This window comes from Mirounga angustirostris, unplaced genomic scaffold, assembly GCF_029215605.1.
Source record: "Mirounga angustirostris isolate CCGP_5_RB_7025 unplaced genomic scaffold, mMirAng1.0.hap1 SCAF_10, whole genome shotgun sequence".
NCBI lineage: Eukaryota > Metazoa > Chordata > Mammalia > Carnivora > Phocidae > Mirounga > Mirounga angustirostris.
The window spans coordinates 48,384,293-48,627,482 of NW_026991718.1; the positions used below are offsets into that span (position 1 = coordinate 48,384,293).

The 243,190-nt window shown below is 45.9% G+C and overlaps 5 protein-coding genes, 2 long non-coding RNA genes and 1 pseudogene across 16 annotated transcripts; 4 read left to right on the plus strand and 4 right to left on the minus strand.

Moving 5' to 3' along the window:
* The first annotated feature begins 515 nt into the window (after positions 1-515).
* Positions 516-30,852, plus strand: DCTN1 (dynactin subunit 1). Of its 8 annotated transcripts, none has more exons than XM_045884746.2 (30): positions 545-611; positions 13,445-13,690; positions 13,957-14,035; positions 14,236-14,270; positions 18,806-18,826; positions 20,071-20,262; positions 20,617-20,814; positions 20,966-21,170; positions 21,247-21,325; positions 21,439-21,598; positions 21,711-21,815; positions 21,993-22,184; positions 22,272-22,388; positions 22,616-22,768; positions 23,386-23,546; positions 23,653-23,821; positions 24,094-24,162; positions 24,386-24,448; positions 24,561-24,710; positions 24,874-25,035; positions 25,118-25,249; positions 25,461-25,586; positions 25,833-25,975; positions 26,263-26,429; positions 27,753-27,767; positions 27,959-28,092; positions 28,208-28,400; positions 28,662-28,741; positions 29,275-29,364; positions 29,975-30,852. In XM_045884746.2, exons 2-30 carry the CDS (start codon positions 13,463-13,465, stop codon positions 30,110-30,112), a joined length of 3,756 nt encoding a protein of 1,251 aa, XP_045740702.1. In that variant the 5' UTR covers positions 545-611; positions 13,445-13,462; the 3' UTR covers positions 30,113-30,852. The 8 variants fall into 8 exon arrangements, with proteins under 8 accessions (XP_045740703.1, XP_045740702.1, XP_064428365.1 ...); XM_064572295.1 differs by lacking the exon at positions 545-611 and adding an exon at positions 9,923-10,007; XM_045884747.2 differs by lacking the exon at positions 18,806-18,826 and having other exon boundaries at positions 516-611.
* A 7,148-nt stretch (positions 30,853-38,000) lies between these two features.
* LOC123850762 (adaptin ear-binding coat-associated protein 1-like) lies at positions 38,001-47,817 on the minus strand (annotated as a pseudogene).
* Positions 47,818-69,940: 22,123 nt separating this feature from the next.
* On the plus strand, positions 69,941-148,633 carry SLC4A5 (solute carrier family 4 member 5). The gene is made up of 24 exons (XM_064572299.1): positions 69,941-70,019; positions 75,957-76,148; positions 88,578-88,707; positions 115,281-115,441; positions 116,175-116,330; positions 117,620-117,715; positions 119,703-119,758; positions 120,443-120,600; positions 121,040-121,127; positions 122,067-122,221; positions 122,575-122,763; positions 124,411-124,585; positions 125,081-125,214; positions 125,903-126,174; positions 129,167-129,225; positions 131,589-131,789; positions 134,479-134,592; positions 135,860-136,021; positions 136,794-136,972; positions 138,207-138,279; positions 143,673-143,741; positions 144,410-144,583; positions 146,568-146,723; positions 148,515-148,633. The coding sequence occupies exons 1-24, from the start codon at positions 69,941-69,943 to the stop codon at positions 148,605-148,607; spliced, it is 3,321 nt and encodes a 1,106-aa protein (XP_064428369.1). The 3' UTR covers positions 148,608-148,633.
* On the minus strand, positions 116,327-120,454 carry LOC135361751 (uncharacterized). The gene is made up of 3 exons (XR_010405590.1): positions 120,069-120,454; positions 117,993-118,259; positions 116,327-117,034 (listed from the first exon to the last, which is right to left on the minus strand). It is a non-coding gene; the product is annotated as an uncharacterized LOC135361751 (long non-coding RNA).
* Positions 148,634-154,309: 5,676 nt separating the features above from the next.
* MTHFD2 (methylenetetrahydrofolate dehydrogenase (NADP+ dependent) 2, methenyltetrahydrofolate cyclohydrolase) lies at positions 154,310-167,381 on the minus strand. Its single transcript, XM_045884749.3, has 8 exons — positions 167,223-167,381; positions 161,765-161,949; positions 160,293-160,415; positions 159,727-159,879; positions 159,162-159,269; positions 157,842-157,934; positions 157,076-157,201; positions 154,310-155,456 (listed from the first exon to the last, which is right to left on the minus strand). Exons 1-8 carry the CDS (start codon positions 167,321-167,323, stop codon positions 155,293-155,295), a joined length of 1,053 nt encoding a protein of 350 aa, XP_045740705.1. The 5' UTR covers positions 167,324-167,381; the 3' UTR covers positions 154,310-155,292.
* A 12,918-nt stretch (positions 167,382-180,299) lies between these two features.
* MOB1A (MOB kinase activator 1A) lies at positions 180,300-198,916 on the plus strand. Of its 2 annotated transcripts, none has more exons than XM_054509760.2 (6): positions 180,300-180,528; positions 184,913-185,076; positions 188,084-188,177; positions 189,837-189,970; positions 194,290-194,453; positions 195,694-198,916. In XM_054509760.2, exons 1-6 carry the CDS (start codon positions 180,515-180,517, stop codon positions 195,769-195,771), a joined length of 648 nt encoding a protein of 215 aa, XP_054365735.1. In that variant the 5' UTR covers positions 180,300-180,514; the 3' UTR covers positions 195,772-198,916. The 2 variants fall into 2 exon arrangements, with proteins under 2 accessions (XP_054365735.1, XP_045740706.1); XM_045884750.3 differs by having other exon boundaries at positions 180,302-180,528; positions 184,910-185,076.
* On the minus strand, positions 189,151-205,406 carry LOC129046112 (uncharacterized). Its single transcript, XR_008506875.2, has 3 exons — positions 204,946-205,406; positions 204,648-204,739; positions 189,151-189,581 (listed from the first exon to the last, which is right to left on the minus strand). It is a non-coding gene; the product is annotated as an uncharacterized LOC129046112 (long non-coding RNA).
* A 2-nt stretch (positions 205,407-205,408) lies between these two features.
* BOLA3 (bolA family member 3) lies at positions 205,409-214,674 on the plus strand. Of its 2 annotated transcripts, XM_045884752.3 has the most exons (4): positions 205,410-205,561; positions 207,933-208,056; positions 209,850-209,938; positions 214,429-214,674. In XM_045884752.3, exons 1-4 carry the CDS (start codon positions 205,508-205,510, stop codon positions 214,492-214,494), a joined length of 333 nt encoding a protein of 110 aa, XP_045740708.1. In that variant the 5' UTR covers positions 205,410-205,507; the 3' UTR covers positions 214,495-214,674. The 2 variants fall into 2 exon arrangements, with proteins under 2 accessions (XP_045740709.1, XP_045740708.1); XM_045884753.3 differs by lacking the exon at positions 209,850-209,938 and having other exon boundaries at positions 205,409-205,561.
* The last annotated feature ends 28,516 nt before the right edge of the window (positions 214,675-243,190 follow it).

Genomic DNA, 243,190 nt, shown 5'->3' on the forward strand with positions numbered 1-243,190 from the left:
AGACCAAAATGCCATTACGTGCATTTGCGTTATTTGCATTCCCATCGTAAGGGCATGAGAATGCCTGTATCCCCATACGGATAACGCCGAGTAGCCGCAAAATTTAAGTTTTTCCTCAAGCTTCCTGACGAGATATGGTTATCACTAATGTTTTAATTAGCAGTTTAGCACTCAAAAGCTTAGAGACCCCTGGAGGTACATTTGCCCAGAGCAAGGAGCCCTCCAGTTCCTGAGCGCTGTCTCCCCTCGGCCGACAGAGGGCGCAGGCCTAGAGGCGCCTCTCTCCTGTGGTCCTAATTGGCTGCCCAGACACAGTGCGCACGCGCACATTTCGCTCCAGGTGTCCAGTTTGGTGCCTGACCGCGGTCTCCTCGGCTGCGCTCAGCGCGCAGTTTTTAACCAGAGCTGGTCTTTGGGAAGAGTAGCGTGTTCCCTGGAGCCGGAGCGCCGCTGGGCCTCTGGGATGAGAGGGTGTGGGGCGGACCTCAAGGGGCCGGGCGGCGCGTCGGGCAGCCCACGCGGGCGGGGAGGGCGGGGCGCGACCGGCAAGGAGTTGGGCGTCGGTCGCCTGTGGTGGGGCCGGATCCGGGCGCGGAGCCCTGACAGGACAGGTACGGAGGCGGCCACCCTGCCAACCGTCTCCTCCGCCGCCCCCCGCGTGTTCGCTAGGTTCCCGGCGGTGGACCGGGGGGTCGGGGGGCCGGAGCTGGGCTGGGGCGCGGCGTGGAGCCGGGTGTGCGGAGCGGGGACGGTAAGGGTGGGCCGCGGCGGGGTGGGCGCCTGCTGCGTCGGGGCCTGTCCGACCCACCTGCGCTCTTCGGCCTGGCCGTGTTCTCCCGGGCTCGGAGTGGCTGCGCCTCCGAATTCCTCCACAGCGGCGAGGGTCTCCCTCCTTTCCTGGGAGCGTCTGAACCCCTTCCGAGCCACAGGTTTCTATGGGCACATGGTTGAGAAGTTTGTGTCAAACGAAAAACAAAAAACCCAAAACCCATAGAGGACTCAAGCGTGGGGGCTTGGATGTGGGTCTGTTGTGAGTGTGTCTCCCACTCCTGGGGTCCGCTTTTACTGGCAGGATGACCCTTGAGTAGTCATCTTGCACATTGCGCTTGTCTTTAAGGCAGAACCACAGGTAAATCACACAGATAAGGAACCCCACTGTTTTTAAAGAGGCAGTGATTTAGAAGCTGCCCCTCATGTATTGCAGTGATGAGAACAGCAAGCCCATGCTGACCACTTGCTAATCCAGTACGCTTAAGGTACCGAGAGTCCGAGAGCTATGAGGTCGAGACTGACACTGTACCTGGTGTACAGCCAGAGCCTGAGCTACGGGGATGTTAAAGGAGAGTGCCATAACTTTTTTTTCCTTTTTCCTTAAGGCGTTTCGTGCTCAAATACGTTTAGAAACTTCATGGTTAAACTTTTCTACAGAATATTTCAGACCCTTCACTATGCTAAAGATAGTTACCATGAATCTCACACTGCAAGTATTGTATGGAGACTTTCCCAGATTTGAATGGGAAATGCTGTTTTTCTTGAGTGCTGGCTCTGTTTAACATCTGAGATAGTTTGGGAAATGCAATTCCAGAATGAGAAAATCAAGGTTTGGAAGGGACAGTGTAGGCCAATGCTTTTCAGACTTTAATGGCGCATACACCTGCCGGTCTTGTTAAAAAACAGATTGCTCTTGGGTCGACATTTCTTACAAGTTTCCACGTGCTGCTGCTCTTCAGATCACACTTTGAAGAGCAAGGGTGTAAATCACTGGGTTGAGATTCAGAGACCATATTCTTCCTGCTCTCGGATACAAACTTTGCTGCCTTGAGTGGGCCACTTCACCTGTCTAGACCTGTAAAATAGGAGGCTGGACTAGAAGAGCACTGAGGTTCCTTTCAGATCTAAAATGCTGTGATTCAAGTTCAGTTACCCTTGTGAGAGTTGAAGTCCATCTAAAATATCCTTCCCAAATAGCCAGTTTGGGCTTGAACATTTCTAATAATGAGGAGTTTACTACATTTCATCTTGAGATAGCTTAGTAAGGAAGTTTTTCAGTTTGCTGAAATACGTCTCTGCAACTTCCATCCTGTCGGTCCTAGGTTCTCTTTTACAGTTGAACAGAAAAAAAAGTACAGTCCCCCTTCAAAAAGGTGACTTAAAGTATTAGAGGATAACTGTTCCCACCAAGTTTCCTCCACTGAGTTATCCTTAATTCTTCCATGACATTGTTTCAAATGCCTCTCTTAAATTTAGTCTTTCTGCGTGGAGTGTAGTGGGGCTTTGGCTGGCCTTTGAAGGATGGTTGGGGCTTGCAAGACTAGGGAAAGCATCCTAAACAGCTGACTCAGTGGTGCAGAGATGACAGTGCATATGTGAGAACCAGGACTGTTTGATTAAAGTAAGAAATGGTATGTCAGTGAAAGATTTGAGGTGGGTGGGCATATGGGCGAAATAGTATTTAAGAGCGTGTCATTGTCTTACTGTGGGATATAATGTGGTTGGAAATGGAGAGGGAGGCAAGGAGCCAGATACGCTTCACGTATCAGTAATAGAGGACTTAGGTTGATGATAATAAGAATGCCTTATATTTATGTATAAGATTTTACAGATTACAGAACCTTCCACAGGTATGATCTCATTTAATAATTCTGTGAGGTAGGCAGAGCAGCTGTTACCCTGTTTCGTAGATGAGGCACCAAAGAGGGAAAATAGTTTGCCTCAATTCTCAAAGCTTTAAATGGCCAACCAAAGAGATGACAGTGGTAATGGAGGAGAAAAGAGGGATGCGGGAGGCAATACTAAGAATTGGTGAGTTGGGCCTGACTGACGTGAGGATACAAAGGAGAAGAACTTGTTAGGGAGGATTCAGAAGACGCAAGGGAATCGTGATACCGTTGAGAACTTCCACTCTAGGTTCTTCTCTACCATCTCTGTCATTGCTAGTGGCTGCCTGGAGTTATGGGTTGGGAGGGATTGTAGTAGAGGATTCCCAGGGTGCTTGGACTGTGTATAGCTACTGGTGGTACTGTGAGGACTTGGGTGGTCCGCCCCATACCAAGCGAAATGAGAACTGAATCCTCAGTGTCTCCTGAGGAGGTAAGTGCTGAGCAATTGACTGATTCAAATCTGTCTTAGGGCCCTTGCCATCCTGGAGACTCTGGAATTGGCTTTCTATCAATTTTCTTTCTTTCTTTTTTAAGATAGATGATTGATTGATTGATTTAACAGAGAGAGAGAGCACAAGTAGGTGGAGCGGCAGGCGGAGGGAGAGGGAGAAGCAGGCTTTCCACCGAGCAGGGAGCCCGATGCGGGGCTCGATCCCAGGACCCTGGGATCATGACCTGAGCCGAAGGCAGCCGCTCAACCGACTGAACCACCCAGGCGCCCTTCATTTCCTTTTCAAGTTCAGGCTAGTACCAGTAGCTCTTGGCTGATGGACAAATTGAGTGTCCCCACACTCCTACATATCCCCTGAGGGCTTCACTTAAGCAAAGAGTGGACCTTTGTCACCCCCAAAGCCTCACTCAAGCTGTTTTCCCAGATGTGCATTTGCCCTAGAGCCTAGAGATCTCTCTGTGGTCCTCTCACCATGGAAACATATGAGATTGAGAACTCGTGTCATTACCAAATTCTGTAGGACGTGGGGCTGTCCCTCCATTTTTAGTTTCTTAGGCTCCTGTCTGGAGAGGAAAGAGCTACATCTGCTGGGGTTCGTGGGTACATGACTGTTAATTTCCTCTACAGGGTGGGGTCTTTAAGGGTGGAGCTACTCTGGGAAACTTGTCAGAGCCAGCTTGTATCTCAAGAGGCTGGTGTTGGTACAGGCTTGTATTTAACATTGAATGTCTTCTGTGTTCGGTGCTTAGGATACTGAAATGAATAAAAACTCTCTTCTCTGGAGGAGTTCATGATGGGATAAGGGAGACAATATTTTAATAAAAATGTGATGTTGTAATAGAGATATGTCCAAAGTGCTGTGTGAGGGCACAGGAGGGAATGACTAGCTCTGCATGGAGACATTGGGAATCTTCAGGAAAGAGGTGATAATTGAGCTGAGCCTTGATGATGAGGAAAGAGAATGGCCTTGCGATTTTTGCAACATTTATAGAGGCAGAGGGGCGAAGGTAAGTAGGTCCATGTAGCTGGAATATAAGAACTTTGGGATCAGAGGAGAGGTGATTGATGAGACTAGATATTCATAATGAGGCCAGGTTTCGACCTGAAGTGCTGTGCTAGGAAGATTCAGTTTTGCGGGCAGAGGTGATGTGATTGTATTTTGGGAAGCTAACTGTGGAAGTAGACTAAAGGGAGAATTTAGATCAGGGACATCAGGAGACTCTTGTAATATAACATAAGCATGGTATAACACTGAACTAAGGATTAGGTTAGTGCGGGTGGAAAGGAGATGAATCTGAGTGAGACCGTAGAGAGTCAACCTGATATAATGATTAACTGGTTGTTGAGAACAAGAGAGGGAGTTGTTAAGGATGACTCCGTTTTCTGTTTTGGGTGGGTGGTGGTGCCAGTAGTAAAGAGGAAATACAGAAGAGGAACATTTTTTGAGGGGGAAGATACCAAGTGTGTTTTGAGTTATGTTGAACTTGGGGGGCGTCTGTGGCACTTAGCAGACAGGTGGAAGCGTGGGTCTAAGGTTCAGAAGAGAGTCTATGCCTGGGGCATAGGTGTGAGTGGGGGCTGATGCCGTGGGAATGGATGAGCCCAGCTATGCTTATAGGAGGCTGAAGATGACAGAGGAGGCAAGAAGGGTTGGTGTGCAAGGTAGGAGAGAATGTTGCCCAGGAAGCTAGGAGAGGAAGAAGTTCCAGGAAGAGGATCCGCAGCTTCAGTTGCTACAGGGAAGTCAAGTAGGATGAGCTTGGAAAATGCACCTTGAGACTGGACAGTTAGGAGATTGTGGTCACTGGGGCGCTTTCACTTTTTTAGTGTGAGCAGCTTCTGAGAAGTGGTAGGGACAGGAGCAAGGTTGAGCCAGATTGAGGAGTGGATGGGAAAGGAGGAGAGGGAGGGTGTACTCACTTTGAGTAGCCTAGCAGGGAAAGAAGGGAGATGGTGGCATCTTGCTGAGGAGAGACTAGAGACTAGAGACGGTTTCTCCTAGAAGTCTTGAGCATAGGTTTACCTAATAATGTGTAAGAGTGAGTAGAGAGGGTGCAGTTGAAGGCACAAGAGAAAAGATGATTGCTAAATCAGGTCCTCAGAGGAGGGTGGAGGGGTTGGCCCTGAAAAGAAAGGGACATCATTTTCTTTGAAAGAGGAATGACAGAAGAAAGGAAAGAATGTAGGAAGAAAGAGGCAGCGATGGTGGCAGATATGTCTAAATTTGCAAAGGAATTTTTCTCTAGTAGGTTCAGTTTTCTTTCTTAGCAACTTTATCTGCTGAGGGGAGGTGTGGTGTGGGCTCAGATAGGAACAGGGACTTAAAGTAGTAAGGGAAGCCTGAAATAACTGTCCAGAGAAAAGCGACAGAGATCCGACCTGAGATTCTCTCCAACAGTGTTGAGTACCCTCGGAACTTAAACCTCACACTGTAGGCCCCTCCTTCCTCTTTCTCATAATAATAATGGCTGATGTTTATTGAGTGCTTCATACCAGGACTCTTCTGAGTGCTTTTCAGGCCTTCTCACAACAACTCTGTTAGAAAGGTATTGTTACGGTCTCTATTTTACACAAGAGGAAATGGAGGCATGGAGGATTACTTAGGCTTAGTAGTGCTTGTGTTTGATGAGTCTCTTACCTCTGCAGAAATGGCACTCCTCCCCCTGAGGCATCAGAGGAGGCAGAAATTGAATCCCAGTTCCCACTTTCTGGACCTCGAGGGGCTGGAGTCTCGGGCTGCTAAGGAGCAGGTCTTATCTGGCCAGTGTGGGCATGCTAGTGGCAAGGGTGGGCAGGGTGGTGGGGTCAGTGTGGCTGCTGGCCTTTTACAACTACGTAGGGAACTCTGAAGTCCTTGAATGAGACTAGCATCCTGACGAGAAAGACAAGTGATTGATAGTGCTTTGTCGGTATTGCAGGCTGAGACTGTGTCACCTGAGACAGTGAATACTTAAAAGGGAATTGTCCCCATCCAACCAGAAAAAGAGAATTTTTTTTCTGCCAGATATGGGAGTAGGCAGACTTATAACCTTACATAATAGCATAGATCATTAACACTCACCTTTTATGTTTTTCCCTTTAATGTGATTGAATGAAGGGGGAGAATGGTGGGATAGCATGGATGGAAGAGAAACAGGCTTACCTTTTGCTGCTGCAGCTACTGGAGCATCATATCCGTGTCCTTCCTCTTGTGGTTGCTATGGATACGCCTTTGCGTGGTGACTTGAGGAGATTGATTTCCATTATGATCAAACGATGACGTGGATTTAAAAAGAGAAAGGACAGAATGCTCTGCTTTTGGGGAGTGGCCGGTGAGCTGCCCAAAAGGCAGAGCCCAAGCACAGCCAAGGTGGCTGTGGCTTTGTTGGCTGCCTTGGCTTTTGCTGAAGTTGTGAAATGGTGCATCTCTCTCTTTAGAGCGCAGGCTCCGGGTTCTCTGTCTGCAGGGTCCTAGTGCCAGAGAATTGCTGGTTGCTTCCCGGGGAGGAACCAGCAGGAACTTCAAACAGGCTGTCAAGTAGGACTCCTGCTAGCATGGGGAAGGTTGCAGTTCTTGAGTATGGGGCTGGGGGCTACTCACGTACCCGCTGCCTTCCTGCAAAAGTTCCTTTATTGAGGATAAGTGAGTCATAGTGTGTAGACTTCCTTCCTGGCTCTTGGAGGTCTGGGCCTTTGGAGGTGGGCCTGGCAGTCACTGGGTATTCTTGGGGGAAGGGGATAGTTTGGGAGGAGGTGGAGTTGCATTCAGATTGAGAGTGGGCTGCAGACATTTTTGGGGATAGCAAGGAGCTGGAAAGGTAAAGAAAGTCCATTTAGGATTTAGGCCCTGTCGGTATGAGATCTATAAGGCAGATACTGGAGTAGGACATTGGGGCAATGGGGTGTGTACGTGTCTTCTTTCTGGGTTCCTGTGTATATCTGAAATCCAGCCTTCCATGCTTCTAGTCCCACAGCCTCTGTTCCCCACTCAGTGAGCAAATAGCTCTTTTTTCCTGATTCCTGAGGGACTTACATCCACACTTATCCCTTCCTTACCAGTGCTTTCAGAGATGTACAATTTTGTCCTAGTCTGAAGAAAACTGAATCTTGCTAGTTACTATTGTGTTTCTTTTTATCTTTGTAACCAGACTACTCTATACCCAGTACCTGATACAGTTCAGTTCAAGAGTGTGCACCCTGCTATGAGACTGCCTGGGACTCAAACCAGCTCCTCTATGAGAGGGACAAGTGGAATCAGACAGGTGGGTTAGCTCAGGATCAAGGTTAGGTGAGATGAGACAAGAGGAGGTCAAGGGCTCAAAGGATGCTGGGGTGCTAGTAAAAGCAAGGTAGGAATAGTGCAGGCTCGGTGCCAAAGAGGCTCCTTCTTCTTACTTGTTCCTTAATTCTTAACAATCTACTCGCTTTCCTGTCATTTTCTGAAATAATCTCCAAGACCATTGGTTACCTATTTACCAGACAGAGATTGAGATTTTTTCCCTCCTCTCTTCCCGTTTTCCTAGATATTTCAACAGTATTTAATATATGTGGGGAGGAAAATGAATTAAATCCACAGCGTATTGGTCTCATCTCTGGCTGAGGGAACATGTAACTCAGAATTGTCCCATGTGACATGGGATGGGGCCCCATGGTGCTATGGAAGGATCACCTGTTTGTACAGCTAGTCAAATGTGCCCCCTGCCATTTCTGGCCATGAGACTTAGGAGAATTATTTGACTTCTGAGACTCACTTCCATCACCTGTAGGGTAGAGATAATGCATCACAGGTGCATTTTGGAAGGAGAGAGTGAAATATGTGTGTTAGTGTACACAGTCAGATTTGCTCCAGGGAAGGCCCTAAGAACAGACTTATCTTCTCTCTCCTAACATGTTCAGTTTGCCTTCCCATTTCCTCCCAATTCTTTTAATGTTTTTGATCATCATTCTTCCACTACTCATGCTTGAAAGCTCCTGAGTTCATTCATTCATTTTTTTGTTCATGCATTCTTTCATCCATCCACTTATTTATGCAACATTTAAGTTCCTACTGTGTGTAAATCATCATTGATGTATCTTCTCAATAATGATGAAGATGGCATCTACATTTTGTTGAGCATATATTCTGTGCCAGGCACTGTGTTAAATGCTTTCTTCAATCTTATTTAATCCTCACAACATCCCTGTAAGGTAGGTATTATTTCCCCCTTTTTTCAGATGAGGTAGCTGGGCTCAGAAAGTTAAATATCTTGACCAGAATCATACAGGTGAGGAAATAAGGAGAACCAAAGCTGTATCTAGGTCTGTATGTCTCTGGAGCCCGTGCAGGCACTCTGCCTCTTTTCCCACGTGTGATCTGTCCTAGGGCCTTCTCAGCGCATTTTTGTACATTCTCTGAATTAGCTCCTATCCTCCCCTCCTTCTTCTTCTCTCCTTCCCTCTCTCCTTCCCTCCCTTCCCTGGTTCAGACCCTCCTCACGCCTTGCTCAGCGTGCAGCAGTCTCCCTGCTGTTTTCCTGTCTTTACTGAGTTGCTCCTGCCTCCACTCCAGCCTGCTCTGCCACCCATTTGATCCTCCCAAAATAGTTTTCGTTTTGCCAGTCTCTTGCTCAGGAAGAGACCTGCTTGTTGCAATCATGTAGATGGACTTATCTATCTCTACCTGAATGTTAAACTCCCTGACTATCCATACTCACCTTCTAGTACATCTCAATACTGATGTGTTTATTTTCTCAATAAATATTTGACTCCATGAACTAAGGGTGATGGGATCACAAAGAGGGAAGTTGTGGGCTGTGCTTTAAAAGGCTTATAGTTCGATAGAAGAACTTGTCTAGAATTCTTTACTAAAGCCAACCTAGTCGTCTTTAATATTCCCTAGTCAAGCAAAATTATACTGTCTCTACTCAGTGTGTTCATAACTTACAGTATTTGTTGGCCTTTTTACATATCCAGAAAACAGCCCATAATTCAAGATATAGGTACCCCTTTTCTTTTTCTTTTTTCAACCCCTTTTTATTTCACCTTTCTTTTGTCTGTAATTCCTTATAACATTTGTTGTCTAGATACTTTATTTTTAGACTTATATATCATTTGTTATCATGTCAGCTAATTTTTTGCACTTCTATAGCTTCTGTATATTTTGCAAAGCACTTTCAAATGCATTACCTTATTGGGGCCTAGTAACATTAACATAGAGATGGCAGATGATATTCCCATTTTATAGGAGAAGAAACAGCCTCCAGGAATTTTGGTGACCATATAAACCTGTGTGGCTGGTGAGTTGTGAGGTTGTTCTTAGATATGAGTTCTCCTGAATCTCGAGGCAGTGTGGTCTAGGGGAGGAGCATGACCTAGGAAGAAGCCTAGAGAGGTGTGTGGTCAACACTGAGGCTAGTGGAAAATGCAGAGGGTCCCGGGTCAGGCTCTGGTTCCAGTTTGGCTCCACTCCTCACCTTCTGTGTAACTTCTGGGAAGTTACTCAGCTCTCTAAGCCTCAGTTTCCTTGTCAACACTGTCCCCTGCCTCCCTCTCTCTGGGGTTATTGTGATGTCCAAATATGAGGATAACAGCATCGATACTAGCTGACTTTTGTTGAGTACTTACTAAATACCAGGCAATGTCCTCAATGTTGTACATGGATTATCTTGGCTAATCCTCACAACAGCTTTCTGAGATATGTCCTTTGTTCCCAAATGACAGATAAGGAAATCGAAGCACAGAGATGTTAAGTAACTGGACAAAGTTTATGTAGTTCACCAGTGAGGCCAGGAATTGAACATAAGCAGTCTGAGTCTAGAAACAGTACTCTTAACCGTGGTACTATAAAATTGTGTTTTTCAAGGTGCTCTGTAGACTGTAAAGTGCTCTGAACATGCGAAGTCCAGGCTGCAAGGAGCTGCATGGTCCTGCCTACCTGGGTAAATGTGAATAGGGAAGGGAGGGGGCAAACATGGAGATTTTTGCAGGGGACGAGAGAAATGGTTCCCTAGGGGGTCTGGCCAGGATTGAAGATGTGGAGAGGTGTTTTGGGGCCATATATTTGGCTGTTGGCTGTCATTCTCCTGTTGGGCTATCTGGCCTGCCTTAGAGGGTGGAGTGGAGGAAGATTCTGTTTGGTTAGTGAAGTGCAGCACAGACAAGACAGGTATCACTAGATCACCCCGCATGTAGTGGAGCTATATGGGTCAGACCCCAGGCCAACCTTGTTGAGTGCTCAGGGGCAGGGAGCCTGATGTGTTGGCTCCTAGCCCACATTAGATGGTTAAATGAATGCAGTGGCATCATGACATAGCCCTCTGGAGACCTCTCACTAGAATGCTTAATCTTAAATTAAATATTTGTAATTATAAAAGTAATAGGTGGTTTTTTTTTTTTTTAAGATTTTATTTATTTATTTGACACAGAGAGAGAGACCCAGCGAGAGAGGGAACACAAGCAGGGGAAGTGGGAGAGGGAGAAGCAGGCCTCCCGCCGATCAGGGAGCCTGATGTGGGACTCCATCCCAGGACCCTGGGATCAAGACCTGAGCCGAAGGCAGACGCTTAACGACTGAGCCTCCCAGGCACCCCAGTAATAGGTGGTTATTAAAGAAATTTGGTGAAATATAGAAAAGAAACCATCTCATTTTTTCTATTAAGGAGATGGCTAGGAAGCAAGGCCAAGAGTGGAGTGTAAGGGGCAGGTGGTTGAGGTGGACTGGGCTATGCGCTACAAGGGGCATGTGGAGCTCTCTGCTCTTATTCATCCAGTTGAACCTGATAGTCTTGGGGTTTGAGCCTGGCCCTTTATAACAGCCAGAAGGGAGGAAGGGTCTGGCAACCTTTGCCAGTGTGGGGGGAATGTAGGTACTTGAGTTGCTTTGCTCTATGAAGTTATCTCCATTACTGCCCTTCCTTTGCTGTGTAGTGTGCCGGGTCTGGCTGCTTTGGCCCAGTGTGAAATTGAAATCCAGACTAATTCTATGGGTTTGGGTCCAGAGTCTAGAGTTTAGAAAAAGGAGGGAGAAAGAAGAGCCCCAGAAAGGGGGGTAAGAGACCCTTATTTTGGCTGCGTGGAGGCCCGTAGGTAGCTGATCTTTTTTGAAGTGTCACTTGATGCTTGTGGTCCTGCTGAGGCACATTGTGGGAGGGGGGAGTGTTGGGGTTGGCAGCAGTGATGCTGAGGGGTGCAGACTAGGAGGACCAGTCAGGCCCATGCTCCCAGCCCTAAACAGTAACATTTTACTCTAGAGGTGACTACTGAGGGTCTGTGGTGTGGGCAGAGGCCCTGAGTCCCTGCCTTGCTTGTCTGGCCCAGGTGAAGCAGGGGGGCACTAGGACCCAGAGGCTAACACGGTTCCTGACAAGTCTAGAGCAGCACTAGCGCAGAGTGAGACTCATCAGCTGGCAAGCAGGATTCGGTGTTTCTGGGTTCAGCAATCATCAGGCAGCAGAGAGGACTTGCTCCTCAGCCCCCATCTCTGCCCCCATCCCTACCCCGGTAGGCCACCGAGTGAGGTCCATGGACTGGGGAGGGCCGCGCCTGACGGCTTCTGTGTCTGTCCATGAGGGCCTGGAGCCCTGACCCTTCTGCCTAGGTTTCTGCCTTTTCTCTCTGTCTTTGGCCCGCTGGGGGAGGGGGTAGAGGCCGGGTGAGCAACATGGCCCAGAGCAAGAGGCATATGTACAGCCGGGTAAGTGGTCCTTATCTGGGATGGCCCTGGGAGGGCTGCTGGAGAAGGCCTGGGTGCCTGTGGACACTGCTGTGGGGGGCTGGGGAGACAGGCTGGAGCTAGGCTGGGGCCACTCACAGCAAGGACTGATGGTGTTAGGCTGGACAGGCCTCTCCTCCCAGAGTTGAACCCTCGGTGGGGACTGGCAAGGCCTGACCTTTGACTCTAATTGGACCTCTGACTAGAGGTTCCTGAGGGGATCAGACTATATTGGGGACTCTTAATGGGGTTGGTGGGTTGGAATGGCCTTACAGTGACGCCTTTCTTTAGAGCTGCTCTGTTGTTTGCCACTTGCTTTCTTTCTCTCCTGGTTGAGACTGAATCTGTACCCACTATTGTGTCCACCTGGTTCTGAGAGGCTTATTAGGGTTGGGAGGTTGAGGGAGTCTCTTGAGTTTGGGGATAGCCCTGATGTCACTGTCAATTCTTTTTATTGTCAGATCCATGAGAGCGATTTGGGGTCCTGGAGCCCCTGGGGGCTATATCCTTATCTTCCCCGATGAGCTCTTTAGGGAAGGGATTCGGGGAGTGACAGGCTCTGGCAGGGCCCCCTTCTGAAGCCAAGTGGGAGCATCAGAGGGAGCTCTGTGGAATCTTTAGAACCAGGGAGTCACTTTCTCATGCCTCATTCATCTGTTTGCTGCAAGGCCCTTGGTTCATGGAGCTGCTATTGCTAAAAATGGCTTAGGTGTGATTTTCTTCTAAACCATGGCCCTCTTTGGAAACCTAATTTCATGTTGTGTCCTGTCATCACGGGTATGTCAGAAGCTGAGAACTTCCGAAGGACAAGGTTTAGTCTATTCCTTTGCCGTGTCCATCCATGGGGTGATAAGCCATTCCTTTGGACCACTGGGCAGAGTCTAGGGGACAGTATAGGTCAGATCTGAGGGTACCTGATTTACCTGGCCTTTGTTTTTCTTTTTATAGCAACATAGTGTGGGGGAAGGATCTCCAGAGCTTGGGGTAGAGTTAATAGGACAGGGCTCAGGCCAGGAGGAAGGGAACTAAATGGTTGCATGGGCTGCGGTGAGGCATCTAGAAATGTCATGGTGGGTGTGTGGATGGGGTGGGCCGAGTCGGGTCCAGAAGGAGTGATGGTGACTTGAGGGCTGGAAGGACGCACAATTGTGTACCTTTGAAAGGGAGAGGCCTAAGAGAGCTGTTTGACCACAGGGAAGACAGACAGCACTGGGGAGTGGAATAGGATTCTGTGGGGTCACCCACGAGTCATCTGTCTTCTCAGCTTGGGCACCTGAGTCAGGGCACTGGGTTTCGGAGAGCCCGGTCTCAATTGAGTTACTCGCTTGAGCTTCATTCCCCTCCTTGGGGGCAGTGCTCCTGAGAAAAAAGCCATGTAGTGACATTCACAGGTCTGTCAGTGAATTCTGATTTGTTACGAAATTTAAATGTAAACTCTTAAAAATTGTGGCAGATTCCAGAGGAGTTCGGAGAAGTCTTAGAACATCACTGGTATTTTTCAAAAGGGAATTTGGGGTCCATTTCACCCTGAAAATGGGGTTCAGGGAAGTGACTTCTTGTCCTTCTTTAGACTGGGATCCTGACTGGGGCCTTTCTGGTGCATTAGGATGACCCCGTTGACCTGAGGCCCTTACCTGCGTATGTTTGCACGTGTCTTTCTTTCAGACGCCCAGCAGCAGCAGAATGAGCGCAGAGGCAAGCGCCCGGCCTCTGCGAGTGGGCTCCCGTGTGGAGGTGATTGGAAAAGGCCACCGAGGCACCGTGGCCTATGTTGGAGCCACACTCTTTGCCACTGGCAAATGGGTCGGCGTGATCCTGGATGAGGCAAAGGGCAAGAATGATGGAACTGTCCAAGGCAGGAAGTACTTCACTTGTGATGAAGGGCATGGCATCTTTGTGCGTCAGTCCCAGGTACCTCTACCCTTTTCTGAGTGGATGCATGTGCACATGCTCTGTTGCTTGTGCAGCTTTTGTGTGGGGCTTCCTTTTCCTGGGCATGAGTGTACGTCTCTGGTTGAGAGAGTGGGAGGTAGCGGGGGAGGGAAGATTGGCGATCCATCCTTATGTCCATCCTTATGGAAGCTGCCCTGTACCCTGGGCTTGCTTGGGGCCTAGGGAGGGGCCCAGATCACAACCATCCTTGATCTGGCTATATTGAGTCTGTTCTCTGGCCTCAGATCCAGGTATTTGAAGATGGAGCAGATACTACTTCCCCAGAGACACCTGATTCTTCTGCCTCAAAGGTCCTCAAAAGAGGTAACAGCCACCCAGTTAAGTTGCCTTCCCACATCCAAAAGTCCCCAGGACTTCTCCCCAGAATACAGGGCCACAGTGGTTCATGAGATTTTTCCATCACCGCCATATTCCCTTGTTACATCTCTTCTACCCCACCACGATGGTCTCTGCCCCCACCCTTCTATACAAACACACACTTTGTTTCTGCTTGCTTTCTACAGAGGGAACGGACTCAACTGCAAAGACCAGCAAACTGGTGAGTGGTTGGGGGTGGGAGTGGAGAGTAAGAGAGAGAAAGAGGGGAAGGAGACAGAGGAGGGAGACCATTCCTAGGCAGGTAGAAATAGTAGGTGAGTAAACGGAGTTAAGCCTTCCAGTCTCCAACCTCCCTGAGAAGGAAGCTTTCTGGGTATGAGTTGCTGCTTTAGGGGTAGAGTAAAGGTGGTAGCAGGGAAGAACTGTTAGGGCCCAGAAGTTTAGGGTCAAATGGAGCCAAGGCTAGGGGTGATAGGAAAGACAGGTCTGACCCTAGTAGTGTTGTTGCCAGCTTCCTACCTTTTGGTACCCAAGACTGCCAGGATCTTAAAGATCAGAGGTTAGGGGTAAGGTGAGAGCTAGAAGAAGAAGGAGCTCTCCTGTTCACAAGTGAATGGTAAAGAGCCAGGCCTACTGCTGCCTGTTTTAGGCTGTATGCAGAGGGCCCGTCGTTCTAATTCTCCTCCACTGTGCTGCGCAGGGTGTGTGAGGTGGGGATTCAGACCCCCGCCCCCCCCAGCTTCTCTGTGTCAGGGTGTGGACATGCTGGAAGCTGATCCTTGAGGGGACCCCTCTTCTCACTTACCCAGGAGTTGGCAGTGACTTGACTCTCCCCTTTACCTGTGTGTACTTGAGTTGGTCTTAATACCTCTACCCAGGATGTCTGGTCAGCTAGCGCACTGTGATGTCTGTTCTCTAACCCTGCCCTTTCCTACTCCTCATGCAGCGGGGACTGAAGCCTAAGAAGGTGGTGTGTTTACTATTTGTACCTGGGTGGGGGAGGGCCATGAGCCCCCTCCCCAGCTGTCCTGCATGTCCTTGGGCTGCTGCATGCATGTTTGTGTGACCTTGGGCCTGGGATGGCCAGAGGAAATGGCGGCTTTGGCTTTCAGGGTTCCTTTGAGGGATGCAAGGATGTCAGGCTCAGTGTCCAGGCTCAGGTGGCACTCATTAGAGATGACTCCTGCACCTACTTGTCCCCCCTCCCCACTGCCTTAGGACTTCTAGTCAGAGACTCCAAACATTCGACTGTAAATGTAAAGCAGCAGCATGGAGTAGGGCATTTACTGGGTTACACTGGGTTTTCAGTCTGAGTTTGGGGGCAGTGGGAGGAAACCCTGGGAGGCTGGGAGGGGAGAAAGTACCAGATGAGATGATTGGGCAAGGAGGCAGGAGGCCAGGGAGCAGAGCACAGGAAGAACAGTCCTGAGTTGGAAAGCTGGAGAGTCTGTGTGTTTCTGGGCAGGTGCTAGCCATGGATGCCCACCCTTGCTCTGCTCCATCGGTCTTTTCCTGCCTCTTCCTGCCTCTGGTGCTGTGCTGAGGCCCACCTCCCACCCCTTGTAGCCTTCCATCAGCCATCATTGTGTGGGGCTCAACTGTACCACCCCCAGACACTTTTTAAACTCTTAAGTCACAGCCGTGACCACTTCCTCACACCAGCCTCTGCCTTGGGCTTGTGCCCAAGCCATCTCTGACCTGCATGTGCCCGTCTGACCTGTATGTCCTGTGCCGTATGTATGGTTCTGTGATTTCCTTGTGGCCAGCTGTCTCAGGCCCTTCGGACCTGCATGGAGAGCTACTGGATTGGGGCAGTGGGTGGGGAGAGGAAAAACATCTTTTCGACTCCTGGTTGTCCAAGGTCCCCACTCTTGCCATGGAAGAGACCACATTTTGGTTTTGCTTTGAGGTCCTGGCTCCAGTGGGAGTGGGGATGTAAGAAGGAAAATAATGCCTAAAGGATGCTGAACCCATTACAAGGTTATAGAAACTTGGCTTCTTCCCTGGATTATTGTCTTCTCGTTGGGGCTCCCAGTCTTGCCTCAGGCCCTGGAGTAGAGAAGAGCATGGACCTGCAGTTCGATACCCATGGAGGAGTTCTCGCCACGGGGGGACCTGACCCTGGGCAGGGCCTGAGCTATGTCCGAAAGCGGGGGTTTGGGCCGCTACCTGGGGAGATGTGGCAAAGCCCAGCCTAAGCTGCCTGTGCTGGGTTACAGGGCCTTCTTTGCTCCTGTGCACAGCGCCAGATAGTCCCGTCCACAGCCAGGTCTTCCTTTCCAGTGGCTCTCTCACAGCAGACCACTTAGCCCAGGGCCCTGCTCTCACCCCCGGGGGAAACAGGGAGCCAATACCAGAACAAAAAAAAAAAAAGAGGAACTTTGAAGGGGAGGCAGAGGGAACCCAGATGTCTCTGCAAGGTGCCCAGTCCCTTCTGGAAGGTCTTTAGAGACAGGCTTTAGCCTGCCTGCAACCAGGGGAGGTTTGGGGGAGGAGCCAAATACTGTCACTGGAGCTGCTCCTGAATGTTCCCTGGGGTTTCTTAGTGTCATTTTGTGCCCCTCAGAGCGGGTGCTGTCACAGCAGGGGTATTCTGGGTGCGTGTGCCTCATGAGAGACCAACCTTAAGGGCGTTGTCCGTGTGTGTAACAGACGAGTGGAGTTGATGGGGCTGTGGGCAGAGGGGAGTGTATGAGAGGCTGGTGGAGCAGTGAGGCTCCTGGCCCTGCCCAGTCATGCCTTGGCCCCAGAGAGTACCATTTCTGGGATGGCCCCTAGCCCAGTTTCTTGGAGCAGACTCTTGGGGGGGGGGGGTTGGGCAGGGAAGGGGAGGGAGGAGTCAGAATCTGTTCTATGGAGGAAGAAGCAGGGCGGGTTCTGCGCAGGACTTTGTCCAGTCATGTGGAGGAGGAGGAGCCAGCAGAGCCCGGCCGTTGCTAGGAGACCGAGGAGCCGTGGCTCCACCCCCACGGATCGGAGGAGGGTGGGTGCATGACGTCAGGTGGAGCTGGTGCTGCGGCCACTGAGGCTGCCATCAGCCTTAGCTGGTGAACTGGGCCGGGCGCCTCTCCGGTGCCTGCCGGAGCCTGGCCGTCCCACTGCGCACCTGCGGGCAGCTTCTGCGTCTGAGCCACAGCCGTTTGCGGGCTGGGAGGCCGGCCTGCCGGGAAGCTGAGGCTGCATTGCTGGGATTTGATGCACTAATCTCCTGTCTCCGCCGCCTTTCCCTCTGTTCGGTCTCTTTCCCTCCCTCCCTTCGTCTGTCCTTCCTCTGTGTGTTTGTCCATCCTCCTCTGTCCCTCCTTTTCTTTCCTCTCCTGGCTTTCTTTGGTTTTCTGCAATGATGAGACAGGCACCGACAGCCCGAAAGGTACTCTTGCTTGCTCTGGTCCTGCTGCCGGGTTGCCAGGGCGATGGTGGCAGCAGGCTGCTGGGGTGGGGGTGGGGGCTGATTGACTTCCTCTGTCTACCTGGTTGGGGGAGGAGGGTGGGGATGAAGGGGGGGGGGCAGGGAGAGGTGTGTGTCACTGCCATGCCCCACACCCTGGGCATTTGCTCCCTGCTTTGGGCTCTGATTGTGTGTTCTGGGCCTTGTACCCAGTGGCCTCACAGCCTTGGGCTTCAGGCAGTTTTTGCTGCAAACTGGCTCTGGGAGTTTCCTGTGAGAGGATGTGGGGAAGCAGGTCCCGGTGTCTTCATGCCCCTAGCAGGCCTGCCTCACCCTTAGCCTTTGCTAGGAACCCTCTTGGTTGTACTCCCAGCATCCCTTCTCCACCAGGGTTTGTATTAAAAGGCTTTTCCAGGGTGGGATGGGGACCCTAGAATAGTTTTTGACCCACAGCTATGGAGGCTCAGCTCAGGGTAGGAGGGGTGGGGTTTGGTCTCCTTGGACTCAGTGTCTCCTAGAGGTAGGGTCCAAGCCAAATCTGTTTTTGCTGTTTTGCTGTAAGATACTGGGTAGCAGGAACACAATTTGGAACTTGGGATTAATCATCTATTTTGGTTTAGGTCACTAGTTTCTCTGTGCTGCTGCCCACCCCCATGTCCTTTCTTGCAGCTGGGTGGGGTTACTTTGCTGAGCTCTGGGCTTCTGGTTAATGCAGTATTCATGGTCCTGACACCTGAGCCCTCTGCCCTAGGGATGGGGACTGCTGCAGGATCTGGTCCTGGGGGAGGGGGTGGGGTAGGGAGGAGGGCAGCACTGTTTTGCCTAGGGGCCTGAGCCCCCCTGCTGGGGTCATATCACTCACTTCTGGGCTTCTAGCGTCACTCTGGTCACGTGGTATTTCTAGGGGGTCTTCTGTGGAGTCTGGCACTTGAAGGAAGGGGCTGACCTGGGAAAGTCCTTGGGAGTGGTGGGTGGGCGGGGCTTCTGGCTCTGGGCTGGAGTGCCAGAAGGACTGTCTCTAGGGACCTCCACCAGCTGCTGCCTTTGGTCCCCTGTGGCTCAGCCTAGGAGATGGGGATTTCTGGGATTTTCAGGGTGTTTGAAGGGGTGAGGTCTGCAAGGGTTGGGCATAAGTGGGGCAGAGGACCAATGAGGAATAGGATTCTGAGGTCCCGGAGTAGAAACAAGGTGATTCACTGGAGGGAAAAGGGGATGGGGTGGGAATGGGAGTGGGGAGGCAGCTAACTGTAATGCCATTCCTGGTACTTCTTCTGCTCTCATTGCTGTCCCTTCTGCTGTCTGTCTTTCTGCCATTATCCTTTCTTTCCTGACTCCTCCTCCTCCTCTGGCTCCTGTTGCCTGTCCAGACCACAACTCGGCGGCCCAAGGTGAGAAAAAAAAGGCCTCTGTACAAACCACTGCTGAGTGCAGACTCACATTTCAGGCATGTGCATGTGTGTGGGCCTGTGTTTGAGCAAGTTAAAGGTGGTCGCAGTGCATCCTGGGTCCTCTTTTTCAGAGGAATGAGGGGACTGAGGGTGGTGACAGGCCTCTCTTGGGAAAATGACTCTGGCTCTTAGGAGGTTGTCTGAGCCAGTAGCCTGAGTGCAGAAGAGAAACGAGAGTGATTGTGGTCATTTAGGGCTGGCTTTCTTGAAGAAGGGCATTTTGACTAGTTTTTTGATGCATGAGTGGGGGTGGAGGTTGGAAGAAAGGTGAGGAAGAACTTGGCCCTGTCAGTGTCCGGGGATAAGGACCTGGAGTTATCTGTGGGTAGCATGTGATCTCTGAGTGTCAGCACATCAGGAGAGCTTCAGGGCTCAGTACTGCAAGGGAGAGCACTGGGCAGGCCTGTCTGCTCCAGGGCCTGGGGCTTCAGGGAGCTCTGCCCCAATCCCACCGGGGCCTGGGTAAATGTTGCCTGGTTAGAGCCCCTTTGTCTTGGAGGGAGGGAGATGACAGAAGGTTGGCTGTACTGACCATGTTTCAAGGGGGAGCCTAGGAGTACAACTTTCACTTTGGCCCTTTTGCCTGAAGGGTCCCCTAAGGTAGACAAAGGGAGGGAGAATCAGCTCAACTCCCAAAGAGTGGGATACAGAGGTTGGTACCCCCACTTTTAGCCCAGGCTTCTCTGGGAACATTAAAGTTAGAGAACAAACTCCAATTTGTTCTTTTGCTTTGGGAATGACATTGAGGCACTTTTTCTTCCTGGGGAGGAGGGTACAGGCCCAGAACAACGATAGGACTGGGAGTATTAAGAAATTGCTAGAATGATCACAACTGGGTCACAGAGGGGAGGTCTGGGGAGTAAGGGATTCTGTTCTAAGGGGGTAGTGCCAGAGCTGGGAGGAATGTGGGGTCAGTGCCAAGGGAGAAGCATTATAATCTCATGTCTTTTATCACTTCCTCCCTTTCTCCTCTGCCCGCCTCCTGCCTCCCCCGTCCTTTGTCACTGTCTCTGACTCTGTCATTTTTCCTCTCCCCTTCACTCTGCTTCTCTGTTCTCACTGTGCTTTGATACTCTCTCACTGCCCTTTTCCTTCTCTGTCTCCTTCCCTTGGCGGATTCTCATATTCTGTCTTTCTCACCACCCCTGTTCTTTTTCTGGCTTGCCCCTGTCCTCTCTGAATAGCCCACCCGCCCAGCTAGTACTGGGGTGGCTGGGGCCAGTAGCTCCCTGGGCCCCTCTGGCTCAGCATCAGCAGGTGAGCTGAGCAGCAGTGAACCCAGCACCCCGGCTCAGACTCCACTGGCAGCACCCATCATCCCCACACCGGCTCTCACCTCTCCTGGAGCAGCACCTCCACTACCTTCCCCCTCTAAGGTAAGGACTGGGGTTGGAGTGAAGAAGAACCAAGACATAGGGGGGCTTGTGACCCCAGGCAGGATCTTAGAAATTTTCCAGGGCTGGGAGAGACCCAGAATTTGAATCCAAAGGGTGGGGACATAGCATATGTCCATTGACTCTGCCATTGACTCAGCTACCCTTTCTTTTCTGCCCTCCTTCCACACTTTCCCCTTATGCACCCATCCTTTCTCAGATGTTTGTAGGCCACTTTTGCTTTTGACCCTGGGGCTGGAATGATGTTTGCTTATATTCCTGTCCTTTCGCTCCAGCTCAGCTTTGGTGGGGTGGAGGAGGAGGCTATGCACCTACCGAGGGGTCTCTCCTTTGTAGGAGGAGGAAGGGCTGAGGGCCCAGGTGCGGGACCTGGAGGAGAAACTGGAGACCCTGCGGTTGAAACGGGCAGAAGACAAGGCAAAACTAAAAGAGCTGGAGAAACATAAGATCCAGCTGGAGCAGGTGCAAGAATGGAAGAGCAAGATGCAGGAACAGCAGGCAGACCTGCAGCGACGCCTCAAGGAGGCGCGGAAGGTGGGACTTGGGGGGAAGGAGGTGGCTGGGGAGCTTGGGACCCAAGCCAGTGAACTGGACACTAGGCCGGAGGAGCCTGGAATACCTTGTGAGAAAGCGGGCATGAGGCGTCTCTCTGCTTGCACTCCCACCAGCATCCCCCCCTCCTCAGGAAGCCAAGGAGGCCCTGGAGGCGAAGGAACGCTACATGGAGGAGATGGCTGATACTGCCGATGCCATTGAGATGGCCACTCTGGACAAGGAGATGGCTGAAGAGCGGGCCGAGTCCCTGCAGCAGGAGGTGGAGGCATTGAAGGAACGTGTGGATGAGCTCACCACTGACTTAGAGATCCTCAAAGCTGAGATTGAAGAGAAGGGTAAGGGGCCAGGAGCTGCTGGGGGCCAGATGGTGGGCTTGGAGCTGTGTCTGAAAGTGTTAATGGTCTTCCCCAGGCTCAGACGGGGCAGCGTCCAGTTATCAGCTCAAGCAGCTCGAGGAGCAGAACGCCCGCCTGAAGGACGCCCTGGTGAGGTAGAGTCCCCTCCCTGCTTGGCTCCGAGGCTCACTCTCCTGTCTCTAGAGTGCCCATCGCCAGTGACTCAGACACAACACTTTCTCCCTTCTCCCTCCCTGCTTCCCCACAGGATGCGGGATCTTTCTTCCTCAGAGAAGCAGGAGCACGTGAAACTCCAGAAGCTCATGGAGAAGAAGAACCAAGAGCTGGAGGTTGTGAGGCAGCAGCGGGAGCGTCTGCAGGAGGAGCTGAGCCAGGCAGAGAGCACCATAGATGAGCTCAAGGAGCAGGTCTGGGGAGCCCAGGCCCTGGCCCAGGGGACCCCTCTCCTCTGAGGCTTGTGCCTCCTCTTTCTAGGTACCTTTCAGCAGCCGTTCTCCCTGTTCCCTCCCTGTAACACAGGTGGATGCTGCTCTGGGTGCTGAGGAGATGGTGGAGATGCTAACAGACCGGAACCTGAATCTAGAAGAGAAAGTGCGAGAGTTGAGAGAGACCGTGGGGGACTTGGTAAGAGAATAGACCCCTGACTTCCCACCCTGATGGAGGGCATTTGGAAGGCACTTGCTGAAAGAGGGATTGATGTGACCCCTGACCTTTGAGCAGGCTATGTGGTGAGCGGCCCCTCCCTGACCTGCTACCCTGACTCTGCCTTTCCTTTGCCCCGACTGCCTTGTGGCCTCCCAGGAAGCGATGAATGAGATGAACGATGAGCTGCAGGAGAATGCGCGCGAGACAGAACTGGAGCTGCGGGAGCAGCTGGACATGGCGGGCGCACGGGTCCGGGAGGCCCAGAAGCGTGTGGAGGCGGCCCAGGAGACGGTTGCAGACTACCAGCAAACCATAAAGAAGTACCGCCAGCTGACCGCCCACCTGCAGGTGCCTGTGTACCCCCTGCTGTCCACCCACAGTCACCCCGGGCTCCCTCGTGACCCAGCCATGCCTCATCGCTGTCTCTTCTCCCAGGATGTGAACCGGGAACTGACAAACCAGCAAGAAGCATCTGCGGAGAGACAGCAGCAGCCACCCCCGGAGACCTTTGACTTCAAAATCAAGTTTGCTGAGACTAAGGCTCATGCGAAGGTCAGGACTGGGGAGTGTTGGGGCACCCACCCTGGCTGTGGCTGTGGGCTGCTCTGATATGGTGTCTGGACTCCACGTGGCTGGAGGAGGGGATGCTTTGCATGGTGGTCTGGAAGACTCCTGGCGGAAACTTGTCCCAGAAGCAGGGGTCCTGGTGGAACAAGGCATGATAGTTCCGAGGCTCTCTTCAGCCTGGCTGAGAGCCCATCTACCTGTCCACTTCACAGGCAATTGAGATGGAATTGAGGCAGATGGAGGTGGCCCAGGCCAACCGGCACATGTCCCTGCTGACAGCCTTCATGCCCGACAGCTTCCTTCGGCCGGGTGGGGACCATGACTGCGTCCTCGTGCTGCTGCTCATGCCTCGTCTCATTTGCAAGGTATGGCCAGTCAGTCTAATCACGTGTTCAGCAGGACTCTGTTGAACTTGCTGTGTAGCAGGTCTGGAGGATGCCGAGTGAAGAGAGCAGTCAGCGTCCCTGCTCACAGAGAGTTTATCTTGTAGTGGAGGAATGCAGTCAGCTAAGTCGCAGATGGATGTGTATTACAGGCGCTGGGTTGTGAAGGGCGGGTGGCTTCTCTGAGGCAGCACTATTGGGGCTCTGATTTAGATGGCAGGCGTGGCACCAAAGGAAGACCATTTGAACTGAGACCCAGAAGAGGACTACGAATTAGTGGGGGGATGACCATCAGGATAGAATTCAAGTAAAACGGTAGCAGAAGCAGTAGCTTTAAGGCAGGAAAGAGCTTGGTCCCACTGGTTCAGTACCCTTTCATCTTCACATCCCAAGTCTTCACAACCGCCAGTAATCACATCATTATCCTTTCCCTAGGTGAGACTCCCTACCCATCTAAGAGCTGTTTCTGCTTTCCTCCTCCACATGGATCCATGTGTGCCCCCCCCAACCTAGTTGCTCAGTTTTGTGTCCTGTGTTCCCGAGTCTGTGTTCTCCATCCTCTACTCTGAGCCCCAGGTTCCTGGTGCTTCTTCCCACAGGCAGAGCTGATCCGGAAGCAGGCCCAGGAGAAGTTTGAACTAAGCGAAAACTGTTCAGAGCGGCCTGGGCTCCGAGGAGCTGCAGGGGAGCAGCTCAGCTTTGCTGCTGGGCTGGTGTACTCGCTGAGTCTGTTGCAGGCCACACTCCACCGCTATGAGCAGTAAGTGACCCGCTGGCCCCTGCTCTGGGACCACAGGGCCAAGATTGGATGGAACTGAGATTGCCTGGCAGGCTTTGGCCTCAGAAGACCCTTCTCTGGTCTCTAGCGCCCTCTCTCAATGCAACGTGGACGTGTATAAGAAGGTCGGCAGCCTCTACCCTGAGATGAGTGCCCACGAGCGCTCCTTGGATTTCCTCATTGAGCTATTACACAAGGATCAGCTGGATGAGACTGTCAACGTAGAGCCTCTCACCAAGGCCATCAAGTATTACCAGGTCTGGGGCAAGAACTCAGGCTTGGCACAGCAGGGGGGGAAGGTTTCTCTTGCTGGGGCGGTTGCCAGTGTGGCCGAGGTTGTGTGTCCTAGGCTGGCTGCTTAAGGCTTGGCTTGCTCCTAAAGGAACTTGCCTGAGGATGCAGCTCCTTGGGGACTCAGATTCTCTTACACCTCTGGAGTCCTATGATGACCGGGGCTCAAATTGTAGTTTGGAGAGAATTCTCCATCCTTCCAAGATCTAAAGGCTGTCTCTCTGTCATTTCTCCTCAGCATCTGTATAGTATTCATCTTGCCGAACAGCCCGAGGACAGTACCATGCAGCTGGCTGACCACATTAAGGTGAGGCGTCTGGGCCAGTGTTTGAGCCCTCTGTAGAGATCAGCAGTGTAGGACATCAGGTCAAGAGATCTGGCCCTCAAGGGCCGTCCCATAAGACTGGAATAGATCAGGAAGTCAGAGAACTGAAATCTCTGTTGGCGGAGGGTGGGGACTATTTAGAAATGGTGATGGGGCAGAAGGGCTCCTGTTGGGGGCTGACAACCACACGTGTCTGTCCTTACAGTTCACCCAGAGTGCCCTGGACTGCATGAGCGTGGAGGTGGGACGGCTGCGTGCCTTCTTGCAGGTGAGAGCACAGCCAGATCTCTTTGACCTCCTCTTTCTCATTAGTCCCCACCTCCTCACCTCCAGCCCTAATGCTCTCTTGGTTCCCCATCTATTTCCTGTTCCCTGAATAGGGTGGCCAGGAGGCTTCAGATATTGCCCTCCTGCTCCGGGACCTGGAAACATCGTGCAGTGACATCCGCCAGTTCTGCAAGAAGATCCGGAGGCGAATGCCAGGGACAGATGCTCCTGGGATCCCAGCCGCACTGGCATTTGGACCACAGGTTTAGGGCAGCGAAAGGGGGAAGGAAAGGAAGCTGAGGAGAAGCAGGAGGGGCCTAGAGCGTTGAGATCTGCATCTGGTCAGGGAATAAGAACGGTCTTGAGGTAGCTGGGAGCTGTGGCGCGGGACCCAGGGTGGGCTCCTGACTTTGGGCTGTCGCACAGGTATCGGACACACTCCTAGACTGCAGGAAACACTTGACGTGGGTGGTGGCCGTGCTGCAGGAGGTGGCAGCTGCTGCAGCCCAGCTCATTGCCCCACTGGCAGAGAATGAGGGGCTGCCCGTGGCCGCCCTGGAGGAGCTGGCTTTCAAAGCAAGCGAGCAGGTGGGCCTGGACGGCTGGGCAGAGGTGGTGGTGGAGTCTTGTGGCCAGTATGGGATTTTCACTGCTGCCCTGGCCCCTGTAGATCTATGGCACCCCCTCCAGCAGTCCCTATGAGTGTCTGCGCCAGTCGAGCAACATCCTCATCAGTACCATGAACAAATTGGCCACAGCCATGCAGGAGGGCGAGTATGATGCAGAGCGGCCCCCCAGCAAGGTGGGTAGGGAGCTCTTTGGAGGATTCCAGAGGAGCCAGACTGCCAGAACTGCTGCTGGTTGTGGGAGGGCTGGGAGGCGGGAGAAGGGAATCTGGAGAGCACCACCCTGCTTGGAAGGCAAGGCTTTCCCTATACCCAGCTCTCTCTGGAAGGACCATGTTGGTGACCTCCTCTACCCATCCCTGCCTTCTGCTCCCACCTGACCCCTAGCCTCCCCCAGTTGAGCTGAGGGCTGCAGCCCTCCGTGCGGAGATCACCGATGCTGAAGGCCTGGGCTTGAAGCTTGAAGATCGAGAGACAGTTATCAAGGAGTTGAAGAAGTCACTGAAAATCAAGGTGAGGGTGTAGGGTAGGCTCAGGATCTGGGGGGCCAGGAAATGTTGCTGAGGTACAGGACAGCATTGAGCGTTGGGGATCTCCTGGGACTGGGACTGGTTGGGAGTTGAGGGGAGAAGTGGCACCTGTGATCAGTGGGGGGAGCACCTGTGGGCCCTTCGCAGCTTTCTAGCTCATGGCCTATCCCGGGTCCCTCGGGCCCATGAGAGGATGTAAGGGAACTAGACACTCTCTGCCCTTGCCCAGGGGGAGGAGCTGAGTGAGGCCAATGTGCGGCTAAGTCTGCTGGAGAAGAAGCTGGACAGTGCTGCCAAGGATGCAGACGAGCGCATCGAGAAAGTCCAGACTCGGCTGGAGGAGACTCAGGCACTGCTGCGGAAGAAGGAGAAGTCAGGCACCTTCCCTGGGTCCTTGCTTATCCCACTCCTCCTTCCAGCTGGCTGTTCTCCCTCCTAACCCATCCCCCTACCCAGGCCCTCTCAGAGTGAGACTCTCCCCAGGGGAGCAGGTACCATTTTCCTTCCCCACTGCCAACCCCATTGTGTCACCCCAGTCAGAGCATGTGCTGCTCCTGGCTCCTCACTAGCAGGGCTACTCCGAGGACCTGTCAGGACTGAGAAGTGGGGCTGGGGCTCCGGGGAAGGGACACTGCCTAAGCCCAGATTCTCTTTCACAGAGAGTTTGAGGAAACGATGGATGCACTCCAAGCTGACATTGACCAGCTAGAGGCAGAGAAGGCAGAGCTAAAGCAGCGGCTGAACAGCCAGTCGAAGCGCACGATCGAGGGGCTCCGGGGGCCCCCTCCCTCGGGTATTGCTACCCTGGTCTCTGGCATTGCTGGTGGTGAGTGTAGTGGGACAGGCAACGTCGGCCCAGAGGAGAATGAATGGCTTCCCTCCTGTCCTTGGCCTCAGTTTGACTTCTGCCCCCCTCTTACTGGATGTTCAGCCAGGAATGTGTTCGCCCAGTTTTGCTCTATGACAGCTTCTTACCAGGCTTTTTACTTCCCCTGAAGATATGCGCAGAGACCCCCTGATCAAGGTGGGGCATTACCAGCTTGTCCGTGGAGCTCAGAATTACGACAACAGTTAGACTCTAGCAGATGTCCCTTCTGGGTCTGGCCTTTCTGTGCCAGCCCTATATCCCAGAGGGTGATCAGCCTACAGCAGATTAGGCTAACTCTGTTGCTGTATCCAGCCATGCTTGCTCTTGATTGCTCCTCTGCTTGCACTTTTTATTTCTCCCTACTGAGTTTTCGTGGCTTTACCCTGTGGTGTGCTTGTCTCTTCCATTGCTGAGTTCTCCCATTTCCACTTGGGGCTTGTGTTCTGACCTCTGCCTGGTCTCTAGTGTGGTCAGGGCTCCTTACCTGGAGTTTTTCCGGTTCTGAGGCCCAGTCTTCCCAGTTTTCCTGGCCATGTTAGTTCTTGTCTGCTCCGTAGTTTTTTAGTTTCTTTTTTACCTCCAGAAGACAGACTCCTTGCCCTGAAACCCTCAGGATCTCCAGAGCTCCAGAGCTATGCCTGTCTTGTCACTTGGCCTTTCCTAGGGTCTTGTTCCCATCAAAGCCCCCCTCACTGGTGCCTCTTGTTCTTGGGAGGTGACTGAGTACTTGTTGGCTTTGGACTCCTGTGGTACAGTTGGTTCCTGCTCCTTAGGCAAGGGGTCTCCAGAGTTACCACATTGTGTTGTTGTAGCACAGGCTTTCTAAACAGATACCGGTTCTGATTCACAAAACTTCCCACCAAAAAAGCGCATCTTTTGCCCCAGAACAGTGGGGAACCCGAGGAACAGGGAATGCGGTTGCACCTTCAACTTCAGCTTTGCTGCTGCGGAACACTAAGGGTGCGGACATCTTGGGGTCTCGGGGTCTCGAGTACATTCCGTCTGCCCTTCTTGGAGATGGAGTGTGCGGCAGGGAGCAGGAACGCCTCCTGCCCCAAGTGCTTCCTGCAGCGCACACTCCTGCTGCCGTTCTTCCTCACACTTTGCCCCTCTTTCACGCAGAGGGCAGGGGCAGGGTCTTGTTGGAGGGGGAGTGATGGTTAGGAAAGGGTTTTCCTATAGGTCATGTCCAGGATTCCTCTGGTGTGGCCCCTTAACCCCCAAGTTGTCTAACTCCTCTTTCCTCTCTTCCTGCTCCCACATGGGCTATCCCGAGCACAGAAGAACAGCAGCGAGGTAGAGAGCTGCCCTGGCGAGGGGTTACCAGGGCTGTGGGAAGTGGGTCTGGGGGAGCAGGGTAAGACTCCCCCCTTGGGAGCAACCAGGACTGGAGGTGGGAGTGGATAACGAAAGGGGATGAGCAGGGATGGGGCCCATCTTCCATTCTCTCCACTTGGGGCTGATGACACTTGTCTTGGTACATACAGGAGGTGCCCCTGGGCAGGCTCCAGGGTCTGTGCCAGGCCCCGGGCTGGTGAAGGACTCACCACTGCTGCTTCAGCAGATCTCTGCCATGAGGCTGCACATCTCCCAGCTCCAGCATGAGAATAGCATCCTCAAGGTGAGAGGGGTCACAGGAAGGACTGGGGTGCAGGTGGAGTCCACCTGCCCCATTGATGATAGATGGCAGAGCCTTCTGTCACCTCTTACCACCATTCCTCTTCTTCCCCCAACAGGGAGCCCAGATGAAGGCATCTTTAGCAGCCCTGCCCCCTCTGCATGTGGCAAAGCTCTCCCCCTCACCTCACGAGGGCCCTGACAGTGAGCTAGCAGCTGGTGCACTGTATCGTAAGACCAGCCAGCTGTTGGAGACGTTGAATCAACTGAGCACACATACCCACGTAATAGATATCACTCGTTCCAGCCCTGGTATGGACCCACCAACCCGTGAGATGAATAACGTACCCCCTCCCTTTGCCCCAGGGCTATAACCCCTACCCAGGCAGCTGCCATATTGTAGAGGCTCTTCCTTGCATTGCTTTCTGGCCTTGGTGTTCAGTTTGCTTGATTCACCCGTTCTCTTACGGACCTGCTCCATGAGAGGGTCTAGTATCTGCACTCCTGACCCTTAATCCAGTACAGCTGCCTGCCTGGGCCTCAGTGGGCCTCACTAGCCTTCCTTCCCCACAGCTGCCAAGAGCCCGTCGGCCCAACTCCTGGAGCAGGTGGCTCAGCTCAAGTCCTTAAGCGACACCATTGAGAAGCTCAAGGTTAGCTCAGACCCTGCTCTTCCTCAGTCTATAGAGTTTGCGTCATAACGTTCCCTGCTGGAGCTCTTAGCACATTCATTTCCATAGGCACTCCCAGAGTTCCTCTGGGCCCAGCCCTGTGCTAGACAGCCCACTGGGGAGGAAGTGGAGGGCAAGGCAGGGTTCCTGCCTCAGAAGCTCACTGTCTTGGTGCAAACAGAAGACAGATTCTCATCAACAAAATGGGTTGAGCTAGGATCATCTTTAGAGTGTGGGGTTTGGGTGCAGCTTCTTTAGTGCTGAGATCACTGTGGGGTAGAATGGTTGGGGATGGCTTCCCAGAGGCTGTGGAGTTTGAGTTGGGCTTTAAAGGATAAGTATCTGTAAAGTAAGGATGTTGGGTGGGGATGCGGTTGGAGGTGAGAGCAAAAGTTCGGTGACAGAGAGGACCAGGTCCCTGCTCCTCCTGATATTAGTGTCCCTGTGAAACCAAGAAGATTCTGGGCTAGCCTGAGGGGGTCCCCTAAATGAACCCTTGTTCTACTCCTTGCCAGGATGAGGTCCTTAAGGAGACCGTATCTCAGCGCCCTGGAGCCACAGTCCCCACTGACTTTGCCACCTTCCCTTCGTCAGCCTTCCTTCGGGTAAGAGGGAGCATGGGGAGGAGGATGGGCAGTATCAAGGCCTCAGGTGGGTCCTTCCCCTCTCCCCCAGAATATGAAGAGGACTTTGGGGTCTCAGGTTCAACAACTGCACATCCTGAGTTAACTGGCCAAGTCTTACTTGTAAGCAACTCAGGAGTGCTTGTAGTGCTTCCAGAAATTCCAGTATTTTTTTTTTTAAAGGTTTTATTTATTTGACAGAGAGAAAGACAGCCAGAGAGGGAACACAAGCAGGGGGAGTGGGAGAGGGAGAAGCAGGCTTCCCGTGGAGCAGGGAGCCTGATGCGGGGCTTGATCCCAGGACCCTGGGATCATGACCTGAGCCGAAGGCAGACCCTTAACGACTGAGCCACCCAGGTGCCCCGAAATTCCAGTATTTTAGCAGTTAAACATCTTTTATGACTTTTGACGCCAGGAGAGGCTCAAAACTCCCTTTTCAGACTGATTTGGAATATGTGGTCACCATAGTCTAGGAGCCCCAAAGTCCGTCTCGCGGGGGCTGCCTTTGTCTCAGTGCTCAGGGTCCCTGTCAGTGGTACACAGCTCAGATGAGCCTCTGACCTGGGGACCTCTTCCCCTTGCCAACTCCCAGGCCAAAGAGGAGCAGCAAGACGACACTGTCTACATGGGCAAAGTGACCTTCTCGTGCGCAGCTGGCCTTGGACAGCGACACCGGCTGGTGCTGACCCAGGAGCAGCTGCACCAGCTTCATGTTCGCCTCATCTCCTAAGTGCTCCTTCCACCTCATCCACCTCTACCCTCCACCATCCGGGTGTCACTCTGCCTGATGCACAGCCACCTCAGCTAGTCCCCATTGTAGAACTGTGTGTGCACAGCTGTTCCTGCCCTGTTCAGCTTCACTTCCACCTGTCAGTGCCCTGCCCCTTGACTTGGGTTCCCCTATTTCCATTCCTTGGCCTCTGCCAGGATTTGCTGTTCAGCTGCTCCCTCCTTCCTGAGGGGCCTCAGGGCATGTGGGGGGTAGGCTGAGACCCCACCACCAAAGGTTCAGTGAGGTCCCCCTGATAGAGGACTTCACCCCTTGATTAAAGCAACTCTGCTTCAGTGCTTTCTGTGTGGTCTTGGGAGTGGGACTTGGGCCTTTTGGTTCAGAGCAGGAGTGGAGGAGAAGGGATGCTGAGGAGGCTTTGGCTGTGCCAGATTTGAGGGCCCCTCTCTGTAGAGACCAGTGGAACAGTGTGCCCCTCACATTCACGTGTGGTAAGTTACTGTGAACAAGGGGAAAGGGGCTAGACCAGGGGCTTGGCACCTAAGTTCTTTATGGAGTTAGGGCCAGGACGTAGGTTCAGCCACCCTACCTCCATGCATCTGTCAGCCAGTTCCCACTCACAGCAGAGGGACCTTTCCAAGAATGCAAACTGGGCCACGTTATTCCCTGCTTTAAATCCTGAAATGGTTCTTCCAACTAAAATTTATAATTTAAATAAAATCCTGAAGTAGTTTCTCTAAGTATCTAGAACTTAAAATTTAAATTCACTACAATTGCACACAAGGCTATCTGTGTTTTGGGTCCTGCCCATCTCTCCAGCCTCTCGTGGGGATACTTGTCCACGTGTGCCTTGTGGCCTTCCCTTAGTGAATCCCTGCTGTTGCTTTGCCACCCTGTGCTCTCTGAGGCCCCTTTCCGCTGCCCAGAATGCCAGCCACCTGTCTGCTGCACCTGCCTGCCCCACCCCACCTCAGCTGACATCCTGTTCGTTTATTAAGACAGCTCTGGCATTGCCACCTTAGGAAATCTTCAATTCCTGTGGCATGTTGGGTGCTCCCGTACTGGAGGGAGCAGAGAATATGAACATTTTTTCTAGAGGTGCTTGGATTTAGTTGCTTTGTTCCTTGACAAAAGGTCTTTAACCTTTGGTTTGCTTTCTCAACGGCAGAATGGGAAGAATGCCTCCTCCCAGGGTTGCCATGAAGGCTAAAAGAGATAACGCGTGCCAGCTTCCAGCACCGTGCCTGGTGCGCGGCAGCCTTGCTTCTCTTCCCAATGGACGCATCTGCAGTACTGCTTCTTAGCGGGAAGCATCTCTTGTCATTGTAGTCATCAGTTAACCCTTCTTTGGTCACCCACTGTAGACAGACTGAGAGTTTCTAGAGGATGTCTTTTATCTCGGCATCCCCCAAAACACATTTGGGAAGGAGAACTGTGAGTTTCATTTTGGAATGGATATGAGGTGCTTAGAAGAATGTCTGAGTGCTGATGGCCATTGGCAGTTGGAGCTAGCTGGGTTTGGAGCTCAGCAGAGAAGTCTGGATTGGAGATACAGTTTGGGGGATGAGTTGTGTCAGTGGTGGTTGGTTTGGATGAGGTGTAGGGTCTTAATTCAGGTTACTTAGAAAACCGAACCAGAGGCAAAGCTGAAGTGCTAGTGTTTCATAGTAATTGCAGTCCCAAAGCACTGCGAGTGAGGGAAAGGGAGGGAAACTAGGCAGGAAAGAAGAAACAAGGTTTGTTTTAATGAGTTGCCCACTGCTTCACCAAGACACAACTAGTCACCTGCCCATGTGTGCTGTCTCTGGATAGACTTCACAAACACCATGCCTGGCTGCAACATTACATTGGGGTTGATGGAGGAATGGAGAGCAGATTAGCCTGCTCTCCTTCCTGTCTTCTGTCTTTTGTTGCTCCAAGTTTGCCTTGTGAGGTGTTTGCTCTCCCTCACTTGCTGGGATTGTATTACTTGGCCACCAGGAAAGCTAGATCCCATGCCTGCAGTCCCCCAAGTCCTGAAGTAGCACGGTGAACAGAAGGGCATTGGCATACAGGACTTGGTCAAGGCAGAGCAAGCAACTGAAGGCTTGGAAATCAGGTGAGGCCACAAGTCACCTGAGGAGGGTGTCCAGGTTGGGAGAGGGCAGAGCCCTGGGCAGTCCTGAGTGTTAAAGAGCCTGCCGTGGAGCCCAAGGGAACATCGATTGGAGCAGAGGCCCCCAGAGGAAATGTCAGGGCCAAGGAGGAGAGATTCAGGAGAGGTAGTCAACAGCCTGTGATATAGCTCAGAGGTAATGTGGCTGCATTCTAGAAAGTAGCACCTGATTCTCAGATGCCTGGTGAGCTGACCAGAGCAGTCTCAGTGCGATAGAGGGAGCAGAAACTGGGTCATGGTGGCAAGAAGCGGGAGAGAGCAGCATGTGTGCACTGTGCCAATGTTCAATCGTGGAAGCTGGATGGCCAGTGGATGGCAGACAGCTGACGCAAGCATCATTGCCTGTGGATGGCAATGGGAGCTGCTCATGGGGCCCAAGAGGTTTCTGGAAACTGGGGTGTGGGATGGGGGGAGAGAGGCCTAGTGAGGCACTCTGTACGATGGATGGGGCATAGCATGGGAACGGCCTCCTTTAGTCCATCCATGCAACTGCCAGTTGTGACGTGAGAACCAAGCAGACTGGCTGGCACTTGGCAGGGGCAGGGTATGAGCAGTCTCAATCTTGTCAACTAGGAACCCCTGTCTTTTGGGGGTTCTTGGACAGATTCCCAGGGTCAACAGCACTTTCCCCAACATGGCAGCAGCTTTGTGAAGTAAGAATAAGGCTCATATCCCAGCTCTTCCACTTATAAGCCATGTGAATTTGGGCAAGTTGCTTAATCTCTCGTCTTCAGTTTCTGTATCTGTACTGAGGCTAATTGCACCTTCCTCAGATTGTATTCCTTCCACGGGTAATCTTCAGGGGAAGATTAAGTGAGATAGCATGCTTGACGCAGGTACTCAATAAAAAAGGATACTTGGGAGAGGCTGATATTAAACAAACGAAATGACATACAAGCAGCCAGTTCCCAAGACATATATTTATGACACAAATAATCATATTTTGGGTCCCAAAGGAGAGGCAGTCCTTGGTGCCCCAGCTTTCGGCTTGTTTTTGTGGGCAGTTAGCATCTTACTTTTCCACCATCCAGGCACTATTTCCTCCTCCTCTTAGCAGGCCAAGCCTGAGGGAGAGTCAAAGGTTTGTGGCATTCTCCCTCCCTCACCCCAATTTGAATTTGCTTGCTTAGTTCCTGTTTTCTGTGCTATCCCACAGTGGGGAGCAGAAGTGGAGGCCGTACAGAGACTTGAGCCTCCACAGGCTCATCCTAGGAAACTTAGGAGGCCCCAGAGCCGATTGTGCCCTACCCAGCCTTGGGGCTGAAAGCAAACAAAGCTTCGTAGGATGGAATACCTTGACCCCTGTCAAGGAGGCCCAGGGGCACCTGGAGAACACGGGCTCCGAGGGTGAGGGCTCCTCCTGCCTCCCTGTGGGTGTTACGCTCCATGTAGCCCTCTCCTCTAGGTATACTGAGAAACCTGTCATTCACCCAGGCTGCTTTTATCTCTACCACATGTGCCAGCTGAAACGGGCACTGCTGCTCCCAGGGACACATGGCTGCTACTGCTGAGGCGCGCAAAGGGCTGGCCTGGCATGTTTGACCTCCGTTCTTCTCCGGAAGCCTGGGGAGTTTGGGAGTGAGACCTGGACTCATCTTGCTCAAATATCTGGTGTCAGAGTAAATGTATGTCTGTCACCCTGTGTTTTGTTTTGTTACTTTTTATCATGGGAAATTTCAACATTCAAATGAGGAGAGTAGGGTGTAATGAATCTCCATTTGCCTATATTTACCATTTCATGACGGATCGTGTTTCCTCTATACCCCTTCGTTCTCCTGTCCCTCCAGATTATTTTGAAGCAGATCCCAGGCATCATCGTATCATTTCAAAGTATTTTAGTATCCCTAAAAGATAGTGCTCTTAAAACTGTAATATCATTATCACACCTGAAAAATTTAATTCATCAAATATCCAGTGTTCAAATTTCCCTGATTGTCTCATAAATGTTTCGTTTTACAGCATGTGTATTTGGGTAAGGTTCAAGGGAAAGACAATACACTACAAATAGTTGTCTCTTGAGTCCCTTTTTCTAATTTACCATTATTGCACCAATACAACATATGCTTTATATGCATATGCCTTAAACTTTATTTTTAATGTGTCAGCAATATATACATATATATTACATATATGTATATACACACACACGTATATATAAAATCATCTTGAGAATACAAAAAAACACAACAGGAGGAAGATTGAGAACATAGGTTCCCAGTACTTAGTCACAAATGGTTGTAGAGATTTTCCTTTTAGTGTTCTCTATTTAAAACTTTAAAGATGCCCTGCTGTGGTTCTGCAAGCATAGAGCTGCTGGAGGGGGAGTACAATGAAAAAAAAAAAAATGGACCCAAAGTTAGGAAGAGATAAAGGAGGGAAATCAAGAGAGAGAATATATTTTGAAACTAAATTTAAGGATTTCCTTCATTCAGATTGCAAGCATCAGTCTTTGCTTGGGCTGTGATAGCAAAATACCATAAACCGAGCGGCTTAATCAACAACAAAGTTATTTCTCACAGTTCTGGAAGCTGGAAGTCTGAGATCAGGGTGCCAACATGGTTGTGTTCAGGAAAGGGTGCTCTTCCAGTTGCAGGCAGCTGACATCTTGGATCCTCACATGGCAGAAAGAGAGTAAGCGAGCTCTCTGGCCTCTCAGGAGTGGACTAGTCCCATTTACGAGGCTCCACACTCATGACCTAATCACCTCCCACAGGCCCTACCTCCAAATACCATCACATTAAGGATTAAATTTCAACATGAATTTTGAGGTACACATACATTCAGTCCATAACAGCATCCAAATAAGTGCTAAGAAATTCTGTCCTCTTATTTCTGCCTCAACTTGCCCATTAATTCAACAAATTGATAGGGCCCCTTCACCTGTGAAGGAACATTCTCCTCACAGCATTGTACATGGAAAGGGGGGCTAGAGGGAAGGGAAAGTGGTGGGAGAGCAACCTGCTTTTGAGGGTCTCTAGGTGTTGGGTACTAGAGCCTTCACTTTGGGAAGCCATCAGTTAGCTGGAGCTAGACCCTTCAAATTTATAAATGATGATGTAACACATTTTTTTTTTAAAGATTTTATTTATTTATTTGACAGAGAGAGATACAGTGAGAGAGGGAACACAAGCAGGGGGAGTGGGAGAGAGAGAAGCAGGCTTCCCGCTGAGCAGGGAGCCCTGGCTCGATCCCAGGACTCTGGGATCGTGACCTGAGCTGAAGGCAGATGCTTAACGACTGAGCCACCCAGGCACCCCGATGTAACACATTTCTACTGAAGAACTTTAAGACTGACAAATGTTCACAGAAAGGGGCCAGATAGCAACATGGGTATTCATCATGAGCTAAGTGGTTTCAACCTCTCTGCTCCACAGGTCAAGTTAGAAATTCTAAACCTATCAATGATTAAACAATGGGGCGAATACCAAGGAAAGCTTTGATTAAACAATGGGGCGAATACCAAGGAAAGCTTTGCTTCACATGCAGCAACAGGACAGAGCTACAAGAAAACAAACACTTCCCTAGAATATAACTGAGAGCAGCCCCTTGAACTTCCTTCATCCAAGCCATACCTACAGGCCAAAGATGTGCTTCTCAACCAACAGAAAAGAATAGCAGAGATGCCATCGACACAACCTTTTCCCATAGGAAGGGATGTGTGAACGCATGAGAGGTGATGGAACTGCAGTCAGCACTGATGCAGTGAAGAAGGGTATAGAACAGCACCCAGGGAAGACAACTTTCTCCATCCCTATCCCTACCCAAATTCTGGATTTATAGACACTCAGGTTAGTCTATCCATTTTCAGAGAATTAGCTCAGGGGAGAAGGAAGTGCAAGGATTTCTTGTCCCCTGAAATTGCTAAATAAGACTTCACAAAGAGGTGCACAAGGATCATAAGATGACTGAAATAAATGTAAAAGGTGGAGAAGAATTTTACAGACGTTAGAGGTCATTTCTCCCTGGCCTGCTGTGCCCTTCACAGTAAGCCACAGGTATGGTAAGCCCCACTATTCCCACCTTGTTAATGAGTAGGAGATGGCAGATACACAGCAAGTAAGGAAATGACATAAACCAGCTTGCACGCCGTGGGAAAGTTAAGAAAAAGACTGTCCAGTAGTTTTAGTTCTGGGACAGAGAAGGGGTTTCCAACTTAAAGATTTGTGTCCCTAGGGTCATGGGTCGTTTCTTTTTAATTTTTCATATTTTATTCCTGGTATTAATAGCTTAAGAAAGTAGAGTTTTCCCAATTACTGATTTATAATGTTTATAAACAGCACACAAAATGTTCCATTTCACAAACAGTTAACATTCACTGATCTCTTTAAATGCAATTTAAATCTTATTTTAAACTAAGTGCAATAATAATTTAATAAAGTATAGCTAATTACACACAAAATATGTATATCCTGAACTACAGGAAGGTGAGGAAGTGGTTTCCATAGCCATATTTGATTTTAATCAAGTACATATTTCCATAATGAACAAGAACTAACAAATACGTTAATAAAACACTACCCCAAATGCTTATTCTGCCATCAGCTCTTTAAGCAATTCCATTCCAACTACTACTAAAAGCATGTATTTTAGAAGCTTTAATCTGATCCAGGAGAATGAGTTCTACAACTTGACATATAGTATGTATCAGCCCCAAAGGTTTTAAGTCAAAAAAGCTTTCCAACACAAGCATTCACGTGAAATTTAGTTTCTCCAAAACATCACTCGCTATCTAAAGAAAAGAATAAAGCAAATTATCTTTTAAGACATAAACATTCTTACAAGACTATATTCCATTACTATCTTCTACTTAACAGAAACACAGACCAGTTCACTATCCTTATTTTTCAGTTTTTATTTAAATTCCAGTTAACATACAGTGTGATACTAGTTTCAGGTGTACAATATAGTGACTCAACAGTTCATTATCTTTAATCTGTTAGATTACTGTTGTCCAGAAACTTGAAAATAATGAAACATATTTCAGGTATCACAGGGTCAAAGTGACATTTAGATTTCACATTTTAAACAGCTATAGTATAGCTTACAATGGCACAAAGACACCTAATACAAGTACTACTTCATCATTTGGAGTCAAAAGTCAGAAGGAACTGTGTGGTTTGCAAGATAATTTAACTTTTGTGTGGTCATTGAAACCCAGTAAGTAATTCAAATATGATAATATCAAAGGCAATTAAAATCTCAAATATCACTCTAAAATTGAAGACATGAGAATTTTGTGTTTCTCCATCTTTCAATTACATGGACCTTACTGTAGAAAATATTCAGTTACTATCTATGGCTGCCCCACAAGATAATGCAGCTTCAGAAATTAGAAAAAGTGTCAAGATCCATAGTAGGCTTCATCAAATTCTTTTCCAGCCTGTTTCAATTCTTCATTCACAGTAATCACGAGTAACCTTAGCAAACTTCCCTGGATCCTTTCAAATCAAGAAGATGAAATCTTCAACTTGTAATTGATCTTGTCTTTCAATTGACATTGCCTTGTGCATCATTTCAGTGATGAACTCTATGACAAGGTCTTCAAGAATATCTGCTGGCTCTGTGTAAGTATTCTGATCATCCCCCGAACAAATATATTATATATTGCAATTGTTTAGAAAAAGTCTTTTCTGCACCTTGTCCATTTTCCTCATCAAAGATGGGGTTTCTTCCCCATCTTCTCAAGGTCATTTTTATTCTTCAAGTCTGTTCTTGATGTTCTGCCAAGGCTGTTCAGTCCTGGACTTAGTTGGATGGCTGTGGTGCCAGGTTTGGAACAGAACTGGATGCAGGGCCAAAGTCTCCCCAAGTCATTGCTCAGACACTGGAGCTTGTGTCATGACAAGAGTAGGAGAAGCCCATCCTAAGAGGTTATCTGTGTCACTACCTCCATGGTTAGATTTGGAATGGAGGGTGGGGGCAACATGATTGCTCATGGCATCCTCTGAGGATGGAGGGGGAATAGTGACTTTGCCTCCAAGTGGGTCTCGGAGTAAACTTAGACCCCCAGTCCCCTGTAGTCCTGGGCTAAGAAACCCATCATCTCTTGGTTGCAAGGTTCCTATTACTCAACTTGATGATCTGTCCTTCCTTGAAGCCCAGATCCAACTTGGGATGAGTGTCCAGTTCTTGAGATTCATTGGACATCTTAGATACTTGCTTTACCCACTTGAAGTAATTTTGCAGAAGGATATAAAGTCAAAGGCATCACCTGATCTATGAAGTAAATGTCAGTGAAAGCACTATGCCCAGTGTCATCCTGGAACCAGATTACACAGTAGAAGCTGGAATCTGTCACTATCTCCTCAACAATGATAGGATATTGTTTCTACTGGTGCTCATACAGAGAGCTCCTGTGATATTTTATACTCGAGTTGATAGGCAACCTTCCCCTTTGAAGTTATTTGGAGGTGACCAGTCTAAGTAGGCTGTCCTGAAGTCCAGCCTGTAGCTGCTGTTGGAAGCACTGGGCAGAATCTGGTAGGTGTTGACATCCAGCTTCATACAGAGTTCAAGGCTTGTATTTTGACTGTGCTATCTTGGCCCTACTCTCCATGCCTACTAAGTCTCTTGTAATCTCTAGGTTCTTTCTTGCTTTCTTTTTCCTTATAATTTATTTGTTGAAGGAACCACTTCTCAGAGTCTGGATTTAAAATATATCCTCATGGTGTTAATAGGTTCCTCTGCCTTCCACATTTCCTATACATTTTTAGATTTATAGCTGTGATTCTCAAAGTGTGGTCCCCTGACCACCAGCATCAGCACCACCTGGATTTGTAAGATATGTTAATTCCTACCTCACGAGAGGGGCTGGCCACCTCAGAGGGGCAGGCCATCAAGGTCACCATCTTGGTGAGGCTTAGCATCCCATTTTTGAAGTCATCCACTGAAGAATAAAGATCAAAACAACTGGGGTAGGGAGGGATAAAATATTGGGTAAGGTAGTGGTTGGCCTCTTGATGGGATGGTATGAAAGTATTTCTAGGTTTTAATCAATGAAAAATTTAAAAATTTTTGCATCATGTCAGAACAAATGGAATGCTGGATTTATGGTTAAAAAGTTAACTTAGTTGATTTAATTTACTTTGAAAACTATATGCCTACTAAGGGTCCAAGTTTCCCTGCCTTTCTTGGAGAAGTGTGGGGACAAGTGTTCTCTCTCCCTCAATGCTTAGGCTATCAAATCTTGGCACTTTCTAGATGACAAGGTAGCTTAGAAATGGCTGACCCTCTCCTGGAGTTTTAGGTCGCGTATATACTTGGCAGCCGAGGGCACCTGGTTTAGATGATCCTTGGCTGGACCTTTCACCTACAGCAATGGCTTGTCAAATGTCCATAGAGAGTTGAAAGCCAGGCCTGTTTTCCCTTCTGATCTTGGTGGAAAGCGTCAGCCCATGACTGGCCGTTCTAGAAGACAATCAGAACCTATGCAAACAATTGAGCAAGGACCAATAGGTGAAACTGAACTTTTGTGAACTCATGGAGTAAACACAACTTGCTTACCAAATTGTGAAATCAAACTTTGTTTTCCAAAGTCTCAGATCTCAGTGGACAAAATGGAAGATAAATTACGTGAGACCACGTAATACTTACGTTGATACTCCTTTGTGAAGAGAAAAAAAAAAGCAAAGGATAGGCTGTATGCATTTGTTAACACTCTTAGAAATGAACGCTGGGGTGCCTGGGTGGCTCAGTTGTTAAGCGTCTGCCTTTGGCTCGGATCATGATCCCAGGGTCCTGGGATCAAGCCCCACATCGTGTTCCCTGCTCAGCGGGAGGCCTGCTTCTCCTTCTCCCACTCCCCCTGCTTGTGTTCCTGCTCTTGCTATCTCTCTCTCTGTCAAATAAATAAATAAAATCTTTAAAAAAAATGTTAAAAAAAATGAACGCTAAAAGAGAGTGGATTTTACTGTATATAAACTTTTAAAAGGGGATTTAAAAAGAGTACTTAGATGAACACAATGACAAAACAAGTAGTTGACCTCAACTTCTTAGAGTTTTCCTACATATTTACACAATGATATAGGAAATTGATTTTTCAGTGGGGGAAAAGAATCCTGTTTTGTACAGTAGGTAGTTGGGCTCCTGTTTTAAATGAAAATATGTTGTCTGAAAAAGAAATCTCCCCATTGATGCTAGGTTAGTGGGGGTCAGAGTGAGGAAGGGTACAGAGACTGGAACTTATCCATTCTGCTCTTGATGGACATTTAGGTTGCTTCCAAATTTGAGGACCTATAAACCAGGCTGTATAAATATCCTTGTTCACGTGCCCTGGTACACATGTGCAAAAGTGGAATTGCTTGGTCGTTTGGTATGTGTATTTTCATCCTTATTAAATATTGCCGCATGTTTTTGCAGAGTGGCCATACTGGTTTACCCCCCAGCACCAGAATGGGTCCCCTTGCCTGGATTCAAGTGTTCTCCCATAGAGAATGGGGGGAAATAAGTCTTGGAAAGAATGAGGAAGCTGGGCAGGGAAAGGCCTTGGGTGCCAATCCAAGGAGCTCAGACTTTATTTGACTGCCCTGGAAAGCCTCTGGTGATTTGGGGGCAGGGAACAAAATGCAAAAACGAGGTTTAGGAGAGTGAGCCTTTAACGCTCTCAATTGGTTTGTGTTGTGGGGAGAATGGGGATGATCATGGGTTTGGCTTAGGCCAGCAGCAGGATTCAAGTTCACAAGAGAGAGATTTGTGGGGAGAAGGTGCACAGGGGGATGCTGAGCAGATGGTGTAGGGCAGAGACCCAGAGCGCTCAGCTCTACCAACGCTAGTCCTTAAATAATCCTGTTAGTCTATCGCACACTGCTTGTGGGTGTGTGAAGTACTGTAGTCCTCCTGGAGAACCCTGTGGTGGGATTCAGCAAAGATGAAGATGCACGTGCCTAAAGATCCAAATGTCCCCAAATATACCAAAACAAAACAAACAGGCAAACAAAACCACCCCCAAAAGAGGAACTTCAAGAAGGAAAAAACTGTCAACAATGTCAAATATACCAGAGAGGTCTCTCAAGAAAAGCCCTAAAAAGCATGCACAGACTTGGGCTATTAGGCGTCTGATGATGAGCTTTGCCAGAGAAATGTTTGTAACACAGTGGGAGCAAAAATCCAAGCACAGGGGCGTCTGGGTGGCTCAGTCGTTAAGCGTCTGCCTTCGGCTCAGGTCATGATCCCAGGGTCCTGGGATTGAGCCCCACATTGAGCCCCACATCGGGCTCCCCACTCTGCTGGAAGCCTGCTTCTCCTTCTCCCACTCCCCCTGCTTGTGTTCCCTCTCTCGCTGTATCTCTCTCTGTCAAATAAATAAATAAAATCTTAAAAAAAAAAAAAAAAAATCCAAGCACAGTGGTTTGAGGGGAGAGCGAGTGGTAGCAAAAGGTAACCATGTGTGTAACATGCTGTCAGGATGGTTGGCTGAGCACAGACTCAGCCCACAGAAACATTTAGGATGTGATAAAAGTAGCATTTTAAACTATTGGATAAAGGATACATAATTTGACAAATGGTGATGTAGCACGGGGTGGGGAGGGGTTTTAATAAAGTTAAATCTTTATCTTACACCATATACTAAATTCAAGTCAGATAACTTCTAGAACTAGATGAAAATATAGGTGTACATAAACTTGGGGATGGTTAAAGTGCTTCTGAGATTGGCAACAAAACTAGAAACCTTAACGGAAAAATATGGATAAATTTGACTTCATTAAAACACACACACATGCACTAAGCCCTTTGGGAAGGAAAAAAATTCCATTAAAATTGAATAACAAATGACAAACATAGAAAAATATTTACAATATATGAAAATTCTTACACATAAATAAGAAAAGAGAAACACACCAATATAAACATAAATACAAATAGCAATTCACAAATAATCCAGTGGTTCAATACCAGCTGAAAAAATTCAATCTTAATAAGAATCAAAAACTCTAGTTTCAAGAGGAACTGAACTCTTACATTTACTTCTCTTTCCTCCCTAAGTTCAACTGAAACTACATTTTTTAATGAAAGAAAGGAAAGAAAAGGGGAAAATTCCAAAGCAATGTTGGAAAACAAGTATGGTAGTTCTCCCTTACCTAGATACATTCCTAGACCGCCATGGATGCCTGAAACCACAGATGTACCGAACTCCATATAGACTATGTTTTTTCCTATACATGCATACATATGTTAATTTATAAATTAGGCACAATAAGAGATTAACAACAAGTAATAAAATAGAACAATTATAACGATATACTGTAATAAAAGTTATGTGAATGTGCTCTCTCTCTCTCTCTCTCTCTCTCAAAATAGCTTATTGTATGGTACTCACTGTTCTGGTAACGCTGTGAGATGAGAAAATGCCCACATGATGAGATGAAGTGAGGAGAATGATGTAGGCGCTGAGACATATATAGCCTTAGGCTCCTGCTGACCTGCTAATGAAGGAGGAGCACCTGCTTCTGGACCACAGTTGACTGCAGGTAACTGAAACCATAGAAGGTGAACCTGTGGGGAAGGGGGGACTGCTGTATGGTAGATTCTTTGGGATCTGACATCGAGCTCTTATCCCTTTGGCAGCAAAGTCCTCCAGCCTCACTCCACTCACGTGGTTCAGGTGGGACGGCCACGTTCCTGCAGAGCCAGCTTCCTAGCTGAGGCTGAATGGCTCAGGCTGGGGCACAGTGAGGGGAAGGGATGCCTCTCACCCCACCACCCGCCCTCAGCTTGGGTTCTATTTTATGGAACAGACACATCATCATCGATTGGAAAACCAAATGTAGCTTTACCATTGGTCAAGACTTAGAAACCTTGTGGTACATTCTTGGATAGGCTCTCTTAAGCTCTGTTGCACCCTCCTAAAGGGAGAGATTGGAAAGCCTCAAATCTTATTTCTCAGTGTCCCTTGCTGCTAGAGTTCTGGACGTAAACTGAACTTGCATCACACTTGCAGAGGAACCTGCCTCCTCACATGGAGAGAAGAGGGATCACCTGAGAATTAGGTAGAGTGGGAAAGCCCTGAGGCCCCAAGACACCAGGCATTGTGGCGGTCGGTGGCAGTGGGGGCACGTCAGGCCGTGTGCCCCAGCCTCCACCCTGCTTTGCTCACACACAACAAATGAACGACTGTTCTTCTACAGCAAGGCAGAAAGGTTCTCAAAGTAAATAAGAATGCTTGGAATTATGTTTTTTGTTTTAAGCCAAAAAAAAAAAGTAAATAAGAATGTGCACTGGTTGACAGCAAAGGTGTTATTAGAGCTGGACAGAGAACAGGCAAGCACTCCAGTGAACCCCCAGTGGACACAGGACACAAGCAGGAAAGCACTTTACTGCCAGAGCAGTCCCCTCCCTATTTCCTTTATCAGGAAGGATCCTCAGCCTGCAGACCTGTTCCCTTTGGGCAGCCTGTCCCCTCATCAACCCAGGGTGAACCTCACCCTCTAATTCCCACATGAAGTGAAAAACAAAAACAAAAACCAAAAGCTAAAATATCTGAACTAAATATCCAAATGATTAAAACAAAATCTGGGTGGGTCGAAACCAAAGGGTCTCCCTGGAATGCTTGGCAGTTGATGGCCCAACGGGTCTTCCCACCTGTGCTGTGATCCACTCTGAAGCCAATCTTTCCATTCTTGTACCAAGTCCCATTCCACATTCCTTGGAGCTCAGACCCATTTGCTGATAATTATGTCTCTCCCTAGAATGGCCCAGTCCTTTTCCTCCCCAAAACCGCCCTGTACCAGGGAAACTGCCCCCCAGTTTCTGGGGTACACTGAATTCTTCCACCACTTAGGTCTTTGTTTTTATGACTCCTTCCATCCTGCCTGCTGTTCCAAATTCCACCCCTATGCCCTTTCCCTTCACGTCCTACTGAAGGTCATTTTCTCCATGAAGTATCTCTATTTCTTCCTTTTCTTTCTTTCTTTCTTTCTCTCTTTCTTCTCTCTCTTTCTTTCTTTCTCTCTTTCTTTCTTTCTTCTCTCTCTCTCTTTCTTTCTCTCTTTCTTTCTTCTCTCTCTCTTTCTTTCTTCTCTCTCTCTCTTTCTTCTCTCTCTCTCTTTCTTCTCTCTCTCTCTTTCTTTCTCTCTTTCTTTCTTCTCTCTCTCTCTTTCTTTCTCTCTTTCTTTCTCTCTTTCTTTCTTTCTTCTCTCTCTTCTTTCTTTCTTCTCTCTCTTTCTTTCTTTCTCTCTTTCTCTCTCTCTTTCTCTTTCTCTCTCTTTCTCTCTTTCTTTCTCTCTTTCTTTCTTTCTTTCTTTCTTTCTTTCTCTCTCTCTCTCTCTCTTTCTTTCTTTCTTTCTTTCTTTCTTTCTTTCTTTCTTTCTTTCTTTCTTTCTTTCTTTCTTTTTCTTCTTTCCTTCCTTCCCCTCCCTTCCTCTCTCTTTTTCTGAGAGAGTGCGCATGTACGAACACAAGGGGGCAGTGCAGCGGGAGAGGGAGAGAGAATCTTAAGCAGGCTCCATGCCCAGTGCAGAGCCTGATGTGCAGGGCCTCCGCAGACTGAGTCTCACGACCCTGAGATCATGACCGGAGCAGAAATCAGGAGTTGGACGGTCAACTGATTCCACACCCAGCTGCCCCTCCATGAAGTATTTCTTTAACACACAGGGCCTAAGCTGTGGCCCAAGACTTTGAAGGTAAGCAATGACCATTTGTGAAATGAGTAAGTCCTCTAAACACATATGGTTTCTCTTTTACTGAACCCCTCCCTGCCTTTGTGCTGTTTTATGGGGCCTTGCACTCTTCTGCTTGTGTATTTATCTAATTCCTTGCTGGAAACTCCCTGAGGCTGGAGACTGTGTCTTCTGAGCCAGGCTATCCCCATCTGCCCCAGACAAGGGGTTTCCTAGGTTGCAGTTCTTTCAGAGCTAAAACTGGGCTAGTGTCAGGCAAACCAAGGTGAGTCGGTTATCCTAGTCTTGCTAGTCTTTGATTCCATGGATTATGGAAAGAAAGTAGGATGTAGGGTTAAAGTTATGGCTCAGCCATGGCCTCCAAAACACACTTTTCCACATGTCTGCTGCATGTGTGGCTTTTCCACTGGGGGAAACCCCAGTGAGCTAGGAACAGAGTCAGGACTTTATACAGAAGATAAGTTTCCTATCTGAAAGAAAAGGTAAACCCTGAAATATGGGCCTGAAAACACTCAGTAAATCTACAATAGGACGTGTGTAAGAAAAGGGGTGGAGTTCATTTTTTAATGGAGCTTCCAACCCCTGTTCTTCCTCCTACATCTATGAGTCCATGGGCTAGTATTACACTCTCTGAGTCTCAGTTTCCATATCTGCAAGGTTTCATCTGGGGATGAAAATCCTTGCCTGGCAGGACTGTTGAGAGTTAAATAAGAGAAGCTACGTGTGTCACTGAGCCCAATGCTTGGTGTCCAGAGATGCCTAGACTAGCAGAGATTTCAGCATCCCTCCTCCTCTGTGTACCCACAACCCAAACCGTGTGCCCATCCCCCAGCACTTTGTGCCCACACCCAACACTGTGCTCACACCCCAACCTTGTATACCCACACCCCAACCCTGTGTGCCCACACCCAACACTGTGTCTGCCCCCCAACATTGTGTGCCTGCATCCCCTACACTGTGTGCCCATACCCAACACTGTGTGCTCATACCCCAACCCTGTGTGTCCACACCCCAACTGTGTGTGCCCACACCCAACACTGTGTCTGCCCCCCAACATTGTGTGCCTGCACCCTCTACACTGTGTGCCCACACCCAACACTGTGTGTCCCTTCCCCACTAGCACTTCTTTTCCCCTCACTTCCCACTCACTGTCTCTGCCTTCTCCCTGCCCTCTTCCCACTGATAGTTATCTTTCCTACTTACAAAGCAGTTAAAATGAGGGCAAAAATCAGCACAAAACTTAGAAAAATCACAAAGTACACAACGTTTTTCTTGTAGGGTTTGATTTGTTCAAATGCCTTCTTCATTTCTCTTGTCTATATCCTTCTCCGAAGAGTCAGGAATTGGGCCTTGCAGAGCTGGAGGGGCTGTGGGATGTGGAACGTGCTCCTTAATCTCAGGCCTCTGAAGAGAAGAGGCAAAGCAAAGAAGACATCTTTCCCAGGGATTGTCTCTTAAAGGAGCTGATTCTCTGGGGCAGGGGGAATGCCTCAGCTGGCTCCCGCAAGCTAAACCCACAAGTAATAAACCTCCCTAGGACATGCTGATTAGATAAACCAGTAAGAATTGCGGACAACACAGACATTAGATTTAAAAACTTAAAACAAATGTTACTTTTACAGTGTCTGTGACTAGACAAAGACTTTTTGGTTCTAAAATAGTTGGTTGGTGAGGTAATAGAGGAGGGGCTATGTTAATAGCAGAGGTAGAAAAAAAGGAGAGGTGGGTGGGTTCCAACTGCAAGGCCCACCCTAAAGGATTGGATTCAAGGGCGCTGGAGCGACAGGCTACTGCACGGGGTGAGTAGAGTGGATTTTAAATATATGGAGTTAACAGCTTGGTTGTAGGTTCAGGTTTGGGGATCTGAATGAATGAACCCAATAGTGTAGGCAAGAATCTCCAGCCCACAGAGGGTCAGGTGAGAATTGTGTTGCTTTTTGCTAAAGGCCTGTGCAAGATTTAGAGAGCAAAGATAAGGGACAATCTATTGTCTAAATTAATTTTTAACTATTTCAACATAGTGAAGGACAAGTAAGATAATGATCAGGTTGTCCTATTGGTGGTGTTGCTGTTCTGCATTCCCCTGCCCCCACCTTTGGAGAGGGGAGTATCTGTGCATACGTGCATCTGTGCAATGTCAGACATGCACTGAGGGGCTGAGATCTAGATCTAGTTGTATTCTCTGCATGGAGTTCTAACTTCTTAAATCCAGGTTCTTCAGCCATGGAAGTCACGGGGGTTGGTCCTGTGCTTACTTCAGGCTTCTTTCAGTTCGATAAGGGTTATTTCCAGCATCTTCTTGGAGGCTCCTATGAGTCCAGGAAACATGAGACTTATATAAAAATCCCCACTTTAATGAAGCTTTCCCACCTGAAGGAGGTGACCTTTACCAAGGACCAGCTTTATGGGCTCTAGGGAATGGGAGGGAGGTGATGCATGAGAAGCCAGGGAGATAGTCCTCATCTCTCTTCCTAGATGTAACAGACCGTAGTTCTTGCAAATCAGGACTTCTGGGGATCAGTTGGCTATCCAAGAAAGGGTCACCCAGCCCTTGATGAAATTCTAACTTAGAAATCCGGAGCCCTTAGCTCTGTGGACTTCTGTCCCCAAGAAAGAGTTTTTTTACTTTCCTGCAATTTGGGACTGAGCTGTGAGCTCATGTGCTTAGGAATGTTCTCAGGAGTACCCTAAAAACCCACCAACTATGCTGTTTCTCCCTCTCCCCTCCCTAGCTTATTTTGGGTTGCCCAGTCTGAGGAGAGCCATCTTTCCCCATCCATTGAAGGTGCTCAGTAACTGGCTTGTTGCTCGACTGAATGCCTGCCCACTCTCCCTTTGGTTCAGTTCATCTTCTCAGAGAGGCAGTAATCAAGCACTTAGACTTACTGATGGAGATGCTCAAATAGCTTCTCTTTTACCCCCTGCTCCGTGACCATCGACGGAGGCCAGGCCAACAAAGGAGATACTTCAGCACAAGTGATGCGGTCACATGAAATAGATAGCAGAGTGTGTTCTCCGACGTTACCGTCCACAAAGCAGAACCAGCTGGCCTTGGGTTTCCTTTTCATAACCTTCATCTGTAGAAAATTTTGCATCTTGAGCTACTTGAGATCTACTTCCCTATCTAAAGAGCTGGGCTCTGTGCTGCTTCAGCTAATTTATTCTCTCAGAAGTACATAATTTGGATCATTTTATATAATCTTGAAGACAGGAGCCCTTTAAGATTCCTTACTCAAAAATGGATTCAGCTTGGTTTGAAGCCTAATGGGGCACTGCAGCGTTCATTCCTGCTATCTTAGGGCATGAGCTGGGTCTGATTGCACCCTCTTCTTGCGTCTTAGCCTGCTTCCCCTTAATTCAGAACAAGAGCAGCTCTAACAGAGAAACAGAACATGATCATCCACACCTGCTTCATTTCTATGCCTTTTACCCTAAACCTGGGCAAACTGCAATATCATTTTATATCAGAATTCCTTGAACACAGGCTCTTTTTTCTTTTTTTAAAGATTTATTTATTTATTTATTTGAGAGAGAGAGTTCATGAGCAGGGGGAGGCGCAGAGGGAAACGGGAAGCAGACTCCCTGCTGAGCGGGGAGCCCAACGCAGGGTTTGATCCCAGGCCCCTGAGATCATGACCTGAGCCAAAACCAAGAGTCAGATGCTTAACCAACTGAGCCACCCAGGTGCCGCCCCCCCGCCCCACGCCCGCCTTTTAAAGTGTATTTCATGAACTCAGTGATCTAGCTAAGGAATTTTCTGGGATGAGTTTCCAACGCACTGCCTGGCTGCTTCTAGCTACCTAGCCAGTTTTTACCATGGTACACATGTGCACTAGTAATATCATCAGCGACACTGTCCCCATGCACTGAATCATATAACCCTATGGCTTACTGTGTACGTGCAAGGTACTTTGCTGGGCTTTGGTGGCAGTATGGGGATAAATGGCACATGGGCCCTGCCCTCAGAGAGCTTACAATCTAGTGGGAGGTGCAAGATATATGCATGTTAAGTAATGGTTGAAGATATAGTATTGTGTAAGTGTTCCATTAAATAAGCGTGAATCGTGGGGTAAAATCAGAAAGCAGCCTGATTTTTTTACCTGTGATTGCTCTTTTAAATTTATTCTGTGTGGCTGAATCTTGCTCTGCCCCTGGATGAAATTTAGACAAGTCACACGATTGTTCTGGTCACTGTTGGTCTCAGGCTCATCTCAGAAATGATAATGTTAATCCCAATGATAATCCAAACCTCAATCTCAATTTAAAATTGGGGCCTCTTCCCATCCCAACCTGGTGTTGCTGAAGAAGAGAGGCCTATGGTGGTTGGTGGTCTGGATGGAAAGTCCTGCCTTCTACTCTTCTTTACTTATTTAGCTCCCAGGGGTCTGCGAACGCTTCAGGGTTGTTGCCTGGGGAGGGAGAAGAGGTGGGAGGAGTAGAAAAATTCTCTCTACACATCTGGTCTCCAGCCTCACCAGGGTCCTCAGTGGGGACATGGCAATTCTTTTACACATCCCTGGGCTGACCCCTTGAAGGTCAACCTTTCCACTACCCTCAAAATCCACCCCAAAGGCACACACTCCCACCCCTCACCTCTTTCCTCATGGAGAAAGTCTGTGTGGTCAGGTGGGAATTTTCTCTGCTTCTGCCCCTGCCCATCATCTCTTTCCTTCCTTTTTCTTCCCTGTCTTGGATGAAGTTGCTTGTCCTCCTTCCTTGGTCCTGCTTCAGCCTTTCACCTCTGCTCCTTATCAGGAATCCCCCAGAAGCCAGTCAGCACAGTAGGTTCACCTGGCATGGAGAATGCCAAGGTTTGGAGACCAAGGGTCCTTTTTTAGGGCTTATTCCTTGTTGTGTCTCATACATTATAGCTCTTTGTAATCAGTCTCTACATCTAACATAACTCCAATCAAAGTAAAAAAATGACTATTTAAAAAAAGTGTTTACAATGATATACTATCTTATTTAAAATTAAATTTAAATTATTTACTTTTTTGTGGTAAAATAAATATAACAAAATTTACCATTTTAACTATTTTTGAGAGTACAAATTTAATAGCATTAAATACATTCACACTACTGTACAACCATCACCACCATCCGTATCCAGAACTTTTTCATCTTCCCCAACTGAAACTCTGTATCCATTAAACAGTGACTCCCCATTGCCCCTTCCTCCAGCCCCAGATCCACTATTCTGTCTTCTGTCTCTATGAATTTGGCTATTCTAGGTACTTCATATAAGTGGAATCATACAGTATTTGTCTTTTTTGGGTCTGGCTTATTTCACTTAGCATAATATCCTCACGTTTCAGCCATGTTGTAGCATGTGTTAGAATTTCCTTCCTTTCATTAAAAAAAATTTTTTTTAAGATTTTATTTTTATGTAATCTCTACACCCAATGTGGGGCTTGAACTTACAACCCCAAGCTCAAGAGTCACATACTCTACCAGCTGAGCCAGCCAGGCACCCCTCCTCCCTTTTAAAGTCTGAGTAATATTGAATTGCATGGATATGCCACATTTTGTTTATCCATTCATCTATAGATGAACATTTAGGTTGTTTCCACCTTTTGCCTGTTGTAAGTAACGAACATTGGTGTACAATATGAGCACCTGTTTGAGCCCCTGCTTTTTAACCCTTTGGGGTATATATCCAAAAGTAGAATTTATTTGTTTTGAATAGCAAATACATCCCTATGTGGACAATATAAAAGGGACAAGAGGTTATACCAGTGGCCCCTGAGCATCTGCCTCCCAGTTCCGCTCCCAGGAACCTTCAGTGAAACCAGGTTCTTGTGACTCCTTCCATAGAGAGACTATGCTCCTATAGACGCACCTGCCCCCCGCCCCAATGGTGGCAAACCATAAGCACTCTTCTACACTTTGCTTTTGTCCCTCCACTTAATATTTCTAAAGATCATTTCATAGCACTGTTTAAAGAGTATTCACTCTATTTAAAAGCTTCATGGTTTTCCGGTGTACAGACAAAACTTTTTTTATCAGTCCCCAATAGATGGACATTCAGGTTGTTTCCAGTGCTTTGCTGCCACAAACAGTGCTGTAATAATAACAGCCAGAATTTACTGAGCATTTACTGTGTGTCATCTTTAAAATTCCTTCCATGTAGGGGCACCTGGGTGGCTCAGTTGTTGAGCATCTGCCTTTGGCTCAGGTCATGATCCCAGGGTCCTGGGATCGAGCTGCGCATTGGGCTCCCTGCTCCGCGGGAAGCCTGCTTCTCCCTCTCCCACTCCCCCTGCTGTGTTCCCTCTCTCGCCATGCCTCTCTGTCAAATAAATAAATAAAATCTTAAAAAATAAATAAATAAAATAAAATTCTTTCCATATATTATATCATTTAATTCCCATGATAATCTTCTGGCATAAAAATGCAGGGAGGTTGGGTAACTGCCCCAAACCACACATAGGTGGGAGTATATCCGTAAGATAAATTTCTAGACAAAGAGTTGCTGCTACCCAAAGGTATGTGCATTTTAAAGTTTTATAAATATTGCCAAAGTGGCCCTGTAGAGTCTGTGCCCAACTGCAGGGTCACTGGCTATTGTGTGGAAGAGGACCCATTTCCTTCCACTGTTGGTGTTGTGAAGCCTTTTGATATTTGCTGATTTTCACTGTGGCTCTAATTTGCTGCTGCTTCTTTTTTTTAAAGATTTCATTTATTTATTTGAGAGAGAGAGAGAGAAAGAGAGAGAGCATGAGTTGGGGGAGGGGCAGAGGGACAAGTAGACTCCCACTGAGCAGGGAGCATGACTCTCAGATTCCAGGATCCTGAGATCAGGACATGAGCCAAAGGCAGATGCTTAACCGCTTAACCGACTGAGCCAGCCAGCCCCCACCCCCCATTTTTTTTAATGAGGTCGAACATCTTTTCAAATGTTTTAAGGCCACTTGTTTTACTGATGGCATTCTTAAAAACTTGACAAAATGATTCCATAGTTTATCTAGAGAATATGGACAAGGTAGCCTGGTTCCTTAAAATTTCCATATTGCTTCTGTATTTTTCCGAATAGGTAATACAGTCACAAGATTCAAAATTTAGTAGGAGTAAAAGGGTATAGAGTAGACATCCCCCCTTTCCAAGTCTCTCTTTAGCTTCCCAGACCCTAACCCCAAACGCAATCTGGGTTCCATTTCTTGCCTGCTCCATGGGCATAACCTCGGCCATGCTGTTGTGGAAACACCCTGAGCTGTTTCATGCGTGAAAGATTAAGTTCAAACATCCCATTCTAACCCCACCAGTGTCCTCTTAACTCCACACAGCACCTGACCTTCAACCTTAACCAAGGCTCCTCTCATGAGACACCACCTGTCCCTTCCTTTCCCATCCAAGTGCGATTCTCAGGCCCTCCCGAGGCTTCACTTCATTGCTCTGCTGGCCTCCAGCTGCCCCTGCCTGGAAATTCTTACTTTCTGTTTCATAGAGTCTAGCTAAGAGTTGCTCACCCACAGGATTGCTGAATTTTAAAATTTTAACAGAGTAACAACGTAACTTATTGCCCAAACTGGAAGGCTTTTGAGAATGAAAGGGGGCACTGCTAACAATGAAGCCAAGACAAGTGGGCAGATGGTGCCTGTGCAAGGCAAACTGGGATGCAAGTTCAACCCTAGTCTTAAGGACAATCACATTTAATTTCAGGGTAGAGATGAATGTGCTGAGTCCAGTAAATAAATACATTGCTGCCTTTGTCCACTGCCCAAGCTTCTCCTCTAAATGGAAAATTTTTTAATAGCACATTTCTCCAACACTATTTTCTTTAAAAATCTATCCTTTGGAATCTCAGTTTCAGCCTCTAACCTGAAGTGTATAAGAAGCATTAGTTTATTTTCTAACACTCTCCATCTGTATTTTGAGCCTTCATTTAAAAACGATGCTGTCTTTTTAAAGCCCTGTCTGTTCCAGTTTCCAATCCGGGGTCGGACTGGGGTGGGGTGCTGGACTCTTAGGGACCTACAAAGGCTCCTACCCTTGACATCATCTGTCCTGTCCATCGGTTCTTGTTTGTTGGCACCTAGAGTCCCTGTGGAGCACCGAGTCTCTCCCCAAGTCTTTGTGCCACCTTGGGTGAGGGGGATGGGACAGCCTTGATCATCGTAACCATCTTTCCCATACTTCAGTCTAGGTTTGGTCAGGAGTCTTTTCTATTGTCCTGAGGGAAGAGGCTGCTTTTGTCTCTTTTTTCTGCTTTTACATGCCCTCCCCGGGGCAAAGCATGGAATGGTCTGTTTAATGGGGGGTAGGAAACGAAGTAAAGAAAATAGCAGACTGGCTATTCATTCATTCATTCATTCATTCATCAATAGCGGGCACTGGCTAATCATTCAGAACATTATTTTGCAAGGCATATATAAATGCCTTTAAGGTGTGCTTCCTGTTTTAACTATTATGATATTATAATTTTCTGTATCTTTTAGGAAAGCCTCCCTAACCCCATCATCCACGCTAGTTCAGCCATTTGCCAGCTATGTGAACTCAGGCAAGTTATTTTATCCTCTCAGAGCTTTAATTTCCTTATCTATAAATGCGGATAGCAGTAGTTCATATTAATTAAGTGCTTGGCACTTACCAGGCACTATTCCAAATTATCTCATTTAATCCTGAGCAGAAACTCATGAGATACATACTATTATTCCCATTTTACAGATGAGAAAACCAAGTCTCAGGGTTATAAGTATCCTGCCCAAAGTCATGTGACCTCCTGCTCTTAACCACTACCCAGCCCTTTCCTTCATAAATGATAATGATCACATAGGGTTGCTGTAGGATTAACTGAGGTAATTTTGTAAAGCTCTTAGCACAGGTCCTAGCACATAGTAAAAACTCCATAAATTCTAAGCTAATATCTTAACCATCATTTTTTGTCATGTTTAAAATGTGTATAAATTTATGAATATTTAACATAAATGCCCTATTCGATTTTCCCACTCAGGAATATGATACCTTATTTTGTCCTTCTTAGCAAAATTTTCTCATACATTCTCCTATAAAATATGCATTTCTAGGCAAGGTTATTTCTAGATGTTTTAGGATTTTTGTCACTATTGAAAATGAAAATTTCCCCCCATTATATCTTTTCATCAGACAGTGTGTGTGTGTTTCCAGATTCTTGTTAATGAATCACCATCCAGAAGCCCCCAGAGGAGTGGCTTTCTCTCTCATTTTAGGCTGACAACATGAAGATCCCTTGACCCACATGGTGACACAGAGTCCAATAGGGAATGAGGCACAGGGTGAGGAATGGCTTTCCAGGGTGGCTCAGGTTGGCTGACAGATCACCGTCGCCAGACTCAGGAAGTACAGCCTGGGGGAAGGGAGAAGTGGGTTTGCTCTGGGTCCCTCCTGGAGCCCGTCTAAGGGATGGATTCCCAAGCACCTGCAGTTCCTCTGTGGCCTCAGTGATTCCTAATTGAGTTTGTAAAATGATGGCCCCAGTGGCAGCTTTGGCAAGGGCCAAGCTTGCCACCATGGGAGTGTGGCTTGCTTAAAGAAAGGGATGGCTCATTTTTCTTTGGGAAATATGTCATCCACGGAGTCCTTAACATTCTCTTTTGCCAGCCTCCACCCAGGGCCTTCAGAGGGCAGCAGAGAGCAGAGGCAGAGGAGAAAAAAAGGTCCCAGTTCCGGGCCTGCAGAGGGATTTTTGGTTTCCAGAGAAGTAACAATAACTGCTCCATTCCTGCAGACTGCCAGGAATACCACTCCCCACATCCTCAGAATAGGCAGGGCGTGAACTTCCCAGGTGTAGAATAATTATAATATTACTAGCTGATCCATTTTTCAGTTGAGGAAATTGAAGAAAAAAATAGATAGGTGACTTGCTCAACATCCCATAGTTTGTGGAGCCAGGATTCGAACCAACCATTTATAAGCCTCTATTATAGGTGTCAGGAATACCTCAGTGAACAAGACAAAGTCCCTGCCATATCAGAGGAAGAGAAAGTAATGAATGAACAAACAAACACAAAATGTGGTTTTGGATAGAAATGCCATATAGACCAATAAGGCAGAGTTAAAGACTAGAGAGGGGCATTTTAGATAGGCTGGTCAGGGAGGACCTTCTTGGGTAGATGGCATTTGACCAGAAAGCTGAGTACATGAGAGTACATGAGAGAGCTGAAGGTTGGGGAGGCAGTAAGTGCAAAGGTCCTGAGGTGGGAATGAGTTTGGGATGTTGGAGGAACAGCAGGACGTGCAGTGTGATTGGTGCAGAGTGAGCCAAGGTCTGTGCTGTTTGCTGGCCACAGGCCACAGCAGTGACTGGGGGTAGATGGAGATAGAGGAGGAGAGAACCCATCCTGCATAACCTGAGCCTGGCCTCCTCAGGCTTCTCAGCTTCCCTTTAAGATATCTCTCAGCTTTTCTTGCCTTCCCATACAGTCATGACATGCCACATATGTTCCCTCCTCAACCCTGGATGCAGTTCAAAAGCAGCTAAAGTGGACAAGAATCTGGGGTAGCCAGTCTTGTACCACCTGCCAAAGCTTGGCACAAACAATCTGAGAGCCAAAAATCGCATATATTGGCATGAGGCTTGCCCAGCTTGTGGAAGACCTCTTGTGGGCAAAAGTTCTATGTAAGCTTGATGGGGCCCCAAATGAATCCTTATTCTCACCAACACAGGGGTAGGAAGCTCATTTTTCCTTCATGAGACTTCACCCCCTATGCCAGGACCCAATGTCAAACCTGCCTAAGCCCTGCCATCTGTTAAACCCAGGTGGGGTTCAGGTGGCATTGAACTGAAGATGGAAAGGTATCTGTCCCTGTTGGTTACCACCCCTGTGTGCCAAGTCTCCAAAGGAAATGGAGGCCCAGAGGTCAAAAGCTGCAAATTACTAAGAATCTTTGCCCTTCTTCCCTCCTTGTAGCATCCTGGTGACTGAGGTGGGCCCATGTGGAGTACTCTTTTGGACTAGGTTAGAGGCATTTTGGTTTCTAGAACCAGAGGGGTCTGAGCAGTCTAATCCAGGATTCTCGACCTTGGCACTATTGACAGTCTGGGCCAGCTGATTCTTTGTTGTGGGGGCGTCTTGTGCATTGTAGGATGTTAGCAGCCTCTCTGGCCTCTACCCACTAGAGGCCAGTAGGACTCTCATCCCAGTGTTAACAACCAGAAATGTGTCTAGTCATTGCCAAATGTGCCCTGGAGGGGGGGAGGGGGAGAGGGAACACTTCTGACTAAGAACCCACTGGGTCTAATCTCTTCCCTTGCTCCCAAGCCAATGCATGGGTCTCAGCCATTACTGCTCTGGTGGTGAGGAAGGACTGAAAGCCGTCAAGCATTTGTCCCAGTGCTTAATGCCCGCTGGACAAACCAGTCTCCTTAGCAGTAATGTGAACGGGGCCAGAGGTGAAGGAGAGGAGAGAAATGGGATGGCCAGCTCTCCCTTCAACATTTTTCAGTCACAAAACTAAAGCACGGGAAAGGACAGGGGTAGAGCTGGCCATGGGTACCATTGGACGAGGTCTGTCTCTCTCCATTCTGTCTCTTAGTCACACACACACACACACACACACACACACACACACACACACACACTTCTACCACTCTCTGTCTTGGTTCTTTTCTCTCCCCCTGAATACAGGCTTTCTCCAGAGACAAAAGAGAGCTCAGTACAGGAGGAGACGGGTAGCAGTGGGGCTGATTTAGACCAAAAGATTGGCAGGGCAGGAACAAGAGGTTGTGGGTATCAATGAAGGAAGAGTGAAGTAATTCATCATGGGGTCCAGACCAGAATGGGGGTAAAGAAGCCGTGCAGGGCTGGTGGAGGGGGAGAAGAGGAAGATGTCTGGAGACTAGAGGTCTTCATCGGGTTGAAAAGCAGGAAAGAAGAGAGGCAGAGATTAGGAAGTTGTCCACTAAGAGTCTCAACCTCCCTCCCAGCTTCACAAATATTTGTTCTACTCCAGAGACATAGACTCATAGAATCACAGGATGTTAAACCTTGAAGGAAATTTAGAGACCGTTTCATCCAATCAACTCAGTGCAGGCTCTTTCATTAATTCATCAGCATTGGTATTGAGGAGGATACTTGTTTACAATCTTTCCCTCTATACTTGGAATCAAATGAGAAATAGTAAGATACAGAAGTCCCATAGGTAGAAGTCAAAATAATTTTGTAACAGGTAAAGCTGATTGGAGAATGTGGCTTAGAATATACAACCACAATCAGGCTTCCTAATTTTTTCTGCCAGAACTAGGCTTGTCTACCCAACACTGGAGGACTCCCTACCTGCAGGGTGAGAACCTACCCTGGAAGTTTGATGTGAAGAGAGGAAGAGAGGAGCCCAGCTGGGACTTTCTCTGGAGCAGGCAGTTCTCAGACAGATCTGAGCCGTGGCACATGCCCATTTTATTTTCCCAAATGTGCCAATCGCTTGAGTCACTCATCCTCTTCTAGGTGAGAGTGAGTGAGGAGGTAGAAAGGTAAGTGAAAAGTACTCTTTTTGAGACTTTAGAAAGGACAGAAGCTACCACTTTACAGGGAAGGGTAAAGGGCTTAGAGGGAGAGGGAAGAGTTTCCCCTAACAAGATACCATTTAAGTGCAAACTCTACTTCAAGAAAACTGGAGTCCAGAGAGGTGAAGTGATTATCTTAAGACTGCACAGCTCTGGGGACAGAATGAGGTTCTTCAGACTTCTAACGCCATGGCTTTACCATTTCACACTTGTAATGCCAGCAGGTCAGCTTCATCAAGGATCATCAGCCTGAGTCAGGAACAAGAATCTCCTACTCTGTCATTCAGGGGATCTTCTTGTCCCTCCCCCCATCACCACGACTGCCTCCACCACCTGCATCTGCCCCTCATCGCCTCCATCCTCACCTCCAGCACCTCCACTGGTGCCTCTCCGACGTCCATGTGTGCCCAGCTGCCATATTGCCGCCACTACCATTCCCCCTACCACTTCTCCCTCTGCCATTTCCACCGTCATTACTACTATCCCCTTTTTTGGTTAGCAGGCAGCCGGCACAGACCATTTGGGTGAAGAAGGGGCTGTGAACTAGAAGGCTACTCACATGGCTCTGGTCCTGAGAAGTCTTCAGGGTCTTTGAGATCAAATATCTCTCCAGCTCCTGAAGTCCTCTAATCCCTCCAAAAAGATCATCTTGGAGGGTTTTAAGAAGACTGTGATAGAGATACCTAAACATAGGTACACATGTTTATATAAACTCCTTTTTTTAAAAGATTCATTTATTTACTTTCTAGAGAGAGTGTGCATGAGTGAGGTGGGGGAGGGCAGGGGAGGGAGAGGGACGAGTAGACTCCACGCTAAATGCAGAGCCCCACGTGGGGCTCAGTCCCAGGACCCTGAGATCACGCCCTGAGCTGAAATCAAGAGTCAGACACTCAACTGACTGAGCCACCCAGGAGCCCCCATATAAACTCTTTGACCACAAGTACAAACTGCCACAATTTCTAAGCCATGGCCTAATCTTACAGCTGCAGATTTAGGCACCTGAGAAGTGATAAGATTCATTACTGGCATCTCAGCAGTCCTCAAAGCTCTAACCACCTAAGGGTTGAAGATATTCAAGTGAGCTGTACTTTGGGGTGCCAGCCAGCTGGGGTCCCCCAGTACACAATACCAAACCCAGGCCTCTGCAGGCTCCTGGAAATGCTGCCACCCATCTGTAAAATGGGTGACCCTGGGGTAGGGGATGGTGCTAGATCATCCGTAAGGTCTCTTCCAGCTCTAACATCCCTCCAAGACAGAATCCAAAAAGGACTTAAGATAGAAATCGTGTAGGGAGATAAACAAGCATTTAAAAACCAAGGCTGAAATGCAACATTGCAATAAGAAGATCAATAAGAAGTTAAAATCCAAGAAGAAATTTAGAGCAAAGTTGTCCGCCTGTGATTATGGCCAGCTCTGCTCAGACCCTGCTCTACCCTGGTCTGTCAGCAGAGCAGGCATCAGTCCCTTGCCCCGCAGGAGTGTCCCTTCCCCCACCCTGGTCACATGGCTGGCCGCCACTGAGCCCCACAAGTCAATCTCCAATGCCCCAAATACTGTTCAGCCTGGAAATCACAGAGCGTCCTTCTTGCCACCTAACAGCACCAGAGCAAGTGATTCTGGCCTTCCTGAGATTTGGATCCTGGTTTCCAGTGCTAAGAGCGTGAAGGTAAGTTTGCGGCTTGGAGTTTCAGAGGTAGTAGATAAAACTATACAGATAAGGAAAAATGTGCTTGACAGTGTGAACACAGAATATTTGAGAGTGAGCTTCACGCACACTGAGAAGGAGAATACCATGAAAGCTGAATAAATCCTCCCAATGAGCATTTGCCTTTTCTTTAAAAAAAATTATACGCTATTAGTCACCCTGGTGTCTTGAGTTCACTGGTTTGGGGCATAAAACCTCATGCCAGATTAACCGAGATGACATGAAATGCACTCTCTCTGACACCCTGGCAAGTTAGTTCATTTTTGTTCTCATCTGATCGAACTGAGAATCTTTTTCTCCTAGGCAATGCAAATTTCTGTTGCCTTTGCCAAATTTACAAGACTGGCTGAAATTTTTATGGGAAGTAAGCAAGAACCCTGAGACTTGCTTCTTCCCCAGAAAACTATGGGAAAATAGATTCCATCTGTTGATACAACATCTCAGGATAGAAACTAAGTAATGGCTAGCCTCCTTTCATTACACATTTCTGTTGTTAGGTTTGGATACTGCACCTGGTTTTGTTACTGGTGGTTTGCTAGGGGATATTTTGTTTGCTTGTTTTCTCTTTCTCTTCTGGAGCATGCATGGGTGAGGTGCGCAGGGCCCAGAGGCAATGAACAAGCTCTCGGTTGGGAGGGTGGCCTTTCTCTAGTTTCTAAGCTTAGTCTTTTTTTTTTTTTTTAAGATTTTATTTATTTATTTGAGAGTGAGAATGAGAGAGAGAGAGCATGAGAGGGGGGAGGGTCAGAGGGAGAAGCAGACTCCCCGCTGAGCAGGGAGCCGATGCGGGACTCGATCCTGGGACTCCAGGATCATGACCTGAGCCGAAGGCAGTCGCTTAACCAATTGAGCCACCCAGGCACCCCATAAGCTTAGTCTTTAAAGCCCAGCATGACCCCATGTCATTTTTGTCAATTCAGTTCACAAAATCATCCCAGATGAGCTCTCCAGGAGGTCCTTTTTTGAAATACTTCGAGCTGTCAGAGGAGTTCACTGGATACTATATTGGGCTGGTCCCTGTTCTTAGATATAATGTCAAATGGCTTAAAAGATGGGATGGGAGGAAAAGCTCCTAAAAGGCTGACCAATGCATGTGGCGTAACCTTTTTTCTCATTAGTTTTTTCCCCAGACATATGGGTGTCTAATCTTAAGGATTTATTAACCATATTTTGCCCTTCTTCCCTTATAAACTATTTTGTTCTATTTGTTTCCAGTGTCTAGAGCAAATATCTGGAACAAAGTGGATTTGTTGGACTGAACTGATGTGCCTCTGTGGCCAGGGGGCTCGGGGAGGGGGCAGTGTTAAATGGCCCATGATTCAATGACGAGGGTTTTGATAGTCAAAATGCGCTGTATGCCCATCAGGTTGGCTGTATCACCACCACCTTGCTGTAGTGGACATGAAGGCTGCTTGGGCAGGGACCCTGTGTGTCTGTTCCCTGGTGTGGCACTCCGGTGCTTAGTCTTACAGGCTTAGGGCACTGATTTTGTCAGTAGGGTTTGCACACTCTCAGGGATCCACAATGGGATTCCAGGCTGGTGGCAGGGGTAGTAAAGTGGAATGGGTCCCTGGTGACTCAGGACAGAAGAGCATTTGGTCTGACCCCTCACTGTAAAGCCATACTTACCCCCAGGGTCTAAAGATGGATGGGAGAATAATGATGAGGGAGTGGAGCAGTGGAAGGGCTGGTGTAGGAAAAACTGCTGTACCAGTTCTTTCATTTGCTACATGCCAGGGGCTGCTGTGTTGCTAACAAATTCCTCTGGCAACATATTGTAGTGGATGGTGGTACTGGGTTAATATTCTTGGGATGCAAATAACTCCAACCAGCTGAAGCTAGCTGAAGAGAAAAGAAGAGTTTATTGTAAGGCCATTGGGAGGTCTTGGAGATGGGAATTCAGCTAGACCTCAGGAAGGGCCTAGAACTCAGAAGTCGATGGCTTCTTCCAGACCTCTCTTTCTCTTATGTCTTCACTTCTTTCTTTCGTCTTCTACCCCCCTCCTCCCTTCATTTTCCCCTGCCCTTTCACTTTCCCTGCCTTCCTTCCTTGGGTTGGAGAATCAGAGAGAATCCAATTTCAATCTTAGCTCTGCCTGTGACACAGGAAAAATTTCTTAATTCTGTGAAACTTCATTTTCTTATCTGTAAGTTGGGGGTGAAAATTATGCATCTCACTGAATTTTAGTCAGGATTAAATGAGATTATGAAGGCAAGATATCTGACATTCAATTAATACACATTATACAAAATGGTGGAGATAGAAATTCTGTTTCAAGAGGTAGGTCACTTTTGCAAATTTTTGTGATGAGCCATGCAGCTGCTGATTAGAGTAGTTGCTCTAAACACTGTGCATATGGTCAGCACTCTGCTTGAGCTGTTTCAAATGAATGGTTTCCGTGGAAGATGATCTGGGGCAGCCTGGGTTCTTCTCCTACTTCTGCAACCTCCTGGAAGGGAGCTTCTCTTAAGTTGTGAGGAGGTAGGACCCAGGACAGAGGAGGTGGGGAAAGGATGGTCTGAACTAGTGCAGAACTGGGAGGTATGCATCTACCTGAATAGGAATTACATTACATCTCCGTGCTTCTATAGTTCCATAATGTTTTCATCTGTTTACATCTCTTTGTCATTTTGCGTTCACTTGTGTTTGGTTTCCAATCTGAAAATCCATAGTACTTCAAATATGAAAGAATACGTTTTTAAAACATGCTGGAAAATTCTGTTTCATTTGTAGTAGTCAGGTCAGTTCAGAATTAACTGACTCAGGGAGTTACAGTGTTACCAGTACTCTGTTTCTCTACTTTTCTTGGATGCTTCGCTCCCTGTGGCAAGCAACATAGTAGCACCCACCCATATCCGCTTCACAATGCCAGAGCCAGAGCCAGAGCAGGCAGTTTTTGGATGGATCAAGCAGAGATGTCCTAGGAAGAATTCTGATTGGCCCAGCTTTGGGCATGGAGTCAGGGCGGAACCAGTCTCTGTGATGGGGGAATGGGAGTGTTTGGTTGGCCAGGCTGAGTCACATGGCCTTTCCTGGTTGTGGTTGGGGAGAGATGGCCTGAGCTCCACCTGAAAGATTTGGGGGTGGTTCTATATGGGAAAAGAGGATCTGTTCCTCAGCTTCTCTTTGCTCATGCTATGAGGGTCGAGGAAGATACCAGCTCTCAAAAAAAATCACCAACCAATTGGGGCTACCAGAGCATCCTCACTAAGCTTACTGGTTCACAATGCCCTGTTTGAAATTCAAGCAAAGATGTGATATTGTTGTGTATGTGAAGCTCATGTGAAGTAAACTCCATGTATGGTAGTTCAGTTTAGTAGAAAATATAAATAGGAGTTATTTCCTTAAAACAGCGGTTCTCAATGTGTGGTCCCTGGATCAGCAGCTTCAGCATCAAGTGGAAACTTGTTGGAAATGCAAACTTTCAGTCCCAGATCCATAGAATCGGTAACTCTGGAGTGGAGCCCAGAAATCTAGGTTTTAGCCAGCCCTCCAGATGACTCTGACACATGCTTATGTTTGAGAACTCCTGTGAACTACTTTCTTAAAGGTTCTTAGTTTTGTAGTTCTCCTGAATATGTAAAAATGATTCACTTTGAACAAATGGGTTTAACCATAAATTTTCAGGGGGATACAGTTACTGCATGAAGTGGGAGTATACATGTCATGTTAAATTATTTGCCTTAAAATGTGTAAAGTAAAAATACTATATAACCATAATTAAAAATCAAGTAACACATGTAACAGCTTATAATAACAAACAAGAAAACTCCATTCCAGCTTTCTAAACACTCCACTGTTGCATCTCCCAAAGACGATCACCTGGAATTTGTTTAGCTTTTTCTGTTGGCTACCTACACCCCTCTAATAATATATACATATTATTTATATATATGTATCTCCTGCTATTTATCAGAGTTGGATATTAGCCACCTACAGGTAAATAATTATCTTATACCACACCCATCTCTTCTTCATTCTCCCAATGTAGATACATCATCGTTTTTAGTTAATTCAAAAATCAATGTTTATACTCTTACGACTGTGTACCATAATCACATTTTATTTCTTGCAATTTTATTTTTTCCTGGTATTTCTAATTGCCTTTCTTTGCATTTTCTGTCTTTGTCACTGTCTTAAATTGTTCCAGATTCTCAAGAAGTGTATCAGATCTCTGGCATTTCATCTTTTCCTTGGATGGCTCCTTCTGAAACCTCATTTTTAGCTCTTCTGAGGAGGGACCAGGGCTGTGGTGCAGCTCCTGTCTAGGGACCTCTCTTCATTATTCTTCAGCTTGCAGCCCTCTCCTGGATCCCATTGTCTTCCCCTTCTTGGTTCATTGTGGTAACATACTTAAATAACTTTGTAGGAAGTTGTAAGAGAGAAGTAAAATGATTTCTTGCATGTCTGAAGATGTCTTCTACCCTCTCTCTTGCCTGGTGGTTTGGCTGAATAGAGAATGCCAGGCTGGAAATCATTCTCCCTCAGAATTTTGGATGCATTGCTCCATCATCTTCTGTTCAAGTTGCTGATGAGAAATCAGATAGTCTGATTTTTATTCATTTGTAGGTGACCTGTACCTGTTTCTTTCACTCTAGACATTTTTAGGATTTCTTTTTTTATTCATTTATTTAGTGTTCGAAAATTTCACAATGACAAGCAAAGTGTGAGGATTTTCCCCACCAGTCATTCTTTGTGCAGGATACTCACTTGGCCAATTTTATTTGAGACTGTTATGTCATAGTGGTGGGGAGTTCTCATTTCTTTAAAAAAACTCATTTAAAAAATTTTAATATTAAATATTTCAAACTTGTAAATGTATATCACTGTTCAGAATTAACAGATGTTAACATTTTATATTTGCTTCATTTCCATCTATATCTATCCCAAACATCAAAGATAAAGTTAAAACATCAGCATTATACCTTACCTTTCCCTAGAAGTAACCTGAAGTTAGTGTGTCTCATTCCTCTGGGTGATTTTCTGCTGTTGCTTATAAATGTAGCAATAAACAATAAAATTTAAAACAATGTTTTTTAAAGTTTTATATAAATAATGTCATTTTGTTTATATATCTTTATAACTTGCTTTTTTTACTTCCTATGTTTTTGAGATTTATACATGTTAATACACAGAAATCTAGTTCATTCATTTGAACTCCCCATAGTATTCCATTATGTATCAGTTAGGAAGGTCTTTATTTTTAAATTTTTGTTATTATTATTCTTTAAGTAGGCTCCATGCCCAGTGTAGAGCCTAACACAGGGCTTGAATTCACAACCCCAAGATCAAGACCTGAGCTGAGATCAAGAGTTGGATGCTTAACTGACTGAGCCACCCAGGCACCCCTGGGAAGGTCTTTAGCTAAAAGTAACATAAAACTTGGCTAGCAATTTAAATATACAAAGTAGATTTCTTTTCGTGTAACAGGAAGCCCAGAGATAAGCAGTCTGGAGCTCAGTGACATTATCAGGAACCAAGATTTGTTCTAGCCTTTTGCTTTGTCCTCAGCCTGAGCCTTTGCTCTTCATACCTGTCACATTATTATTGCAAGAGGACTGCTTCATCTAGGAGTCTCATGTCCAAGGTCTGTGCAGGCAAATAGGGAGTGATTGGCCAAGTGTGCATTCCAGAGGGGTCTGTCACTTTTTGTTAGGGAAATAAAAGCTTTCCTGGAAGTCTACCTAATGGACTTCCATTTAAATCTCACTGGCATGGGCGCCTGGGTGGCTCAGTTGGTTAAGCGACTGCCTTCGGCTCAGGTCATGATCCTGGAGTCCCGGGATCGAGTCCCGCATCGGGCTCCCTGCTCGGCGGGGAGTCTGCTTCTCCCTCTGACCCTCCCCTCTCTCATGCTCTCGCTCTATCTCATTCTCTCTCTCAAATAAATAAATAAAAAATCTTTAAAAAAAAAAAAATAAATAAATAAATCTCACTGGCTTGATAGGGGTACATGACTACTCCTAAGATCGGTTACTGGTCAAAGGCCATACGATTACCATGAATAATTTAGACACATCCAATTCATGCCTGGAGTTGGGGAAGGTGTCTATAGCAATGAAGGGCCCTGTGTCTCTACCTGAACAGAACAGCCTAGACAAGAAGGGAATGGGTGTTGAAAAGTGTAGCAGACACTGTTACATGACAACTCAGTGCCCATTCCCCCTGTTTTCCTTACTAACAGAACCCCAATCTTTTTTTTTTTAATGTGGTTTTCTTTTTTGGGGGGGGTTAAGATTTTATTTATTTATTTGCGTGCACGTGTGCATGCAAGATAGAGAGAGCATAAGCAGGGGGGAGGGGCCGAGGAAGAGGGAGAAGCAGACTCCCTGCTGAGCAGAGAGCTTGATGTGGGGCTCAATCCCAGGACCCTGGGATCATGACCTGAGCTGAAGGCAGACACTTAACTGACTGAGCCACTCAGGCGCCCCCAGAACCCAGTCTTATTTGCCCAGTAAATACAGTCCCAAAGTCTTTTGTCCTATGACCCAGGTGTGGTTTTGAGTAACAGAAAAGTTAACTATAATATTTAAACAAGTAAGTGGTTTAACTGTTCTTCATAACAAGAAACCCAAGTGTGGGCTTTCCAGTGCTGTAGAATGACTCAGTGAAGACATTAAAGATCCAGGATCCTTCCTCCCCTTGTATCTACAGTTAGCATGTGGCCTCCATTTCCATGATGACAGGATGGCCGCTGCACTTCCAGGCACCATGTCTGTGCTCCAGATGCAGAGGTGAAATAGTTTGCCAGATAAAATACAGTTTGCCCAGTTAAATTTGAATTTCGTATAAACAATGAGTAATCTTTTTGGTATAAGTATGTCCCAAATATTGCATGGGACATACTTACACTGGGAAGTATTAATTGTGTCTATAGAACTCAGATTTAACTGGGAAAACTCTATTTTTATTTGCTAAACCTGGCAACCTTATCCAGGGAGGAAGAAGAAGGAAAAATGGAGGAGCTTTCTTCTGCAGAGGCTTCATCCAGGAAGGTATCTTTTCCTAGATTCCTTCTCCTATATCTCTTTAGCGATTGCTGAAGGGCATTTGGGGGAAGTGGTTATTTTTAGTCAGCCACATTGCTGCCCTGAATAAAATCAGAGCAGAAAGGGGGATGGACATCAGGCAGGTAGTTAGCAGTGACAAATCCTCATCTCTCCAAATAGTTACATCCAATGTAGAAATTAAAAATATTTAATAACCCATATGGCATTGACACTGACCAGTTGGAATGGATACCTGAACACCAGCCACAAACAGCAATGTACGCATAATACTGCACACTGGTGGAATACCAACCCTGCATATATCACAGTTTTTGGTTAAATTAATATTCATTTTTATTTATTATGACTATATAAATACTGCTCACATTTGAGTTACACAGGGTTCAATGATCACTTTTCCTTTCCATGGACTCTTTATTCATTTTTTTTTTTTTTGGACTCCTTATTCTTGAAAGAATCTTGGGATCCTCTCAAAACAGTGAAACACATCCAGATAATTGATCAGTTTCAGGTTTTTCTTTGGGAACCCATGCAGAGCCTGATCTAAGATGCACGCACTGTTCTCTGGACCGCTACACAGCTTCTTCCCAGGGACTCCTGTGTCAGTCTTTTGGGGTGAATCCCATTTTCTAGGTGTTCTATTCCTTCCTTAGATGCTCTTCCATCTTGCTGGAGTTCTTCCTTCAACCATTTCCTGAAAAAAGTGCATAAGCAGTAAAATTTTAAGACATTTCTTGTCCAAAAAATGCCGCTTTTTCTACCCTCACATTTGATATTTTGGTTAGGACTGGAAATCTAGGTTGGAAATAATTTTTTGTCACTTTTGGAGGCATAACTCCATTGTCTTACAGCTTCCATTGTGTCTGATGCCAGTTCTCACATCTGATACTTTGTAGGTGACTTATTTTCTTCTTCTGGAAGGTTTTTAAGGGTTTTTTTATATGTAATATTCTAACACATCATAATGATGTCACTTGGAGTGGATTTTGTTTTAAATTCATTTTCCAGGGTCTCAGTAAGTTCTTTCCACCAGGAAATTCAAATCCTTCAGTTTTGGGAAATATTCTCCTGTCCTTGATAATTTCCCCTCCATTTTTTTATTTTTATTTTTATTTTTTGGATCTCTCTTTGAGAGCTTCTATTGCTTTGATGCTAGACCCCTGGATTGGTCCTCTGATTTCCCTGCCTTTTTCCTACTATTTAGAAAATTATTTGTATTTGTGCTCTATTAGCTCACCTATTTTTTCAACTTTATGTTCCAACTCTTTCACTGAAATTTTTCTTCTAACATATCTTTAATTTTCAAGAGTTATTTCTTATTCTTTAAAAGTTCCAGGTTATAGCATTTTACTTTTCTTTTTGTCATAGATACAAGGTCTTATCTAGTCTACTTGAAGATGTGAATTATATGCTTTTTAAATGGTTTTTTGGCTGCCTAGATTGCTCCTGTTTCCTTGGACTTCCTCTTTTCCTGCTTGTTTTGGTCTCTGTCATTCTGGTGATTCTTGGCTGGCCATGGTTTTGGAGTGAGCTGCCAAACAACTGTTTGACAGGCTGGACTTATTGAATGACAGACTCATGGTGGGCAATAGGGCGGAGCTCTAACCATTTGTTAGAGCTCCCCAAAATATCAGGATCTGTAAGTCCTCCAATCTCCCACCTGGAGTGTGTAAACTTCATTAGTGTTGTAGGGGTCAAGTAAGCAGAGGCCTGAGTGGCTAACTGCCTTTGCTTAAATCCTCTCCCCACCCCACAATGAAATGACTTCTTCTTGTCCTTAGTTATCCGGAGGTCTTCGGGTTTAACCCCTCCATATTCTAGAAGGGGGCACATTCTAGGAGGCTGGAGCCTAGGAGAGAGATCTGAGGGTTTAACTGACTCCTTATGAAGATTTTCAACCAACTCTTCTGCTTTTAGTCCAACCCTGTATTCCTTGTCTTTAGATGTATCTACTGCTTCCAATTTCCTTTTTTCTACTTTTGAAAACCATTTTGTATCAGTTAGAGACTATCTAATCCTTGAAGGTTCAGATAAAACATTTTTTTTTCAAAGATTTTATTTTATTTATTTGACAGAGAGAGACATAGCGAGAGAGGGAACACAGCGGGGGGGAGTGGGAGAGGGAGAAGCAGGCTTCCCACGGAGCAGGGAGCCTGATGTGGGGCTCAATCCCAGGACCCTGGGATCATGACCTGAGCCAAAGGCAGACGCTTAACGACTGAGCCACCCAGGCGCCCCGGATAAAACATTTTTTAAAAACTATTTTCTTCTGGTGTTTATTTTTTTTCACTATAGAAAAAAATTCAGACATAACAAAAATAAGAAAAAATGATAATCCTTTTGTACCTATAATCCAGCTTCAATAATTATCCATGGGGCTGGGAAAGGCTGTTTGTAATGACTTCCCCATAAACATTTCAGTTAATGGTTATTAGTTAGTCAAGGTTTTCTAATTTCTTTTAAAGTCAATTTTAATCACTTCTATTATTTTTCTAATAAAATATCCATTTATCAGCCTCATAGCTAAGAACTTTAATTCCAGAAACAGATTGTCTGGGTTTGAATCTCTGTTCTTCCATTTGGGCAGTCAGTTAAGCTGTTGTGCCTCAGTTTCCTCATCTGTAAAATGGGAATAATAATGTTACTTATCTCATAAGGTTGTTGAGAAGACTCAATTAAGTCATACAATGCAGAGCATTTAAAATAGTTCCTGGTACATAGAAATGGTAATTATTATTATTATTATCAAAGCTAAAATGTATTGGCATGAAGTTTTTCATGGCATTCACTTTTAATTTTTAAATTCTCCACTATATTTTTAGTTATGTCTCTTTTTTATTCCCAATATTGTTTACTTGTGAATATTCTTTTTTCTTCTTGATTAGTTTTGCATAGTTTGCCTATTTTAATAATCTTTCACATAATTGCCTTTGGATTTATTAACCATCTATTCTTATTTCTATTTCATTATTTTTTGGTTTTATATTTTATATTTACATTTTTCTACTTTCTTTGGGTTTTCTCTTGTTTTTATTCCTATGTTCTTTAGTTGAATGCTTATCACATTTATTTTCCTTCTTTCCTCCCTCCCTCCATCCCTCTTTCCTCCCTCCCTACTCTCCTTCCTTCCCTGTTTCCTCTAAATATGTTGCATCCCATAAGTTTCAATATTTAGTAGTTGTAATTGTTGAGTTCTAAATATTTAATAATTTCCATTGTGGTTTCTTATTAAACCCATGAGTAGAAATTACTTTTAGTCTAAAGTTATATGTGTGTGTGTTTAAGACTATCTTACATCTTACACACACATACATATATGTATATATATTTATATATATTATATATACATTCTTGCTATAGAAGTATGATACAGAGTCTTTGAAATTTACTAAGGCTTTCCTGTGAACTAGATATGTGCTTTCTTTCTTTCTTTTTTTTTTTTTTTTGGAAGATTTTATTTATTTATTTGACAGAGAGAGACACAGTGAGAGAGGGAACACAAGCAGGGGGAGTGGGAAGGGGAGAAGCAGGCTTCCGGCTGAGCAGGGAGCCCAATTGGGGCTCAATCCCAGGACCCTGGGATCATGACCTGAGCCAAAGGCAGACGCTTAACGACTGAGCCACCCAGGAGCCCCTAGATATGTGCTTTCTATAAATGTCCCATTTGTACTTGAAAGAGAGATCTGTTCTTTATTTGTTAGAGATAGATATTTGAACTTCTCCAATTTGTTTATATATTCTTTTGCCTTAAATTTTTCATCTGCTTTAAGGTCTCCTACTGTGGGTGTGGATTTGGCCATTTCTCCTTGAAATCCTACCTTTTTGTGTCGTATATATTTTGAGGCTGTGTTCATCTTTTATAGTTATGAAGGTGGAAGAAGAGAAGGCTGGGGTAGGGAAGCTGGACCCTGCTAACTACAGGAGGAGATGTCAGGATCAGGAAGGTAAGGTCATCCTGAGAACTTGATGCAAATCCTAGGAGGGTCTGCCAGTTTCTTAAATATCCTTATAACACCCCTCCAGCGGAGGGATCTAGGAGAGCTGGTCCCTTTCCCTGACCTACCCACAGTGTCTTCTCTGGATCCAATGGGACCAGGCTTCACTGTGTCTTAAAGAGATCACATAGTGGGCAGAAGACAGGAAACTGGCACTTTGTTTCTATGAATTAGGGCATAGCATCCCCAACACAAAATTAAACTTACCTAATTTTACAAGATCTACAAATTATACAAGATGCCACTATTATATAGATTCTAAAAATGGCAGCTCAGTTAAAACGAGTGCAAGAGGATATTGAGTGGGGGTATCTGTTGATCCAAAATTGCTAACTCAGAGGCCCTAAGTTCCTACACTCTACAGAGAAGCAACCACGGGACTTATGAAGAGGCAACCAGACAGGCTACTGCCCTGCCACTGCCCCTGTCCCACTTGGAGGGAAACACTAATCTCACTGCCCAGCTGGATGCTTGCTGAGCTTCAGAATGTGTAGAGCCATTCTAGGGCTGTGAGTGGAGAAGAATGCAGTTGAGGAGTTCCTAGGAGAACTTGGCATTGTCCTGAGCCAAACTGCCAGATATTCACAGTGAATGGAGAGGTGTCACAGAGTGAAGGAGGAAGCTTGGGAGAGGGCTAGCCGTTCTCTATAGTTCAACAGCTACACAACCACATGATTATGATGGGAGCCAGGATGAAAAGGGACAAGTTAGATCCAGTGCAAATATTTTCATGATAGCTATCTCCCCTAATTTCTTTAATAAGCATAGTCTTCATGTGTGTAGCCCTTACAATTTTCTAATCATGTTCCCATATACCATCCCATTCTATCTTCTCAAAAACCTTGCCAAGACAGTAGAGAAGGGATTTTATTCCCACATTACAGGTGAGGACACTGGGTCCTTGAGAGGCAGATGTCCATGGCCATAGAGCAAGTGAAGAACAAGCCAGGGAACATCCAGGGCAGGTGACTCTTGGCAGAGGCCTTTCTGATATATCAGCTGCTTCTCATTTCTGTCCCTGGCCTCAACAGTGGAGAATAGGAACTCATCTGCTAATCCCTTACATGAAATTACTTACCTCTTACTGGTATCCATGGCTTACTTGAATGACAGCTTGCTTAAGAAATGGTAGAATCGAGCAAGGGAAGTCACACCATCCTGGAGGGAGCAGAGGGAAGGAAGGAGGAGCACCAGTCATTCTGATATTGGTCCACTAGAAAGCAAGGCTGTACTTCAAAAAAATCTCCACCTCACATTCCTCGTTACAACCTAGAAAGACTGGAGGTTCAGAAGAGTGAGCAGTGAGGTAAGCCCGGGTGAGCTGGGCTCTAAAGAGATTTGGACACTGACATCCAGATAAACTCACTTTCCCATGGCTAGGAATGACTCATAGTCTTTTCACTAGAGTAGACACTCAACATATCTCTAAAGGGCTTAGTTAGATATATTCTCCAAGGTTCAGCTTGATGTGGTTTCTGTGATACCTGCAGTCAATGAATGCCCAGACATCAGCATCTGCATTTCAGGAGTTTGAGCCGAGAGGCAGACCTCCCCTCCAAGGAAAATAAAATCAAGTTAATGTAGTTAATGTAGATCTTTTTTTTTTTTTAAGATTTTATTTATTTATTCATGAGAGACAGAGAGAGAGACAGAGGCAGAAGGAGAAGCAGGCTCCCCGCGGAGCAGGGAGCCCGATGCGGGTCTCCATCCCAGGACCCTGGGATCATGACCTGAGCCGAAGGCAGACGCCCAACCGACTGAGCCACCCAGGCGTCCCAAGTTAATGTAGATCTTGACATAAGAACACAGAGTCTAATTTCCCATTCTGCAGCAGCTTTCAACTCTCAGTTGCCATCCTTGGGCTTCAAAAATACAGTAGTCCCCGCCTTATCTGTGATTTCACTCTCTTCAGTTTCAGTTACCCATATTCAACCATGGTCTGGAAGCAGGTAGGTTCTCTTTCTGACACATCATCATCAGGTCAGTAGTAGCCCAACACTATGTCACAGTGCCTATGTCATTTATCTTTTTTTTTTTTTTAAAGATTTTATTTATTTATTTGAGAGAGAGAGAGAGAATGAGAGAGAGCACATGAGAGGGGTTAGAGTCAGAGGGAGAAGCAGACTCCCTGCTGAGCAGGGAGCCCGATGCGGGATTCGATCCAGGGACTCCAGGATCATGACCTGAGCCGAAGGCAGTCGCTTAACCGACTGAGCCACCCAGGCCCCCCCTATGTCATTTATCTTACTTCATCTCATCATAAAGGCATTTTATCATCTCACATCATCACAGGAAGAAAGGTGAGTGCAGTACAATAGGATATCTTGAGAGAAAGAGAGACCTCATCCACGTAACTTTTATTATCATATATTGTTACAGTTATTCTATTTTATTATTATTATTGTTAATCTCTTACTATGCCTAATTTATAAATTAAACTTGATCATAGGTATGTATGTGTAGGAAAAAGAATGGTATATATAGGGTTCAGTGCTATGTGCAGTTTCAGGCCTTCACTAGGGAACTTGGAGCATATCCCCTGTGGAAAGGGGGAACTACTGTAGTTACAATAATATTTTTTGGCCAGCCTGCTCTTTGGAAAATTGTCACCATGGAATTTCAGGCTCAAACTTATCCTAAACTAGTAGCTCTCAAACATTCTTGCTGCAGTTCACATAAGCAGAGAAAAAGATCTTCCCACTCATTTTACCCCACCCATTCTCATTTCTCTTCAGAAAGAAGAAAAAAAGAAAAGAGAACAAAGTGTAAAGGTCCGGAGGAAAGTAGCTTTAGTATTCAGGAAGGGGAGCAATGAGTAGGTGAAGCACAGGGAATTTTTAGGCTGGTGAAACTATTCTGTATGATACTGTAATGGTAGATGCAGGTCATCATGCATTTGTCAAAACCCATAAAACTATACAACACTAAGAGTGAAACTTAATGTAAACAATACACTATAGTTAATCATAACACATCAGTATTGGTTTATTAATTGTAACAAATGTACCACACTAATGCAAGTTGTTAATAATAGGGTAATCTATTCATAGCAATAAATGTTTACATTAAGAAAAAAGAAAGAGCCCAAGTAAACAACCTAATTTTACACCTCAAGGAACTAGAAAAAGAAGAACAAACTAAGCCCAAAGTTAATAGAGGAAGGAAATAACAAAGGTCTGAGAAAAAACAAGTAAAATAGAGACTAAAAAGGCAATAGAAAAGATCAATGAAACTAAGAACTGGTTTCTCTCTGTCAAATAAAGAAATAAAATCTTTAAAAATAAATAAATAAAAAATAAAAAGACAAACAAAATAGACAAATCTTTAGCTAGACTTCTCAAGGGGAAAAAAAGAGAAGACTCAAATAAATAAAATTAGAAATGAAAGAAAAGACATACAACTGAAAGCACACAAATACAAAAGATCAAAAGAGACTACCGTGAACAATTATATGAGAACAATTTGGACAACTTAGAAGAAATGGATGAATTCCTAAAGATACAACTTACCAAAAATAAATACTGAAGAAAGAGAAAACCTGAACAGACCAATTACTAGTAAGGAGATTGAATCAATAATGAAAAACCTCCCAACAAACAAAAGTTCAGGAACAGATGGCTTACCTGGTGAATTCTACCAAACATTTAAATAAGAATTCATACTAATCATTCCCAAACTCTTACAAAAAAATAGAAGAGAAGGGAACACTTTCAAATTCATTTTATGACACTAGCATTACCTGGATATCAAAAACAGACTAGGATACTACAAGAAAAAAAAATTACATGCCAATATCTCTGATGACCAAAGGTGCAAAAATCCTCAACAAAATATTGGGAAACCAAATTCAACAATACATTAAAATGGTCTTGCTCCATGATCAAGTAGAATTTATTTCAGGAGTGCAAGGATAGTTCAAAACCTGCAAATCAATCATTGTGGTATACCCCAATTAACAAAATGAAGGATAAAGATCATATGATCATCTCAATAGGTGCAGAAAATGTATCTGACAAAATTCAACATCTATTCATTATCAAAAATCTCAACAAACTTGAGTATAGGGGGAATGTACCTCAACGTAACAAAGGCCATATATGACAAGCTCACAGCTAACATCACACTCAACAATGAAAAGCTGAAAGTTTTTCCTCTTAAGATCAGGAACAAGGTCAGGATGCCCACTCTCACCACTTTTATCCAACATTGTACTGGAAGTCCTAGCCAGAGCAATTAGTTAAGAAAAAGAAATAAAAGGCATTCAAATTAGAAAGGAAGAAGTAAAACTGTTTCTATTTGACGTGATAAATATATATGGAAAACCCTAAAGACTCCACCAAAACACTGTTAGAACTAATAAACAAATTCAGTAAAGTTGCAGGATACAAAATCAATATACAAAAATTAATACAAAAAGGTACATTTCTATATACTAATAATGAAATAACAGAAGGAGAAATTAAGAAAACAATTCTATTTACAATTTATGACGAAGGAACCAAGAATATACAATGGGGAAAAGATCTCTCTGATGAGAAAACTGGACAGCCACATTCATAAGAATAAAATTGGACTACTATCTTACACCACACATACACACAATTCAAAATGGGTAAAAGTCTGATGTACGACCTGAAACAACAACATTCCAAGAAGAAAACACAGAGGGTTAGCTCCTTGGCAGTCTCGGCAATGACAGAGAAGACAAATACTGTATGATCTCATTTATATGTGGAATCTAAAGAATCAAACTCATAGAAACAGAACAGATTAGTAGTTGCCAGAGGCAGGGGCTTGGGGGTGAGCAAAAGGGGTGAAAGTAGTCAAAGTTACAAACTTCCAGTTACAAGATAAATAAGTTCTGGGGATGGAATGTACAGCATGGTAAGTATAGGTAGCAATCTTATTGTATATTTGAAAGTTGCCAAGAGAGTAGATCCTAAAAGTTCTCATTGCAAGAAGAAAAGTGCAGCTATGTGGGGTGATGGATGTTAACTAGGCTTCTTGCGGCAATCATTTTGCAATATATACATCTATCAAATTAGTATGTTGTACACCTTACACTAGTACAATGTTATTTGTCAATTATACCTCAATAAAAAATAATAGGAGAAACTGTGGAGTGGGGGTCTGGTAGCGGTAGGATGGAAGTCCAAGTTCCTATGTACTCTCTGCTCAATTTTTCTGTAAACATAAAACTAAATCTATTGATTATTTAAAAAACTGTTGTCCAATTCAAGCCAACACTGATGAAACACTGATGGCAGAACGTCCATCCTGAGAGCTGAGAGAATTGCAGCTACTTTTTGTGTGCAAAGATCCAGTGGGGGCTTTGCAGAGCAGCCAGGCTTCTTAGTGGAATTTGAAATTAAGGTTCTTGGTGATTCCAGTTCTTGAAAATTCTAGTATACAAAACCAGTTTTGAGAAATCCTTAGTAACTCACTCTTCTGGTAAGTAGTTTATGTAGTCTTTGGTTGTGAGTAAAAGTGGCCCTCGATGAAAATACATAGGGCTTTCCCAAAGAGGGGGCGTTGGCGTTTTGGACTAAATCTGTGACTCACAGAGGGACTCTCTCCCAGGCCATGTGTCATAAGCCTTATGCGGTTACTGCCATTCTGGACAAGCAAGAACAGAGTGATGGGAATTCTGTTCACTCTCATTGAGTTCTAACTACAGCACCAAGGGTATCGTTTCCAGCAACTGTTGAGTTGTTCAGAAATGGAATTCCATCAAACCCAAGACTCGGGGCAGTGGCCCTGGCCAGGAATCCCATGTCTCCCATTCTGCTTTGGTGGCCCTAGCTCTTTGTAACTGGAGGATATTAAGGAGAAATGCCCATTTTCAGTAATCCTTGCCTCCCCCGCTCTTTTGTGCTCTGCCCACAGACTGCCGTTCCATCCACATTGGGCTTTCAGTCCCCAGTTACCCTCAAAGGAAGAGAGACCAGCAGGGACGTCTTCCGGGCCTGCAAAAGGTCTGCTGGGGCCTGCAGCCAGACAAACCACAGCAGGAGCTGACTGGCACGGGCAGCAGGGGAAGCAGCAGGGACAGCAATGTGGATCATGTCAGCAGGACCCGTGAGTTCTTGAGGGGTGCATTTGGTGGGAACCACCTGCTGGGGAGCCCAGATGGGGCGACAGGGCAGGGAGATTCTCTGGAGACTGGGGTCAGGGCTCTCAGCGCCCTGTGCTCTGCCACCCCCACAGACCGACCTCCCTGCCCAGGGACACCTTTAGTCAGCCTGAGCCCCGTCTCTCTCTGGGGACTTTGAGTCTTCTGCTCTGATCCATTCCAAGCTGATTTCATCGTTTAATTATTTTCCTCACTTCCAAATTCTTAGGGGCCACACAGCCATTGCCCTAACCACAAATATGACACTTTGGCAGGAGGCATTGTGCTCAGTAAACTGAATTCCACATCACATTACCTCCACCCTCTTTCCTCACCTGAGCTTGAAGGAATGGTACAGAATTGTCTAGGCACCTGCGTGGTAGCTTGCAGACCCCTGGGAAGCTCTCTCCCAAGTCAGCAAATCCCCTGAGGCCTGCTGCTGCTGCTGTAGAAATCAGTTCTGGGCTGATTAAAAATCAGTCTTTTGTTCCTTCCTGTGGAAAGAAAAGTATCAGTCTTAAGTGAAAAGACTGGAATCCTTGGAGCCCAGCTATGACATTTTATTCTTTTGAGACTTTTCTGTTTCTAGGGACATGATTTCACCCCAGCATATTCTAAATCTGCCCAATAAATGGTATTTCATTGGTCTCTATTACATATTTCCACTGTCTTGAGCAAGGCAAAATTAGTTATTTTCCCATCTAAACCTTCAAAGGAATGTCAGAGGCAGTAACAGTGTCTCAGCATCCCTGTAGGAAGAGATCTGACATACATGCTCCCAAAGGCCAACTGAGTCACCCCCAACCTTGCAGCTGCCCTGAACAACTGCTCTCCTTGGCACCAAGTCTACCAAGTCCTGTGGCTTTTCTAGAGTAAACGTGTCTATGTGGGAGATGGGTTAATGGGAGTCCTTTGGAGCTGTCTAGCGTTAAGAGATGAGCACTGATGAAGCCATGCATGCATACCTGGGCCAGCTCAGGCGTGGAAACATCAGAGACCCAGAGAAGAGCAAGCCTGTGGGGAAGACCTCCTGCTCCCCATGTTGGATCTGGATGCCTCACCCTCCCTTTTTGGGGCATTCTCCTATAACCCCACCACCTCCCCCACATTTAGGGATGAGGTCCCTTTTTAAAATTGAGTTTGCCGGATTCCTCCTGAGGCAGAGAAGAAACAAATAACATGGTAGATATGTGGTAGGCACTTAATAGATATTAGTTCAACTAATAATACACATTAACCCAATTTAAGAGCAAGGACCCCAAATCTTTTTCCTCTACAAGTGGATATTGGTTTGGTTTGGATGTCCTCATTGGTACCAAGGGCTTATGAGATCCTTCTGGGGGGAGGGATGTGAAAAATTATTAAGGTCTTCTTCTCCTTGCCCGGTATTAACTCTGGGGTCATCAGAAGATCAAAACCACCCCAAGAGGAGCAGAAAAGAGAGAAAGGCTGTTTTTCAGTCAGGCATTTGAGCCTCATATTGAGCCTCATTCCAAGGCCTTAGGATCAAGGATATATTTCATGTGGCCTTCCGTTCTCATTTCTGATGAGGAAGGAGCAAGGGTTGGGACAGATCACATATTTGTCTCTAAAGCGTCTCCTCCATGAATAGTTCCTGAAACAGGCAATTTCCAGCATAGGTGCAAAGATGGTTAGGGTTCTTTTAGAGTTTGAAGCTTTAAAATGGGGTGGCTTCCTTGCCTTTGTGTACCTTACAGATTTGTGTCTTGGAAGGATACAACTTGGAGAGAGACGGGGGAAAGGAAAACAGAAAAGGAGAAAGAATGAGGATCGTTCTAGACTTTATATGCCCCCTTTGGGGTGGGGGTCAGGCAGGAAAGCAAATTAAAATATATTTCCCAAAGGAAGCATGTATTTTCTTTCTCTTCTTGTACTTTGACACTTTAAAACCTGGATCTCCTGGAATTATCAACATATATAGCATTCCCTCCCCAGCCATGAGAGCTATTCTAAAAACAAACAAAAAATCCTGTTAGAAGAAAATCCTGAGTTAGTGACCTTAAGACCTTGAGGGGAATTTGGGGTTGAGAGTTCAAGTTTGCAAGTGAACCAATGAGGATCCTAATAAAGAAAGTTTTCATAAACCATGCATTAGCCAGGTTTACCTTATTCCTGGAGACTTAGCTAAAGTGGACCCTAGTCTCCATGGCCTCATCCTGGGGGAGGTCCACGTCTTTGCCGAAATTGCTGTGTATTCCCAGGGGCTGCCAATCTCAGTGTCACCCTGGCTCCAAGTCCCTCCCTGGTGGGCTTGTCATCTCCCTGTGTTTCACCTCCTATACCTGTCCTCTGCCTTCACCTCCAGGCCAGCTCAGGCATGGAGTTCAGACCTTCTTTGGTTCCCCCCAAATTGGTTACATATGGCATACATGTGAGTGGCAGGCTTTGCCAGAGGTTCGGAACCAAGTTTAACATTGCAGAGGTACACAATTTTTAAAAATGAGATACTAGACATCCCTGTTCTTTTTTTTTTTTTAAAGATTTTATTTATTTGAGAGAGAGAATGAGATAGAGAGAGAGAGCATGAGAGGGGGGAGGGTCAGAGAGAGAGGCAGACTCCCTGATGAGCAGGGAGCCCAACGTGGGACTCGATCCCGGGACTCCAGGATCATGACCTGAGCCGAAGGCAGTCGCTTAACCAACTGAGCCACCCAGGCGCCCTAGACATCCCTGTTCTTAAAAATCCTCTGGCCACTGGAAATTTCCCACTGAGTGTTTTTCTCTGCAGTTCCAGCCTCTTACCATATTTTGGGGGCCTCCTGCCCAGCCCCTGTCCCCTCCCGAGTTCCCTCACATCTCCTTGCTTTCAGCGCTGAGCCCCCTCCTCACACACACACCCAGTCCCCTCACTTTTCAGTCACATCAATTTCTCTTCCCGCCCCTCCTTGACTCAGGGCCCATTTTCATGCAGCTGAGGCCACATGATGGGTTGACCGAAACACGGAGACCGTCTCCTTTAAGTCTAGCCCTTCAGCAGCCTCAAAGACCTGAAAGAGGCTTGATGCTGCCTTCTCCCCCTCCTCCCTCCCCATGGGCCTCTGCAGGCCATGTCAGGATTCCCTGTGTGACTCGGGGCCCATATCCCCGATGGCCTCGGCAGGAGAAGCAGCAACTGTCTTTTTTTATTTTAAATCACGATTCTTCACTTTACTGCATTTATAGTCACTAGAACAAAACAATAAAAGCCACATGCTAATTGAAGACTCTCAGTAACATTTCACACACCTTAAATGATAAATAATGGATATGGTACAATCAATCACCTTTTACTATTTTGGCTCCCCAGAAATGTCAGAACCTCCTCCTCCAGAGCTCCAGTAGATGAATGTCATTGTTCTCTTTTCTCTGGGGGGGTCTCCTGCAAATGCTCAAGGTCACTCTGATTTCCTACTGAGGTTGATGCCCTTCCCGGGGTAGGCTAAGGGATCTCTTATTTGAATTTGGGTAAAAGTCTCGCTTGCCCAACACACCAAGATCTTCCAGCCTTGGTTCCATCCACGAGCCTGTAGGGGACCAGGAGTGCACTTGCCAGGCTCTGCCGGGTCCTCGGTCCCCTGACACAGCTCCTCGGCCAGGGCCACGACCAAAGTTTCTTTTCCTGGACCTTCCTTCTTGTCTTGCTTTTGGCCTGCTCTGCCATTGCTTTACTCCCCTCTTTCACGGATTCCCCATTCTTTCTTATTCTAACTATTCTTACCACAGTGTCTCAACGTACTTTATAACTCTTACACTTGCGGTTTTTAAGAAGGTACACAGAAGAAAATTTCCATACCCTAGAATTTCATATAAGGGGCACTCGTGATTAGGAAGGTAATTTGATCACAAGTAACAGAAACTTATCTGAGCTGGCTCGGGCAAGGAGAGAATGTGTGTGTGTGTTGGGGGTGGGGGGTTGATATCCTAAGATCAAAGAAGCCTCTCACGGTCCCAAAGCAGAATAAATAGCCAGGCTCAGCGAGTGGACGCAGCACCTCTCAATCCCCTCTCTGGGACGGATGGCCTCTTCCCCTGCCTCTCCCGTGGGTCTCCATTCCCCTCCTTCTGTAGCCCTTTCTGTATCTTCTGTGCCCTTGTCTTCCAGTTTACATGCTCTCTCTTCCAAGGTCCCAGCTATCTTAGAGACCCAATTCAAAGTTTCCAGGCTTGGGTCAGATGTCCAATGAACTGTCCGTGGTCTGATGACCTGTAGCCAAGGGGCACAGGTCATACCTTCCACCAACACAGCTGCCAGAGGGTCATCCTTTTGGGAGGGGTATGGCCTGGGCTGGTATCTCTAAAATTACCCAGGCCAGGAGGAATTCCTGTAAACACGAACAGGGGCAGATTCTCTTCTTCTCTCAGAACATTTGGAGTTTTAGGACAGCTTCCTAGACAAAGAACTTTACTGTCCATGAAATTAGGACTTGGGGCCTTCACATAGCCTCTGGAGACCTACCTTACACAATGACTTTAGAACCCTAGGTCAGTCTCCCACTCCCCAATATTCAGTAGCCTTGAGCTACCCAAAGCCCCCACCCAGCTCCACCCCCAGCAGCATTTCCTTGTCCTGGGCTCCTTTCTTGCCAAGCCTAATCCCAGCTGATACGCTCATGAGTGTTAATCGGTGAAATTCATTCACCCAGCAAATATTTATTGAGTGCCCATGCTGTGTGAGCTCTGTGCTGGGGGCCGGCCGCATGAGTGGAGCAAGGCAGACTCCAGCCTTGCAAAGCTGGCTATCTAGAGATCGTGTGGAGTCCAAGAGAGAGGGTGGGAACCTCTGAAAGGGCTCGTCCAGAGCTCAGGGCCCCAGGACCAACTCCTCATCTTGACTTCCTTACTGCCCTAAATGCCTTCCAGGTCTTTTTTTTTTTTTTTTAAGATTTTATTTATTTATTCATGAGAGACAGAGAGAGAGAGAGAGGCAGAGGGAGAAGCAGGCTCCCAAGGAGCAGGGAGCCCGATGCGGGACTCGATCCCAGGACCCTGGGATCTTGACCTGAGCCGAAGGCAGACGCTTAACCATCTGAGCCACCCAGGTGCCCAATGCCTTCCAGGTCTTTACTGGGAGTTGAAGACTTGCTGGTTTGTAGTCCCCTAGATCATTTTGTGCTTTGCTCATCCAGTGACTGGACAGTCCCCACTCAATAAAAGCACAATCCTGCTTGCTTCTTTTATTGTGCTTCCTGAAGCTGGCTCTTGCACTGTTACGTTTTGCCCAGGAACTGCTGGTGGGAGTCCAGTCCTCCAGCCGTCACTATGTGACTCTCAGCTGTGTGCCGTCAACCACAGGGGCTATTACCTGTGGCATTTCTCATTATGGGGATTAACTTCTGATGTGCTGCATCCACAGTGCATTAGAGTCACACTGATCTGGGAGCTCAGCATGTGGTGCGCTAAACCTTCTGTGCGCAGGAGGGAGGGGCAGAGAGAGTGGAAGGGCCTCGGGGTGGAGGGTAGGGAGGTGGCGTGGGAGCAGTATGGGTATTTAGAGGCTGAAAAGGAGTGAGCCCTTGCAGTGTTTAAAAGGGCCAGGCTGATAACTGGTAATGAGGGGGAAAGGCGTCAGACCCGTTGGCAACAACCAGTCAGAGCCGTAGCATTTATTGGGTAACTGGTGTATAACAAGCACTTGGGCCATCCACATCACATATATTATTGCACTTAATGCCCAGCACAGTCTAGTGAGGTAGGTGTGATTAGCCCCACTTTATAGAGGGGGAAACTAAGGCTCCAAGAGCTTCATGCTTTGCCAACATCCTACAGCCAGTAATTAGCAGAGTCAGGTATTGTTAAACCCAGGTCTGGGCTCTTAAAGCACCACAGCAATAAGGAGAATCCCCTGGCATCCTTGGTGATCTCTGTTTGGGTGTTTCTGTGGTGTTTCGGGGTCACCCCCAGCCCCTGACCCGGTGTGGCATGTAGTAGCTGCCCAGTGGCGCTCAGGAGGCGGCGGGCTGACTTCAGCCACATTGCAGTAAAGCCTGTAAAGCCTAGGACCCTGGGAGGTGCCTGTCTCCTCCGCGTCCTGCCCTGCTGAGGAGCCCACCATGGCAGAAACTCCTGGGTGGTGGTGTTTGCTTGGAGCCCAGCACCTAAACAGACACCCCTGACCTTCCGCTGCTGTTTCCTCAACTTGAAAGCAGGCATCCTTGTCCCTTGAGCCTCAGGTATGAAAATGTGATGAGTAGGGGTCAGCCGTGGGTGGGCAGTGTGAGTCGGAGGATGTCAGCCGGTTTTGCTCTCCTCTAGGCTGCCCTGGTGGGGCCTTCGGTGGTGTAAACTGGGTTTCCAGTTTCTCATCTGTAAAGCAAAGGGCTTGGATTCGACAGCGGCTAAGCCCCCTCCTAGCCCCGAGACTTAGAGAATTCAGGGCTCAGCGCCTCTTGGAGCCTCAGCCTCCCAGTGACCTCTAATCAACCTTGGCACATTCTACGTGCTCAGTAAGCGCTTGTTGAACTGAACCCAGGAGATTAGGAGTTTCTCAGCAGAGCAGAATAATTCCCCAGTGGGGTTCGCCTCACGCCCTCCAGTGACCAGTTCCCACTGTCTGCGGGCTCTCAGGAAACACCCCCTGAGTGACGCCATTTGGCACTTTGTCGTGGAAGTAGCCGAAGAGGTAGAGGATCAGGGGTTTGGGTTTAGAGTTGGGGACAGGGAGAAACCAGGTGCGTGGAACTTTACTGACCAGGCGTGGTTGCTTTGGAACGCGAGACCCCACAGCAGCCCCCACCCCGAACCGCCCCACCTCCCCTGGGGCCCTGTGCCGCTGAGAGAACAGCCACTCTCCAGCCAGCTCACCTGCGGCCACGGCTCTTAAGGAGGCCCCGGGGAGTCTCCCGGCAAAGCCTCCCTCTGCCTTTATAAGGGGGCCCGAGGAGAGGTGCCCGGGCTCCCCTGGAGCCCTCCTGGGGGAGGGGGAGGGGGACGGGGAGGGGACGGGGCAGTTCCCGCGCTCTCACAGGCCGCGCTGCCCGCGCCCCTGCTGCTGGGAAGGCCCGGCTGCCTGCCCCGGCCTCTGCGGCGCCACTGAGCCCGTCCCTCTGCAGGGCGCTTGAGGACCCCCGCCCCTCACATCGCTCTCTCTCAGTCTCTCTCTCTCTCTCTCTCTCTCTCTCTCTCTCACACACACACACACACACACACAGTTCTCTCAGGCTCACAGTATCTTTCATTCACCCTCGGTACGGTCTTGCTCTCTTACACACAGTCTCTCTCACACTTCCTACATCGCTCTTTTCTCCTGCTTACCGCCCGCTCTCGCCACCTCCCCAGGCTTTCCCACCTTCCTCTCCTGTCTCTGTCTCTGTCTCTGTCTCTCTCTCTGTCTCGGTCTCCCTCTCCTCTCCCCACGCCTCCTGTGGTGCATAACTGGAAACAACAGCGAGTTTGTTGTGAGCCGGTGGGCAAGAGGACATTTGGAAGCAGTGGCCAGGGTGACAGCATCAAAAACAGGCTGGGGCCCGAGGCGGTGCCACCAGCCGGAGACCCCAGCGCTCAGCTATTCCGGGGAGCAGGTAAGGCCCCAGACAGGGCTGCTTCAGGCATCCTGCTGTCTGCCCTGTCTCAGCTCTCCGTGATTCTTCCGTCTATTTGTCTTCTTGTCTGGCCTTGAAGGGATGGGGAACTCCAAACTAAGGGAGCAGTAGGCACTAGGATCCAAGGAGTGAGGTGCCCCCCTCTTCAGAGAACCAGCTGGGGTCCAGGCTGTCTGGGTTTGGGGGGGACTGGGGTCTGGAGTGTCTGGGATCAGGGATAGCTGGGCTCAAAGGTATCTGGCACTGGGAGTGGCTGGGGCCTGGGGTGGCTAGGGTCAAGGGTATCTGGGGTTAGGGGTGACTCGCTTCCAGGGCATCTGGCTGAGGAACATGGTAGAACCCAAAAAGGCAGGTGTGGGCCAGATCACAAGGGATGTTTTGAGCCATGTCATAGAACCTGGGCTCTCAGTAATACAGAGCCTATTAAGGGTTTTTCACCTGGAGAGTAATATAATCAAATCTACATTTTAAAAGAGTCGTTCTTGAGCTCTGATTCCATGGGGAATTGGTGTGTCCTCTCAGAATCAGAGTCCTAGTCTTCTCCCAATCTAAAGAAAAAAAAAATATGGTTATTTGTTCAATTGTTAGTTTTTCTTCTATAAAATTTCCTTACCTTTAATGTCTGCTAGCAAGTGTCGGCAATCAATAACCCAATGAAAAGACTTGTTTAAAGTAACAGAAAAATTCAGAAATAAAATTCATCTAAATAAATGAGGTAGATTGAGCTATATACAGGTAAATAGTATTTTCTGCTAGTAAAATCATTTCTAAGTCTTATGCAAAATATTTTATGGTGCTGCCCAAAGAGGACCATGACACCCAGGAGTATGTCACGTGAACATGTTTGAAATGTTTTAAAAACAAACTTTGCTGCCACATAGGAAGTAGGGGTGGATTATGCATCCAGAGGTGGTAGGAGCAGTAGGAGGCTCTCGCAGCGATAGGAACAGGAAATAATGAGAACCTGAACTAAGATGGTGGCAGTGGGTACGAAAAAAAAAAAAAGGAGAGAGCTGAAAAGTATTTAGGAAGCAAGGGAAAGAAGTTAGTGTCTGGTTGGACATGAATGGTGAGAAAGAGGCTTCAGGAGTGAGTCCAGTGTTTCTTTTCTTTTCTTTTTTTTTTTAAAGATTTTATTTATTTATTTGACAGAGAGAGAGAGTGGCAGACAGAGGGAGAGTGAGAAGCAGGCTCCCCACTGAGCAGGAAGCCCAACATGGGGCTTGATCCCAGGACCCTGGGATCATGACCTGAGCCGAAGGCAGACGCTTAACCGACTGAGCCACTCAGGCACCCCAAGACCAGTGTTTCTTATCTGGATGGCTGGGTAGCTAGCAGTGCTATCATTCAAAACGGAGAAGGGCAGGGTTGGGGTGTTGGAATAAGGAAACCGTTTTGAGTATATTGAGGTTGACTTGCGAAGGCTGCGGAACTCCCAGATGGAGTAATCCAGGTGACTGTTGAAAATGCTCAATACAGGCAGGGTCTGGAGACATGGGTGACCTCATCTATAAGGTGACACCATAAAGAATACAAGATGGTGGGGCGCCTGGGTGGCTCAGTCATTAAGTGTCTGCCTTCAGCTCAGGTCATGATCCCAGGGTGCTGGGATCGAGCCCCGCATCGGGCTCCCTGCTCAGCAGGGAGCCTGCTTCTCCTTCTCCCTCTGTCTACCACTCTGCCTACTTGTGCTCTCTCTCTGTCAAATAAATAAATAAAATCTTTAAAAAAAAAAAAAAAGAACACAAGATGGTACAGAGTGTAGAAAGAGAAAAGAGAAGAAGGCCAAGGAGAGATCTTGGGGAAGATGAAGATTTAAGTAAGACAGGCAAGAGGGGCCAGGGAAAGATACTGAGGAGTCCTCGAAGAGATAGGAAAAAAATATCAAGAAAGTACTGTGTTATGAGAGCCAAGAGTACCATGTTAGTTCAGAGGGAGCAGTCAGGCACCACTGACGACCCAAAGAGATAAGCCAGACCTGTTCGTTTGCTTGGTTTTATTAACTTACTGGTTTGAGAATGAGATAACAAAAGCGATCTCAGGGCATGGTTATAAACTCAGATGCATAACATAAATGAGATTAGCAGGGTAGAGTAGGGAGCAGTGGGGGCTGTGGCAAACTAAAATGTATATGCCCATAACATTGTGTGTCAACTATATTCAAATAAAAGGACTTTTAAAAAAAATGCACATGCCCACCTGAAGAAAGCAGCCATCACTCAGCCCTAGTTGATTGGTGCCAAGCAGGAATGTAGGCACGGTCATCAGAGCATCTGAATTTTCAGGAAAAGTCAGAAATCTGGTTGTTATATGAAATCTCACAATTATTTATGTTAGCAACAATTTCAAAAGCTTTTATACTCTGTGAGGGCTAAATTAAACATTATCTTTGAGCTGCTAGTTTGAAATCTCTGTCCCTTGGGGGGGGGGGCTGAACCAGTTGCAGCAGGTTGGAAAGTGATTGGGTAAGGAGGAAGGGGAGACCACTTGCTGTTGGAGGGAAAGGAGAGCAGGAGAGCTTGGAAGGGAAGGCAGGGTCAGGGGAGAGTGTTCTAGGGTAGGAAAGACTGTTTATAGGCTGGGAGAAAAAGAGTGGAGAGAAGAAGTTGAAGACCAAGGTAAGGAAAGGCTAGTTGAAAAAATAAGGACCCAGCAGAAAATAAATGGGTCCAGAGATTAAGCTGGAGGAAGGACTCCTTTGTTCAAAAATGGACTACAAAGTGGTAAGGGTACAAAGTGGTAAGTGGTAAGGGTACAGTGGTAAGAAGGGAGACAGCGATGGATTTTACGTCTGGAGGCCTTTATTTCCTTGGTGAGGTGGGTAGGAGATGGATCAAGAGGCTCGAAGAGAGGAGCAATGGTTAGGAATGGCATGAAGGGACATGCGACACGGTGCTGACAAGGATGAGTGGGAGGTGGCTGCACTTCTGAGACCTGCTGAGGGTGGAAACCCTCCATTTGCACATGTGGATGGTTTTCTCCAGCAGGGCTAAAGAGCCTGGGTGTTGCAGTTGGTGGTGAAGGGGATTAGCACCTGTTACATGTGTCTTACTCTCCTTATCTGACTTATCTCCTTGTTCCTCCCAACAATCCTGCTTACTCAGACTGAACACCGATAAGCAAGTGGCAACTCTTGGATTCATACCCATGTCTAGGTGGATTGCAAGCCCATTGTGTGCCTTGTCTCCACCATACCACTGTATACACTCCTGCAGAGGTGAAGACTGGGCCAGTGAATTCTTGTTTGGCCATTGGCTGCCTGGTTTTACCGAGAAGTCAAGGAATAGGGGGGAGAGCATGATGACAAAGTAGTTGGAATTATTGACCACTGGGAATCTATGGAGAAATAAGTGAGGGCCAGTGGGGATGATAAATTGAGGGGGCAGAGGGGCTTGGAGGAAGGGGAAGACTGGGTGAAGCCCAGGAGACAATCAGTGAGAGACTGAACCAGGGCAGGGGCAAAGGGATTGGTGAAGAGGGACGTATTCTCGACAACTTTCAATAGGGGGGTGGAAGTGAGAGAAGTGGTTGAGGTGAAGATGACTGCAGGCTGTCTAGGCTGTACAGTTGGGTGGACAGCCATGCCTTTGACCAAGGCTTTCCACCTCATGCCCTGCCTCTCTCTGGCTTACCATGCTGTAGACACAATGGCCAGCACATTCTCACTTCAGGGTCTTTGAAACGCGTGGAGCACTCTTTGTCCAGAGATGTACGAGTGGCTTGTTCTCTTCTTCCAAGTCACAGTTCAGACACGCCTCAGAGGGGTCTTTCTTAACCAAGCTCTCTAATGTCGTTCTCCTGTTGCTTTATTTCATCTTTTTTTTTTTTTTCCCCAGAACGCTTATCACTACCTGAAATGATCATTTATGCTTTTATTTACCTGTTTTTGGTCTGTTTCTGCCACTACAACAGACAGTCAAGAGAGCAGGGATATATGGGCCTTCATCCCAGCTTTGTTTTCTGACACCTGGAACAATGCCTGGCACACAGTAGACTTTCATGAAATACTGAGTAAGAGAAAGGAAAGGAAAGGGACACCTGGCTGGCTCAGTTGGTTAAGCATCTGCCTTCAGCTCAGGTCATGATCCCAGGGTCCTGGGATGGAGTCCCGCACCAGGCTGTCTGCTCAGTAGGGAAGCCTGCTTCTCCCTCTCCCTCTGTCTGCCGCTCCCCTGCTTGTGCTCTCTCTCTGTCAAATAAATAAATAACATCTTTAAAAAAAAAAGGAAGGAAGGGAGGCAGGAAGGGGAAGCATGTTTGGGGAAGGGCACATGTTCAGTGTTGGAATGCTGACTTGAGGTGCCTCAGAGACAGCCGGGAGGTGACATGCAGTGGGCAATTGGGAAGCAGAGTGGGAGCTCAGGAATAGGTTGTCCTGTGCCCATGAAGAAGGTGGGCTCCCGAGGCACAGTAGTACAAGCACCTCCTTTCACAGGCTGACCGCCCCTTCAAGGCCAGCACTGGGAGTTGACTGGTTTGGGGCCCAGTGGGAAAAAGGGTCCCTCTGGGTTTGTTACGCTGAAGTTGGGTCAGAGTTCTTCTCACTCCTCGCTTTTCTGTTTCCCATTCTTGCTGCTGCCCAGCTGTGGCCGTTTTCTAACCTCCTTCCTTGTCAGCTGCAAGACCCTGGAGTCTGAATGCAGACTAAATCCTGTCGTCCCCTTTATCTCTAAGAATATCTCACCCACATCCAACCCACAGAGGTGTGAGTCTAGCTTCACCCAGAAGCTGGACTTAGTTTTACTAAATTAGGAGATACTTGTCCCTTGAGCTTGGCTCCTGCCCCATTTCAGTTGGCCATGCAGCCCTTAGCTTCCCCCAGGCCATTCAGCAGACCCTGCTGCCCTCTTTTTGCAGGGTCTCCAGCTGCTGAGCAGCTCCAGGACATCCTGGGGGAGGAAGATGAGGCTCCCAACCCCACCCTCTTCACAGAGATGGACACCCTGCAGCACGACGGAGACCAGATGGAGTGGAAAGAGTCAGCCAGGTGAGGCAGAGTCCCAGGGGAAGGGAGAAGGTGGCTTCCCACTGCAATCTGCCTGGGGCCCAGGCTGAGCTGACTCTCCTGGTGGGAAGGACCATTGACCAGTGGCATCTTGCACATTGCGTTCTGCTGGGACACTCCCTGGCCCCTAAAGACCTCCACATCTGCCTGGCTTGGTGTCTAGAACTGGGCTGGATACTAAGGAGCAAACAGACACTTACCACTTTGTCTTTATTCTCAAATTAAAATCCACGTGGGAAGGTAGTACAGATACCCATGAGGCCGTGAGAGAATAATACAAGGACATATATACTTTCTTGTCAAATGGTTCAAACTAAATGCCATACGAGAAGGGAAAGCACCAAGGGGGCTAGGGTAGGCAGGAAGGGCTTCCCGGAGGAAGGAAAATGTATGTCATGAAAAATCAGGTGGAGTGGTCCAGTGGGCCTCTGAAGAAAAGAGACTCAGCAGAGTTTGGGGTGGGACAAGCAGAGTGGAGCTCTAGAGGCGCATGTGGGGGACAGAGGAACTGTGTATATAGGGGCAGTAGAAGGAGAAGAGTCAGAGGGCTGTTGGGGAACCATGTGGTAAAGACATGGAGCCAAGGGAGGATTGTAGTAAGGAGTAGTGCTGGCCATACCCAGTACCTGGGACAGGGTGGCCTTCTAACCGAACTGGACTGGTCAGCAACACCAAATGCTGCCAAGAGTCTAAGGAAAAGGTAGGCTATGGTAGGAGGCAGCAAGAAGGGCTGGTGAGAGAGGAGGGACCCTGAGAAGGAGGTTGAGAAAGTCCAAAAAGTGGGCTATACCAATGTTTCTCAACCAGTTTTGTTTGTTTTTTTTTTTAAAGTGTGCCCCCACCCCCAAGAAATTTTAATTTAAATTAACTTTATATAAATTAGTATTTGATTTAATTTATTTCTAATTAGAGGAATTAAATACTAAAGAACATGATTCTGTCAGGTTGGCTTTCACTTTGGGATGCCATAAACCATGGTAATATCTAAAACTTTTTGCACCCCCAAGACCCCTTTGGGGCTGCTGTTGCCCCAGTTGAGAATGCCTGGACTAACTGCTACCTGTATCCGGGACTGGCTCTGCCTAGGGGGCCACCAGGATGCCCAGATCCTTGCAGCTGCTCCACCCATGGCCTGGGCTCCTCCCTCACCCACCAACCTCACTCACCTGGGCAGTTGCTCTGTAGAGCGAGGAAGAGCAGGTTTGGACATCCCCAAACCTCCCCCTTCTAATCTCTCCTGGAAGAAAGGCCCCTGGGTGGACTACCAAATCCCTGCAGGCTTCCAGGAAGGAATGAATTCTAGCCTCATGGCCTGCCCCAATCCCTGTATGGAAGCCCTTGAGCCTCTATTTACCAGCCATTCAGTGAGCCCTTACTATATGCTAAATAATTTACAGGCTTATCTCAGGCAAGCTGCACAATGACCCTGAGGAGGTGGGAGCTATTATTATCCCCATTTTATAGATGAGGATACTGAGGTTTAGAGGGGGAAATAGCTTACAAGGGTCAGAGTGTACAGGCTGCTGAGTCTGGGTTCTAGCCCAGGCCTGTCTGACCCTAGCTTGAGGGCTTATGCACTTTGTCGTGCTTTCTCCGTTTTCTCAGCTCCCTCCCTCCCCTTCCTCAAACTTGCAGGGACTCAGTTTGGGTTCCCATGGAAATAGAGTCTGAAGGCAATTCCACTGGGATGAGAAATAGAGACAGCCACAGAGACCAGGGCATCTATTCAGGGCTGAGAAGAGAGGGTAGGACATTTTAAATAGAGCCCAGCCTGGGTTATGGTGGCTTAATTCCTCTGAGGAGCTGGTGCTTCCCCTCCCTTTCTTGTCCAAGGCGGGGAAATAGAAGGAATGTTGAGAAGGGCCTTCTCAGAGACCCAGTAAGAAGAGAGTGTTCTCTCCACTGGGCAAGTGCTGCATCCATAACCCCTGGCAACAAATGCCAGGACCAGACCTTCTGTGAGAGCCTATCATGCATGCCCACAGAGCCCTTGCTAAGAATGCCTCAGGGCGCTCAGAGACCTGATTGTCACCACAGACAAAATATTGTTTCTGGTCTCTCTCAGAATGGATCCATTGAGGCTTCTGCACTCTAGACCCTGTAATGAAACTGATAAACTGTATGAGATAATATTTCTAGAAGGAGGCTCCTCCTGAAATAGAAAAGGGTCTGATCTGACAGTTACCATCTGCAAGCTGGTAGGTTTCCCTGCAAGGTAGGCTTTCTGAGGACATAATCTGAGGTGACCCTGGAAGGGTCCTGAGTGGACCTCAAACCAATAGTGAGAGGAAAGTAATGGCTAGGGACGCCTGGGTGGCTCAGTCGGGTAAGCGTCTGCCTTCAGCTCAGGTCATGATCCCGGGGTCCTGGGACTGAGCTCCGCATCAGGCTCCCTGCTTAGCGGGGAGCCTGCTTCTCCCTCTGTCTGCCGCTCCCCCTGCTTGTGCTCTCTCTCTCTTTCTCTTTCTGACAAATAAATAAATAAATAAAATCTTAAAAAAAAAAATGATGACTAGAAGAAGTTAAAATCACTGAACCCAATTCCAGGCAGATGTGAGGGAGAAGCAGCTTGGAGGCCAACTTGGGGGCAGGAAACAGTGGGAGGAGAGGAGCTCAGGCCTCCCTACCTCAAGTCCCCTTTCTCTACTTAGCTTCCTTTAATCTTTTGTCCAGCTAACAGCATCAGGTTTCCAGCTCACTGTTGGAGGTTTGACCAGCAAGCCTGTAGAAAGGTCAGAGAAAGGGCTTGACCATTGGCCAACAAGTCTACCTTGGCCTGGATAGCTGTGCTGGAGACTCCTCCAGGCAAATTCAACAGTAGAGGTGCTTGGGGCCAGGCCACACCCCTACAAAAGAATGGGAAGCATTTCCCTCAGCTGACAGGCTGTGAGATCTACTCGGGGAAGCCAGAGGTCTTAGAAGTTTCCAGAATCCAAGAATCTGCAAATCCTAGTGGGTTCTGGCCTCCTTGGGGTAATAGGAGAAAATGATGGTGGTGTGGGGGGTGGACAACCCCTCACACAGACACTCAGGCCCTGGGAGGGTTGCAGGCCTACACCCACATCAAAGGGAATGGAGGGGACCCTTTAATAAAAGTATTTAATTTGCTGCAGGAGTGTTTGCTTTATTGAGTTAGGAGATTAAGAGTGAAAATCTCAAATCCGCAAGGAATTTTCCCTGGTGGTGCTTTGTCAGGGGTTATTAGTTTGGGGGATGTTTTGAGCCCTTGAAGAAGGAGTCACCCCTGAACAGATTTAAATGGCTTTTAGAGCTCCACTGAAGCCTTGCTCTGTGCGCATGATGGGGACTTTGTGTGCGGTGGAGCAGGGGAGGGGGGGTGACTTCTAGTGTGATCAATGCTGGTAGGTCAGGCTGTTAATAAGATAGATTTTTACTAACTCGATCTCTTTAGCATTCCCGGGAGGAAAATGCAGCTGGCTATTTGCTGATACTGACCTTGCCTGAAGGGAGGGCTGGATCAGGTGGGTCGGGGCACACAACCCCCTCACTACCAGCAAACAATTTACCCAGAATACTGTCCTCTCTCGGCCCAAGTTGGCCTGGCTGCAAGGACAGGAAGAGAAGAATGATCTGGGCTGGAACCCACCCAAGTATGGAGGGCCCTTTGCGGTTACTCAGACATAGCCAGAGCTTAGAGCCTTCCAAGAGTTCTTAGAGAAAATTCCAAATCCAAGCTGCCTGTGATCTCAATTCAGAGCAGACCAAAAGAGTGAACTTTCCAGAGGTTCTTATGAGACACCTATGCTTCTAGGACATTTGTGTGATGACCAGGAAAGGGCAGAAAGAAGGGCAGGAAAAGTGGGTCAGCTTAGTTGGGTCAAACAGACCAGTATATTTTCAAAAGCATCTTACATGGGGAGTTGCTTGCATACTCTCTATGTGATAGAGGGGAAAGCCTGAACTTTGTCTCAGCTTTGAAACTCTCCCACTTAAGATCTTGTAGAATGCCTTCCTAGTATCATTTCCCTGCTTTGTCCGGGGGGGGGAGGGGGAAGTGCAGAATGCACCCCCAGCCCCCTGGTCTCACTATCTCACTACTCACCTGGGACAACTCTATGGATAAAAGCCAAGTAGGAAGCTGAGAGCTCTTAGCACAGAAGTCAGCAAACCTCAATGATTCATTTAAGTATGATTTACAAAGTGTTACTGTCTGTAAACCTGAGCCAGCTGTTGGAGGTACAAAAATGAACATGGCAGATGCCATCCTGACTCATTTGGGCTTTGTGTCGAATGGGGCACAAAAGTGGTTAAACAGGCATTTGGTGACAGGGTGCTGTGAAAGCACTGTGGGGGCACCCAGCCTAGACAAGAGGGGTTAAGGAAGACAAACAGGAGCAAGAGGTTTTCACCCTGAGACCTGAAAGATAGGTCAGAGTTAGCAAGGAGAGGGTATGGAGGGGGAAGGGAGAGGCCCTGGGAACAAGGAGACCAGACCCACAGAGGAAGGGGCAGAAATGCCCTGTGGCTGGGCTGCAGAGTGAGGGGCCAGACATGGAGGGCCTACGCAGGCCATCTTTTGCAGTTTGAACTTGATGCTGGGAGCTTCAGAGGACCACTTGGCGGGGGGTGGGGGGGGTGCGGGGGGAGGAGCAGGATTGTCTGGGAGAGGCCACTCTGGCTTCAATGTGGAGAATGTATTAAAAGGAGGCAAGACTGGGCCTGTTAGGAGGCTGGTCTTGGTGAAAGTTGGGACCCTGAACCAAGAAGTTGGCAGTGGGAACAGAGAGAAGGGGTGGATTTGAGACCTATTTTTTCAAGCATATAATTTCATATATATGTGTGTGTGTGTGTGTGTGTGTTTTATGTGTGTGTGTGTTAATATATGTATTCCTTTTAAATATACTTTCTTTTTTAGAGCAGTTTTAGATTCACAACAAAAGTGAGCAGAAGGTGCAGAGTTCCCATTTGCCCCCTGCCCCTGAACATGCAGAGCCTCCCCCATGGCTGACATCCTCCATGAGTGTGGTCCATCTGTCACTGTCACTGTTGATGAGCCTACATTGCCACATCATCACCTAGAGCCCAGAGTTTACATGAGGGTTCACTCTTGGTGTTGGACCTCCTATGGGTTTGGACAAATGTGTAAGGACATGTATCCACCATTATAGTATCCTACCCAGTAGTTTTACTGCCCTAAAAATCTTCTGTGCTCTGCTTATTCATATCACTGTCTTCCATAATCCCTGGCAGCCACCACTCCTTTTACAGGATGTGAGACCTGTCTTAACAGGAAGAATTGACAGGACTTAGTGACAGGTGGCATGTTGGGGACCAGGATAGTCAGGGAGATGCCCAGCTTTCCCGCTTGAGGAAGCGGGTAACTTGTGGTAGCAATTTAGGAAACACAAGAGGAATAGCAAGTTCTTGTTGTGTTGGGCATCTTGTTTTGTTCTGATGGACGCTGATGATGAGTTCCCTCTGGGACATGTTCTGTTTGGGGAAACTGCAAATGGAGGTGTCCAGCAGCACCGTGTAGGTACAGAGGTCTAGAGCTCCGTGGAGAAGCCTAGATTTGTCAGTGCTCAGCATCTAGATGGGAACCAAACCCATAGAAGAGGGTAAGTTTGCCCCTGAGATCTGTGAAGTGAGAGAGTTCCCAGGGCAGAACCCCCAGGTCACTAACATTTGAGGGGTGGGCAGAGGGAGTGGAACCTGCCACGGAGACTGAGAAGGTGCCACCAGAGAGGTAGGAAGGGAACAAGAGGAGTGCTGTGTCCTGGAAACCAGGGGCAGGGAGACATTCAAGATGGAAGGAACAGCCACCGAGTGGGGGAGGAACAGAGAAGTATCCATAGGATGGAGAGACGAGAGCAGTCTCAGGGGTGGCATGGGGCAGAGGGTGGAGAAGAGAGTCAGGATGACGAGGGTGGGTTCAGTGGAACGGTTCTTTCAAGATGCTTGTCTGTGAAAGGTGGCAGTGAGCTTGGTCTCTCAAGGGAGGCTCTTGTTCTTTGTGAGAATGAGAGATCTGAGCATACTGAATGCTGATGGAAAGGAGCCAGATGAAGGAGAGTGGTGTAAAGATGCATGAGTCAGAGAGGAGCTGCTGGCGGGCTAGGAAGGCCCCACCCCTTCTGTGTGACAGGCCTGAAGGAAGGAGCAGAGGGCAGGGCAGCTGCAGCGAGGCTTGGGGGCTCCTACCAGGAGTGGAGAGGGCTGGTGATTGTTGGAGGAGAGGGGGATGCAGAAGAGCGGACTGCGGGAGCTGTAGGTAGCCAGGTGGTCCTGAGGCAGGTGAGCAGCTGCGGGCCTGGGGCCTCCTGTTTGACTGCAGTGGAGCCATGTATGGAGATTTGTGGTCAGATGAAAGTTTTTAAGGTTATTGACTTTGACTAGATGCTTATTTCCTGGTCTGAATAGTCACACGGTCTTTATCAAGCTGCTTTCACATCCAGTAGCTAACATGGTGCTTCCCTCTCCTTCCACTAGTCCAACACTGATACCTGACACTTATGCCGGGTAAGTGGGGAAAAAGGGATTTGACACGAATCAGAACTTGGATCAAGGCCCAGGTAGAAGTAGGCAACGTTCCCCTAGGCCTCTGAGGCCCTGGTTGCAGCCAGCACTCTCACCTGTGAGCTGTGTAAATACAGAACGGGGGCGCTGAGCCAGGTGTCCCCCAGGGGTTTCGTGATCACTTCTAGTCAGCACAGCTCAGGGTGGGGGCTGCCTGAGACCTAACACGCCAGGAGGGGCCGCCTTCAAAGCACCTGCCATCAGATTGGGGAAGCACCAGTCCGCCCCGTGGGGACGACCAGGTGGTGATACAACGCCATCACCTGGTGGACTCAGGTCTGTAAGATAGGTAGGATTAGCTGGCCAGTGAGTGGGATAGCAAGGCTAGCTAGGTGAGGGGAGAGCAGAACGCTGCTGGGATGTGGCTTGATTGGCTGGCAGTTCCTCAGAACCCCTAGAGGCTGGTCTGCAGGAAGGATCACCTATCCGCAACCAAGGACATCCTTGGGTGGCTCCCTCAGATGCAGTTGTCAGGAGGGAAGAAAGCCCATCATCAGACCACCTTGCCTGCCAAGACGCCAGTTGATTCATACATACATATATATATATATATATTTATATATTTATATTTGTCTAAATCCAAATTAATATATATTTATATTTTTTAACTTTTAAATATCTAAATAGTATCTATCTATAATTTGATATTATGGAAAGTTTCAAACACAAAAAGTAGAACAGTATAATGAGCCCCCATGTATCTATTACCCAGTTGTTGCTGTTTTTTAAGATTTTATTTATTTATTTGTCAGAGAGAGCGAGAACGCGCACAAGCAGGGGGAGCGGCAGGCAGAGGGAGAAGCAGGCTCCCTGCTGAGCAAGGAGCCCAATGCAGGGCTTGAACCCAGGACCGTGGGATCATGACCTGAGCTAAAGGCAGACGCTTAACCTACTGAGCCACCCAGGCATCCCTATTACCCAGTTTCATCAATGATTAATATTGATCTATCTCCACCACTTTAAAACATAAGATGTGGTTTTTCAACCCCCGATCTAGTGTAAAAGACAGGCATGGGCTCATAGACACAGATAACTAAAACCCAGGGGCGTACTGTGAAGTGGAGAGAACAGAGCTCTGGAGTCAAAAGACTCACCTGCAAACCCAGTCTCTTATAAGCTGCATGACCTCGAGCAGGTTCCTTGTCCTCTGAGTCTCTGGCCTCCTAACCTGGACAATGAGAATAGTAACAGACCTTCCTCAAGGGGGTGATTTGAGGATTAAGTGAGATAATACATGTAAAGTTCTTGGTATAGCATCTGGCACATCGTATGTGCTCAGAAAGCTCTAGCCACTGTTGTTCTATTAAGTGCCATGTGATAAATGGTGCAGGATGGGATGGGAGTCAGAGGAAGGAGCATTCTCTTCAAGCTTGGTCCCTGGGGGGGCTTTGCACGGATGAAGTGACCTTTGAACTAGGGCCTGAATAGCAGAGATGGGAGAGAGAGCACCCAGGTAGAGAAGAGTGCCTTTCCTGAGAGGCAGGGAGGAGCAGGAGCCAGCAGACTCTGAGGGACACTGACAAGCCGGTAAATGACAGCCCTTTGGAAGTCATTACAGAAACACACAGACAAGTGGCCTCCAGAGAGATTTGGCTCCAGAAGCCTTTCCCTGAAGGAACCAGGTAGGAATTTGCCAGTAGCTGTGTCTGATGGCATTCACGTAGCTGTGGACTCCACCTTACCCCTGAATGAAGACATGATATGCAGCAGGACAGACCCTTCACCAAATGCATGACCTTGGGGGCAGAGTGCCCACCCCCATTCCATTACCACAGCTCCTGGAATAACACACCTCTGCCGCATCCCTGCCAGCTAACCACTGGGTGTACTTTCTGAGAAGTGGTTCTCCAGTAACGCCCAAATTGCACTGCATAACCAAAGGCCCTTAGAGGAGACTCCTGTGCTAGCAAAAGGAAAGACTCAATCACAGGGAGTTAGTCAGCCATGGAAGCATGTGGGGTTCACTCCAGAACAGTCTACTACAGAGGTGCCCGCTTGTCTGGTCCCAGTCCCAGACAAATCTCATTTGCAGAGATGGAAGATTCCAGACATTTTATCCTGTCTTTTAAACATTTGAGTCACTTAGCCTCAATTCTGATTCTATATCTTTCTGATGATAATTGGACTTTCCTCATGCATCTGCCTATAAGGAGAGAAAGCAAAGACTGCAAGATGACAGCAACTAACTCCATAACTGTTGGAAAGCTCATTGTAAATTTGGGTTTATACATCAATCCTTGTGAACTTGGTTAACATTAGTCAGTATCCTTGCACCTAATCATCTCTGGGACGATAAAAAGACCAATTTCTGGGCCTGGTCTGGGGTAGATACCCTAGGAGACCCATGAGGCTTTTCTCCTTCTGGTACCTTCTAAACTTCTATATATACATGTTGACCCTTGACCCATGCCTGCCCATTCAGTCTTCTATACTTTATAGCCTTTCAAATTCACTGTCAAGTTTGGTTTGTGAACATATAACCATGTGCAATTTTAATCAGTTGTAGAAATAACTTTATGTATTGTTTCACATATATATTTTAATGCACACACTTATTATATAGTAAAAATCTGCCAAATAAATTGTAGGATTGGGCAAGAATTTGCTTAGGAGTTGCCCTTTTGAAAAACTTTTCTTCCAAATATCATCTCTTGGTTCCTCTTTCAAAGACTGAAAGTAGGGAATATCTAATGATATCTCAGACATCTCCAGGAAAATTCTTTATTGGCCCATAAGAGAATTAACACTGGCCTCTGGTTTCTGCTGGAAAATTCAGGGTGTTGATATGACTCAAAGCGGAGTTAAATAGCTGGATGATGGGGGAAAGCTCACATTCACGTTACTTTTAAGAAATGAATCTGTTAAAGTCACAAAATTTATTACCAGCTGGCCCCAGGCAGCAAGCTGAAATACCATGTCTTGATGCTTTGTAACTGATACATGGAAGTCAAGTCTTTGGGTGATGGGGTAGGGAGGGGAGAGGTACAGAATAAAGTCAGTGAGGCCATGTAGATGGAGAATTACCACAGTGTAGTGTGTACTTCTCAACTTGTAGGTGAGTAAACGTAGCTTCATCTAAGCGATAAATTCACACAAATAGAAGTCTTACAACAAATGTTTAGAGGCAACATAACCTTAACATTAAAGGTTGCATTCTATAGGAAATTACTTTTTTTAATCTTTATTTTTTACTGAAGTTTTTAGTTTCTTTAAGTAATCTCTATACTCCACGTGGGGCTCAAACTCATGGCCCCGAGATCAAGAGTCGCATGCTCTTCTGACTGAGCCAGCCAGGCGCCCCTACATTTTTTTAATCTTTATATTTAGGATGTTCTAGGGGAATTTTTACAAATTAACCAGGACATAATCTAATGATAATGATATGTAAAATAAGCACAGAAAGAAAGGATCTCCACTCCAATCAAAAAGTCTGTCTATATTCTCCAGATTTTACTCTTCGCCAACCACACCTAATGGCCTGCTCCTTGTCCTCTTAAAGACCTATGTCTTCCTTTTTTAAAAGTACTGATGTCCGATTCTCAGGCCCCCGAGATTCTAATGTCATTACTCTGGGGTTCAGCCCCAGGTGTTGGAATTTGTCACAAGCTCCCAGATGACAGTAATGCAGCTGAGGTGAAGAGGGACTAGGGCAGGGTGAGCGGGGTTAAAATTTAAGTCTCTGTCTGAGGATAGAGCTAGAATTCAGGTCACCTGGTTTTCAGCTCTTTCCAGGGCCTAAAAGGAGAACCCCCTCTTCTCACATCCCGGGTTTAAGTGTTGGAAAGCCTTGGCTGTACTTGGTAGCTTGCCCCTGTGACACTTTCTACCACTCTAGGTATTAACCAAACAGTAGCTTCTCTAATTGTATCTGTGGCCGAGTTACAAGTCACAGAAAAGGCCTCTGTTCCAGACCCTCTTTGCGTGACAGGGAACTGCTTTCTGGGACATGTGACTCTTCAAGGTTCTGTTCGGCTCCACCCCAGCCACAAGAGGGGCAGCTGGCGCCCACCCCCAAGTCTGGACAAAATCCCTGCGAGTTCTTTTCCAGCCCGAAGATTTTCTTTCCACTTGACCTCCTTCTCCAAGTCTAATTCCCCACTTTCTGAAGCCAACCATGGCACAAAGGTCACTTCGCAATGAGTTCGTTGGGATTACACATTAACCACTTTATCAGGCTTCCGAGAGAGTTTTTAAGCCAGGCTCTGGTCAAATTCCTTTTAAAGAGCCCATGCCTTTATTCCTTCTGAAAAGTGGATACACATTTTATTATGGAAAATTTAAATTTAAAAGTAGTATGTGGTAGAATGAATCCCCATGTACCCATCACCCAGGTTCAATGGTTACCAGCTAACTCACGGCCAGTCTTGTGTCTCTATCCCCTGCTTGCCAGGTCTCACTCCAGGGTTTCGGATTGGCCCCCCACACACACTGGATCACGTTGACACGAATCCCAGACATACACCATTCCATCTGCAAATATTTCAATGTGTGCTTCTAAAAGATAAGGCCTCTTTCTTCCTTCCTTTCCTATTTTTTTATTGTGGTAAAATATACTTAACATAATGCTTACCATCTTAGCTATTTTTTAAGCATGCAGTGCAGTGATTTTAAATACATTCAAAATGCCGTACAGCCATCACCACCATTCATCCTCATAGCTCTTTCAACTTCTAAAACTGAAACCCAGTACCCATGAAACAATAACTCTCCTTTCTCCCCCCCCTCCAGCCCCTGGAAACCACATGCTACCTTCTGTCTCTATGATTTTGATGACTCTAAATATCTCATAGGAGTGGAACCATATCGTATTTGTCTTTTCATGACTAGCTTATTTCACTTTGCATAATGTCCTCTAGGTTCATCTGTGTTGTAGGATATGCCAGAATTTCCTTCCTTTTTAAGGCTCAGTAATAGTCCATTGTATGCATATAACACGTTTTGCTTATCCATTCATCCATTGGCACACACTTGGTTGCTTCCACATTTTAGCTATTGTGAATAATGCTGCTGTGACTATGGATCTTGATCCACAGACCATCTTCAAGACCCTGTTTTCAAATATTTGGGTATTATTTCAACCATAATACCACTGTCACATCTTTTTAAAAAATGACACTAATTCTTCATTTTTAAAGTTTTTTTATTTTTTTGTGGGAGAGGGGCAGAGAGAGAAGAAGGGAGAGAATCTTAATCAGGCTCCATGCCCAGCACGGAGCCCAACACGGGGCTCAACCCCAGGAGCCCAAGATCACGACCTGAGCTGAAATCAAGAGTTGGACGCTTAACCAACTGAGCCACCTGGTGTCCCTAATTCTTTATTTTCATGGAATTATCTAGACAGTGTCTATATTTCCCAGATCATCTATTTTTAAAAATATAATTGGTCCAGAGGCGCCTGGGTGGCTCAGGTGGCTTATATATGTATAAAATTGGTCCATATACTGCATTTGGGAGCTAGGTCTCTGAAGTCATTTTTACTCTACAGGTTCCTCCTCTATTTTTCTCTCACAGTTGTTGTTACTGCTAAAGAAACAGCATCATTCGTCCTATAGGTTTTGCACCTTCTGGATTGCGTTGTGTCTCTCTGATGGGGTTTAACATCTATATTTCTCATAAAGGGATGGTGGGGTCCAGGCTTGTCTGATTCCTTTCTGCCTTTTTCAGAAGACTATTTCACAGAGGGCAGTATCTGCTTCTATCAGGAGGCCCTTCCAGCCCCACCGATTTTTATGTGTGTCTGTGATGGTCCTAGACTCTGATGGTCATTGCTTAGATTGTTCTCAGTATTTTTAAACACACTTAAGCCCCACCATTGTCTCTTTTCCCCAGTCATTTCCTTCTAGCTAGACTTCTCCCAAAATGATCGATAAGACCTCACTACTCTCAAGCAGGAGGGAGCAAGCATTTAATGATGGTAAGGGGACACCAGTGAGGAAACAGTGATCCCTGTCCTCAAGAAGCTTGATGTCTATTTGGGGAAGCAGGTATATATCCGAATAACCAGGAAACATGATTGACTACAATTAATTGTTTATTTTAGCCTCTGAGCCCCAGAAGTCAAGAACTTTACCTAGAACTGTCTATAGCAGAGTTGCCTAGGTCCCACTCAGGTATTCTGAAGATCGTATTTATTTATTTATTTGGCAGAGAGAGAGAGCACACAAGCATGGGGAGCAGCAGAGGGAGAGGGACAAGCAGGCTCCTGCTGAGCAGTTAAAGTTCTGGGAGGCAGAGAGAACTGATTGTCCTTGCTATCTGGAGTTAATGATTCAGGGCTTGATCCCAGGACGCTGGGATCTTGACCTGAGCCCCTGGGATACTGACCTGAGCCAAAGGCAGATGCTTAACCGACTGAGCCACCCAGGTGCCCCCCACCCCTCGAATACTCAGGTATTCTGATGTAAATTGGTCTAGGATAGACCTAGACATCAAGGCTTTAAAAGCATCTGAGGCATTTTTCTGTGCAACCCAGTTTAAGAATCATTATCCTAGGATAGGGGTTCTTAAAGTGCTGTCCCTAGATCACAGCATCAGCATCACCCAGGAACTTGTTAGAAATGTCCAGATTCGGGCGCCTGGGTGGCTCAGTTGGTTAAGCAACTGCCTTCGGCTCAGGTCATGATCCTGGAGTCCCGGGATCGAGTCCCGCATCGGGCTCCCTGCTCGGCAGGGAGTCTGTTTCTCCCTCTGACCCTCCCCCCTCTCATGTGCTCTCTCTCTCCTCTCATCCTCTCTCTCAAATAAATAAATAAAAAATCTTTAAAAAAAAAAAAAAAAAAAAAAAAGAAATGTCCAGATTCTTGGGGCACCTGGGTGGCTCAGTTGGTTAAGCGACTGCCTTCGGCTCAGGTCATGATCCTGGAGTCCCAGGATTGAGTCTCGCATCGGGATCCCTGCTCAGCGGGGAGTCTGCCTCTCCCTCTGACCCTCCCCCTTCTCATGCTCTCTCTCTCTCATTCTCTCTCTCAAATAAATAAATAAAATCTTAAAAAAAAAAAAAAAAAAGAAAGAAATGTCCAGATTCTTGATGCTCCTTCCCCTCTACCTGAGACGTATGAAATCAGAAACTCTGGAGTGAGACCTGGTAATCTGTATTTTCCTAAGCCTTCCAGTGATACTGATGTGTGCTTAAGTTTGAGAATCCTGTCCTCAGTGTTTACTATTGGAGAAATAAACAGAATGACTGGGAGAGGTTTGAGAGGAAGTGACCCTCTTGCTGGGCAGTAGAGAGTGAAGGGGTCAGATCTGGAAAACAGACAAAAGAGGACATTTCACTGTATAGATCCATGACCCTCAAAAGCTGGGAGCTTGTTAGAAAACCAGAATCTGGGATCCCACCCCAGACCGGCTGAATCAGAATCTATATTTTAACAATATCTCCACATTATTTGTATGTACATTGAAGTTCTAGTGAGACACTCTGGTATAGAGTATGTACTCCAATTATAAAAATCAAAGATACAAAACCAAAAAATGGCCATGTTAGGAAGGAGACTGTGGAGATATGGTTCTGCTCTTTCAGCTGGTGTCCTCAAAGCCATGTTTCCTCTGGTTCAAGGAGAGTGAGACCCATGTGCACAGAGCTGCTTATCTGCATTGGGATCCCAGACAAGTCCAACTATCCCTGAGTGACACAGTTCTATATGATTCAAGAGCAAGGGCTCCTCAACCCTCAGGGCACAGTCACACAAACTGGGAACTTTTATGGCCAGGCCACCCTCCAGAAGGGATGACCATCCAGGCATTCATGTTTTACAAAATCTCTCCAGGCAATTCTAATCGGCAGCCAAAGTTGAAAACCATTGCTGCACATCTTGGGTCCTCCATGTTTCCATGTTCCACTCAAGGTAAAAGTGAGCTCAATGTCTAGTAGTTGCCATTAAAAACACAAAATTAAGTTTCAGGGCACAGGCTCACTGTTCCAACATCTGGATTCCCAAAATAGTTGCAAGGAGGACCTGGAGAGCTGTTCCTAGTAAAGTTGTTGAGTATCCTGGAATTTTTTGAAATCAAGTTCTCCAGGGATGCTGGTAGTAGGAGACTAGCTCTGATATTGCCCTGAACTTGAAAATAGGTAACTTGGCTTTTCTGCAGACTATGCTCAGGTAGATTGATGTCCTTGTCTGTTTGTATGTAGAGCTAATGTTTTGGGGTGACCTAACAGTACAAATAGTTGAAATTCTGGGAGGCAGAGAGAACTGATTGTCCTTGCTATCTGGAGTTAATAGAGGATATTTCAAAGAGAAGGTGTGCTCTCACCCACTCCTTCTGGGTAGAGTTACATGTGTATAGGCAGAAAACTGAAGAACAGATGTCATGGCAGAGAGCTGCCCGAGAATGTCCACCCAGGATGTTTATGAGACAGTGTAGAGAGCAGTCAACCCAAGTGGCCCCGTGCACTGAGATACATCACACTTTTGGGTGGATAGGGCAAGGCTGTAGAGTAGCAAAGAGTCTTCAGTGGCAAGGGACAGTATAATTTATCTTGTATATTTTAGAGAAAAAACAGGGCAATGTGATTGCTTGCATGGGAGAAAGACTCTCAGGGACAAGGTAAGCATCTTCTCAATCAAAACATTTGGGCTTATCCTTTGATCTCTTCCTTACCAACCCTTATATTAATACCACTTTAATTTTTTTATTTTTTTTTAAGGATTTTATTTTTATTTGACAGAGAGAGCACAACCAGAGGGAGAGAGAGGGAGAAGCAGGCTCCCTGCTGATTAAGGAGCCCGATGTGGGACTCGATCCCAGGACCCTGGGATCATGACCCGGGCCGAGGGTAGCCGCTTAACCGACTGAGCCACCCAGGCGTCCCTTAATACCACTTTTAGAAAAACTTTGTATTGACTTCATTCAGACTTGGATCTACCATAATTTAGCTGATGTTTCCCCAAACAGATTTTCCCATTTAAAAAAGTCAGCTACACTTAGGTAAATCCTGAGGCAAGTGTGTGTGTGGTCTCCGCTCCAGCCCCCATGTTGTAGGTCTTCACCTCCCAAGCCTCTTTTTTTTTTTTTTTAAGATTTTATTTATTTATTTGACAGAGAGAGACACAGTAAGAGAGGGAACACAAGCAGGGGGAGTGGGAAGAGGAGAGGCAGGCTTCCTGCTGAGCAGGGAGCCCAATGTGGGGCTTGATCCCAGGGCCCTGGGATCATGACCTGAGCCGAAGGCAGACGCTTAACGACTGAGCCACCCAGGTGCCCCCTCCCAAGCCTCTTTTAATCCAGCCTCCCATCCTGTGTCCATTCAAGCCCCTAAGGCCCTGCCAGGCACCTGGTTAACTGGTCTCAAATAAATGTATTAAATCAGGAAGTTAGGCATTCATAAGTCAAAGTACTCACACAATTGTGTAAAGAGGAAATCTGACAAAGGAAAAAATATCCAACCTCCCTAGTAATCAGAAGAACGCAAATGTGGTATAAATTTTCAATTACCAAATGAACAAAAGTGAAAAAGAATGACAATACCAGGGCTTGAGAGACTTCAGAGTAATATGAGGCTTCCTGTACATTGGTGGAAGTGTCAACTGGCAGGAGCTTTCTGGAGAACACTTTGGCAATGTATATCATACCCTTCAAAATGTACAGACACAGCAATTCCACCTCTGAGAGTTTATCCTAAGGAATTATTGAACAGGGCCAAGGATATTCAATCCAGCCTTATTTATAATAAAGAATAATTAGGGGGCACCCAGGTGGCTCAGTTGGTTAAGCATCTACCTCCTGCTCAGGTCATGATCTCAGGGTTTTGGGATCGAGCCCCACATCAGGCTCCGTGCTCAGCGGGATGCCTGTTTCTCCCTCTCCCACTGCCCCTGCTTGTGTTCCTGCTCTCGCTATTTCTCTCTCTGTCAAATAAATAAATAAATCTTTAAAAAAAAAAAAAAGGAAAGAAGGAAAACTTGGGGGATGACTGGGTGGCTCAGTCAGTTAAGTGCCTGTCTTAGGCTCAGGTCATGATCCCAGGATCCTGGGATCGAGTCCCGTGTTGGGCTCCCTGCTCAGTGGGGAGTCTGCTTCTCCCTCTTCCTCTGCACCCCGCCCCCGTTCATACTCATTCTCTCTCTCTCAAATGAATAAATAAAATCTTTTAAAGAAAATTTTTTTTCTTTTCTTTAAAAGATTTTATTTATTTATTTGACAGAGAGATAGAGCCAGAGAGCACAAGTGGAGGGAATGGCAGAGGGAGAGGGAGAAGCAGCTCCCTACTGAACAGGGAGCCTGATGTGATGCGGGGCTCGATCCTAGGCCCCTGGGATCATGACCTGAGCCTAAGGCAGGTGCTTAACCATTTGAGCCACCCAGGCACGCTCAAGTGAATAAATAAAATCTTAAAAAAAAAAAGAATAAATTGAAATAACCTAAATGTCCACCAAGTGAGGGTTATTCATATCAATTGTGGTCCATTCATGCAATAAAATAAATACTAAAGAGCCTTTAAAATGATATATTTATAGACATTAGTAGACATGAAAGAATGTCCAATAGGTATTATGTCCTTATGGTGTCATTAATGTAAAATTGTGTGTGTGTGCACATGTACATTCATGCACACGGAGATCTATAATGATAGTCATGGAGGGGCGCCTGGGTGGCTCAGTTGGTTAAGTGTTGGACTTTTGATTTTGACTCAGGTCATAATTTCAGAGTCGCGGGATCGAGCCCCGCATTGGGCTTCACAGTGGGCATGGAGCCTGCTTAAGCGTCTCTTGTCTCCCTCCCCCTTCTCCTATGCCCCTCCCCCCAATACACAAGCGTGCTCTCGCTCTAAAAATAAAATAAAATAATAATAATGATAGTCGGGGCGCCTGGGTGCCTCAGTCGTTAAGCATCTGCCTTTGGCTCAGGTCATGATCCCGGGGTCCTGGGATCGAGCCCCGCATCGGGCTCCCTGCTCACTGGGGAGACTGCTTCGCCCTCTCCCTCTGCCTGCCACTCCCCTTGCTTGTGCTCTCTCTCTCTAATAAATAAATAAAATCTTTTAAAAATAACAATAATGATAGTCATTGAAATATCAACCATGGTGTCCTGTGGTTGGGAGATCTTTCAAAGCCTCTATTTTCTTATTTTTTATTGTTTCTAAAATTACAAAGGCAATATTCTTTATTTTTACATTAATAGCTGACACTAACAGAATGTGTATTTTGTGCTGGTCTCTGCTCTAATTGCTACCTACTATTATTCCTGAAGAAAACAAAATGATAAAGTCCAGAGCTGAGAAATGATGGAGCTAGGACTCACAGCCTTGTTGTCTGGCTCTACAGGCTGCCCTGTTACTACAATAATTAAACCCAAATACAGTGAGAGTCTCTTAGCCCCTCCCCCACCAGCAGACCCACTCCTCTCCCCAGACTCATTGTCAGCCATTGGCGGGTAGCCTTCCAAAGCTTCTGCCAGGCACTTTTAGACATGTGTGGCCAAACACACGGATGTGTGTGTTTCTTTTTTTATAAAATGGGATGGTATTGTTTATCCTGTCATAATGCATAGTTCACCCTCATACTGTTTACCCCTGAGGGGTATTCTGCAGCAGGAATGTAGGGAATGCTTGTGACCGTGCCCCTACTGGAAACTGGCAGTTTCCAGCTTTTCACCTTCACGAACAAAGCTGCAGTGAATATCCTTCTCTACATTCTACAGTATGCAAATATGTAATGATATTTCTGTGGTAATTTCCTAGAAATGGAACCACCGCATCAAAAGACATGCACACTAAATGTTGAAAGCAGCTGCCCAATTCCCCACACCAAGACTGTGCTGCCCCACTCTCACATACAGCGTAGACATACATGCTACACTATGGACGCACATCCACTAATCTTGCACCCACATCCCCGTGTTTTCACCAGCACCGGAAGTCGCCAATCTTTTTCATTTTTGCCAATATGAGAAATGAAGAATGTCATTCCATTTGCAATAATTTAAATGTCCTTGATTCCTAGTAAAGTTGAAAGTCTTTTGGCCATCTTCATTTCTTTCCAGAATTGTTCACTTTTTCAGTTGGGTAATTTGAGTTTTTCTTATTGATGTGAAGGAGTTGTGTTATAAATACCAGTTTTTTGATGCCCTGTGTGTTGTAAGTATTTTCTCACTGTGTTACATTTCTTGGAACTTTGTCTTATTTTGTTATACAGAAGTTTTAGTTTAGTTTATTTTTATGTAACAAAAGCTGCCCATTTTTTTCCCTTGTGGTTTTACATCTTGTTTAGGAATTCTTTCTAGACAACCAAGAATATAAGAAGACTCTCCTGTATTCTCTTCTAGTGTATTTGCATTGTTGTTTATACATTTTAAATTATTTATTTTAATTGTGGTAAAATATATATAACATGAATTTTACCATTTCAACCATTGTTAAGTGTACGGTTCAGTGACCTAAGATACATTCACCTAAGGTGATGGAGTGACCATCAGCACCATCCATCTCCAGAACTTTTTTCATCTTGCAAAACTGAAACTCTCTACCCATCAAACAATAACTCCCACTCCCCGCTCCCCTCAGCCCCTGGCAGCCACTGTTCTATTTCCGGTCTCTATGAATTTAGTTACTCCAGGTCTCCACAAAAGTGGAATCACGCAGTGTTCATCTTTTGTGCCTGGCTTCTGTCGCCTCGTGTAAAGTCTTCAAGGTTCATCCATGTTGTAGCATGTGTCAGAATTTCTTCTCTTTTTAAGAGTCAATAATAGTCCATCATAAGATTTAACTTTATGTTTAGACTTTAATTCATGTAGAATTTAATATTGTGTTTGGTGAGAAGTAGGTGGCAGGTAAGTTTTTTTTTATTTTTAAGTTGTTCACCTTTAAACAACTCCTCTATCAAAACCTAAATTCCCATGAGGGCCCAGGTCTGCTTCTGGACTGTTGTTCATTGATCCCTTTGTCTATATCTGGACTGGAATCAGGCTCCAGCTTTTTTTTTTTAATTTTATTATGTTATGTTTGTCACCATACAATACATCATTGGTTTTTTTTTTTTTTTTAAGATTTTATTTATTTGAGAGAGAGAATGAGAAAGAGAGAGCACATGAGAGGGGGGAGGGTCAGAGGGAGAAGCAGACCCCCCGCTGAGCAAGGAGCCCGATATGGGACTCGATTCCGGGACTCCAGGATCATGACCTGAGCCGAAGGCAGTCGCTTAACCAACTGAGCCACCCAGGCGCCCACATCATTGGTTTTTGATGTGGTGATCCACGATCCATTGTTTTCGTATAACACCCAGTGCTCCATGCAGTACGTGCCCTCCTTAATACCCATCACCAGGCTAACCAATCCCCCTTCCCCCTGCCCCTCTAAAACCCTGTTTGTTTCTCAGAGTCCATAGTCTCTCATGGTTCATCTCTCCCTCCAATTCCCCCCCCCATTTTTCCCTTCCTTCTCCTAATGTCCACCGTGCTATTCCTTATGTTCCACAAATAAGTGAAACCATATGATAATTGACTTTCTCTGCTTGACTTATTTCACTTAGCATAATCTCCTCCAGTCCCATCCATGTTGATGCAAAAGTTGGGTATTCATCCTTCCTGATGGCTGAGTAATATTCCATTGTATATATGGACCACATCTTCTTTATCCATTCATCTGTTAAAGGGCATCTCGGCTCTTTCCACAGTTTGGCTATTGCGGACATTGCTGCTATGAACATTGGGGTGCATATGGCCCTTCTTTTCACTACATCTGTGTCTTTGAGGTAAATACCCAGTAGTGCAATTGCTGGGTCATAGGGTAGCTCTATTTTTAAATTTTTGAGGAACCTCCACACTGTTTTCCAAAGTGGCTGTACCAACTTGCATTCCCACCAACAGTGTAAGAGGGTTCCCCTTTCTCCACAACCTCTCCAACATTTGTTGTTTCTTTCCCTGTCCATTTTTGCCATTCTAACTGGTGTAAGGTGGTATCTCAATGTGGTTTTGATTTGGCTTTCCCTGATGGCTAATGATGATGAACATTTTTTCATGTGTCTGTTAGCCATTTGTTATGTTTTCTTCAGAGAAGTGTCTTTTCATATCTTCTGCCCACTTTTTGACTTGATTATTTGTTTTTTGGGTGTTGAGTTTGAGAAGTTCTTTATAGATCTTGGATACCAGCCCTTTATCTGTAGTGTCATTTGCAAATATCTTCTCCCATTCTGTGGGTTGCCTCTTTGTTTTGTTGACTGTTTCCTTTGCTGTGCAGAAGCTTTTTATCTTGATGAAATCCCAAAAGTTCATTTTTGCTTTTGTTTCACTAGCTTTTGGAGATGTATCTTGAAAGAATTTGCTGTGGGCGATGTCAAAGAGGTTACTGCCTATGTCTCACATTGAGGTCTTTCATCCACTTTGCGTTTATCTTTGTGAATGGTGTTAGAGAATGGTCGAGTTTCATTCTTCTGCATGTGGCTGTCCATTTTCCCAGCACCATTTATTGAAGAGACTGTCTTTTTTCCATTGCATGTTTTTTCCTGCTTTGTCAAAGATTATTTGACCATAGAGTTGAGGGTTCATATCTGGGTTCTCTATTCTGTTCCATTGGTCTATATGTCTGTTTTTGTGCCAGTACCATGCTGTCTTGGTGATCACGGCTTTGTAATATAGCTTGAAATTGGGCAACGTGATGCCCCCAGCTTTGTTTTTCTTTTTCAACATTTCCTTGGCGATTCGGGGTCTTTTCTGATCCATACAAATTTTAGGAATGTTTGTTCCAGCACTTTGAAAAATGTCATTGGAATTTTGATCGGGATGGCATTGAAGGTATAGATTGCTCTGGGTAGCATAGACATTTTAACAATGTTTATTCTTCCGATCCATGAGCATGGAATATTTTTCCATCTTTTTGTGTCTTCTTCAATTTCTTTCATGAGTGTTTTGTAGTTCCTAGAGTATAGATCCTTTACTTCTTTGGTTAGGTTTATTATGAGGTATCTTACAGTTTTTGGTGCTATTGTAAATGGAATCGTTTCTCTAATTTCACTTTCTACAGTTGCATTGTTAGTTTATAAGAAAGCAACTGATTTCTGTGCATTGATTTTGTATCCTGCCACATTACTGAATTGCTGGATGAGTTCTAGTAATTTGGGGGTGGTGTCTCTTGGGTTTTCCACATAAAGTATCATGTCGTCTGCGAAAAGAGAGAGTTTGACTTCTTCTTTGCCATTTTGCATACCTTTTATTTCTTTTTGTTGTCTGATTGCTGTTGCTAGGACTTCTAGTACTATGTTGAACAACAGTGGTGAGAGTGGGCATCCTTGACATGTTCCTGCTCTTAAGGGAGAGGCTCTCAGCTTTTCCCCATTGAGGATGATATTTGCTGTGGGTTTATCATAGATGGATTTTATGAACTTGAGGAATGTTCCCTCTATGCCTATACTCTGAAGAGTTTTAATCAGGAAAGGATGTTGTATTTTGTCAAATGCTTTTTCTGCATCAATTGAGAGGACCATATGGTTCTTCTCCCTCCTCTTATTAATGTGTTCTATCACATTGACTGATTTGGGAATGTTGAACCACCCTTGCATCCCGGGGATGAATCCCACTTGGTCGTGGTGGATGATCCTTTTAATGTATTGTTGGATCCTATTAGCTAGTATTTTGTTGAGGATTTTGGAATCCATATTCATCAGGGATATCGGTCTGAAATTCTCCTTTTTGATGGGGTCTTTGCCTGGTTTGGGGATTAAGGTAATGCTGGTCTCATAGAATGAGTTTGGAAGTTTTCCTTCTGTTTCTGTTTTTTGAAACAGCTTCAATAGAATAGGTATTATTTCTTCTTTGAATGTTTGGTAGAATTCCCCAGGGAATCCATCAGGCCCTGGACTCTTGTGTTTTGGGAGGTTTTTGATCACTGCTTCAATCTCGTTACTGGTTATTGGCCTATTCAGGTTGTCAATTTCTTCCTGTTTCAGTCTTGGCAGCTTATAGGTTTCCAGGAAGGCCTCCATTTCCCCAGATTGCTCAGTTTATTGGCATATAGTTGTTGATAATAATTTCTAATAATTGTTTCTATTTCCTTGGTGTTAGTTGTGATCTCTCCCCTTTCATTCATAATTTTATTAATTTGGGTCCTTTCTCTTTTCCTTTGGATAAGTCTGGCCAGTGGTTTATCGATCTTATTAATTCTTTCAAAGAACCAACTTCTAGTTTCGTTCATCTGATCTACTGTGTTTCTGGTTTCTAATTCATTGATTTCTGCTCTAATTTTAATTATTTCTCTTCTAATGTGTGGCTTAGGCATCATTTGTTGCTTTTTCTCTAGTTCTTTAAGGTGTAGAGTTAGTTGGTGAATTCGGGATTTTTCTATTTTTTTGAGTGAGGCTTGGATGACTATGTATTTCCCCCTTAGGACCGCCTTCGCAGTATCCCATAGGTTTTGGACCGATGTGTTTTCCTTCTCACTGATTTCCATGAATTGTTTAAATTCTTCTTTGATTTCCTGGTTGACCCAAACATTCTTGAGCAGAGTGGTCTTTAGCTTCCAAGTGTTTGAATTTCTGCCAAATTTTTTCTTGTGATTGAGTTCCAGTTTTAGAGCACTGTAGTCTGAGAATATGCAGGGAATAATCTCATTCTTTTGGTATAGGTTGAGACCTGATTTGTGACCCAGTATGTGGTCTATTCTGGAGAAAGTTCCATGTGCGCTCGAGAAGAATGAGTATTCTGTTGTTTTAGGGTGGAATGTTCTGTAAATATCTATGAGGTCCATCTGGTCCAATGTATCATTCAAAGCTCTTGTTTCCTTGTTGATTTTCTGCTTAGATAATCTGTCCATTGCTGAAAGTGGAGTATTGAGGTCTCCTACAATTAACGTATTGTTATCAATATGACTCTTTATTTTGGTTAACAGTTGGCTTATGTAGATGGCTGCTCCCATGTTGGGGGCATAGATATTTACAATTGTTAGATCTTCTTGTTGGATAGACCCTTTAAGAATGATATAGTGTCCTTCTGTGTCTCTAATTACAGACTTTAGTTTAAAATCTAATTTGTCTGATATAAGAATTGCTACCCCAGCTTTCCTTTGAGGTCCACTGGCATGGAAGATGGATCTCCATCCCTTCACTTTCAGTCTGGATGTATCTTTAGGTTCAAAATGAGTGTCTTGTAGACAGCATATGGATGGGTCCTGTCTTTTTATCCAGTCTGCAGCCCTGTGCCGTTTTATGGGAGTGTTTAGGCCATTCACGTTGAGAGTGATTATTGAAAGATATGAATTAATTGTCATCATGTTGCCTGTGAAGACGTTGTTTTTATAGATTGTCCCTGTAAATTTCTGTTGTATATCACTGTTGGGGTCTTTCTCCTTTTATAGAACCCCCCTTAATATTTCTTGCAGGGCCAGCTTAGTGGTCACATATTCTTTCAGTTTCTGCCGGTCATGGAAGTTCTGCATCTCTCCATCCATTCTAAATGAAAGCCTTGCTGGATAAAGTATTCTTGGCTGCATGTTCTTCTCATTTAGTACCCTGAATATGTCTTGCCAAGCCTTTCTGGCTTGCCAGGTCTCTGTGGTTAGGTCTGATGTTATTCTGATGTTCCTCCCTCTGTACATAAGGAATCTCTTCCCCCTAACTGCCCTTAAAATGGTTTCCTTGGTTCTAAGATTTGCAAGTTTTACTATTACATGCCGGGGTATTGGCCTGTTTTCCTTGATCTTGGGAGGGGTCCTCTCTGCCTCTAGGACGCGAATGTTTGTTTCACTCCCCAGATTAGGGAAGTTCTCAGCTACGATTTGCTTAAATACATCTTCTAGTCCTCTCTCTCTCTCCACTCCCTCCGGGATTCCAATTATTCTGACATTGGAACGCTTCATGGTGTCACTTATTTCTCTGATTCTGTTTTCATGGATTCTGAGTTGTTTTTCCCTGGCCTCCTCTTTTCCCTTTTTATCTATTATAGTGTCTTCCAGGTCGCTTATTCTCTCTTCTGGCTCAGTTACCCTAGCTGTTAGATTATCTAGATTGGATTGGATCTCATTGATAGCATTTTTAAGTTTTGCCAATTCACCTTTTATTTCTGCCCTTAGAGACTCTATGTTGCCATTAACTGATTTCTCCATTCTAGCCATTGTCTTCACAATTGCTAGCCTGAATTCCATCTCCGACATCTTGGTTATATCTGCATCCATTTGTAAATCTGCAGCATAAGTCATAATCTCTGAGTCTTTTCTATTTTGGGGGCTCCTCCTCCTAGTCATTCTGTTGATGGGTGTTTGAGGGAATGTATGGAGTCCAAATTATTGACCAGAACTCAAGCAAGATGCACCTGTTTTCTTGGGGCCTTAGGGTTGCTGGCCTCTTGTTTTCCCAGCCTGTCTTCTGCGGGAGGGGCCTGCCGCGCTGTTACTCAGGCAACCCTGTTTGGGCGGAGTTGCCCTGCCCCCCTGTGGCGGGGCATGGGCTCAGCGGGAATCAGTTTTGGGGGCTTTTGTTCTCTGGTGGCTTTCCGTGGCGGCTTTCCACATCTCTTCCGCAAGTCAGAGCAGAAGAGACCGTTTCCAACCCTCTGCCTCAGAGCAGAGAGACCACAATCTGTTCTTCAGTGAGCTCTCCAGGCCACACCGTCTCCATCTCTGTCCATGCTGCTATAAACTGCAGTGTCCTGGGTTGTGCGCCCCTCCGCAGTGCTCCCAGTCCTACCTCCAGGTCGGGCCACGTCTCTGCCCTTTGCGCTTCTAAAACCGCCAGCCACTCCCAGTTCGCTGGTGCGACCCCGCCATTCCAGGTTTCCACCCCGGGGGCTGCCCTAAAGTCCTTTCCCTGCCGCTACCGGTCTGAGAGTCTGTGCCCGCCCCCAGCGCGCGAGGCTGTCACTCACCAGCGGTGTAGGATCCCCATGGCCAGGCACCCTCCCGCTGCTGTTTATCCTCTGATATCTGCCCGCGGAATCACAGCTCCCCGTACCTCAAAACCAACCGCCTGCGATATTCTGCTTGTAGAGATCCAGATCTTCTTACATCTCAGGCTGGTTTCGTGGGTGCTCAGAGTGGTCTGGTGGATATCCAGCTCAATTCTGGGGACCAGTTGAAATAGGGTTCCCTACTCTTCCACCATCTTTCCCCCCCTCAATTGCGAATCCAGGCTCCAGCTTTTAGGCAAGTTTCTCTGCTGACAGCGTAGCCGTCCCCATTCTTCTTTTTTAGACATTCCCCAACCATTTTCAGACATTTACTTTTTCAGAAGAACTTCAGAATTAGTCACGTGGTCCAAAACTACTCTTTTGGGATTTTGATTGGAATAGCTTGAACCTACCCACTGACTTGGGGTTGACGTCTTGCAAAACGGAGCCTGCTGGCCTGGTGCTCCTGGCAGCTCTCCAGGCTGTCTGGTGCCGCCCTCTGCTGGGCTGTCTCGGGCCTTCCCACTCGGCTCCTCCACCCAGCCTCTGATTCTGTCCTCTAGAAAGAACAAATCCCTATACATCCTTGGTCTAATTTCTTTCCTTCCCCAGATGACATATGGATTTTAATATGAACTATGAGAACCAAAGCCCAGAGTGGACTTGTAGAATCCCCAGGCCCTGCAGCAGAAGCCGTGGGGAAATGCTTTTTTGTCAGGAACGCTTTCTTTGCTCCCCGCAAACCACACCCCATAAGGCAGACACTGAACACAGGTGTGACTGGCCCTGAGTAGCCAGGCTCCAGTTGATACTTTTTTTTAAACAGCTTTATTATTATAGGTTATCATCAACTTCCCTCATTTTAAATGTACAATTAAATGATTTTTTAGTGAATGTAGAGTTGTGCGACCATCACTAAATCCAGTTTGGGAACATTTCTGCCACCCCCAAAAAGACCCCTCATGCCCATGTATGGTCTTCCTCTGGAATGTCACTTTGCCCTGAGCACAACAACATCAGGAGAAGTGAGGGGGAGAGTGGGAGGGTTCCCAAGATCTTCTGCCTGTGAGTCTAGCACCAATGTCCCAACAACATGCAGCGCATGCACATGACTTGCCAGCTATCACCCCTTGCCCCAAGGAGACCTCGTGGGGGCTGCTCCTGAGGGCAGAGGCCACGCTGAGCCCCATCCTAACCCCTTCCAGGTGGATAAAGTTTGAAGAAAAGGTAGAGGAAGGAGGCGAACGCTGGAGCAAGCCCCACGTGTCCACACTGTCGCTTCACAGCCTCTTCGAGCTGCGGACCTGCTTGCAGACGGGGACGGTGCTGCTGGATTTGGACAGCGGCTCCTTACCACAGATCATAGGTGAGGCAGGGACCACCGGGGCCCCAGAAAGCCATGGCAGCCTTGTGCCCACACCTGGTCTGTGTGACGCCCGCCTGATTCTGCGGACACCAGGCTCTGGGTCTGACACTCCCAAGACAGCGGCACAATGGCTCCAGGTCTGGGGCCCATGTAAAGCTCATTCTCTGAAACGCCATCCTGCAAGGGAGCAAAAAGGAGAGGGGCTTCCTAGCGTTATCAGAGATAACCTATTGCCATGGCAACCTGTTTCTTGTCAGAGTAAAGGGATCATCATGCATCTTTAGGAAATTAGCTCTCATTTAGTGGAGCGGTGAAGGGAGACAATAAGGCTGGCCTTATTATCCCTAAAACGTTTTGCCAATTTTGTTCTACTACATTCAAATTTGCCACAAGTATTTTGTCCCAAATGCTTTTCTAAAAGGAATTCATGTTAGGACTAAAACCATCGAACACAGAACTTTTGTGCTTCTTAGGCTACTTCATTGACTTTTCACAATAGTGCCGATAGAGCAGAGAATTGTATATACACACAAACAGACGCACACGTGTGCACATACCCAAAGGCCTGTGACCTGCTCGTGTTTCCACAGTTTGTGGCAAAGCTGGGACTATTTCCACATCTCCTGCCTCCTTTAGTCACTTTTAATCCCACTGATAATAGATGAAACTGAAGACCCCCACACTCCTGGTCCGTCTGTCCCACATAGATGAGGCATGTCTGTTCCCCACTTAGATGACGTCATTGAGAAGCAAATTGAAGACGGCCTCCTGCGGCCCGAGCTCCGGGAGAGGGTCAGCTATGTCCTCCTGAGGAAACACCGTCACCAAACCAAGAAGCCCATCCACCGCTCCTTGGTTGACATTGGAAAGTCTGTCTCCTCCACCACCAGTGAGTTGGGCCATATGCTGGTGGGCAGTGGGCATGTGGGGGCTGGTGTCAAGTCCCAGGGTCTGGGTGAGCCCACCTTGGTGGCTGGAGAGTCTTGGCAATGTAGAGGCTTCCTGAACTTCATGATCCTGGAGAAATTCTGAGGTTCTGGGGATCCCTCAACCTCCTTCTATGGCATGCCTGCAGAGACCTCAGCCATACCCCAGTGTGGTCCCCAGCAGCAGAACAGAACTAGTCCTAGGAAGAGAGCTGGTTCTCAGCCTGGGCTGCACATGGCAATCACCTGGGGGTATGAAACATGTCCCAGTGCCTCAGCCTCACCCTGAGAGCTGGATTCAGTTGATCTGGGGGATGGCCTGGGAACAGGGAGTTTAGAAAGCTCCCCAGGAGATTCTCTTGTGTGGTTAGGATTGCAAAATGCTGGTAGAGATGGCATGTATGTGGAAAGAGCTTGAAAGTCTCCCACTGAACCCCCAAGAAGAGCCAAGAGCCTTGGCAGAAAATGAAGCACATCAAGGCGATAGAAGGTTCTGGGTTCATCTCAAGTGTGCCAGGGCTTGTAAATCTGGCAGCTGTGTCACTGTGATTGACAGAGCCTGGGGCCATTAGGGAGAGTGGATTGTTCCAAGCACACATCTCCAACCCGCAACTCTCCACTCTTGATACTGCAGAGTCGAGATGCCCAGACAGTAGCCTTGCTGAACCTGCCAGATAAATGCAGCAATCAGAACAAAGTTGATGAGGTTGCTAAAGAAGGAATCTTAAGGAATCTCTTTAGATGAATTGTTTAAGATGGAAAGTGTTTAGCATATGATAATAACAGCAGGTGTAGAATCGGCACTTAGCATGTTCCGGGCACTATTCTGAGTGCTTCGCATGTATTAACTCACTTCATCTTCACAGTAACCCTGTGGCTAGGTACTGTTCTTGTTATCCCCATTTTACAGATGAGCAGCCTGAGGCACCAAGAGACTAAGTTACTTGCCTAAGATCACACAGCTAGTAAGTGGTGGAGTCAGGGATGAACCCAGCTGTCTACGACACCGGTTGCCTATTTAACAATTGTGTATCTATCTCATTCTCAAGAGTACAAATATTTTCTCTGTAATCTTGTTCAGACTGTTAACTTACTCAAAAGCAAAATATAAAACAACCAAAATAGGCTTTCTTCCAGAAAGGGGAAGAGACACGTCTCAAAGCCCAGCTTTGTTCAGGTAGAATGACTGGAAATGTAAGCCATGCTGACAGCAAGGCTGCTGACGCCAAATCCCTTCTGTTCCTCCTCCCAGATCGCAGCCCGGCCCGGAGCCCAGCAGCTGGTCCGAGCCTCCACCACTCCACCGAGGACCTGAGGATGCGGCAAAGTGCCAGTTACGGCCGGCTGTGTGAGTGTGTTCTCAGCAGCTGCCTGTGGTGGCTGGGGAATGCCAGCTTCCGTAAGCTTTCGTGGGTGGGGGAGATAAAGGCCAGGACCTGTCTAGAATTCCCAGGACAGGCATTGGGAGAAATCTAACCTTCACCCCAAACCCGGGCTGTCTTTGGGGCCTAACTTACTACCCTAAGTGTCTAGGTAACTGCTCTGACAGATGCAACTCTAAATCAAATGCTGGCATAATCAGTACCCAATCCTATGGTGCTAGGCATTTTTGTCTTAGTCTGTACCTTTGTTTCCCCCAGAATGGTCATCAGTCCCATTTTTGGTAAGAAGCGTTCCTCGAAACTGAATTAGAAACAGGCTAGGGACTTTCCTCTGCCATGCCTGGATGACAGCCTTGTGCACCACGACCATGGGATGCTGGCAGTCACAGCCCCCCTCGCATCCTGGGAATGGGTGAGGGTACTTGTGAGGTGAACGGTCACAGACAGGGCTTTTCAGGCAGTTCATCAGAGGGAACACACAGGTGAGCTGTGAAGCAAAGAAAAGAGAATCTGCAAAATGGAAAGAAAAGAGTGAGAAGAGTATGTTCCTGTTTAAGTACTTTTACTAAAAGGCCAAGATATGAATAAGTTATGTCAGCTGTGCCCTGACCAGGCCCAAGGAATGATTTGGAGGGCAGTGTGGGCCCTGGCCAAGGGCTCAGCTACAGTCTTTTCTCTCTGTTGTTGGTGGCCCCGGGTCCCCAGGTCCACATAGGGATGCCAGGAGGCGGCAGGCAACGAATGGCTCTGGGGCGAGCCTGCCTCCCAGTTGTTCATTGTGTCTGAGATCACCGTTATGGCCAACACTGCAGTGAAGGAAGCCTGGAGAAAATGTCCTGTGTGCACACCATCCCACCCCGGGGTGGCCCCTGGAAGGCTCAAAGAGGAGACACGCCTGAGTCTTGGAGAGCAAATAGGGGTTTTCCAGGAGCACGTGGTAGGGTGGGGGCGACGCAGGAGAGGGGTGTTCCAAACAAAAGAAACGAACAGCAGAAGGAAGGCACTGTGAAGGGGGCAGTTCACTTCATGAGAAGGGCAGGGCCTGAGGGCAAGAGGGTCAAACTGAAGAGGGCCCACATGCCCTGCAAAAGGACCCTCCCTGCCTCTACTGTGAAGGTAATGGGACCTCTGAGTTTTAAGCAGAGGCAAACCATGATCCCGGTGCATTGAGTTTAAGGTGCCAGGTGGGGCTGCCCAGTGGATTCTGGGGCTCGAGAGAGAGGTATAGAGTGGAGACCCAATCTGGACATCCTCAGCCCAGGGTGGGTATGAAGCAATGGGGGATGAAGGGGGTGAAGCCTCTGCAGGGAGTGAAGGCAAAGCAAGGCCCTGAGCCCAGCAGGTGAGGATCCTGGATACAAGTAAGAAGAAGGGAGCCAAGAGAGGGCAGAGTTCTGGCAGCTAGAGTATGCCACAGGCCACAGAAAGCCAAGAAATAACAGGTCTGAGAATGCCCATTGGATGTGGCTGCTGCTGGGGAATGAGAGCTGACTTTCTCCTCCCTTAACGGGGGAAGGAACCATTGGGCAGTTCAGATAATTTGCCATCACTGTTCTCCCCACAAGAGAGCCCCGCCTTCCTTCCTTCTGCCGGCCAAATCCTTGACCATCTTGCAACACGCACATGGGTCATGGGGGAGTCCAAGTCCAAGCTCAGTGACACCTGGCACCTCACCTGATAATGTGTCTGTGTCCCTCCCCTCCTTCAGGGCCTGGCACAGAGCAGACATCTCGGTCTCTGCCCAAGGGGGCTGGGCGGAGGGGTAGCGAGCAGCAGACTGAGGAGTGAGAAGGGAAGAGAGAGAAGAAGAGGGAGCAGAGGCTAGCTCCAGGGGCTGAGGGATGAGGGGGAGGGGGTCTTGCTTTGGTTATGAAGCCAGGAGAAGCATGTGTAGGGACCAAGGGAAAAGGACCTGCAAGAGCCTGACTTCCCCTTCTTTTCCTTCTCTCCCAGGTCACGCCCAGAGCAGAAGCATGAATGATATTTCTCGCACCCCAAACACAGACCAGGTAGACCCTACACTTGGCTGCAGTGAAGGCCCAGGGCAGAAAGGCGCCTTTGGTTTCAGGGGCAGGGAGGCCCTACAGACAGAACTTCACTCCCATGAGGGAGTAGGAGTCCCCAGGAAGGACCCGGGTGGGGGCTCTGGGCTGCCTTGGTGACTAGCCAGCCCATCAGTCAGGTACTGACCAAGCCCCATATGCTGGTGCCATGCCAGGCACTAGGGGGAGTGGGGGACAGAGAAGCATATCAGGTGAGGGGCCAGCCGTCCCTGAGCTTGGGAATTGTTGGACAGAGAAGAGCAGCACACAGTCTCACCTCCTCCATGGCCGGACACCCATTGTGGAAGAGCCAACTCCCATCTGCTTGGGCCGCAGGGGGCTGGGGGATGAGGCCTGCTGTCCAGCAAGCCTGGGCTCTCTTGTCTGACCCCTCCGCTCACACTGCAATTGAGCAAAGTTGCCACCCATCAAGGAATGTCTTAGGGATCCAGTCGTTGCCTGTTCACTTGGTCCTGGTGTTAACCCATTTTGAGTCTTCTCATCCAGAAATAGGGCAAAGTATTTGGTTATTTCAGTCTCCTGAGAAATGCTTGGAGAATTTAAAGTCAGGCCTTCACAGCAATCTGGATGAGAGCTAAAACCACTGATGAGAGTATCCATGGGCATCTTGTTTCCCCTCTCCCTGACCAGCGGAAAAACAAATTCATGAAGAAGATCCCCAAGGACTCAGAAGCCTCCAACGTGCTCGTGGGCGAGGTGGACTTCCTGGACCAGCCGTTCATCGCCTTCGTGCGTCTCATCCAGTCAGCCATGCTGGGAGGAGTGACTGAGGTGCCTGTCCCCACCAGGTGAGGGCCACTGAAATCTGACCCCCCTCACCTGCCTGAGGGAAACCAGCTGTCCATGTAGTGGGCACAAAGGGCTGTTGGAAACATCCCTAAAATATAGAAGGAAAATCAGTCAATTGCTGGGGAGGGAAATCTTCTGACTAGGAGAGAGTTTTAGAGTTAATTTAAAATAATCATAAAAAAGAAGGAGCTGAGACAGACACTGTTGGCTGGGTTTGGGCAACAAGACAATGGTGAGGATGCTCAAGGCGAAGCTGGTGGAAGCAAAGAAGAGATGTCTTTCCGGAGCAAATACGGGATTCAAAGGAGGGAAGGGACAAGTGTGTGGTCAATTCATGAGTTAAGAATGAATAATGTCCAGGGCCAGAGAATCCCTCTCTTCACCTGCTTCAATTTGTCCTCGCTTCCTCCACCTCCTCCTCCTTCCTCTTCTTTGCAGATTTCTGTTCATACTGCTTGGACCTTCTGGGAGAGCAAAATCCTACAATGAAATTGGCCGTGCCATTGCAACCCTCATGGTAGACGATGTAAGTGGTAACGAGAAGCATGTACTCCTGACTGTCATGGCTCCTGCATCAAGCACTGGGCCTTCATTCACTCACTTATCCAACAGGCCCATTGGAGCACCTACTGTGTTGCCAGGCTTGTGCAGGGCGCTGAGGGTTATGAGAATCGGGGCCGTCACTGCCCTTTAGAAGCACCAATCAAGGGGGAGGGACAGACCTGTAATTCTGAAGTGAACCACATGCTAACTGTCCTGGCAGCCAAGCGAGGCCTCACACAGGAGAGGGCTTTACACTAAGGATGAGCAGGAGTGAGGTCGACCCTGCAGAAGCCTAAGAGGCAGGCATTCCAGATGAAGGGAAAAGGAGCCAAAGCTAGGAGATGGAGAAGCTGAATAAAAGTGGTTCAGCTTAGGCTCAGTGTAAGAACTTCAAGAGCAGGAGGGGAGCCCGAGATGACATGGAGCCTGGAGGCACAGCCTAGAGCTCTCTCTGTCCCAGGAGTGAATGGGAGCCTAGAAGATGTTCAACACAGGTGGGATCTGTACGTCAGAAAGAACGCCCTGAAGACATCTGGAAGGATGCAGCCTAACCTTCCAAGGATGAGGCACTAGGAAGTTATAATCAGATCTAAAATATCTGAGATTTTGGGACTGGGCTCTGAACAGGTTTTCAAATGAGCTTGCTCCATGCCAAACTGAAAGCAGAAAGGTTAGGTGATTGAGCCAAAGTCCTACAGCTAGGACACGGAGACCTGGCCTTCAGGTCTTCGCCCAAGGCCCGCTGCTCCCCACTGTGCTGAATTTCACCTGCAGGGCTCTGTCCTTCCTTCCCTACAGACAGAGTAAGCTGGTAGGAGTAAAGGTTCAGAGGGATTTTCTCTGACACTATACGTGATGTGCTCCCAGGAGGTGGCTAAGAAGCAGACCTCAGCAAGATGTCCCCTTCCTCTTCCCTTGCCAGCTCTTCAGTGACGTGGCCTATAAAGCCCGGAATCGGGAAGACCTGATAGCAGGGATTGATGAGTTTCTGGATGAGGTCATTGTCCTTCCTCCTGGAGAATGGGACCCAAATATCCGAATTGAGCCCCCCAAGAAGGTGCCCTCTGCTGATAAGAGGTGTGTGTGTGGATGGAGAGGTGGCGAGGAGGGAAGTGGTTCAAAGGGAGTTCTGAGTCTGTCCATGGCTTTTCTGGTCAGCATAGATGGGGTTGTGGTATTTCTTCTCCTGGTGTCATTTTATTTCTTAAAAAAGAAAAGAAAAGAAAGCAATATGCTGCATGTGAACATCTGTAACATCTGGGTGACCTGTGCATGGGTACCGTGACATCATCTGCATCTGTCTCTGTCTTTTAAGATATTTCATGTTTTTTGTTGGAGAGGTAAGAGGTGTTCTTGGGACAGTTCTAGAGGGCCTAAGCTCGTCCCAGGATTGGGAGCGCCATCGTCTTCTGCCCCCTTGCTCCTTACAGGAAATCCGTGTTCTCGCTGATGGAGCTAGGCCAGATGAACGGCTCTGCAGGGGGAGGCGGCGGGGCGGCTGCAGGAGGCGGCGGCGGAGGCTCTGGCAGTGGCGGCGGGGCCGGCGGAGGGAGCAGCGGGGATGACGGAGAGATGCCAGCCATGCACGAAATCGGGGAAGAGCTTATCTGGACGGGAAGGTGCCCACCCCAGGCCTGACGGTGACGCCAGCCAACCTTTAGGCTTGTCTCCTTCTCACCCAGCTGCGGGAACCTTCCCCCAGCTCTGCCTGCAGCGCCCCCTCCCGGCCATGGGGTCTGGCCACTGCACTCTTTTCCTCCCCACACCTTCAAAACCCTTCTGGATCTGGCGAAAGGGTTGTGGCAGGAGAAGGGAAGTGGGGCCCAGCACTGCAGTGGATGCACCCGAATTTTCTCTAGACTCTGTTCCTGTATGAGTCTTCTAGGGCTGTCCTAACAAAGTGTCATATTCTAGGTGGCTTAAGCAATAGAAGTTTTCTCTCACAGTTCTGGAGGGTAGAAGTTCCAAATCAAGGCATTGGCAGGGCCAGCTCCCTCTGAGACCCTGGGTGGCATCCTTACTTCCCTCTCTCCAGCTTCTGGTGGTGACCGGCCATCCTCAGTGTCCTTGGCTTGCAGCAGTGTGGCTCCAGTCTCTGCGTCTGTCCTCACCTGGTGTTCTCCCCATGTGTCTTCCTGGGGCACTTTCCTCTTCTTCTGAGGACACTAGTCATATTGGATTAAGACCCACCCCCATGACCTCATCTTAACTTGATTACATCAGCAAAGACCCTATTTCCCTATAACATCACATTCACAGGTACTGGGGTTAGGATTTCAATGTGTCTTTGGGGGTGACACAATTCATAACAGTACCATTTGAATTTTTTTCCCTTTTTTCTTTGTTTAAGAGAGAGAGAGGGTGAGAGACTTTGGGTTGGGTTTCCTTGCTGGCTCTTAGAATAATTCAGGTTTCTCTGAATTTAGGAAAGGACATGGCCCTGCAAAGCTATGTGTGAATTATGATTTTGAGAACGGAGTCATGTTTTATATGCCTTTGGCTCTATGCCAGCCAGTAGTTCCAAATTGGGGGTAGCTTTGCCTGCACCCCCATCTTCCCCCAGGACACATTTGGCAATGTCCAGAGACATTTTTGTGTGCCACAACTAGAGGGGGATGCTGCTGGCATCTAGTGGACAGATGCTATGAGGCACAGGGCAGCCCTACAACAAAGGATTACCCAGCCCGACTTGTCAGTAGTACCAAAGCCGAGAAACCCTGCTCCATGCCAAGCGTTGCCTTAGGAGCTGTGGGGGAATAGTAGACCCAATAAACACTGTCCCTAAACCTGAAATTCCCCACTCAATTGTTCCAGAGAATAAAGAAACCAGTTATAAGATTCAGAACCTGCCCGTGATGAATATCGGATGTCTCTTTCTCCTAAAGTTGGACACACCTGTATTCACCAAGCACAGGCAGATGCCCTGCAGATGATCAGGGACATCTCTGAGGAGGACGTCTAGGACTTCTGTGGACCCCACGATTTCCGTTCCCCATGGAATGTTAGGTCTACTCCAGGACATGTCCCCATCAGGCCTCCCCTCTCTCGCATCCAGGCTGTCATGACCACCTTTCCAGTGAGGATGATGCTGACCACAAACTTTCATTCCTGCAAAAAATCCTTCCCTGCCTTTAAATGTTCTGGTAGAAAGGTCCCTCTAGTCAAGTTCCCTTCCTCGCCCCAGATTCTGCAGGCTCCTGTAAATAGCCCTGCCCCTGTGCTGGTGTTTGTGGGGAGAAAGCAGCCCCTGGGCCTGTCTTGAGCAGGTTCTTCGGTGGCCTGCTTCTGGATATCAAGAGGAAGCTGCCCTGGTTCCCAAGTGACTTCTATGACGGCTTCCACATCCAGTCCATCTCTGCCATCCTATTCATCTACCTCGGCTGCATCACCAACGCAATCACCTTTGGTGGGCTTCTGGGGGATGCCACTGACAATTATCAGGTGTGTGTGAGCTGTGGACAGGAGTGCAAACCTCCATAAAATCTGATGCCACCAGGTGGCGGTAAGGAGCTTCATCCCGTAATCCCAAAACCAAGGCTTGGGTTTCATCCACCATGGGGTTCAGACTATCATTTTTAGTAATCCTTTACCCTTCAAAAAATAATAAGCTGATAGTATTAAAAGACCTAAAGCTAAATCATGTTACTAAAGTCCAAATGTAAGGATGACATAAATAGATCAAACTTGTTCAACGTTTATTTTATGTATTAAGTAGTATTAATTGCACTATATGTTTTTTTGTTAATTTTTATTATTGAAGGGTAGTTGACATGCAATGTTATATTAGTTTTCAGATATACAACATAGTGATTTTGGGAGGAGAGGGCCCAAAATAAAAGATGAGCACTGTGGCCTGAGCCCGTGGCTGGATTCTAACCTATGCCAAGAGGCCCCTTCTCCTGCCTCCATTGAGCCTCATACTCTTCATGCCCCCAGGGAGTGATGGAGAGCTTCCTGGGCACTGCCATGGCTGGCGCCTTGTTCTGCCTCTTCTCGGGACAGCCTCTCATCATCCTCAGCAGCACAGGGCCCATCCTCATCTTTGAGAAGCTCCTCTTCGACTTCAGCAAGTAGGTGCCCTTGGCAGCCCCCGGTGCCTGCTCTCACACCTGGGGCAGTATACCAAGGCCAGGACAAGGGAAGAGGCCCAAAAGGGAGGCAGGGGTGAGGAGGCACCAAAGCTGCCTTTATTACCTATGGGAAGGACTGTCAGGTGGTCCCTCCTGACTCCCTCCAGCTACCTGCCTTTAGCCATCCTAGTGCATTTTAGCATAGCTGATAGGGAGACATCAAGGCAAGACAAGAGGAGACAATTCTCACTAATGTGTAAACAGTTATGTCTGGAAGTCAGTGCGGTCTTGAGCTGGAGGTCTGAAGGCTATGCCCTGAACCAGGCAGCTCCTGTCACAACTCTGGGCTCAGTTGCCTCATCTACAACATGAGGCCAGTTAAAGGCCTCCCCCAGCTCTGTCACTCTGATATTCCCTGTTGTTCATTCACCCTGGGTGTTTGTTACCAAATGTGTAAGAATTGAGATGTCTTAGCACCTTCCTGCCACCCCCATGAGATTCTTTCCCAGAATTTGTGAAGATGAGACAACCCCACCCAGGAATTGTCCCTGTCCCTAGTCCTCTCACATTTCCTAGGAGGGCATTTGTGCCATAGGAGGGACAGGTGAGCCACTAAGAGTGGGTCTGGGGAGCCAAGGACATACAAGAGCCCTGGGCTCAAGGCCCCTTCCTTCCCTCTGTCTTCCAGAGGCAATGGTCTGGACTACATGGAGTTCCGCCTCTGGATTGGCCTCCACTCAGCCATCCAGTGCCTTATCCTGGTGGCCACAGATGCCAGCTTTATCATCAAGTATATCACCCGCTTCACAGAAGAGGGCTTCTCCACCCTTATCAGCTTCATCTTCATCTATGATGCCATCAAGAAGATGATTGGTGCCTTCAAGTACTACCCCATCAATATGGACTTTAAGCCTGACTCCATCACCACCTACAAATGCGAGTGTGTCGCCCCCGACACAGGTGACCGGTAATCCCAGATGTGCCCTGGGCTCCCACCCACTCACTCTCCCCCCACCACAGCTCTCTACTGAAATGTAGGAGATACCACCATGAGAGGTATCAGCCCCCTTGGGTGGTAACAAGTGACCTGAACACTACCTGGATGTCCATCTGCCAAGGGTGATGTAAAAAGAATTCCTGGGGCGCCCGAGTGGCTCAGTCAGTTAAGCGCTGACTCTTGGTTTTGGCTCAGGTCATGATCTCAGGGTCATAAGATCGAGCCCCGGATCAGGCAGGTGGATCCTGCTTAAGATTCTCTCTCCCCCTCTCCCTCTGCTCCCCACCATCCCTGCTAGTTTGCTCTCTTAAAAAAAAAAAAAAATTCCTGCACTGGGTGGGAGGTTGAATCAACCACTGGTCAACCTAATAATACTTGGTACTGTTCCTGTGGAATTCCTTACTGACCAGAAAAGTGTCATCTGTATAGTTAGGGCTTCCTATAGTCTCAACCACTGGCCTCCCTTCACAGTCCTCCTCATGCCCTCAGAGCCTTCAGTGGACTGTGCCTGGGGTGGCCAGGATGCTGCAGAGCAGGGACACCCATAGATAGATAGATCTAGAGAGAGAGAGAGAGAGAGAGAGCCATCCATATATCTCTGAGCACCACCAAGCTGGACTCACAGAGAGCAAATTGAGGTCCAGAGACTACCTAAGGTCACACTGAACCTCAGTTTCCCTAGCTGTGGAAGAGGGATATCAATGCTGGCTCTGCCGGTCTCATGGAACTCTTGTGAGGCTTTCAAATCTATACCCAGATCGGACTGGAGTTTGACACAAGTAGACTTTATGTTGTTTAGCACTTTAACACATGTTATTGATAAAAGATTGATCATAAGTCAATCAAAAATATTTACTGTACAGTCACCATGTACCTGCTTTAGACTAGGCCTCATGGAGAGGAAGACGTCCTGACCTCAGGGAGTATAGTTTTGGTTATATCCTCTCTCCCTCTGTCACTGCACTGGTTTTGTAAAGAAGTCTAGACTTAATTTTTTTCTATCATTCATTTAGAGTTATTTCATTAAAATCCAACAATAGGTGAAGCTACTGTTTGTCCCAAGCCAGAACATGTTGGTGCCCAGGGGATGGGAGAGATCCTACCTGCAGGCCCTTTTCATTCTGCCCTGGGGTGAATCTCTCCTCTGTGGCCTGGGCCCCCTCAGGGCACTCCCATCTGCTGCTTGTGCCCACTGGACGGTGGTTTTGTTGCACTGACTGAACCCCAATGTTCCCACAAACATGGCTTTTGGAAGTACACGGCCTCGATCTCTTTTAGAGACAGTCCAAATTCTGGGGTCATATGTGGCACTTTGGTCATTCTGAGAATCATCTGTCCACAGGAGAAACCAAACATAGACATACCCTAAGAACAGGGGACATAGGAGCATACAAGGTTGGATTTGAGGGCTGTAATAAAATCTACTGGCCTCCAAATAGCGCCCCCTCTGGCCTTGCCCAGGTGCCTGATGTCACCTCATTATTTTGGGTCACTCTATTGCCATGGTTCTCAAAGTGTGGTTCCCAGAAGCAGCCTTGGCACCTCCAGGAACTTGTTAGAAATAAATACTCTTGGGCCTCACCCCACACCTGCTAATCAGAAACTCTGGGGTAGGGCGAGCTGTACAATAAGAAGCCTTCCAGGTGATTCTGACGCATGCTTAAGTTTGAGAACCATTGCTCTGTTGAACTATTAATTAGTAATACGTAGTCATTACTAGCCACTAACCCTAGTCAGATTAGATTTTCAGTTTCTTCACCAAGAGTAAAGAAACTGGAATCAGGACAAGTTAGTTTTGATTAGAATATGAAAGGAAAGTTCTCAACAACAGGAGATAGGGGAGGGGAGAACTAAGTGAGGAGGGTTTCTTTCCCAGTCCCTGGGCCACTTGCTTACAAAATGGTCCACGTTCCTAGCTTTACTGCAAAGCCCAGTCTGGCCAAGGCACCCTCTCAGTCTTCCCCACTCTTCATCCTAAGAGCTTGTTGTGTGGGTGCGCTCTTTTTAAATTTAATCTTGTTTCCATTGTAACTGATTTGTATTCTGTTTATGGATGCTGCACACACCGATTGGCTGCTTTCAATCCCAAGTGAGTACCACTTTGTAAACACTAGAATTTAAAAATATTTGATACTTGGACCCTTTCTGGAATTTTTCCATGTTCTATTTCATCCTTCTTCATCTCAAAGTGACTTTCAGATAACTCTACCCAATATAAAAGAATGGCTAAGCCTAAACAGAAGACATCAAAGGAGTGTCTGGTCTGACAAGCTTGGGCAATGGAAAGGCGCCTGAACCCTCCAGGCTCAAGCGTTAGCTGGGAGTCCTCTAGTGTTTGTGTGGGTAGCCCTGAGTTAGCCTTCTTGCCCACTTTCTCTGCTCTGTTGTTAATTGTGCATCGTGTTCTCTCGGTCAGTGGTGTGAAGTAAGGCAGCAGATGTCCTGATTTCTGTAAGTGAAGCTTTCTTCAGAATAATCATAACAAACCTCTGGTTTGTAGAACTTTTAGGACTATTCTGCCCTGGGTCAAGACTGAATTCCTTAGTCACTCCCAGCCCCAGCTGGCCCAGAAGTAGGCAGCACGGAGGGGCCCTGTGATCACATCCACCCTGTGACGGCGTGTTGGAAGTTGAGGGAAACTTCAAGAATAGCCTCTACTTCACTCTGGCTTCCTAACCAACCATGGAGAGCCAGCAGGAGCCAAATGGCTTGCAGTACCTTTCAGATTTATTGCCAGCAAACTGGCTAGCTGGCCTCCTCCCTCTCTCCCCAAACCTGCTGCACTGGAGCTACTTAATGGAGAGGGGCCAGGGCGCAATGAGCTGCCCTCACAAGGGAAGCCACTCCTGGGCTCTGAGCAATGGTGGGAGATGGAAAAGCTGGGGGCCTGGTGGGGGCTGAAGGCTCCTAACCCAGCAGCTGCTGACCCATCCCATGTCCTGTGCTCATCCACAGCAAATACAACCATGTTCAATGCTTCAGCCCTGCTGCCACCAAACACCAACACTTCTCTGGTAAGTGTCCTCTCCTCTTACTCAGACATTCGAGGGCTTTTGTCTGTGGGGAGAGTGAGAGAAGTTGGGAAACAGAGGCTGGGCTTGCCATTTTATGGCAAGCCAGACTTGTAGAGGTCAGTCCCAGCTACACATCAGGGTCACCCATGGAGCTCTGTAAATGCGTACTTTTACTGTAAGTATATATTGTCAAAACCTCCCCTTTTAAACATGTCTCATCCTATTAAATCCGTGTGTATAAATATCACACACACAGGCTCACACACATGAAGGGGAGGTAGAGGTGAGGAATGGTAAATAGGGCTGCAGAAACAACAGTATAAACCCAGTTTCCCAGCTGGCTTTTTACCCTCTTCCTTGCCTTTCAACCTAGCACCTCCATCTCCCACCTAACAGTGCCACTCCCCAGCCCCAGAAAGGTTATTAATGCTACCCCCCTCGCTGAATCTGATCTGTCCTGTGTGCTCACGAGTCCCTGTCAGTTCTGGTCTGCCCCTCCCCAGAACGATGAGCAGTGGCCCTCAGGAGAGGGGCCCGGCCTGAGTGGTTCCAATGGTGGGAAGTCCAAAAGCAGGAGAAGCTCCTGGTGGGCTTTGGGGGAGGTCTTTGGACTTCTGTGTCCCTGAGGTTGCTCCTTTAGTCACTCCTGCAGAGGCAGCCGACTGCTCGGCTGGCAACTTAACCTAAGGTCTTTCAAATATCTGGTTTCGAGTGAGGAAGAATGGAATCAGCCAGTGCCTAAGCCTGGATACTTACTATGTGCGAGGTGCTGTGTGCACCCTGAGGGCTAAAAGGACATAAAAAACCAGATGTGGCCCTTGCCTGCCCTCCAACTTGCGTGTGATGTACGTGTGGAGATGAGCATGAAGGCTAATGGGACAGCAGAAGCAGAGTATGCCATGTGCCAAATATAGGCCAAACGTGTCCTTCCAGCCACGGAGACAGGAGGCACCCCACAAGCTGGAGAGGAAAGCCTCAGAGAGAAAGTGGAATGTGGTCTGGCCTTGAAGGTCGGGAAAGTGGGTTCCCCAGAGAGAAGCGCCTTCCAGGCTCAGGGACCAGCACAGACAGAAGGGCAAATAAGGAAAACACAAACCGTGTTCCGAGGACAGGGAGCGGACCAGGCCGGCCGAGACAGCAGGAGGGTGTGGCCCTGCACAGGGGAAGCCCACGAGATGAGCGGGGACAGAGCTGTGGGGCCAGCCTGGTGGGGCAGTGGAGGCATGCAGCCCGGCTGGGGGCAGCCTTACTAGCTTCCGTGACTGAGGAAGGCCCTGACACGCAGCAGATGTCTTGCAAATCTGGATTTCTCTCTTCACGTGGTGTTTTCTGATCCCGGGCTTTCCCACAGTGTGGCAGTCTCACATTGCCCAGAGGGTGAGCGCAGATCCGGCAAGGCCCCTCAAGGCCTCGGCTCCAGACCCTGCTCAAAGCCACTTCCTCCCCATTCCACTGGTCTGAGCAGACCCAGGGCCAGGCCAGATTCAAAAGGGTGGAGAAATAGACCACTTTTTGATGGGAGAACTGTTGGTGTGACCTGGAGGAGTGTGGACACAGGGAGGCACGATTCATTGGAAACCACTGTTATATCGAAGTCCCACACTCCTCTTAATCCAAACATTCACTACACGTGGTTACAAACACCTGTTTACTTCATTTTGCTGGTTCCTGAATATTTACAATAATTTTTTGAAATATATATTAAATTTTATTATAAATTACTCTGCTTTTATTACACTTAGAAACATATGCATGTGAACATATACGTGTGTATACACATATATGTCTATATATGCACTCATATACATACACTTAGAGAGATATATCTATGTGTGTGTATATATATATACATACATAGTTGTACATATATAGATATTTCTATATATGTAATTGTTTTGTGTACCCTGGACTTTAAGCATCTAGACATGAAAAGGGGAAGTGACTGACCCAAGAGAGATCTGACAAGGGTCAGGTGTAAGCCCCAATATGTGAAAAGGTGTGCACAGGGGAAGGAAAAGGAAGAATAAATGTGACATACTCCAGGAAAGAGATCCATAGTTGACTGAGCTGGTAGCCAAGCGTGCTGGAGGAGAGGGCATCCCACCCTCTGAGCTGCTTCTCCTCAATAACTCAGCAGTGCAATCTAAAACACACTGAAGAAACACGTGTTCACTCCTGCTCTGCCCAGGGGCCCCGCTGTTTGTTGTTCCTTGACACACCTGTCTCCAGGAACATAATTCTGTTGCTGGGCCCCGTGGAGGGTGGGAGGGGTGTGTGGGCTGCCTGAGGGACTCTAGGGGCAAGGATACAGCTGACTCCCCAGGAAGGCCCTGACCCTTTCTCTCCTGTGCTTGGTCTCCAAGTACAACCCCCTTAACCTCACAGCACTGGACTGGTCTCTGCTGAGCAAGAAGGAATGTCTGAACTACGGTGGGCAGCTGCTCGGGAATTCCTGCCAGTTCATCCCTGACCTGGCACTCATGTCTTTCATCCTTTTCTTTGGGACGTACTCCATGACCCTGACACTGAAGAAGTTCAAATTCAGCCGCTATTTCCCGACCAAGGTAAGCTTGCCCTGCCCTGAGTATTTTTCTCAATATTTCATAAAGACTAAATAAAAGACTCTTTAGGAAGTTTTGCAGTGTATGAGCTGAGGAAAAAATAGCGTGCTTGCAACACAAATGCATCCTCAAGACAAACTCCCTCTCTTCCTCCCTACTTCCAACCAGAGCGTAGCCAAGTCACCTTTTATGCAAAAGATCTAGAGCAGTGATTGCATCTGAGAATGTCTATTTCCTGAAGGATGAAATATAATTCATATAGTAGGAAATTCTTTTATCACTATTTCCCCCCTTAAATTTCTTACAAATTGCTCTGTTGCCTCCTGGAATTTAGTGTTGCAGAGAAGAATGACACCATGCCACTCCATACCCGTCAGATTGGTAAAGATATGAAGGTCTTGGGATACCAAGTGTTGGAGGTGAAAAGCAGGTGCGAGTGTAAATAGGCACAAGCAATTCAGAGAACTGGCACTCTCTGGTAGAGCTAAAGATGGATATGATTTTCCAATGGGCATTTCCACTTCCAGGAATACACCCCAGAGAAATCCTCACATGTGTGCAAGAATATTCACAGAAGCATTGATTCTAAGAGGAAAGCAATGAAAACAATCTAAGTTGATCTATCGACAGGAGAATGAAGAAACAAATGGGAAACAATCATACATTAAGCTGCATTTCATATACATGTGGACTACAACTATATCCACAAGGAAGAATAGCACCAACATAATGTTAGCAAATAAAGCAAATTGCAGAAGGTTACAAATAATATGAAACCATTTATGTAAAATTTTAAACCGTGCAAAACAATGCCATATTTTGTTTAGGGCTATATACCTATTTAGTAAAAGTATTAAGACATGGGAAGAATAAAGTCCAAATTCAGAGCAGTGGATCTCTCTAGAGAGCAGAGACAGGGATGCCACTGGATCACACAGAGGCATCGACTGAATGTGTGTATTTTCATTTCTTAAGGTTCAGGGAGTTCACAGCTGTTTATCATATCCATCTTTATGTTAGGTCAGACCATACGAAATGAAGTGCATTGGACTGTTTTGCCCTACCAAAAAATGGCAAAGTCATATGGTTTAACTTAATAACTTTTTGATCCGGATGCTGGGGATACTGCAGAAAAACAATTGTAAACCTGCACACTGCTTGGCTTACCTGATCACGGTGATATAAAGCTGTTACTGATTTTCAACTTTTAGAATCACGTTACAGATAAACCACAAAAGACATGTGTTGATGGAACACAATGTGAGTGTTCTCAGATTTGACAATGTAAAGATCCACAGGGAACGGTCACAGATGGAACAGGATGGGGAGGGGAGGTGGGGGAAGGGCTGCAGCTAGCCTCACGTGACGGAGCATGTGCGTGACTGGCAAAGTCAGCAGAAAGAGAGGCTTCACTGTATAACTTGAAAGTACAAAGGAAACCCATAGAAAGAGTTTGAAAATAACTCTCAGGGCATCTGGGTGGCTCAGTCTTTAAGCATCTGCGTTCAGCTCAGGTCATGATCCCAGGGTCCTGGGATCGAGCTCCACATCAGGCTCCCTGCTCCGCGGGAAGCCTGCTTCTCCCTCTCCCACTCCCCCTGCTTGGGTTCCCTCTCTTGCTGTGTCTCTCTCTGTTAAGTAAATAGATAAAATCTTGAAAAAAAAGAAAGAAAGAAAGAAAAAGGAACTCTCAAAGATTGGGACTGAGGAAAGGGCAGGAGGGACAGTGCAAGTAAGTCGAATCTTTATCAGTAGATCATGCTTTAATTTAGTAAATCGAAATATAAAAGTATAGCATATTGGATAATGACATGGAAGAAATCACCAGAACAACTAAAATCAAGCAGACATAGGGGTACATCCGGAGTGAGGCAAGGTGAGGTGGGGGACTTGGCTTTCTACACCATGTGAGTTTTTAATTAATTATATGTTATTTTAATAACAATTTTAAAGGGGAGTAAGGGGTACAGGGAATGCATTCAGTGTGCCGTAACCTGCCCCTGCCCTTCCTAACTTCTTTCCCTGTTGTTCTCTGGAACCTGCTCTCTTTGAAGAGATATAGAAAAGGCGGCAGTGTGGACGTTGACGAGGCGGCGGGGGGGGGGGGGGGGGGGCCTGGCCTAGGATGGGCATCCTGAGACACAGGAGCAAGAGGTGAAGGAAGGCCATCTAGTGGACAGAAGGTCTGAGAGCAGACAGGGGTCCCCAGCAGAATCAGGGACCTCCCTCCCAGCCTAGATGGCAGTGCAGCCATCTGCCACACATTTTCAGGAGGTAGGATTTCCTTTAGATCTAAGTTCAGCCTTGCCCTCAACCACCCTTTACGGGTGACCCAGTTCCGTCTTTCACACCAGAAAATGTTTTCAGCAGTGGCGCCATTAGTCACTGGCTAATAACAATTCCCACATTCACTAACCTATGCCAAGCCCTCTGAATGTGTCATAGCTCACTTATGTCTATGAGGTAGGTGCTATCATTATGTCCATTTTACAGACGAAGAAACTGAGGCTCCAAGAGATGACCTGCTTCTCCAGGGTTGCACAGCTGGCAAGGGCAGAGCCAGGATTTGAGCCTCAGTCTGCTGACACTGAAGCCCAAGTTCTTACCCGTGCTCCTCATGCTGCCAGGGGAGGACTGAGCCCTCCAGGAGGAGGGTAGGTGCTTCCCTCACTTGCCCATCTCCTTCCTGCAGGTCCGGGCCCTGGTAGCTGACTTTTCCATTATTTTCTCCATCCTGCTGTTCTGTGGAATCGATGCCTGCTTCGGCCTGGCGACCCCCAAGCTGCATGTGCCCAGTGTCATCAAGGTTTGCCCCTGGCCCCTGCTCTGGGTGTTAGCCCTGCCTGCCCACCAGCTTCAGTGCCTTTCCCCTCTATGCCGATCAAACTTCCATAGACTCTCAGCCAAGAAACCCAGGGGTTTCTCTGGGTATGCTCCACCCTTCCTCCACACAGCCTCCCAGCGGGTGGTCCCTTAGGATGGTAGGTTAGGGACATATTCAGAGTGAAATCCTGCTGTGGAGTTACGGAGTGGGGAAGGTGCTGAAACCCCCCCTCCACCCCAGCAGAAGCCCCCTGATTTCCACTTACGGAGCTACAACCCCCTGGCTCCAGCAGTCTTTAAGCGGCGTCACCTGGGGTCTGTTGAAAATGATCCCCTAGAACACTGATTCTCAAAGTGTGGTCCCCAGACTAACATCATCACATCATCACCTGAGAACTTGTTAGAAATGCATCTTCTCAGCCCCATCCCAGACCTGTGGAATCAGGAAGTCTGGGGATGGGGCCCAGAGTTCTGTATTTTAATAAGCACCGCCCACCCCCGAAAGGGCCTGCCAAGCTTGAGAATCACTGCTGCAGGAATTCCCCATCATTCCTGAGTTGGTGCTGTTTGCTCGTAGCTAAGCTCAGGCCCAGCTCCCTCACAAGGAGCGCCAACCACCTACACTAGGCGTGGAGGTACAGGTTCTAGAACTCACCCTCCCTGCCTTTGAGGGCTTGACCTCCTCATGGTTACTTCAGGGTTCTTGTAAGTAGCTTGAACACAAAAAGTACCTCTTTCTCTTAAGTAAAACAAAAGATAGATTTCAGCCCAGCTCCTGCGTAGATAATCCCTTGTTCTTAATGTGCAAGTCTGAATTAATGTTTGGTGTTTTACAAACCATCCTGTAATGCTCCCCAGACAGGTGGCTCAGAGGAGAGGCAGAAACGTCAGGCACCGGCCCCATCAGATTCCTTATTCTTGCCTGTTGGGCCTCGTTCCTGCTTCTTGTTACGTTGCAGTTAGTGACTGCCAGATCTGTCCTCTGGCTCTGCACCTCCCTGGTCCCAATCAACCCCAGGGCAGCTGCCGCTGATGATCTTAGTGCCGCAGACACCATGTCCTTCCCGAGTCTGTCTGCATCTGTGGTCTCTTTACAGTTGCAGGTGTCTAATGTCTTGAAGGGAAAAGATTGCACTCAAAAAGCACCCCAGGTGGGGAGTGGTGGGAGGTCAGGGAGAGTGGGGCCCCGGGCAGCAAGTGCACTGGGACAAGGGAGAGAGGAAAGGGCTGTTTCCGTTTGCTCTGCTCAGCCCACACGGCCTGACCGAGGCTGGTTTGTGGCCCCCTTTGGGAAGAACCCGTGGTGGGTGTACCTGGCGAGCATCCTGCCCGCCCTGCTGGTGACCATCCTGATCTTCATGGACCAGCAGATCACCGCCGTCATAGTCAACCGGAAGGAGAACAAGCTGAGGGTAAGGCGGCCGCTAGGAGCAGGGCACAACCTCTTTCTTGCCCCAAAGTCAGAAGGAACAAAGAAGGGAGATGGTGCTTCTGTCAAAATGTGGGGCCATTTATAAAGCAAGATGTGAGGTCAGAAGACTAGAGTTCTGGTGCGTGTGTGGGGAAATGTGACCTCCAGATGTGGGTAAGGCCACCAGGGCCAGGACCAACCCCAGGCTGGGCCATTAGGCACAGGCTCCTTGCTTCTCCCGAAGTGACCTTCCAGCTGTGTGCCTCCTGACCAGGAACTCGGGAGTCCGAGAAAATCTGGGATTTTGACGCAGAACCGTGAGGCAGAGGAGAATCCTTAGCCCTTCTGGTCCCTGCACCTCCCCTCCCTGCCTCTGGGCAACCCTCTCCCCATCCTAATCTAGACCACTCTGAGCTTGGTCTAAAGCCTGCCCCGGCCAAGACCCCACGTTCAAGAATTGCTGAGCTATTGTCACCACTGGTAGGAGCCCTTCTTCCCAAGGACCCAAGCCCAGCGCCTGTCCAAGCCCAAACACCCCTCTCCTCCCTTTCCTGTGTCCCTTCCCTAGCTCAACAAACCCTGGGGTTGGTGATGCCTGAGCACCTCAGGGTGGTCACACCCTTAGAGTACCTAATGAAGGCCGAGGGGAGCCTTTTAACCATGTTCCACGAAATGGCTGCTCTGGGGAGATTTCTGTCTCCCTTCCCCCAGACCAACAGGTGGTCAGGTGCAGACTCCCTAGACAGCTTTTCCCCTCCCACTGCCCCATGCAGAAGGCTGCTGGCTACCATCTGGACCTGTTCTGGGTGGGCATCCTCATGGCCCTGTGCTCCTTCATGGGGCTCCCCTGGTATGTGGCGGCCACTGTCATCTCCATCGCCCACATCGACAGCCTCAAGATGGAGACGGAGACCAGCGCCCCTGGGGAGCAGCCCCAGTTCCTGGGGGTCAGGTAGGTGGGGAGGAGTGACTGGGGACTGCCTGAGCAGGGGTGTTTAGGTTGGGAGAAGGGAAGCAGGTTTTTCTTACTATCGAGCTATCTGACAGCCCAGGAACTTGGAGGATAGGAGTGATATTCCTAAGGGAGAGGGAGGGAGACAAAAATTCAGTTCTAAGTGGTGCTTTTTTGGTAATGAATTGCAAGCAGTCCACCACCATGGCCCGCGTGCACACTGACCTCTTAGCTGCATGGGCTACTCAACATCCCCACAGCCCCTATGACCTGTCCTTTTGTCTCCTCGCCTTCAAGACCCCCTGCCCCCGCCGTCCCCCAACCTCTCCTGTGGGTGTGGGTCCTCCCCAGTCTCCATTCTTCCAGAGAGTCTTCCCAGGACTACTCCCACTCCCTAGACGGTGGCCCATGGCCTGTCACTTCCATGCCCTCCTCCTCCTCCTCTCATGCCGGTGTCGGCTCCCTTACCTGTTATCAGCAGCCATATGCATCTTCTACCTCTTAGGGCCTCCAAGGTGAGCCCACACCAGACACTGGCTGTCCAGAGAGTTTTTCCTCACTGCCTTGGGATACCTGGGCTACACAGCCTGCGCCGGATGAGCCTTCTCTGGCCAGGGCAGGGTCTCCTCCTGGACTCCTGAGCCCCAGATGACTGGGTCTGAGCAATCTGCCCCCGACCCCCCAGCTCTCACCTGGATTGGGCCTGGCTGGGCATTCAGGAAAACATACCTACTCTCCTGCCCCTCCCACCTACTCTGCCAGCAGCTGGGCCCCCTCGCTCTGATTCCTCTTAGTCATGCCCCACAGACGAAGGATCTTCCTGCAGTTGAAGGGCAGGGATCATAAGCAGTGCACATACCCATTTCATCCTCACAACTCCCAAGGCGGTTGCCACTATCTTGCTTCTACTGAGGCTGAAGACATTTAGGGCCTCGCCTGTTGCCACACAGCTGAGTGGCAGAGCCACACCCAGGTCAGTCTGGCGGCAGCACGTCTACTATTAGTCACTGCACTGGACACCCTCCCAAATGCCCCTACAACTGCCTCAGTCAAGGCTCCCTCTCTTCCCATGTGCCGGTCAGCTGGGCCTCAGACGGGTTTACTTTCTGGAATGGGGGAACAGGGCAGAGGCCAGGGCGTGGACACAACCGTTAGGTGCACACGAGGGCCAGAGGGCTAGAATGGTCAGGGGGCATCTCCCAGTCCACCCTGACTGTGTGCCGTTGTCTGCCAGGGAACAAAGAGTGACCGGCACCATTGTCTTCATCCTGACGGGCATCTCCGTCTTCCTGGCTCCTGTCCTGAAGGTGAGGCTCTACACCCTCCACCAGGGCGCCATCCACCTAAGAAAGCACTGGCCTGATGCCTCAGAGGTGGGGAGAGGGTCTCCACGTGGACCCTAAAGAGGCAGGACCCAAAGAGATGTTTCACCACTGTCCTTGTTTTCTGGAACATTGCATCGCTTATTAGCACCAGGCAATCCTCACTGCTCTTTCCACTCCTCCCAGGGTCCATCCTCCCCTTTCTGGAGATGCTCCTCTGTCAGAAAGCTTGGCCAAGTTCCAACCTGTTGTTGTTGTTGTTTTTAAGATTTTATTTATTTATTTTTTAGAGAGCGAGAGAGAAACAGCATGAGAGAGGAGAGGGTCAGAGGGAGAAGCAGGCTCCCCGCTGAGCCGGGAGCCTGATGTGGGACTCGATCCCAGGACCCTGGGATCATGACCTGAGCCGAAGGCAGACGCTTAACCATCTGAGCCACCCAGGCACCCCCTGTTGTTGTTTTTTTAAGATATTATTTATTTATTTGTCAGAGAGAGAGCGAGAGTGCTCACAAGCAGGGAGAGCTGCAGGCAGAGAGAAAAACAAGCTCCCTGCTGAGCAAGGAGCCTGATGCAGGACTTGAGCCCAGGACCCTGGGATCCTGACCCGAGCCGAAGGCAGACACTTAACTGACTGAGCCACCCAGGCATCCTTGGCCAAGTTCCATCCTTGCTTAGATCAGGAGCTTCCTGAGCTGGTTGTGTCTCCACATTGTGGTTTATGGCTCACTAGACATCTCTTTGCTCACTGGTTTTCTGAAGTTTCAAACTTCTGAGGAGAATGTTTCTGTAGATTTTCCTGTGTCCTGTTCTCTGCTCCTCTGTCTTGCATGTCTTGGGCACAAAACTGATTTTTTCCCCCCAACACAGTTTGGAGATCCTTTGGCTCACATCCCTCCAGACCAACTGGAAGAGATGAAATCAAATGAGAGTACATTCAGAGTATGCGTCCACGAATACTCTTTCTGCTCAGGTTTCTCCATCTCTCCAATTCAGCCACTTACCTACTGTGTTCATTTGCTGCATACAATACCACAGACTGGGCAGCTTAAACAACACTTACTTTCTTACAGTTCTGGAGGCTAAAAGTTTGTGATCAGAGTGTCGCTAGCTTTGGTCTCTTCTGAAGCCAGATATGGGGAAATGTTAATTATTACTCTGGCCAACATGGAAAAATTTCCATGGGTCCGCATGGCCAAGCACTCTGATACTGTTTTTGTATTCAGTGACAAATGATTTGAAAAATCCTACCCCCCCAAAAAAATCTTACCCATGTTCTTTGATAAGTGTAGAAAAAATATATTTTATTCACCACCAATTAATCTATTTGATAAATTTTATAACAGAGAAGACCTATCTAGATTTTTATTGATCATAAGATTTAGGATTTCTTATTTGATTGTATTAAAGTACATAAAGTATATATTTTCATTTTATTTGTATTTTTATACTTTTTTTTTTTTAAGATTTTATTTATTTATTTGACAGAGAGAGAGAGAGCGAAAGCAGGAACACAAGCAGGGGGAGCGGGAGAGGGAGAAGCAGGCTTCCTGCCCAGCAGGGAGCCCAATGTGGGGCTCGATCCCAGGACCCTGGGATCATGACCTGAGCCGAAGGCAGATGCTTAACGACTGAGCCACCCAGGCGCCCATTTTTTATACCTTTTTTTAAAGATAGGCTTTCAGAGGAAGTCAACAACTTTGCACATACTTCTTCAGAGACTGAATCCACCCAGAACTGCTCCTGGGAATGAGAGCTCAAGTGTCCTTGAGGCAGACCTTCCCCGTCACAACCTGACAGCTATCCAGATGTCTTCCATCTTTTTTTTTTTTTTTTTAATCTATTTGACAGAGAGAGAGAGAGAGGGAACGCAAGCCGAGGGGAGCGGGAGAGGGAGAAGCAGGCTCCCCGCCGAGCAGGGAGCCCGATGTGGGGCTCGATCTCAGGACCCTGGGATCATGACCTGAGCCGAAGGCAGCGGCTTAACTGACTGAGCCACCCAGGCGCCCCTGGATGTCTTCCATCTTAACCAAGCAAAATAAAATCGTTTCTAACAACAGCAACAGAAAAAAAGATTGGCTTTCAAAATTGTTCTAGTTAAGTGATTAAAGCATTATCACTAGCTGACACCAGTACTAATTTTGCCACTAGTGCTAATTTGGCAAGATAACCAAAGATTTGCAAATTGGTGACGATGGCTGAAGACTATCACTGATCTTCTAGCAGTAAAAATCACTGTGTCTGAATCAGTACAACCATCCCTTGTGAGAGAGATTTCATCCCTTACTGCTCAAAGTAGTAAGGCTAATTTTAGGTTAAAGGGAAGATATTTTGTATAGCCAGTTCAAGAAAAATATAACTTAACCCAGATCTGAGGTTCTAGATTTAATCCCAGCATTTATTTCCAATAAGAAAAATCTTCCAGGGCATCTGGGTGGCTCAGTCGGTTAAGCATCTGCCTTTGGCTCAGGTCATGATCTCAGGATCCTGGGATTGAGCCCCACGTCAGCCTCCCTGCTCAGCAGGGAGTCTACTACTCCCTCTCCATCTGCCCCTCCCCCTTTGCTTGTGCTCTCTCTCAAATAAATAAAATCTTAAAAAAAAAATTTTCCAAAAAGCTTATTTAACTTTTGCAACGGTAGGTTTACCCATGTCTGTCAAATTAGGCATAGCTGAGTACATACCAGATTCAGAGAACTTACATTGGAGAGCCATCTACCTAAGACATTAGTTGAGATCTTTAATTTTTTTAAGATTTATTTATTTATTTGGGGGGGGGGACAGAGGGAGAGGAAGAGAGAGAATCCTCAAGCAGACTCACTGCTGAGCATGGAGCCCTTCGCAGGGCTCAGTCCCAGGACCCTAAGATCATGACCTGAGCCGAAATCAAGAGTTGGACACATAACTGAGCCACCCAGACACCTTGGATCTTTAATTCTTGTTTATATAGCAGGGGAGAGATCACTTTGGTGCTACAAATTTTAGAGGGTACAAATTGGATCCTAATTATTAGTGTTTTTATTTTTATCAGTGTTTCTAAATTAGTTATTAACTATACCTTTGTCCAATTCCTTCAGTAGAATTCTGCTCTAGGGCTTCTCAAATTTTAATGTGTATAAAAATCACCTCGGAGGGGCACCTGGGTGGCTCAGTCGGTTAAGTATCCGACTCTTGATCTCAGCTCAGGTCTTGATCTCAGGGTCATGAGTTCAAGCCCTGCATTGGGCTCTCAAAAAAAATTTATATATATATATATACACACACACACACACACACACACACATTTTATGTATATACACATATATATACACACATTTTATGTATATACAATTTATATATATATATAAAATTTATATATATGTATATATGTGAAAAAATATATCTATGAAAAAAATCACCTGGGAATCTTATTAAAGATACTAATATAACACTGTATGTTAACTATTCTGGAATTAGAATTAAAACTTAATAAAAAAAGATACTGATTCAGTAGGTCTGGGTAGGACCCAAAATTCTGCATTTTTAACAAGCTCACAGGCAATGCCAATAATGCTGGCCCAAAGACCCCACCTTGAGCAGTAAGGGATGAAATCTCTCTCTCTCAATGGATGGTTGCCCTGATTTAGACACAGTGATTTTTACTGCTAGAGGATCAGTGATAATCTTCAGCCCTGTCATCATCAATTTGCAAATCTTTGGTTATCTTGTCAAATTGAGGGCGTTGGAGGATGACGTGGCCACATATCTGACAGGTGGCATGAACACCTTACCCATTCAGTTCTGCAGATCCCCTGTCCTTCCCAAGCTCTGAAGGGTTGTCCTGTTTTGTTTCATGTTTTGCTCGCACCTTGCCACCGTTCTTCAGGACTGTAGATTTCAGCATTCTGCCTCAGAGGTACCCCTGGCCATATCAGAAGCCCCCCCTCTGAGCCCCATGAGTTCTCGTGGTCTCAGCTTCAAATCATATGGGAAGGCTGCAAGATCAAATGTCTTGGATTGAGGTTTACAGCATATGGGTCCAAATCATGGTTTGTGTTTAAAAAATGAACCCAGTCTAACTTATGTTAAAAAAAGGTTACTTATTTGGTTGGATTTATGGACATCCTAAGTGGCATCTAAAAGTTGAGCACAGGACTTAGTATTGGCCCACATGTTCCAACATGACCACCCTAGAACCGAGGCAGAGCCTTGTTCACAGTGGCAAGCCAAAAGGGCAGATAAAGGGAAGGAGGAGGGGGTGCTGGGTGGCTCAGTCGGTTGAGCGTCCGATTCTTAATTTTGGCACAGGTCATGATCTCAGGGTTGTGAGATTGAGCCCCACATCAGGCTCCATGCTGGGAATGGCATGGAGTCTCCTTAAGATTCTCTCTCTCTCCTTCTCCCTCTGCCCCCCCCCACTCACACATGCACATTCTCTCAAAAAAAAAAAAAAAGTGGGGGAGGGGGCAGGATGAAAGAAGCAGAAACACAGCTTAGAGGGGCCCCTGGGTGGCTCAGTCGTTGAGCGTCTGCCTTCGGCTCAGGTCACGATCCCAGAGTCCTGGGATCGAGCCCCACATTGGGCTCCCTGCTCGGCAGGAAGCCTGCTTCTCCCTCTCCCACTCCCCCTGCTTGTGTTCCTGCTCTTGCTATCTCTCTCTGTCAAATAAATAAAATCTTAAAAAAAAAAAAAAAACACAGCTTAGAGAGACAGTAGAAAAATACGTCAAAAGGCTTCTAAAGAATCATAATGATGATTGTAGAACAGTATGAGTGATATGGTCCCATTTTTGAAAAAGCTAACAAATTACCTGTGAGCATGATCAGAAAGGAAAGATGCCCACCAAATCATTAGCGGTTAGTTGGCAATTAGTGGTGGTTGGTTTATCTATACACATCTGTTTTGCTTCTTTTTTAAATCCGATTGTGTAGGGTGTATAATTTTTGTTAATCAACACCTACTCTCTGCTGATGGAGGTCAACTCAGTAAAGGTCCCCAGAGCAATGAAGCTTTGTGGGGGGTCCTCAGCTGGGGCTGGAAGGGGGAAGGAGCTGACAAGAATAAGCAGGGGGCTTTCTATGGAGCTTTCCCATGTTCCAGAAGTTGTGTCTTCAGTCAAACCCCATGGCTTCAGCAGGGATGGAAGCAGGGCGGCCAGGCTGGGGGAGCCGCTGCCCAGAGAGAAGGGGGCAGGGCAGCCCTCCCCATCGACACTGGCTCCAGATCTACTCTCAGAGGCTCAGTTCCCCTAAACATCCAGCTCCTTCATGGCTTGGGGAAAGCCAAGGCAGACCAGGTTGCCTCCGTGACTTGGCAGACGCTGTCATACAGAACAGGGCAGCCAACAGCCTGCCCCGGGCAGAGACCCATTCGAAAGCTCTGCTTCCCTCTCTCATTTCAGTACATCCCCATGCCCGTGCTGTATGGAGTCTTCCTCTACATGGGCGTGGCCTCCCTGAATGGCATCCAGGTAAGGCTCTCCCCACCCCACCGAGGCCCAGGCTGATCTAACCAGAGTCAGCTCCCCACATCTGCTGCCATATTACCGAAACCCCAAGTGCTTGCTTCCGCAGTTCAGTGGGAAAATAATGGTGATAAAGATACTACCATTTACTGTGTATCAAATAAAATCACTATAGCAGGCCCTTCATAGGTGTTCTATAATGAAATCTGTGTAAGTAGGTGCTGTGATCCCTATTTTACAGACGAGGAAACAGGTTCAGGATTCACAACCCCGATGGGGCTGACTCCAGTGAGCATTTCACTACATCTCTCTTCTCTAAGGCAACTCTAGCGGAAGAAAACATTTTGTTTTGTTCTTTATTTAGCACGATACACCAGATGTCTTGGCTGTCTTTGTGTTGCAATTAGTTGCATTTTCCTTGAATGGGGGCAGTGTTCCTTTGTGGCCGCCTCCAGGGCTGTACCCTGCAGGCAGGGTTCAGGCCTCCTCCCCTAAGGGCTCCCTCTGTGTCCTCCTAGACCTGCAGTCCCCCTCCTGTGCATTCTTAGTCCAGACAAAGGGCTACCTCCTATGAGACCCCACCGCGTCACCCCTTCCCGCAGTCCCAAGCCCCCAGCAGGGCCACCTCCCTCACGGGGTCCCCACTGCTGGCTGAGCCTCGCGCTCTCCGCCAGTTCTGGGAACGCTGCAAGCTCTTCCTCATGCCGGCCAAGCACCAGCCGGACCACGCCTTCCTGCGGCACGTGCCCCTGCGCCGGATCCACCTCTTCACGCTGGTGCAGATACTCTGCCTGGCGGTGCTCTGGATCCTCAAGTCCACGATGGCCGCCATCATCTTCCCGGTCATGGTAAGGTGGGCGCGGGCTCCCCATCCTGCTTGGCCGATGGGGCCTGGGCAGGCGTCCCCAGGAGGGAGGTCCGCCGTTGCAGATGGCCTGACTCTCAGGGTCACAGAAGCAAGCACAGAACAGAACAAGATTCGGGTCGTGAGTCCAGGCCAGATAGAGAGGGGAGAGGGGGGCAGTGCAGGGGGACGGTGCGGGAGCCTGTGGGCTAATGCTTCGGGAAAGCCCTGGGTGGGCCCCAAAGCCTGCAGTGCTGGACTGGGGGCCAAAGTGAGTACACAGAGGTAGGATTTGAAATGTGCCCACCTGGGATTCTCAACCCTGGGGGACCATTAGAATCACTTGGGAGCTTTTTAAAACTGCCCAGGCCTCACCCCAGATCAATTAAATCAGTATCTCTTGGGGAAACCCAGGCATTGGTGTCTGTAATAAGTCTCTGCAGGTGGGCATAAATGTGCAGTCAAGGTTGAGAACCACCACTCTAAGCAAAGGGAAATGGATCCTCCCCAATAGGGCCCTCATGGGGTTTAGCGATAACAAGGGGAAAGGAAAAGAAATTATAGTCACCATTAGCATGTGTGGAGTGCTGTTTAATTTAATCCACAGCAGTAGTAGTAGTACTAAAGTATACTTCAAGTATACTTTAGTACTACTACTAATCCTATTTTACAGGTGAGGAAACTGAGGCTCAGAGGGCATGTGTGAGTGACCCAACCATACAACCAGAAGGAGCTGAGCCAAGATCCATACCCTCCCCCTATTGATTTTTTTTAATTTACATGCAGTAAAATTCACTATGTGGTTCTGTGAGTTTGGACAAATGCACAGATTAGTGGTTCCACAACTACAGTCATGATACAGAACAGTTCCATCATGCCTAAAATTCCCTCATGCCATTTGTTTTTTTTTTTTAAGAGAGAGAAAGAGCATGCATGCGCGTGTAGGAGAGGGACAGAGAGAGAATCTTAAGCAGGCTCCATGCCTAGCAGAGAGCCTGACAGGGGGCTCGATCTCACCACCTGGGCGGAAATCAAGAGTCGGACACTTAATCGATTGAGCCAGCCAGGCACCCCCCACCCCCTGCCATTTCTATGCAGACAGTGCCTCTTCCCACCCCTACCCCTAGCAACCACTAATTTGTTTTCAGAGCCAGGATTTTTAAAACCCAGGTCTGTCTAGCTCTCAAGCTCTACTTGCTCCCAAGAAGCAGGTCAGTTAGGAACCAGAGTTAAATCCAGCTGGCTGGTTTTCTCCCTGACCTCATTTAGTGGCCGGTTCTTGGTAGTGAAGGGGCAATATTTATAACTAGTTACCCTGGGCCCATTGAATTTATTAAAAGGCCAGTATTTAATCCTTCCCCAAAGCACACATTTTTCCCTTTGTGTATGCTGAACAGAACCAAACTTTCTAGACTTTACTGTAAAAATTCCTGATATCCCAGTACACTTTCTTGAGTGTACTTTATACTTGTTAACAGAGAGATTGGCAGCCCTCAGAAATAAGGACAGAGGGACAGTGGGTCTCAAAGCGTGATCTCTGATCCAGAAGTATCAACATCTCTTGGGAAACTTGTTAGAGATGCGGATTCTCAGGCCAGACCCAGACTTGCTGACTCAGAACCTCTGGGGGTAGCCCCCAGCAATATGTGTATTAACAAGCCCTCCAGGTGTTTTGGTGGAAGCTCAAGTTTGAGGATCACTGATCTAAAGAATAACTGTAGGAGTTCTGTAGCCCTTGGTCTCTGCCTGGCTCCGAACCAGCTGTCACAGGCTCTGTTCCCTGGCTCATTGGTAGGCTTTGCCATTCAACTGAGGAAAGGCCAGATGAAAGGAACCAAGCGGGCAGGTGGTAAATGGTGGTTTGTCGGAGCTCTGAGATGGCCGACAGAGACCAGATAAAGTCCCTAAACATAGCTGACTGAGGGAGAAAAAACAATGCCTGAGTTTGGGGTCTTGAGCCCATGGTTTTCTCTGAACTCTCACCACAGATCCTGGGCCTCATCATTGTTCGAAGGCTTCTGGACCTCATCTTCTCCCAGCATGATCTGGCCTGGATTGACAACATCCTTCCAGAGAAGGAGAAGAAGGAGACAGATAAGAAGAAGAAGAGAAGGAAAGGGGCCCATGAGGACAGTGATGAGGAGGTGGGGAGGATGTGAGGCCAGGGCTGAGGGAAGAGATCAAGAAACCCTCCCTCCACTTCTGCCCAGGCCAGGGAGAGGGTGGGCTTTCAGGTGGCCAGCTATGATCACCTGGGCCTAGTGTGGCATGGGCTGAGGCTTCTGCCTGTGTTGGTGTGGGGTGCTGAGAGCTCGTCTGCTTATGGGAATATCCTCAGGGTGGGCCACAGTGAATGAGCACCCCCCCCCCCCAACCCAGGGAAAGGCTGGTTGCCACACCCATTCTTTCCCATTTCTGTGAGCTCCCGGGGCTGTTATCAACAAGCAGTGCAGGTCCTTGATGGACAGGGCAGAAGACTCAGCTCCATCATGGGGGAGGTTATGAGGACTGACCTCCAAAGAATGGAGCAGGTCTCGGGGGTAGAGTCTGATGGGCACCAATTAGTAGATTAAACTCCAGGACAGGTGGAAGGACTGGGAGCAAGGTTTGCTTGGCCTGCCTCTGGGGTATTAGGGAAGGTGGGCAGAGAGGCATATGTCCTCACTGAAAGGAGAGTGGCTACATTCCCCAGATGCTGGGGACCACCTGGTTGCCCCATCTACTCTTCTCTCATGCTCCCTCCTCATCCCACTTCCAAAACACTCAGGGAGTCAACAGACAGAAAGCCAGTCCAACTTAGAGTAAATCACGAAATGTGAACAGAAAGATTGTCTAGTTCAAGTGCTCATTACAGGTGATGAAACGATCCTCCAAAAGGGAAGTGGTTCACCCAAGATGGACATGTGGTTAAATGTCTAAAGGGAATGAAGAATCCTGACTTTTTTTAATTTTAATTTTTTAAATTTTATTCATTTGAGAGAGAGAGCAAGAGCGGGGAGAGGGGCAGAGGGAGAGGGAGAAGCAGACTCCCCACTGAGCAGGGACCCCAATGTAGGGCTTGATCCCAAGACCCTGAGATCATGACCTGAGCTGAAGGCAGATGCTGAACCAACTGAGCCACCTAGGTGCCCTCTGTTTCTGACTTTGATCATTTCCAATATGCTAAGCTGCCCATGCCATCTAGCAACATGCCTGGCTCCCATTCTCCCAGGTCTGACCTGAACCCACATCTCTGTATCCACCTGGAACTGTTAACAGTGATTTTGCCTTTTGCAGGTCAAAGCTGTCCATGGGCAAATCCTTGCTGACTGGTGGCAATCAAACCATCTTCTGATGGTAGTGATAGACCCAAACTCCCCTGGTCCTTAATTGCTTTCCTCTTCCAGGGAGAAAGAGGCCCATCATTCATTCACATGTTTTTCATTGATGATTTAGATGGTTTGCAAAGACAGGCCTTGAGAACAAAGAAACTGAGAGTCTAAGTGCCTTTTAAAAACAAATACTTACTCTTTAATTGATTCATTCAATAAATATTTGAGTGGCTACCACGTGCCAGAAACTATTCCAGGGTTGGGGAAAAGCATGATATATTAATGGAAAAATGGGATTCAATTTGCACAAATCCACTTTACACATGTCTTTACAGCAACACCAGCTATTGTGTGAGATTCACTCCTGATTGGTTACTATGACAGTTGAAACTGTTCTGATAAATAATGTTCCTGGAAGAGTGTCCTGTTTAGGACAGCAGGCTAACTGTGATTGCCCCCCACTGAGCCCCAGAGTATTTGCAGCACCCCCTAACTGTTGAGACTGGAGATAGAGAGGATGGTGGTTGGCACATTGTGGATGCATGTATTTTCCATCTCTTGGCAACAAAGTCAAAGCTGTTGAATTGGTGGTGTTTATCAGCTTTTCCCACTGTTTCTCTCCAGCCCCAGTTCCCTCCTCCCTCAGTTATAAAGATTCCCATGGAAAGTGTCCAATCAGATCCCCAAAATGGTATCCACTGCATTGCCAGTAAGTAAAACACATGGTGTCTCTCCCTTCCTACTTACTACTAATTCTCCACCTCTTCCTCCAAGGAACTTCCATCTTTAACTCAGGGGGACAGAATGGTCTTAGATGCTAGAGGACTCCTCTGGTAGGCAGAGTTCAGTGAGAACTGGGCCACCAGGATTCAGACTTCAACCAATGGAATCCCCAAATCAAAGCCTGCAGGTGCCTGTGATCAAGCTTCACTTCCATTTAGGCAGAGCCCCTCATTCTTTCCTTGCCCCTGGTGCCTCCTGATGCCTGTGGAGCCACCTGGCCCTCTCTTCAATGGTTTCAGACCACATGGATCCAAACATGACCCGCTGAGCCTCCCAGGCTTTCCAGTGGTTGCTGAAAATGATTGAGGGTTCAAAGCCAAGCTGAGCTGTCCCCTTTAGAGAAACTGGTAGCATAGCATTTGGATCATAAATTAGCAGGGAAGGTCATAGAGAAGTTCCTCCTGCTGAAAGGGAGGCTGCCTGGGAGGGATCGGGCATTGCTCACGAAGATCCTGGGGGGTTCTATGGCTGCCTTTACCCCCTCCGAGCTTCGGCACCCTACCAGAGGACAGTCCTGTCATCAAGACCACAGCCTATCCTTGGAATAATCAGGAAGATCCCACTTGAGTCCTGACCTCGGTGTTCCTAACATAGGGCTTGAAACTTTCCAAAAAGACCCAGATTAGGATCCTGCCAGGGCCCTTGAGGGGCTTCCCATCACACTCTCCGTCATTAGTACCTCTTCTTTTTTAGTTGCTAACTCTCCTTCCTTCTCCTTCCCATTTTGTATTCTTCCATCACCCTTCCTTACTCTGCCCTGGCCCTCCCCCACACCCACCTATCCTGGCTGAGAGCCCTCTGGAGAAGGAGTAACTGAGCCAGAAGTCATCCATCCTGATTTCCTCTTGTGTAGTGTTGGCTGTGGGGATTAGAGAACAGGAAGACAAGAGGGAAGCACTGGAGAAAGGTTTTCTCCAGCGTCCTCCTCAAACCTGCTCTACAACTGACATTTTAATTTTCCTGCCAGGAAAAAGATCTTCCAGTTGGAGTTACTCATTCTGATTCTTCCTTCAGTGACTCAGAACTCGACCGGAGGTAATGGCCATGAGGTAGACTCCTTGGGTATTAGGTAAGAGACTAAGCAGTGGCCAGGAAGGCGGAGGGACTAGGATTTCCCAGGTTAGCCAGTGTCTCCGTAAAAGGCCTTTGCTGGTCCACCTTGGGAGACAGGTGGTCAGACCTGATTATTGGCGTCAAGTAACAAATATGTCCTTTTACTGACATGTCATGATTACACAAAAGTCTTCTACTTTAGAAAAGGAAATTACAAAATACTACGTAAAATTGAAAACACTGGGGGAAAACAACATAGAGAAAAACTACACATGACTTAAGTATATATTACTGAATGCCAGGATAAATGAGCTCAAAGATCAAAACGCCAGATACTCCAGTAATATGTGGAATAAAGTAACAGCATGGTTAATTAGCAAAGGTCAGAAACCTAACTAAATATCAAAGATTAAGTGCAGCGTGGAACTTCTGATCTCGGAGCCGTGAGTTCAAGCCCCAGGTTGGGCATAGAGATTCCTTAAAAAAAAAAAAAAAAAATGGAGAGAATAGTCAAGAAAGGATTCCAGGCCGTTTCCAGGGGCCCCCGTGCCTACTGTGATACCTTAGTGTTCTTAATGAGAAGCCATGAGAAAAGTGAACAACTTGATGATTGAAAACAAGGAGGGCTCAAAAATAGAAGAGAAATCCAGGGGCAAGAAAGTCAGCCTCAGCTATTACAGGGGAAGATGGTAGGGTGCTCCTACCTAGGGCCCTAAACTGGCTATCCCAAGTCTACAGGCAGATAAACCTGCAGACTTAGATGCACGCATCCAAGAGATTTTAGAAAACATGCACGAGATCGTCTGAGTTAGAAGTCAAAGCTGTTACCATTTTGCCAGGATGAGAAGAGAAACACCCTAAGCAGCGGACCCAAGGCCACTCCAGCCCAGGAGGGTCATGCGTCCAAACTACATCCCTGCCTGTTTTCTCATCCCACCTCCCCAGTCAGGGTTCCTACACCATTACATGAATGCCATGGATTTTTATATATAAAGGTGTTGGGAGAAAAGCAGTCTATCCTGATTTTTCGTTTTTAAGTAGCCTACACCAAATTGAACCTCTCATTGCCCCAATCTCAGTCTGTGGAGAGGAAATATGGACCAGGATGGGGCATTTCCATATACAAACATGGGACAGCTACACTGGTGTTTTACCAACTCTTGTGTAAGTAGGTGGAAGCAGAGACCACTGAACAGGATTCCATTTCAGTGAAGGAAAAGGCTCAGCAACATGATCTAGTTTAAGCATCTGAGATCTCCCAGGCATGATGTGTAATCCCTGGGGATCTAAAAAGACAGGCCTGCCAACAAAGACACACAGCAGTGTGTGCCGAGAACAATGGGGCACATGTGAGAGAAAGGACAGTGTCTAAGGGAGGGATCTGCCTTATCTGGACAGTCCAAGAACGATAAATAGGAGCCTGCCAGGTGTACAGAATAAAGAAGAAAAGAGGCAAAAGAAGGGCATTTCAGGCAGTGGGAACACGCCTGAAATACTATTTGAAAATAGCAAAGACTGCTGGGTTGGACGGGCAGTCAAACTAGAAGTAATCAGAAGTGCAAACATAAAAGGCCCTGTCTGGCCACACTAGGAGCTTGGATTCTATCTCTTGAATGGTGGGAATCACAGACAGATCTGTGATCCAGAAAGTTCGCCTTGGCAGCAATGTGAAGACCAGACTGAGACTTCTGGCGAGACTAGCTCAGCAAGCACAGCTGAAGGCCAAGCGCAGAGGATGTTGCTCATTGCCATGACGTGTTAAGAGCTCATAAGCAAGGACAAAACTACTTGCTTTAGAGCCCTCCTGGGGGATAGCGTGGAAAACACTAACTACTAGATAAATCACTCTCCCTTCCCTCTTTTTCTTATTTAGCATCACATTGCACTTCAAAATTTCCTGTCCAGCTTCACCTGCTTTCAACTATTCACAGAGCCCAGTGTTCATGGTGCCACAGGTGAAGATAGAAATGGAGTCAGACTGTGACTTCACAGATGTGGACAGATACGGAAGAGAAACTGACGGCGAGACCACCCTCTAGGACGCAGCTGTGCCCAGACAGGGCTTCATCTTCACTGTGGGAGGACATGATTGCATCTTCACTGTGAGGTCTGGACCAGACCCCTAACTTCTCTGAGCCAGTTTCCTTATTTGCCAAACAGAAGGAGTCATTCCACTTGATAGAAAACTGATCTGTGGATGAAAAGTACTACTTACATGCAAAGCTGTCTCCTTCTTTCTGCAGTTATGCAAACCAACAGAAACATGATACCTTATTTTAAAATGCAGTCCAGGATAGAACTTACAGTGTTTCTTGAAATGAAAACAATGCTTGCCTCCCAAAATATAGCTAAGATAAAGGGGGCAATAATAAATTTTTATTGAAACAAATATCCGTTAGATTTCTTTTTTAAGCTTAGATTTTAAAATATCTAGATGGTCTTGAAAAAAACCATTAAAATGCTCATACTTCAGTAGACCAAAGCTGGAAAATTTGTTTTGCAACTTGACATAGTAAGAAATGTGTAAAAGGCCCTATCTTCTCTTCCCATCTCGGGCAGCTTTCTAAGGCTCCTATGGCAAGTCTGCGCCATCTGCATGCTCTGTGGGCCCTGGGCCAGCACAGACGTGTGACTGGAGCTTCTCCAGACTGAAAAGCCAGTTCCCAAAGTCGGCTAATGAAAGAACCAACACATGAGAGCGAGCAAATGTTTTCAAAATAAAATTGTTCTTGTTAAAATGAAACTTCCAACCACATTACATCAACAAAATGATCCTTTAAATTAATATCACTGGTTTTTCACATTCAGAGTAAGACTTCTTTCTACCCTTGGGTAGATCCTGTCTACAAGTTTTCAGTGACCTTGCTCCCAAAGTTAAACTCCCACCCACAGGACCACTCCATGTTAGGCAGTGCTAATGTAAAATATTAGATTATAACTTTGCAGTATTAGATTAGTACTTTAAAGGAATGATTGGAAACAAGTTGGGTAGATTAATAACTCATTAATATAAGAAGCAAACCCGGTCCTCATGAAACTTACTATCAGTCTGTCTTTAGTCCCCACTTAACAAACACCAACCTTGCTTGTTTAACACCTACTATGTGCCTGACAGCCACAATGCAGCTGACATTTACTTTCTCCAAAACAACTATGGATTTGAATCTTGAGGAAATCACTTTGGTTAGTTACTACATTTACTCACGATGACCAAAGCAGGTGCTTTTTCTCTTCATCCTTTTCTATTTTTTAAAGACAAATGACACTAGATCGTTAAACCTTTGGGTATGAGGACAGCTAATTGCATCTGCGATCCTCAGAGCTTCATACAGTGCCTGGTCCCTAGAAAACTTTAAGTGTTTATTCAGTTAAATCTCAGAGCTCCCTTCCAAGGGATACTGCCAAGAGGTAAAGCTCTAAACCTCTCCCATTAACTGCTCACTCACCCAGAACCATCACCTGAATTTAAGGATAAATTCTGTATTTTCAGCTGCACCAATCCTGGGAGAGCTAACAATCAACCCTTAACATTTCAATTTTAAAACTTGGCTGATTTCCAATAGCACTTTGTCCAAATTAAACTGTAGAAATGTTATGGATTCTGGAGTAAATGTGCTTGATTAATGAAACAAGTTGGAAACTACAATGTTAATTTTTTGTTGTTGTAAATTGATCACTGTAATTTTCACCTTATATGTCATTTATATTTTGTATATACATGAACATTTTAATTTTGACAACTTTTAACAGGTGGACATATTGTTACTTCTCCATGTTCTAGGTCAGAATTTCTTTCCACTTATAACTGTAATTCAATAAAACTTAATCCTGTCTGCTCATCTTGCTCCATGTTTAGTAATTTTGGTCAAGTCAGCAAACATGGGATATGGACATGAGCTAACCCTCACTTACAAAAACATCTCCAGCGAACTATTCTCTTTCATCTCCAGGAAACTATCCAAAGAATAAAGGCTGTCGCAGAAGAACAAAGAGAAGTCAGCTCCCCATTGTTCCTTTCTTTCTACCTGAAGCAGGCTGGAGCAGGAGCAGGAGGATCTGTCTGCTTGGAAGCCAAAATACTCCACGCTGGAAGAGAACAGAGAATACACAGGGGCCTATCCCAGCCTCAAAATATGCACAGCAAATACTTCCAATCTGTCAAAATCAAACACACACATTGAAAAAATAATTGTATAGAGAGTGGGGCGCCTGAAGGGGGAGGGGGTTGTCAGCAGGCACATCAAGAAGTCCTTTGTAAAGCTAACAATGTGTAAATTCAACTGCATGGTTTAGAAAACACCCAGAATAAGCCTAACCACTTAAATGAATCTTACAGATTAAGCTCCCAGCTTGGCACAGCCTGTTGGGACATTAGACTGAAAGGACTAGACTGGTTTCTCCACAGCTGCGCTTTGTATCAGTTTGTTTAAGGCACAGGATTAGGTGTTACCAAATATAGGAATATTGACACCCGTTACATCTAATGAGAAAGATTAACTACGATTAGGTCACAACCAGGACAGTAGCAGGAAGATACAGTATTTTGGAGAACTCATTCCACACCAGTCAGAAGTGTTTTATTAAAAAAAAAAAGGTGAAACACACAAAAAAAACCCTTTTAATCAGAAAGTCTGATTAAATTCAATGTGAACTCAAGTTCTCAAAAACCCATTGGGGAAAGTCAACAAATACATCTGAGAAAAGCAGGCAGCTGCTGACAAGTCTTTGGTGGAAAAGTAAGTTCATACTTAAACAAGCTGCCCTAATCCTAATGATTATCAAGCCCAAGTTTTGTTTTTCAAAAATAGGTTTCAAGATATCCCAAGGAAACCATACAGACACCCCCAAGAGTACAAAGATATAACAGTGAAGTTTAAGGATAGAGGAAAAGCCAAATATGACAACACACACAAATAATCTATAAAATAAAATAAGCCTTTCAATCCTAGAGGAAAATGGGAAAGCCTCGTGAATATAATACACGTGGGACGAGGACTGATGCGGAACTACCCTAAATATTTTCCCAATGACTAAGCCACGGAATGACAGCTCAGGACACCATTCACAATTAGTTTTACATACCATAGGAATGTAAGTTACAGTAATGTTTTTTTCTACTCAATTATCATTTCTTCCTTTTGACTTTTTCCCTAATTTTCTCTAGCAACATTTTTCCTTTGGTTTGACCAGTTGAACTCAAAAGGCTTGGAACCTAAAGTGAGTATCAACTCTTATTGAAATAGCACTTAGGAAATGCAATCCTAGAAAAGGCAGATTTTAACTGAAGTGGCTTCACCCAGTTAAGCACCCGCTCTCAATGGGACGATGTCCTCCACGTTCATCACCACCAGGTGAACGGCTTCCCTTGGCCGGCTCCCACGACCCAGCAGGAGGCACGGCAGAGCCATGTGCACCGGCAGCCCCCCGCCATTTCTGCTTTCAATAAATACAAAAAGCATCATTTTAAACCATTTCAGTAAAATAAATAAAAAATATTGCATTTCTATTGGCCTGTTCCGCCTCTCTGACCGGCTTGGAGTGGTGTTCGTGACAGACGACACAACAGTTAATTGGTTGCTACTCCACGCTCCTTAGGCTTCAATACTTCCCGCTCTTCAAGCCTCAGCACCTTTTTTGCGGCAATAATGGTATTCTTCATCAGCATTGCCACTGTCATGGGACCAACACCCCCAGGGACTGGAGTGATGTAACCGGCTTTCTTTTTGACTCCTACATAGAAACAGGATGGGTAGACTGCCTTAATTATGGCAAAGGAAATGTATGCATCTTAATGTGCCGTGGAAGCAGTCAAAGAAAAAGAATATATATAAGATAAGCACCTTCGTAAGCCTCAAACTCATTAAAAAAAAAAAAAAGTCCTATCTACATTACTCAGGGGTAAAGGCTTTTGAACATACTAAAAAAAGAACATGCATGTAATACGAGTTGTTCAATGAATATTTATACATCTAAATAACCTATAACTTACCATCCATACTTTTCCTCCATATTAAATCAGTTTGAAAAGAAACACCTCAATGGGTTAACTCTATGTGAGGTATAACTATATTTATTATATTATTAATATATTACCAATTAATACCTGCCTACAACATTTTCTTACTTTTATTTACTATTTATTGATTATATTTATTTAACTATACTGTTTGCCCAAAGCACCAAAGCCAAGTAATTTTCTGGAAAGTGAGAAGTAAGATTTTTTCTAACCCAATCTTAAAGGAAAAATACTTAAGATACCTAGGCTTGTGTCTGATTGCTTTATTAGAAATAGAAAACTAGAAAGGGACGCCTGGGTGGCTCAGTCGTTAAGCGTCTGCCTTCGGCTCAGGTCATGATCACAGGGTCCGGGGATCGAGCCCCGCATCAGGCTCCCTGCTCAGCAGGAAGCCTGCTTCTCCCTCTCCCACTCCCCCTGCTTGTGTTCCTGCTCTCGCTGTCTCTCTCTCTGTCAAATAAATAAATAAAATCTTAAAAAAAAAAAAAAAAGAAATAGAAAACTAGAAATAGGTTTACCAGCCCAAAATTGAGATAAACATGATAACTTAAGAACTGAAAGGAGAAATCTACTAGTATATTTCAAAATCCAGGAATGTGGTTCTTTCCTGGACCATTTTTTTTTTTTTTTTTTTTTAGATTTTATTTATTTATTTGAGACAGAATGAGAGAGAGAGCACATGAGAGGGGGGAGGGTCAGAGGGAGAAGCAGACTCCCTGCCGAGCAGGGAGCCCGATGCGGGACTCGATCCCGGGACTCCAGGATCATGACCTGAGCTGAAGGCAGTCGCTTAACCAACTGAGCCACCCAGGCGCCCTTTCCTGGACCATTTTTAACATTCCAGGTCTGTGATCTCTCCTCTCAATGTGAAAATGATAAATCTGTAACACCTTCTAGGAGACTCAATGGTTTCGGAAAGTCAACTCATTAAATTTTTAGACATGTTAAAAGTGATGAAGTCGTTTTAATTATGAAGTAACCCTAAGGAAAGAACAAACACCTCCCTGAAAAGTTTATACCCGGTCCCCATAATTTTATGATATAAACAATTAAAATGGTTCTAGAATGACTATAATTTAAGTTTCTCTTAATTCATGTGGAATGCATTTTGAATTACCAGAGTAACATAAGATGGTTTTATTTTTGCTTTTTTTTTTTTAAAGTAATTTCTACCCCCAACACACAACCCTGAGATCAAGAGTCACATGCTCTATGGACTGAGCCAGCCAGGTGCCCCCAGAGTAACGTAAGTTAAAAGTAAATGATCTGTCCTAAATGTCCATTAAAGGTAGTATTTACTGATTTTATATTTTAAGAAAATTATACCATTTACCTTCAAAGTCCACATCTCCAACTAACTTGGGTTTAGCTGTGATGGGATCTTGAACTCTGTTTATTCCCACATCGATGACTGCAGCTCCCTCCTTGATCATATCTGCTGTGATCAGACTTGGAATGCCTGCAAACGGAGAGAGGAATGAGAGGAATGATCACTAGTCCTGAAAGGAAGATTCTGCTTGTCAGAGTCTTACCTGATTTCAATTTTAAGAGACCTGGAAGAACTAATTAGCTTGTTTGATGAAAACCTGTAAAAACCATTAGCCAAGAAAGCACTGCAACTCCATACAGTAAACAGACACAGTCAGAGGTTTTTGAAGCAACATTCACCCATCAAGTCAAGACTGGAGGCCAGAAACCAAGGCCGCACGCACCGTTCTTGCCTCATCTCTCTGGGCCGCACACAGTATCACGGCTAGGAGAACGGAGAATGGGGTGGCACAGAGGCAGGCAAATTCTAAGATAAGAGGTCTGTCTTCACCCTTCTTTTTTTTTTTTTTTTAATTTTTTTTTTTTTTAAGATTTTTTTTTAATTTATTTATTTGACAGAGAGAGAATGAGAGAGAGAGAGCACATGAGAGGGGGGAGGGTCAGAGGGAGAAGCAGGCTCCCTGCCGAGCAGGGAGCCTGATGCGGGACTCGATCCCGGGACTCCAGGATCATGACCTGAGCCGAAGGCAGTCGCTTAACCAACTGAGCCACCCAGGCGCCCTTCACCCTTCTGAGGGGAGGCCCTTCCCTCCCCTCCTTGGGGTTCCTACCTGCAGCAGAGACCACAATGTCTGCAAGAACTGTGTGCTTCTTCAGTTGCTCTTTGGGGGTGTATCGATGAGATATTGTCACAGTGGCGTCACCTAGGAATTAAAAAATACACGTCTTGGTTTCTAAATCAAAGCTGAGATTGGATTAGGTCTCGACTAGGCAACCCATTTTAGAAATTCACCAACTCTGAAGCAGTAATTGACTTAATTCGTGTACCATATTTTCTGGACAGCTAAGTACCAGTTACTTTTGAGCCATTAATACCTAGTTTCTTTTATTTTTTTAATCTAAATTCAATTATTAACATAGAGCATATTATTAGTTTCAGAAGTAGAGTTCAGTGATTCATCACTTACATATAACACCCAGTGCTCATTCCATCAAGTGCCCTCCTTAATGCCCATCACCCAGTCACCCCATCCCCCCACCCACCTCCCTTCCAGGAACCCTCCGTTTGTTTCCTGTAGTTAAGAGTCTCTTATGGTTTGTTTCCCTCTCTGATTTCATATTTTATTTTTCCCTCCCTTTCCCTAAGATTCTGTTTTGTTTCTTAAATTCCACATGAGTGAACTCTTAAGATAATTGTCTTTCTCTGACTGACTTATTTCATTTAGTATAATACCTTCTAGGTCCGTCCACATGGTTGCAAATGGTAAGATCTCTTTTTTGATGGCTGAGTAATATTCCATTGTATATATATACCACCTCTTCTTTATCCATTCATTTGTCAATGGACATTTGGGCTCTTTCCAGAGTTTGGCTACTGTGGACATTGGGGTGCAGGTGCCTCTTTGGGTCATTATGTTTGTATTCTTTGGGTAAATACCCAGTTTCTTATAACTTTTATCCCCTCATCCTAGCTCCACCCTTTGGAATCATTTAAAATTAAATTTATTCCTTATCCTATTTGGCAGCCTTTCAAGAATCTTACCTTTCCTAAGCAAAATATCACTAGAATTATTCAAGGTTTAAATTTTTTTTTCTATCAAGTGACACAGAATGGGATACTATGAACTGTTTCTTAGTTCAAACTATCAAAGCCATAACTGAAAATGTCTAATTGCCTACAACCATGCTTACATTCAAAACTCAAATATATTTCTGAGGCATATCCATTTCTGTACTAGTTCCCTAATAAATGAATATAAATAGTCTCAGGTGACAGGAGGAGTTCAGCTTCTCCTACAAAGATTACTCCCCAAATATCTGCTAACAAAATTACAACAAATACAAATACAAAGTTTAACAAACACAGGACACCCTGCAGAGGTTCGCACATAAGGGAGCAGGGAACACTCCTCTGAAAGCCGTTTCCTTACCTCCAGGACGTTCGTGCGCCCCATCTGTGTGGAGCAGCATGGCAATGGGCATTCCAACATTTTTTGACCTCCCAGCCACAACCACATTCTTCCCTAGGGTTGGAATGCCTATGAAGAAATATATATATTTACATGAAAAGGAGTACCAGACTATGCTAGAAGGAGCACCAAAGAAGGCAGACAGAGGGCCTAGGACATGAATCTAACTGTGATAAGGAAGGGAGTTACTAAGCTTGTTGCCTCAACAGTCAAGGGGGCCCATCACTTGCTACACATCCTGAAGACTAAAAGAACATGAGAGAAAGCACCCTGGAAGCTACAAAATACTATATGAGTGTGTACTATCAACCCAATGAAACCTTATGTTTCCTTTGCGGAGGCTTCTGGATTAAGTAGCAACAAAGTCAATAGAGGCAACCACAGGGAGAGACAGGCTCTGGGGGCAGGACTGGAGGACGTGGGGCCCAAGTGTCCACTCTGCAACTGTAGGCACTGTTACCACTGGCGAGTACTGGTTTCATGATCCTAACACATACATAGTTGTATGACTATGGGATATACCTACCAGTTCGCTTAATTATTTCCCAGACACCCCATGGGGTAGCCGGTAACATGGAGTACTGGTCCAGACACATTCGCCCTACGTTAATGACATGAAAGCCATCAACATCCTTGTCTGGGGAAACAGCGTTGCAGATCTTTCGCTCGTCGATGTGCTCTGAAAGAGAGATCAGAGCAGCGGCCTGAGGTCACTGTCACCTAGTTGGCACCGCCTGACTCCAGCTCAGCTGGTTTATCGCGCAAACCCGTTCCCCTTCCACGACAGGCCTCTATGATTGACTTCTTGGTCTGCACAGAAGGAACACACACCAAGCAAAGCCAAACGCCAGCATCAAAGGCAGTATCCTCTTGTACAGCTGCTTCCCTCCACTGCCACTTTGTATCAAGATCTCAATTCCGAGTCAAGGAGTAATTGGTATTCTGAGTAGGTTGGTGCATACTTAGTAAAAGATTCACTCTCTCGAGTTTACCTCCCCTTTAAGTCAGATCCACGAGGGGCCAGGTGTATAAAGTAGCTAAGAATCCTCTACTCCTCAGAAATCATTCTAAGTGATAGAGTCCAAAACTCACCTGGAAGAGGCAGCTGAACAAGGAGGCCATCTACATTATCATCATTATTTAGTTTATTGATTAAATTCAACAGTTCTTCCTCTGAAATTGAAGCTGGTTTCACAATTGTCTCACTGTTGATTCCTATAAGAAAATTCCAACGTTAAAAAAAAATATCGAGGCATTTAATGAGCAACGCTATGTTGCCTGCCATGGTATTCTAACATAGAGGTTCTTTATCACACCCAACCCTGGTAGCTAAAAAGCCCCAGTCAGTTCCCAAGGCACCTAAAAAATTAACTTCACAAATATACACTCTAGAGAATGCTGGCTCAACAATTATCTACATTATTCTACACTATCCTCATGAGCTTCAATTTACAGAAAAGGAGGCAGAGGCTCAGCAAAATTGAAACACAAGCCATCTAGTGATGAAGGCAATCCTTCCAGTTCTGGAGTCCATGTTCTTTCCACTGCACTGTGCTTCCTCCCAGTGTCTTAAAAAGCCATAGCTTGCCATTTTCTAGAGTTTCTAAAGATTTTTCAAAGAAAAGGGCAGGAGGCCTCAATCCTGTGATACCAAGGACTCATGGCCCAGTCAATGGCCCAGCCACCCCAGGGGTTTTCACAGCCTTTCAGAAGGAAGGGCACCCAGGTCTCATACCACTGACCCACAGGGGAGCAGGAAGAGGCAGAGCCAAGCCCACCCACCCGAGGTCTACCGTCACACAGAGTCTGTGGTACAGCGAGACCTCAAACACGAACCTCCCATCACCCAGACCCTCAGCTTTTGCATTCCAAACTCTAACCACTGCATAATTTTTTTTTAAGATTTATTTTTATTTATTTTAAAGAGAGAGAGCATGTGAGCAGGGGGAGGGGCAGAGGGAGAGAGAGAGAAAATCCTCAAGCAGACTCCCTGCTGAGTGCGGAGCCTGATGTGGGGCTCAATCCCAGGACCCTGAGACCATGACCTGAGCTGAAATCAAGAGTCGGCCACTTAACTAACTGAGTCACCCAGTTGCTCCCCACTGCATGATTCAATTGGCTGTGGACCCAGTTGGTAGAGAAGCCAAAAGCTATTTCCCAGAAGTCAGTCATTTCCTTCAAACCTAGGACTGTGTTCTAGGTCACATCACTGAGGCCTCCTCAACCAAATGCTCAAACATCTCAGCCAGACGCTCATGTCTGTCAAGGAAAACAAATATAAAATGTGTTCAAGGTCCCTTGTCTAATGTTAAGACTAAAGACAGAATTTAGCTTATATTCCAGAAGACACAGAGAACACCAACCATATTCCTTCCATCCTAGTCTATAAGCCTCCCCAGCAGATAGGCCTAATTTCTTAATGACCACATTTTGGATACAGTTCAATCCCATCAGCCTCCTCTGCTTGAGTCTTCTAAGCAGAAGAAAGAGTCATGAGTGCCAATGGAGTTTGCATCAGATAAGCCACAATTTGACGGCAGCCAGGGTCTGCGAGTGACACATACCCACTTCTGCAGCGGCCCGGGTTTTGTTGAGGACGTAGGAGTGACTTGCAGGATTCTCGCCCACCAGAACCACACTCAGGTGCGGCCGCTTGTTGCCCGAAGCCACCCATTCTTCCACCTCCTGCCACACTTCCCGCTTGATCTGCTGGGCCAGCTTCCTTCCAGAAATGACAACGGCTTCATTTCTGCAGAAGGCAACAACAGTCACAAAACCAAATAGCTTAAATTTTTGTGAAAAGTAAAGATCAGACTCCAAAAAAAAAAAAAAGCTTATTAAACACCCCAAACTTAAAGAGTAGATTAAAACACACGGTGCCTAAGCTGAGGGACAACAGAAATCTGAAGGGCAGTTTCAGAGTGGTAAATCTGTGTCCAGCGACATGTTTGGGGAGATAACGTTGACTGAAATACTATCATTACCCTGAAGCTTGGAGAGGTTAAGTGAGTGACAGCTAGTACTCGGCAAAGCTGGCCCTCATACCCAGCTCAGTCTGAATCCAGAGTCCAGGCTCTTACCGCTACACCATCTGGACCCCTGATCATTGACACATTGATAGACCCCTCCCCCCCCAAAAAAAGCTTTCCACTGTTTTAATTTGCATTGTTTTATTTGACCCGTCACCACTCTGAGGTTAGTGTTTCCTATATGCTTATATACCATTTTGTAGTTTGTGTTTTGCCTAAGTTATTAGCATCCAGCCATGTGTTTCAAACCATTTCCCAGTTAAGTCAATTGGCTTTTAATTTCTTTTTTTTTTTAAGATTTTATTTATTTATTTATTTGATAGAGAGAAAGACAGCGAGAGAGTGAACACAAGCAGGGGGAGTGGGAGAGGGAGAAGCAGGCCTCCTACTGAGCAGGGAGCCCGATACGGGACTCGATCCCAGGACTCTGGGATCATGACCTGAGCCGAAGGCAGACGCTCAACGACTGAGCCACCCAGGCGCCCCTGGCTTTTAATTTCTATGATGCTTTCAAATATATAAATTATGTTATGCAATTAAACGAATAGACAATGTTCTGGACAGATCAAACCTCAAAATTACCACTGCTCCCCACAGCCCCTCCTGGAGAAGACTTTCCCAGTAAGAATAAGGAGGTTCCATGCCATGGGTGGCAGTGTGCTCTACCCCAGGACCCCAGTGGCCCACCCACAGCTGACAGATCAGGAATGACTATCGGACACCAAGGACAATTTCTAGGCCAGCCAGCTGGGTCCAGTTGGTGCACAAGCTCAGAGCAACAGGAGCAGTGGTAAACTAGCCTGGTAAGAGCTTCTCCCTGAAACACATTCACACACTAGAACCACAGAGGACCTGTTGGTGGGAGGAGCTGAAGACAGACATAGAAAAAAAGTAGAGACAGAGAGAATAGAAGTCACAGTCATGGTAGGACAGAGCAAGAGATGCGGAAACTGCTACTGATGGGGCAACGAGAAAACTCAGGGTCTAGAAGAACCTCCAGTTCCCAAAACCATGTTCCGATCTCTGAAAGACCACTTCTTCCCAATAAGAACTGTTTATGCAGCTCTTCCTGGGTTCTAATGTGGAAGATTCCTGGTTTTCTTATTTCCATACGTGGCCTTATAATAAAGTTCCCAATACTTAATGTAGGATGAGCAACTGCTCTTTTAGCATAAAGGTCTAGTGGAAATAAGTCTTCCCCTTTTGTTTCCTTTCTGTCTTCAGTATCACAAAGAATCCTTCAATCTCAAGACCAATGAAACACACAGTTGTCTGAAATATTGAAAAAGTTTCCCCTAATGGCACATATTTAATTCTCAGGGATAACACCAAGGTACTCGATATCCTGTATGGTCAGATATGATTCATTCTTTTTTTTTTTTTTTAGATTTTATTTTTAAGTAATCTCTACGTCCAACATGGGGCTTGAACTTAGAAACCCGAGATTAAGAGTTGGACGCTCCACCAACTGAGCCAGCCAGGTATCATTCATTCTTAAGACCACTGTTAATTAAAATGGAATTTTATTTTATCTTTTTTAAAGATTTTATTTATTTATTTGACAGAGAGAGACAGCGAGAGAGGGAACACAAGCACGGGGAGTAGGAGAGGGAGAAGCAGGCTCCCCGCCGAGCAGGGAGCCTGACGTGGGGCTCAATCCCAGGACTCTGGGATCATGACCTGAGCCGAAGGCAGACACAACGACTGAGCCACACAGGCACCCCTAAAATGGAATTTTAAAGCTTCAACAGTCTTTAAACCTTCCATGCTTCTTTTCCATTAAGATTAAACACCTACTTTAAACCAGATTGAAATGTCTTATATATAAAGCAGTAATTTTATATCTAAACTTTATATTAATTTGTATTTGTATCTTGGGAGCTTTAAAAAGATAAAATTTTATAGCAAACAGCACTTTCACCCAAATTTTATGTAATGATACCAGCATAGCACAAAATATATAATAGCATTTCACATACACCCATGGTATATTAAGGAACTGAAAACATGTTAACATTCACAAATCAATTTTAAAACTAGAGTTGAAGGGGACTTCATTCAAAGGGCTTTGGACACAAACACCTCTGGCAACACTCCTGGGAAATAGCCCCAGTACAGAAATATATTCCCAACCCTGCAATGCTGTAGAATGAAAGATTACTTTAAAAGAGCTTATGACAATGATTTATAATGAATGAAATAACATATATAAAGTGCAAGGCATATATATTCAATAAAAATTAATTTCTTACTCTCTTCCGTTGGTTAGATTTACAAACACACAAGTCGCATATCCTTAATATATAACACATATATTTACTTACTCATAAGGATATGTGTGTAAACATATATACACACATATAAATATTCAGTAAAGTCTTAAATCACATTTCCTTAAAAAGTTCCTTTTGAGGTGGCTAGTGAATTAAGCTCAGGTTGTGATCTCAGGGTTGTGTGCAGGGCCCTGTCAGGCTCCACCCTTGTCTCTCTCCCTCTGCTCCTCCCCCACCCCACCCCACACTCTCTGACTCTCTCAAATAAATAAAATATTTTTTAAGAAATTGAAAGCCATGAACTTAGACAAAATGGTAGCAGCACATTTGGGCTAAGACTAATCTACTACAGTTAAAAACAGAGGGTTCTGGGAGAACCCAGTGTTCCAAGTCCCAAAGGCAGGTTCTGGATGTTACGCCAATTAGCTTTAAAAGAAACTGTCAAAGAGCAACTAGAACCAAAACAAAGCAACAACACAATGAGTATCTTCTGTAATATCAGCTGTTTTAGCTCTCCTCTGCATATACAACTCTGCAAAATGTGAAACAGTCCTGCCAGTGAGTCATTACCTCATTTCCCATCATCTCTTTTGCCAAAGGGCAGATAAAGTAACTGCTACCTCAAAAGAAACAGAAATAGAGGCTCAGCTCAGTCCCACAGGGAATCCAAAATGTATTAACTATATTAGCTAACACTTATGTAGGAATTAAATGCTTTTCACAGATGTGTTTAATAATGGGTTAAAATTACGAATGAGAATAAAATAAAATGAGTGAACAGATGAAAAAAGTCACAAGGACTGTTCAAATAAAATTCAAAATCCAGCTCAGTAGCATCTTCGCTTTCCTAATTCAATAGCGTACAACACTATAATTTTCCATAAAAACAATTATCAGGTGCATTTTACAGTTTATGATCAGGTTATTCTGGAAAGGGTTCGGTTATCTACTAATTAATTACATACAAAGGGGGATGGAACTAACATCTATTAAACACTAGGTATTTTGCTATGAGTTTTACATACATTACTCTCATTTACCTTGGGGTTATTATACTAACTATAATACTATTATACTATTATTATACTATAATAGTATAATAGTATACTGTTATACTACAGAAAGGGAAAGTGAGGACAGTAGAAACAAGATTCAAACACAAACCTCTGCCTCCAAAGTCCATTTTTCCCTATACCCCAGTCTACTATAGTACTCTCTCTCCAACCACGAGTTTATGTTCCTGAAACCCTCCCCCCTCAAAAGGAATTCATGCAGACTCATAAAAGATACTGTTTTACATTTACTAGCCAGCAGTGATCAAAGCAATACAAGGAAACCATAAATACCATAGTATTGCCTTCAGAGATATGGAAGTCTACTTGTTCATTCAGAAACGTTAGTGAAAGGAGGGCATCTGTTACTGGAGAGTGAACAAACTGGTCCAGTTTTCTAGGTGATGAATTAGAGGATCTTTACAAATCTCTTCAATCATGAAAGCCACAGGCACACGTGGCCAGAACTCAGGAAGGGAGCAGCGGGGAAGAGAACAGACAGTAATGAGGGATGGGGCTGAAAGGCAGGTCAGGGTCAGAACAAGAAAAGCCCTGAGTGTCCCGGGTCTTCTTTCAAGAACGCATTAATCCTCATTCTGTGCTACGACAGCATCTTGGCAATGTTTCTAACATTTTTTTTTTTACACTGAGTGGAAAGTACACACGTGTTCTGCCCCTTGACAGGTAAGGGAGTTCGACTAGGAAAGAGGACTTATGATCATCCCTGAATTCACACAGCCTAGCCAAGTGCCAAGATGAAAGAAGGGGCTGCTATAACAGGGCTCAGCTCGCTGGCAACGCAAAGGCTCTAAAGATGGGCGAGGGAGTGCGCAGATTTAGGGAGAGAAAGCACAGGCCCCCAGAAGACTCTTCAACCTAGGTTTAAGAATGGGAGTTTGAAGTCTAGAAAGATCAGGAAAAACCCATTACCTCCCTAAGAAAAGGCAAACAGAGCTCTTCTCTCCTCCTCTCGGGCTTTTTTCCCTTCAATTTACCAGCCTGGCAGTGACTAGCTCCGGGTGGACCGCATCAAAGCCCTGGTGACCCCAGCACATTTATTCTCTTGGCAGGGGAAGGGGCAGCTTGGAGAGCTGCGGGAGCCACATCCACCTCCCGAAGGAGGAGGGAAGAGCTGGTACCCGGCGAGCAAGCCGGCTGTGGGATTTCATCAGACTGCACCAACCTCCTCTGCCGCTAGGATCCCGACGCGCACTGAAGGCTGCTCATTCAGTCCTTCCCGGCGCTCGCCGAAGCGTATGCTCTGCTTGGCCAAGCGGCTCGGCAACACCGCCAAGGGCGGCCGGCAGGTTCTGGCCGGTAACCTCCGTACGGTCCCGCGTAAATCCGGGCGCCCCAGAGCCCGCCTGCACCTTCGCTCTGCACCGTGGGCCCCGTCCCGCGTACGGACTGGCCCCGAGAGAGGGCGACGCCCCGGGGCTGCAGAGACCGGCTCCCTCTGAAAGGCGGGCTCCGGGCATCAGCCCGCCCCACGGAGCGAGCGCTCAGGTCGCAGACTGCGGCCGCGCTCGGCAGCCACGTCGCCCCGTCACCGTCCGGGACAGAGATGCTCGGTAGAACGTCCCTCGGCGCCCCTTTGGAGCCCGGGTGGCCCCCCACCCTCGGTTCCCCTCGGCTTTCGGCGCTGACCCAGCTCCCGGACCCTCTTACCGAACTACCGAGACGTGGAAGGGGCGATGACGGAGGCGGCAGCTCTGCGCGGGCCGGAGCAGCCGGGTGGCCAACGTGGACACGACGGAAACAGCAGCCATCACCCGCGCCAAGGTCCGCGCCAGGGGAGAAGCGCGCGCGCGGGCCGTGCAGTTATACCGCGGCCGCGTGGCAGGCCCCGCCTCCCGCCCGCACCCATTGGCCACTTCCCAGCAAAGCCCTGCTTGTGATTGGAGCAAGAAGAGCCAGCAGGGGAGCCCTAGAAGGCTCTGAAGCCCCGGTAGCCGGCAGAGATTGGCCGAGGAAGGCAAGCCCCTGCCCGACGCAGCGGGTGTCACGGAGGCCTGGCCAGCACGAGTGAGAGTTTGTTCATTCATTGCTTGAAGAAATACCTGAGCGCCTACTGTGTGCCAGGCAGCATAAAAAGTGGATAAAAAGATAGGCAAATAGAAGAATGATGGAGTTAGAAAGAAACTGACGAAATCATAGGAAAAACGATCATCAATGGATGTCAAAACAACTGGATGAAACTGGATGAGGAACAGGTATGTACTTACTGGGTTGCCAGATCTTGCAAGTAAAAATACAAGACACTCAATTAAATTTGAATTTTAGATAAATAATTTAGGAGGAGGGGTCATACTTGTAGTAGGATAGTATTCGATGGTCATCTGAGATTAAAATTAAACCGGGCTTCCTGTATTTTATCTGGCTACCCTTTTTGCATAGTGTAAAAGTATCTCTCCCACAAAATACTTATTAATAGTAAGGGGGGGGGGGCGCCTGGGTGGCTCAGGCGTTAAGCGTCTGCCTTCGGCTTAGGTCATGATCCCAGGGTCCTGGGATCGAGCCCCGCATCGGGCTCCCTGCTCCGCAGGAAGCCTGCCTCTCCCTCTCCCATTCCCCCTGCTTGTATTCCCTCTCTCGCTGTGTCTCTCTCTGTCAAATAAATAAATAAAATCTTTTAAAAAAAAATAGTAAAGGGGGAAAATAGTAAATTTACAAAGGGAAACCTGAAAGTCATGACCTTAAACGAGTGATCAAAGTTAACACCATCGGTAATGGAACAGACACGCATTATGATGCGTTAAGGAGGACACATCACTTCCTAACTCTTCACAAGTCTGAAAATTGAATGAAGTGATTTTTTCCTAAACCATTAAGTCCCCTAAAAACTATTACAGATTTTTCATTTACACACTGAGAGGAGAGAACAAAGACCTGGAATATTAAAACAGTCTAGGAAAAACCCATATTCCTGAAATTTTGGAATATGCTAGTGGATCTTAATCTAATCACAAGGAAGTATCAGACAAGCCCAAACTGAGAGACATTCTACAAGAAAAGCAACCTGTACTCTTTGAAAAATGTCAAAGTCATGAAAAAGCATGAGGAACTGTTCTAGATTAGAGAAGTCTAGACATAACAAATGTAATGTGTGATTTGGAACCAAAAAAATTATTTTTCTTTCTCTTTATTTCATTTTTCTTTTCTTTTCTTTTTTTTAAAGATTTTATTTATTTGAGAGAGAGAGGAAGTGAGAGCAAGTGAGCCTGAGCGGAGCGAGGGGCAGAGGGAGAAGAAGACTCCATGCTGAGCAGGGAGCCCAACACGGGACTCGATCCCGGCACACTGGGATCATGACCTGAGCCAAAGGCAGCCGCTTAACCGACTGAGCCACCCAGGTGCCCTCTTTATTTCATTTTTCTTTTTCCTTTCTCTTTGCTGTAAAGGATATTACAGGACAATTGGCAAAATATTAATAAAGTCTGTAGATCAGCTAATAGCATGGTATTAGTGTTAATTTCCTGCTTTACTTAACCATATTGTGGTTACATAAAAGAATGTACTTGGCTTTAGAAATAAAGAGACATCATGTCTTCAAATGGTTCAGAAAAAAATATATATATAATATAACATAGCATAATATAATACAGTTGACCTTTGAATAACTGGGGGGTTATGAGTGCACACCCCCACCTAGTCAAAAATCCTCATATCACTTTTGACTCCCCAGAAGCTTAACTACTAATATCCTACTATTGACCAAAAACTTTACTGATAACATAAACAGTCAATTAACATGTATTTTATGTTATATGTATTATATCCATATATTTTTTTACAATACAGTAAGCTAGAGAGAGGCCTCTGGGTGGCTCAGTTGGCTAAGTGTCTGCCTTCGGCTCAGGTCATGATCCCAGGGTCCTGGGATTGAGCCCCACATCAGGCTCCTTGTTCATCGGGGAGCCTGCTTCTCTCTCTGCCTCTGCCTGTCACTCCCTCTGCTTGTGCTCTCTCTCTGACAAATAAATGAATAAAATCTTTTTTTTTTTTAAAGATTTTTTTTTTATTTATTCATTTGAGAGAGAATGAGATAGAGAGAGAGCATGAGACGGGGGAGGGTCAGAGGGAGAAGCAGACTCCCTGCCAAGCAGGGAGCCCGATGCGGGACTCGATCCAGGGACTCCAGGATCATGACCTGAGCCGAAGGCAGTCGCTTAACCAACTGAGCCACCCAGGCACCCATGAATAAAATCTTAAAAAAAAAAAAAAAAGTTAAGCTAGAGAAGAGAAAGTGTTATCAAGAAAATCAAGGAAGAGAAAAATACATTTCTAGTACTGTACTGTATTTATCGAAAAAATTCTACATGGTGGACCCAAGCAGTTCAAACCCATGTGGTTCAAGGGTCACCTGTATAAAGATTGATTTGTTAAGGGTGTCATAACAGAATATTGTAGACGGGGTAGCTTAAACAACAGAAATTTATTTTGTCCCAGTTCTAGAAGCTGGAAGTCCATGATCAAGGTGTTGGCAGGGCGTTTTCTCTCTTGAGGCCTCTCTCCTTGCCTTGCGTATGGCTGCCCTCTCGCGGTCCACTCATGGGTTTCCCCTAAGGCAGTACACTTCTGCTGTCTCTCTGGATACCTTCATCACCTCTTCTCATAAAGACACCAGTCAGATTGGATTTGGAGTTACCCTAACCGCCTCATTTTAACTTCATTATGTTTCTAAAGGCTCTATTTCCAAATGCAGTCACATTCTAAGGTACTGGGGATGAGGGATTCAACAAATGAATTTGGGGAAAGGCACACTGCCGTCCATAACAATGTATATACATAAAGAGAAACTGATACACCATATGGCAAATGTAACATATTAACAACTAGGAAGTGGGTGAAGAGCGTTCTCTGAACTTATGGGTCTGAAATTATTTCAAAATAAAAAAAGAAAAAGACCAGTGGGGCACCTGGGTGGCTTAGTAGGTGAAGCAGACGACTCTTGGTTTTGGCTCAGGTCATGATCTCAGGGTCTGACTCCTTGCTCAGTGGGGAGTCTGCTTCAGGATTCTCTCTCTCCCTCTGCCCCTCCCCCCACTTGCTCATGCTTTCTCTCTCAAATAAATAAATAAATCTTAAAAAAAAGAAAGAAAAGAAAAAGACCAGTAAGATTTCTACCCTCATGGCACTTGGGGATAAGGCAGACACACAGTGAACAAGAAAAGAAAGTAAGGGAAAAAATGTGGTACTGAGCACCTTCAAGACAACAGATGTGAACGAATGGTATTGTGCTTAGAAGTAAGGATATAAAAATGTCAAGTAAGATGCAAACTCAGACTAACCAGATTTCTAGCCCAGTGGGATGGAAGACAAATCATGTTAGCAGTTAAGTGGTAAGTGATAGAGGTATGCCCAGAGGGCTCTGGGAGCTTAGCAGAGGGACCCATAATTCATGGCAAATTCCTCTTCTTGCCTTTAGACTGGAATTGCTTCTGTGACCATAGTGAAAGTGTAGGTGGGGAGAAGGAAAATGAGGAGTATGTCCAGCCTTTTTGGCAGGGCCTTCGACAAGGAAAAGGAGCCCTGGAGGTTCATAGGCAGTACATCCTAGCTCCTAAAAAGCTGGGAATGGGGCACCTAGGTGGCTCAGTCAGTTAAGCATCCGACTCTTGGTTTCAGCTCATGAGTAGTGGAATCAAGCCCCCGAATGGGGCTCCACACTCAGCGGGGAGTCTGCTTGAAAGATTCTCTCCCTCTGCCCCTCCCCCTGCTCATGCTTGCGCTCTCTCTCAAAAATAAATAAATAAAAAATAAATAAAAAATTTTTAAAGGATCTTTTGTTTGGAGAATACCGGCCTCAGAATTTCCAAGATTTAGGTTCTTTCTTCGGTTCTCTTTCCTGTTTTTTGAACTGGGTATCCTTCAGTTTAAGGGGTTCCTCTGTATCTGGGGGAGTCAGTGTGGTACCCTGAAATGATGCAACTCAGTTTTCTCCTAATTTCTTTATTTTTTTAAAAGATTTTATTTATTCATTTGAGAGAGAGAGAGTGCGAGCAGAGGGGAGAGGCAGAAGGAAAGGGAGGAGCAGACTCCCTGCTGAGCAGTTAGCCCGACACAGGGCTTAATCCCAGGACCTAGAGACCATGCATGACTTGAGCCAAAGGCAGATGCTTATCCATCTGAGCCACCCAGGCACCCCTGGAATTTCAAGGAGAAGTAAGTAAACCTGACTCTACTGGCAGGAAAGGAAAGGGGACGGAGAGTGAGAGGTTGGGGAAGAAGGGAACTAAATTCATAGACCATTAGCCACATGCCAGGAACTGTGCTAGATAATTCCCCTACATTTGCTCACATAATCCTATCATTCCTATGATGTCATTCTATTATTATCTCTATTGTAGAAGAGACAAATTCACAAATTTAAAGTAATTTGCCCGTGATCACCAGCTAGGAATGGCAGTGCCAGGATTAAACATAGGTGTGTCTTCCTCCAGAACCAATGCCCTAGTTTTCCATGTATTATCCAATTCTCATACCTATTGTAGTATTATCCTTATTTTACCAATGGGGAAAAGCAAGACACAAAGAGGTGAAATAACTCGCCCTTGGTGTACAGCTCTCAAGTGGCAGAATTAATAGAGCAAAGTAAAATGGTGAAAAAAATATGAGAGAAAAGGCATTTAAAACTTTGGAGTCATTGGAGTCTCCATGGCAGAAGGCAACTTGACCCGAATTTTTTTCACCATTTCTCACTCAAGAAACAGTACACTTTCAGAGAAAGCTACTCTTGAGTGAGTAGAGCAGGCCATGCTTGGGTGACAGAGGTTTTCATCAGTACATCTGGTTCCTGCCCGGGTCCCTCCCCCCACACGGATGGTGGTTCCAAGGCTTCTGTCCTGAATCACTGAGGTGGAACCTGAAGATGAGAAAGCCATCAGATTTCCCCACAGTCACTGCTTTCATAGACTTTCCCTTTAGTCCTCATCTTAACCGGAAACTTCGAGATCATTCAACAGGGTTGACCTTCTCTCTTATCCTTCAAGATTCTTCTCTTGCTTTCATAAGATCCCCTCCTACTTTCCCTTCTACTTCTCTGGCTGTTTCCTCTCAAGGTTCTTCTCCTCTATGTGGCCTTTAAATATCAGTTCTATACTGGCACTCTCTACCCTCCCCTCGGCTATTTTATCCTCTGCCAGGGCTGTGAATATCTATATGCTGCTAACTCCCAAGTTGTTTTTTGTTTTTTTAAGATTTTATTTATTTATTTGAGAGAGAGAGGTAGCAAGAGAGAGCACCAGCAGGGGGAGAGGCAGAGGGAGAGGGAGAGGGAGAGGGAGAGGGAGAAGCAGGCCCCCCACTGAGCAAGGAACCAGATGCTGATGTGGATGCAGGGCTCAATCCCAGGACCTGGAGATCATGACCTGAGCAAAAGGCCGATGCTTAACTGGCTGAGCCACCCAGGCATCCTGCTAACTCCCAGGTTTAGCTCCATCCTGGTCTCTTTTCTGAGCTCCACACCTGAGTGTATCTATATTGTCAACATTTCAGAGTTAACGCATTCAGAACAGAACTCCCGATCTACCCCCAAAGCTGCTTTTCCTCCCAGTCTTTCCTCTCTTAGTAACTGGGACAAACCAACTACCAGTTAGTTGTTTGTGCCAGAAACACAGGACCCAGCCTTGACCACATGCAGCTCTGCACTGAGACCTGCACATTCTTTCTCCAGAATAGAGCTCAGTTCCATCTGCCTCTCTCCGATGCTCCAGTCCAGGTCAGCTCCATCTCCCTGCCCAGACAACGGCAATAGCCTCTTAACTGCTTCAGCGTTTTACAGTGTAGCTGGCACCATCCTTCTCCTGAAAACCCCTCGTTGACTGGCCACCTTGCTTCAAATAAGACCCAAGATTCTTGGTGATTGCCTTCGGCTCCCTTCCCTTTGCCCCTTGCCTGCCACATTCGCCGGCTTCTTTTGGAGCCATGATCAAAACACACCCCCACTTCAAAGCCTCGGAGAATACTGCTGACTCTGCGTGGACCCTCTCCCCTCTGTCCTCGGCTGACTCATGTTCTGGAGGCTCGGCTTCAGGGGCATCTCTAAGACTCCCTGGTCTCTCTTATGTCTCTCACGACGCGCTCGGAATGCTCTTAATCATAATGCATTCTGTGCTTTTCCTCCTAAGAGTAGCTATGTGGTTATTTGATTAATACCTGTCTTCTCCAACTGAATGTAAGCTCCAGGAGAGCAAGGACCATGTATTTTACTCACCCGTCTAGGTGACTGGCAGAGGTCTGACCTTAGACTTAAGATATTTTCTTTTCTTTTCTTTTCTTTTTTTTTTTTAAGATTTTATTTATTTATTTGACAGAGACAGAGGTAGGGAGAGCAGGAACACAAGCAGGGGGAGTGGGAGATGGAGAAGCAGGCTTCCCGCCGAGGAGGGAGCCCGATGTGGGGCTCGATCCCAGGACCCTAGGATCATGACCTGAGCCGAAGGCAGACGCCCAACGACTGAGCCACCCAGGCGCCCAGACTTAAGATATTTTCAAAGTGGAAACTTTTCATCCACTTCTTGGCTGAGGGTTTGTGGTGTCTGATACATTGGGATTTCTCTTTCACAATCTGCCATCTGAGCCCTGATATAGCGGGCAAGGACGACTTAGCAACTTTACTGCCTGTCTTTTTTCACTCACTTGTGACAGGGGCTAAAACGCAAGCTGCTGCTGAGAGACAGGCAGGCCCGGGAGGGGCGGGCACCTTGCCGTGAGCCACGTGGTAAGAGGCCCCGCGTGTGAGTGAGGTCGGTGCCGCAAAGCTGGAGTTCCGCGAATGATCAGACAGGACACTTACACAGAATGAAAATGCAAGGTTGCAAATTCTGTCCCAGAGAGCTGAAAAGGGGAACTGAGTGATGAATGGGGGTGGCGGTGGGGGCCTGGGAGAGGTTCGAAAAGGCAGTCCTGGCTACTTCATAATTTACTGATTAGCTTCTGCTTTCAGCATCTGCTGTGAACAGATGGTGGGCAATGATCTCTTTAGACAACTGAGCCAAGGAGACTATAGGCTGTGTGCGTTGGCCCCAGGAAGGGGGCGATTGCCCTGCAGCAATTAGTAATTAGCTCAAGATCTCCCTTCCCCAACTCAGAAATCTTATCTTTGATTCATAAGTGAACTATATTGATATCCTGGTCAAATATTGACCTAGGTTTTTCCCCAAATCCCTCAGACTCCTCACTTCCCCCACCCCCAAATCTAGCTATCCTGAAAGGTTTTTTAATAAATGGGTGGCCTTTCATATCCTCAGGGGAGATGCCCAACTTGAACAATCCCATTAAAAGAGGGAAGAACTTTCATGAATTCCTTTCTCCCCATGCTGTTTGGAAATATTTTCATGGTAATCACATTATTTAAATAATATAAATTATTATAAAACTATAAATCCATACATGTTTTTATGTTTATAGCTTTTTACAGCTATCAAAAAACACAGTTATAGGGGCAATTGGGTGGCTCAGTTGTTAAGCGGCTGCCTTCGGCTCAGGTCAGGGTCCCAGGGTCCTGGGTTCGAGCCCCGCATCGGGCACCCTGCTCGGCGGGAAGCCTGCTTCTCCCTCTCCCACTCCCCCTGCTTGTGTTCCCTCTCTCACTGTGTCTCTCTGTGTCAAAAAATAAATAAATAAAATCTTTTAAAAAAACAGTTACAAATTAAACACCAACAAAACTACTGAAGTTAATAAAATCAAAATACCATCATCACTTAATGTGACAGGTTATACTTGGATGAAATGAAATCACCTGCAACATGAATATGGTAGTGACAGGTCCAGGGCAAGTTCTTTTGCACCGGGCATCTACTGAGCTATGACTCTTCTCCCACAATTTTCCTTTTCCTTGGTTTCTTCATTCAACCATGGCATCATGTAACTGTCACTTGGTGCTAATGCATTGTTTTCATATCATTTGCTTCTGTTGATGTTTCATTAGGTCATAACAACTTGGCACTTTAGTACCAACAAGAGCAAGCACAAATGGACCCACGGTACTGAAATTGTATCATCAGAGGGTCATACAGTTGATCTAGAACTATACCATCCCATATGGCAGCCACTAGCCATATGTGGCTACTGAGCACTTGAAATGTGGATAGTCTGGATTAAGCTGCGTGTATGTAAAATACACTCATATTTTGATGACTTAGAATGAAAAAAAAAGCAACATGGCTCATTCACTATTTTAAAATTGATCCCATGTTAAAATCACATTATTTGGGGTATATTGGGTTAAATAAAATATATTATCACGATTAATTCCACCTGGGTTTTTTGTTTGTGTTTATTTCTGCTTTTTAAAATATATATCCTAGAGGGGCACCTGGGCCACTCAGTTGGTTAAGCGTCTGCCTTCAGCTCAGGTCATGATCCCAGGGCCCCGGGATTGAGCCCCATGTTGGGCTCCCTGCTCAGCGGGGGGTCTGCTTCTCCCTCTCCCTCTGCCCATCCCTCCAGCTCATGCTCTCTCTCTCAAATAAATAAAATCTTTAAAAAATATATATACATATATATCCTAGAAATATATATATATCTCCTAGGAAGTTTTAAATTATACAAGTGGCTCACACTGTAATTCTATGAGACTGTATGGTCTAGAATAATTGTGTGTGTGTGTGACACAGAGAGCATGTGTACAACAAGTTGAAAGTACCATATAAAAAATTCTCATAGAAAATACATGGGGGGCGCCTGGGTGGCTCAGATGGTTAAGCGTCTGCCTTTGGCTCATGTCATGACCCCAGGGTCCTGGGATCGAGTCCCACATCGGGCTCTCTGCTCCTTGGGAGCCTGCTTCTCCCTCTGCCTCTCTCTCTCTCTGTCTCTCATGAATAAATAAATAAAAATCTTAAAAAAAAAAAAGAAAAGAAAATACATGGGTATCCAAAACACATAGATCTAGTTTCCAATTTACCACTGCTCTAGCATTTAGTGGCCGTGTTCTCTCTCAGAAGCTAAGGGTACAGAACCAGCATAGGACTTTCCTCAGCTTTCCCACAGGTTCCTAGTGATATATTTCTGTGGTTTTCCCACATGGCTTCCTTGTAAAAGTGTCTGGGGAGAGTACTTCCATCTCTCCCAGAACAAATGTACTGCCATATATGGTCATTTCACAGTCATTTGATCAAAAATTGTTCTCAACTGGGGAAACCCATGGTAGATAAAAGACCAAAAAAAAAAAAAAAAACGGTGAGCATGTACTTTCTGGGCAAACATATATAACTACTTCCCAAGCTATACAAAACTACTGAAATTCAGGGACTACATCAATTCAGGAATTAGTCTAAAATAATATATAGGGGTGCCTGTGTGGCTCAGTTGGTTGGGAATCCGACTCTTGATTTTGGCTCAGGTCATGGTCTCTGGGTCGTGGGATTGGGCTCCAAGTCGGGTTTTGTGCTTAGTATGGAATCTGCTTGAGACTCTCTCTCCCTCTCCCTGTGCCCCTCCTCCCCCCACAACTCTCTAAAATAAATAAATAAATCTTTAAAAAATAATAAATAAAATAATATATAGCCAGCTATCCAATCACATTCACGTAGCAAGTATTTTCCGAATATCTACACTGACACAAAGCCCCACAGTTCACACGTGTAAAACACAAAAGTAAACGAATCAGGGATTTGCTGTCAGGAAGCTGGCCATCCAATAGAGGTGATAATGACGTGGGTAGGCCTAGTCCGAGGACCCAGAGGGGGTCCCGCAGGACTAGTGAAGAGAGTTCTTGGCTTCATGCAGGATAGAAATCAAACCTGAGCCAGCAGTAGGTGAAAGCAGAGTTTATTGAAGGTATATATACAGAGAGAGTGAGAGAGATACAGATGGAGCATCCAGGAGATTTGGCTGGATGTCTCATCTTCGCTTGGGGCCTGGGGTTTTATTAGTGATTGTGGTCTGGTGTAGTGCACGTAGCCTCTTAGGCATCCAGGAACTGGTCAGAACAAGGACAGGGTCCAGGTGTCCCTAAGTCACTCATTCCCTAAAGCCAGGGGTCTAGGCATCAAGGTATTTGGAGTCAGTGGTCTTAGAGAACCTTTATGATGACCTCACCCGGTCACTCCTTAGATGTTATATATTGTGCTGGAAGACTCCAAAGACATCATTATCTCTTTGTCCCTTACAAGGAGGACATATGCTATTGCATTACAAGGGGTGTGTAGAGTGGGGTAGGGGTGCAGGTCCTAGCAAGAATAGAACCGGAAGAGAAGCAAAGAGAAAAAAAAAAAAAAACAGCTTTTTTCTCATGGGGTCCCTTCAGTTTCTCTGTCTCAATAAGACATGTCAAAATTTCTTTTTAAATAGCAAAAGTTAATCCAGTATATGTTCCAAGAATAGACTCACAACCTTATGAGGTTGTTCCCCATTTTACAGATGAGAAAACCGAGACAAAGGGTTATAAAATACTTAAAAGATCATATGATTATTAAGTAGCACTGGCAGTTTTCAAACACAGTCACATGAGCTTTTTAGTCATTCTTCTATCTTGCTTCACTTTATTATATTTTTAAAGATTTTATTTTTATTTATTTATTTATTAAAGATTTTATTTATTTATTTGACAGAGAGAGATAGCGAGAGCAGGAACACAAGCAGGGGGAGTGGGAGAGGGAGAAACAGGCCTCCCGCTGAGCAGGGAGCCCGATGCGGGGCTTGACCCCAGGACCCTGGGATCATGACCCGAGCCAAAAGCAGACGCTTAACGACTGAGCCACCCATGCACCCCATTAAAGATTTTATTTTTAAGTAATCTCACAGTCTAGTGGGAAAGAAAATATAAGACAGGTCAGATGGAAATACAGTGTGGGTTTCTGTCACTTGCTACTAAGAAAGTGTGCCTAAAGTAAACTATTACAACATTCTGGTCATGGTCTTCCCTTTTCTGTGCCCCCCAATCTCACCTTATAGAAACCAGATCACAGGGAATAAGAAAGAGGTTTTGTGTTTTTTAAGAAAGAGGTTCTTGAAAAATGAAATCACTGTGATCAAATGAGTCTGGTAGGATGGGCCAGATAGAACTAAGTGGCAAGTAAGATAAGGACTGAAAAATACCCATGGAATTTAGAAGCTAAGACACTGGAGAGATTGATGAGACAAATTTTTTCAGGAGGTCAGGTGGGGTGTAGAATCTGGATTGATGAGTGTTGAGGAACAAAGGGATGGTGATGTCATGGAGACAGTGAACTATGTTATTGAACTGGAACCCCTTTTAGGTTGTTGTATCATCCTTTGAGGGGCTGAGATAACTTTAAAGGAAGATAAAAGTAAATTTCTTTCATGTGGCCAATAAGCAGATGAAAAGATCTCGACAGCAGCCAACAGGGACATTCAAATCAAAGTCACAATGAGATTATCACTTCACATCCACTAAGATAGCTACAATAAAAAAGACAATAGTGGGGCAGCTGGGTGGCTCAGTCAGTTGAGCGTGGACTCCTTATTTCGGCTCAGGTCATGATCTTGGGGTCATGGGATTAAACCCCACAACAAGCCCCATCTAGAGTCCCTCATTGGGCTCCACCCTCAGTGGGGAGTCTGTTCAGATTCTCTCTGCCCCTCCCACTGCTTGCATATGCACTTTCTCTCTGTCTAAAATAAATAAATGAATCTTAAAAAAAAAAAGGTAAATGCACCTGAAAACACTTAATTTTTTATTTTATTTTATTTTAAAGATTTTATTTACTTGAGAAAGAATGAGACAGAGAGAGCATGAGAGGGGGGAGGGTCAGAGGGAGAAGTCCAATGAGGGGCTCAATCCCAGGACTCCAGGATCATGACCTGAGCCGAAGGCAGTCGCTTAACTACCTGAGCCACCCAGGCGCCCCTGAAAACACTTAAAAAAGAAGACAATAGTAAATGTCATCAAGGATATGGAAATATTAGAACCCTCAGACATGTGCCAGTGTGAATGTAAAATGGTGCTGCCAATTCGCAAAACAGTTTGGGAGTTCCTCAAAAATTTAAACGTATAGTTACCATAGTCCCCAGACACTACTAGGTATAATACATTTGTCCAGACAAAAACCACTACAGGAATGTTTGTAACAGCATTAATTATAATAGCCAAAAAGTAGAAACAACTCAATGCCCATCAACCGATGAATGGGCAGACAAAATAGGTATAGTCATACAATGGAATATTATTCAGCCATAAAAAGGAATGAAGTACTTATACATGCTACAATGTGGATGAACCTTGAAAACATTATACTAAGTGAAAGAAGCCAGTCACAAGACCATATTGTATAAACCCATTTATGTGAAAGGTCCAGGTGAGGCAAGTCCATATAAAAAAGGTAGACTAGTTGTTGCCAGGGGTTGCCAGGAGGGAGGAAGGGGAATGACTGCTAATGGGTTTCTTTTCCGGGTGATGAAAATGTTCTAGAATTAGAGGTGATGGTTGCCTAACTCCGAACAGGGGAAAAATACCACTGGAGTGTAAATTTTTAAAGGGTGAATTTCATGCTCTGTGAATTATATCTCAACTTAAAAATCAAAATAAATTCTTAAAAATTGCAGCGCTTTTGGAGACCCCTTGCCTTATAAAGAGGATGCCCGCAAACCAACAGCAATAACCCAGACCAAGCACAAGGTGAGCCACTCCCCCAGGCCGGGGACCACGAACTGACCACGCCCCCAGGAGGAAGAAGTCCCGGCTTGGAGGTCGCTGATTGGCTGAACTGTAGGAGAGGGCGGGGCGAAGAGGGGTGCGTCGAGTCCCTCTCGCAGGGGCGGGGCGGGCCGAAGCCTTAGCTCGCGAGATTTTGCTGGTTCCGCATTTCGGGTCGGCAAGGTGGGGGAGGCGAGCGCAGCAACTGGCACCGGGTCGACCCTCGGTTCAGAGCAGCGGCGCCCGGTGCTTCCGCTGGCCGCGAGCTGAGGACTGTCCGCTTCCTCGTGGTTCCCGCGCGGGCTCCGAATCCAGACCGCGGCGGGGGCCAGCGGCCCTTCCCCTCCGAGGATAGAAGATGAGCTTCCTCTTGTGAGTGTGGCCGAGCCGAGGGCCCCGAGGGCTGAAGGCGGAGGGCGAGGGGGAGGAAGGGGGTGAGCAGGCGCCTAAGGCGAGGGCCGGGCCCTGGGGTCGGAGCGGCCGACGTTTGCTTTGCCCGGCCCCGGCCCCCGGCCCCTCCCCCCGCGGGGCACGGGAGCGGCCCGGACGTGGGCCCAGGCAGACGGAGGTGAAGGTCGAGGCGAAGGAAGCGGAGCGAGAGGGTTGCGGAGTAGAGAGGCCCCGAGGCCAGCAGTGCCTCCGAACTTTTCCGCCCCAGAGCCCCTGAGGGCGGAGGGACGACCTGGGGGTGGAGCCCCGAGCCCGGCCGCCGGGCTCCCGATTCCTCTCAAGTCTGGAGCCTTCTAGTACCGATCCATGCTGACTTAGCTTTTTACTCTACCGTATGTCAAGTTTTATTATCTTCAGTATTAAATTACCCCCGCGGAAAAACGCTGCCCCAGGAAGACGTTGAGGGCCGCAGTTCGAGAAGCTGGAAGTTAAGCTGCGGCCTTGCATGCAGACTTCTGTCCAATTCGGATTCAGCCCACTTTGTGACTTTGTGTAGATTTTAGTTAATAATCTCTACACCCATCATGGGGCTCAAACTTACAACCCCGAGATCAGGGTGGCACGCTCTCCTGACTGAGCCAGCCAGGCACCGCTGTCACTTTGTGTAATTAACTTTTCCTGGGTAGGATCCTATTTTAGAGATAAGGCCTGGGGCCCAAATGAGGCTTAAATGGAAACTTTTGTGAATTCTCTGATGATTCTTAAGCATGTTAAGGTTTGGGAAGCACTGCTCCAGCATCTCATTTCAGGTGGCTCTCTCTTCCTGGTACATTAAATTTATGTGTTGTGTGATTGAGGACGTATCTGACATTTTTATTAAATTTTATTAAGTACGTAATGTTCCTTAACCAGAGTTTATCCAGTTCCTTATTGTGAGAATGTTTTGCTTTGAGAGGCACATTAAGTTCAGAGACTGACTTTGTCTTTGCCGGCAATGTATTTAACAGGTTTGCTGTGGGCATTTCATAGGCCAATAGCATACCGGATAGTGTTTCTTATTAAACTAATGAAATACTCCAAGTCAGTGATAGATTAAATACACTATTGTTCCAGACAAGGGGAGATGAAAAAAATAAAGTCCAAATTTAGTTGAGATCTACCTTTATAGGAGTTGGTCCTGAGGAGAGGGGTTGGGCTTAGCCAACGCAGTGCTGAGGTCCAGCTGCCGGCACTAAAGTGAAAGTCCTTGTTGCCAAGGATCCATGGCGCTGGTGTTGACCAGCAAGTGGATTTGCCTTCTGCGCTGGGCATTTGCCTGGGGGGGGCCAATTGTCCCAAGGTTTTCAGAGAGCTGTTTAGGTCAGCAAAGTGTCACCTTGCCCAGACCTAACACTCTCCAGTACTCCGCACAAATTCGTGGTATTTATAGTCAAAATGTCTCCTTGCCATAGTTGCTTCTTCCTAAGTTTTCACTGATAAGCCCCAGCAGGGCCCCTCTGCAGCTGAACGGCTGAGTTCTTATGGGTGAGAATAGATGAGATGATGACATCCTGACACAATTTACTTCATTCTTATATGAAAACAACTTTTTTTTTGTCTTTGTCATAAACAAGTGGATTAAAACAAATTTCACTTAAATCATAAACAAGTGGATTTGAAATCTTACCAAACCCATACACAGCAGAGAAATTTGGATTCTATCTAGTATTTTGCTATTAGAAAATAGCACTACTGAGAATACCCTTGTTCAAATCATTTTTCCCCCGCCTTTCAATTATTTTTTAGAAGTATGGTCTACTCAAGTATGATGACCATGTCTGAAAGTTTGTATGATTTAGATTGTAATTGTAAATCTTCACATTACTGGAACAATTTCTCCCTCCACTCCCAAAGTCTTTTTCCTATGAGTTAATGTTTAGTTAGTGGTTTGTTTGTGGATGCTCAGTTGCTTAGTTACTTTTTGGATTGAAATGTGAGGTGGTTTTTTTCTTTCAAACTTTTGTTGACAGGCATTTGAGTTTCCACTTTTTGGCCATTATGAATGAATCGGCTATGAACTTTTGTGTTCAGATTTTTGTATTGGATGCATATGTTCATTGCTTTTGGATAAATACCTAGAAGTGGAATTGCTGAGTTATATGCCAACTATGTTTAATCTTTTGAAGAACTGCCAAACTTTTTCAAAGCACTGCACCATTTTGCATTCCCACCAGCACTGTATGAGAGTTTCAATTTACCCACACCATAGGTAGCACTTGTTAATTGTCTTTTTGATTATAGTCATACCAGTGGATGTGAAATGTTATCTCATTGTGATTTTACTTTGCATTTTCCTAATGACTAATGATGGTCAGCATCTTTTTGTATGTTATTGGCCATTTGTATATCTTCTCTGGAGTAATATCCAAATCCTGTGATCATTTTTTAAATTGGGTTTTTTTGGGGGGTTGTTTTTGAATTGTAAGAATATAAAAAAAATTTTTTTTAAAGATTTTATTTCTCTGATAGAGAAAGTGCAAGTGGGGGAGAGGGGCAGAGGGGGAGGGGGAGCAGGCCCCCTGCTGAGCAGGGAGCCTGAAGCAGCCCTTGATCCTAGGACCCTGGGATCATGACCTGAGCCAAAGGCAGATGCTTAACAGACTGAGCCACCCAGGTGCCCCACAAAAGTATTAATTTAGATGAAGACCGTGTTGAATCTTAAGACATCATTTCATGTTTTCTTTCTTTCTTTTTTTTTAAGATTTTATTTTTAAGTAATTTCTACACCCAATGTGGGGCTTGAACTCAACCCCGAGATCCGACTGAGCCAGCCAGATGCCCCCTTTCCTACACTTTCTATGCATTTACAAGATGGGCTTCTGCTGTACATTTGGTCCTTTAGTATGTTTAACTGTGACTTGAGAACTTGGCATGTGAATACATGTAGCTCTAACTTGTTCTTCTTAACTATGTAGTATTCCATATTATGGATATATCAAATTTATTTATTCTTCTAATAAGTTTTAGGATTATTTCCCAGTTTTTCACTGTTAAAACCAGTCTTGGGAACCACATCCTTATCCATATCTAGGAGAGATACCTAGAGATACTCAGCAGGGCGCCTGCTCCTCCACTTGCGCTTTCTCTATCAGAGAAATAAAATCTTTAAAAAAAATTTTTTTGTATTCTTACAATTCGACGAATGGATTGGGAGCACCTCGATGTTTATAGATACTGCCTTCCCAAAATATTACACCCTTTACACTTTCTTTTTTTTTTTTTTAAGATTTTATTTATTTATTTGACAGAGACAGAAATAGCGAGAGAGGGAACACAGCAGGAAGAGTAGGAGAAGGAGAAGCAGGCTTCCCGCCGAGCAGGGAGCCCGATGCGGGGCTTGATCCCAGGACCCTGGGATCATGACCTGAGCCGAAGGCAGATGTTCAACGACTGAGCCACCCAGGCGCCCCACCCTTTACACTTTCACCAAGTGTATTAAAAACTAATTTTCCTGTACCCTAGCTCACACTTAATGTAGTTGTTGTAACTTAATCTGACATTCAGATTAAGGAAAAGTAAGTTATTTTAATTGAACAGTTTTTCATATGTCCATTGGCCATTGTATTTTTATTTCTGAGTTCCCAGTTGATCTGTAGCCCATTTTTCTAAAGGGTTCCTTACCTTTTTCTTAACAGATTATTGAAACCCTTTATTATTTGGTTAGTACTTTTTTTTTTTTAAGTTAATATTTTGTAATACATGTTGTGAGTACTTTTTTTTGTTACTTGTCTCTTTGTTCTGTTATGGAAATTTTAATTCTTCTGGTTAGAAATACCTCCATTTTTTTCTGGGTTTCTTATCCTGTTAGCTTCCTTACAGAAAAACGCTTTTTCACAGTAACCAGTTGTCTCTCATTTATTCTCCCTGCTAATAACTTCAAAAACTTAATGTCACTTCTACTGTGGTTTGCTTTGATGGCATCACAGATCCTTTGATATAGAAAACTGGATTTTTGAGCTACTCAAAACTTAGGGCTACCTCTCTCCCCCACCATTTTCTATAAGTAGAAATTGAAGCCCAAGGAAGTTTGTTTTGTCAGACAGTCACAGAATTAGTGGCAGATCAAGGACTAGAACCCTGTTACACCATATTACTTCATGAGGGTTAGTAGAATTGCGTTCTATATGAAATTGTGTTTCTAATCCTGAATCTATCTGAAGAAAAACATTTAAAACATTCTTTTTTTGTGATCGTCACCCCCTCCCTATCCTGGCACTTTTCAGAGCACTTTTTAAAATCAGAACAATTTGTATGCCTAAAATTATGCCATTCTGCTTTCAGTCCTAAAATAAAAATTGATATACTTTTACTTTCAACCTAACAGCAGCAGCCGCTCTTCTAAAACATTCAAACCAAAGAAGAATATCCCTGAGGGCTCTCATCAGTATGAACTCTTAAAACATGCAGAGGCAACTCTAGGAAGCGGGAATCTGAGACAAGCTGTTATGTTGCCAGAGGGAGAGGACCTCAATGAATGGATTGCTGTTAACAGTAAGTTTTTAATAATATTCAGCATTGCTGATTTATAGGAACAATTTGCTAAAATCTTTTTGTTAATGAATTTTCTTTTACGGGTATAACTGTTGTAGTGTAATGGATTACCTGTAAAGAAACTCATAAGTACAAATACATCTAAAACTCTTGTTCTCTTCAGAGTACTTGGTTATGTAGCTTGTGTGGCTGATTTCTCACCAGAGGAGAAATGTTGAGTGCTTTGGGGTAATTTCTGAGGATAGAATGGTAGGAATTATTGGGTAGGATCAAATAAAAGATTAGAATACAAAATTCTACCTGTAGTGGACTGTGACTTTGTAGGGAGCCCGTCTGCACAATTGCATCCCCCTCTCCCAGCAGCTCTCATCTGCCTGCATATACACAGAAGTCAATTGCCGTTCATAGGAGTAGTCACTTGATTGTTGTGACTTAGGAGTAGTCAGAAGGAAATTGAGAGACTGGGAGAAAATGGGAGGGACCCATGAGCTGAAAGTCACTTGAGTTCAAGAAAATAAGGGCATGACGTGAAAAGTTATATATACTGAGGCTAGAGATTTGAATATTTGAGCCTATCATTCCTGAGGTGAGATTAGTGCCCGGTGATAAGGTTTAAATCTGTCAGGAATTTTTAAACTTAATGGAAAATTTCAAACATACAAAGTAGAGAAACTAGTAGAGTGAATTCCCAGGCATCCATTGTCCAGTTTCAACGGTTGGTTCCTGGCCAATTCACGCTTCTATATCTCACCCTGATTTTTTTCTTTTCATATTTTAATTCCTCCTTCCCCTCTCCACCTCCCCCCATTCTTCCTGTCTCTCCCCTGGTTGGTTTCATGCTGGCAGTGAGACCTGGCCAGCCCACCTCACCCTGATTGTTTTGAGGTGAATCCCAAACATATTGTTTCATCTATAAATATTTCATATCTCTAAAAGACAGGAACTCCCCCTTTTAAAGATAATGACAATACTGCCATTCCTTTACGTTAGCAAATATCTAGTCAGTGTTCACATTTTCCCTGATTGTCTTCTAAATGTTTCTTTTTTAAAAAAATTTATGGTTGGTTTAAATCAGGACTAATAAGGCCTATATGTAATGTTTCTTGATTCTCTTAATTCATAGGTTTCCCTCATTGCAGTCTTTCTTCCTTGCTATTTTGTTGTTGTTGAAGAAACCAGTTCATTTATTTCCCACAGTATGAATTTTGTTGATTGTGTCCCCAAGGCATCCATTATCATGTCCTGTTCTTCCTTTTATTTCCTGTAAATGATAGATCTAGAGCAGCACTGTCCAATAGAACTTTCTGCAATGATGCAAATGTTCTGTATCTGTACGGTGGCCATTTAGCTCCTGAAATGTGGCTAGTGTGACTGGAACTGAATTTTAAATTTAATTTTAATGTAAGTAGCCATATGTGGCTAGTGGCTCCCACATGAGCACAGATGTGGAGCTTTGCTCAAATTCAGGTTTGATTTTGTTTGTTTGGAAGACTACTTTATAAGTGGTGGCATATAGTAAGTTTTTAGCCAGCAGTGCCAGTGGTGGCACTTCCAACAGTGTCCATAATGTCCTCCATAGTGTCTAGCTGTCTTTCTTGGTGGTATTATTCAGCTGTTGATAATCACTCCTTTGATCAGCACTGTCTGACAAATATAATGTGAGCTACAAATGTAATTTGAAACTTTCTAGTAACCATATTAAAAATTTTTTTTGTTTTTTTTTTCAGTACATTAAAAAGCCATTATTCGTATTACTAGGAGAAAAAACAAGGTGCAGAACTACGTGATATGTTAAATCTTTTGTGTAAGACAGGATACAGGTGCTTAGGGGGCAGGAGACGAAAAAAATAATGTAGTGGTTATCTGTAGGGGGAAGCTAGAGTGGTTGGGATTAAGATTTATCACTATATGTTTTTATAGATCTTTGTGAACCATGTGAAGCCTCATATATTCAGAAAAGACCTTCCCCTGTTTTTTTGTTGTTTTTTTTTTAACCTTAACTCAAATTACCATCTGTTATCTGAAGGCATCTGTTGGCCTTCTTCGGCCTTCAGTTTTTCTTTGAGACTTTTTGCTTTAGATAGGCTGTTCTCCAATGTGACTAAGCAAAAGAAAGGTTTGTAAGTGAGGGAATTTTATATAAAATTCCTTTTGACAAGACAGCTTTTTTTATCTATTTGTTTTTTAAGAAATGTGGAAAAGCCCTAGTTGGTTTCTAGGTACTCCTTTAGACGGGGAACTAAAACATTTTTTAAAACTTTCCAAGGCTTATGTGGGTGTCTTTGCAGAGGAACATTTGACTCAGATAGGTTCATTACTTACCCCTTCCTCTTCCATTTTCTTCCATATCTAGCTGAAGCTCCTGTAGGAAGTGCTTCCTGACTACCTCAGCCCCTCAAGATGCTGCCTTTTCTCTCAATTCTTATATGTTGTATTTATTATTCCTTTCAATTTTGTCCCTTCAGATAGCTGGAGTCTCCAAGACAAGGGACATTATCTCATGTCCTTTTTGCGTCCTCAGTATGCATTAGGCTTCAGGCTTTTTATGATAAGATGTTTTAAATGCCTGTTAATACAGCTGATACACCTTCTCCTTCACAGGATATTTATTCTACAATGCTCTCTGCTTTTTCCCAGCACAAATGGTATTGTCTGGTCCAGACTGATAGGAAGCAGTGGGTTTTTTCATTCCCTTGGATATAATCAGATTATATATTCTAATGATACAGTAGTCACCGATAAGTTAGAATTATTATAAGATTTTATTTTCCTGCTATTTTGTGCTGGCTAAAAACTTACTATATTAAAGTGAATATATATTAAAAGTTAATTTAGGTGTGACAGCTTAAAAGGAGAAGGGAATTTGCAGTACCCCTGGATCATTGCATCTCTTAAGGATTTATTCAAGAACTTGAAGGCATTGTCCATTTTTCCTTCAACCGAGAGGTCTGATGTTTTTTTGTGTTTGCACAAACATTTTAACACAGTTCTGGTATTACGTTTCCAGCTGTGGATTTCTTCAACCAGATCAACATGTTGTATGGAACTATTACAGAATTCTGCACTGAAGCAAGCTGTCCAGTCATGTCTGCAGGTCCAAGGTACATATACTGCCTATTAGATAGGTATTTGAAGTACTAAATAAAGCTAATCACTAATTGATATAAATTAAACAATAAAGCCTTTTTGTTTTTCTTATCTGTTTGCTTGTGTAAAAGCAGTTCAATTTTATGAGTTCTTGAATACGTCCCTATAAGCTTTTAGTTATTATTAAATACTTTGGTATGTGGTACTTAGTATTTAATTGTATTATGCTAAATAATGAATGTTCAGTTTTTTTTCTTGTGCTTATTTAGTGTTAATTATGTCCAAATTGTGCTGCTTTAATTATCTGGCTTAAAGATGCTAGATTGAAAAAATTTGACTACAGTGGTGCCTGGGTGGCTCAGTTGGTTAAGTGGCCAACTCTTGATTTCTGCTCAGGTCGTGAACTCAGTGTCATGGGATCAAGCCCCATGCACTAAGCAGGGAGTCTGCTTGAGATTCTCTCTCCCTCTCCTCCTCCCCCTGCTTGTGCATGCACGTGCACCCTCTCTTTCTCTCAAATAAGAAGAAATTTGACTATTATACATTTTAAGAAACATTAAGAAACGTGGAACTCTTTTATCACCCATAATGTTAAGTCAAGGTATGATGGGATTAATGTTTTAGTGTTTCTTTCCAGTCTTTTTTTCCAATAATAAATGACTAATTTTATGTGATGATACATGGTATCAAGATATTTACCCCTTGGGAAAAAATTGCCTTTCCTGAATTTGCTACAGGTATAACGGGAAAAAAGGTCTCCAGTGAGTTTCTAGTTCTGTTTTTAATTACAGTATTTTGGAGGGATATTTTTATTTTGTGTTAAGTTTTATTCCTCAAACTTCCTGAAAAGAAATTTAAATAAAATAAATAAAATTAAACTTATCTATGGCTTAAATGCTTCACACAGTGAAGTTTAGCAGAAGTCTTATTATGCATTTTAGCTCAGCAAAGGGAGGGAAGAAAAGATGCATGCATGCCTAAGGGTGTTTCTTTAGTACCCTCTCCAGGAAACCGTCTTTTTTAAGATTTTGGATTTTTTTTTTTCCAGTTGAATTTATTTTATTTATTTTTTAAAAGATTTTATTTGTTTGAGAGAGCACAGGAGAGAGAGAGAGCACAAGTGAGCGAGAGAGCATAAGCCGGGGGAGGGGCAGAGGCAGAGGGAGAAACAGACACTCCGCTGAGCAGGGAGCCTGATGCGGGGCTCCATCCCAGAACCCTGGGATTGTGACCTGAGCCAAAGGCAGATGCTGACTGAGCCACCTATGCGCCCCCAGGAAACAAGAGTCTTATTATCTTGACTCTGTTGTTGCTACCTTGATGGCCAGCTGTTGCAGGATATAGGGGATCCATCTGTCTCTGACCCAGTCCTCAGCACCCTCTGCCAGGAATGTGTAGTTCCTTTATCTTTCCCAGGGCTGTGTTAAAAAAAAAAAAAAAAAATCCATTCTGGCACTGTCAGCTGCCACATTATCCTCCTTTTCTCTTCCAATTATAACTATCCTATTTCAGGATAATTCTATAGGGAACTCTGATAACCTTCAGTAGAACTTGAGGTAATTTACTAAGTTATATATAACTTCAATTGACAAAATGTAGACCTACTTTTATTACAAGTTGTACATTTGTTACTGCTTTTGAAAACTCTGTAAGTAAAACCTTTTTCTCTCCAGATACGAATATCATTGGGCAGATGGTACTAATATTAAAAAGCCAATCAAGTGTTCTGCACCAAAATACATTGACTATTTGATGACTTGGGTTCAGGATCAGCTTGATGATGAAACTCTTTTTCCTTCTAAGATCGGTGAGTTAATGTTGAATGTTTTCCTTTTTAACTGATAAATATGTTGCATTCTTTTTAATACTCTGTTACTTAAAAAAAAATGTAATAAAGGCTGCCAAATTCCTCTCCAAAAAGATTGTAAATGCATACTCCCTCTAGCCATGTTTGTGTCTGCCTGTGTTTCTTCACTAATACTGGTTGGCTACTCATTTTTTAATCTTTTCAGTTTGGGTAAATAAGTTTGTTTGAATGTACATTCAAAAAATATTGATGACATTGAGATTTTTTGGTTTATTAATCTTTGTGTTTTCTGTTTCTATCCTTTGTCTATTTCTTTGTATGGTAAGGATGTTAGCTCTTTGACATATAATATGTATCTTTCCCCAGCTTGCCTTTTTTCTTACTTTGTTCATGAGGTATTCTTGCTGTAACTTTCTTATTTGTCCTATTAATTTTTTCCTTTATGTTGTGTGGATTTTAATATAATGATTAGAAAGGTTTTCCCTACTTCAGGATTATTAAAATATTTGCCCTTGTTTTCATTTAGTACTTTTGTGGTTTTGTTTTTACATTTAAATCTTTGTTCTTGCCAGAAATTTTTTTCTTAAGGCTCCCTTCATTTTTTTTCTAGTTATAAACGCGAATCAGTTTGTCCAGTACCATTTATCGAATACATGTGTCTTTTCTCCCTGGGTTATCATATGTGTACACCAGATTGCCACATAATTTGGAGTCTTTCAGTCTCTTTATCTGTTCCTATAGGAATTCCACACTATTTTAATTACCATGGCCATATATCTGAGCATCTTGTAGGGCTAGTCTCTCTTCCTTGCTCTTCTTTTTCAGAATATTCACAGCTATTCTGGGATATTTGTTCTTCCAAAGAACTTAGAACCATTTTGGCAAGGTAAAATAAAAATATTTGTGAGATTTTGATTATTTCATTCAAGTTGTAGATTAACATAGGCAGTCTTGTTCTCTTGACAATACTGGGTCTACTCAAGAACAAGGTACATTTCTTCATCTTTTTTATTTCCTCTTGTAAAATTCTGTAGTTTATGTTAATCCTTCAAGTTTAAGTTTATTCCTAGACATTTTGTAGTTTTTTTCATTGACATCTGGCTTCCAGACGGTTATTGTTTAGTATATAGGAAAGCTATTGATTTTTCTGTAAAATTTTGTATAAATTGACCATCAGATTCTGATTGTTTCAGTTGTTCTGGGTTGGTTTTCTTGTTTTTTAAGTATACAGTCACATCATATTAAGGTAATATTAATTTTGCCTCTTCCTTTCTGATATGGATGCTTCTTGTGTAATTTTTTTTTTTTTTTTACTGATATGGAAAGATATTATTCTGTGTTCTTTTTTTTTATGTTACGTTAATCACCATACATCACATCATTAGTTTTTGATGTAGTGTTCCATGATTCATTGTTTGCGTATAACACCCAGTGCTCCATGCAGAACGTGCCCTCTTTAATACCCATCACCAGGCTAACTCTCGTGTAACTCTTATCTCATTGCCCCAGAGTAGTGCTGAGTAATGATGATGATGTGGCAGACCTCCTTTTCTTGTTTCCTTACTTTTATGAAAGTGCTTCTAGTACTTCAGCATTAAGCAGGAATCTTGCTTTTGGTTAGAGGTGTGTAAATTTTTAAAAATCAGGTATGGTTGTTGAGTTTTATGATATTTTCCCAGTGTCTGTTGTTGGTTACCATAAGGTTTTCTCCAGTATCTTTTTTTAATGTTTCACTGGAAGAGTATTTTTTATTTGCTAATATTTTGATTAAGATTTTGACATTGGTATTTATGGATAAGATCAGTGTTTTCGTTTTCAGTATTAAGAGCTTCTTACAAGTAACATGTTGGATTCTGTCTTATCTGTTTGGGCTGCTAATAACAAAACTACCAGAGATTGGATGCCTTATGACAACAGAAATTTATTTCTCAGTTCTAAAGGCTGGAAGTCCAAGATCAAGGTGCCTGTGAAAGCCCATTTTTGGGTTGCAGACTGCCGACTTCTCAGTCTTCACATGGTGGAAGGAGCCAGCAGATGTTCTCGGGGGCCTCTTTAATAAGGGCATTGATCCCACTCATGAGGGTTCTGCTCTTGTGACATAATCACCTCCCAGAGCCCCATCTCCTAATAGCATCACCTAGGGGGTTAGGATTTCAACATAGGAATTTTGAGGGGACACAAATATTCAGACCATAGCAGATTCCTTTTTGCGGTTTAATCAGTGGCTCTTTTGGGAGAAGAACTTGTATCATGTTACACTCCATCTGTTTGCTGTTGGTCACATTTTCTATTTTATTACTAAACTGCTTATTTCCTTTCTCACAGATTCTTTATTGTAATTGTGCTTGGATGTTTCTGTTCAATTCAGCTTGGAAAATGCTTGGTTTAAGACAAATTACTTCTGTTTCTTTATTCATTAAAGTCTTATGCTTATGGAAGATAAAGAATACTTAAAAGTTTGTTCTCTTTTCTCAGCATTCCATTCTTCAGTAATCCAGCCTAATGTTCTGGAAGCCTTTTCCCCCCCAGTTAGGCTATTATCAACATCTTACTTCTGCCAGTTATTTATTATTAGATAGAACTGTTACTCATTTTGAACTAATACATCTAAATTATTACTGTTCCTCTTATTAGCAAGATGCATATTTGTAAATTCTAAGAGAAGGAGTTTGACTTAAAAATCCAGCTTTTCAATATATGAGTACAAGACCCCAGTCCAGAAAAACATGCCCACAAGTTCCAGAATAAAGTTTGAAAATGCAAGTTGTTAGGGGCACCTGGCTGGCTCAGTCAGTAGAGCATGTGACTCTTGATCTCCAGAGGTCTTGAGTTCAAGCCCCACGTTGGGTGTAGAGCTTACCTTAAATAAATAAAGTTTTTTTTTTGTTGTTTTTTTAAGATTTTTTTCATTTATTTATTTGACAGAGAGAGACACAGCGAGAGAGGGAACACAAGCCAGGGGGAGTGGGAGAGGGAGAAGCAGGCTTCTCGCGGAGCAGGGAGCCCGATGCGGGGCTTGATCCCAGGTCCCTGGGATCATGACCTGAGCCGAAGGCAGACGCTCAACGACTGAGCCACCCAGGTGCCCCTTAAATAAATAAAATTTTTTAAAAAATGCACATGGCAGTTGCTAGCCAAGATGGGGTGGGGGTGGGGGACCAGAAAAATTAGCTCGCAGGAGCAGAATACACTAAATTTCAAGCTTTTTTTTTTTTTTTTAAGATTTTATTTATTTATTTGACAGACACAGCGAGAGAGGGAACACAAGCAGGGGGAGTGGGAGAGGGAGAAGCAGGCTCCCCATTGAGCAGGGAGCCCGATGTGGGGCTCGATCCCAGGACCCTGAGATCATGACCTGAGCCGAAGGCAGACGCTCAACGACTGAGCCACCCAGGCACCCAAATTTCAAGCTTTTAAGGACTGGTTAAGAAATAAATTAAAATGCAGGCAAGGAGAAAGTGTTTCAACCTTTGTTTTCTGAAAGATTGAAGAAAAGGAAATGTTTCTTGAGTAATGTTGTGGAATAGCCTTTAAGGCTGTCTAATCTAGGTTATTTTGGAAGCTGATGACTTCTTAATGTGTTTATATACTGTACTCAGTGCCACTTGTATTGTCTTTCTCCTGTCCCTGTTTCCTAAGACTTTGATCTTGTCAACCGGAATTCTCAGGAACGTGACCAGAGAGAGATTACCAAACCCTCTCCCCATTCTTTTCTAAGGAAGTGTTTATTTTCTTTGCAAAATAGTGAGGCGCTCTTCCTCCCTTTTTCAGGAAGTTTGTCCCTATCTTGTATTATAGGAAAATGAAAATAGCACTTTGAAAATCTAAGAAGTTGGGGACTCCTTGATTTAAGAAAGAAAACTGGTTTTTCAGGGTAATTCAGAAGATAAAATACTTTTTATTTATAGACAGTAGATTATAATGCCTTTTTCTCTTAGTTTTCATTCCTAGTTGAGTGTGTGTGTGTAAAAATTTTTAGAGTTAGGTATTACAAAAATAAAAGGTTTTTATTTATAGTCAAAATACTTGTTGCATTAATCTTAGGAAGAAACTCTCCGGTATTAAACAGCTAAAGTTATGTTTATTTTAACTTTGATTCAGCGGCACCTTATAAACGTAAGAAAAAGTGTGCTGTGTGAGGATACCTCATATATCTATGTTTGGGGTTTTTTTTTCTTTGTCTTTTAAAAAAGTATATGGAAAACAGGCTTATATTTGTGAATGTGTGTGTTTGTGTGTTGGAGTTGCTATGGCAGCTTCTAAACTTTATGCTGTTCAATTAGATAAAAGACAGTTAATATATATGTATTTGATTACAGGTGTCCCATTTCCCAAAAACTTTATGTCTGTGGCAAAGACCATTCTGAAGCGTCTGTTCCGGGTTTATGCCCATATTTATCACCAGCACTTTGATTCTGTGATGCAGCTGCAAGAGGAGGCCCACCTCAACACCTCCTTTAAGCACTTTATTTTCTTTGTTCAGGTAAGTTGAACCATGTTGACATCTTTGTCCTTTGACTTGGACTCATTTGTTAATTTTAATACAGAGTAATTTATGGAGTTGTCTAATTTATAGATGTAGAGCAAAGTATAAGCAGAGCTCTCTTCTCTTTTCCATGTTGTTTATTTCATTGGTGGGCGTAGCAACATAGAAAGCATCACCCCCATTTTGGGCCTTTTGCCCCTGGCTGCCGCAGCCGGGTCTCCAGTTAGGATATGACAGGGAGCACCAAAACCCCAGGACAGCTTGTCCATACCTTCCTGTTCCATCACCACTGTTGAGTGAAAGGATGCTATGGAAAAACATCTGCAATTAGATTGTTTCATGAGATGTCTGTGCCTGGAGAGAAACTTTTGGAAGAACTTGTTAGCTGCTCTCTTAGTTTAAGCTTCTAGAAATCTCATTTCAGGCCAGATCTTCTGAAGTCAGCAGCTAGAAACTTCAAAAAGGACCACCCCCTTCAAAGATGGGGCCTGTTACCTAAAGGATCCTTAATTGGAATTGGAACTTTTTAAAATCAAAATAATTCGCATTGTTTGAAAAAGGTATTATTAGAGAGACTCCTTTAGCAACTTTAGAGATCCATAAGTTCTATGCAAAATGTACATATGTCTAGATACTGTTTTTTGACAGAAAAGCCAGGAGTTTTATAGTAGATACTGTGTATTGCAATTATATGTGCCACACAGAGGCTAATGTACTGTGCTCGTCTCTGTCTTCCTTCCGAGATTGTTGCATGGCGTCGATCTCGGTAGAGTCTAGGTGCTGGTATAGGTATGTAGATACAGATACAGGCCAGTTGTAGATACAGATAAGAGTATAGAGCGGTAATACAGCGACAGTACAGACACAGACACATGTAGCTGTAGATATAGTATAGATCTATGAAGGACAAAGGGCCACTGCTCAGGAGGTGGCCACTGTCAGAAGTTCACTGTATAGTTTTAAGATCATTGCCATGTAAATGCAAACATATATCTAATTTTGATTTTGATGTTTTACACAGTGAGGATCATGCTAATACATACAGTTGCTTCTTTGGTAAATCCCCTATATTTTTAAAAGTGAGTAAAAATGATCCCATTTTAAAACGTTCACAGAGATCATTTCATCATTTTTTTGGATTTCAGAAAACCAGGGCTGGGAATCCCTTCTTTGAATGACATTTATGGAGTTTTAATTTTAGGCCTATTTTTAAATTTTACTTTTCTTCTCTTTTTAGGAGTTTAATCTGATTGATAGGCGTGAGTTGGCACCTCTTCAGGAATTAATTGAGAAGCTTGGATCGAAAGACAGATAAATGTTTCTTCTAGAACACAGTTACCCTCTTGCTTCATCTGCTAGAGCTATCTCACTGCTATCTGTTACAGACTAGTGATACAGACTTTAAGAAAACAGGATAAAAAGACACCTGTTGTTGGTGTCTACCGATAAAATTGTCCCAAAGGTAGATTGGCCTAATCCTTCAGTGAGAAATTCAAGAGGCAGCTGACTGAGGCACTGTGTGAACCACTCCTGTTACTGTCAGTGTTATACTTGGTTGTAATATGTGATGACTAACATGTAGTCTCTCAGTTTACTTATTCTTTTACTGAAGAAAATGATTGAGTGCTTCAGGTTATAGCATAATGGCTATTGAGAATTTCCACCAATACTTTATTAACAAGTTTCCAGAACCAGTTACCTAATAATGCAATCAGATCAGTTTTATTCTGCTTTTATTTACAAATAGAAGAGGTATTTTTAAGTTTCCTTAAGTTTAGAACATTTGTGTGTTACTTTGGATAACCTTTTAGTTTGAAGTTTGTATGCTAGTGTTTTTATAGATAAGACTATATATATATGTTTATTTTTTCAGAATCCATGATTGTAGTTTTTAAATCCTCATATGACCTATGTGGTATGGGAGTAACCAGAGTTATTTCTAAAATGACTTTATTTTTTAATCTTTATTTGGGATTTTATTCACATAAACCTATCTAAAGTTTTAGGAGTATGTATATCAGAAATAATTTTCTTAAGGCATGTAAGGATAGTCTTGCACATTTTTATTTTGAAATGCTTCATTCAGATTAATTTTAATAGGTAGCTTTTGGCTAAGAAAGAAAACTCCCCAAAATTATGACAAATTTAGGTCTCAGAACCACTATTTTCATTCATGTTGTTCTTCAGAGCCCCTGAGATCCTGGAGAGGAAAATGGAAGAAAGTACTCAGAGTACTTGATTATTTTCTTTTGAGTGTCCTTTAAAACAAAAACAAGAATTACTTCTATGTGTTTTTATTGTGACTTGAGACTTAGTTAAGGGTAGTGTAGAAATGCCCAGGCTTTAATCCCAACAAGGATAAAACTTAAGGAAGACCATAATAAAAAACCTTGAAGGTGTACACATTTTATAACACAGCTTAAAGTTTGGTGTGCTACCTAGCGTGTGTGTGTGTGTATGTGTGTGTGTAAACTAAATGGGAGGAATAAGTAAAAGATCTTACTTCATTCTGTTAGTAGTCAAAGGATGGATTGAGCCCCGATGGGGGTTTAATCCTGTTTTAATTGTTTTTGTATCAAAACTTGAAATTCTTCTATTTCTGTTGGGATAAAAAAAAAAATCTTCCCCTTTAGTGAAATAAAGGTCTAATTTTCATTAGGTTTCTAGGATTTATAAACTACAGCTGCCTGTCAAGAATGTATTGGGCACAAGTCTGCTGAAGACTTGCCCGACCAGCATTGCTTAAAGTCCATCAGCACTCTGTGTGATTTCAGAGCTGGGATTTTTGCAGAGTGCTCACCAACTCCCTTGATGGCTTTGATAAAAGGTTAGATTGGTTAGGTTTTTTTGTTATTTATTTTTATTATTCCACTAAAGTATAAAGAAAAAAATTGCTTAGGAATTCCATTTTTATAACTCCGTTTCATATCCAGATATACAGAATTTTAAAGGAAACAAAACCTTTCATCTATTTTGTTTAGGCTGAAACCATATGTCTTTGTTTCAGGAATTAAAAAACGGGATAATCCCTTATGGAAAAAAAAGAGAAAAGCCCTCTGAAACATTCCACAGTCCATGTTTTAAGCTTATCCAAAGGTCCCTGTCCGGAGTTCTGTTTGTGTTGATCATTTATGAACAAGGAAGCAGGTTTCTAGATGCCACCCAGAATGTTAACTGCCTCTCAACTTTGGCTTTAATTAAGTCTTCAAGGAGTGAAATTCTATTTCTCAACTAGGATTGTACTTTCCATCATTTCTCATATTTCACATTTTTAAAGGAGTTCTCACTTTTCTCCATTTATTTTCAGTGATAGAAATCCTCCCTCTCTTCATGACTCCATCCCAAAACAAACCAAAGATGGTCACATGCTTAGGCATAAATAAAAAATTTGTTGGTAATTTGAGACTCAGAATGTCCTTTTTAAAAATAACACATTACCAAGTTCCCAGACTAACCGGGCTTAACCAACAATGCACCTAACCATTAAATTAACTCTACTTGTTCACGTCTAAAGCCAGGGAGTAGAGAGCAGGAGAACTGGAGGAGGGGGGAGGGGGAGGCCCTCCTGACTGGGCTAGAGGGCCAGTCTTTGAAAAGAGTTGAAAGGAATCCGTCTGTCTTGGAGTCTTCCTTGTGATTTATCTTCCTGTGCCCGGGGTCTGCCTGTTCCACAACCCTCCCTGCCCCACCCCCGCGCCACCCCTCCCCCCCCGCCCCCCGAATCAGAGGTCACCTCCTGTTAGGGTCTGGTCGCTGCTCCTCACCCCTGAGTACAGTCACGGGATGGAGAGTGCTTGCTAAATTACGCAGGTAGTCCTAAGGTGCTTAATTTCCAGGCCTTTAAAAAACTTAGACGATGGTGTGCAGATTTTTGTTTAACTATTGAAACTTCCTCGTACTACCGTTTTTGTTTTGATAGCCAAATGTCTCCTTTATTCTCCAGACTGTGAACAAAGTGATTTTTAGAGGGCTGCCAGCTAACAAATTTCCTTTCATCTTAGACTTGCAGAGCCCTAGCTTCTGTAAGCTGCTGCCTGCTTGAGAAATGCAACTCTGTATTCATCACGACTGTGATAACACAGGGAAGGCTTTCCTAGTAGTGCAGAGGCAAGAGGAGCAATCTGCTGGTGATTTTAACTTTTGTAAACATTTTTGAGGTTTTCCGATTATACCGTTGGCTTTCTCTTGGACCAGTGAGGTTATACTAGAAGTGGAGCTTCTAAACAGAACATCATTACCTCATCAGCATAAACAAATCCACCCTCAAGAGTCGAAGTCTTAGAAATTTGTTGCTGAGCAGCAGACCTGGTGCTGGTGTTACCTGCCTGGTACAGGAGGCTGAGACCCCGAACACTCCGAGCCCCTCCACCAGGGACGTTCTCTCTTCCTGAGGTCAGTTCAGTAAGTGGACTTGAGTTTTACTATTGTAGACTTCTGTCAAAGAGGGAAAATAGTGGTCCCTCAGTCTTCGTGTGTTTGCATTAGATTTTGATATTTCAGACTATAAAAGGCTTTGGGGGATGATATTACCTGTGATAGCAGTGACTTTGTTGAAGCAACTGCCCTGAAATTCACTTGGGTTTTCTCTCATTCTCAGATTCTATTCCAAACAAGTAGTCTGTAAATCCAAATGGATTACCAGTGTGCTATAGGGTTTTTTATAGAACATTCTAGGTTTGGTCTACATCAACAATAGTTTGCATAAGTTAGTCTTGGTTACCATCTAAAATATTTTTAAATGTTCTTTACATGAGAATTTATGTTGTATTTCTAAACTTTTAGGGGCTTTATCTATTTTTCTAAGTCAGTTAATTGTACTTTTAAAGAAAGTATTTTGTATCTACTTTTGTAACTTCAGAATAAAATATATTAAAAGAAATGACTGATTAAAGTATGTGTCTCAACACTTTTTTTTTTTTTTTAAGATTTTATTTATTTGAGAGAGAGTGCACATCCATATCCCCCTGAGTGAGGGGGAGGGACAGCAGGGGAGGGAGAGAGGCAAGCAGACTCAGCACTGGCTGGATCTCCTGACCCTGAGACCACGACCAGAGCCCAAATCTAGTCAAACACAAAGCCGACTGAGCCACTCAGGTGCCCCTCACACTTATTTCTATTTAAATGTGAAACTTAAGACTTTTGCTTCTATAGAAGGTTGTCTTTGCTTATCATTTAGTAGCTAAAATGTTTCCTTAACTCTTAGAGGAAAGAGAAGTCCCTAAATAAACTACAATACCAAGGACCCACCCCCAAGAAACAAACTAGACCTACAATTACAGTGGCTAAAACCCATCCCAGACAAAAAATTAGTAGTCTCCTGATCTCTTTTTTGCATATTCCTGGTCGTGGATTGAGAAAAGGGAAGAGGAGAGAATGGACTCATGATTTTCTGACCGTGAGCTGAATGCTCATCATAAGACCGCCCACCCCAAATAGCCGGTTTTTGTTCTCGTAGGAGAAATACGAGAGTGATTTTTAGAGGTCCAAATTACAGGTGCCTAATTTTAATTCAAAATAGCAATGCTAGAATTGTTTTGACCTTTTGATTAGAGTTAAAATTTAGAAGTTAATATGGCTAAATAATATGGGTTAACACTCCTATTTTGTATAAGATACAAACTCTTGATCAGTTTTGGATTTTTTTTGATTGTTACATTTCAATAGGATTATAATCGCTCACAAAAATGTAAGGATGTCTAATGTCTAAGTTTGAAAGCTATTTTAAACTTTATAAATGAGTAGTAGAATAACCCAAATAATCTTTGGGAGGGCCGGAGTCAGGCTTCAAAGCTACAGGGTCTACACCATGTCTCAGGCCCTCTAGCTAATAACTGGGCTGAAGGCCTTGGAATGGACACTACAGCCTGCACCATTATTGCTGACCACTAGATGTCAGTCTCTGCGTCAGTGCCTCCCAAAAGCCCGATGCATCAGCCCTGACCAGAATAAAGAATTTTACCTAAAACCGTCTTCCTTTCCTGTGTCTTATAATAAAAAATGTACATGGGTGACAAAAACAAACAAAACAAAACACAAACACATAAGGGGCACCTCAGATTTGGTAGATCCTAGGTCATATACCTCTGTCCTGGCTGCTAGAGAGGCTGGGGAAGTTTCTGGATTTTACTTGTAGGTTTAGAGTTCACCGCAAAATTGATGCTGGTTGTTCGAAAAATTTGGGACTGGCTCCTGCCCTGAACTTTTTGTTCCTGCTCTGTGAAAAGATAAGGGAGTTTTCACTAGAATGTAAGTTTTCTGGGCACACTGTTCAGCTCAACGGACATTTTTTGTAGCTATTTGCTAAGTGAAGGAAATCAATTACTGATTCAGATTCTGGTCAAGTTCTTGTGGTTGATGAGCACTTTAAATACCACTTCTTTAGGGTAGCCTACCTGTTTAGGGGAGTCCTTCAGCAGGTTATCTTTTTTTTTTATTAACATATAATGTATAATTTGTTTCAGGGGTATAGGTCTGTGATTCAACAGTCTTACACAATTCACAGTGCTCACCATAGCACATACCCTCCCCAAAGTCCATCACCCAGCCACCCCATCCCTCCCACCTCCCTCCACTCCAGCAACCCTCAGTTTGTTTCCTGAGATTAAGAGTCTCTTATGGTTTGTCTCCCTCTCTGGTTTCATCTTGTTTCATTTTTCCCTCCCTTCCCCTCTGATCCTCTGTCTTGTTTCTCAAATTCCTCATATCAGTGAGATCATATGATAATTGTCTTTATCTGATTGACTTATTTCACTTAGCATAATACCCTCTAGTTCCATCCACGTTGTTGCAAATGGCAAGATTTCGGGTTTTTTGATGGTTGTATAATATTCCATTGTGTATATGTATGTGTGTGTGTGTGTGTGTGTATGTATATACATATATACATACACCACATCTTTATCCATTCATCTGTTGATGGACATCTAGGCTCTTTTCCATAGTTTGGCTATTGTGGATATTGCTGCTATAAACATTGGGGTGCAGGTGCCCCTTCGAATCACTACATTTGTATCTTTGGGGTAAATACCCAGTACTGCAAATGCTGGGTTATAGGGTAGCTCTATTTTCAACTTTTTGACGAACCTCCATACTGTTTTCCAGAGTGGTCGCACCACCTTGCATTCCCACCAACAGCGTAGGAGGGTTCCCCTTTCTCCGCATCCTCGCCAACATCTGTCATTTCCTGACTTGTTAATTTTAGCCATTCTGACAGGTGTGAGGTGGTATCTCATTGAGGTTTTGATTTGGATTTCCCTGATGCCCCGCGATGTTGAGCACTTTTTCATGTGTCTGTTGGCCATTCGTATGTCTTTGCAGAAATGTCTGTTCATGTCTTCTGCCCATTTCTTGATTGGATTCTTTGTTCTTTGGGTGTTGAGTTTGATAAGTTCTTTATAGATTTTGGATACTAGCCCTTTATCTGATATGTCATTTGCAAATATCTTCTCCCATTCTGTTGGTTGTCTTTTGGTTTTGTTGACTGTTTCTTTTGCTGTGCAAAAGCTTTTTATCTTGATGAAGTCCCAATAGTTCCTTTTTGCCCTTGCTTCCCTTGCCTTTGGCGATGTTTCTAGGAAGAGGTTGCTGCCTGTGTTCTCCTTTAGGATGTTGATGGACTCCTGTCTCCCATTTAGGTCTTTCAACCATGTTGAGTCTATTTTTGTGTGTGGTGTAAGGAAATGGTCCAGTTTCATTCTTCGGCATGTGGCTGTCCAATTTTCCCAACACCATTTGTTGAAGACACTGTCTTTTTCCATTGGATTTTCTTTCCTGCTTTGTCGAAGATTTGTTGACCATAGAGTTGAGGGTCCATTTCTGGGCTCTCTATTCTGTTCCATTGATCTATGTGTCTCTTTTTGTGCCAGTACCATACTGTCTTGATGATGACAGCTTTGTTTTTTGTTTTTTTTTTAAAGATTTTATTTATTTATTTGACAGAGACAGAGATAGCGAGAGCAGGAACACAAGCAGCGGGACTGGGAGAGGGAGAGCAGGCTTCCCACCGAGGAGGGAACCCGATGTGGGACTCGATCCCAGGACCCTGAGATCATGACCTGAGCCGAAGGCAGACGCTTAATGACTGAGCCACCCAGGCGCCCAATGATGACAGCTTTGTAATAGAGCTTGAAGTCCGGGATTGTGATGCCACCGGCTTTGCTTTTCTTTTTCAACATTCCTCTGGCTATTCGGGATCTTTTCTGGTTCCATACAAATTTTAGGATTATTTGTCCCATTTCTTTGAAAAAAGTTGATGGTGTTTTGATAGGGATGGCATTGAATGTGTAGGTTGCTCTAGGTAGCATTGACATTTTCATAATATTTGTTCTTCCAATCCCTGAGCATGGAATGTTTTTCCATTTCTTTGTGTCTGCCTCAATTTCTTTCATGAGTATTCTATAGTTTTCTGAGTACAGATTCTTTGCCTCTTTGGTTAGATTTATTCCTAGGTATCTTATGGTTTTGGGTGCAATTGTAAATGGGCTTCAGCAGGTTATCTTATTTAATCCTTACAGCCACCTAGGACTGGGACTAAAGCTATTATACTTTTAATCATAACAAAGTAAAACTGCCTTCTATTTGCTTCTATCATAAAAAGTTACACTTGAAATGTTAAATTGGAACTAATTTGGAAGCCCAGGATTGGTGAGATTGTTCTGCAAATCCTTTCCTAAAAAGGTTCAAATTCACACTCTGGAGCTAGAATGGCTAAACCACTGTTCAGCTCTGTTTAGTAATCCTAGTGTGTGTGTGCACTTTTTGTTCTATGCCAAGCTGGGCAGCTGCCAAGACTAAATCAAGAGCCTGGGGTGGAGCTCAGGGACCACTGGGAAAAACAGACACCTACATAAATTGGTAGAGTTCTCTGATTGCCATATGTGCAGTAAAAGTTATGCATAAGTTGTGGGCTCCTGAGTTTACTGTGGGGCCATCAGAGGTGTCTGCCTGGAGAAGATAAGGCTTGAGCCGGCTTATAAGATGGGTAACCACATAAGCAAGCTTGAGGCGTAGTTTGTACAGGGAGGTACCAGCCGTCCAGTATTACTGAAGGGTGGATTTCAGTCGGACAGGTAGGTAGGGGTTAAATCATATGAAAGAACTTGGGTTTTTGCCAGTAGGTGATGGAGGGTCAGAAGGATTTTAGATAAGCAAATAATGGAAGGTTTTCACTTCAGATGGGCTCTGACAGCAGTGTGGAGACACGGAGGGGAGGATACTGGATACTAGGGCAGAGTGACGGTCCAAAATAACAATAATAATGTGAACGATCGTGAAATTAGGAAGAAGAGGAAGGTTGAAGATAAGCAAAAGTACTGATTTTCAATAAAAGAGGAATTCGGCAAATACAAATCAGTGAGTTTAACGTGGGTCTCTTACAAGTAACAACCCAACCAACTAAAATGACTTTAGTGCTCCTTTCTGGCACTACTTGACAAACAGTGGTAAACATCTGTCTCTCAACAACTCCTTTTGTATCTATTTCATTTCCAAAATGGGTGCTGTGCACATGATTACAAAGGTGGCAGCCAGCCGCAGGCGCTCAGTAGCAAAGGACCCTTTCCTTTCCTTAGTGCCGGGCCACTCTCTAGACCAACTCTCACTGGGCTGGCTCAGATCATGTGACCAACCCAAACCAATCCGTGCCTGATGGGCCAGACCTGGGTCATGTGACCACTCTCGGAGCTGGGGACGGCTCGACTTTATCTGAACCGCGTGGTATGAGGAGCAAAGGGTGGTTCACTACTACACAACGGGAAAAATATTTTTCGTAGTTTTAATTACACCCGTGAAGAAAAATGAAAAGTTAGCAAGTTATCCCTAATCCCACCGACCATGAGTTTTAAGGAATCAAGCAATAAGTGTGAGAAAGGTTATTAGAGTAATGCAAAGGAGAAATTATGAGACCCAAAACATAGAAGTCACTCAATACTGGAACGAATACGCATATATATAGGTGATCACTTTAAAGAGCAACTGTAGGTCCGTCCAATTCATCCAAGTGCAACGCTTGGATGAACATGATTGCACAGGCGGGAATGCAATAGCAAAAGGAATTGGTGAAGCCTGCAGGGTATACCAGACCACATGCTGCCCAAATATACTGCTAGAGAGAGAAAGGGCTTTGTCGAATTCCGGCCTTGACATCTGTCTCAATCAGTTCAGAGGTGGGGCAGGTTGGCTGGATAATCTTACCGTCCTCAAGGCGGCAGCTTCCACTACATTCTCAGGACTCCACGGTCTGTGGTTCCCGGCTACTTCTCTCCTGGGCCCTGTCCAGCAGGCACCTTAAACCCAGGCAAAACCAAAACTGAGTTTGTCGGCCCCCTTCACTCCAGACCTCGCCCTCCGCCACCCATCGCACTGTCCACGCCAGACACCTTCCTCACCCTCGCCGCCCAATCCAGTCACTCCATTCCCTTCCCCTCCCAAGTATCCAGATCCACTCCTCCATCCCTGCGGCCCCAGCTCTCGTCAAGACCCCAAATCTCACCCGGGCCATTGCGGTAGCCTCAGAACTTCTGTCCTCGTCTCCGGTGTCAGCCCCCTACAGCCCCTCCTCTTCGCAGGAGCCCGAGCGATCTTTCTAAAACGCAAATCTGAAATCGACTCCCCTACTTAATGTCCCTCCACGGCTCGCCCGTTCTGGAGGGAGAAACCCACACGCCCCAGTTTGGAAGCCAGGTTGCGGGCGGTGGGGATGGCAAGGGAGATGTCCTACCTACGGCGCGAGGGGCACTGGCGTGTGGGCAGCTCAGATCGGAGGGCGAGAACCCCGGGCGTCCCCAGGCTGGGCAAGAAGGGCCCGCTGGGGGAACGACCCCCGGAGGCTGGCGGAGCGCGGCGCGGACCGGGCCGGGGAGGGTCGCGAACCGGCGGAGCAGCAGGTTCCGGGGAGGCGTCCCCCGGGCGAGGACGCGGCCCGGGCGGGGCGGCTCGCGGCCTCCGGGCGGCAGGGGGCGGCCTCGCCCGCGGCGGCGGCTCCCGGCCCCCGGCTCCGCGCCTCTCAAGGGACGCGGCCCGCGACCTCGGGCGGCGGGCCGCGTCGGCCGGGCATGGCGGCGTGGAGCCCGGCCGCGGCAGCGCCGCTGCTCCGTGGGATCCGCGGGGTGAGCAGCGGGGCCGGGCTGCTCTTCCCGGGCGGGAGATGCCGAGGGGCCGCGGGGCCGACCGCGGCCGGGGCTCGAGGACCGGCTCCCGTAGAGCGCGGCGCAGGGCCCGGGGGCCTCCCCTTCCTTTCTCTCATTCATTCCTAGTGGGTTGGGTCCTTCAGTGGGCCGGGGCGGCGGGGCTCGGAGAAGTGTCAGGCCCCGGCGCGCGCTGGCGGAGCTCCTGAGCCGGTGGAGGTGGGGGGCGAGGGGACCAGACACAGAAACCGTCGTGATCCCGCGGGCGCGGAGAAAGCGGCGTTGAGGTACTGAGCCGGAGACCTGGCAGTCACAGCCCGGAGTCCTGGCGTGGGTGCCGGAGAGTGCGAGGGTCTGGGCTTCGGGCAAGTCCTCCCAGCCTCCGTGCCCTCTCCAAGCCCCACACGCCCTGCGTAGAAGCCCGGCAGAGGGCACTGCCCGCGCGCTCGCCGAAGTTTCTCTCCTCGTTTCTGAGTCATCCTTTCCTCACTTCATCCACTTTGCTCTTCCCTTCTTCCTCCTCGCCGGCCGCTCTTGAACCCGTCTCCGCCGAGGATAAAGAGCTGGTGACTTTCAGCGGGACAGTCAGGATTCTAGGGATTTTGTCAGTAGATGGCTCGTGTAAAGGCCACTGCCTACAGATTAGCTAAAATGGAGGAAAGACCTCCCAAGAAATCAGCAATGCTAAGTACCCTCAGCCCTTAGCGATTTCTGCTTCTGCCTGCCACCTGGTTACCCTCTGCCTTTGCTCCCCAAGGCTCTGTCCTCAGAGGAGGCTCCACACCCCCCTCCTCCATCCCAGTTTTAGCCAGGCCCCCAACATCAAGTTTCTGTCCCTCCACACAGCACTCAGTCTCCCTCCAGATCTTTCTTCTGACCTGCATCTCAACTGCCTGCTAGAATTGAGACTTCTTTGCCCGTGTGAGTAGGCATGCCCTGAATGGTGTGCTCACTGTGCTCATCCGTCCATCCGTCCATCACCCAAGTCTCCCAGAGGGCCTGTCCTGGCCCAGCTTTGGAAGGCCGCAGTGACAGGATGGACTCAGTCTTGGCCTTTGAAACCAGCTAGTGAAAGAGCCAGGGCACAGGTCATTTTAAAGCAGGGGCTTCAAGGGGCGCCTGGGTGGCTCAGTCAGTTAAGCGTCGGACTTTCGATCTCAGCTCAAGTCTGGAACTCAGGGTGGTGAGTTCAAGCCCTGCATTGGGCTCCCTGCTGGGTGTGGAGCCTACTTTAAAAAAAAGAAGAAGGTGCTTTGAGACTCTCTAACACAGGACCCTGCTCTGGGCCATCAGGAACAGCCTGAGGACAGGTGGGACTGAAGGGTGAAGGGATGGTACCTTCAGCACCAACACTAGATGAACAGCGCTCGTGTGTCCCATCTGTCACCCCCCTCCAGTCTGATGCCCAGGCTACTCCCTTTGTAATACCTCTCATCTGGGCCTCTTTCCTGACTAGCTTCAAAAGGCACTGTTTTGTGCAGGTTACTTTGGCACCAAGAGGCCTAACAAACGCCAAGATCTTTAGCCTGACATTCAGGGCCTGCCATGCTCTCTTTTCAGTCTCCCTTTTAGCATGTGCACAACCCAGTCAAAGGGCTGCAGACTTGGTTTTTTGCTCTGTCTCCCGTAAGGGTTGAGACATGTTCCTATCAGAAGCACTGGCTCTCCTTGGTCGCCACTGGGGGCAGGGGGAGTGTTGTTGCCAGTGGTAAATAATCTAAAAATGTTTCTCCTTCAGGTCCTTTAACAGAATTCTGCTGCTTCTCCCCAGTAAGAATTGGTACATGTAGCAAAGTGTAGCCTGCTTAGTGAGCAGTACGTCACAAGGCCACATCCCACTGGAGGGTGTGGAATGTGAATCAGGCCTAAAAGACAGGTGGCATTTGGTCTCAGCATTTGGTCAGTGGCACGCTGGCCCGGGGAGGCATGTCTGAGGCGGGCTGCCTGGCCTCTGGCTCCACATCTCACCAGTGGGCCCAGCCTTAGCACTTGCCACAGTCCTCCCGTTTCTTCACCTCCAAAATTGACACCATGATGGTGTCTCTCTGACAGCATTATCGTGAGGAGGAGTTCAAGATCTGTTAAGTTTGTCTTGCTCTGGAGTCAAAGTGAGTTATTTACAATTCCACTCCCCGACTCCACCAACTCCCCAAGAAGTTTATTCTGTGCCTTGGGGAGCTTCAGTGGACATGCGATGCCACGCAGTCCCTGGGATGCAGCCCATGGCCATGCTGGCGGGGGGCCTGGGCCCTGGCTGGCGGGGCAGTGGTAGGTGGGACCTGCACAGTGGCCAGGCCCGGCCTGAGGACACCATCATCTCGCTCGGCCATGACTCTCCTCTGTTCTGTGGCAGCTTCCTCTTCTCCACTGTGTCCAGCGAATGTTTGCCTCGCAAACTGAGGGGGAGCTCAGAGTGACCCAAATTCTCAAAGAAAGGTTTCCTGGAGCTACAGCTATCCAAGTCACCGACATTTCAGGTGAGGTTTTCTCTCATCTTTCCCACGCGGTCTGCTAGGATTTTGCCCTCCGCAGGGCCAGGGCACTGGGCAGAGCACATTCGCCATCAGCCGCTTCTCAGTACGTGTGGCTTTTGGACAGATGGAATTCAGTCTCTCCCAGCCGATGGCTGGAGGTGCGGATGTGCAGGCGTGGGAGGGAGACTGTGTGTGAGGATAAGGCCTGGCTGGGAGGACTCATGGTTGCTAGCCTAGCCTGGCTCTCGGTCTCTCTGGGGCTCAGGCCCACGGTCTTTAATTTGACTTCCAGATGAACATTAATTTCGCCACATTCTCTGACACCCTAGAATGTTAGAGCTGGGGCGGATCCCAGAAGGATTTTATCCTTTTGAAAATAACTTCCTTACTTTCCCCACGAGGAGCCGAGCCCAGAAAGGCCAAACAACCTGCTCAGCCCCTCCCAGGGAGGAGGTGGCAGAACTGGAACCAGCACCAGGACACAGGGGGACACAGGCGGACTCTGTCCTGAGTCCAGCTGCCAGCCCCAGGCGCCTCAGAAGTTCAGACTGGCTGCGTGTTAGGAACGGGGTGGGGAGGCGAGTTCTGCACCCACAGGCCAGGAGGACAGGGCCTTTGTCCAGACGCACCTGTGGAACAGCTTAGCGGGGGCAGTTAGGTGGCCGTCCACCTGCATCTCTGCATACCCACATGTGTCTTTGGCACCCTGCATGGCCATGAGGTCCTCAGTCCTATACCTGCCCCAGGCCCAGGTCAGTCAGAGCTGGAACTTGACCTTCTGTCTGGCTCTGCCTCACCCTGAGCAGAGTGTGGAAAAGGAACCGAGGCCGGGCAGCTCGGTTCCTGGGGCGCATAAAGCCTGCTGAGTAACTTGCACTTCCCATAAACTGGCCACGTGCCCCCAGCACAGGGCACATGTTCTCTCTTGCCCGCGTCGGTTCATGCCAGGGCAGCACACTTGCGTCGGTCATCGGCGCGAGCTCGCCGGCCATGTGGGTGCGGGTGGATGTGTCCACCGCAGACAGCTTGACCAGAAAGCTATTCCCTCCCCGAGGGAGCCCGGGATGAGACCCTTGAGGCTGCTCACAGACCAGGAGGGGCTGAAGAGAGCCCCGTGCAGGGCCGCCTGGCTGGCTCAGTCGGTGAAGCGGCTGCCTTCGGCTCAGGTCTTGATCCCGGGGTCCTGGGATCGAGCCCCACGTCGGGCTCCCTGCTCCGCGGGAAACCTGCTTCTCCCTCTGCCTCTGTTGCTCCCCCTGCTTGTGTTTGATCTCTCTCTTTCAAATAAATAAATAAAATCCAAAAAAAAAAAAAGAGAGAGAGAGAGACCCACGCAGCTCTATTACACAGGTTTTTTTCAGACCAAACTGTAGTGTATTTTTGCATTTTTACAAATACCGATTGCTGCCCCTGTGGTGGGGTCGAACACGGGAATTCAGCCTCTCCCGCCCCTCCTCCTCTAGGGGGTTTCCTGGCCTACTCAATAGAAATATGAAACAAACCGACATTTCCTAGGCTTTCTGTGCTCTGTGCCTTACCTTTCATGCCCCACAAGGCACAATCCTGGGTACGTGCAGCTGACTTGCGAAAGGAAGAGCACATTTTGGATCAAGGCGGCCCCGCGGGGAGCATGTGGTCCGGTCGTCAGCTGTGAGGTTTTTCTAACCGTATCAGCAACTTTCTGCTGAATAAGAATATTCAGACCTTCTTTGGATTGTATGGTACTTTGAGGACATATGGGACAGTGGCTGCTGTAAGTTAATAATTGAAACACTTTTGAGTCATGTTTATTTCAGGCGGCTGTGGGGCGATGTATGAAATCCGGATCGAGTCAGAAGAATTTAAGGAGAAGAGAACTGTCCAGCAGCACCAGATGGTAAATCAGGTCAGTAGAAGCAACACGGCTCCGTTGCCATTGGTCTCCAGCATCTTAAAGGGCCTGACGAGCAGGGATGGTGTTTAACTGTCAGCCCTGGGAAAGATTAAGGCAATACCACGCTCATGCAGACAGCATTCAGGACCTGAGCAAAATGTAATCTGGAACTTACCTGGAATCAGACGGTGGGCAAATAGGAATTTTATTCAGAATTGAAAAGAAGCCACCCAATAGTTATTTTGCATTTCCTTCTGTATTTTTTTGTATAATGCTACCAATATTTACTGTATATATTTGTAAACATACAAGTACTAAAAAATAGATGTTTTTGTAGATTTGAAGATTTTTTTTTTTTTTAGCGTCTCTTTGGACTGCTTTACAGATGGGTAAATTGAGGCATGGCACGATTGAGAATTGCCCCAGCTGACCCAGACCCAGTGACAGGATATGGGAGGTCTGGAACATCAGATTTAACCAGACTCAGGTCCAGTTTATTCATGATCTCTGCTTCTTTTACTTGGGATTTACAGCAGCCTGGGCCCTGGCCTGTGGGCCACACCCCACAGTGGGTGTGTCTTACATTGTTCTGGAAGGTCTTGCACATTGTGAAACTAGTTTCATTTTTGTCCAGCACAGCTCTGGTCATGAGAGTCCCTCTGTGGCCCCTTGTGTATCCAGTTCAGGTGTCCCAGACTGCTATTCCAGACCTTTCCCCACCCTTCCCCGAACGAAGCCTCCCTTGGCCCCTGCCCGTTGTTCTGTCTGTGCCTCTGGATCTTTGCCCAGATCAGCCCTCCTGCCTGGGTTCCCTTCCTCTCCTCCGGCACCCAGCTCAAATGCTGCCCCCCCAACCCCCGCACCTCCACCTGCCTGGCAGGAAACGAATGTCCCCACACCCTCTGACTCCAGCCTTCTCTGCCTTGTGTCCTGGATACTTAGGACCCTGCTGTCTGTCCCTTGGCCCTGTCATCCCTCTGTGGGCTGTTCCCTTTTGGATCTATCTTTGCCTTCCTCAAAGAGCCCAGTCCTTCACTTGCACGCGGACACCTTCAGCCATATGGCGTGCTGCGGGTCTGCTGGGAGGTCTGGGGTAGAACGGCCTCTCTGCTCCCCCGAAAGTACTTCTTGTCCCGTGTGATCTCAGGGGTGGGAGCCAAGGCAAGACAGGGAAGACCTGATGGGCCCAAATCGTCCCCAAACAGCAGGACTTTGGGTTTTGTCCCTAGAACTCCTCAGGCTGCCTGGTGCGCCTGGGCTCTGAGGGGCGCTGTGAATTTGAGCACATCCCCTGGCCTGGGGCCACCGATACAAGTGGTTAAGGATGCAGTTTCTGGAGTCTGTCTGCCCACATTACGCATGTGGGCTCTGCTACTTTCTAGCTGTGTGATCCTGAGCAACTTACTCAACCTCCCTGTGCCTCGGTTCTTTAATCTGTCACCGGGGAGAGAAACAGTACTTGCCTCAAAGGGCTGTTTTGCAAATTCGTGGTAGAACACACGCGTGGCACCGGAACGCAGTCTGACAGCTCGTAAGCCCTCGGTAAATGTCAGCGGCCATCGCTGTTGTCATCCTTGTCCACAGCATTGGCAGAGCCCGCACCGTGCTGGGGGGAGGAGGAAGGCAGCCATTCCCTGGGTTTGAGGGAATGTCATGGGCTCAAGGCTTCCTCTGGACCCCTGCAGAACTCAGACTTCCCCCGGCACCCTCCGAGCGGGAGAAGCCGGGTGGGGTCCTGATGGGCCTGGACTGGGTGAAGCTTTCCTCGTTGATCTTGCTTAGTCACTCTAATAGAATCGAGACTCTTAGGCCCAAAAGGCCCTGAAAAGGCCACCTTGTCCATCTGATACTGGAGTCCACTACTGGTCAGACAGTCCCTGCCTGATTCCCTGGGGACGGGCATCCCTGCTGTCACGACTCACACCTGTTCCACCCTCAGCAGGAATGTGCGGTTCCTCAGGGACCCTGCCCATGTGTAGCCTGGCCTCGTTCAGCTCCCAGGGTTCATCAGCCTTCTCTTCTGGAATAGTCATTGGTGTTGACTTTGGGCCAGGCCCCAAGGATGGCATCCATCCTATTCCCGCCCTGGGGAACAGACCCAGGGAGAGAAGTGAGCACTGAGTTCCCTTTTATGTTGGAGGAAGCTGGTTCCTTCTTGGCTGCTTCACAGCGGGACCCAAGCCTCAGTGTCTGTGTTGGCAAAGATCGCATGAGTTGTTGGCCAACACGTGCCTGGCCTCGCGATGCATGCGGAAGGCATTCAGCCAATAGCAGTCGCCCTCTCCCCTTCTCCGGCGTCTTTCCCGCTTGTTGCCCGTGCACCTGCCCCTGAGGGTGCCTCAGCCCATGCCTCCCCTGCCCAGAGCCCTGCAGCGGGTGCCCTGAGTGCCCAGGGAGTCCAGCCCCACCCTCCCCTCTGGAGCCTGCCTCAGTCTCGCACCGCCTGCTCCTGACTCACAGCCAGGCTTCCCCCCGTGCATCGTGGCAGGTCCCTGGCCTTCCCTCCTGGGCCCAGTACTTGGTCCCTCTGCCCGTCCCACTCCCAGCTGCCCCGCTCCACGAACGGCCAGTGCAGGCTGGCTCCATCCCCACACCCACAGCAGCGCTCGCAGCCTCGTGGTCCAGCAGTGCCTGTCACTGTGCGCCATGTCCGTTTTGTGTGCCCTTGTATTACTTCCCCTTGCCTTTTACACCTGCAACCCCATCACAGTAGCGGACGCTGAGAAATGTTTACCCAAACTACATCTTGTGAACTGTGGGGCTATGGCTAAGTCACTTCCCGACCAGGACCTCAACTGTGAAGTGACCCGCATGACCTTTAGGGCCCCCTGTAGCTGGGAGATACTGTGACCTGGGTCACAGGCCCTTAGAAGCCTGTGAGAGAGCTGGTAGAAGGCACTGGGAGGGCTAAGTGCACAGGGCATGAGGGGTCAAGGCTTTCCACGTGAAGGGCGGCTGGGCCCACGCCTAGCCAAGGAGGCTTTAAGGATTGTGACCCAGGTGACAGCCCAAACACAGGGACGGGGACAGCCTTTAGGGGGCATTCTGTGCCTGCAGAAAGCAGAGAGCTTGGGGCCCAGGGGCTGTGTTCCCTTTCCTGCCCCCCCTCCCCCCCCCCCCCCCGCCCCATGACATGACATGAGGCTTTTTCCCCAGGGTATTTCTGTTGTCTACAGAGTTGAGGGGGCTGCCGGTGAACGTGGAAGGGCCAGGGCAGTTCATCGGCCCCCAGCACACAGCAGCTCCTAGCATCAGGGCGGGACGGGGGCCCGAGGGGGACGAGGGGTCACCAGAACATCAGGGTCAGGTCCTGATTCTGCTCCCCACTTGCTGGGTTTGGACAGGGGGTAGATTCTGTGTCTTTTATCAAAGAAAGGGATAGGACTAGATTATCTCTAAGGATCCTTCCCCGTAAACCGACTGCACATATTAGGAATTTTTTTGTTGTAAGCTAGCAAAAGCAAACAAAGGGAATTAAATGGCCTGTGCAGTTAAATTATCTGGTTTCTGGCATATCTAGATTCAGGGTCTTAAGTTCCTCTGCTTGTCTTTTTCATGTTCTCTCTCTCCCCCTCGCTGAGCTTTTGGCTTCTGTGTTTTGGCCTCATTTTCTCCTACTGGAGATGGGCTTTCTCGTTTTGTTGGAGAACATGGCCCCCAGCCACCTCCAACTGACATTGTTCAAGTATAGTGACCCAAGAGACAAGGCTCCACAGGGAAAAATCCCAGCAGAGATTCTGATTGGCCCAGTTTGGGTCATGTGTCACCCCTGGACCAATCAGGCTGGGCCAGAGGCACATAGCTACCTAAATACCAGGCAAATTGGTAGGCCCACCAGCTGTACACAATTAAGATCTCCAGTGGCTGGTGGAGAAGGGGAGGTGTAGAACAAGGTGTTTGACATGCTACCATTTATGCTATTAAAAGGTAGCAGGGTGGGGGTGCCTGGGTGGCTTAGTCATTAGACGTCCACCTTCGGCTCAGGTCATGATCCCAGGGTCCTGGGATGGAGCCCCGCATGGGGCTCCCTGCTCGGCGGGAAGCCTGCTTCTCCCTCTCCCACTCCCCTTGCTTGTGTTGCCTCTCTCGCTGTGTCTCTCTCTGTCAAATAAATAAATAAAAATCTTAAAAAAAAATAAAAGGTAGCAGGGTGGATATATATTCATATTAGCTTAAACATGCATTTTTCAATCATTGCAAAGACATACAAGAAATTGACACCACTTCTCTCCTTTGGAGATGGAGGTGGGAATGGGAGGTGGTGCAGGGCAGGTGGAGGGGGGAAACTTCACTGCATGCCTTTCTATAACTTTTGATTTTTGAGCCTCATTAGACATTGATTCAAAAAAACAAAAAACTGTTTTCTAAAAAAAAGGGGAAACTGCTCAGACAAAGCACGTGCAGCGCCTCCTACGGAGACAGAGCTATATACAGATACTCTCAGAGAGACTTACTGTGCTCGGTGTCGGATGCAAAACAGTGATGCTCTTCTCCTTACTTAGGCACTGAAAGAAGAAATCAAAGGGATGCACGGATTGCGGATATTTACCTCCGTCCCCAAGCACTGACCACGTCCTGGCCGCGTAGATGCTGCTGCTTAACGCCTTCGGTGAACTTGGCTGACACCATTCTTTCCTAGGCATTTGCCAAAAAAGTTATCTATTTTGTTCATAGACATTTCCATACTATAATCATAGAAGAATATGTTCTCTATTTAGAGTTTAATTAAAGGCAACAGACATCCGAAACCTTCGAAGAGTCATTGGTGATGCGTCTGGTTCCTCTGTTTCGGAGGCAGTGTCCTTTGTCCAAAGGTCTCGTCCTTGTCAGTTGTGTCCTGTTGCTACACATGTGGAGGGAAGTGCCAGCTCGTTCTGTCATGTCAAGAGACTTTCTTCTTTCTTCTCCTCTAGGAAACTGCTCTTAAGGCCCCTTAATCTTACCCAAAAGAGAAAAAGAAAGAAAAAATATGTCCTTTGGTTTTGCTGTTCCCTCGGTCGAATGCCTGGCTTTCCCTCCCCCTCCAAACTTCTTACAAGAATGATCTTAGACCTTCACTTTCTGACTGCCTGGCGTGGACTCTGAGGAGTCTGGGATGCCAGGGTCAAGGTCTTCTTCGTGCTTGAAGATGCCCCGCCCTCCGCATCTTGGAGGGAGGTGCAGCCCATCTCCCGCAGCGGAAGCGGGAAAGGTCTGCTTTCCTAGCTCACTTGCATATGGGCATGGGTAGGTCTAGACTCAGCCCATGAGACGGACGTGGACTCTGAATGCGGAGCAAGTGAGCCGAGAAAGAGGGGTGGCGGCGCACCCATCCCAGCCGCTGAGGCAGCGGATCCGGCCTTCCGGCTGCTGGTAGTGACAGAGTCAGTGTCGCAAGCTGCGGGGCTCTGGAGTCCGTGGTGGCGGTCGCGCTGTCTGGGTCTGCGGCATGATCCGGGCTCTGGTAACAGAGCCTTCCTGTCCCTGCCCACTTTCAGAAGCCAGTTCGCCAATCTTGCCAGAAATTTTGGGATTGTTCCATGTCCTTTCACTAAATTCTTTATTGTTCACATCAGTCTGGTCGGTGTCTGTTGCTTGCAACCGAGAGAGAGCCCTGATGGGTTCACAGTGGGGCTCCTGCCGTCCCGCCCCCACTTCCCTCCTGGACAGCTGTCTGAGAGACCGTGTCCACTGCCGCTCTCAGTCCTCGGCACCCCAGTCACCATGGTGACGCCAGGCTGACCATCCGCTCCTTCCTCAAATGCCTCCTTTGTCTTTCGTGGAGCTGCTCACCAGGGAAACCGGTGGTCACTAGCATTTCTCGAGATTCCCTAGTATGTCCCGAAGTAGTGAAAGGATGTGGTTAAAACGACCTCGGGCCTGAGTTTTGGGGCAGCACAAGTTTTAAATAATCTGTTCATATACATGCCCCCATTTGGGGTTTAAAAATATTCTCCAACTCCACAGTAAGGGGGAGGGATTGGTGTCCTGCCAAGGCAGAGCCGCCTTTTACATGGAAGAGATTCACGGAGTTGTATAAGAGCTGAGACGCCAGGATAAAACAGAACTGAGGATCGGGGGCACCTCTGAAAGAGCGCCCCAGAGGACAGCTTTTGGGTGGCGTAGTGGGGAAACACCGAAGAATGGAGTCCCAGGGGCCAGAAGATGGTAGCGGTCAGTGAGGACAGAGAGATCACAGAATTAGACACATGTTGGTTACTTGTGTGGAGGCTAATTGTCCTGAGGGTGGGCTGGACGTAGTCCTCTGCTTCTAAAGAACAGAATCCAGTAGAAAGGACAAGGGGCCGCTTCAGAGACTATGTCATAAAAGACACTGTGGCTTCCTCCTTGCTCTCTCTCAGACTGCTCACTCTGGGGGCAGGTAGCCACCATGCTGTGAGGGCACTCAAGCAGCCTGTGGAGATGCCCATGTGGGGAACGGAGGCCTCTTACCAACAGCCAATGACACGGGCCTGCCAATAGCCAGCAGGGCACCAAACGTTCTGCCAAAACAAGAACCATTTGGGTAAGCCATCTTGGAAGTGGGTCCTTCCAAGTCACAGTCACCGTTGAGCCATCAGACAACTGTCGCCCCAGCTGACATCTTGACTGCAGCTTGCCAGAACCACTCAGCTAAGCTACTCCCAATTCTTGACTAACAGAAACTGGGAGGTAATAAATACTTGTTGTTTGAAGGCACTAAGTTTCAGGGTAAGTTCTAGAGCAACAGATAACTGCACACTGTACATGTGTGCAGTATGGGCAGGATGCTGGGGCATTTCACATATTGAAGGAGAGGTGGGAGGGCCGGACTGCAGAAAGGGGCGCAAGGTCAGGAGCTCACGACACCCCTGGGTCTCCGCATCTCCTGTCTGCTTCTCTCTGCAGATCAGCTTTATCGTAGATATATTTATTGCAGACTGGCGTTCACCATATACTGCCAGGGTATGACTCACTGTCCTGCCCGTGGCTCTTAATTTTTATACTTAATGTCCAAGCCGTGAGAAGGGCAGACTTTCCTTCCAAGTTCCAGTCCAAAGAATGCCCGGGAAGGCCTCCGACCGGCCCGCCTTGAATCAGGAGCCACTGAGGAGGCAGGTGATGCGGCAGCCTCTCTCCGGACTCGGCGTTAGAGTGGAGGGAGGAGCAATCGCCTCAAAAAGTGGGGGGTTCTGTTTCAAGAAGAGGCTGGGGACAAACAACAGGTATTCTTGAGCGGAGGGAAAGGTGATGGGGCCTGGCAGGCCTGCTAGGAGTCCGGGGACACCAGGGAAACTCGAAGTCTTCCCTGGCTTCACCCCGTCTCCCCACCCCAGGCGACTCTCCAGGCCCGGAGAAATGTGTCAGCCCTACCACGGCCACATGTCTGTTCCCAAATCTGGCAACAAGAACTTTTTCAAGGAGCTCCCCTACCCCCTCTGCAGTTGTTCTTCCTCCAAAATTAAAAGGAAAGTTGGAGGAATCAGAGTTTCTTTTTAGTTGATTACACAAGAAGAAATTGTTTAATCAGAGTGGCCAGAGTATAAGGTTGCATCTGACAGAGCCAACTCTTAGCTTGCTGATTACGTGCTACTTGTGGAAGGAGGGGGTACAGTTTCTGAGTCATGTGTCCTTTTAAAAACAGTGTCCAGTTTTCCAGTGGAAAATCCAAAGCATCTTGAGGTAGGTGCTTGCTGACCAGATCAATCAATCAAAGGGACACTGCCCCATGCACAGCCCTCCCCCAGGCCCCTTTGGTCCCATGGGTTCATGTAGTGCCCCTCTCTCCCCTGATTAGACCACCGAACGAGCAGCCAGGGCACCGGCTGGCCTGCAGCCTGGGAGGGGACCCGGGGCCACGAAGCCCCACCCATATGCTGGCGCTGGCAAAGAGCGAAGGAATCCAGTCGTCTTTCTTGGGAATCCAAACTGGAAAGGCGAGAGTAAATGACCCAAGGACAGCTCATGGCTGGTGGAAAGCTCTGGGCAAACAAATAAGGGCACTCCAGTCAAGAAATACGGAGCGAATCCGTCTAGGAGAAACGGAAGTTGGAAAAATGGCCTGGGAGATGCCAGGGGGGCATTGGCAAATCTGAGTTGAGAGGAAGCCGACGCTGGGGAATAAAGAAGACAGTGATTCTCAATCCTGCTGCAAATGAGAACCACCCGGGGTGTTTAAAATACTCACAGCTGGGGTTGTTCCCAGGACCACGAGGCAAAGACCAGGCAGTTAAAAACAGACGTGAGCCGTCCTGCACGCCTTAGAGCCTCCAGAGTCAGGCCGGACCCCCTACCTCTGCCCCGAAACCTGGGTGAGGCCTGTCCTGCCCACCCCCTTTCCTCCCAGGGAGCTGTTGCGCCTGCGTCAGTTTGCCAGCTCCCCTCCATCTCCTACCCACCTTGCTGGCTGGGGCGGGGGGGGGTGCTGCCCGCACCCCCTAACTCCACGGGGTGAGCGGTGGGAGAGCTCCCATGCCACCCGAGCTGGGGGTGGGCCCCAGGCCCCCCAGCTGCCCCAGGCGGAATCCGGCCTGCGGGTCTGAGGAAAAAGGAGCCAGGCCTCTGGCAGCTGAGAGTTTCCCGAGTTTTCCGGAGCAGCGCCACGCACCGCGTCGCTACCCTGCGCTCCCTCCGACCCACAAGGTAGGACGCCCCCGCATGTGCCCGCGTGCGTGTCAGAAACCTTTGGCTTGAGTCAGCAGAGTTGTTTCTTACTTGCAACCCAGAGAGCCTTAAGCCATGCCATCCGTATCTTGCAGTTCACCCCTTACCGAATGAGCCCGACTTCTGCATCTTTTCTGCTTGCATTTGCTCTAATAACGCTGGTAGGATTGAGTCTGTCATTAGGCGCCTCCTTTCAGGAAATTGAGCGCTTTTCTCAGGTCGTGGTGAGATAGCCTGACACTGGGAATTTCAAAGAACATTTATGCACTTTAATTCTGTTTTGTTTTAGAAAAATATAATGCTTATTAGGGAGGCAGGTAAGAGGGTACAAGTAAAAGATGCCAGTTTCTTCAATCACCTTGACCTTTATTCAAACGCCCTTTGTTCAGAACCCGAGTGTCTGTAATGGTCTCTGGCCTCAGCCACCTCCCCAGCAGTCATAAAAACCCAGAGGTCCTCAGGGAGCCGAATAGCCAGCTAAACAAATGGATGAAAAAGTAAAAAGTGAGAACAACTGAAGTTCAAGTAATAGTGTTAGCTTTTTTTTAAGTAAACGGTTTTTAGGACAGTTATATAACTGTTTTTAGAACTATTTTAGATTTACAGAAAAATGGACAGGAGAGTACAGAGTGCCTGGTGTATTCCACACCGTTTCCCCTCCTCTTAACGGTTGAGATTAGTGTGGTACATTTGTTACAATTAACGAACCGATATTGATACAATATTACAAATTAAAGCCCATAGTTTATTCGGATCTCCTTAGTTTTTCCTTAATATCTTGTTCCCAGTGTCCCCTCCACAACTCCACATTACATGTCATTGTCCTGTCTCCTTCATCTCTTCTTGGCCCCGACGGTTTCTCAGAATTTCCTTGCTTTCGACGACCTTTTAGTTTTTAAATAGCAGTGCAAACCAATATATTCTGGGGGAAAATTATGGATGTGTTTGACAGAAGCAATTTTTTTTGTCATTAAAGACAAGCTTCTGTTTGGGGCCCCTGGCTGTTTCAGTCGGAAGAGCATACGACTCTTGTTCTCTGGATAGTGAGTTCCAGCCCCATGTTGGGTGGAGAGTTACTTAAATAAAATAAAAAAAAAAAATCCTTTGCTTATTTTAGATTTAAGAAGAACTGTGCCTTAGACGTCAAAAACATATTCCTCAACCACATGTGGTCACAGGAAACCTTTTCTTTCGGGGCACCCTGGAACTGTACCCATATCAGCAAACACTTGGGTGTTTAGGGATTTCAGATTTTCAGTGTGTTTCCCCTTCTGGGGAAAATGTTTGGAGTTATTTATGCTCACAAATAATAGCTTAGTTTTTTAAGCTTAAAGCAATTTGTATAATATTCTCATATCCCTGATTTCATTTGATCATTTAAAAAAAATTTAATTCTGGGGCACCTGGGTGGCTCAGTCGTTGAGTGTCTGCCTGAGGCTCAGGTCATGATCCCAGGGTCCTGGGATCGAGCCCCGCATTGGGCTCCCTGCTCAGCAGAGAGCCTGCTTCTCCCTCTCCCTCTGCCTGCCGCTCTGCCTATCTGTGCTCTCCATGTCTCTGTCAAATAAATAAAAACTAATGATGTAATGTATGGTGATTAACATAACAATAAAAAATTAAAAAACAAAAAAAATCTTAAAAAATTTAATTCCAGTGTAATTAACATACAATGTTATATTGGTTTCAGGTGTATAATATAGTGATTCAGTAATTCTATACATTACTTGGTGCTCATTATACATGCAGTCTTTAATCCCGATCACCCATTTTGTGATCCACCCCCCATCTCCCCTCTGGTAACCATCAGTTTGTTCTCTATAGTTAAGAGTCTGGTTTTTGGTTTGTCTTTTTTTCCCCTTTGTTCATTTGTTTTGTTTCTTAAATTCCACATACAAGTGAAATCATATAGTGTCTTTCTCTGATTGACTTATTTCACTTAGCATTATATTCCCTAGATTCGTTCACATTGTTGCAAATGGCAAGATTTCATTCTTTTTCATGGCTGAGTAATACTCCAGTGCACGTGCATGGGCACGTGCACACACACACACACACACACACACCCCATATCTTCTTTAGCCATTCATCTATCCATGGTCACCTGGGTTAATTCCATAATTTGGCTACTGCAAATAATGCTGCAGTAAACACAGGAGTGCATATATCTTTTCAAATTAGTATTTACTTATTCTTTGGGTAAATACCCAGTAGTAGAATTGCTGGTTCATATGGTAATTCTATTTTTAATTAAATGTGTCCGTTTTTGTGCCAATACCATACTGTTTTAATCATTATACCTTTGTAGTATATCTTAAAATCTGGATTGCAATTCCTCCAGTTGTGCTTTTTCAGGCTTGCTTTGGCTATTTGGGGTCTTTTGTGGCTGCATTCTAGTTCTGTGAAAAATACTGTTGGTATTTTGATGGGGATTGCATTAAATCTGTAGATTGCTTTGGGTAGCATTGACATTTTAACAATATTTGTTCTCCCAATCCATAAGCATGGAATGTCTTTCCATTTCTTCACATCCTCTTCAATTTCTTTCATTAATGTTTTATAGTTTTCAAAGTACAGGTTTTTCACCTCCTTGGTTGAGTTTATTTCTAGGTATTTTATTATATTTAGTGCAATTGTAAATGGGATTGTTTTTTAAATTTCTCTTTCTCCTACTTCATTATACTGTATAGAGATGCATCAGATTTCTATATATTGATTTTGTATCCTGCAACCTTACTGAATTAATTTATCAGTTCTAGTGGTTTTTGGTGGAGTCTTTAGGGTTTTCTGTAGTTGGTATCATGTCATCTACAAATAGTGAAAGCTTTACTTCTTCCTTGCCAAGTTGGATGCCTTTTATTCCTTTTTCTTGTCTAATTGCTGTGGCTAGGACTTCCAGTATTATGTTGAATAAAAGTGGTGGGAGGGAATATCCTTGTCTTATTCCTGATCTTGAAGAAGGAATTTCACCATTGAATATGATGTTTCTCAGTTTTTCACCATTGAATATGATGTTACCGGTGGGTTTTCATATATGGCTTTTATTATCTTGAGGTATGTTCCCTCTAAACCTACTCTTCAGAGGGTTTTTTTTTTTTTTAAGATTGTATTTATTTGAGAGAGTGAGAGAGAGCACAAGCAGAGGGAGTGGCAGAGGGAGAGGAAGAAGCAGGCTCCCTGATGAGCAGGCAGCCAGATGTGGGACTCCATCCCAGGACCCTGGGATCATGATCTGAGCTGAAGGCAGACACTTAAGAGACTGAGCCACCCAGGCGCCCCTGCAGAGGGTTTTTATCATGAATGGATGTTGTACACTGTCAAATGCTTTTCTGCATCAATTGAAATGATCATATGGTGTTTATCCTTTCTCTTGTTGATGTGATATATCATATTGATTGATTTGTATATATTGAACCACCCTTGCATCCCAGGAGTAACTCCTGTTGATTGTGATAAATGATTGATTTTTTTCCAATGTATTGTTGGATTCAGTTTGCTAATATTTTGTCTAGGATTTTTGTGTCTGTGTTCACCTGAGATAGTGGCCTGTCAGTCTTTTTTTGTAGTGTCTTCTCTTGTTTTGGTATCAGGGTAACGCTGGCCTCATAGTATGAATCTGGAAGCTTTCTTTCCTCTTCTATTTTTTTGGACTAGTTTGAGAAGTATAGATATTAACTGTTCTTTAAATGTTTGGTAGAGGGGGTGCATGGCTGACTCAGTTGGTAGAGTGTGTAACTCTTGATCTCACAGTTGTAAGTTTGAGCCCCACATTGGGTGTAGAGATTACTTAAAAATAAAAATATTAAAAAATATATTTGGTAGAATTTACCAGATGGTCAAGCCATGGACTTTTATTTTTTGGTAGTTTTTTTATTACCAATCCAATTTTGTACTAGTAATTGATCTGCTCAGATTTTCAATTTCTTCCTGGGTCAGTTTTGGAAGATTGTATGTTTCTAGGAATTTATCCATTTCTTTTATATTATCCAGTTTTTTGTCATATAATTTTTCATAATATTCTTTATAATCCTTTGTATTTCTGTTGTGTCAATTGTTATTACTCCTGTTTCACTCTGATTTCATTTGAGTCCTCTCTCTCTCTCTTTCTCTCTCTTAATGAGTCTGTTTAAAGGTTTATCAATTTTCAAAGAACCAGCTCCTGGTTTCATTGATCTGTTCTATTGTTTTTTAGTTTCTGTTTTGTTTATTTCTGTTCCAATCTTTATTATTTCCTTCCTTCTACTGGTTTTAGGTTTTGTTTATTCTTCTTGTTCTAACTCCTGTAGGTGTAAGGTTAGATTGTTTATTTGAGATTTTTCTTGCTTCTTGAGGTAGGCGTGGATTGCTATTAACTTCCCTCTTAAAACAGCTTTTGCTGCATGCCAAAGGTTTTGGACCATTGTGTTTTCATTTAGTCTCCATGTATTTTTTTAATTAATTAATTAATTAATTTCTTGGTTAACCCATTCATTATTTAGTAGCATGTTATTTAACCTCCATGTAGTTGTGCTCTTTCCATAATTTTTTCTTGTGGTTGACTTCTAGTTTCATAGCACTGTGGTTAGAAAAGATGCATGGTATGACCTTAGTCTTTTTGAATGTGTTGAGACTTGTTTTGTGTCCTAACATGTGATCTGGAGAACGTTCTGTGTGCACTTGAAAAGAATGTGTAATCCACTGTTTCAGGATGGAATGTTTTGAATATCTCTTAGAGCCATCTGGACCAATGTGTTATTCAAAGGCAATGTTTCCTTGTTGATTTTCTGTTTGGACGATCTGTCCATTGATGTAAGTGGGGTGTTAAAGTCCCCTATATTATTGTATTAATTACTTCCTTTATATTTGTTTTTAACTGCTTTATGTATTTGGGTGCTGCCCTGTTGGATGCATAAATATTTATAATTGTTGTATCTTCTTGTTGGATTTTTCCCTTTATGATTATGTAGTGTCCTTCATTGTCCCTTGTTACAGTCTTTGTTTTAAAGTTTATTTTGTCCAAATAAGTATTGCTATCCAGGCTTTCTTTTCCCTTCCATTTGCGTGATAAATGCTTTTCCATCCCTTCGCTTTGAATTTGCAGATGTCTTCAGGTCTGAAATGAATCTCTGGTAGGGAGCCTGTAGATGGGTCTTGCTTTTTTATCCATTCTGTTACTTTGTCTTTTGATTGGAGTTTTTAGTCCATTTACATTCAAAGTAATTATTGATAGGAATGTATTTATTGCCATTTTGTTGCTTGTTTTATGGTTGTTTTTGTAGTTCTTCTCTGTTCCTTCTCTTGCTCTCTTTCACAGTTTGCTGGCTTTCTTTAGTGATATACTTGGATTCCTTTCTCTTAATTGTTTGCATATCTATTACTGGTTTTTGCTACAGAAAGCAATTTTTTTTTAAAGATTTTATTTATTTTTTAGAGAGCGAGAGAGAGAGAAACAGCATGAGAGGGGAGAGGGTCAGAGGGAGAAGCAGGCTCCCCTCTGAGCTGGGAGCCCGATGTGGGACTCGATCCCAGGATCCTGGGATCATGACCTGAGCCGAAGGCAGACGCTTAACCATCTGAGCCACCCAGGCGCCCAGAAAGCAATTTTTATAACAAAGACAAAACTGCAAAAGAAGTCACCATCCAGATGGCCAATTGAAAGTTACTCTATTCTAGACATTTTGGCAAACATGAAATAGTCACATCTTAGACACCACACCAAAAAAGTGCACCGGCAGTATTAAAAATAAAGCAGGTGCCCTGAGTTAGAGGTATCAGAAAGTAGCAGTGTCCCCCAGACAGGATGGGTTTAAAGGAAGGCATTGTCTTGGGTGAGGTTTGGTAGATTTATAAACAAGGATAGGTAGGAAAGGCTTCTCCACGCACATTATTAACCTGTAAGCGTGTAATTAGTAACTTGTGAAACAAAGGAAGAAAACTTTATAAACAAACTGAGATTGTCCTTCTTTTATCTAACAGAGAACTGTTGGAAGAAAAAAAATAGAATGGAAGTAGAAAGTTCTGATGCCTTGGAAATTGTACTTTTTCTAATACTTCAGCCATTGACTAGCGGAACTGAAAATACAAAATATCTTAAACTGCTGCACCCCTGCCCCACATCTTCCTCTGTTCTCGGAGCTGAGGCTTACAACGTACACTAATGCTCATACATTTATGCACACAGCCGCCTGCCCCGCCCTGTTAAAAACCAACTGAGCTATTTTCTGAATCAAATTTGCACAACTCTAAAGAAGAAAAAAAAGTTCAAAGAACAGGATGTTTTTCAAGGCAGGATTTTTAGAAGCTAATGTTGACTTGCCCCGTTTTAGGCTTTTTTGGTGTTTATTTTGCCTTCTCTGGTAGCTAACAGTTTGGAAATGAGCTCCTCATCTGGGATGGGAAGGTTGGATCTTTTTTATATCTTTGTTCTCCTCTTCCTTTGGTTAAATGTCTGAAGCTAGGAATCTACTGGTGCTGCACTGAGGAGAAGCATTTCTGGCTCATTAAAACAAATCCTCATGGTTTGAGGATCAGCTGATTTTCTTGCTACAATGCATTGTAGAGAACTGGATTCCCCTGAAGAGGTCTGGGTCAAAATGAGCGGCGTTATCAATATCATGTCAGTAAAGGCATAATTCAACAGAGCTTTTAATTACAAAATTTAGAAAACTATATAGTTGTAAGTCAGGCTGTTATTAAGTCCACAACATTTCACTTTGGTAGCCCTTATAAAATGTCAGCCACCTCACTTCTGGGACCTTGCAACATGGGCCAGCTGGAGCAGCAAGCGTGACTCCCTTCCTGCCACTTTCTGATCTTCTGATTTGACCTTACTAAATGAGCCCATAATGTAGAAACAAGAAGCTAATTTTCCTGTCTAAAAGTAGGAAGGACGTGAATAAATATTTCTCAAAAAAATAAGAAGAAGAAGATCTCAACCTGACACCTCTCTTCTGACCCATTTAACTTAATAGCTGGTTCTCTGATCTCTGGGTAGATCTCATTACTGAGCATGATTAAACCCTGGGCTTGGTAGCTGTCTGTGCACGTGACTAGTTTCACTATCCAGCCTCGTGCTTCAGGGCCAATTTAAGAATGCAAATCCTGCGTGGGCAGGTTTTTAAAGTTGGTGAGAAAATTTTATTTTACTCTGGCTAAAATTAATCATACTATTTTCTAAAATGAGCCTTGGGTGCCTGGGTGGCTCAGTTGTTAAGCGTCTGCCTTTGGCTCAGGTCGTGATCCCAGGGTCCTGGGATCAAGCCCCGCATCGGGCTCCCTGCTCGGCGGGAAGCCTGCTTCTCCCTCTCCCACTCCCCCTGCTTGTATTCCTGCTCTCGACACTCTCTCTCTCTAATAAATAAAATCTTTAAAAAAATAAAAATAGGGGCGCCTGGGTGGCTCAGTCGTTAAGCGTCTGCCTTCGGCTCAGGTCGTGATCCCGGAGTCCTGGGATCGAGTCCCACATCGGGCTCCCGGCTCGGCGGAGAGCCTGCTTCTCCCTCTGACCCTATCCCCTCTCATGCTGTTTCTCTCTCTCTCAAGTAAATAAATAAATAAAATCTTTAAAAATAAAATAAAATAAAATGAGCCTTTACTTGTATTGCTTTTTAAAAATCCCAGTCAAGGGGCGCCTGGGTGGCTCAGTCGTTAAAAGCGGCTGCCTTCGGCCCGGGTCATGGTCCCAGGGTCCTGGGATCGAGCCCCGCGTCGGGCTCGCTGCTCCGCGGGAAGCCTGGCCTACTTCTCCCTCTCCCTCTGCCTGCCGCTCCCCCTGCTTCTGCTCTCTCTGTGTCAAATAAATAAATAAAATGTTTTTTAAATCCCAGTCAATTGGAAAGTGAAGTTGTGAAGATGCCAATGATTTTAAAAATCCTCCCTTGGAGAAGCACTATGCTGAGCATCCGTGTGTGACTTAGCTACGACCACACTGTATTCTGGGTGGAGGCCAGCCTAGGGGAGTCGGAGCTGAATGCAGCTCCTCTTGCCACCAAACCTGCTGAATCAGAACCGAGGTGGTTGAGAAGTAGACAAGCACTATTTGCACATAACCATGTCTATCCAACATGAGAACATCTGATCTACTGTGTTAGTTCTGTGGAGAGAGGTCAATTGATGTCATGTGTAAAAGTCAACAGGTTGATTGTCCAAACTTTCCCAGATTTCAACTGGTTATGTGGGATCAAATAGACATACTAGCATAATCACGATGAACTGCCCATGATCTTAACTGCATTTAAGGAAAAATATAAAGGTTTATTACCAGTATAAGTATTTTTTTTATTTACTTCTTTACTCAAGAAGGGTGAGACTTTATTTTGTTCATGATTTCCCCTTAGTAAATTTACTAAGTAAATTTAACAAACTAGCTTAGGTCAATTTATTAAGTTATAAAATGTAACATTCTGATGTCAACTCTGACAAAGAAAGTAGGAACATAACCCTGCTCACATGCTGTGAGGTCAAGTTGTGGCGAGTAGATGATATGCTACATGGTAGACACTGTATATGCGGAAGAGAGCTGAAGTCTTCTGCACCCCCGTGAGGCTATCCTTTTTGGTTAAGAAATAATGGTTAGAAGGTAGAATCCAACTTTTTTGTTGTATACAGATGCTGCCAAAAGAAAAAAGGTGTATCAGATTTCGAATGGTACAGTTATAAATTGGCAGTTGGCAGCTTTCGGTGTAAAGCTTCCTCTTAGCAAGAGAGACTGGATTAGAGTCCAAAGTAGCTGGGCTCTTTTCCGCTATGTGGACGCTGCTGTCATGGGTCGCGTGCACGCTGCCGGGAAATCGGTGTGATCTGGAGAGACTCGCATGGTGTTGCACAAGCATGTTTTGTGACAGACAATATGATCTTGAGAGTTCTTAAGGCCAAAGGACTTTCTCCTGATGTTCCTGAGGATCTCTACCATGTGATTAAGAAAGCTGTTGCTATTTACAAGCATCTTGAGAGGAACAGAAAGGATAGGGATGCTAAATTCGGACTATATTCTGATCAAGAACCATAATCACTGGATGCCTCGATATTTGAAGACCAAACAAGTCCCCCCCCGCCCCAACCTCGCCCCCAGTTGGAAATTTGAGTCATCCACAGCCTCTGCCCTGGTGGCATAAATTTGTCCATGTATTCAAGCAATAAAATCATTGTCTAGCTAGAAAAAAAATGTAGCTGAGGGAAACTCAGGTGTATGATGCCTAAAAGCCTACTATGGTGGTCTGTAAAAACATAGACTGTGGCGCTATCCATCCATCCTGTGTTTTGAAGAACTGCCTGTAACAATCACAGTTGTGGGGAGAAACAATTCCAGTTTTTTTTTTTTTAAGTTTTAAAAGAGATGTAAATCTATGTCTTAGCACCTTTGGCATTTTTGTCCAAACAGACTCTGACAAAGAAAGTAGGAACATAACCCTGCTCACTTCCTTTCTCCACCATCCGGTGGTTCTGTCCCAGCGGCCGGGATGCCCCCTTCATTCTGCCCTTCACAGAGGCAGAGAGCTTTACATGTTTCCATGGTGGGAAGGGGTTCCTTGTCCTCAAACTCACTGTTAAAATCCATGCCCAGGGGGCGCCTGGGTGGCTCAGTCGTTGGGCATCTGCCTTTGGCTCAGGTCATGATCCCAGGGTCCTGGGATCGAGCCCCACATCGGGCTCTCTGCTCGCAGGAAGCTTGCTTCTCCCTCTCCCACTCACCCTGCTTGTGTTCCCTCTCTCGCTGTGTCTCTCTCTGTCAAATAAATAAATAAAATCTTTAAAAAATAAAAATAAAAAGTTCACAACCAGGGGCGCCTGGGTGGCTCAGTCAGTTAAGCGTCTGCCTTCTGCTCAGGTCAGGGTCCTGGGATCGAGCCCCGCATCGGGCTCCCTGCTTGGCGGGAAGCCCGCTTCTCCCTCTCCCACTCCCCCTGCTTGTGTTCCCTCTCTCTGTCAAATAAATAAATAAAATCTTAAAAAAAAAAAAAAATCCATGCCCGGAACCTGCACCTCACTCTCCCAACTCGGCTCCTCTGTGCCCCCCCAGGCTTGTGCACCATTATTTGGGGTTTGGGGGTTTTGTACATTTTCCTCTGTTGTCAGGCCCATTCGCTTGGTGCTGGGAGCCTGCCTTAAACCTCAGCCAGCCAGACTTTGTCACAGTTTTTCTATATTTTGGGGCAACTTCTGTTAATCTCTGACCCAAACTGGCTGGGTCTCCTATTTGAGGATTCTTTAGAGAGTCATTCTTCGTCTTTGTTATGCCATCTCTTTGATCCATCTCCATCTGGATTTCTTTATTTAATTCATTGACTTTCTTTTATAGCCTCTTCCTTCTTTGTTGAGGCAGAAGATTACTGAAATCCTCTAGCATTGTAGCCCCTCCATTTGAGGCTTTTGAAACAGTGAGTTTGGAGTTTGAAGATCATGAATTCACTGAAGCCGTGAGTTCCTTTTTCTGTTCGGGAGACTAATTTATTCTTATAAACAGCCATAACTTCTTTTTGGATTTGCTAACAGATTTGACCTCTGGTTTGCCTTCTCTGGAATTGGAAAAACTGTTCTCAGACACAGTAACTTCTTTGGCTGAGTGTCATCCTCAGGTGTCTCTGCAAGGCTCAGACTCCGACCTGACAGTTTCTATTACCAGCTGTGACATTTTCCAGATCACTGATTCAGCTGCTTTTCCTGTTCTCTCCGAGAACTTTTCATTGATTGCTATCGCCCGCTGATCAATCTCTGCACGTCTTCATTGATTCTCCCATTCTCACTCTCCTCCTTGCCTCCACCCTTCATGTTTTCTGCAAGATGTTCGAACTATGAGGATGTTAATATTCACGCAGCACATGGTAGCATTTCTTGGAGAATTGGGCGTGTTCTGCATTGCTGTCCTCCGCCATTGGCAATGCCTTCGAGCTTGGTGGTGTGCCTTTTCACCATCCACGTTTTAAAACATTCCTGTCAGCATCATTTTCTCAAAACACTGCTGAGCTCTGCCAGTCTTTTTGCAATCTTGCTCAAATTGTCTTTGACTTGATTTAAGTTGCTTCTGGTGAGCATGTGTCTTCCGTGATTCACGAGAGTGCCATTCCCACCCCGCACAGGTCTTGGCCACAGCCCGTGCCCTCCACAGTTGTCTGTGATGTCAAGTTGTGGCGGGTCGGTTAGGGCTGCCCCGCGTGATCACTCATTCAGCTCACAGGGTGGAAGGGAAAGCTTTCCATGATGTGTGCTTGTGTTCTTCTTCCTCCTTCGACTTCTTTTGAGGTTGGTATTTCTTCAAATGGCCCTGAGTTGCTCTGCATAGCTGAGTCGATCTTTGTCCCTTCCCTGATGCATGGGATATATTTTTCAAGAATAGCAATTTCTCACTGTGTGTGGTTTTCTAAGTCAAACTGATCCCTCCGTGCCCCAGGCCAGGTGCGCGGGGTGGGGGGTGGCGGGGGGAAAGGGTGCTTCCCAGGGGCACGGCTCCTTGTGGGTCCCTCCCTGGCCACCCCCCATCTCATCCCCTTGTCGCGCGTCATGCAGGGGCTGCCTCCTGGATCTCCTCCAGCCCCCCGCCCCCCCATCACTCCTCACCTACACGCCCGCCCTGCACTCCGTGTGTGTTAATTTCTAAGTGACCAGGAAGTGGACTTGGACAAATGGCAAATGTAACCTTGTTCTTATATAGAAGGACTCAACCACATAAAAACGTCAGTTCTAGGTAACTTGTGAATTTAATGTGAGTGAGTCAAATAAAAGTGTCAACAAGTATTTCTTTCCTGGCATTAGGCAGGTTCATTCCAAAGTTCACATAGACAAATAAACATGCAAGAACAGCTAGGAACCTCCCGAAAGGGAAGAGCAGTGAGGGTACACTAGCTGTTAAAATATACAGTCCGGGCGCCTGGGTGGCTCAGTTGGTTAAGCGACTGCCTTCGGCTCAGGTCATGATCCTGGAGTCCCAGGATCGAGTCCCACATTGGGATCCCTGCTCAGCAGGGAGTCTGCTTCTCCCTCTGACCCTCCCCCCTCTCATGCTCTCTCTATCTCATTCTCTCTCAAATAAATAAATAAAATCTTTTAAAAATATATATATATATATATATACGGTCCATGTTAATATTAAAATATCCATGCAGCTGCTTGGTTGTGTGGGCCTGGCCCCATGTGCCCAGCACCCAGCACAGCAGCTGCCGAGAGCGACGTGCTCCATGCCGGCTATGGGGTGAGCGGGTCTGGGACAAGGGGCAGCAGCTTTTGCTCCAGGTTCTGAATGCGAACATGCTGAAGAGTCCACAGGTCTTTGCAGAAATGTGTCTTCAGGTGATCAGGAGGAAGTGAATTTCCAGGACTCTCACTTCTCTGGCATGAGCTGCAGCCTGTGGTGCCCGTTCTCATCTGACCTCATCCAGCATATTTCTGTTCCCATCGACCTTGGATTACGGATTCGGAACCATGTATCCTGTGTCCTTTCCGGGGACTCTCCGGGTTCTCAGGAGGTCCTTCAGCACTCTATTCTCATGGTCTTTTTTTTTTTAATAATTTTTTTTTAAAAGATTTTTTATTTATTTGACAGAGAGAGAAACAGCGAGAGAGGGAACACAAGCAGGAGGAGTGGGAGAGGGAGAAGCAGGCTTCCCGCGGAGCAGGGAGCCCGATGTGGGGCTCGATCCCAGGACCCTGGGACTATGACCTGAGCCGAAGGCAGACGCTTAACCAACTGAGCCACCCAGGCGCCCTATTCTCATGGTCTTTTGTGGCCTCGTGCGTCATCCTGTATATTCCTTCCCGTTAAATAGCTGTTTGCTAATCTGCTTTAGTTATTCTGTTCTCTGCACATCAGTTATGCTTTCAGCATAGACACTGTTCGGTCTGTTATCAAGTAATCTTGACTTTGTTGAGTAGGTGAGATATTCTTTTTAATGTTTTTGAAAATAGATTGCAGTCACTATCTAACCTTGTGTCTTGCTTGCAAAGGACTCGTTGCTGCTTTGAATTCCTAATGTTGTTCTTAGTGCGGCGAAAGGTTTTTTTGTTTTGTTTTGTTTCAGATAACTTGTCTTCCTATTTATTCAGACTTCTTTGAGTAAAATCTTGTTGATCTTTTTGTTCTTATTGATAACTTATTTGGAGTAGTTTTATAGTTTATGTAATATTTTAATAGATTTTTAAAAGGAGTGAGTTCTCGGCGGTATTGCACTACCATTAGCCTGAAAGCCCCTTGGTATTTGAGAAGCCACTGGGAGTGGTGGGCGCTGAGGCGGTAATCCGCCGACCAGAAGACCCCGTCTGGCCTGCGGTGGTCTACAGGTGCGAGCCCAGCCGCGTCCTGCAGGGCCCCGCGACAAAGCTGGGATGGTGCACGTATCCTGAGAGCTGTACCAACCGCGGAGCAGTGAGGATGTTACAGGAAACTGTATCCTCTGATTTGGTTTTTATGACTATTATCTGGGTAAGACTGGTTTTGGTGAGGTGCGCAGAGAGGTCAAATAGAGACAGGACAGCAGGCTTTCAACTACTGACACTTGTTGAAAAAGTGCAAGCACACATCTGTCTGCAGAGCCCCCTTGTTGCAGCCTGTGCCCCTTGTGCCCCCAGGCGCCCGGGCTGCAGGCCATGCCTTAAGCTCTGCTTGGGGGTGGGTTCCTGCCAGTAGAACAATGGTATCCCTTGAGTACACGGCTCCTAAGGTGAAGAAGAAGCAGGGGCAGAGTTGGACAGGGCACGAGCTTCTGTGTCAGACACACCTGGGTTTGAGTCTGGGTTTTGCCACTCCCTAGCTGGATGGTCTTGGGTGAGTCACTCAATCTTCTGAAAGGTCTCATTTTTAGACCAAGTTATGAGAGGTCTCTGCCCTGCACTACCAGCTTTAGAGGGGCCTGCTGTGGTCCTCTTCCAGCACGCCCCTGCCCATGGTGGGAGGACTCTATGCCAATGATCGAGGCCCACGTGGTAGTCCATATGAATGGTGCTCACCCCCCACCGCCGCCCAGACTTGTGCAGTGCACACCCTGTACAACTGCAAGGTGTGAGCTGCTAATAATATTGGCAAGGAGGAGCAGGATTGAGGACACTGAGGGGGTAAAATCCAGACTTGGTAGGTGTCAGGATAAGACCAGGAGAATGATGGTGCCATCGACAGCCAAAGGAAGGTATGACAGGAAGTGGAGAGGTCAGTGTTTGGTGTGTTAAGGCTTTGGCCCTGCAAAACAGCTACCCAGAGCTACCCAGCAGCCTGAACTCATGAGGGAGGTCAGAGCTAGACATGATTTTGGAAATCATTGTACTGGGATCATAATTGAGACCAGGTGGCTGTCTGAGGCCTCAGAAGGAAAGCCTATAGGCCATACGGAAGACTGAGACTGCCCCTCTCAAGAGCATCTGTATTTATCCTACTTTGTTTTAAAGTTTATTTTGCTTTATTTTATTTAAGATTTATTTATTTTTATTTTTAATTAAAAAAAATTTTTTTAAAGATTTTATTCATTTATTTGAGAGAGAGAGCACATGAGATGGGGGGAGGGTCAGAGGGAGAAGCAGACTCCCCGCCGAGACGGGAGCCCGATGCGGGACTCGATCCAGGGACTCCAGGATCATGATTTGAGCCGAAGGCAGTCGCTTAACCAACTGAGCCACCCAGGCGCCCAAAGATTTTATTTATTTGAGAGAGAATGAGGGAGAGTGAGAGCATGAGGTGGAGGAGAGGCAGAGGGACAAGTAGACTCCCAGCGGGACTCAATCCCAGGACCCTGAGATCATGACCTGAGCCGAAGGCAGATGCTTAACCAACTGAGCCACCCAGGCATCCCAAGATTTATTTATTTTTAGAGAGAGAGCGCATTAGCAGGGGGAAGGGCAGAGGGAGAGAATCTCAAGCAGACGTCCCCCTGAGCATGGATCCCAAGGCAGGGCTCAATCTCATGACTCAGATCATAAACTGAGCCCAAACCAGGAGTGGGGCATGCAACCAACTGAGCCACCCAAGTGCCCCTGTTTTATTTTAATTCCAATAAACATACAGCGTTAAATTAGTTTCAAGTGTACAGTATAGTGATTCAGCAATTCTATGCATTACTCTGTGCTTATCAAGATAAATGTACTCTTAATCCCCTTCACCTATTTCAGCCATTCCTGCCCTCCTGCTCCCCCCATGGTAAACATCTCTTTGTTCTCTGTGGTTAAGAGTCATTTTGTTTTTGGCTTGTCTCTTTTTTATTCCTTTGTTTGTTTCTTGAATTTCACATATGAATGAAATCATATGGTATTTGTCTTTTTCTGATTTAATTTGCTTAGCATTATACTCTCTATATCTATCCCTGGTGTTGCAAATGACAAGATTTAATTCTTTTTAATGGCTGAATAATATTCCTGTTGTGTGTATGTGTGTGTGTGTGTGTGTAAAGAAGATCTGAGATATATATCAGATATATAGTGTACATCTTCTTTATCCATTCTTCTATTGATGGACACTTAATCTACTTCTGTAATTTGGCTATTGTAAAAAATGCTGCAATAAACATTGTGGTGCCTGTATCCTTTCAGATTAGTGTTTTCCTCTTCTTTGGGTAAATACCCAGTAGTGTGATTACTGGATTATATGGTAATTCTATTATAAATTTTTTGAGGAACCTCCATACTGTCTACAGTGGCTGTCCCTGTTTGCATTCCCACCAACAGTGCACAAGGGTTCTTTTTTCTCCACATCCTTGTCAACACTTGTTTCTTGTGTTTTTTATTTTATCCATTCTGACAGGTGTGAGGTGATATCTCATTGTGGTTTTGATTTGCATTTCCCTGATGATAAATGATATTGAGCATCCTTTCATGTGTCTGTTGACCATCTGGATGTCTTCTTTGCAGAAATGTCTGTTCATGTCTTCTGCCCATTCTTAATTGGATTATTTGTTTTCTTGGTGTTGAGTTGTATCAGTTCTTTGTCTGTTTTGGATACTAACCCCTTATAGGATATGTCATTTACAAGTATCTTCCTCCATTCAGTAGGTTGTCTTTTTGTTTTGTCGATTGTTTCTTCTGTTATCCAGAGGCTCTTTATTTTGATGTAGTTTGTTTTGCTTTTATTTCCCTTGCCTCAGGAGACCCATCTAGAAAAATGTTGCTATGGCCAATGTCAGAGAAATTACCACCTGTGGTCTCTTCTAGGATTTTTTTTTTTTTTTTTTTTTTGTTTCAGGTCTCGCATTTAGGTCCTTAATCCATTTTGAGTTTATTTTTGTGTATGGTGTTAAGAAAGTGGTCCGGTTTCATTCTTTTGCATGTAGCTGTCCAGTTTTCGCAACACCATTTGTTGAAGAGACTGCCTTTTTCCCACTATATATTCCTTTCTCCTTTATCAAAGGTTAATTGACCATGTAATTATGAGTTTATTTCTAGGTTTTCTATTCTATTCCATTGATTTATGGGTCCGTTTTTGTGCCAGTACCATACTGTTTTGATTACTGCCACTTTGTAATATAACTTCAAATCTGGGATTGCTATTCCTCCCGTTTTGTTTTTCTTTTTCAAGATTGCTTTGGTTATTCAGGGTCTTTTGTGGTCCCACACAAATTTTAGGATCATTTGTTCTAGATCTGTGAAAAATGCTTTGGTATTTTGATAGGGATTGCATTAAATCTGAAAATTGCTCTGGATAGTATAGACATTTTAACACTGTTTGTTCTCCCAGTCCATGAGCATGGAATATCTTTCCATTTCTTTACATCATCTTCAGTTTCTCTCCTCAGTGTTTTATAATTTTCAAAGTATAGGTCTTTCACCTCCTTGGTTAAGTTTATTCCTAGGTACTTTATTGTTTTTGGTGCAATTGTAAATGGGATTGTTTTCTTATTTTCTCTTTCTGCTGCTCATTATTAGTGTATAGGAATGCAGCAGATTTCTGTACACTGTTTTTGTATCCTGTGACTTTACTGAATTCATTTATCAGTTCTATAGTTTTTTGATGGAGTCTTTAGGGTTTTCTATATAGAGCATCATGTCTTCTGTAAACAGTGGAAGTTTTACTTCTTCCTTACTATTTGGATCCTTTATTTCTTTATGTTATCTGATTGCTTGTGGCTAGGACTTCCAGTACAATGTTGAATAAAAATGGTGAGAGTGGATATCCTTGTCTTGTTTCTGACCTTAGGGGGAGAAGCTCTTGCTTTTTCACCATTGAGTATGATGTTTGCTGTGGGTTTGTCATATATGGCCTTTATTATATTGAGGCATATTCCCTCTAGACCTACTTTGCAGAGGGTTTTTATCATGAATGGATGTTGTACTTTGTCAAATGTTTTTTCAGCATCAAATGTAATGATTGTATGGTTTTTATCCCTTCTCTTGTTGATATATCATGATGATTGTTTTGCAAATATTGAACCACCCTTGCATCCTGGGAATAAATCCTACTTGATCATGGTGAATGATTTTTTTGTTTTGTTGGGTTCAATTTGCTAATATTTTGTTGAGGATTTTTGCATCTATATTCATGAGAGATATTGGCTTGTAGTTTCATTTTGTTTTGTTGTAGTGTCTTTATCTGGTTTTGTTATTTGGTTTTAGGGTGATATTGGCCTCAGAATGAATTTGGAAGTTTTCCTTCTATTTTTCAGAATAGTTTCAGAAGGATAGCTATTAATTCTTCTTTAAATGTTTGGTAGAGGGGCGCCTGAGTGGCTGTCAGTTAAGCGACTGCCTTCAGCTCAGGTCATGATCCTGGGGTCCTGGGATTGAGCCCCACATCAGGCTCCCTGCTTTGTGGGGAGTCTGCTTCTCCCTCTGTCTGCCTCTCCCCCTGCTTGTGTGTGCACGCACATGCACGCGCTCTCTGACAAATAAATACATAAAATCTTTTAAAAAATAAAAGAAAATGTAGTCTGTCTGATATAAGTATTGCCTCCCTGGCTTTCTTTTGACATCCATTTGCATGATAAATGTTTCCCCATCCCTTCATTTTCAATTTGCAGGTGTCTTTAGGTCTGAAATGAGTCTCTGATAGGCAGCATATAGATGGGTCTTGTTTTTTATCCATTCTGTCAAGCTATGTCTTTTAGTTGGAGTGGTTAGTCAATTTACATTCAAAACAATTATTGATAGATATTTATTGTCATTTTTTTGCTTGTTTTATGGGTTTTTGTAGTTCTATTCCTTTCTTCCCTTTTCTCTCATGATTAGTTGGCTTTCTTAGTGACATACTTGGATTCCTTTCTCTTTATTTTTTGCATATCGATTACTGGTTTTTGATTTGTGGTTATCATTAGGTTTTTATATAACATCATCTGCATATAACAGTCTATAGTAAGTTGATGATCAAGAAAGTTCAAAAGCATTCTTTACACCTCTTGTTCCCCACAATTTAGGTATATGGTATCATATTTTACATCCTCTTATTATGTGAGTCCCTTGGCCAATTTTTACAGATATACTTATTTTTACTGCTTTGGTGCTTCCTACTTTTCTTACTCTTAGGATCTTTCTTTCCATTCAAAGAGTACGCTTAACATTTCTTGTAGGGCTAGTTTAGTGGTCATGAATTCCTTTAACTTTTGTCTGGGGAAAGTCTTTATCTCTCCTGTCCTTAGTGATATCCTTGCTGGATAGAGTATTCATGGCTGCAGATTTTTTCCTTTCAGCACTTTGAATATATCATGCCACTTTCCTCTGGCCTACAGAGTTTCTGCTGAAAAATCAGCTGATAGCATATGGAGTTTCCCTTGTATGTAACTATTTTCTTGTCTCTTGCTGCTTTAAAAAATTCTCTCTTCACCAGTACTTTTTGCCATTTTAATGGCTATGTGTCTTGGTGTGGACCTCCTTGGGTTGATTTTGTTGGGGGATCTCTGTGTCTCCTGAATCTGGATCTCTGTTTCCTTCCCCAGATTTGAGAAGTTTTCAACTATTTCTTCAAAGATATTTTCTGCCCCCTTTTCTTGCTTCTCCTTCTAGGATCTCTATAATGCGAATGTTATTACACTTGATGGTGTCACTGAGTTCCCTAAGTCTGTTCTCATTTTGCACAATTTTTTTCTCTCACCTATTCAGCTTGAATACCTTCCATTACTCTGTCCTTCAGGTCCTTAATTCATTCTTCTGCTTGCTTTAGTCTAGTATTTATTCTTTTTCTAGAGTATTTTTAATCTATTTATTGTGTTCTTGATCTCTGATTGGTTCTTTCTTATCTCTTTGTTAAGGGTCCCACTAATGTCTTCTCTTTTCTAAAGTCCAAGGAGTATCTTTATGACCATTCTATCAGGTATATTACTTATCTCCATTTTGCTTAGGTCCCTTCCTGTGATTTTTGTCCTGTTCTTTTATTTGGAACATATTCCTCTGTCTCCTCATTTTGTCTAACTCTCTGTTTCTCTGTGTTAGGGAAGTCAGCTACATCTCCTGCTCTTGAAAGTAGTGGCCTTATAAAGAAGAGGTCCTGTAGTGCCATGCAATTCAATGTCCCCTGTTCACCAGAACCTGGCACTTCACGGGTATCTCTTATTTGTGTTGCATGTGCCCTACTGTGTGGCTGAGCTGCTTTTGCCTTCAGTCCGGTCATCTGTAATGGCTCTCTGCCTGTTGTGGGCAGGGTTTGGTCCCTGTGTTGTTTGTGGGCCAGTCTGGGGCCGTCTTGGGCTTTAGTTGAGTCAGACCAGGTGTTTGCCAGAGATGCAGTATCAGAACTGCAGGGTGCTTTCCCTGTGTTGTGTCCTGAGAAGCTTTTGTTGGTGGGTGGGGCCTGCAGTCACACCAGATGTCTGCCCCCAGCCCACTCCTCAGCCCACAGTCTGACTGGTGTGTGTGTTTATCTTTTCCTCTCCTTGGGGCAGAAGTCACTTTGGAGTGGTGCTGGTTCTTGTTGGGGCTGCTGGCACATTGCCAGGCTTGTGGTACCCCTTTGGATGGGCTCTGGCTAAGAGTGTATTGGAGGGAGTGGATCCACAACATGCCTGGGGGCAGGCTGCATAGTGTTTGCAAGGTTTGCACAACTGTCCTCGGGGAAGGGACCTGCAGTGCTGGAACTGAGTCAGGCCTGGCTGAGGGGGCAGATCAGCTGAAGTGCAAGGAGAGGGGTGTGGAGGGAGGGAGGGATTGGGGTGTTAGAAAGTTAGGTAGTGTTGACATTGTGCTGGATCCCACAGGTAGCTGTGTGTTTATGCTGGGGGGCAGAGGAGGGAAATGGTGCCTGCCACTTCCTCCGTTCCTGGAGGAGCCCCCCCTTGTAATCTCTGCCCCTCTGACGCTCCCAGATGAGTAGGTACCTCTCCCTCCCATATGACCCAGGCACTTTTCCCAGCTGCTATTTCTGTGATGCATCTCCATGAGCTGTTCTTTGTGTTGTCTCCTTAAGGGTGGGTACTGTTTCCTTTCATGCTCCTGGCTCTTCCAGAGAGCGTGGAGCCTGCTGATTTTTAAAATTTCAGGTTTTAAGTCCAACATGAAATTTGGCCCTTCTGGTTTTCAAAGCCAAATTCTGGGAATTTGTCTTCCCCATGTGGGCTCCCTGGTGCAATCTTGTTTCTCTTCCCTCTCTGTGCCTGTGGGTCCCTCCCTCCTGCAGACAGTCCCAGGGGTTTAATTTCTCACCGTGTCTCTGCTCTTTTTACCCTCTTCCCTGTGGCCTCCTTTCTACATTTAGTTGTGGAGTTTGTTCTCCTAGATAGTTTTCCGGGTTATTTACACTCATGTGAGTGTTACCTAGTTGTATTCCTGAGAGCGGTGAGCTTAGGGTCCTCCTACTCTGCCATCTTTCCAGCAGTGGGGTGTGTGTGTGTCATATGTGTTGAAAGGACATGAGGGCACAAAGAGCACGTAAGGAGAGGGCCAGATGGCTTCAAGGTCTTGGGACAGTAGAATGTCACTGGTGGTACTGCTAAGGACCTGAGGATTTTGAGGGCATTCAAAAAATCAAGGCTTCAGAGAAATCAGTGAGGACAAAAGCATTGGCCTAAAAGACAGCTCTTTCTGGAGTGAGTGGGTGGTGTGGAAGTTGAAGCTGGGATGTTATCTACACCTGCAGAAATGTGGTGGTGATAGAAAGAAGTGAGAAAGGTGGTGAGCATGAGGGCAGAGCAGGATCAAGCCAGGGACCTGAGAGCATGTAAGGGAGAGGAGCAGCATAAAGGAGAGTAACTGCTGAGGCAGGTCCTAGAGCAGAAGCAAAGGGTGCACCTGGAGAGAAAACATCGGGGGTAGGGGATTAGCCTTGAGGAGGAGGGGTCAGTGTGTGTGAAGAAGTACAGGAAGATGTTTGGAGTATAGGGATGGGGAACTGGGCAAGCTCATGGGGCCTGGGATTGGGCTTCTCAGTGGATAAGAAGAGTAGGCTTCTGCCAAAGCTTCTGGACGTGTGAGTGTGGATGGGGTTGGAAGGATCTAGATTCTGAAGAAGCTTTGATCACATCTTCTGTAGGGACCTCGTGGCTCTGATGGGAATGTGTGAGGTTTATCTGTGTTGAATGTATTTTTGGCAGAACCACCATGCCCTGGGGGTATTAAAGGATTCATTTCCTCTTATAGGATGGTGAGTGCCAATTATTTTGAGTACAATGGGAGACATAAAGATGACTAACAGCTCTCCCAGGTTAAGAAGCCCACAAGAGCATCAGCAGATGAGCTTGTGATAAGGTTGTTGAGCAAGTTTTCATAGCTGGGCAGCATAAATCAATATTGACAAATCTAGGATTCAATACCCACAGGAAGGATGAGTTAAGCAGTCTGTTTAAGACAGCTGAACTTCAGGAGCTGTGTGTAGAGTTAAAAACACAGGATGGATTAGGAAGTCTGGAGGTTGGTGGACTTGACTTGTTAGGAGTTCACATAAGAGGTCACTATGTCTTGGATTCTTTAGTGACCTAAGGCTTTGAATATGCCAAGAGTAATAATGATAGTTTCTATTACCCGACATGTCCCAAATGTCTGGTACCTTTACTTCTATAGTATTTTTTGATGCTCATATCAATCTTATCTGGTATCATTAGCCTATTTTATAGACAAAATGACATAGGAGATGAGCCATTTCATCTCCCCCTTACACAATTGGGACGTTAAAGGGCCATCCATGTTCTTTTCACTGAGCCACACAGCCCTCAGCTTGATTAAACTGCTTGAAAAGTAAATAAACCTTGGTGTGCATTTATAAGGATGGCATGTCCAGATCATGGGACTCTTTGGTGTCTCTGCTTGGCTTAGGTCAGCTGGATCACATCTGGAACAACGTGTTTATGTCTCGGGATCCCCATATAAAGAACGATGCACTGTCTATACAGATGGGGCATAGTAGGGGCAGGTAGGATAGGATCTAGAGCTATGTCACCAGGAGTTTCAGGGAATTAAGGATGTAGTCCTGTGGCTGCTTCTTAGAGTAGAAAGAAGTTCAGTAGGTGGGACTTATGGGGGCAGACTTAGATCAGTTCCATTTAGAATTATAAAATTTGGGATCTTAGAGTATAATAATAATAATAATAATAATAATAATAATAATAATAATAAAAGATGATTAAAGCTTCTACATCCATACAATGAAGTATTAGGCAACTGTGGGAGTGCTGACAATACTGACTCCATCTTTGGCCCTCCATCTTGTTTATTCCTGCACAATGACCTCCTTCTGGACTGTGTGTTGCAGGCCTTGTGGAGGTTAGTGTATGCTCCGACTGGAATGTGGGAAGGCTTATTCTGATCTTCCCTAAAGTGGTGCATACAAGGCTCCACTTTGGATGACTACTAGAGATGACCGGTGCACAGAGGACAGCACTTTATTTTTTTTTTTATTTTTTATTTCCAGTATAATTAACATAGTCTTATGTTAGTTTCAAGTGTACAGTACAGTGATTCAGCAACTCTATACACTACTCCGTGCTCTTCATGCTAGTTGTACTCTCTATCCCCTTTACCTATTTCACCCATCCACCTACCCACCTGCCCTTTGGCAACCACCAGTTTGTTCTCTATAGTTAAGAGTCTGGTTTTTTTGTTTCCTTTTTAAAATTCATTCATTAGTTGTGTGTGTGTGTGTATATATATATACACACACACTATATATACACACACACACACACACACCACTTTTTCTTTACCCATTCATTTCTCAGTGGACGCTTCAGTTGCTTCCATAATTTGGGTATTGTAAAAAAAAAAAAAAGATGCAATAAACATTGTGGTGCCTGTATCCTTTCAGATTAGTGTTTTCCTCTTCTTTGGGTAAATACCCAGTAGTATGATTACTGGATTATATGGTAATTCTATTATTAATTTTTTGAGGAACCTCCATACTGTCTACAGTGGCTGTCCCTGTTTGCATTCCCACCAACAGTGCACAAGGGTTCTTTTTTCTCCACATCCTTGTCAACACTTGTTTCTTGTGTTTTTTATTTTATCCATTCTGACAGGTGTGAGGTGATATCTCATTGTGGTTTTGATTTGCATTTCCCTGATGATAAATGATATTGAGCATCCTTTCATGTGTCTGTTGACCATCTGGATGTCTTCTTTGCAGAAATGTCTGTTCATGTCTTCTGCCCATTCTTAATTGGATTATTTGTTTTCTTGGTGTTGAGTTGTATCAGTTCTTTGTCTGTTTTGGATACTAACCCCTTATAGGATATGTCATTTACAAGTATCTTCCTCCATTCAGTAGGTTGTCTTTTTGTTTTGTCGATTGTTTCTTCTGTTATCCAGAGGCTCTTTATTTTGATGTAGTTTGTTTTGCTTTTATTTCCCTTGCCTCAGGAGACCCATCTAGAAAAATGTTGCTATGGCCAATGTCAGAGAAATTACCACCTGTGGTCTCTTCTAGGATTTTTTTTTTTTTTTTTTTGGTTTCAGGTCTCGCATTTAGGTCCTTAATCCATTTTGAGTTTATTTTTGTGTATGGTATAAGAAAGTGGTCCGGTTTCATTCTTTTGCATGTAGCTGTCCAGTTTTCGCAACACCATTTGTTGAAGAGACTGCCTTTTTCCCACTATATATTCCTTTCTCCTTTATCAAAGGTTAATTGACCATGTAATTATGAGTTTATTTCTAGGTTTTCTATTCTATTCCATTGATTTATGGGTCCGTTTTTGTGCCAGTACCATACTGTTTTGATTACTGCCACTTTGTAATATAACTTCAAATCTGGGATTGCTATTCCTCCCATTTTGTTTTTCTTTTTCAAGATTGCTTTGGTTATTCAGGGTCTTTTGTGGTCCCACACAAATTTTAGGATCATTTGTTCTAGATCTGTGAAAAATGCTTTGGTATTTTGATAGGGATTGCATTAAATCTGAAAATTGCTCTGGATAGTATAGACATTTTAACACTGTTTGTTCTCCCAGTCCATGAGCATGGAATATCTTTCCATTTCTTTGCATCATCTTCAGTTTCTCTCCTCAGTGTTTTATAATTTTCAAAGTATAGGTCTTTCACCTCCTTGGTTAAGTTTATTCCTAGGTACTTTATTGTTTTTGGTGCAATTGTAAATGGGATTGTTTTCTTATTTTCTCTTCCTGCTGCTCATTATTAGTGTATAGGAATGCAGCAGATTTCTGTACACTGATTTTGTATCCCATGACTTTACTGAATTCATTTATCAATTCTATAGTTTTTTTTTTTTAAGATTTTATTTATTTGAGAGAGAGAGTGAGAGAGAGAAAGAGCACAAGAGGGGGAGCGGGAGAGGGAGAAGCAGACTCCCTGCTGAGCAGGTAGCCTGATGCGGGACTCGATCCCGGGACTCCA

What these genes read in the sequence shown, in the direction of transcription:
- DCTN1 (XM_064572295.1), top strand. An exon ending in AGCTGAGATTGAAGAGAAGG is followed by an intron (nt 21,171 to 21,246) that starts GTAAGGGGCCAG and finishes GGTCTTCCCCAG; the next exon opens with GCTCAGACGGGGCAGCGTCC. An exon ending in ACACTCCACCGCTATGAGCA is followed by an intron (nt 23,547 to 23,652) that starts GTAAGTGACCCG and finishes TCTGGTCTCTAG; the next exon opens with CGCCCTCTCTCAATGCAACG.
- SLC4A5 (XM_064572299.1), top strand. Translation starts at nt 69,941, where the DNA reads ATGAAGGTGGAAGAAGAGAAGGCTGGGGTAGGGAAGCTGGACCCTGCT. An exon ending in GAGTGGAAAGAGTCAGCCAG is followed by an intron (nt 88,708 to 115,280) that starts GTGAGGCAGAGT and finishes AACCCCTTCCAG; the next exon opens with GTGGATAAAGTTTGAAGAAA. An exon ending in CCATCATCTTCCCGGTCATG is followed by an intron (nt 144,584 to 146,567) that starts GTAAGGTGGGCG and finishes CTCTCACCACAG; the next exon opens with ATCCTGGGCCTCATCATTGT.
- MTHFD2 (XM_045884749.3), bottom strand. Translation starts at nt 167,323, where the DNA reads ATGGCTGCTGTTTCCGTCGTGTCCACGTTGGCCACCCGGCTGCTCCGG. An exon ending in TTCCACGTCTCGGTAGTTCG is followed by an intron (nt 161,950 to 167,222) that starts GTAAGAGGGTCC and finishes TGCCTTCTGCAG; the next exon opens with AAATGAAGCCGTTGTCATTT. An exon ending in CCGGGCCGCTGCAGAAGTGG is followed by an intron (nt 160,416 to 161,764) that starts GTATGTGTCACT and finishes ATTTTCTTATAG; the next exon opens with GAATCAACAGTGAGACAATT.
- MOB1A (XM_045884750.3), top strand. An exon ending in TGAATGGATTGCTGTTAACA is followed by an intron (nt 185,077 to 188,083) that starts GTAAGTTTTTAA and finishes TTACGTTTCCAG; the next exon opens with CTGTGGATTTCTTCAACCAG. An exon ending in TCTTTTTCCTTCTAAGATCG is followed by an intron (nt 189,971 to 194,289) that starts GTGAGTTAATGT and finishes ATTTGATTACAG; the next exon opens with GTGTCCCATTTCCCAAAAAC.
- BOLA3 (XM_045884752.3), top strand. Translation starts at nt 205,508, where the DNA reads ATGGCGGCGTGGAGCCCGGCCGCGGCAGCGCCGCTGCTCCGTGGGATC. An exon ending in TGCTCCGTGGGATCCGCGGG is followed by an intron (nt 205,562 to 207,932) that starts GTGAGCAGCGGG and finishes GTTCTGTGGCAG; the next exon opens with CTTCCTCTTCTCCACTGTGT. An exon ending in CCAAGTCACCGACATTTCAG is followed by an intron (nt 208,057 to 209,849) that starts GTGAGGTTTTCT and finishes TGTTTATTTCAG; the next exon opens with GCGGCTGTGGGGCGATGTAT.